At 36.2% G+C, this 286992-nt stretch overlaps 1 long non-coding RNA gene across 1 annotated transcript; it reads right to left on the bottom strand.

Annotated features, from left to right (window-relative positions):
- Positions 1-102320: 102320 nt before the first annotated feature.
- On the bottom strand, positions 102321-217297 carry LOC134759297 (uncharacterized). Its single transcript, XR_010135404.1, has 4 exons — positions 217193-217297; positions 145815-145950; positions 138655-138733; positions 102321-102438 (listed from the first exon to the last, which is right to left on the bottom strand). It is a non-coding gene; the product is annotated as an uncharacterized lncRNA (long non-coding RNA).
- Between the last annotated feature and the right edge of the window lie 69695 nt (positions 217298-286992).

Here is a 286992-nt window from a genome sequence, read left to right on the forward strand (position 1 = left end):
CCTGTGTTTTAAGGTAAAAAAAAAAAAAAACATGCCCTGTGGAGTAAAACAAGATCTTTTTATTTGTATTTACTTCTACATAGGCTATAGTGCAATTGTAGATACAAGAAGTATTTTTATTACACATATATTATCGTTTATTTCAAGGAAGCATACAAGCCCCCACTGTTTGCATACACACTTGATAATAAACCTCACTGAACAAATCTGGAAGAATTGAGCGTAATTTCTTGTCTGTGTCTAAGTAAACTTAACTGTATAAATGTGGGCATGCACATTCACAGATACAAACACAGTAACATCTCACTATCTTTGTAGTGTTAGATAAAGGATCATTATTTGTATGCGAATTTCAAGAAAATTAAAATTTACTTCATCAGAAATAATTAAAATGTTCTTAAAAATTGCAATCCAAACTTCATCACCATTCTTCTATCTTCTAAAACACTAAATTGAACTTTTGAAATATTTGAATGACACATAATTATTAAAGTACATAAATTGACATAATGTGTTATAGTTCCTGCCTTCTGGTTTTGTTGATTTGGAAATATTCCAAACAGTCCCAGAGAACTCTGCTACTTATTTTTGTTTGTTTGTGTTTGTAACTTTCTGCCTTTTTCTTACTGGTAGGCTATCCCATCTCACTCTTCACTTCTGTTAGTATGTTCTTCTAGCTGCTTTTTTTAAAAATTTACTTTTGCATCATTGAGTACATAATAAGTGCTCAATAACTGCTTTGTTGAATTAAACTACATAGTTCTCTGCTCTTTGACAATGTTATTGTAAAGAAGTAATGAACTGTTTTTACTGATCAGAAACCATGCATTTTTCCTCTACTTTTATCATACCAGCTATTTAACATTACCTGATATATTTTCAAAGTAACTCAAGCACTGAAGGTTAAAATACTGGCAATAAAAATTCAGTTAGTTTCTGGTCAGTGTGAGAGTCCAACTAATTATTGATATTTGGCTCTTCTCTCTGCGAATAGGTAAGTGTTGTGCAAAGGGCTGAATATTGAGGAGACTGACAGTATTTCTAAGAGGATTTGAAGCTATCTCTTCATAATCCACAGGATGAGCTCCTACTTTATAATTGCTGTAATCCAAAGAACTTCTGGCTCATAAGGAGCATATGTCTGAAGCCATATGAGTTGGTAGTTAACACTGATCTTTTCAGTTTCTTCTGTCATCACAGCCCCTCCCTGCAAAGTAAATTTTCTTTTGGATGTCTATTTTAATGCTTATTTCCCATACCCTCGAGGTGGTAAGCAATTTCATTTAGAAATTAGAGAACTGGAAGGTAGAAGACCATTTTAAAGATTGTTTATTTCATGGCCTCATATTTTAAAGGGCCCTGAAAGTCTCATCTCCAAGCAATCAAGGCAGTCAGGTTTGGCTTTATGGTTACTCTAGGCATAGCTGTTTGATGGATTAAAAAGTGCTTTTAGCAAATTGACATCTGCTGCTTCAGTGATACCATGTGGACACTTTAGGCTTGCATTTAAAATGGAAATTGGACTTCACTACGTTGAAAACAAGGTTCAGGAACATTAATGGCCACATTAATGACTTTGAATAATTTCTAGTTATAGTTCTTGAGTAACAGCACTGGAAATATTTGCTATGAAAACAAATTATTGATTTACCAGTAGGAATGATGGCATTGACCTTAACGTGAATGAATATTTTGAAAGGCTGGTGATATAGAAGGCTTTATGGAAGGGTGAGTTTCATGTGGAAGATCATGTTTCCACATGACTACACACGTCAACTAGGGGAATTCTACATACACATTTACAATGGATATTTCTTTGTCTTAAACTCTTGACTAGAGAGACTATATTCATATTTTGTCTCCAGAATCCAAGTGGTCCCTGATGATACTGCCCTTTAGTATTTGTTTAACAGAACAGTCATGTTCTTTTGAATGCTACGATATTAGTAAAGAAAAATCCAAGTGATTTACTGGATGTACTGTTTTGATGTGTCTGTCTGTTCTGTTATAAAAAATTACCTGAGACTAGGTAGTTTAAAAACAAGATAGATTAATTTTCTTATAGTTCTGGTGAATAGGAAGTCCAAGATCAAGGTGCCAGCATTTTCAGTTGTTTAATGAGGACTGCACACTCCAGAGGGAAGAAAAACTGTGCTCTCACATGGCAAAAAGTGGAAGGGCAAGCTAGCTGAACAATGTTCAAAGCCTCTTCAATAGTGCCTTACTTCCGTTCCTGCAAGAAGAGCCCTCATGGCCTAATTACTTCTTAAAGGCCCCACCTCGTAGCATTATCACTATTGGTAACACCTGAATTTTGGAGGGAACACATTCAAACCATAGCAATGAGTTTTTTCAACTTGTTTTCTTATGAGTTTTCATTCAATTGACACATGCTTTGTTACATGATTATGCTCTAAATATATCTGGTTCGTGAGAGAGAGTCAGAGTTTTATGCAGACTCATAAAAATCACATATCAAGCGTTACACCAGCAAAAAATGCTGGTGATGAAAGTGAAATTCAATCAGAATATTTTCTGTCTGAAATTTGAAAACTAGGTCCAAAGAATGAGGAATAATTAATTTCAATAAGAAGCAAAAAGATACACATGGAAAATAAACAAGAATGCTGTGTCCTCAAGTGAATGTTATCATCGAAAGCATAAGCTAACCTGTATTCTCAGGCTACTTAGTATTCTGAACAAACTTTCAAAAGGCTGACAGCACTTATAAGTCTCTGGTAAGCTTTTAAAACTTTGGAGAGGTCAATTTGGTTACTGTTTCTGGGTCCCCTATGAGATATAGTGTTTGGCTTCCCCAGTTTGTGATGAGGACAGGAAAAATGACCAAATTTCTTCTTATATTTATATCAAACTTCCCGTAATTTGGAGTACACCAAGAGATTCTATTCCTTGGTACCAAAAGAATCAAACATGATGCCTGAAGGAAATAATTCACATTTTTTTAGTAATAATTTCATTGGGATGTAATTTATATACAATTAAATTCATATTTAAAATGTACAGTTCTATGGCTTTTAGTCCATTCAAAGTTGTGCAACCATTACCACAATTTTACAACATTTTCATCATCCCCCCAAATCCTGCAATTGTACCCTTTAACAGTCACATACTATTATCCTCATTCCCTCTATCTCTAGTCAACCACTAATTAACTTTTTCTATTGATTTTCACATCCTGGACATTTCATATAAATTGCATTATATAATATATGATCCTATTTACTGGCTTCTTTTACTTAGAATAAATGTTTTCAAGGATCATCTATGGTACGGTTTGCATCAGTACTTTATTTATTGGCAAATAATTTCCCTTATATGGATATACCGTATCTTGTTTATCCATTCATCAATCAGTAGACATTTAGGTTGTTTTCATTTTTTGACTTTTCTGAATGAGGCTGCTATAAATATTCATGAACAAATTTTTGTGTGAATATATGGTTTCATTTATGTTGGGAGTAAGGGTAGCAACTCTACGTTGAAACTTGTGAGGAACTGGCAGACTGTCAATGTGTATGCCTCATTTTACATTCTCTCTAGTAGTGTATGAGGGTTTCAGTTTTTCCACATCCTTGTTGCTATTTGTCATTACCTGCATCTTAATGATGGTCACCTTAGTGACTATCACTATATATAGTGATATAATGAAATCACTAATTATATAAGTCACTATAATTCTGAGTGTGAAGTTGTTCCTCACTGTGACATTTATTTTCATTTCCCTAACAGCTAATATTGTTTAGCATTTTCTCATATGTTTATTGGCCATTTAAACCTTTGTAAAAACATGTATTAATTTAATTGACGACTTTTTAGTTGGGTAATTTGTGATATTATGGGGTTGTAAATGTTATTTATGTTGTCTAGATACAAGTTATTAAAGATACGAGATTTGTAAATATTTTCTTTCACTCTGGGTTCTTGATAGTGTCCTTTGAAGAATACAAGTTTTGAATTTTGATGAAGTATAATTTACATATTTTTTCTTTGTTGCTTGTGATTTTGATGTCATAACTAATAAATGATTGCCTGGTCCAAGGTGGTGATGACTTACATTTTATTCTAAGACTTTTATTTCTTTACCACTTGTATTTAGGGCTTTTGATTCACTGAGGTAATTTTTGTAAATTATATAAAATAGGGGTCCAATTTAATCCCTGGCGTGTAGATATCCAGTGGGACCAGCACCATTTATTGAAAAGATTTTAGTTGTCACCCTTCTCAAAAATAGACTATAAATGTAAAGGTTTATTTTGAAACTCCCGTTTCTATTACATTCATATATATGTGTGTCTGTGTGTTTCTTTGTGAGTAGAGTGTGTATGTGTATGTGTATGTGTATGTGTGTATGTGTCTGTCTCAGTTTGTTTTACATTAATATACAGGAATAACTGACACTAGGTAATTTATGAGGAAATAAGTCTATTTGGCTCATGATTCTGCTATGGAAAGTTCAAGATTGGGCTTCTGCATCTGGTGAGGGCTTCAGGGGGTTTCCACTTATGGCAGAAGGTGAAAGGTAGCCAGCATGTGCAGAGATCACATGGCAGGAGAGGAAGCACGTGAGAGAGAAGGGAGAGGTGCCAAGTGCTTTTTACCAACTACGTTTTGTGAGAACTAATAGAGTTAGAACTCACTTATCCTCAAGAAAGGACATTATTCGTGAGGGATCCACCTCCATGACCCAAATACCTCCCATTAGGCTCCACCTCCAACATAGGGAACCAAATTTCAACATGAGGTTTGGAGGGGGACAAACATCCAAACCATAGCATATGTATACGTATATAGCCTTTAGCCAATACCACACTGTCATGGTTTCTGTAACTTTGTAGTGAGTTTTGAGTTTGGGAAGTGTGAATAATATAGTCTTGTTCTTTATCAAGATTGTTTTGGCAATCTGGATATTTTGAATGTCCATATGACTGTTTGGGTCAACTTATTAATATCTACAAATACACAGCTGGAATTTTGACAGAGAATGCACTGAATCTGTAGATTTATATAGGCTTATTACTATCTTAGTGTTAATTGTTAATTAAGTTATCTGATATGGAGTATTAGTTTTGACTTTTTTGTTAAATTTCTAAGCAATTTTTGCTGCTATTATAAATTGTTTTCTTAATTACATGTTTGGATTTTTCCTTGCAAGTGTATAGAAATACAAAAGATATTGGTATAGCAATCTTATATGCTGCAACCTTGCAGAATTTGTTTTGTGGTGAATGTCTTAGAAGAGTTTTACATGCAAAATCATGCCATCTACAAAGGTATATAGTTTTACTTCTTTTTCAACCTGGTGTCTTTTATTTCACTTTATTGCTATTTTACCCTTACTAGAAACTTCAGTATAATACTGAATAGAAGTGGTAAGAGAAAACATTGTTGCCTTGTTCCTGATTTTATGAAGAAAATACAGTTTTTCCACTAAGCATGCAGCTGTCCATTGATTTTTGGTAGATTCCCTAAATCAAATTGAAGAATTTTGCTTATATTCATAGTTTGTTGAGTATTTTCATAATGGAGAGGTGTTTGATTTTGTTAAATGCTACTTGTGGTTCTATTGCAATAATTTTATTCATCCTTTATTGCATTAACATGTTGCATTCATTAATAGATTTTTACATGTTAAATCAGTATTGCATTTGTGGGATAAATTTTACTTTGTTACAATGTCTAATCTCTTATATATGGATGGATCTGCTGAGCTAGCTTTTTGTTAAGAAATTTTGCCTCTCACTAGATAGATAGATGGATACATAGATAGAGATAGAGATATAGTTCTCCGATTTTCTTTTCCTTTTATTTCTTGTTTTGGTTTTGTATCAGGGTAATACCGGACTCAGAGAATTGGGAGTATACACTTCTCCTGCTCCATTTTTTTGTAAGAGTCTGTAAAAAGATGGTATTAATTCTTGAAATGTTAAAATTCACCATTGAAGTAAACGGGCCTGAGCTTTTGTATTTTCTCTGTGAGTAGTTTATTTTTCTCTAAATATCAATTCAATTACTTTAAACATTGTTAAGTCTATATGAAGCTTCTATTTCCTTATGAGTCAGTGTTGGCAATTTGTTTTTCTAGGGTTTTGTTCTTTCATCTACATTTTCTAATTTATTAGCACATAATTTTCATAGTATTCCCTGACAATACTTTATTATTTAAGTCTAGTAGTGTTCTCTTTCATTCCTGATTTTAGTAATTTGAGCATTCTCGCTTCTTTCAGTCTAGCTAAATATTTATAATTATTAAGCTATTCAATAAAACAACTTTTTGATTTGTTTATTCGTTATTGTTTTTATAGTCTGTATTAATTTCAAAACTATTTGCTTTTTTTATCTTTCTTTGAGTAGAATTTGATCTTTTTTTCCTAGTGTCTTAAGGTGAAATGTTACATTATTGATTTCAGATCTTTCCCTGTTTAAAATAATAGGCACTTACAACTACAGATTTCTGATTACTTGCTTTAACTGCATCTGATAAGCTCTGGTATGTTTTGTCTTCATTTAATTTGTATCCAAAGCACTTTCTAATTTCCCTTGTGATTTCTTTTTTGATTATTTGGTTATTTAGGAGTATGTTGTTTAATTTTCATGTATTTGTGAATTTCCCACATTTCTTTGTGTTATTGACTTCTAATTTTATTCAATTGTGGCTGCAGAATATGCTTTGTAGAATTTCAATTACTTTAATTTATTGAGGCTTATTTTATGGCCTAACACATACTCTAAACTGAAGAATGTTTCATGTGTACTATGCTGTTGTTGGGTGCAGTGTTCTACAGATGTCTGTTACATCTGGTTGGTATATAAGCTTGTCCACATCTTTTATTTCCTTATTGATTCTTCTGAGTAGCAGTAGTTGTTTTCTGTTTGTTTAGTGACTGTCGGGAATATTTTAGTGACGTCTATTTGCCCCGAGGTATGAAGTTCCTGAAGTCGCTCATCAGAGCTTATAGCTCTGGACGTGTTCACAGTCACCCTGGGATGACAGTAGTTTCAGCAGAGCTATCTTTAACTGTTTCTTACACTGATCACATCGAGTTGCTGATCGGGTACTCTGTTTTGAAAAATTCCATGGGGCATATATTGTTCTATAGACTGTTCCAATTAAATTGAGGACCTTTGCCCAGATAGTATTTGGGACCACTATATGAGGTTTTTATGACTCCAGGATTGCTTTTCTTAGCTGTCTCATTCCCCTCTTGTCTCTCCTAAAGCGGCTTAAGTATGACTGATCTTATTCTTCTCATGAAGTTACCTCCATGTAATTGCTTTATTAACACCTTCAGTGTTTTGGAAAGCACCGTGAGGCTTGAACTTCGCCAGACTCTACTTAAGTGAAGTCAGTTCTTTTCAGTAAAGCTCCAGAGTTCTCTGTTGAGACTTGCCTCTGCCCCTGGACAAAATTTCTGAACCAAGTTCCTAGAGCTGCAGTCCAGGCCTTTGGACCACTTTTCGCTGAGTTACCCCTGCTGGAAAGGCATGTACACCCCTAGTTTTCTAGGCATGCTTCTTTTCTACAGATTAGGTGGGGAAACTCTTCCTTATAAATGAGTTGGTATGAAAGCCATTGGGGCCTGGTGTTCTCAGCATGCTGTCCGTAAGCTAAGGCCCCCACCCATGAGTGGGGCTCAGTGGATAAAGCGAGCCACTGACCTCTTGAGTGAACTTGCCTGGAATTTAGCCTCTGCAAAGTAGCTGAAAGGAGTATTAAAAAAAAAAAAATTCCACTGGCTTGCTCCTCCTCAGAAGATATCATACCCTTCCACTAGGGGGATAGTTGTGTTCTTAGCTACATTTGCCTGAGGGAAGTTTCCATCACATTATGCTGAGAGTGCAGAGAGAGAGAGGTCATGGTTCCAATGCCAGTCTCATTGTTCTTACTGAGTTTTAGTAGGTTTTCTTAAATAAATGCGTCTTCTTTGGCTGTATGCCTTTAGAATAATTCCAGAGACATTACTTTTAATTATTATTACCAGTTATGTTCATTTCACTGAGTGGCCCATTCAGCTTCTCATAATACCATTCCAGAAATAGAATTTCCTTATATTTGTTTGATAGTCATAAGATATCTGTAAACATGTAATATATTATTTGACCAGGCTAGTTTGGAGGATAGTATACATTATGGTGTAATAGTCTACTTACTATCTGAGTTAATGCAAATGTTTTGTTTCCTGGTATATTGTGCAGAAAAATTATGATATCTTGACTGCAGAATTTCAAAGAAAAAGGTAAATTTTTTTGCAAATTTTGAATGTCTGAGATAGTTGTATGCAATGTGTAATACACACACTTACGATATTAGACATATACATACATGTATAATCTACCTTTATACAGCATGCCCACACACACTCATATGCACACACAAATACACATACATAGTCTTTGAGTTAATATCATTCAACTAAGCACTTTAGGTCAGACCTGTATTGATTCTTTAAGTGGCTAGGTTCTAAAAGATGATACCTTCTTTAGTTTCTGCTTCAACTAACTGAAGTCAGGTTTAATTACTTGGAACCACAGAGTCCTGACTGACTGATATGAGTATCAAATGTTCACAAATTATCTAGACTGCAAATATCATTTCCTTGTGATTTACAGATAAGAGAAGCCTGAACTCTAACTTCTAATGAATATACTTAAAAAGCTTGTTTATATCTGACCACTTTTTGTTTCTTAATGAATGTTTATACTTCAAAAATCTATCCTCATTTTCATCTATCACAATGGCCAATACCATGGTTCCAGAGCCTTGCAAAGCATGTCTATGGTCTTGTAGATTCATTTGTCTAATCTACTGCTGCTGATACATTAACATTTCCCCCAACTATGGATAAGTCCTATTCCTTGATTTGTCAAATATATCCAACACCAATATGTAATAAGCCAAATTCTTCTAAAGCCTTGGAGAAACAGAAATAAATTTTCATGAAGCTAGAAAAAGAAAAACCCTGAGAACTCTGTTAATGTATCTTATAATGCATAAGCTGCAAAATAAGTAAAACAAATAAAAATATATGGACTATACCTTGAGCATTCCTAGAATTCAGAGAAATACTGCTACCTTCAAATTACCTATAAAGTAGAGAAATAAATACACCTAATTACAACAAAGTGGCCACAATCATTTCAAGCCAATGTGTCTAGAGAGTATAATAAGGGATATAAGAGTCTACTAAAAAGAGGAGGGGGACATGGAACAACAAGATAAAACCCTTAATGCTTGAAATAAAAATCTAATAGTATAAACCTAATGAGCACACTTTTTCTAATTAGTAGGAAATGGTTCAAAATTGAGGGGGAATAGAAGTATTGTTTTTAAGGAGGCGTGGGTTCTGTATATAATCTTGTAAACAGAGTAAGCATGATTAAACTTGGAGACATAGCATTGTAGGGAAATAAGAGAAAATAAAAATCAGAATTCTAAAGAGATAAAAGGACAAACTAAAAAGAAAACATACCTAATTCTGTCTGCACCCAATATCTTTCATTAAAGAAAATGGTTCCTTTAAGCAAGGGAAGAAGGCACATGTAAGTTAGAAATTCTTTTCACAAATGCTTAAATATAGGAGATACGAATTAAATTAATATTTTACAAAGCTATTGTAAAAATAAAATTAAAAAAAATATGAATAGAAATATTACAGCTGATAACTTTTCTTTAAAAATCAACTATTAGAGTAACATTTCAAATGGAATTGTATCATGTAATAGAAGATATTTTAGGTATGAAAAGAAATTTTGAATTAGAAATTCACAAATTAAAATTGTATGGGTAAAAAATATGAAGAAATGTTATAGTTGTTAAATTCAGGAAGAAAATGTTTTCAACAGAGCAAAATCATATGAGAAATGAAGAGTAAAGTCCAAGATGTCCAAGCAAGTATACATTTGCATGAACATTTAATAAGGAATATAGAAAAGAAGGAAAGTAAACATAAGAATGAAAATAATTCGGCCGGGCGTGGTGGCTCATGTCTGTAATCCCAGCACTTTGGGAGGATTACCTTGAGGTCAGGAGTTCGAGACCAGCCTGGCCAACATAGTGAAACCCCATCTCTGCTAAAAATACAAAAATTAGGTGGGTGTGGTGGCACATGCCTGTACCCAGCTACTCAGGAGGCTGAGGCAGGGGAATTGCTTTGAGCCCAGGAGTCAAAGGTTGCAGTGAGCTGAGATCGCACCACCGCACTCCAGCCTGGCCAACAGAGTGAGACTCTGTCTCAAAAAAAAAAAAATAATAATAATAATAATAATAATAATTCAAGAAAGGATTAAAGGGAGTAAGTTGAAATAGCAGTCATATAAAGGAGATCCAACATATAAATATTGGAGTGCCTGAATAGAAGAACAAACTAAACAACAATGGGGGAAAAAAAACTGTCCAAAGTGTAATCCAAGGAAGCTTCCTAGAAATAGAAGAAGACAGAAGCTAAGCATTGATAGGGCTCGTGGGTACCTCCATAATATTGACAAGAGCAATCAATTCTGAGATATACTCTATTAAAACCTAAAATTGGAAGATGGAAAAAAATCCTTAGGGCTTCCAGACAAAAAGATTAAATAACGAATAAGGGAAAAATAATTATTTTTCTCAAATGCACAAAGTAAGGCAATGGTGAAGCAATGTTTTTAAGAAGTTTAAAGGAACAAAATAGGAGCCAGGGATTTTAGATCAAGCCAAGCTCTCTTTCAAGTATTAAGAACATAGAAAATCAGTTTGCAACATTCAAGAACACCAGAGTTCACTGTGTTCAAGTGCTGTTTCTGAGAATTCTACTGAAGGATGGGTGCCATCTAACCATAAATGCCTAGGGAAAATTTGAAAACATAGGCTACTGGATCATTTATTATTTTCAATCATAGAACCAACATACAACCAAGAGTGGTAACATTAAAAAATATTATGTAAACATATGATTTGACAAGTAGAAAACATTGCTACTAAAATCATCAGAAGAGCAAGAGAAAGGGGAAAGATTCAAATTATTCACTACTGGGCAGGTAATGTGTGAGAGTCAAAGAATACCATTTAACAATGATGGATAAAATAATGAAAGATTGATTGACAAGTGGGAATAAATACAAATATAACCATGAATACCAATATATGAAGTCATGTAAATTGAAAAGAAGTTAAATGTATATCAAATAAAACACACAATTAAAAACTTCAACTTTTTCTTAGGAATTTGTCCTTAAACTGTTTTGTGTTATAGATTGAAAAAATGAGTAAATGGATTGACAATTTTGGGAGCTGCAGTTTTATAAACTACATGATATATTATGAAGCTCATTACAGTTTGAGAATATCTTTTGAACATAATATAGTTGAAAACACATTTAAAAAAAATTTTTTTTAGACAAGTCATCAAGATGACTGACTAGAAGTACATGGCACTTACCTTCTCCACGAAGAAGAAACAAAACAGCCAGTAGATAATCAAAAATAGAATAGAGTTTCTAAGGAAGAACACAGGAATTCAGCAGGGAAGTGACAGGAACTCTCTGAGCCATGAAAACTTGAGATGGCAGCATAGAGAGGGACGTGAAGCAGCCAGTGAGGACAGGCTCAGAGCCAGAGAGGAACTCTATGGTTATAGGAGAAATGGTAGGTGACATTGTCAATAGTCCACCTTTCCACCACATATGTCTGCAATCCTAGTAACAAGGGAGCTCCTAAGTCCTTAGAGGCCCAGAGCTTAGTGTAGGAAACTACCTGGAGTCCATACAACTACATTATTTCAAAGAGGATATTTACGTTGGGTCTCATCCACACACTGGGACCCAGGATGCTGCAGCACAGTGGCATTTGGAGAGCAGAGGCAACACCATATTACATCCTTCCCTGGAGCCCAATTAACCCTGTATTTTCAGATTCTTGGGGCCCAACTGACATTACATCATGTTCACTCAGTTGACTGCAGCATTATGACACCAGCTGGACCCAGTGGTGCCATCATGTCTCTGGTACCCAAGTCCATACAGTATCCTATATCCCAGGGAAGAGATAATTGAGCATATCCAGGAGGCTGCACTCAGGAAATAGGGAGCCAAAGCATGTGCTCCCTGGATTCTGAGAGCTGCTTGACTAGGGACACAGACATCAATACAATCTCACCCCTCCAGAGCGCAGGCTGCTGTGCATCCATGTGTACCACCTGGAGACTGAAAAGCTGGCCTCCTACTGCCACCAGAGTTACCTGTGCATAATGTCCAGGGTCTAAGGACTGGCCTGTCTGGACTGCCACCACTACTGCCTGTGACCACACAACCTGCCACAGGAGCCTGAGGCTATATCTAGCTGCCAACATCACTCTGTCTGTATGAGCCATCAGGGGAACTGAGTACTAGTTTACCCATGGCCCACTACCACCACAACTGGTACCCAAGTATGCCACCCTGGAGCCTAGGGAGAAATCCACCCAGTGCCCTAGTCTCCAGCAAAGCCTTACTACAGCCTCCACACACAACCACAGCCTAAGCCAGTGAGGAACTTACAGATACCACTGATATTTATTAAAGCTGAAGAAATCCTATGGAGACTACACTAAGGTACCCACCCAACACCAAAGCTAATGTGTTTTATTCAGTTGACACTGTAGATACATTTGCAAGAAGAAAGTACTCCCAGACAGAAGCTACTCCATAATATGAGAAGAAGTGAGTTTTATACCAGATGTGTAGATATCAATGTACTGACACAAGAAACATGAAAAAGTAGGGGAACATAAAAGTAGGGAAACATGACATCTCCAAAGAAATACTGTAACTCCCTAGTAAAAGACTGTGAAGAAAAGAATATCTATGTAATGTTTGAAAAGGAATTCAAAAATAATGATCTTCAGGAAATAAAACAGAACACACATACATAATACAAAAAGATCAGAAAACCAATTTATGATCAAACGAATGTGACATTAAATAAGGTGCATAACACAAAAACAAACCAGACAGAAACCTTAGAACTGAAGAATTCAATGGATGAAATAAAAATACAATAGAAAGTAAAGTAAAAATAGAGTATGAAGAAAGTGTATGTAACATGGAACATCATCAAATAAACAAATATTTGAGTTTTGAGAGTTTCAGAAGAGATAAGGAAAAACCACGAAAAAACAATTTAATAATATAATAGCTTAAAAAATTCTCAAATCTTGGAAGAGAGATACATATACAGGAAGCTGAAAGTTTCCCAAATACATTCATCCAAAGAGTTTCTCTTCAGGCACATTATACTCAAATTTTCAAAAGACAACAACAAAGAGAATTCGAAGAACAGCAAGAGGAAAGTGCCAAGTCATTCATAAGGAAATCCTATCAAACTATTAACAGCAGATTTCTCAGGAAAACCCTTACAGGCAAGGAAAAAAATAGAATAATATATGCAAAGAGTATAAAAATGATTACTGTCAGCTAGGAATAATACACACAGTAAAGGTATCCTTCCTAAATGAAGGAGAAATAGTCTTTCCCAGGCAAAGAAAAAATGGAGAGAATTCACCACCCTACACGAAATGCTTAAAGGAATGATTGATCTGAAAATGAAAGAACAGTATCTACCATCATGAGGGAACACAAAATTATAAAACTCACTGTGAAAGCACATACACAAATAAAAAAGAGAAAGGAATCAAGTTATCACTATAGAAAACTACCAAATCACAAAGATAAACAGTAAGAGACCAAGATAAGAAAAAATAACATACAAGATAATCAGAAGCCAATTAACAAAATGACTGAAGTATGTCCTCACTTATCAATAACAACCTTGAGTGTCAAAGTTTTAAATCCCCCAATTAAGATACAGACAAGCTAAATAGGTGTTTTCAAAAGACCCCACTGTATTCTGCCTAAAAAACACTCTAATCACCTGTAAAGATTCACATAACTGAAAGTGAAGGTTTGAAAAAAGATATTCCATATAAATCACTAGCATTCATATACACCAACAACAGTCAATACAAGGACCAAAGCAACAATAAACTGTCATTCAGAATTGCCACAAAAAGAATAAAATACCTACAGATACAACTAACTATAGAAATGAAAGATTTCTACCAAGAGAACTACAAACCACTGCTCAAAGAAATCAGAGATGACACAAATGGAAAAACATGTCATGCTCATGGACAAGAAGAATCAATATTGTTAAAATGTCCATACTGCCCAATGCGATTTGTACATTTAATGCTATTTATTACTATTCAACTACCATTGACATTCTTCACAGAACTAGAAAAATTACTTCAAAATTCATATGAAACCAATAAAGAACCTAAATAGCCAAGGCAGTCCTAAGCACAAAGAACAAAGCTGGAGGCATCACGTTACCTGAATTCAAACTATACTACAGGGATCCAGTAAGCAAAACAGTAGGTCCTGGTGCAAAAACAGACACACAGATCAATGGGACAAAATAGAGAACCCAGAAATATGACTGTACACCTACAACTCTCTGATCTTCAACAAACCTGACAAAAGCAATGGAGAAAGGATTCCCTATTCAATCAATGGTGCTGGAAAACTGCTAGCCATATGCAGAAGAATGAAACTGGATTCCTTCCTTACACTATGTGCAAAAATTAATTCAAGATGGAATAAAGACTTAAATGTAAAACCCAAAACTATAAAAATCCTAACAACATAGGCAATACCATTTAGGGCACAGGCAAAGATTTTACAAAGAAGATGCCAAAAGCAATTGCAACAAAAGCAAAAATTGACAAATGGGATATAATGAAACTAAAGACCTTCTGCATAGCAAAAGAAGCTATCCACACAGTAATAGGAGAAAATTTTACAAACTGTGCATTTGACAGAGGTCTAATATCCAGCATCTATAAGAAACAAATTTACAATAAAAAAAACACACACAACCCCATAAAAAAGTGGGCAAAGGACATGAACAGACACACTTAAAAAGAAGACATACATGTAGCCAACAAGTATATAAACAAAAGCTCAACATTACTGATTAGAGAAATGCAAATCAAAACCACAATGAGATACCATCTCAAACCAGTCAGAATGGCCATTATGAAAAAGTCAAAAAATAACAGATGCTGGTAAGGTTGTGGAGAGAAAGCATACACTGCTGGTGGGAGTGGAAATTAGCCCACCCATTGTGGAAGACAGTGTGGCAATTCCTCAAAGACCTAAAGACAGAAATACCATTTGACTCAGTAATCCCATTACGGGGTACGTACTCAAAGAATTATAAATCATTCTATTATAAAGACATATGCACACATATGTTAATTGCAGTACTATTTACAATAGCAAAGACATGCAATCAACCTAAATGTCCATCAATGATAGACTGGATAAAGAAAATGTGTTACATATACACCATGGAATACTGTGCAGCCACGAAAAAGAACAATATGCCCTTTGCAGGAACATGGACCGAGCCAGAGGCCATTATCCTTAGCAAACTAACACAGGAACAGAAAACCAAATACAGAATGTTCTTATAAGTGGAAGCTAAATGATAACATATGGACACATAGAGGGGAAAAACATACTGGGGCCTTTTGGGGGATGGAGGGTGAGAGGAGGGAGAGGATCAGGAAAAACAGTGGGTACTAGGCTTAATACCTGGGTGATGAAATCTGTACAATAAACCCCCATGACATAAGTTTATCTATGTAACAAACCTGTACTTGTACCCTGAAATTAAAACAAAAGTTAAGTTATACAAACAAAAGCCCCAAATAAATAAAATCATAAAAAGGAGATAATACAACTGATACCACAGAAATACAAAGGATCATTAGAGATAACTATGAACAGGTATATGCCAACAAATAGAAAACCTATAGGAAATGAATGAATTCATAGGCATATATTAGGAAGAAATGAAAAAGCTCACCACACTAATAATAAATAACAAGTTTGAGTCCGTAATAAAAAGCCTCCCAATAAAGCCCAGGACAGGATTGCTTTACTGCTGAATTCTGCCAATCTTTCAAAAAAGAGCAAACACCAATTCTTCTCAAACTGCTCCAGAAATATAGAAAAGAATTATTCCTAATATATTCTATGAGGCCAGCATTACACTGTTTGAAAAACAAACAAGGATACAATGAAAAAGAAAGCTATACACCAATATGTATAATTAGCATAGATGCAGAAATCATCAATAAAATAGTAGCAAACTGAATCCAAGAGCACATCAAAAAAATAATATACGATTATTTGTCCCAGTATGCATGTATGACTTACCCCAGCAATGCAAAGATGTGATTCATCACATCAATCAAATGATGGATAAAAAACATATGCTCATCTTAATAGGTGTAGACAGAGCATTTGATAAAGTGCAACTGTTCTCCATGATAAAAACTTGCAACAAGTTAGGAATAGAAGAAATATACCTCAACACAATAAAGGCCATATATGACAATCCCACACCTAACACAATAATGAATGCAGAAAAGGTTATCACTAAGAACTGGAACAAAATGAGGATGCTGACTTTCACACTCTTCTTCAATATAGTACTGGAGAAATTAGGCTAGAAGAAGAAATAAAGCCATCCAAATTGGAAAAGTGGAAGCAAAATTGTCCTCCATTGTAGGCAATATGTTATGTAGAGAAATTCCTAAAAACTCCATCAAAATACTCTTAGAACTAATAAATGTAGTAGTTAGAGAAAAAAATTCCATAGTATTTCTAGACACAAAGAATGAACAAGATGAGAATGAAATTAATCACATTTACAAAGACTACAAAAAAATCTAGGAATTAATTGGGTAATTAAAAGATTTCTACACTGAAAACCACAAACCACTGAGAAAAATTGAAAAGGATACAAATGGAGGGGCTTTCTGTGTTCGTGAATTAAAAGAATCAATATTGTTAAAATGACTATATTGCACACAGCAATCTACAGGTTTGATACTATCCCTGTTAAAACACCAATGACACTTTTCACAAAAATAGGAAAAAAGAATAAAGATTTATATGGAACCACAAAAGATCCCAAATAGCCAAAGCAATTCTGAACAAGAAGCACAAAGCTGGAGGCATCACACTGCCTGAATTCAACATACACTCCAAGGGGTGGAACAAGATGGTGGAATAGAAGCCTACACTGTTCATCCCCCACACTAGAATGCCAAATTTTAACAACTGTCTTCACACAGAAAAACACTGTCACAAAAACCCAAAATTAGGTGAGCATATTATGTCCATATTGTTGAAAGGGACATTGAGAAGGGTTTGAGAGAGTCTTGAATCTCTGACACCTCCCCTCCCCCATGTCCTTCAGCAGCAGCCCTGCTGTTTGGAGTAATAATGTTTGCACTTTGGGGAGGGATAGTGCAGGGATTGGAGGACTTCACATAGAATTTGTGCTGCTTTGTCACAGCAGAGAATAAAGCTGAGCTGGGCTCAGCTAGCATCTGCACATGGAAAGAGCATTTGGACCAGCCCTAGCCAGACAGTCACCCATCACAGCAGTTGAAACTTTCTTGGCAAGCCTCACCACTGCAGACTGAAGTGCCCCAAGGTCCTGGGTAAACTTGAATGGTAGTCTAGAACACAAGGTCTGCAATTCCTAGGCAACTCCCAGTGCTAGGCTGGGCTTAGAGCCAGTGGACTAGGGTGGCACATGACCTAGCAAGATACCAGCTGGCATGGCAAAGGGAGGACATGTACTCTCCCTCCCACAGCCCCAGGCAGTACAGCTCCTAGCAACAAAAGCACCTTCTTCCTTATGCTTAGGAGAGGACAGCAATGAGTAACGAGGACTTCGTCTTGCATCTCGAATATTAGCTCTGCCACAGAAGGATAAGGCACCAGGCAGAGTCATGAAGCCCCCATTCCAAGCCCTAGCTCCTGGATGGCATTCCTAGATACATCCTATGCCAAAAAGGAACCTGCTGTCTTGAAGGTAAGGACGCAATCCTGGCAGGACTCGTCACCTGCTAACTAAGGAGCCCTTGGGCTCTGGATAACTACCAGTGATACCCAGGGAGTACACTATGGGCCTTGGGCTCTGAGATCTGCTGGCTTCAGGGGAGACTCAGCACATTCTCAGCTGTGGTGGCTATAGTGAAAGACTCCTCCTGTTTGAGAAAGGCAGAGGGAAAAGCAAAAGGGACATGTTCTTGCACCCTAGGTATCAGCTCGGCTACAGTGGGGTGGAGCAAAAAGCAGGCTTTCTGGGTCCTTGACTCCAGGTGTAGGCTCTTAGACAGCATTTCTTGACCTTCCCTGGGCCATGGGCGAGCCCACTGTCCTGTAGGGTGAGTTTCAGATCTGACAGCCTTCACCAAAAACTGATGGAAGAGCCCTTGGACTTGAAGCAAACATTGTCAGTAGCCTCGCAGAAGTCCCCATAGACCAGTGGTGGTGGTGGCCAGAAGGAAGGCTTTTCTGCCTCTGTAAAGGGAAGGAAAGATGGGGAAGAACTTTGTATTGAGGTTTAAGTGCCAGCTTAGTCACAGTAGAATAGAACTTCAGGAAAATTGCTAAGATTTTTGACTCTAATCCTTTTTTTTCCGGACAACATCTCTGGATATGCCTGGGGCCTGGGGTAAGTGACCACCCTGAAGGCAAGGGCCTTCGGCAGGGCCTAGTGCTACCCAGTTTTCAGTTCTGACCTAGCACTGTCTCAGTGGTGGTGGCCACAGGGGTGCTTGCATCACCAGCCTTCTAGTTTCAGGTGTCTCAGTACAGAGAAAGAGAGAGAGAGTCTGTACGTTTGAGAGAAAATAAAGGATAAGGACAGGAGACTCTGACTGGTAATCCAGAAAATTCTTCTATATCTTATCCAAGATGACCAAAGTGTTACCTCTATGAGTCTTCAAAATCCACAATGTTATTGGGCTTGGGGCTAAGTCCCTTCAAAAATCTAGAAAAACCTTCTCAAGAAAGCCAGGCACAAACAAGCCCAGGCTGTGAAGACTACAATGAATACCTAACTCTTCAATGCCTAAACATCTAAGAACATCTACAAGTATCAGCACCATCCAGGAAAACGTGACCTCACCAAATGAACTAAATAAGGCACCAGGGACTATCCTGGAGAAACAGAAATATGTGACCTTTCAGATAGAGAATACAAAATAGCTGTCTGGAAGAAACTGAAAGAAATTCAATGTAACACAGAGTGGGAATTCAGAATTTAATCAGATAAAAAGAGATTGAAATAATTAAAAGGAATCAAAGGGAAAATATAGAGTTGAAAAATGCAATTGACATGCCAAAGAATGCATCAGAGTCTCTGAATAGCAGAATCGATCAAGCAGTAGAAAGAATAAGAGCTTAAAGACAGTCTATTTGAAAATACATAGAGGAGACAAAAGAAAACAATTTTAAAAAACCATACCTACAAGATCTAGAAAATAGCATCAAAAGGACAAATCTAAGTTGTTGGCCTTAATAAAGAGGTAGAGAAAGAGACACAAGGGTTGATAGTTGATTCAAAGGGTTAAAACAGAGAACTTCCCAAAACTAGAGAAAAATATCAACCTCCAAATACAAGAAGATTATAGAACACCAAGCATATTTAACCCAAAGACGACTACCTCAAGGCATTTAATAAATTTCCAAAGTCAAGCATTAAAAAAGGATCTTAAAAGCAGCAAGAGAAAAGAAACAAATAACCTACAATGAAGCTCCAGTATGTCTGGTAGCAGACTTTTCAGTAGAAACCTTACAGGCCAAAAGAGAGTGGCATGATATATTTGAAGTGCTGAAATAAGAAAAGATCTTTTAACCTAGAATCGTATAGCAAAAACATGCTTTAAGCATGAAAGTGAAGTAAAGAACTTCACAGATAAATAAAATCTGTGGGAACTCATCACCAGATCTGCCCTACATGAATTGGTAAAGGGAGATTTTAAATCTGAAATCAACAGAAGGTACAAAACTCACTGGTAATCTTTAAATGAGCAAGAAGAAATCAACTGAAGGTACAAAACTCACTGGTAATAGTAAGCACAGGAAAATATAGAATAGTACAGTGCTATAATTTTAGTGCATAAGCTTCTCAATTTAAGTAGAAAGACTAAATGATGAACCAATCAAAAATAACTACAACTTTGCAAGACACAGTACGAAACATAAAAAGGAACAACAAAATGTTAAAAAGTGGAAGACAAAGTTAAAATGTAGAGTTTTTATTGTTTTTCTTTTGTGTGTTTGTTAATATAATCAGTGCTAAGTTGTCATCAACTTAAAATAATGGGTTATAGGATAGTATTTGCAAGCTGCATAGTAACCTCAAACCAAAAATAACAAAACATATGATGGATATGCAAAAAATAAAAAACAAGAAATGCAAGCATACTACCAGAGAGTGTCACCTTCACTAAAAGGAAGACAGAAAGGAAGGGGAAAAGATAAGAGAAGAACACACAACAACCAGAAAACAAATAACAAAATGGCAGGAGTAAGTTCTTACTTATTAATAATAACATTGAATGTAGGTGTACTAAACTCTCCAATCTGAAGACACAGAGTGGCTGAATGGATGAAAAAACAAGGCCCAGTGATCTTTCGCCTACAAGGTACAAGGAGCATGCTTCACCTGTAAAGGTACATAGACTGAAAATAAAAGGATGGAAAAAAATATTCCATGACAATGGAAACCAAAAACAGCAGGAGTAGTTATATCAGAGAAAATAGATTTTGAGACCAACACCATAAGAAGAGACAGAGAAGGCCATTATATAATGATAAAAAGTCAATTCAGCAAAAGGGTATAATAGCTATAAATATATATCCACACAACCATGGAATACCAAGATATATAAAGCAAATATTATTAAAGGTAAAAAGAGAGATAGCTCCCAATACAATAATAGCTGGAGATTTCAGAACCCTACTTTAAGCATTGGACAGGTATTCCAGGCAGAAGATCAAGAAATATTGGAAATAATCTGCACTATAGAACCAATGGACCTAATAGATATTTACAGAACATTTCATAAAATGGCTGCAGAATATACATTTTGTTCATTCTCAAAGATAGACCATATGTTATATTGTAAAACAAGTCATAAAACATTCAAAAAATTGAAATAATATCAAGCATCTTCTCTGATTACAATGGAATAAAGCTACAAATCAATAACAAATAATTCTGGAAACTATACAAACACATGGAAATTAAATAACATGACCCAGTGGATTAATGAGAAAATTGAAAAATTTCTTGGAAAAAAGTGATAATGGAAACACAACATATTAAAACCTATGGAATACAATGAAAGCAGTCCTAAGAAGAAAATTTATAGCTATAAATGCCTACATCAAAAAAGAATAAAAACTTCAATAACCTAATGATGCATCTTAAGGAACTGGAAAAGTAATACCAAACTGAACAGAAGTTAGTAGAAAAAAGAAATAAGAAAGATCAGAGCAGAAACAAATGAAATGAAAACAACACAGAAAGATCAATAAAGCAAAAGTTGTTTTCTGAAAAGATAAACAAAATTACAAACTTGTATCCAGACTAACAAGAAAAAAAAGACCCAAAGAAATAAAACCAGAGGTAAAAAATGAAACATTAAAACTGATGCTGCAGAGATTCAAAGGATCATTAGTGGCTACTATAAGTAAGTATATGCTAATAAATAGGATAATCTAGAAGAAATGGATCATTCCTACACACTTACAACCTACTAAGATCGAACCAGGAAAATATCCAAAACCTGTTCAGACCAAGAACAAGTAAGGAGATCAAAGTCATAATAAAAAGTCTCCCAGCAAAGGAAAGCCCAGGACCCAATAACTTCACTTCAGAATTCTACCAAACATTTAAAGAAGGCCTAATACCAATCCCATTCAAACTGCCCCCAAAAATAGTGGAAGTGGGAATACTTGCAAACTCATTCTATCTGGCCAGTATTATCTTGATACCAAAACCAGAGACACATCAAAAAAAGAAAAAGAAAGAAAGAAAAAAAAACAACAACTAGAGGCCAATATCTCTGATGAATATTGATGCAAAAATACTCAACAAAACGGCAAACCAAATTCAACAATATGTTAGAAAGATTATTCATCACGACCAAGTGGGATTTACCCCAGGGATGCAAGGGCCATTCAACATGCAAATCAATCAATGTAAAACGTATCAACAGAATAAAGGGCAAGAACCATAAGATAATTTCAGCAGATGCTGAAAAATCATTTGATAAATTTCAACATCCCTTCAGGATAAAAACCCTCAGAAACTGGATGTAGAAGGAACATACCTCAAAATAATAAAAGCCGTATATATGACAGACCAACAATTAGTATTGTACTGAATAGGGAAAATCTGAAAGTCATTTCTCTCAGAACTGCAGCATGACAAAGATGCCCACTTTCACCATTCTTATTCAGTGTAGTACTGGAGGTCTTAGCTAGAGCAACTAGACAAGAGAAAGAAATAGAGAGCATCCAAATTGGAGAGAGAAGTCAAATTATGCTTATTCGCTGGTATGATTTTATATTTGGAAAAACCTGAATACTCAACCAAAAAAACTATTAGAACTGATAAACAAATTAAATAAATGTGCCAGATACAAAATCTACATACAAAAGTCAGCATTTCTATATGCCAGTAACAAAATAAAAAAGGTAATCCCATTTACAGCAGCTACAAATAAAATTAAATACCTAAGAATTAACCAAAGAAGTGAAAGATCTCTATAATAAAAACTATAAAACACTGATGAAATAAAGAGGATGCCAAAAATTGATAGATTCCATATTCATAGACTAGAAGAATCAATATTGTTTAAATGTCCATACTACCCAAAGCAATATACAGAGTTAATGTAATTTCTATCAAATTACCAATAACATTCTTCACATAAATAGAAAAGTGAATTCCAAAATTTATATGAAACAACAAAAGACCCAGAGTAGATCAAGCTATCCTAAGGAAAAAAAAATGGAGGAATCAATTTACATGACTTCCAACTGTTCTACAGAGTTATAGTAACCCAAACAGCATGGTACTGGCATAAAAACAGACGGATAGACCAATAGAATAGAATAGAGAACCCAGAAACTAATCCACACACCTATAGTGAACTCATTTTTGACAAAGGTGCCAAGAACATACCTTGAGGAAAAGACAGTCTCTTAAATGTGCTGGGGAAACTGGACTTTTATATGCAGAAGAATGAACTTGATCCCTATCTCTAGCCTTATACAAAAATGAAATCAAAATGGATTAAAGACTTAAATCTAAGACTTCAAAAATATCTGCACTCCTATGTTTACAACAGCCAAGATTGAAAGCAACTTATGGGAAGCAGAATTGTCTTATTCTCAGTATGATTCATTTTGTCTATAGTAATGAAAGGAAGAAAAACTCTAGAAGACTATACAAATCAAATGAAAGAGAGATGGAGGCTGTGGGAATGGTAGTTCTGCCCACCTGGGCACATGCCTTTAGTGTTAAAATTTTAGAGTTCTAATAACTGTTTGAATTAGAGAGTTGACTCATTGGCTATTGGTAAGGATATATCAGTATTGATCAGTACTTAACCCAAGATAATTTTATTCACAATTAACTTGTTTCTTAAGTTAGCTGATCTGTGAAGGATGCTGCACCACGCAGACATTTTATTTGCACAAGTATTAAAAAATTTAGGCCTTTCTGTGAAGTGTATTTAGTGCAAAGCTTTAGGTTTATTGACTACCTATGACATCTTTTACATAAAGAGCCAAGGGTAAAGCTTTATGAAGTTTATAACCCTAATGATATTTTAATTGTTTTGAATGATAGTTCATGCTATTGTTTCTAGTACATGTTCTTTTTAACACTGCTTATTTAGTAATTGTTATTATATTTTACTGTTACTGAGCACTCAAATGTGATCACTTTACAGAATAGAACACTTCAGATGATCCTTCCTTATTTAATTAAAAATAAACCCTTTAAGAGTAGGTCACCAGCACTCTATTTTTACCTCCAGAGTCTTTTAATTATGTAAGAATTTTAGTAACTTTAATCTTTCTGTGATTACTTTTAGTAAAAACATAGAGATCCAAAATTAAGAAAATAAATATGGTTTGAAAATGCAGATAGCATTAAGAAATCGATTTTTTAAAAAAAAAGTTTGTATAGTGTAGAATAATAGGTTACATATTTGTAGTCAAATGGTCAGTGTTGGAATATTGACTTTTTCTGAGATTGGCCAAACTTACTCTCTAAGTGCCATACTTTTCACATAATGCTTCTGATTTGTTAAGAGAAACACATGAAGTTCTGTGAAAGAAATTTTGAAAGTGCTAAATAATTATAAAATGTTATTAAGATTACCATATTACCCAGATCTAAAATGTCTTTGTCATAAGGTGTGAATATAGTTAAGGGTTCTAGAGTTTTTAAAATCATAGATAAGACAACAAGTTGAGTAGGGAGACAGAGTAAAAGGAAATTGAACCAAACAATGCCAATAAAACAGAAAATACATAAAAAGTCTTCTTGTTAAAAAAAACCACACTCAATGTGTTCTAGAATGCTGAATATATCATAAATTTCAAATTTCATTGTAGTGACCAAATTGATAGTTTTCAAAATTAAATATATCACATTTAACATCCTGTAGAATGCTATTCAGGTATATCTTTCAATTTGGGCCACTTTTCTCCAGACCTTCTGGCCATTTATTCAGCACTTCACCATGCCTTGCTTCAACTGTTATTGTTAAAGTCACCTTTTTGATCATTATCAATATTTCTCCCCAAGTTACTATTTTTAAATAAAAATATAAGACTAGCCCTTTTCTTTTTTTCTTCTTTTTTCTTAGTAAACCCTTTCTTTATTGACGATATCAAAGCACAATGAACAAAAATTCTGAATCACTAATATTTTTAAGTAACACTGGATGATCATGTATCTAGATTAGTTTTTATAATTAAATGAAGCTTAAGAGTTTTGCTGAAACACTGAAGATGATACCGACCTTTACAAATATTTGGCCCCTTCCTTGAAGTTGGTAGTTAAAAATGATAAGAAAATATATAGAAATTATTTATTAGCCATTTTGGAACCACAAAAAAGAGTTAAACTACACTCAAAAAATTATCCTTTGGATTTCAGGCTCTCCAGGAAAACAAGGTAAGCAAGGCCGAAGAGGAGAATCTGGTAATTCTCTCTTTCAGCTACTGTATGTCACTCATGTTCTGGTTAAGTTCTGGTGTCTGTTCTTCCTAGTTAATGATAATATTGTCTTGTTGGAGGTTGTGTGTGTGTTTAAATCTTCTCTGCTATACCTACTTTTTTTTTTTTTTAATCTTCTCCTTATTTCTATCCAGCTGTAAAAAGGAAAAGTTTGCAAAGTATTGTTAATTGCCGTTTAGTAACAATTGGTACCCATTTTTGGCTTATTTACTGGGTCAAGTTAAGTCTGTCCTTTGTGTATACAATGGAGGGTGTCTCAGTTGCACACAGTGTGATAGCATCACCCTCATTTCCATCTATGTAGGTGGTCAGTAAATGTAGGTCCTTTGCAAAAACACCTGCCTTGGAACACTAGGGCACGTGTCTTAGAAAGCTGTATTATTATTTTATCCAATTGGCACAATTTTGTCATGCTTTTACTCTCATTCTTTTCAAAATTTGGGAATGTTTTTTCCTTTTTGTACAACCATGGAATTTTAGTGATGACAGGAGCCTTAGTAATCAATCCAGAATTTTCATTTTGTAGGTGAGGAAATTGAGTCCCAGAACAGTCGGGTGATTTGGCCAAGGCAGAACTTGAAACAGAACCAATTGTCCTGATTCCTACTTCAGTACATTTTTGCTTTCAGGCCATATCCTTATATGTAAAACAAATCACCAGTGTGAAACAGAAAAGCCAAGTAAAATTTCTTTTGAAACTGAGGTGATCTGTATAAATGAGTTCACTTAACTGTTCTACTCTTTTTGGAAATGACACATGAAGTCTTATCAGGCCATTAATTCTTCCATGCAAGATAAAAGTAATTTGAGGTTTGACTCTAGCATGCTGTAAATTGTTATTTTTCAGTATTTTCTATAAGTATTTATCAATATTAAAAATAATCAATTACTAAGTGCTGAAACAGTAGAAGCATTAACCTATCAAGAGCTGACAGCAGATTGATGTGGGGTTTTTTTCCATCTCATTTCCTCTTCCATTTTAAGAAAGATGTTAATGTAAAAAGGGTTTATGAAAAATTATTAATTTGAGTAGTGTAGTTGCTTTTTTTTATTTTACTTTAAGTTCTGGGAACATGTGCAGAATGTGCAGGTTTGTTTCATAGGTATACATGTGCCAAGGTGGTTTGCTGCACCTATCAACCTATCATCTAGGTGTTAAGCCCCGCGTACATTAGGTGTTTGTCCTACTTGCTACCCAGCCCCTGACAGGCCCCTGTGTGTGATAGTCCCCTCCCTGTGTCCATGTGTTCTCACTGTTCAACTCAAAAGTGGATTAAAGACTTAAACGTTAAGACCTAAAACCATAAAAACCCCAGAAGAAAACCTAGGCAATACCATTCAGGACATAGGCATGGGCAAAGACTTTATGACTAAAACACCAAAAGCAATTGCAACAGAAGCCAAAATTGACAAATGGGATCTAACTAAACTAAAGAGCACAGCAAAAGAAACTATCATCAGAGTGAACAGGCAACCTACAGAATGGGAGAAAATTTTGCAATCTACCCATCTGACAAAGGTCTGATATCCAGAATCTACAAGGAACTTAAATTTACAAGAAAAAAAACAACCCCATCATAAAGTGGGCAAAGGATATGAACAGATACTTCTCAAAAGAAGACATTTGTGCAGCCAACAGACATATGAAAAAAGCTCATCATCACTGGTCATGAGAGAAATGCAAATCAAAACCACAATGAGATACCATCTCATGCCGGTTACAATAGCGATTATTAAGTCAGGAAACAACAGATGCTGGCAAGGCTGTGGAGAAATAGGAACACTTTTACACTGTTGGTGGGAGTGTAAATTAGTTCAATCATTGTTGAATACAGTGTGGCGATTCCTCAAGGATCTAGAACCAGAAATACCATTTGACCCAGTAATCCTATTACTGGGTATATACCCAAAGGATTATAAATCATTCTACTATAAAGACACATGCACACGTATGTTTCTTGCAGCACGTTTTATGATAGCAAAGACTAGGATCCAACCCACATATCCATCAACGATAGACTGGATAAAGAAAATGTGGCACATATAATACCATGGAATACAATGCAGCCATAAAAAAGAATGAGTTCATGTCCTTTGTAGGGGCATGGATGAAGCTGGATGCCATAATTCTCAGCAAACTAACACAGGAACAGAAAACCAAACACTGCGTGTTCTCACTCATAAGCAGGAGTTGAACAAGACTAGCCCTTTTCTTATTTAAAAAGCTCTCTACAATTACAAGTTGCCTATGTTTAAAAAATTTTTTAAATATTTATAGCACACAAAATCCACACATAAACTCTCTCTCATCAGTGTCTTCTATGCATCTAACTTTCTTCTTAACTTTTACATAGCAACATCAGTGTCGTTGTTTTTTGTTTTTTGTTTTATACTTTATGTTTTAGGGTACATGTGCACATTGTGCAGGTTAGTTATATATGTATACATGTGCCATGCTGGTGCGCTGCACCCACTAACTCGTCATCTAGCATTAGGTATATCTCCCAATGCTATCCCTCCACCCTCCCCCCACCCCACCACAGTCCCCAGAGTGTGATATTCCCCTTCCTGTGTCCATGTGATCTCATTGTTCAATTCCCACCTATGAGTGAGAATATGCGGTGTTTGGTTTTTTGTTCTTGCGATAGTTTACTGAGAATGATGATTTCCAATTTCATCCATGTCCCTACAAAGGACATGAACTCATCATTTTTTGTGGCTGCATAGTATTCCATGGTGTATATGTGCCACATTTTCTTAATCCAGTCTATCATTGTTGGGCATTTGGGTTGGTTCCAAGTCTTTGCTATTGTGAATAATGCCGCAGTAAACATACGTGTGCATGTGTCTTTATAGCAGCATGATTTATAATCCTTTGGGTATATACCCAGTAATGGGATGGCTGGGTCAAATGGTATTTCTAGTTCTAGATCCCTGAGGAATCGCCACACTGACTTCCACAATGGTTGAACTAGTTTACAGTGCCGCCAACAGTGTAAAAGTGTTCCTATTTCCCCACATCCTCTCCAGCACCTGTTGTTTCCTGACTTTTTAATGATTGCCATTCTAACTGGTGTGAGATGGTATCTCATTGTGATTTTGATTTGCATTTCTCTGATGGCCAGTGATGATGAGCATTTTTTCATGTGTTTTTTGGCTGCATAAATGTCTTCTTTTGAGAAGTGTCTGTTCATGCCCTTCACCCACTTTTTGATGGGGTTGTTTGTTTTTTTCTTGTAAATTTGTTTGAGTTCTTTGTAGATTCTGGATATTAGCCCTTTGTCAGATGAGTAGGTTGCAAAAATTTTCTCCCATTTTGTAGGTTGCCTGTTCACTCTGATGGTAGTTTCTTTTGCTGTGCAGAAGCTCTTTAGTTTAATTAGATCCCATTTGTCAATTTTGGCTTTTGTTGCCATTGCTTTTGGTGTTTTGGACATGAAGTCCTTGCCCATGCCTATGTCCTGAATGGTAATGCCTAGGTTTTCTTCTAGGGTTTTTATGGTTTTAGGTCTAACGTTTAAGTCTTTAATCAATCTTGAATTGATTTTTGTATAAGGTGTAAGGAAGGGATCCAGTTTCAGCTTTCTGCATATGGCTAGCCAGTTTTCCCAGCACCATTTATTAAATAGGGAATCCTTTCCCCGTTGCTTGTTTTTGTCAGGTTTGTCAAAGATCAGATAGTTGTAGATATGTGGCGTTATTTCTGAGGGCTCTGTTCTGTTCCATTGATCTATATCTCTGTTTTGGTACCAGTACCATGCTGTTTTTGTTACTGTAGCCTTGTAGTTTAGTTTGAAGTCAGGTAGTGTGATGCCTCCAGCTTTGTTCTTTTGGCTTAGGATTGCCTTGGCGATGCGGGCTCTTTTTTGGTTCCATATGAACTTTAAAGTAGTTTTTTCCAATTCTGTGAAGAAAGTCATTGGTAGCTTGATGGGGGTGGCATTGAATCTGTAAATTACCTTGGGCAGTATGGCCATTTTCACGATATTGATTCTTCCTACCCATGAGCATGGAATGTTCTTCCATTTGTTTGTATCCTCTTTTATTTCGTTGAGCAGTGGTTTGTAGTTCTCCTTGAAGAGGTCCTTCACATCCCTTGTATTGCTGTGCTGTGCTAGCAATCAGCAAGACTCCATGGGCATAGGACCCTCCGAGCTAGGTGCAGGATATAATCTTGTGGTGCGCCGTTTTTTAAGCCGGTCCGAAAAGCGCAATATTCGGATGGGAGTGACCCGATTTTCCAGGTGCGTCCGTCACCCCTTTCTTTGACTTGGAAAGGGAACTCCCTGACCCTTGCGCTTCCCAAGTGAGGCAATGCCTCGCCCTGCTTCAGCTCGTGCACGGTGCACGCACCCACTGACCTGCGCTCACTGTCTGGCACTCCCTAGTGAGATGAACCCGGTACCTCAGATGGAAATGCAGAAATCACCCGTCTTCTGCGTCACTCACGCTGGGAGCTGTATACCGGAGCTCTTCCTATTCGGCCATCTTGGCACAAGATGTGTCGTTGTTTTTAATTTGCAACTTTCAGCCCTTTTATATGCTATTATGATTACCTAAAATGTCTTCACTTCTCTTTTTCTCCTGGCAAACTCTTTCTCAGTCTTTAAGACCCAGCTCAAATGGCCCATCCACAGAGAGGCCCCCTCCAACGTCACAACACTTGTTCTGTTTATGTTATTAAATGTGATAGCATTTCTTCAGTTGTGGTGTATCTTTTTTGAGGGTTTTTATTTCTCACATTTTATTTTATTTCTCAAATTGTGAGTCTCTTTGTTTAGAGGTAGTGCTTGGCTTGTAATTTATGTTTAATATTTAAATCCTTGTTAATGGGTGGACAAATGGATGGATGTGTGGATAGAAGAAGAGGAAGATGAAAGCTTAGGACCCCAAAATTAGTCTAATTCTCAGTTCAGGTTTCTGGTTCCTTCATCTCCTGTATACCTCCTACCAATATATTCTTTGTCCTTCTGTTCTTCACTGATTAAGGCAACTATCCCTTGTGTAGCTACGATGCAGTAGGGATAGCTCAATTCATTTATTTTCTATTTTCCTTCAGACAGTACCTAAGTAAGTCTAGGAGCTCTTATAGCAAATGTGTGAGAGTAAACCACATCGTGTTAGTCATGGACTATTTAAACAGAGATATTATTAGTTGATATTGGAATTAGCTTTTTTTCTCATTTATAACTGATTTAAAAAATCAAGTTCTTATTCACAATGTATGTATACTCACTCTCTATTGTAAGCTTAGAAAAAAAATTGTCTAGAGTGATTGAAACTTACCTGAATGATTGCTAAGCTTCCTATATTACAGCATGGGCATGCCTACAAACTATACCCCTTTAATCATACTTGCTACCTACAAATCTCTCCTAAAAAGCACATAATACTTTTAACTTAATAAGAAATGAATTATATTTGTAAAATTTTTAATGCTCATTCTGGTTTACTTCAGTTCCTGGACTTAGGGTCAATTCTTAATTCTGCATATATTTCAGCCTCCTGCAAACAGGACAAATCTAGCAATAGAAAAAAGTTTTCTGCCTGCAAGCCAAGCAGTCAAAATGTTAACAAGGATCCCTGATTCCATAAATAAGAGTTTCCTTACCAGCGGTAAAATTTCTAGAAATTCCTGCTGTGTAAGCTAGAAGGCTTCAAGCTGAGCTCTTTTTTTAGCGGCAAGTTGCCCTTAGATAAATTACACTGATGACTAAGTAAAACCAAGGTAATGTGAGACCAGAGTATAGCTAACATTCTTCACGTCATGCACCATTATCAGACTCAGTGAAGCAAACCTTTAGAGATCAGAGAATAAACCTTGTCCTCACTGCTTTTTGCTGTGCTGAAAATTTTAACTGCTGGTTAGTCTATTTTTAACTTATTTAAATGGAGCCAACTGCTTACTGGCTCAGAGGGTACTTAGCTAAGAAACTACTGCCTGGCTTATATTGTCCTATCATCTAAGAACTTGATGCCCTAGATTTCCCAAGGCAGACCCTGTTTTAGGACTTGCAGGTTTAAGATCTGATTTGTACTCCCTGGCTCCAGTGAAAAATAACCTGAAACCAACCTAGTTGGAGAGATAATTCATATTAGGTGATACTAGATTGAAAGATTTAAATAACAATTAGAATTTAGACCTTGTTGGGAACAAGCCCCCCAAAATCTGGCCATAAACTGGCCCCAAAACTGGCCATAAACAAAATCTCTGCAGCACTGTGACATGTTCATGATGGCCATAATGTCCACGCTGGAAGATTATGGGTTTACAGGAATGAGGGCAAGGAAGACCTGGCCCACCCAGGGTGGAAAACCGCTTAAAGGCATTCTTAAGCCACAAACAATAGCATGAGCGAGCTGTGCCTTAAGGACATGCTCCTGCTGCAGTTAACTAGCCCAACCTATTCCTTTAATTCGTCCCATCCCTTCATTTCCCATAAGGGATACTTTTAATTTAATATCTATAGAAACAATGCTAATGACTGGCTTGCTGTTAACAAATATGTGGGTAAATCTGTGTTTGGGGCTCTCAGCTCTGAAGGCTGTGAGACCCCTGATTTCCCACTTCACACCTCTATATTTCTGTGTGTGTGTCTTTAATTCCTCTAGTGCCACTGGGTTAGGGTCTCCCCGACCGAGCTGGTCTCAGTAAGACTTAATATGATAGACCATAAACAGCTATAGTAGATTCTTGACTTGAAAAAACAATAAACAAATTTTTAACAATAGTAAAAAAAAATAGATGGTATTGTATATTATCAATTAATTGTGGAGTTATGTTGGAATTAAGATCTTATGTGGCCAAAAGACTGGTTTTCTGCTTTGGCTATTTATGCATCCTTAGAGGGCCTCAACCCTGTGTGTTGGGAAAACTCTCTGTGCTAACCAAGAACTGCTCTTCATAAGCTCAGGACAAAGAACGAGGCAGACCATTCAAGGTTGGTAAGTAGTCAAATATTTATTCAGAGGGAATTTATAAGGCAGTCTTGGGTGTCAATAAGACAGGGCACATCTCTGTGTGTAATGGATACCTGTCTAGACCTTTTCCCTTTCCTCTTTCTTTTCATGGTATAAAAGAGAAAAAAAGTTGCAAATGTGTTAAGCCATCTGTTTGCATTCTTAATCTATGTACTCTCTACTTAAAGATATTATTTGGATTTCCTATAATCTGTCCAACATTCCTAAGGTGGGGGAATGTTATGGGCAGCAGCAATTGATGCTTGTATGTTTCTTCCAGTCACTGCATCCTACCTCCACTTCGTGGTCACATATGCAGAAAACATTTTCACAACACTCTATTCCTCATGATCGCCCTCCAGTTTTAAATACCTCCTCCCCATGAGAGTCCTTGGATATCACTACGGGTTCTATAGTGAGGGTGATAGCCTTATTGGCAACTTGATGCCACATTACAGGATGATTTCACAGCAACAATAGAGACACATAAGGAAAAAATGCAAAGCAATGAAGTAAGCAAATAATGATTAGCAACTGTTTTATCAATTTACTAAGATTTTAAAGTCAATTTGACAACTATTGATGGGGCGGCATCACTTACAGCATTTATCTATGATGCCATGTGTTGCACTAGAGTGGTGACGTTTTATTTGTAACATGTAGATAGCATTCTGTTATGATAATGGCACAGATGCTGCCTCGTGCCATAGTCTTTACATGAAAGCGGTTTCTGTGTTGAATGCTAGAATGTCCTGTCTGCTGTCCTTTAGAGCTCGTCTAGTGAGATTAGTTGATGTCTTTATACGAGCTATTATATTTCTTATGCTTATTTGAGGACTAAAGAGGGCAGCTATATGACCATACCAGTAGAAGGCAGATCACCCTCCCATCCAGCTCTGAGGTATGTGTGATTGGCAGCAGCAGTCAGTTTATTCCATAACTGTTCCATTGCCCAGCAGAACCAGAGGGTACAACATCCCATCCATCTGGGGGCAGCCAGGCCTACAGGTTGGAACCACACAGCAACCATGTTTCATTAGGGGCCACCCAGTGTTTGCCTGATCATTTTACCCTGTCAGTGGCATACCAATCAGGGTTTAGCAGGGTAACCATGATATTATGGGTGGAAGGAGGCACTACTCCGTGTATGGAGTGGTCTTTGGAATTGTGTTTTTGCTGTGATTTTCTTTCCGGCAGAGAGGGACAACTTGACTCAACTTTTCATAGCCTGGGGTTATTTACATAAATTTATTTCAGACCTGTGTACATTTTTTGTTAATACTTACTACTGATTTTTGGGCTATTTGAGACTTTAAAAAATTTTTATTTTTGTGGCATTACATGAGAGTGGGAAGGGGTGTCCCTTGTTTGATAAAGTATCGTTAATGGGCCATTGGACGGGGTCTTACCTAGTAATATCTGCAGTATTTCAAGTACTCACATTTTTTCCCCCAAAATGTATGACTGTAATGCAACCCAGAAAGTTTCTGTAAAGAGTTTAGCCTCCATGTCTGAACAGAGATTCCTAACAGCAGCACCTGTCCATAAGCCTAATAAGCTGATGTATTTATCATTTGGGCATAGGACACAGCCCAATATAAGAACACATTTTTTTAGACTATGTCCTGTAATGTTTACATTTCATATTAGCAACAGGAAGCTAGAGGCAGTGAAACAGAATTCTAATACACATTTGTGAAGGCAGATCATCTCCTTCAACAAGGATTATACTGGTGGATTGTACTTGAGTGGTCAAAACAGTAGCTGCTGGGGTGGCTTCCCAGGAGAAACATACCATATGTGCTGTCCAGGGAAAGTAGGAGTGCCTCCCATGAGGATTCTGACTGCAGAGGGGCTTATATGCCAGACCAGGAACCTGATGACTTCTCCCCTCTGCAAAGTGCAAGTGCCTCTCCACTGGTACATTATTACCTCAAGCCCAGTGTCTAGCAGTACGATGAGAGTCCAAGTCAGTAAGGTGTGGTTCTCTGGGCCCTGCAGGACGAAGTATCCCACTGAACCTGGTAGGGGATCCCATGCTAATTTTCACTGCACCAGACCATCTCTTGGTTGGATGTTTCAAGGGTTGTGCATTACCATAATGCACTTAGTAGGGGCCAGCTGAGGCAAGAACGTATCTCGCTCTGTTTCCCATCCTCTTAAACTTAGTGAGGGCCCATCTAGCTTTCTTTGCCTGGCAAATGGGGTAACAGCATAGCTTGTGGCAATACTTTCATCTACCTGGCCGGGTTAGGAGTACCTGTAAGTGCTTTTATCTGCTGTTTGAATACCCTGGTTTTTTATTCCATCAGCCCTGTTGCATGTGGGTTATAAGGTAGATGGAATCTCTACAGGACTTTATTTTGTCATGCCCATTTTTGTATATCATGTCCTTTGAAGTGGGTTTTAATCACTACTTTATGGGGCATGTCATTCGTTAACACTTAATTTTTTTTATTAAGTCTCAAATTGTGGCTTGCTGGTTAGCCCTATGACAGGGGAAAGCCAATGCCAGGCCAGTGGCTGTGTCCACACACACTAGTGTATACTTTATCCCCTCACTTATGGGTAATGGATCAGTATACTCTATCTGCTGTTACTTGACAGATGTCAACCCTCTATATGTCTTTTCAGGTAGCTTAGTCAGGGGCATCTCAAGGAGCAGGCTAGACACTGTTTTATTGTACGTGGTATATTATTGCATTTTACATGCAAATTTTTGTCCTCGGCAGCTTTTTATTTTACATTTGTTTCTTTATGTCCCTTTGTCTTTGTATCTATAGTGCTACGTCCTCTGCCTGGAAGACCATAGCACACACTTTAATGAGGGCATTTGCTTCCTGATTGCCCAGTGGTGACACAAGGGTGTGGTTGGTACGTAGGACACTTGAAAATCAGCGTGGAAGTTTTGCAGCCTGTCCTGTATGTCTTGCCACATTTCCTGTCCCCAGAGGGGCTTTCCCATGATTGTCCACTCTTCCTTCACTCATTCCCCAATCCAAGAAGTTAAGTTTTTCATGATGGCCCAGTTATCCAGTGCAGAATACTAAAGGCCGAAGTTCATTCTCAAGGACCATCCATGCAGTCTACAACTCTGCCCACTGGTTACTTCAGTGTTTCCCAAATTTAACTTCCCAAATTGTATTTGTCTCGGGATGAAACACTACTGTTGTCCATGAGGAAGAATTGCCTTTGCTGGACTTAACTGTATACCACGCCTCTACAGGGACAGGCCCATGTTTTTTCCTTACTGTTGGTGGTACTGCCTGAGGAGCCCTAGGGTACCATAGATTCCAGGTCTTTCTAGACCACAGACTCCAGTAACATCCACATTTCCTCTGCCCGTGTGCTTATAGATAGTGAGCTGTGCTGCTGAAGGTACTCATGCTGCTTTGTAAGCATGGGGGTGTGAGAAGTGACAAAGCATGGTTTTTCAAACATACTATGCACCTGCCCCTTGATGGAGTAAGTGGTCCTGGGAGTGACTGGGTTGTCTTTGCTTAGGGGATCAGTTTAGATAAGGGCAGCGTATACTGCAAAGAGCTGTGGTTTTATCTTAAGGTAGTGTTAAGCTCCTCTCCATAACTGTGACCAAAATCCTAAAGAAACTGATCTCTTACCTTGTTATTGCCATAGTATTCATCCCATTTTATCTTTGGCAATAGACACATTTAGTCTACAGGGCAACCACATCCTGGCTACCTCTAAAGCCTTAACCTGTTGTACCTGAACTTTTGCCTTTTTAAAAGCCTGTTCTCGTGTCTGATCCCAGACTGTTCCCTTTTAAATTAGCTCATGTAAGGGCCTGAGACACTGAGTAAGGTATGATGTAAGGCTCTCTAAGTATCCTAACAGTCTCACAGAAGCTTGTACTTCCTTCACTGTTGTGAGAATAGGGTAGGCTTGAATCTTGTCTATTACCCGTTTAGGCACTACCTGACTTACCAGACCAGAAGACTTTTAAGAGCTTTGTGATGGTGCCTGGTTCCTGCACCTTGTTGGGGTTCACTGCTCATCCTTGTGAATAGAGATATTTCATCATTGAGGTCAGGGTGATCTATAAGAGGGAAAAATCCTTACAAGTTAATGTGTCATCAATGTAAAATGACCATACAATGCCAGATGGTGATGGGGGGCAGAAAACAGAGTCAAGTCCCAGCCAGAATCCTATGGCAGATTTGTAGGGTTGTGAATGTGTCCTTGCAGTAGCACCTGAAAGGCCTATTGCCATCCTTTCCAACAAAAGCAAATTGATCTTGTGAGTTCATAGTTTGGAAAATACTAAAAAGGCATTAGCCAAATCCAGTATTGCATGGGTTATTTCTTTGGGAAGACACTAAGTGTTCTAGGAAAGAGGTATTATTCAGTACAACAGCATGTACGGGCAACACCATTTTGTTCAATTTTTTTTGTAATCCACTGTCATTTATCATGACCCAATTGACTTTCCTACTGCCCATAAAGGGCTACTAAAGGTGCTTTGTGCTGGTCTTACTGTCCCTGGCCTTTGTAACTCCAGAACTCCCACCTTCCCAACCAGCAATGTGCAATGCTTAGTGGTCACTCCTCCCTCCAGGATGCAGGAAGGGCGACTGGCTCCCAGCCTACAAGTCCACCTAAGATAAGTTTCATTATCTGTACCTGTAGGCAAAATTTTCCCAGGGTGTCCTTTTAAGATGTCAATACCTAACATGTTTCTGGGTTAGGCAAGATATAGAGCAGATACTGTTTGGAGGGACTCCATCCAATTTGCAAAGCAAGAGCCACTTGTTTTACTAAACAGTGCTTCCTTCTATAGCCATTTATAGGACAGATAGGACCCATAAAGCAGCTAAGATTTCAATGTGTGAGAGTACATTCTATCCTGGAATATATTAACGCCAAGTTTTTTTGCTTATTTAAAGATGACTAATGTATTGTTAACACAACATGTTGCCTCCAATTGCCTCCCATCATGAGTACTTCAGGGTGACCTTGGCTCTACCCCAGACCCTAGGGATTAGAAGAACCCAACTGGCATAGGTTTATATTCTGGAAGCCTCCTTGGTTAGGGCAGAGGGATTGACGAAAATCAGGGACATTAAGCAGTCTGAACAGCTGTTCCAGACTCAAGGCCATTCATAGCCCCGACAACACAGGTTGGGTTGTGTGTCTGTCTTTTCTACTGGACTCCCAATCTTTACCAAATTTACTCACATTTGCTTTTGTGTCACCCTGTGTGGTCCCTGTGTGTGTCCTTGCACTGGAGTAGCACCCTTTTTTAGGGGTACCTACTCTCCTTTGGTAATGTATTTACTTTTTCCTGGAGTCAGTTTTTCCCAGATCAATAACAGTCTGTCCCACTTCATAGAATTTCTGGCCTAGCACAGGGCTAAGCATAGTGATCAATGTTCCTACAAAGCAAATGGAGCAGATTGCAAATGTTAGGTTGGTGCAAAAGTAATTGCAGTCTTTGCCATTTAAAAGTAATGACAAAAACCGCAGTTACTTTTGCACAAACCTAATACAATGTCTAATTCCTGCAGTAAAAGTAGCCTTGTTTGGGCTCTCAGAGCCTCATATACCATCTGGTGCATTTCAAATTCCTTAGCATCTGCTGTAGATTTCCAGTTGAATATGCCACCCAGCAACTCCCCCTCATTGTGCCTGCTATCTGACCAGAGCTAATAACCCAATTTAAGAGTAGGTAGGTACCCAAGGTGCTTCTCTCCCCGTGGGATGGGTGATTATATCACTCATCTTTTCTGGTAGGGTTTTGTTTTGTTTTGTTTTTGCCATTGAGAGAGGTGTCATCTCCACCCTTATCCTATAACCTCACTAGCCACACAGAAATGCTCTCTCTAGGTTTCTATTGAAACTGAACTGTAATCTCTGTTCATCTGGGTGTGTACTCCTGCAAACTGCCTGTTACTTATATAGGTGGTCTGCCTCCAACCTGTACCTACATCTGATCAGTCTCTAGTTTATGCTTAATAGGAGTTTGGGCCTTGTATGTTTTTTAAAATTATTTTTATTACTACTTTAGTTTTATTGTTTTTATTTTTTAATGGGTTCCATGTCTTTGCATCTCCATCTGCCTATAAGGGCATGGACTTTCACCTTGGGGAATTTTCTTCCCTATAACTTAGCATACCTACATGCCAGTTTTAAATTTTTTATCCTGATTCTCAACCCTATTGGCTAGTCCTGTGGTCAGCAGGGTAGTAGAGATTTGCATATTCTTTCGTAATTTTAGTTTCTTTCTCAGTTTTCTTACTCTTACTCTTTTTTAGACAGAAATATAACTTTATTGTCAATGTTCTTATGTAACTAAGATATATGACACATTACCTAGAGACATTCAATGGACATTATTTCAGATTTCAGATGACATTCCCATACCAGTTCCACCAGCTGGTTAGAAGTGGCCATCACAACAACCTCTGCAGGTGTTACTGACATACCCTAGAACTCTTATATTCATACTGAAAGGGACAGAGAGGGATGTCAAAGACCTGGACACATTCTTCTCAAAACCACCCTTTTATATTGTAGAAAATAGATAATATTCATTACCATAGAAAATTAATCTACAGAGTTTTATTGAGTATAATTTTATAATACCGTCTCACAAATTTGTATAACAAGTTCTAATTGTTCACCTTCACACTTAAACATTTTGTATTTTTTAAATTGACAAATACAAATTGTATGTGTTTATTACGTATGTATTGAAATATGCATACATTGTGGAATAATTAAATTGAGTAAATATACATTATCTTACATATCATAATTTTTCAACTTTTAGATTCAGGGGGTACGTGTGCAGGCTTGTTTTCTGAATATATTGTGTGATGCTGAGGTTTGGGTCTTTCTTTTGTTTCTACTGCTAACTGCCTTTTGGCTTATGTATTGCCCACAATAGGGGCAGCCCTACTGCAGCCACCACCATCTTCCTTTCTTTTTTACCCCCATGACCTATTTTTACCTGCTCAAATAGAACTTGGGACATTTTCAGGAAGTCCCCATACTCCCAGGGAAACCTACATGTTTTAAGTATATGGGCCACTGATCCCTACAAGGAATCTGCCAGCTAACCCGGGATTTTCCCTTTGGATGCCTCAATCCCCAAGCCCATTTTTTTGGTGTGCTCTTGTCTGGATTGCTGTTTGTTGGGGAAAATCCCTGTGGGAAGCAAGAACTACCCTCCATAAGCAAAGACAAGCTCAGACCAAAGAGGCAGACACTCCAGGTTGGTAGGTAGTCAAAACTTTATTCAAAGGGAACTGACCTATGATGAAGTCTCGGGTGGCAGCAAGACAAGGTAGAACTGTGTTATTTGTAATGCACTGCCTTTGGAGCCTTTTATGCCAGGAAAAGAAAAAGCAAGGGAAAAAGAGGAAAAAAGTCATAGATAGTGTATTAAACCATCGGGTTGCATTCTTAATCTAGTTGATCTCCATTTGAAAGGATTGTTTCGATTCCCTACAATGTGACCAACATTCCTACGGGGGAAAAAGGGAGCAAGATGTTCTGGGCAGCAGCATTTATCTCAGGCTGTGTGTTTCCTCTGGCTACTGCAGCCTATGCCTCACTTTGTGGTCATGTACCCAAAATATATTTCCTTAAATTATGTAAGCCATATAAATTCGGTGATGATTCAAGACCACAGATTATTTCATTACTTATAATCTCTGTTAAGCACGTCAGATCAGTAACAGTCTGATGTGTAGTCTCAATAAATATTTGGGAAATGAATTAAAAATGAATGCTTATTTCATGAAGACTAGATCAGGAAGGCAAGGTATTAATACAAAACCATCGCTAGAGTGCATAGAATACATATGATGGCTCTCAAAACACATCTTAAGTTGGGGAGAGAATCACATATTTATTAAATGGGAATAATTTAATTCAGGATAGTGATGATGGGGGTGCTTGACATTAATTCTCAATTACTCAGTAGTGGTTGAAAATTGTATCTACTGTCTATCATCCCCGTGTTACTGTCTTAAAATTGCTTAAAGGAAATCTCCACTTCTGCCAGACAAACTTACTCATTCCTATAGAATCCTCTGTATCCTTTGCCTTCACCATTGCTCATACTGATCCCTCTACTTGGAATGCCCTTTCACTACCCAGCTATTTTAACCTTATATTCTCTTTAAGAAGCAGCCTAACAGTAATCTTGCCTATGAATCATTTTTCTCTCACTTCCAGATCTCACAGGTATTCTGAATTTCAGCATTATTGATCTTAATATTTATGTGGCCCTTAACGTGTGTGTGTGTACAATCACTGTTTTTGATAGTTCATGCTGCAATAACTTGGACCATATTTGTGTGTATGTTTATTTCATTCCTTCAACAAATATTAATAAGCAGATACTTTCCTAGGCACCAGGACACAAGATTTAACAAAACAGATAAAAACTCTGACCTCATGGAACTTATATCCTGTTTTATTTGTTTATATTGTTGTATTTTAAAATGTTATTCCTCAAGATACTTAATATGATAGCAACATTAAAATACCTATAATGTAATAGATATGCATTTCATTGTAGTTTCTATAGACAGCAATCTCTTCAAAAGAGTTTGTGTAGAAAAGGTTAGATTTAGCATTCTGACAGCATTCTAACTGGGATGTGCTCAGGTTTAAAATAGACTGTTTAGGGAATTTAGGGAGCTACTTTTTGAAGGTTATTTTTTCCCCCAGATGTTTCAGACTGAAATGGCCTCTCAAAAGTTCACCATTCTCCAGTCATATATGTATATAATCTGAATGTTACTTGGTAAGTAGGTTCTTTGCAGTTGTGATTAAGTTAAAGATTTGGAGATGGGTAGATTGTCCTGTGTTATCCATGTGGGCCCTCAATACTGTCACAAATGTCCTTATAAAAGAGAGGCAAACTGAGACTTGACTCAGGCCTAAGAGGAGAATGCAGTGTGACCAAGGAGGCAGAGATGGGAGTGATGCAGTCACAAGGCAAAGAACACCAGTGGCCATGAAAGCTGAAAGAGCTAAGAAACATTGTTCCCTAGAGCACCTGGAGTGAGCATAGCCCTGTTGACTTTGTAGTTTTAGCCTAGTAATATACATTGCCAACTTATGGCCTCCAGAACTGCGAGAAAATAAATGTCCACTGTTTTAAGCCACCTAGTTTGTCGGAATTTCTTACAGCAGTCATAGTAAATGAATACATTTCTTAATTCTTTTTCCTTCTTCCTATTTAAGATATTTGCTGCAACTTCTAATTATATGCCCTTTATAAGGTTAAGAACATAGGGCCTATTCTTAGTATGCTTAGAGTTTTTATAATAAATGGGTGATAAATTAAAATTTTCTGCATTAATGATCCTCTATTAATAACACAAATTGTACATACACACATTCACACATGCATTCTTCTAAGAATAATTTTTTTCCTAAGATAAACTCAACTGGAACATGATGCATTATCTTTTACTAGATGTGGTTTGCCAATAATTAGTTAGAACATTTGTATCTATATTTACTAGTGAGATTGACTTACAATATTCCTTTTTTGTACTGTATCTATTTTGGTTTGGGTATACAAGACATGCTAGCTTCAAACAATTAGTTGAACATTGCTTTCTTTTTTTCTACCCATTGGAAGTGTTTGTACACCAATGAATGACCACATCCCCGGCAAGGTTTTTTTTTTTAATTTATTGTATTTTTTATTGTTTATTTTATTTTTTATTTTATTTACATAAGGAAGGTAACCTCAATGCCCAAAACACAATTTTGATAGCACTAAGTCTAATTGTGTGTGTGTGTGTGTGTTTTGATGATGGTACTAATGGGTAGGTCATACCTTTATTATATTTAACATAGAGCTAAATGTGAATGTAGCTCCATTACCAAGCTTCAAGGAAAGTTAGATGATTGTGCTTTATCTCCTTGTAACATGATAACTAGACCTCTGAAAAGCAGACTATTAATACTTGCTATGGCATCTGAACATAAAAATTAATGATACTTATTTGAAGTATCATTACATTTAACAAAGTAGAGCTAAATTTATTTACATTTAACAAAGTAGAGCTAAATGTGAATGTAGCTCCATTACCAAGCTTCAAGGAAAGTTAGATGATTGTGCCTTATCTCCTTGTAACATGATAACTAGACCTCTGAAAAATAGACTATTAATACTTGCTATGGCATCTAAACATAAAAATTAATGATACTTGTTTGAAGTGTTGTTTTTATAAACTACTATAGTCAACCACAGTTGTGTCTTGTGTAACTTAAGAGTACCGACTTCAAAGTCTGCCTTCCTGGGTTCAGATCTTAGATCTTGATATTTCTATGTGATGTCGGGCAAATTACTTAGCCTCTCTATGACTTAGTTGCCCCCATCTGGGAAAAGACAGATAATACCTCATATGTTTGTTATGGGGCTTAAGTGAGTGAGCATTTGTTGATGCACACAGAATTTTTTTTTGTATCTAGGAAGGGTTTTATATGCACTAACTAGTATTTTTATCATGTTCTATGCCATTTATCTTCTAAACATATTAGAACACTTCACATCAATTATCTGGCCCAGCATCAGAACCATTGTGTATGTGGCAAGAAATTCCCCATTTAATATGTGGAGTAGTTGAATGTTGGAGGTTTGTGACTAGATTATAGATAAACCAGCCTGAGAGGGGCAAAGGGCTGACTATAAGCTAGATCCAAGGTGTGTTTTTTATTATCTTACACTTACTTCACTAATTGTATTAAATAAAAAAGTAAGAAAATTGCATTTAATGTGTGATCTGCCTTTTGATCCATATGTTTTCTCAGATTCTGTCTGGCAGTTAATGTACTTGATGAAATCACTGATTAGTACTGTGCTGAATTATTTATCTTTTAGTTTTAAAGGTTTAAGGAGAATAAACTGTAGGTAGCAAAAATTGAGATTGGATATTATGGTTTTCTTATTAGGAAAGTCTTCTCATTTCAGTTCCTTATCTTTGTTTGCCTGTTAAATAAAATTTTATATCAATGTGGCCTGGATCTAAGACTGACTTCTATTACTATTGTCAGATAATTTTCTATGAATGTAAATGTGTCTTAACATACAGATAAAATTCCCCATGCTGTATAACTATATATTCAAGTTGTCAATTGTAGGCAATGATTTTATAACTCTACCCTTCCATGTTGAATAATAATAAGTAGCAACCATTGAAGTATGGGTAAGGATTCCAACATTTTGAGCACAGTCTATCACATTTTCTCCAAATGAAATGTTACTTTTTTGGTCAATCAGGGCACATCTGGCAAAATATTTTTAAGCATGTAAATATCTGTCTCCTCTCATATTAAACTGGCTGATGCTCAACATCTAAAATTGGATATGTACAAACTAACTTGCCAAGCAAGTAGGGAATTTTTTGGAGGTTTTCAAATTATATTTCAAATTATAATTTTTCAAATTATATTTGAAAAATAATGTAAATTTTAATGGGATTTTTGTTACATAATTAGTTTAAAAATTAAACAGTGTGCAAATATAATTATACCAAATAGAATAGAAAAAGTTGCCTCAAATGTGATTAAAAATGATCCTGATGTAGTATATAGTTTTTAGAACTTACTGCAGTAAGTCATTTTGTGAGTAATGAGATGGATGGTGTGAGTTTTTCCCCAAAAGCAAGAAAGAAGAAAAGAGAAGTATGAAACAAGGAAAAAAAAAAAAAAGAAAAAAAAGAATGACTTTCTATGGTGTTTATTACAGCCAAAATTAAGAAAAAATACATAAAAGTAGGTAAATCTGTAGTATATTTTAGCTTTATGTTATTCAAATAGAAAATATATACTCAACTGGACTATATATATATATATATATTTAACTGGAGTAATAGATTTTGGTGTTCATATATAATATATACATTTGTGTCTATATATTATAGATAATATTAATGCATATAATATCGAATGTACCATTTTATAACTATGCCATATATAATATATATAATACCTAATTTCATATTTAGAAATGTGATGTCAGGCAAGTTACTTATGACTTAGTTGCCCCCATCTGGAAAAGAGAGATGATACCTCATATGTTTGTTATGGGGCTTATGTGATTGAGAATTAAGCATCCCTTATTACAAGGATGTCTAGGAGAAATTTTTGCCTATTGTTCCAAGAATGATATATATTTTGAATAATTCTATTTTTATATTTATATATGGCATAGTTATAAAACGGTACATTAAATAAGATTAGCAAACTAATAGTTATTGAAACATTAAATGAGATAATGTATGTAAAGTTCTTAGTATAGTGCTGACACTTTGCAAGCATTAAATGCAGGTGTTATTAATGCTCTATTGTTACTACTACTGGTAGTACTAGCAGTAGAAGTAGGGTCTTGAAAGCTTCTACAAAAATGTTTGAAACACCAAAGGCATAATAGTTGGGGGAAGGTTTCCCTAGTGATATGCTGGTTTTTGAGGAAATGCATACCTTTCCCTAATCAATCAAAATAACGTTATTAATATTTATCTCTGTAAAGGCTTACAATATATGTTCAAAAACAGACACAGTTATATAGACATGCATAGAAATATTTTAATGAGAAAAAGGTACTGAAAGAATGAAATTCAGAAGACAATAATTGCTACTTCAACTTTTCAGGACTTAAGATAGTATATACTAATTACAATTTTTTAAAAAATAGATTAATACACCTGGAAGAAAAAAAGTTGCCAAAGAGATTAGATTTAGGCTGAATTATGATGGATGACTGGAATTGATCCTGAAGAAAGGTCATTGTAAAAGCAGTTACCAAACTCAACTAAAAATGTTATTGGAAATTAAATATATCAAGTAGATGGGCAGTAATAGATACTTGTGTAACACCACGGGAGGAGATTAAGGAATAAACAACAAAGGTATGAGTACCAAGTGTAATTAGATGAACAGAAAGCTGGTAATTGGAATGCATCCCATTGGGCCCCCAAAGAGCTACATATTCTAAACTATACTTTGGTGCAATATTATTAGTCTGATATGTTGATCTTTATTTAAATTATCAGATCTAGGTAACTCATTGCTATTTTTTAAGAATAATGTTCAGGGACATTTTTCTTACCTCATGTGGTATCTTTATTAGATGTATGTCTAGGATAAATTCTTGTCTAATTATTGTTCCAAGAATGATTCATATTTTGAATATTTCAAATTTTTTATATTTTTATTTTTATATAATAAATTGAATAAATAACCATATCCATGTGGAACATTAGAACTGCATAGCCCAATATAGCTCAGATAAAAATTGCCAGTGTATAGTGAAACAGAGGCACAGGTAGTGGAGATGGAGACACGGAGTATGTTCTTACAGTGCCTCTGGAATTTTTCAGCCAATGACACAGCAGTGAGACAGAGAGGCATCTCATTAGATCAGTCTCCCACACAATAATAATGGGAGACTTTAATACCCCACTGTCAACATTAGACAGATCAACGAGACAGAAAGTTAAAATGGATATCCAGGAATTGAACTCAGCTCTGCACCAAGCGGACCTAATAGACATCTACAGAACTCTCCACCCCAAATCAACAGAATATACATTCTTCTCAGCACCACATCACACTTATTCCAAAATTGACCACATAGTTGGAAGTGAAGCACTCCTCAGCAAATGTAAAAGAACAGAAATTATAACAAACTGCCTCTCAGACCACAGTGCAATCAAACTAGAACTCAGGATTAAGAAACTCACTCAAAACTGCTCAACTACATGGAAACTGAACAACCTGCTCCTGAATGACTACTGGGTACATAATGAAATGAAGACAGAAATAAAGATGTTATTTGAAACCAATGAGAACAAAGACACAACATATCAGAATCTCTGGGACACATTTAAAGCAGTGTGCAGAGGGAAATTTATAGCATTAAATGCCCACAAGAGAAAGCAGGAAAGATCTAAAGTCAACACCCTAACATCACAATTAAAAGAACTAGAAAAGCTCTAGATCCCTGAGGAATCGCCACACTGTCTTACACAATGGTTGTACTAGTTTACAGTCCCACCAACAGTGTAAAAGCATTCCTATTTCTCCACATCCTCTCCAGCACCTGTTTCCTGACTTTTTTTTTTCCTTTTTTTTTCTTTTTTCTTTTTGCTTTTTTATTATACTTTAAGTTTTAGGGTATTTGTACACAACATGCAGGTTTGTTACATATGTATACATGTGCCATGTTGGTGTGTTGCACCCATTAACTCGTCATTTAACATTAGGTATATCTCCTAATACTATCCCTCCCCCCTCCCACCACCCCAAAACAGGCCCAGGTGTGCGATGTTCCCCTTCCTGTGTCCATGTGTTCTCATTCTTCAATTCCTACCTATGAGTGAGAACATACAGTGTTTGGTTTTTTGTCCTTGCGATAGTTTGCTGAGAATGATGGTTTCCAGCTTCATCCATGTCCCTACAAAGGACATGAACTCATCATTTTTCATGGCTGCATAGTATTTCATGGTGTAATATGTGCCACATTTTCTTAATCCAGTCTATCGTTGTTGGACATTTGGGTTGGTTCCAAGTCTTTGCTATTGTGAATAGTGCCGCAGTAATCATACGTGTGCATGTGTCTTTATAGCAGCATGATTTATAATCCTTCAGGTATATACACAGTAATGGGATGGCTGGGTCGAATGGTATTTCTCGTTCTAGGTCCCTGAGGAATCGCCACACTGACTTCCACAATGGTTGAACTAGTTTACAGTGCTACCAACAGTGTAAAAGTGTTCCTATTGTTCCACATCCTCTCCAGCACCTGTTGTTTCCTGACCTTTTAATGATCACCATTCTAACTGGTGTGAGATGGTATCTCATTGTGGTTTTGATTTGCATTTCTCTGATGGCCAGTGATGATGAGCATTTTTTCATGTGTCTGTTGGCTGCATAAATGTCTTCTTTTGAGAAATGTGTGTTCATATCCTTCACCCACTTTTTGATGGTTTTTTTTTTCTCGTAAATTTGTTTGAGCTCATTGTAGATTCTGGATATTGGGCCTTTGTCAGATGAGTAGATTGCAAAAATTTTCTCCCATTTTGTAGGTTGCCTGTTCACTGTGATGGTAGTTTCTTTTGCTGTGCAGAAGCTCTTTAGTTTAATTAGATCCCATTTGTCAATTTTGGCTTTTGTTGCCATTGCTTTTGGTGTTTTAGACATGAAATCCTTGCCCATGCCTATGTCCTGAATAATTAATAGCTTACCAACCAAAAAAAGTCCAGGACCAGATGGATTCACAGCCGAAATCTACCAGAGGTACAAGGAGGAGCTGGTACCATTCCTTCTGAAACTATTCCAAACAACAGAAAAAGAGGGAATCCTCCCTAACTCATTTTAAGAGGCCAGCATCATCCTGATACCAAAGCCTGGCAGGGACACAACAAAGAAGAATTTTAGACCAATATCCTTGATGAACATTGATGCAAAAATCCTCAATAAAATACTGGCAAACCAAATCCAGCAGCACATCAAAAAGCTTATCCACCACGGTCAAGTGGGCTTCATCCCTGGGATGCAAGGCTGGTTCAACATATGCAAATCAGTAAACGTAATCCAGCATATAAACAGAACCAAAGACGAAAACCACATGATTATCTCAATAGATGCAGAAAAGGCCTTTGACAAAATTCAACAACCCTTCAAGCTAAAAGCTCTCAATAAATTAGGTATTCATGGGACGTATCTCAAAATAATAAGAGCTATTTATGACAAACCCACAGCCAATATCATACTGAATGGGCAAAAACTGGAAGCATTCCCTTTGAAAACTGGCACAAGACAGGGATGCCCTCTCTCAACACTCCTATTCAACATAATGTTGGGATTTCTGGCCAGGGCAATCAGGCAGGAGAAAGAAACAAAGGGTATTCAATTAGGAAAAGAGGAAGTCAAATTGTCCTTGTTTGCAGATGACATGATTGTATATCTAGAAAACCCCATTGTCTCAGCCCAAAATCTCCTTAAGCTGATAGGCAACTTCAGCAAAGTCTCAGGATACAAAATCAATGTGCAAAAATCACAAGCATTCCTCTACACCAATAAGAGACAAACAGAGAGCCAAATCATGAGTGAACTCCCATTCACAATTGCTTCAAAGAGAATAAAATACCTAGGAATCCAACTTACAAGGGATGTGAAGAACCTCTTCAAGGAGAACTACAAACCACTGCTCAAGGAAATAAAAGAGGACACAAACAAATGGAAGAACGTTCCATGCTCATGGATAGGAAGAATCAATATCATGAAAATGGCCATACTACCCAAGGTAATTTATAGATTCAATGCCTTTCCCATGAAGCTACCAATGACTTTCTTCACACAATTGGAAAAATCTACTTTAAAGTTCATATGGAACCAAAAAAAGAGCCTGCCTGGCCAAGACAATGCTAAGCCAAAAGAACAAAGTTAGGGGCATCACGCTACCTGACTTCAAACTATACTACAAGGCTACAGTAACCAAAACATCATGGTACTGGTACCAAAACGGAGATATAGACCAATGGAACAGAACAGAGCCCTCAGAAATAATACCACACATCTAAAACCATCTGATCTTTGACAAAGCTGACAAAAACAAGAAATGGGGAAAGGATTCCCTATTTAATAAATGATGCTGGGAAAACTGGATAGCCATATATAGAAAGCTGAAACTGGATCCCTTCCTTACACCTTATACAAAAATTAATTCAAGACAGATTAAAGACTTAAATGTTTGACCTAAAACCATAAAAACCCTAGAAGAAAACCTAGGCAATAACATTCAATACATAGGCGTGGGCAAGGATTTCATGTCTAAAACACCAAAAGCAATGGCAACAAAAGCCAAAATTGACAAATGGCATCTAATTAAACTAAAGAGCTTCTGCACAGCAAAAGAAACTACCATCACAGTGAATAGGCAACCTACAGAATGGGAGAAAATTTTTGCAATCTACTCATCTGACAAAGGCCTAATATCCAGAATCTACAATGAACTCAAACAAATTTACAAGAAAAAAAAAACCCCATCAAAAAGTGGGCGAAGGATATGAACACACATTTCTCAAAAGAAGACATTCATGCAGCCAACAGACACATGAAAAAATGCTCATCATCACTGGCCATCAGAGAAATGCAAATCAAAACCACAATGAGATACCATCTCACACCAGTTAGAATGGCAATCATTAAAAAGTCAGGAAACAACAGGTGCTGGAGAGGATGTGGAAAAATAGGAACACTTTTACACTGTTGGTAGCACTGTAAACTAGTTCAACCATTGTGGAAGTCAGTGTGGCGATTCCTCAGGGATCTAGAACTGGAAATTCCATTCGACCCAGCCATCCCATTACTGTGTATATACCCAAATGATTATAAATCATGCTGCTATAAAGACACATGTACATATATGATTATTGTGGCATTATTCACAATAGCAAAGGCTTGGAACCAGCCCAAATGTCCATCAATGATAGACTGGATTAAGAAAATGTGGCACATATACACCATGGAATACTATGCAGCCATAAAAAAGGATGAGTTTATATCCTTTGTAGGGACATGGATGAAGCTGGAAACCATCATTCTCAGCAAACTATCGCAAGGACAAAAAACCAAACACTGTATGTTCTCACTCATAGGTGGGAATTGAACGATGAGAACACTTGGACAGAGGAAGGGGAACATCACACACCAGGGCCTGTCGTAGGGTGGGGGGAAGGGGGGAGAGATAGCATTAGGAGATATACCTAATGTAAATGACAAGTTAATGGGTGCAGCACACCAACATGGCACATGTATACATATGTAACAAACCTGCACATTGTGCACATGTACCCTAGAACTTAAAGTATAATAATAATGATAATAATAAAGAACAGCCTCGAGATCAAGTAGGCATGAGAATAAAGAGAAAGATTATAGCAATGAAATAATATAGGGATTATCAGCTCCTTCTGCCCACCGCCCAACTCCTTGGAATATACACACACACATGCATTCATACAATAGAGCCACATGAAATAATGTACTGTGTATGTGGCACAAAGTAAGTATTTTATTAATTCCCTGCTTATTTTTCAAGACTAGTTAGATAATGATTATGAAAATAAAATATAAATATGCACAAAATTGAAGAAAGGGCAAAGGGCAGGGAACAAGTGGGGAGAGTAAAAGTTTCATTGGTTCAAGTACAAAGTTAATTTAGAGTAGAATTAAACATTGAGACTGGATAGAATGTTTGGTAGCATATGTAGAAGTTAGGAACAGATGTAAGGCTCTGACTATAACACAAGAGTTTAATTTTATTCTCTAACTTAATAGAAAACTGTTTTAGACATTTGTGTAGGGTACTAATGTTATAATGCATTATAGGAAGATTAATTTGGTAATGTAACCTCAGTCTAGTCTCACAATTATTTATAAAGTACCTACCATTTTTAAGAAGATATGCTAAGTGCTTCAGGTGGTATAATTTGACTTTGTGTTTAAAAGTTTGACCAAGATGGGTTTAATAGTTACTATGTAACAGGGATAGTGCTAGGTACTCAGAGTCAAACAGGTGGGAATGGGAGAATAAGGAGGACAAGAACACAAATAATAATAAAACATGTTTGAGTTAGTTAGGTTCATATAAACAGTGTGTAATCAAATGCTATGGAAATTTAAAAGAGGCAGAAATTGCGTTCAATTGGCTATAGAAGACAGCAGCCACTTCATTTTTCAACATAGTTGGTATCAGCACCTTATCACTTGGTAAACAAAGAAACCTCCTAGCCCTGCTGAAGAATATTGTCAGCTTCTGATGTCTTGGTCTTTCATAATAAATCCATTTTAGCATACCCACTTCTGTGAGCCTTTATTCTCATCCTTTGTGGTTTAACATGAGAATTTTAGCATCTAATCTAATGAGAGTACTAGCCATTTTCCAAGCTTCCATCAGTCATCTGAAAAGAGCGTTAGAACTGTCTCCCAGAGCCCTTAAAATGATGTTAAATCTTGTGGCAAGGGAGAGTTCTCCCACACTAAAAAAATCTCCCTTCTGCAGCACCCTCAGGATCTATTTGTAGGCACACTCCCATTTTTTCCCCAGTAGTTGTTAACCATAACCTGGCGTGACTTGTGGAATATAATTATTCTCCTCCCTTAGCAACTTTGGTGCTTCCTTCTTGGGACTTGCTTGGATTTGACTCAATTTGTTTATTTGGTGGCTAAACGGTTTTCCAGGTGGCTTAATACTTGGACTGACACAATTCTCTCCTGTTTCTTGCTTTTAGTTTTCAAGAATAACTAGACTATCCTGGGAATACCACATCCTGAGATTGGGGAGGGACTAGTCAGAAGAGCCCAGGGCTGTTTTCCACTCTCTTAGAAACAGCATGTCCTTCAATGCATTCATCCAGCATGTCTTGTTTCCCCTGAGGTAAATAACCTGGGTGGGATGCATTTTGGAATTCGTCAGTAGTGGTGCAAGTAGAGTATACAGAGTAGGGACACCCTGGGCAGTTTACCGGAGCCTGGGGGACCAGCTCACAAGAATCTTATGCTTCCATTGTTTCTTGTTGCCTGTCTATAAATAATAAATCCAGTTTATATAACTTATTGCATGAATGGATATTCTGTGTCACTGATATCAGATAAGTTAGTAACCAGTGCAGTTAGCCAGCTTGATAGTGGCCAATAGAAGAGAGATATGTCGATTGTAAGGGAGAAAAGCACTGTCTGTAAGGTACCTGTCTAGTCTTCAATCAAAACAGGGTCTACTATCATCTAACAAAGAGAGTAGGAAACTTCTGAAAACCCAGGAAATTCAGTGTAATCAGAGCTTGCAGTGTTCTTGAGAGTGCTCATTTAAATCAATTGTAATATCAGGGCAAACACTGGCTGAAAACCTAGCCTCCTGTTAATTCAGCCATTCTTGCAATTATGCATCCCAAATTCAGCTCATCCTGCCATCTGGTTCCAGGAAATAAGAATCTATTCAAATGTTATCAAAGAATATTATATAGGACAACAGTTCATCTGAGTCAGGTATTTTCTCTATAGAAAGCATTTATGACGCTCAGCAGTAGGCACAGACTTTAACCTCCTCTACTTCTCAAGTGCCTGAGCTATAGCATCGAACTCTGCATCCCCTTCCAGTTCACTAAATGTGAACATTTTAGCAATTGTACTTTGTCATGCCAGGGATCATCAAAATTTTACCTTTCACCAGTAATGGGGTCCTCAGTTATATGGCCAGAGAGTGAGTCAACTCTAGGATCCTGTTCTTAGAGTCTGTTTCTTAGGATCCTTTGTGTTATTAACTGTTTTAGTTCAGAGCCCAAATAAGCAGAGCCTGAGATGAGAATATCGTGAGATAGATTTCTGGAATGTTTGCTCTTAATGCAGAATATGTAAAGGAATGAGAGTATGTCAAAGAAAGAAGCTAGGCAAAGATGTGTGTTTAGCTTAAGTCTAGCCTTAGCCTGACTCCATAAGGAACTCTATGGTACCACAAAATTGTCTCATTTGGAAGAAATGAGGCTGGACTTCTGAACCCCATTTCATTCAGTTATTGTTGAGGGGACAGTCTAAGAACAGAGCATAGCCTTCCAGGCATTTCTGGGCAAAACAACTTTTAACAAGAATGAAACATTAAAAAATGAATTGCGTCTCTTCATTACATATACCAACAGCAACTACTAGAGAAGGCCACTGTAACTTTTACCTCTTAATTTAAAAACCTGTGAATCCTGGCTATTGAGAACATAGTACCACACATTAGCTGGTATTTCAGCATATTTAACATGCCTTTAAGAATAAAATTCTAACTCTGAAACATTGCTGTCCTCAAGCTGACACCCTAAATGAACTTTAACAGACCATTGTGGCATATCATTAGTCCTGTTTCTTAAATATAAGGTATACGATCAAATACTTGGGCCTATTGAAATATTTTCTTTGCTGTGAAATTGTCCTTTGGGCTGAGGCAACATTGCATGGGATAACATATCAACAGATGAATTATTATAAAAAGCCACATGTTAGTGCTGCTAATGGAAGGAAAACTCATTTTGCAGTAAGTAGCACTTCCGAGTGAGAGTGAATTGCTACACCCTCCGGGTCGGAAGGGATCTGATGAGTCACATCTTCAAGTAGATAACAAGTCTTCTCAAATTGTGCCACGTCTAGGGCTCAATCTTTGTTTCAACTGCTGGCAGCAGCAATAGCTAGATCAGCCTTGATAAGATGGAACTCAGGCTGTTAAACTAATGTGTAGATTCCCCTCTGCTACAATGACATATATGTTCATTGCCCTATTGAGCCAACACTTGTATGGCCAAGAAGAGAGGCTAACTGGCATCCACAGAACCAATGATTCTATCTATCTAGCTTTGGAGAATTCCCTCTGAAGTGGATGCTCTCTGAGGACATTAATGCTAGACAAGACTATTTGTATGATTTCCGTTCAATTTTATTATTCCAGCCACATAATTCTTACCCACACATCCTTGTCTTTTATCCTCTAAATCAGTTTATGTCTAGCTCCTTACCAACCAGACAAGGTGGTTTTCACTGCTCAGAAGTCCATGCACATTTTTACGTGAGGTATTTCTCTCCATATATGAATTAAATGGATATATTGCTTCATGCTCTGCTTACCATATTTCTTTACACTAATATCATTTTTGCCCAGGTACTAATACAATGGAATGGTACAGTAATGAATGCAGTCTTCTTATAGATAGCACCATCACATTTGTGGACTGAGTTCAAATTATTTCTTTTTCATTAAGACTGTTGAACAGGTCATTACATGAGACCACGGGTATGAGTTGAGGAAGAGGTTTTGGTGAGACATATAGGTAACATGGCTATTTGGGTCACCTTTTAATTCATGCCTTTTGAACCTGCTCTGTTGGTAATTTAAATGCACCATTCAAATAAAATGGTTTTAGTTGTGCCTGATTTCCTGTTTGGGGAGAACTCATTATAGCCACCTCATGATGGGCAGCTTCAGGCACAGTGTAATTTGTTGTCAGAGTTTCAAACATTGAATAGTGTTTGGTTGCAGAACAGGTGACATTATTCCAGAACCAAGGGGTACTTATACTTGGTCCTTCTTATAATGTTGCATCTTACTTCACAGGTCATGAAACCTAAATAAGGATTTTCCAAGTTACCAAGTATATCTTCACATTATACATCTGGAGAGCAGACAACTCACTGCAGGCTGGGTCTATGAATCCACTGGAAACACTGTGTTATACATTTTGGCCAAAAAAAATCATTTATCATCTGACCTCTATTAGCCCCATTCTAATCAGAAATGATGGAATATTGCATTCCATAGTATTAATCTTGGTTCAGACCTTATATGTCCTGTCTTGAAAAGTCAAAATATTTCCCATTCTCTAGGGCATAGGTGCCATTGAAATTGGCTCAGGTCCCTTTGGGGAAAATTGTAGGCATTTTTTTTAACATGTTACATTAGCAGGACAGTTCCCTTCTCAAGGAATTCTGGGTCAGTGAATAGAGTTAGGTCTTGAAACTCAGTGATGGAGAACAATTTTTATTGTAACTTTTGATGATAGTTTTCTGCTTCCCGAAAATGGATTTTTTTTTGCAAAATGAGCAACATCTTACATGTCTGTCTTCCTGAGGAACATTAATCGCTCTTCAACATACGCCTGTGTGTTGAGGCATCTTTATTATCACTCCAAACTTGCTGCCTTTTATGTTGATCACATCTACCCTGCATATATGGATTAAGTGTTGACATCTAGCTTCTGGCATTCTGGGATCTCCTCATCTCTGGTTTATATTAAGGAGCCTGGTTCCACAGAAGCATCTCCTACTGTAAACCTCGTCCTGCAAAGGATAGCTACCACCAAACTTCTCAAAGATTCTGTTGTCTTCTTCATCAGTTAATTTCTTATTGACCTAGTGAAAGGTCTTGCTGAGCAACATGTTCAGGTGGTGCATTCTTAGTGCTTACAAAATGAAAATCCATCTTAATAGTCCCACTTTTCTGAGTTTTCTGATCCCTTCTTCAGTACTATATCAAAAACTTTGCCATTTCTTTTGCTGTAAGTAATTTTTATTTTCAGATTTCCAGTAGTGATCCCAGTTGACTTTTATGTCTGGCTGCAAGTGTTATTGCAAATATATTTAATCCTCTGTAACACATGAGTGCTCCATATGATTAAAATCTCCCCACACCAGCCCTGTATGTCGCAGCCGTTCCTTCAGCTCAGTCCAGCACATCAACATCCACTTTGGCACATGCTTTCTCATTTCCTGCAAATACATATTAATCAGGTTCTGCATCTTGGGCAAAATATATGGGTGTGTGTGTATATATATATATGTTTATATACTTATATATACACAAATATTTAAAATACACAATTTTTTCTCTGAGAAGTGGTTGATAAAACCTTAATGATTTTGAAACTCAATAAGCACATTTATGCCTAATACTTTTGGTCTATCCAGAATATCTAAATAATTCTTAAAACTCAAGCATAAGACAAACAGCCAATTAAAAATTGAGCAAAATACTTGAGCAGACAGCTAACAAAATAAGATAGACAAATGGCCATAGAAATATGAAAAGATGTTTAGCATTATTAGACATCAGAGAAATCCAAATTATAAACACAATGAGATACCACTACAGAGCCATGAGAATGGCTAGAACTTTAGGAATTGTCATACTAAGTGTTGAATGTGTTTCAAACTTGATCTCTCATATAATTTGTCAGCTTCTTATAAAGACATATCATATATGCCATTTATTCAATGTATTACTTCTCAGCTCTGAATGCACCCTTCAATGTATGCTCTATGATAAACAATTGGATGCTGTTAAATGGTTTTCCTTTAAAGTGTGTACAGTGTCAAGTTTTCTCAGTAGAGAGTGCTGGTAAAACACTGTAAGAACCTAGGTTTCTTGAAATTTCCCACTTGTACCTGAGTAGAAGGTAAGGGTCTGTCTATAGATCACAGGTTGCTTGGGGGCAAAAATGAGGGTAGAACTGACTGCAAAGTGGTGAAAGAAACTATGGGGTAATAAAAACATTCTATATATTGAATCAGGGTGATTACCTGGGTGTACAGAATTGTCAAAGCTCGTAAAATTGTTTCCCTAAGTTGTATGCATTTCATTTTGTGTAAATGATACCTTGGAACAATTTATTTAAAAATAAACATAGGACAAATGAATGGAACTTTGGAGTGTGTTTCAGAAGACCTAGATTTGATTCACAGTTTACTCTCTAACGTTGAAAAAATCATCTGACATAGATACTTTCTGCTTTCCCCCAACACAAGCAAAGCACACTCTATCCAGTTCTGAGGAAAAGAGATTGTGAAAAAGCTTCCATGATGTTGTGTTTCTAGAAGAAAAAAGAAAGTGCAAGGTTGAGGGGGAAAATGAATTTGTCAGTTGCACTAGATTTAAACTAAAGTTTGGCTGCAAAACTAAGATTTAATCAAAACACGAAATGAAGGATGGATAAATTTATGAGTTATAAAAAAAGAAACTAGAAGGAAACAAGTCATTTGTGCACTAATTCAACAGGCACCTTGTACCAAGACTTGTGCTAACATCAGGAGAAACAAAGTTCTCTTTATTTAAGAAGAGTCCAATGGACAGGCAAGTAAAGCCACATATTTATAATTGGACAATATATTTTACTGATGGAGGTAATCCCACTGTGCTTGCCAATGTGCACCACTGTGGCAATAAGACCTGGATACGACAAGGGGTGTACGAGATTGATCAAGTAGAAGAGGTGATAGAGAAAGAGATGCCAAAATTATTTCATAATGTTGAGAAAAAAAGAAATTGCAAAATTAGTGGAAAATAATGAATTTCGCTTTGCATAGGTCAAAGGTTGGTGATTATAATGCTGTCCTATAAGATTTGATAGTGTAAGATATGGACGTATGTGAAATCTCCAAGAAGAGGATTAGAGAAAGTACAACAGAAATTCAAGTATTAAAAGTCAAAATTAAGGTGTCATTTTTAATGAAGGGTCAATATGAGGAAGAAGTAACTGTGGTAACTATTATGCTACCAGCATTTCATTGAGGGTGTTCAGATATGACCCTGAATCAGAGCTATTTGCTAAGTTGGTTTTGGCAGCAGCCTTTAAGCTACACTGCATTAATATGAAAAGTAATGGCAAGTAATGTAAAGTTTAGAATGATGCAATAAAAGATGCTTCACATTTCAATAGTTTTAGGACTGTAAAAACAAATTTTAAATATTCGATTTCATTGAATTTTTGCAATCTTTTAAGGTGGACAGGAAAGATATATTTATTATTTTCTGTTCAAGGAAATAAAAACTCTATCAAGTTTAATGATTTGCCGGAGATCTTACAACTAGTAAATGACAGAAATGGGACAAACACCTGAGTCATATTCCTAACTCAATGCAGCTTCTACTATATACTGCTTAATAGAAAATAATATTTTCCTACTTTGTACACTTAACTAATGGGAATTATGACAATTACCTCTTTCACTCTGCAAGATGAAGCACATTAAGAGTGGACTAGGGTAATGGGAGTGAAAATAGGGAAGACTGTGAATTTGAACATATGCAGAGTTTTTTGTTAATATTCCAACATGCCTCTCTCCTGATGATGAATTTCAGATAATAATGATTATCACTATTGGAATTAATTTTCTGTATGACTGTTTTGTAACCATTTAATCTAACTGATTTGCTTTTACTGGCAATTATAGACTCTCACTATTAACTTAATGCATGTTTTTCTATTATCCATATATTTATGTGATATTTAGAAGTTTGGCACATAAAAACTATAAAAGAAATCTACATAAACCATGTTAAATTATGCTTCCAGTAATCCTGAGAGCTTCAATAATACTAATGCCAACCTCCATAGCTAAACAAAATGCTGCTACTTGCAGTACTCAGGATATATGCTTCTTTGAGTAAAAGTGATGGATTGGTCCTGGTCCATGTACTTTCTGTCCCTGGATTTAACTTGTGGTATGATGATGAATATTTACAAGAGGGATGCCTAAGTAAGCAGTATTATTTTGGGCCCTGGTGAGTCTAAGATAAATCTATGATGTGAGCAGCCTCTATCTATCTTAGGGGAACATCAGAAAATATTATGTGAAAGTGATTTAATCTGTTGGGGAAAAAAAAGTGCTTTTAGACCCACATAACAATGTAATGATGTTGTATAGTGTTTGACACATCTTGCCTTACTATAGGGAATAAGATTAATCTATATCATGGCTAAATATAAATAAATTGGCATGCCTTGTGTATGTTTAAGGTCGTGAGCAATCTAATTTTCCTGGAGCTAATAGTAATTAATATATTATCCATGAGACTGTCCTTGGAAAGAGGTAGAGAGTAAACATAACCCTTAATTTAGAGACCGATTCTACAGTAACTCAGACTGGAGTTCAATGTTAATTTTTGAATATTTTTTATGATTAGAGTTTTTTCAATAAATTATTCTCAACCTAAAAAGTTTCCTCACATTTTTGCTTCTATTATGGTTCTTACCACAGTCTTCCCTGTATTTTCATCATTTTGTCATTTTCTTAACTCTCTACTTGAGAATAATCTTTCAAAATTCAAACTGAGCCTTATTCTTTGTTGCGTTTCTCATGATACCTGTCAGAGGAACCTGACAACAATGAATATTGAATAAATAAATGCTTTTTGAATGAAAACTGTATGAAAGAACATATATCTATTACTAAAAGATATAGAAACTTGATCTATAAGAGGACATAATGCTTCATCTTATTCTCAGTATATTTGTGCTTGGAAGGCTATACAGAGAAAATGTATTTATTTAAATATGAGCAATGTTACTTATCAAGCCCCTACTGTGTGCCAGACACTGTTCTTGACATTGAATAAATAGCAGGAAATTAAACAGATAAATCTAAACCCTAATGAAGGTTGCATTCTAGTGGATAGCAGTAGACAAGAAGCAAACACACACATAAACTATAGAAAATGTGAGATGGGGATAACAGCTATCAAGGAAAATAAAGTAGAAAAAGTAGATAGGAAGTGACAGGTTGAGAACATTATGATTTATACTGTGAAGGTAAGGAAGGGCCTCACTGAAAGAGCAGGTATTTGGAAAAAGACTTAATGGAGGTCAAGGAGTAAGTCCCATGGATGCTTGACAGAAGGGCAATCTCAGCAGGGCGTTCTATTCTAGCACCATTTCTCCAGAAAGCATGGAAAAACAAGAGGGCTCTTTTTCCTGTAATTAATAAAAGCAAATATGATAGTAGAAGAAGATGACATCTGAGAAACAGTGGGGAGATAGATACATAGATGTGTGTACATCATCATGTCGGTATGGGCCTTTATAGAAAGCAAGAGAAAGCCATTTGGAGGCTCGTTTCAGTAATCACTCTGGCAACAATATTGAAATTAAACTACAGATTAAAAAGGGATTGCCATGAAGATCAGTGTAGAAGACTTTTGCAAAAATCCAGGAAATCTGACAATAGGGGAAAAATTGTTTCAATGTTGGTTAAGAACAGTGTGATTTTAGAAATATTTTGAGGGTAGAGCCAACAGGATTTATTGACAGGTTGCATGTGGGATGTGAGAAAAGGAAAAAGTTCATAGATGACTACAAATTTTTTGGATTGAGGAACTAAAAGAATAAAGATACCATTAATGGACACAGGGAAGACCGTGTATGGGAGGAGGTTAAATATTTTAAAAATTGGTGATTTTTATGATGAGTACTACACCCAGTTGGAGATATTAATTTGAAGAGCAGGAGTGGCATTCTGCCAGAAAATAGGGATTTAGAAGTCATTAACATTTAGATACTTCCCACAGCCGTGCTCCTGAAAGAGATCATCAAGAGAGTGAATGAAAATGAAGGAGAGGAGGGCAGGGAATGGGAGGATAGAAGAGAGGAGAGAAAAAGGAAGAGAAGGGAAGAAAAATTAAGAATAGATTATTGAAATGTTCCAGTATTAAGAAAAGAGAGACCAGAAAAGGAGGATATATCTGTATTATTTTCTACTGTGCTGTAACAAAATACTACAAACTTAGTGGCTTAATATAGCACTGTCTTTCTTAGAATTCTGAAAGCCAGAAATTGAAAATGGCCTTCAATGGACCAAAACCAACAGGATTGCACTTCTGGAGCATCTATATGGAATGTATTTCCTTGCCTTTTCCAGCTTCTAGAGGCCACCTCCATTTTTTGGTATGTGGCCCCTTTCTCCTATTTTTTTTTTCTTTTAAGTTCACGGTTACATGTGCAGGTTTGTTACATAGATAAACTTGTGTCATGGAGGATTGTTGTATAGATTATTTCATCACCTAGGTATTAAGCCTAGTAACTGTTAGTTATATTTCCTGATCTCTCTCCTCTCACCCTTCTACCCTCCACCATCCAATAGGCCCCAGTATATGTTGTTCCCCTCTGTGTATCCATGTGTTCTTATTATTTAGCTCCCACTTATAAGTGAAAACACGTATTTAGTTTTCTGTTCCTGTGTTAGTTTGCTAAGGATAATGGCCTCCAGCTCCATCCATGTCCCTACAAAGGGCATGATCTTGTTCTTTTTTATGGTTGCAAATATTCTGTGATGTATATGTACCACATTTTCTTTATCCAGTTTATTATTGATGAGCATTTAGGTTGATTCCATGTCTTTGCTATTGTGAACAGTGTTGCAATGAACATATGTGTGCATGTGTCCTTATAACAGAATTATTTTTACACTTTTGGGTATATACCCAGGAATGGGATTGCTGAGTCAAATGGTATTTCTGTCTTTAGCTCTTTGAGGAATTGCCATACTGTCTTCCACAATGAGTGAACTAATATACACTCCAAACAACAGTGTGTAAGTGATCCTTTCTCTCTACAACCTGGCCAGCATTGTTTTTTATTTTTTTAACTTTTTAATAGTAGCCATTCTGACTGATGTGAGATGGTATCCCATTGTGGTTTTGATTTGCATTTCTCTAATATTCAGTGATATTGAGCTTTTTTCATATGATTGATGTCTCCATCAACTTCCCCCATTGGAAACTGTTCATGTCCATTGCCCACTTTTTAATTGGGTTGTTTGTTTTTTCTTTTTCTCAGAAACTTAAGTTCCTTATAGATGCTGGATATTAGATGTTTGTCAGATGTATAGTTTGCAAAAATTTTCTTCCATTTAGTAGTTTGTCTGTTTACTCCATTTATAGTTTTTTTTTTTTTGCTGTGTGCAAAAGCTCTTTAGTTTAATTAGATCCCATTTGTCATTTTTTACTTTTGTTGCAATTCCTTTTGGTGTCTTCATCATGAAATCTTTGCCTGCGCCTATGTCCTGAATGGTACTATGTAGATTGTTTTCCAGGATTTTTATAGTTTTGGTTTTACATTTGAGTCTTTAATTCATCTTGATTTGATCTTTGTTTCTGGTGTAAAGAAGGGGTAAATTTCAGTTTTGTACATATGGCCAGTCAGTTATTGCAGTATCATTGATTGAAAAGGGAATTGTTTCCCCATTGCTTGTTTCAGTCAGGTTTGTCAAAAATCAGTGTATAGTCTTATTTCTGGGTTCCTCATTCTGTTTCATTGGTCTAATGTGTCTGCGTTTGTACAAGTACCATGCTGTTTTGGTTACTGTAGCCCTGTAATATAGTTTGAAGGTGGGTAGCATGATGCCTCCAGCTTTGTTCTTTTTCCTTAGTATTGCCTTGGGTATTTTGGCTCTTTTTTGGTTACATATGAATTTTAAAATAGTATCTTCTAGTTCTGTGAAGAATTTCAATGGAAGTTTAAGAGTAATAGCATTAATCTGTAAACTGTTCTGGGCAGTTGGCCATTTTAACAATATTGATTATATGAGCATGGAATGTTTTTCTATTTCTTTGTGTCATCTTTGATTTCTTTGACCAGTAGCTTGTAGTTCTCCTTGTAGAAATCTTTCACCTTCCTAGTTAGCTCTAATCCTAGGTTTTTATTCTTTTTGTGGCAATTGTGAATGGGAGTTCATTTCTGATGTGGCTCTTGGCTGGACTTTTATTGGTGTATAGCAATGTAAGTGATTTTGGCAAATTGATTTTGTATCCTGAGACTTTCCTGAAGGTGCTCATCAGCTTAAAAAGCTTTTGGGCTGAGACTATGGGGTTTTGTAGATATAGGATCATGTTGTCTGCAAAAAGGGGTAGTTTTACTTCTATTCATACTATTTGGATGTGCTTTATTTCTTTCTCATGACTGATTGTCCTGGCCAGGACTTCCAATACTATGTTGAATAGGAGTAGGGAGAGAGGACATCCTTGTGTTGTGCCAGTTTTCAATGGAAATGCTTCCAGCTTTTGCCCATTCAGTATGATGTTGGCTGTGGATTTGTCATATACGGCTCTTATCATTTGGAGGTATGTTTCTTCAATACCTAGCTTATTGAGAGTTTTTAACATGAATGTTGAATTTTATCAAAAGATGTTTCTGCATCTGTTGAGATAATCATGTGGTATTTGTCTTTATTTCTGTTTATATGATGAGTCACATTTATTGATTTGCATATGTTGAACCAAACTTGCATGACAGGGATTAAGCCTATGTAATTGTAGTGGATACGTTTTCTGTTGTGCTGTTGGATTCAGTTTGCCAGTATTGTGTTGAGGATTTTTGCATGGATTTTCATGAAGGGTATTGGCCTGAAGTTTTCTTCTTTGTTGTCTCTCTGTCAGTTTTTGGTATCAGGATTATGCTTGCCTCATAGAATGAATTAGTAAGAAGTCTCTCCTTTTCAATTTTTTTGGAATAGTTTCAGTAGAAATGCTACCAGCTCTTCTTCATATATTGGGTAGAATTCAGCTGTGATTCCATCTGGTCCTGGTCTTTTTTTAATTGGTAGGCTACTTAATACTGCCTCAATTTCAGAGCTCATTATTGGTCTGTTTAGGGATTCAATTTCTTCCTGGTTCAGTCTTGGGAAGGTGTATGTGCCCAGGAATGTATCCATTTCTTCTAGATTTCCCAATTTATTTGCATAGAAGTGTTTATAGTATTCTCTGATGGTTTGTATTTCTGTGGGGTCAGTGGTAATATCCCCCTTGTCATTTCTGACAGCGTTTATTTGAATCTTCTTTCTTTTCTTCTTTATTAGTATAGCTAGTGGTTTATCTATTTTATTAATTTTTTCAAAAACCAGATCCTGGATTTGTTGATCTGTTGAATGGTTTTTCATGTCTGTATCTCCTTAAGTTTGGCTCTAATTTTTGGTTAATTCTTATTATGATGGTTAATACTGAGTGTCAACTTGGATTGAAAGATACAAAGTATTAATCCTGGATGTATCTATGAGGATGTTGTCAAAAGAGATTAACATTTGAGTCAGTGGGCTGGGGAAGGCAGATCCACTCTTAATATGGTGGACACAATCTAATCAGCCACCAGCAAATATAAAGCAGGCAGAAAAACATGAGAAAGAGAGACTGGCCTAGCCTCCCAGACTACATCTTTCTCCTATGCTGGATGCTTCCTGCCCTCCAACACCGGACTCCAAGTTCTTCATTTTGGGGACTTGGACTGGCTCTCCTTGATCCTTGATCCTCAGCATGCAGACGGCCTATTGTGGGACCTTGTGATCATGTAAGTTAAAATATATATATATATATATATATATATAAATATTATATATATATAATTTATATATATATAATTTTTATCTATATATATATCTCCTATTCTGTTCCTTTAGAGAACCCTGACTAATACAGATTTTGGTACCAGGAGTGGTTCTAGAGGGACAGAATATTAAGGATGGAGTCCTTTCATTGGTTTTGGGGTTTTTGGAGTTGGCTGCTTAATATGATTAGACCCAAAAATGCTAAGGACTGTACTTCTGATAATATGGAAAACACAGATAGTACTTGGCATGAACTGTTTAGAGAGTTTTGCAAAATAAATGCATTTGACACTCTTGATTCACCACTTGTAGGAGGCAAGGAGTTGAGTGACTATACATAATACCTTTGACCATATGTGGAGAACCAAGGAACATAATGAACCTGGTTGGTTGCTTCTAAGTTCAGTGGACAAAGTGATGAAAGAAAATGATGAACTCAGCAATTCTGTCTCTTGCTTCAGAAGCAGATACTGAGCCTCAAATCTGCAAAGATTGTCCTGAGACTCTTATCTCCTATAGAGAAAGAGCGGTATGATACATTCGAAAAGAACTGAGTTCTCTAATTTATATGAACAACAATGTGGAGAACAGGCATAGGAATGGATATTAAGGGTATGGGATAATGGTGGAAGGAACATAGAGTTAGATCAGGCTGAATTTATTGATTTTGGCCCACTAAGTAGGGACTCTGCATTTAATGTTGCAGATCGAGGAGTAAAAAATGGTTCTTATAATTTATTTGCTTGATTAGCTGAAATATGGATTAAAAGATGGCCCACTGTGAGTGAGCTGGAAATGCCTGGTCTCTCTTGGTTTAATGTAGAGGAAGGGATCCAAGGGCTTAGGGAGACTGGGATGGTGGACTGGATTTGTCACTTTAGATCAGCTTGGAGGGTACAGAAGATACACCCTTGACCAATGCCTTGTGAAACAGATTTGTGAGGGCAGCACCTGCATCTTTGAAGAGCCCTGTAATTGCTCTTCTCTGTATGTCAGATCTAATGGTGGGAACAGCAGTCACTAAACTAGAAAATTTAAATACAATGGGAATAATTGGATTCTGAGGTGGCAGGGGCCAAGTGGCAGCACTCAACCACCAAAGGCAAGGTGGGTGTAGCTACGTGATGGACAGCAGAGGCAAAGTGGAAATCAGCATAGTCTGACTCATGTAGAGCTCTGGCATTGGCTAATCATGGTGTTTCTAGAAATAAAACTGAAAGGAAGCCTACTTCATTCCTACTTAATTTATACAAGCAGAAGACTCCTAGGCCGAATGGACAAAAGACAAATTTGAATTATAAAAACAGAGAATCATGGCTCCTCCGTAGATTTCCAGACTTGAGCCAGTTTACAGATCCAGAACTGCTTGAATGAAGGGGAGTCTGGGTCCCCTTGACAAAGAACCCCACTACATTACTGAAAATTTATGCAGTGAATATTTCTCTCATCCTTCCCCAAGGAGACCATCAGCCTTTTGCCAGGGTAATTGCATTGGGGAAAGGGAAATGATCAGACATTTCAGGGACTACTGGACACTGGCGCTGAGCTGACATTGATTCCAGCAGGCCCAAAACCTCATTGTGGTCCTCCAGTTAAAGTAGGGACTTACGGAGGTCCAGTAATTAATGGAGTTTTAGCTCATGTCCCACTTACAGTGGGTCCACTGGGTCTCTGGACTCCTCCTGTGGTCATTTCCCCAATGCCAGAATGCAGGGGTGGTGATTTCCTCTACATCCCCGTTCAACTCTCCGATTTGGCCTGTGCAGGAGACAGACAGATTATGGAGTATGACAGTGGATTATAGTAGGCTTAGCCAAATGGTGACTCTGATTGCAGCTGCTTTACCAGCTGTGGTTTCATTGCTTGAGCAAATTAACACATCTCCTGGTACCTGGTATGCAGCCATTGACTTGGAAAATGCTTTTTTTCCATTCCTGTCGTTAACGTCCACCAGAAGAAATTGGCCTTCAGCTGGCAAGACCAGCAATATACCTTTACTGTCCTACCTCAGGGGTATATCAACTCTCCAGCTTTGTGTCATAATCTTGTTCAAAGAGAACTTGATTGCTTTTCACTTCTGTAAGATACCACACTCATCCATTACATTGATTGCATTATCCTGATTGGATCCAGTGAGCAAGAAGTAGCAAACACACTGGACTTACTGGGGAGACATTTCTGTGTCAGAGGATGGGAAATAAATCTGACTAAAATTCAGAGACCTCATTAAAATTTCTAAGGGTCCAGTGCTGTGGGGCCTGTTGAGATATTCCTTCTAAGGTAAAGGATAAGTTGCTGCATTTGGCCCCTCCTACAACCAAGAAAGGGTCACAACACATATTGCGCCTATTTGAATTTTGGAGGCAACACATTTCTCATTTGGGTGTGTTACTCTGGCTTATGTATTGAGTGACCCGAAAGGCTTCCAGTTTTTAGTAGGGTCCACAACAGAAGGCTGTACATCAGGTCCAGGCCACTGTGCAAGCTGCTCTGCCACTTGGACCATATGACCCAGAATATCCAATGGTGCTTGAGGTGCCAGTGGCAGATATGGAAGCTGTTTGGAGTCTTTTGCAGGCCCCCATAGGTAAATCACAGTGGAGTCCTCTCTAGGATTTTGGAGTAAGGCTCTGCCATCTTCTGCAGATAAGTACTCTCCTTTTGAGAGACAGCTCTTGGCCTGTTACTAGGCTTTGGTGGAAACTGAACATGTGAAAATGGATCATCAAGTCACCATGTTACTTGAACTGCCTATCATGAACTGGGTGCTTTCTGACCCATCTAACCTAAAGTGGGTCATGCACAGCAGCATTCCATCATCGAACGGAAGTAGTATACATGATCAGGCTTGAGCAGGTCCTAAAAGCACAAATAAGTTACATGAGGAAGTGGCTCAAGTGCCCATTGTCTCCACTCCTGCCGCCCTGCCTTCTCTCCCCCAGCCCGCACTGATGGCCTCATGGGGAGTTTCCTATGATTAGTTGATAGAGGAAGAGAAGACTAGGGCCTGGTTCACAGATGGTTTGGCATGATACGCAGGCACCACCCAAAAGTGGACAGCTGCATCACTACAGTCCCTTTCTAGGACATCCCTAAAAGACAGTTGTGAAGGAAAATCTTTCCAGTGGGCAGAACTTTGAGCAGTGCACCTGGTTGTGCACTTTGCATGGAAGGAGACATGGTCAGATGTGTGATTATATACTGATTCATGGGCTGTAGCCAGTGGTTTAGCTGGATGGTCAGGGACTTGGAAGAAACATAATTGGAAAATTGGCGACAAATTTGGGGAAGAGGTATGTGGATGAACCTCTCTGAGTGGTCAAAAACTGAAGATATTTGTATGTCATGTGAGTGCTCACTAATGGGTGACCTCAGCAGATGAGGATTTTAATGATCAAGTGGATAGGATAGCCGGTTTTGTGGACACCACTCAGCCTCTTTTCCCAGCCACCCTGTCATCATCCAATATGCCCATGAAAAAAGTGGCCATGTTGGCCAGGATGCAGGTTACACATGGGCTCAGCAACATGGATTTCCACTTACCAAGGCTCACCTGGCTACAGCCACTGCTGAGTGCCCAATTTGCCAGCAGCAGAGACCAACACTAAGCCCTCAATATGGCACCATTCCTCAGGGTGATCAGCCAGCTGCCTGGTGGCAGGTTGATTATATTGGACCTCTTCCATCATGGAAAGGGCAGAGATTTGTCTTCACTGAAATAAACATTTACTCTGGATATGGGTTTGCCTATCCTGCATGCAATGCTTTTGCCAAGACTACCATCCATGGACTCATGGAATGCCTTGTCCACCATCATGGTATTTCACACAGCATTGCCTCTGACCAAGGCACTCACTTTACAGCTAAAGAAGTGTGGCAGTAGGCTTATGCTCATGGAATTCACTGGTCTTACCATGTTCCCCATCATCCTGAAACAGCTGTATGATAGAACGGTGGAATGGCCTTTTGAGGCCACAATTACAATGCCAACTAGGTGACAATACTTTGCAGGGCTGGGGCAAAGTTCTCCAGAAGGCTGTGTATGCTCTGAATCAGTGTCCAATATATGTTACTGTTTCTTCTATAGCCAGGATTCACAGGTCCAGGAATCAAGGGGTGGAAGTGGAAGTAGCACCACTCACCATCACCCCTAGTGATGTACAAGCAAAATTTTTGCTTCCTGTTCCCATGACATTATGTTCTGCTGGCCTAGAGTTCCTAGTTCCAGAGGGAGGAATGCTGCCACCAGGAGACACAACAATGATTTTATGAAACTGGAAGTTATGATTGCCACCTCGGCACTTTGGGTTCCTCCTATGTTTAAGCCAACAGGCCAAGAAGGGAGTTAGAGTGTTGGCTGGGATGATTGACCTGGACTATCAAGATGAATTCAGTCCACAACTCCACAACAGAGGTAAGAAGGAATATTATGGAATATAGGAGATCCATTAGGGCATCTCTTACTATTACCATGCTCTGTGATTAAGCTCAATGGGAAACTACAACAGTCCAATCCAGGCAGGACTACAAATGGCCAAGACCCCTCAGAAATGAAGATTTGGGTCACTCCTCCAGGAAAATACCATGACCTACTGGGGTGCTTGCTGAAGGCAAAGGAAATACAGAATGGGTTAAAAGAAGGTAGTCATCAATACCGGCACAACCACATGACCAGCTGCAGAAATGGGGACTGTAATTGTCATGAGTATTTCCTCCTCCTTTTGCTAAAAACATGTTTGTGCCTGTATATACTTGTACACACACACACACAAAACCTTTATTTCCTCTTCCTTTACTATGTGACATAAGATTTATTGACTTCATATCAGCATTTAAGTATTGTTAACTTTATGTGATAGTATTTGGGTTTAGGATTGGTGCATTTCCAGTTGTAGGAGGGATAGATGTATTATGTTAGGAGTAATTATGACCTTATTATTGTCTTTATTTGAAGATTATATATGATCTCAGGAGATGTGTATGGGTTCAAGCTGACAAGAGGTGGACTTGTGATGGTTAATACTGAGTGTCAACTTGATAGGATTGAAAGATACAAAGTATTGATCCTAGATATGTCTATAAGGGTGTTGCCAAAAGACATTAACATCTGAGTTGGTGGGCTGGGGACGGCAGATCCACCATTAGTATGGTGGACACAATCTAATCAGTTGCCAGGAAATATAAAGCAGGCCGAAAAACGTGAGAAAGAGAGACTGGCCTAGCCTCCCAGCCTACATCTTTCTTCCATGCTGGATTCTTCCTGCCCTCCAACACTGGACTCCAAGTTCTTCAGTTTTGGTACTCTGAATGGCTGTCTTTGATCCTCAGCTTGCAGACAGCCTATTGTGGGACCTTGTGATTGTGTAACTTAATACTTAAAAATCTCACATATATGTATATATGTATATATATGAGATACATATATGTATATATGTGTGTATATGTATGTGTATGTATATCTCCTATTAGCTCCTTTTCTCTAGAGAACCCTGACTAATTAATACACTTCTAGATTTGGGATTTTTATGCTCTTGGTTCTCTAGTTGTTTTAGTTGTAATGTTAGGTTGTAAATTTGATCTAACTTTTTGATATGGGCATTTAGTGCTATACATTTCCCTTTTAACACTGCCTTAGCTGTGTCCCAGAGATGCTGGTATGTTGTATCTTTGTTCTCATTAGTTTCAAAAAACTTATCGATTTCTTCCTTAATTTCATTATTCACCCAAAAGTCATTCGGGAGCAGGTTATTCAATTTCCATGTAATTGTATGGTCTTGAGTGAATTTCTTGGTCTTGGTTTCTAATTTTATTGCATTGTGGTGCAAGAGATTTTTTTTATGATTTCAGTTCTTTTGCATTTGTGAAGGACTGTTTTATTTCCAATTATGTGATCAATTTTAGATGTGATCTAAAATTAAGAATGAGAAGGATGTATATTCTCTTTTTGTGTGTGTGTATGTATGGAAAGTTCTGTATCTATCAGGTTCATTTGATCCAGTGCTGAGTTCAAGTCCTGACTATCTTTGTTAATTTTCTGTCTCACTGATCTGTCTAATATTGTCAGTGGGATGATGAAGTCTCCCATTGTGATTGTGTGGGAACCTAGGTCTCTTTGAGAGTCTAAAAATTTGCTTTATGAATCTGGGTGCTCATGTGTTGCATATGTATATATTTAGGATAGTTAGATCTTCTTGTTGATTTGAACCCTTTACCATTATGTAATACCCTTCTTTGTATTTTTTAATATTTCTTGCTTTAAATCTGTTTTGTCAGACACTAGGATTACAACCCCTGCTTTTTTGTGTTTTCCTTTTGTTTGGTAGACTTTTCTCCATTCCTTTATTTTGAGCCTCTGTTTGTAACTGCATGTGAAATGGGTCTCTTGAAGACAACACACCAATGGGTCTTGATTCTTTATCCATTTTGCCACTCTGTGTCTTTTAATTGGGACATTTAGCCCATTTACATTCAAGGTTAGTATTGATAAATAGGGATTTGTTCCTGTCATCATGATGTTAGCTGGTTATTTTGCAGACTTGGTTATGTGGTTACTTTATAGTGTCACTGGTCTGTGTACTTCAGTGTGCTTTTGTAGTGGCTGGTAATGGTCTTTCCTTTCCATGTTTAGTGTTTCTTTCAGGAACTCTTGTAAGGCAGATCTGGTGATAACAAATTCTCTCAGAATTTGCCTGTATGATCTTATTTCTCCTTCACTTTTGAAGCTTAGTTTGGCTGGATATAAATTCTGGGTTGGAATTTATTTTCTTCAAGGATGTTGAATATTGACCCCCAATCTCCTCTGATTTTTAGGGTTTCAGCTGAGAGGTCCACTGTTAGTCTGATGGGCTTTCCTTTTAGGTGATCTGGCCTTTCTCTCTAGCTGCCCTTAACATTTCTTTTTTTTCATTTTGACCTTAGAGAATTTGATGATTATGTGTTTTGGGGATGAACTTCTTGTGGAGTATCTTGCCGGGGTTTTCATTTCTTGAATTTGAATGTTGGCCTCCCTAGCTAGGTTGGGAACGTTCTCATGGATGATATCCTGAACTATGTTTTCCAAGTTGGTTCCATTCTCCCCATCTCTTTCAGGTACACCAATCAGTCATAGATTTGGTTTCTTTATATAACCCCATATGTCTGAGAGGGCTTGCTCATTACTTTTCATTCTTTTTTCTCTATTCTTGTCTGCCTGTCTTATTTCAGAAGGCCAGTCTTCAAGTTCCAAGATTTTTTCCTTTGCTTGGTCTATTCTGCTACTCATACTTTTGATTGCACTATGAAATTTTTGCAGTGTGTTATTCAGCTGTGTCAGGGTGGTTACATTCTTCTCTGTACTGGTTATTTTGTCTGTCATCTCCCGCAATGTTTTATAATGATTTTTAGCTTCCTTGCATTGAGTTACAACGTACTCCTGTAGCTCAATGAACTTTGCTCCTATTCATATTCTGAATTCTACTTCTTTTATTTCAGCCATCTCAGCATTGGCCTGGAGATGTGATGCAGTAATATGGAGGAAAGAAGGGATTCTGGGTTTTTGAATTTTCAATATTCTTGCACTGATTCTTTCTCATCTCTGTGAGCTCATCTATCTTCGGTCTTCGAGGTTGTTGACATTTGGATGGATTCTTTTTTCTTTTATCCTATTTGATGACCTTGTGGGTTTGATTATGGTATAAGATAGATTCAGCTGACTGGCTTTGTTTCTGGGAGATTTTAGAGGACCAACAATCAGGTCCCAACTTGTGGACTTGTGCTCTAACTCTGAAGGATTTGTATTGGACCCCAAATTTGTTCTCTGGCTCCTCAAGGCTTGGAGTCCACTGTGCTGGTGGGGGGTAAGGTACAGCAGCTGCAGCAGAGTGTTAGTGGATGCAAGGGTGCCTGATTGCCTGGGGGCATTTACTACAGTGGCAGAGGCAAAGTAGCCAATGGGTGCAGGGACAGGGGAAAAAACGGGGGCCCCTACTGGAGGCTGTGTGAACTGTTTCACTGGAGCTGGTGTTGGCTTGGAGCAGGGTGCTGGCTGGTGCTGGTCTCAGTGCCTTCTCTGTGTCTCACGAGCAGGAGTGATTGCTCAGGTTGTGGGAGGATCCCCTGTTCTCTGTGCATAGTTAGTGCAAGATAGGGTACTGATAGAGGTGGGGCTTTCTGGCTCTGTTCCCGCCAGCCCCATCTGATGTGAGAGACTGCCCTGCAAAGTTCGGTCTGACAGTTCCCCTAGGGCTTAAGTCTCTTATGGCAGCAAGTGAAACCTAAAGGAATGGCCATTCCTGGCCATGTTCTGCTACAGACACTCCCATACCAAACCTTCTGGGCTCCACCCATTCAAAATGGGTGGTGGCTTGCTGCCCCACTACTTTGCTTGTCTCCTGGGGGCTCCACCCCAGAGAGATGTGGGTCATCAATCATTCAGTGTAATCAGACCAGGATGAAGGATATGTGCTATGCCCAAGTCAGGGGCTTCCTGTCTGGTGACCAGCAGTTGGAGTTGTGTGGGACCTATGAAAAGTGGACTGGCCACATCTTCTTGGGTCACCTGCAGCTTGTTGGAGGTGTGGATAAGACACTTGGGATCTTTGCTCCTTTGTTACCAATAACAGTTACAGTGTAGAGGCAGTAGCAGAAAGGTTTTCAGTTGCCCCTGGAGGCTCTGTCCAGGGAGTTGTCAAGTTGCTACTGACATCATAGCTCTGGCGGTGGGTGGCTAGAGGCCCAGGCCTGGAGGACCTGCCTGGTGAGGAGATATTGGAACAGGCACCCAAATGACATTCTGGCTGCTTTTCCATAGGGCTGCTGTGGTATGCTTGGGGTCTGCTCCAGTTCTAGTTGCCTTGGATTCCAGTACCTGGAGGTATCACCAGTGAAGTCTGCAAAATAGCAAAGATGGCAGCCTGCCCCTTCCTCTGGGAGCTCCATCCCAGGGAAGTTTGAAAGCTCTGTTGGCAGGAGAACAGTGGCAGGGATGGCTGAAGACCCTGGTTGGAAGATCCTGCCCATGGAGGAGGAATGAGATCAGAGACCCACTTAAAGAAGCAGTCTGGCCATGTTTTCATAGAGTAGCTGTGTAGTGCTAGGTGATCCCTTTCACCCTTGGTTGGCTTGGACTCTCCAAAACCTGAAGGCTGGAACGGCTAAGTCGCTGAAACAGCAAATATGGTGGCCCACCCCTCCCCCTGGGAGCTCTGTCTCAGGGAGGTATAATGATGCTACCGGTGGCTGGCTAGAATTCAGAGCCAGTGGGTCTTATCCTGTGAGGTGCTCTGGAAGTGGAGCCTGCAGGCTATTGCTGCTCAACCCCCTGGATTCAGCCTCTTTTCTAGGGGATGTGTACAGGGGGTCTAACTTCCTCCCATTTTGCTGTAGTTGCAGTTGTTTTTTCTGGGAAGCCTGGAAAGCCTGAGTGGCTGCCCTGCTGAGACCTCACTGTGTGTCAGACTGAAGGCCCTTGGGTGGAATGGGTTTATGAGGCGATCTCCTGACCTGAGGGTTACAAAGATTCATGGGAGAAGCATGGGTTCCTAGGGTTACACATTCACTCATTGCTTTCCTAGGTGGGGGAGGTTCCCTTGGCTCTGTGTTGCTCCTGGGTGGGCCATTGTCCTGCCCTGCTTTTCTTCATTTCCCATGGGTTGAGTTGTTTCCTTGGTTACTCCCAGTGCATGTACCTGGATGTTGTAGTTGAAAGTGTTGTATTTACCTGCTCCTTCCGTTCCTCTCCATGAAAGCCACACACATACTAGCTGCTTCTAGTTGGCCATCTTGGTCACTCCCCAACCCCTTCTTCCTTACTGAAAGCCAGAAATCCCCTCCCTCTGACTACTGTTTTTGCCATGACATCTTCTTCTCTGATTCTGACTCTCATCTTCCTCTTATAAAGAAACTTGTGATTTCACTGGGCCTACATGGCTAATATAGGATAATATCCCCATCCCAAGATCCTTAACTGAATCACATCTGCAAAGTCCTTTTGCCCTGCAAGGCAAATATGTTCACAAGTTCTAGGAATTAGACCATGTGCAAATTTAAGGGATAATTATTCTGCTTATCATGATGATAAATCAACCGGAGGGTTTAGAATTAATACCAAGACACTGTGTGGTCTTGAAAGCCAAATTAAGAACATATTTTAAAAAGGAGAGATGTAGAGCCATGTCAAATGCCTACTGATAGGTTAAGCAAGATGCAAGCTGAAAAATGAGATAACTATTAGAATTCATTGAACAATTGGAATAGAAGTTTGGGGGCAAAAGTTTAGAAGCTGCATTTAAGTATATATATACTTATATACTTAATAATATAAGTATATTAAAGTGGAAAATAAAAATGAGTAACAGATAAGAGAATGGCAGTCATTTAACATTTAACTATTAATAGGAGAAATAACAAGTATAAACTACATGTATATACATCAGTATAACAATATATGGTGATATTAAGGATTTAGATAAACTTGCATGAAGCAGAAGAGGGAGTATAATAAACTGCTGCAGTCAAAGTTATCGAGTGGACAAATGGCAATAAGATTTAGTACCAAGTAGAAAGACCTTGCATATGAACAAAGCATGCCAGTAATAATGAGAGGGGAAGAAAGGTAGGTAGATATGTAAATGTGGGGTAGATATTTTTAATGTTTGCATTATTCTCAATGAGATGAGAAGTAATGTTAGAATGAAAATGAACCAGAAGGCATTAGGATTTACAGGAAAAATGAGAAGGTATGAAATAATTATCCAGGAGACTGAGCAACTGGCCTGGTAAAAAGATTGCATGATTCTGTGCAGCTCTACAGGCACACTTGATGTTTGATGTCATAAATTTTTCATGATACAATGCATGGAATGTGTGTACATTTCCAGCCCTATTCAATTACACAAGTACAAATCAGAATAGGCAAGAGGTTAAATTTTAGAAGTTCCAAGTTAAAGACATTAAATGAAAATGGGAAAAAGAAACTTAAGATGAAAGAGATTTCTTTGATTGGATTATGAGACTTAACTAGGTTAAGGAGAAAAGAGAAGACATTATGGGATTGAGAGTTAATGAAAATTTGATCATGTACATGGATTGCTGACACTGCTGGTGTTCTAGAGGGCATGACATGGATATATAAGACACATTAGAGAGTGAGATTCTTGAAATTGAGATTATGATGAGGTTGCAGTTGTTGGTAATAACTGGATCTAGCATATGTGTTGGGAATGATTGTCTCAGTAAAGTCCACATAAATGGGGATGAAGATATCAAGAATTTGAGAAGTCAACCATGGTTCTATGATCTACACAAATAGCGAAGTAACCCAAAAATATGACAGGAGTGTTGGAGATAGTAATAAAAAAAATCAGGAACTAATTTTTAAAAGATAAAGGGGTGATGTAGGTTTTATAGATGATTTCAACAAGTAAGAGTCATAGAAAATCTCTACAATGGTACAGCTTTTCAAGAATAAGAAAATGAAAGTGATTGGAAGAGTCAACAGACAGAAGGGCACCCATTCTATTTTCAGGGTATATGATAGAGAAAACATTCACTATTTGAGTAGGCTGCAGAAGTAGTATCTTCAAAGAAAGATTAAATTTCTGTTACAGCAAGAAGGGAACATTTTGAGGAGGTGTTGGGACTCTAAGTGGTTATGCTGATTTATGCCTGTGAGTTCTACAGGTACAGAAGAAAGTTTTAGGAGAAGGGGATAACTGGGAGATGGGGTAAAAATTGGGATGTATAGGCCGGGCACAGTGGCTCACATCTGTAATCCCAGCACTTTGGGAGGCCAAGGTGGGCGGATCACCAGGTCTTGAGATCGAGACCATCCTGGCTAACACTGTGAAACCCCGTCTCTATACAAAAAATTAGCTGGGCGTGGTGGTGGGTGCCTGTAGGAGGCTCCTACTCAGGAGTCTGAGGCAGGAGAACGGCGTGAACCTGGGAGGCGGAGCTTGCAGTGGGCTGAGATCGCGCCACTGCACTGCAGCCTGTGTGACAGAGCGAGACTCTGTCTCAAAAAAAAAAAAAAAAAAGGGATGTATATTTTCTTGATATAGGAAATATTGATTCTTGTAGTGTGAAGTGAAAAGACGCATGAAGAGTAGAAGTGCCCCCTGTATGTGTGGAGAAGAAATAAGGCTAGATTTCCTGCCAGGAGAATGTAGAATTCTGAGACGACTTCTTCATCACTACTGCCATTGTGAAAGCTGGGGAAAGAGCGCTCATATCCCTGGCTTACAGGTGTTTGCCCCAGCCTGCTCCCCTTCTTCTTTTTGTGGCTAAGTCTTAAATTTTGTCAGTGTAGGGCTACAGAAGAAGCAGTATGAGTAGCTCATGGGCTTTCTCTTAGCTCTTTTGTTGTGGACTTGTTCTTTTCTGATTTTGTTAAGAACTTTTAAACTGGATTGTTGTTTGTTGCTACTATTGCTGTTGCTACTATTCCCTAATGTAAAAAATTTTTAAAAGATGCTGCTTCAACTTTGTTTCCAGTTGTTTCCTTAGCAAGAATCAGCTTGCAATACTGAACATTCAGCCTGGTGTGGGGCCCATGCTTGTCATCCCAGGACTCAGCTATTTAAGAGACTGAGGTGAGAGGATCCCCTGAGTCCTGGAGTTTGTGACTAGCCTGGGCAAAATATCAAGACTCCATCTATATAAAAAATAAAACAAACAAAATAAACTGAGATCAAGAAAAGTGCAACGTTTGACTGTGGTCACACCATTATGGGTTGTACATGAGCAGTTTATAAAAGTCCCCTTTTGCTTTTTGATATTTATTTCAACTCTCTACATTTCAGCTTCCTGGTTTGTAAATGGAGATAATAGTGTCAAATTAATACAGCTATTGTGGGAATTAAATGAGAGATTCTTAGCAAAATATTCTGGTTAGACAAAGCACTCAAATATAGACATGATTACTATTAACATGAACATCAAATGGCACCCTAGTGAAAGAGTAATTGCTTAATCTCAGCTAACAAGTAATAGGTCATGAGTGTTTGAAAAGTGTGTCTCTGGAAAGCACACACATCTTGGCTATAATATTTTGTTGTCCTTAATCATTGTGTCTATTATTCCCAAAATAATATATAACTCTGGCTTCCATAGGAAACTATCTATAGATGGGTTCCCTAATTGGGTATGTACAATTTAAAATAATTTAAGAATTGCACCTGAATTCACAGTGTGTTTTAGTAATGACTTTTACAAAAAGATTTAAGATCATAACACTGATCCAGCTTTGCATTGCACTTTACCCATTATCTCTGTAAAAATTGCCTTCCTGAAGATTTAATTGGCACCCTAAGACATGGCAGATGATAATCAGATTTACTCCATTCAGGCTAACTTAATTGCATATCTGTATAAACCTCAGAGTGATATAAAGGGGAAAAAGTTCTACTTAAAATGAAAACATTAATATTGTAAATATTCACTGTAATAGACATGTCGAATATTTTCATGGCATCCATTCTCCTTCTCATTCTAATAACATTCTATTGCTTTAGGAAGCCATTACTTCTTAGAAGTGTTACAGATATGAGTTGTGTATGATACACCCCATGTCCAGCTTCAGACTGAGCCCTGATAGATATAAGCAAATAAATACCCACTTTTGCAGAAACTGGGGCTGATGATATAGTACCGAGCCAATAAAACCATGGAATTCCATATAGGTATTTGTTTCGTGTTTCTACAAATAGTGCAACCTTAAGGACTTTTGATTGGTGACGCTGACAGAAGTGTTTAGGAGTATAAACAAAGAAACGTTAATGTAGCTGCCACTGACCACTAAGTTGCGATAATGACCAAAACCAGGCTTCAGAGGCAAATTTCAGATGGAATGGAACTGCGAACCCAATATTACTTAACCTGGAACCCTTAATACCCCTCCACTTCTATATTTTCAGTTACAAAAATCTTTGATTATTTACCATTTTGAGTTCAGTTTTCTGTTACAACTGAAAGCATCCTGAATAATACACTTCTTTTAACTTGTCTACTCTTCGAAATGTAGGTTATTACTTTAGCTTCCTGATGAGATGTTTAATAAAATTATAGTAGCCTTGGATATAATAGAATCCAGAGGTTTATCCTATATTTTAATGTCACATATATCATTGCTAGCAACTGAAGCATACCATTTTAGTGTCTAGCCAGAAGAACAAAACCCACACCAGGTAACTAAACAGAAGAAATTTAATACAGAAAACAAATTATGAAACTGTTAGGGTTGTAAGAGCAATCAGGAGGTATGCAATAACTCAGATTAGCAAAGCAAGAAACTATTCTCAATCCTAGGGCTGGAGTGGCCAGGAGGAGGAGGCTCTGCAACCATTGTCCAGGAGCCAGGGCTATGTAGAAGAAACTGCAGCCATAGTTTCTTCTGCAAATCCTATTTGCAGGAGCAAACTGAAAATCCTATTGCAAACTGCAGATCCTATTTGCAGGAGCTCAACAATTAAAGTAGCCTCTGCCAGATATTTGCTAAAAGTAGGGATTGAGAGAGGGCAAGAAATATTTGCACTTCTCTCTTCTTCTCACACTTAATCTCCTGCCAGTAGCTTCGGTTGGTGAAAACAGTTGGCATAGTTACCTGTGGGGGTGGGGAAAAGCCAAATAAACCTTTTCAAGAGTTAGCCATCTGCCAGAAAGAGCAAAGCATGAATCTGTAATACACAAGTCCCAAATTTGAGTGGTTTGACAAACATGAAGTTTATTTATCACTCAGTGAAGGCTAATCATGGGTTTCATTCAATTCAGTAGAGGCACGGGGTTGCTGCATCTCATAACACCACCTTCTAAGTCTTTATAGTATTATTTGGTTAATTGTCAGAAAGAAGGGAAAAAAAATTTGGAAGGTCATTCATGGGAAGTTTTATGTGTCAGACCTGGGTATTTTGTGTATTACTTTCCCAAGTGGCACTGGAGTGACTGGGACCTGCATGCACCTACCTTTAATGAATGGGAAACACAGTGTTGTTTGTTGTTATGTGCCCATCAGAAAGGTGAGTAGGATTGGTGAGCACCTACTTGTCTCCGGCACAGATATCTCATACTGGGTTTAAGATATCACAGAGCAAACCTTTCCATTTTGGCAGGCAATAATGATTATGAAGTTCTTTCTATGGAGGCAAAATGTACTCTATAATTTTTATGAAATGGTGTTACTCCTGGCGATTTCAACTTTTCTTCATAATATGCTTTCAAGTCACCTGAGTGTCCTAGTCAGCATTCTCCACATGATCTGTGTCTGGTCAATATTCATATGCAGAAAACATTCATGGTATGAAGCTATTAGGTACACATGAGCGAGAATCACGGTTTTGACGCTTAATGTGTGAGCTTGGAAAAGTCACTGTCTTTTAACAAAAATATATTGATCATCGGAGTGGGGTTTTTAACTCCCAAGCTAGTCTAGACTAAGCTCCAGCAACTTATCAATTACAGTTCATATATTCCTATTTCTTCTCTCCTTTTTTCTCTAACCAAGATGTAATTCCAGCCACAGATTTCTCCTCCTAAGCACCAATTAATTTGTGATTCTCTGTATCTACCTCTGTCTCGTCTTAGGGACTGTGGCTTAGCCCTGTGACCTCAATTCTCTGAGCAATAGAAGAAGATGTTTCTTGCATGTGACTGACTACTTCCAAGACAGGAAGCCAGAAGTTATTTGTACTTGTAAAAGTCAAAGAACCCAAGACACATGCTTCTCTACTAAATAATAATTTCTTTCTGAAATTGTTGTTCAGTCATTACTTACATTTATTTGACATCTCCCCAGAATTTGGCTATGATTCTGACTTTCAGGTTCTGAGACATATCTCTGAAAGAGAAAGGGGTTCATTTCCCCATTTCAAAATGTTTTACCTGGCTCCATTACTGCTTGATGCCTAGTACTTCATTAGTCTTTTCATAGTTTTATCACTTAGAATAATATCTGTAAAATAAGAACAATTGAGAACAGAGTGTACCTTAGCATAAAATAATCTCTTTGTTTCTAAGATTAAAGGATGCTCTCTCTCTTTACCAAAATGCAGGATTGCTGTCCTATAGAAGAAGCTTAAGTAGGAGTGATATCATCAATGACATCCTCAGGAGCCTGTCAGGTGATGTGAAGTAGTTCAGGATATGAATCTTTATGAAACATAAGAACATGGGTTGTTATTAATGGAATCTTACAATTAGATGGCCTCCAAATCATTAGTTCTCACTTTATATTACACATTGGGAAACTGAGATGCAGAAGATTTTAAATAAACTGCTTGAGGTCGCAGAGAATGTTGGTAGCAAAGCCACAATGAAAACCCAGGTCTTGGCATTTCCAGTGAAGTGTTTTGTTTTTCCTGTTTTCTTTTTCTTTTCTTCTTCTTTCTTCTACCTACTAAGACCTGCTTTCTTTGATCTGCTCAGTTCTATTCTCTTCTGTTTAGCTGTAGAAAGAAACACTTAATACATGGTGAGCAATCATGTATTAATTAGTGATAATAATGGCAACCGTGTTGGTGTGATGGAGTTCTATGACAAGCTATTTCTCTGGCTCACCATTTAATTTTTTCTGCAATCGGACTTGGAAGAGATTGATTTTATTGCTTTACGTTTTGGAACTTAGTGAGCATTTCTATTATAACCCTAGAGTCACATCACAACATCAGCCTCCATGCAGTTACACTTCATAAAGAGGCTAATAGAAGTTCATCCTGAGAGTGGGCTGGGGCCTAGAGGGCCAGTACTGCTTCTTTCTGAACTGTGTGTGTTTGTGTTTTAAGTTACAGATGTTGAAGAAGAGCTTTAGAATTGTCCACTTTGAATACCTTGGGACAGAAATCTTGATTTCTGTTTTCAGCCATACCTCTGAATTACAAATGAGCTCTGAACCAGTCACTCTCTTTCCCTACTCCTTTTGCTGTCTTCATTATGAGGATAAGGAAGAAAACCTGCCCTCCAACTTACCTTACAGAAATACCCTGAGGACTAATGAGATCACATGCATAAAACTACTTGGAGCACAAAGTATGACATCAATTATTCCTTCCTATTAATCTCATGAGATGTAATTCACCACTTTATAATGTGGCACTACATTGCAGTTTCAGGTATTCAGTGACAACTTATAAAAAGCTTTCTCTACTTTGTAGTTCTTCATTTCTCACATAGGGAATAATAGTGTGGGGAAGATGAGGAGGCTCTCTCCAAACTCTGCAATCGCTAAGTCTAGAAAACTCATATAACAACACTGGATGTTAAGAGTTAAAGGGCCCTAGACCAGACTCTTGTGATGCAACTATCCCAGCTACAACATCTCTGGCAGGTAATTAACCACTGATTGAGTATTTCTAGGGATGGAGACTTCACTGCCATCTAACACTGTCATTGTTGGGAAACACTCGTAGCTACAAACTTCAGTCTTTGGAACTGGAATTGTGCCAGTAATCTGTGGTAAAGATGTTCTGTGCCCCCACCAGCCCTTCCCCCAATCCTCATCATCGTTTCTTTATTATAGAACACTATTTCTTAATTATTTGATTATCCTGATTAAACATTGTATTAGGCCATTCTTGCATTGCTATAAATACCTGAGACTAGGCAATTTATAAAGAAAAGAAGTTGAATTGGCTCATGATTCTGCAGGCTTTACAGGATATATGGTGCTGGCATCTGCTCCTTGGAGGCCTCAGGAAGTTTATAATCATGGTAGAAGGCGAAGGGAAAACAGGCGTTTCATATGGCAGGGGTCTGAGTAAGAGAGAGAATGGAGGGGAAGTCACACACACTTTTAAGTAACCAGATCTCCTATGAACCCAGAGTGAGAGCTCGCTTATCACCAAAGGGGTTGCCCAAGCCATTCATGAGAGATGTGCCCCACCTCCAAGATTAGGGATTACATTTCAACGTGAGATTTGAATATCCAACTATATCAAACATCCTTTGTTTCTTCATTTTTTTTTAATTTTTTGATTCCTGATATATGTAGTCACTCTCATTTGCTTATACTTTGTATAAAATGTAGTGCTCACAACTTGATCCAGTACCACAGAACATTGTAGGCATGTATGACAGCCACGGAAGTGTGCCACTTGACTCCTCTTTGAAGAGAGAAACTGCAAATCAGCTGCAAGGAGTACATCTAATTGATAAGTTCCAGCTGCAGCAGCTTTGGGACCCACAGCAGCATGTGAGCTGAGGCCACGCTCTTCCTCAACAGCTCTAGTTAATGACTGAACATGGTAGAGTCCTAGGGACTGCTCATTTCTGCCCAGTGGAGACCCCTCCCCAACCCATAGGCAATATTTAAATATTTGCCCCTGAGCTCCCTGTTGAAGTGGAGAGGACTTTCTGAGAGTCATACCACGCAGTGAGTCACTTTCGATTCAAGCCTGCTTCCAGAACCCCTTTCTGTTCACATATGTGAGACCAGCATTGCAGTCTGCAGGTTTACCCTGCCTACTCCTTTTCCCATTCTTTATCTTTTAAAGGCATTATTATAGATATCCCTTGTCTTTGTAACTCCATGCTGGTATCTGCTTTCTGGGGATGCCACTCAACCTAATATGCTACCTGCTTAGCCTTGATCTGAACTTTCCCAGCATCCATAAAATAATGAGTGACAATAGTTAATGTCCTATATTAAGATCATAGTGTGTGGAATACCTTAGACTTCCTCAATGACTCCAAAGTTTGATCTATTTATTACCAGGTGAATTGGCTGGAGGTATCATTATCACTCGGGGCATACTGGATATTGAATAAAATTTTCCAAGCATCTCCTCACTCATACCTGGGAAGCTTTAGTACAGGGATCAAGAGAGATTTTATAACTGGCATCAGGTCCAGCATAATTTCTATAAGCTTTATAAAGGCTACCACACCAGTCATGCCTTAGGCACTCATGTATTCATTCCTGAACTTTTGACTGAGACAACCTTACTTACCTACATGACATTTAATCTCATTGTTTATCTTCCCATTTGTGACTTCTTCCCACTGTTATCCTCTACACTTAATATCACTTGTCTAGTTTTAAACTTAAAACTCTTTCTTGAATACAATTATAACTTTCTACCTAAAATGTGTATTTTCTAAAATGTTTCTTTCTAAGCTGATCCCTATAATATATATTATGTGTATGTCTTGACTTTATGACTAATGATCTTGCTTTTCTATATAAACTATTATTTCTCCTAAGTAAGACATAATAGTAGCATTTTAAAGACATTTGATTTCAGGTGACAAAATTCTTCATTACAAGGGTTCAAGATTGAAGTTTGGTAGTAGACAAGTGAAACAATCAACTTCACCTGAAATGAGTGGTAGGCAATGGGTTCCAACATGGGCGCAATGAAGCAAATTCATACCCTTCGTGTATGAACTTTTATTTAACCATATACAAATTTCAGACTGTAGCCCAAGCCAATCAGTATATATGTTTCCCCATAGAAATCAGTTAAATATGGCTGGGCACGGTGGCTCATGCCTGTAATCCCAGCACTTTGGGAGGCCGAGGCAGGCAGATCACCTGAGGTCAGGAGTTCGAGACAAGCCTGACCAGTATGATGAAACCCCATCTCTACTAAAAATACAAAAATTAACTGGGCATGGTGGCATGCACCTGTAATCCCAGCTACTTGGGAGGTTGAGACAGGAGCATCACTTGAACATGGGAGGCTGAGGTTGCAGTGAGCTGAGGTCGTGCCATTGCACTCCAGCCTGGGCAACAAGAGTGAAACTCTATCTCAAAAAAAAAAAAAATCAATTAAATATGGCTTTCTGAATTTCAAACAAGACTAGTATTTATTTAAGAAAGGATCTCACAGGAGGATAGCTTGAGGCCAGGAGGCAGAGGTTGCAGTGCAGTGAGCCAGTGCACTGCAGCCTGGGTGAAAGAGTAAGACCCTGTCTAAAAAAAAAAAAAAAAAAAAAAAAAAAACTTCAAACATCAAGAAATGAGGAAAATTGACTGTGTTGTAAAAACTAAGTTGAGTTTTCATGATGGTAAGGTTTTTACTTCACAAAATATTTAAAGAAACCTATGAGTAATAATGGGATGACCATCACAGAATTGAAACATAGCACATTTTAGTAGTCAGGGTTCTCAATTAACTTTCACACACATTTTCAGTAAGTATTTTCTATAGCAGTGATTTTTACGTAAACAGAAAATAAACTGGTTTCAATTTCAAAAATAAAATCCAAAACCAAGGGAAATGAATTATTTAAAAAAGCAACTGAAGAAAAAAAAGAAAAAGAGTAACAGCAACATAAAATATGCTGCTAGGACGTGAAGAAAAGTTTAAAAATGTAAGAGATTGAGGAAAATAGGAAAGCTAATTCAAGCATGCTATTTACTTCTTTTGCAGGATCTCTATTTGTGACTCATAGATAATTTATAGATCTATTCAATTAGCAAGTTAGACATGAGTGTGCTTACATCTGCCCATGCAGCTGAAAGCAATAATCTCTGTACTGTGGTGTTATTGTTGATAAAAACTTTCTGTAGCGAGTGCAAGAGAATTTAGTTTTCTGCAGAGCGGTTGAGAGAAAAATGAATCACAGAGAGGAATCTTAAGAGATTCAAACATGGCAAATAAATCTGTGTTCTGGAGTGGAAAGCCCTAGGCACACAGATGCCACATTCCGAGGCAAAAAGTGAAATATTCAGCTGCAGTCTTCCCATTTTGGTTTAAATCTTTGGATATTTACAGAAAATGTGTATCAAGCATATGGTTTCTTTTCTCTGCTTGTTACCCTGTACCACTTCAACCAAGGTTGTTTCCCACTCTCTTCATGCCCCACTTTTCATTAATGTGTCCATATTATTTGTCAATCTAGCAGGATAAACTAGAGATTTAATGAAGAGGCGGTCTAAGTAAATTTGTGAGAGGTATTTGAACTTTGTATTAGAATTTCTTTTAGTTTGAAATCAGACGGTATTTGATTTTAAGATATGGCATCACCTCTTTTCACTGATTCTCTGTCAAGTAATTCAACATACTAGGTAATGCTATGTCATGGAAATCTTAGATATAGGACAAATGCTTTTTATTAGAGGCCTTGAGCTGAAGAAAATGTAAGTCCTTTTAAACTTCCAGCCCTTATCTATTACATCTCTTGCAGATAGACAGCTGTGAGGGAGATAGGCGAGTGAAGAGTAGTTCAAGCATAGCCTATCCATTTTGTTGGCATTATAGCTTTTCTATTAATTCATACAGATATTAAATATTCAATGTCTGCCTTATAAATTAGTAAATAGAGGATATATGAATATGTATTTCATTTTACGCTCCCTGGGATAGCCATATGAGACCAATTACTTTATTAGTAATGCAAAAGGACAGTAGTTATGTGTTCATATTTCAACACATAAGAAGACTTCCATATTGTGCTTGGAAATTATTAAACTATCTCTTGGTATATTATAGAAAAGTAAGTTTCAAGTTGAAATTAAATCTGTTAATTTCTGTAAATCAGGAAAAGGCACAAAAGCATTTCCCTCTCCTGCAAAAATCTTTGAAATGTTTCCTAAAAGAAAAATTATATATTTCCCCTCTGTCTGATTTGTTTTTTTGTATGTGTGTGTGTTGCCACCTCTGAATCTCTATAGATTGTGTGTATATCCTTATTAATCTAATTTGTTTTACTAATGTCTTTATGGAGGATAAAAAACACAATAAAACCTAACTTTTTACTTCTTGTTTCCATATAATTCACACTGTCTCCCAAGATGTCAGACTTTTATTTAGCCTTCTTAAAACTCATGTCTACCATCTGTAAAAATGGTGATAATTCCTCAATGGGTTGTTGAATTAAATGAGATATATTTTATTTTCAACATCTATAATGATTCCTGAACATTTCAAGAATGAAAACTGTGAATATACTGAGAACATTTCATAAATTCATTACTAAATTTTAACCTATAGCATTTTTTCTCTGTAACTGAGAAGTCATGCAGTGCAACAAGATTCACAATTGGAATGTTCCGTAGAGTAGGTCAAGCAGATCAATGTGCAGCATGCCTAAAAGTAAGCTTACCCCCAAATAATATTAGATGTTAGCTCAAATAAGTGAGAAATTGACCTTGCAATTATTTAAAAAGTACCATCTGGGCAGTCAATAACAACCTGAACATAGCAACATATAACTGAAGAGGACCCGGTGAGTCCTGTGACAGCTGTAAATGTGTTTAGAGACATTATGAAAAGTTTCTATGATGTAGCAGTAAGACGAATTACACCGGACTTGCTTAATGTAATTTTGAGTTTGTAAATTTTCCAGAGCATACTGTTAAATAGTCTAGTTTTTTTTTTTGGTTTGTTTTTTTTTGTTTGTTTGTTTGTTTTGGTTTTTTTTTTGTTTGTTTTTTGTTTTTTTCCGATACATAGTCTAGCTCTCTCACCCAGGCTGGAGTGCACTGGCACAATCTCGGCTCACTGCAGGCTCCGCCTCCCAGGTTCACGCCATTCTCCTGCCTCAGCCTACCAAGTAGCTGGGACTACAGGCGCCCGCCACCATGCCCGGCTAATTTTTTGTATTTTTAGTAGAGACGGGGTTTCACCGTGTTAGCCAGGATGGTCTTGATCTCCTGACCTGGTGATCCGCCCGCCTCGGCCTCCCAAAGTGCTGGGATTACAGGCATGAGCCACAGCGCCCAGCCATATTCTAGTATTTTTACAGTATTTAAAAATCATTCCATAAGTGCACATTTTTAGGGCAACCAGAATGTATGTACACATTAGATAGTGATTTCATTTTTCCTTCATTTCTCACTCTCTTTCTCTTTTCCACACTGCTAGCTATTTCTTTATTTCTACTTTGGCCTTTGACTATTTTATTCGATTTTTATTCTACTTCTAAATCAAAACTAAGTAAAAATATAATAGCTAGCCTGACCTTTATAAAAGTGTTGGTGATTCTTTCTTAAGAGACGCTAATATACTTTGTCTGCCAGTATCCTCCCCTCGTTTGACTTTCTTAAACCTTTCATGTAATGAAGATGAAAATGGAAAGCAAGAAAATATAGTGATTTTGATTGGATGAATTTCTTTTGGGTACTTTTATTTAACCAAGAAGTGCATGAATGTCAACTTTGGTTCTTTCAAAGCACTACCTTGCTAAGAATAACTTTGCTTTTGAGAAGTTCAACAGTCATCCCTTCTAGTAGTTACAAGCGGAAGTGCACTTACGACAGAGTAAAGAGTAATTGGTCAAAGCGATACATTTATAAATTGTGTATAATTATATGTCAATTGGATAATTCATGAGATTATCTCATGTCATAGTTGAAGATTTCCCTGAGCAACAGCGGCAGATACTTCATATAATCCCTTCTTTCTTTTCTGTGTATGTAGGCATGATCCACAGAGCAATGTTAATAGAATTGTGGGATAGTTAGAAGAACAAGCCTTTCTTATTTATTATATTAAATAGCTGTTGAGCAAACCAACAGTAGATGTTTTAGTATTCAAATCCACCATAAATAATATAAGAAAACAGTGATAGACATGAAAAAAACTGTTTCTGATACCTTAACATTGTTAAAATAGTATATCCTTAATTTCATAGAATATTCAATATTCAATCTCTTATTTGTTAGTGTTTTCACAAATGGGGATAACACATTTACTAATGGTTGTGGTGGACATCGTGCTAAGGTAGTTGAGAATCTTAATTTACTCTCTCACAAGTAAATAATGAAAGTCACACTGGGTTTGATTGGCTTCAGATATATAAAATACTGTAGCACTTATTACCCTGAAGTGATGAGGTGGAATGTAGGTCAGAATTTAGCACAAAGATATGAATGTAATTCCTGAAATAATTGACTGGGCTCAAATTCTAACTTTTTAATGTGTTGGCTTTTCAACCTTAAGCCTGTCGTATAACTTCTGTGTGCCCCAGGAAATTGGGAATAAAAATTACAAATCTTTCATACGATTATTTTGAGGATTAAATTGGTCAATATATATAAACTTGGTTAAAACAGTGCCTGTTGCACCAAAAGCACCCCCAACAATATTAACAAAAACTAATAACTGGGGCATGTAGGAAATATCTTTTCACATAGGGTGCTCCAAGGAGGTCCTTTAGGTATTGTCTTTCTGAGGATCTTTAAGAATCTGAGGATAAATATCTGGGATTTAAAAAATGTTTTATATATTTTTCATGTTGGGAACATTGTAATATGGACTTTTGATTTTGTAAATTTATATTAACTGACATTTAGAGTTGTATCTGGCTTGCCTTTCAGAGATAGAATACCTCACACTTTTTAAAGATACCCAGAAATATAAAAATATGTATTATTATAAAGATTATGATTTTATTTTATTAGAGATGGGTTCTCGCTATGTTGACCAGGCTGTCCTTGAACTGCTGGGTTCAAGCAATCTTCCCACTTCAGCCTACCAAGTTGCTGAGACCACAGATGAGTGTCACTGAGTCCAGTCTAAGATTACAATTTTATGAAGGTGTTGCATATTCATATCTCTTTGGCCTTTTAACAACACTGTGATATAAGTAATATGATTATTTTCCCCATTTTATCAATGAGAAAACTGAAGGTCAATGAGATTAAGAAGTAAGTGAGACTAAGTGATTTACTAAACATGTTACTACTTCTTAGTAGAGAAAGAACTTTAAAGCAACAGGTTATGATTCTTAAGCCTTTGCACCTTCAAAGATGACATACAAATAATAAAAGCTACCTTTGGCCAATGGAAAAAAATAAAAAATAATCTTTTTCCTTATCTATATATATCCAAAAGCAAACTGATGATATGTACTCTCTCCCATGTCTATGCCTGTTCTCTGCTCTTATCCCAATAAAGGATACCATACATCATTACATTTAGCAGGTGAAAACATACCTGTAATCCTTAAGGCCTCTTTTGTGATTCACTCAGTGTCTAACCCATCACGAATCTTGTCCATTATTCCATGATATTTTCCTGTAAATATCTCAGCTCTGTCTGCTTCACATCTTCTCTGACACTAAGTCAAAGCTACCAACATTTCTCCCATTTACTGTTATAATAACTACCCAATTAACGTGTTTACATCCATGTGCCTCCTCCGTTCTGCTGTCTACATTACAACTGAGGTTGTCTCTTACAACAGAAATGCTTTCTTTACATTTCCAACTGATGACCCCTTCACCAGCTTGTGTCATCTCTTGGGAGAAAGGGGAAAACAAAGTCCTTAACCTGCCTGTGCGGCTCTGCAGTATCTGTTCCCTGCCCACGTTGCCTATTCATCTTGAGGTTTTTCTCTCCCTCACTCAGGTTAGACTGCACCACGCTTCCCCGTTTTGCGTTCTGTGCTCTTTTCAGTCTGACTTGCCTGGAACTCACTATCCTGTCTCTCCTGCTGCTGTGGTGTGGCTCCCCACTTGTGATGAAAATGTTCCTTTTATACCCATCCTATAGATGGAGCTTGAGCAGTGCTCTCTCAGGATAAGCTTTTCTAAGCAAGACAAGGTCAGATCTCACTGTGATAGTCTTTTAGTACGTTATACTTAATTCTCATTGAATTGTCACAGTTTAAATATATTTATTTCACTAGTGACTTGATTCATATGTAACTCTCCTGCTAGAATTCTTAATATCAGTGTTGCTTTCTACTGTTTCTATGTGATGTAGCAATAAGACAGGTAATTGTATACCTACAAGTGTTGATTGAAAGAATGGGTGAAAAAAAAGGTAGAAGAGACTTTTGTATTGCTCTATTTGATCCAATTATTCACTGCTTGGTATTTATTGTACTGAATCAATTCTAGAAATCTTCTGTGCATTAATGAGAAAAAATAACAAAAGAACAATATCAATTTTTTGATAAACCAATTATTGTAGGAAGACAAGATATATCTGATAACACCCCTACTTTTGTGTACCAATAATGACTTTATTCAAATATGTGTGATAGTAAATTGTTTCACTAACTATAAAATTCTACATAGCATACGTTTATAAATATACATATACATGTTTTAAAATTCTATGTAATACACACACATATATATCATTATATAGCTGTATAAAATAAAGATGAACAGCTATGTACACCTTTTGTTACACGTGAGAGTTCAAGTATGTAAAAACTGGATAGTACTTTTTAGCACTTGTACTTGGTGTAGTTATAGGAAGAGCACTGAAATGAAAAAATAAGCATACTTGGGTCCTAGTTCTGGCTTTTATCTGAATTGACTCTGGGATATTAAGAAAATCACGTTGTTAGGAATCAGTTTTCTCATTTGTGATTTAGGGGACTGAGCTGCTAGGTCTGTCAGGTCCCTTTAGCTTCATAGTGCTGTGATCTCTGCTGAATTGCACTAACATTTCTATGAATGGCATTTTCAAACCCAGAAGCGTTTGAGGAAATGACAAGTGAAATGATCAGGGGTGAAATTTTGCACAGGTGTTACAACAGGGTTGGAAAAACACCATGTATTTATATGGCTACAATGTTGCTGGCTGAGAACTTCATGTTATTGTTAGTATTTGGTGTAACTTATTTTAATTATTTGAGCAAATTATTCAAACCTATTTAAAATAGCATTAGAACTTAACTTCCTTAAATATGCAAAACATAGTTTAGGTTTTCTGGATTTTCATGTCATATTATGTTTTGATTAAAAAATCTTCAATTGATAAAATAGATTAAAATGTGAATGAATGTTCAGTAGTTGATTGGACTTCATTGTCATATGATTTTCAACAACTTGGAATATTAAATGTTAAAATGAGGTGACTAAAAATCAAATAAAAATTACTTTAAAAGAGAATTAGGTGTTACTAGATGTCTGAAATAAGAGCTATTGTAGTTGAACACAGAATCAAACTTTGATTTTTTTTTTTTTTGCAAAAATGACCAGACCAAAAACCTGCCATTTTATGTTTATATGGCTGCCATTGCCTTTGCCAAACTTAAAAAATAAATCTCCAAGAACATATGTGAATCTGACACTTACTTTAGGCATGTTTTTATATTTTTAAAGGATTCAAAATCCTTTCATAATTTTTAGTTCTTCATGCTCATTGGAGATATAAAAATTTTATTCTAGATAAATTCATGACAATTTCTGCAGTATATCTGTTAATAGGTCATAGAAAAACCTTATCAGTGACCTTAGAGTTTTCACATGACATTCTTCTCTGCTATTTATGAATGTAACAAAATTTAGAAAGAAATTAAGTTTGTGACCACTATTCAGAATCTCTTAAGTCTTTTCTCAAGAACTATTCCAATGACAGCCGTAATGTTTCTTAGTAGAAATCTCAATGCCTGGGATTATGTCCAGGTTTTTGACAGCTGTATATATCATGTAAAGGTTGAAAGGTAGGAGACAGCTTCCAGAAATAATGAGTACCTAGATATCCGATAGTCATCTTAAAACAATTTAGTTAGAGAGAGTTGGGAGGCAGCCAGGAACTGAAATTGAAGATGCAAATATTAATGGAATAAGATAAGGGTTGTAAATCACAGAAATTTGCATGCCATTGATCTTACGGAGCAAGAAGATTGAACACTGATTGACAAGATGTAGGTATTAATTTAGGGGAGATAGAAATATGAAAATAATAGGATATGATTAGCAAATTAAATGTATATAATTCAAATATTAAAACAGATTTAAAGCAAAAAAAGAGCAAAAAAATGTTATCTTCATGCAGTATCTTGGGTTTTAACATCCTATGTGGATAATCACCACAGACTGTATTCAAAAAACACATGTGTGAAAAATAAGAATTTATTTTTTAAATCTCAAAGCATGGTAGATATAGATCTTTTCACCATCAGTCTGAGACATATGTATATGTTTATTAGATAAGTCCACATGCCTATGATATCATTTTTATGATTACTATCATATTTACTGATTGATGCATAAATTTTCTATTATCCCTTATGAAGCAAAATTCAATAAAATATGAAAAAGAAAAAGTGATTTTTCCACGTATTTAAATCCCACGTGTTATGTACATATTCTATACAAGAGTTTATTCCAGTTATCGAATTAATAGGAAACAATGTTATACTTTGTGCCACATCTATTGACTACACGCTGTTATTTGTGTGCTGTCCCTTCTCAGTATCAAACAGGCTCAGTCTCAATATATTTTTCTTTCTTCCTGAGAAGAATGTAGGAGAAGTTGAATAAACGGAAGAAAAATGCTATATATTGGTTCACTTCTCCAACTTGGTGTTTATTGTTTCACTCTTCTTGAAATGATAGATTCATGATGTTTGATAAATGACTGGAAAGGTTGTTTTAGTTTCCTGTGCTTCCAAAGCACATAAAGTTTTGCTTAATGGATGGCGTGCTCAGTGAATCAAAGGTTGTGTTTCTAGGCTTCCCACAATACTGATGCATTCGCTTTTGTTTTAAGTTATAGCAACAGTTTGGGACAATAGCTTTTTTTACATTGTGACACAAACAGTGGAGGTAGAATGATGATCTTATAACAAGGTGCATCTGTTCTGATTTTTTCTGTTTGTCTGTGAAAATTTTCTACATTTCAGTCTAGGAGAGATTATTCCAAAATCGAAATAAAGCAAAAGGAAGATAAAAAGTTGAGTGGTAAGTATGTAATACAGCAGTGCTCATGCATTCAAACACAGTAGGATTCCTAATTGTACTGCAAGATATGGAACTAAATATAATGAACATATTTTAAACAATAGATGTAAGAAAGAGCTCAAAGAACCCAAATAGCCAAAACAATCCTGAGCAAAGAGGACAAAGCTGGAGGTATCATACTACCAGACCTCAAAATATACTACAAAGCTATAGTGACCAAAACGGTGTGATACTGGCATAAAAACAGATACACAAACCAATGGAACAGATTGGAGAACCCAGAAGTTAGTCTACATAGATTCAGATAACTGATTTTTTGACAAAGGTGTCAAGGACACATCTTGGGGAAGGAAAAATCTCTTTAATAACTGGTGATGAAAAAATTGGATATCCATTTACAGAAGCATGAAACTAGATGCCCTACCTCTCACCCTATACAAAAATAAGCTCAAAATGGATAAAAGACCTAAATGTGAGACCCAAAAGGATAAAACTACTAGAAGAAAACGTATGGGAGGTGCTTCAGGACATTGGTCTATGAAAAGATTTTATGAATAAGACCTCAAAAACAGGCAACAAAAATAAACCAATGGAATTACATCAAATTATTTATTTTGCTGTGCAGAATCTTTTTAATCAACAGAGTGAAAACACCAAGTATAGAATGGAAGAAAATATCTGCAAATGACTCATTTGGCAGGAGATTAATATCCAGAATACGTAAGGAACTAAAATATCTCAACAGCAAAAAAGAACCAACCTGATTAATAATGGGCAAATTATCAGAACAGACATTTCTCAAAAGAAGACATACAGATGACCAACAAATATATGAAAAAATGTTCAACATGACTAATCATCAGGCGAATGCAAATCAAAGCCATAATGAGGTATCATCTCACTCCAGTTAGGATGGCTATTATCAAGAATACAAAACACAGTGCTGGGGCGGTGGCAGAGAATAGGGAACTTTTATACTCTGTTGGCGGGAATGTAAATTAGCCAAGCCACTATGGAGAAAAGTATGGAGTTTCCTCAAACTACAAATAAAACCACCATATGATTCAGCAATCCCACAAGTGGGAAAATAAATCATTATATGAAAGAGGCATATGTATCCTGGTATCTATTGCAGCAGTATCCACAATAGCCAAGATGTGGAATCAATCTAGGTGTCTGACAACAGATGAATGAATAAAAAATTGGTACACATACACCAGGGAATTATATTCAGCCATAAAAAGAGTGAAATCCTGTCACTGGCAGTAACATGGAAAAAACTGCAAGACATTCTTAAGTGAAATAAATGAGGAATATAAAATTAAACATCTCATGTTCTCATATGTGGAAACTAAAGTTGATTTCATAGGAGTAAGAAGAACAGATACTGGAGGCTGGGAAGGGCAGAGAGAAGGGAAGGATAAGAAGAGATTTGTTAAAGGATTCACAATAACATCTAAATAGGAGGAGTAAGTTCCAGTGTTCTATATATTGCACTGTAGGATGACTACAGTTAACGATAACATACAGTTTCAAATAGCTGGAAGGAGGATCCTGAACATTCCTAACAAGAAGGAATGATAAATATTTGAGATGACAGTTATGCTAATTTCCCCAATCAAATCACTGTGTGTATACATATAAATATACACACACATATATATGCACCAAGACATCACTGTGTAACCCCCAAAATACATACAATTATTTTGTCAATTAAAAAATCAATCGGTTGCAGTACAAATGTATATGCATTTTTTGGAAACTAAAATTTTGCAATGCTTGATTAGAAAAGCTATTCATTTTATGTATAAAACAATAAAGAACTTTCAAATAGGTAAATAGAGACCATCATTTCATATAACAGAGTGTGTTAGCTAGCTCATATTATAACATAATTTTATTTTTGAGCTAACATGTAGATAAATTAAAATATAAACATAGGTAGACTGTAGAGTTGCACTGTCTACTACAGTAGCCACTTGCTACATGAGGCTGTTGAAAACTTGAAACATGGCTAGTCTGCAATGAGATGAGATGTAATTTTAAAATTCATGCTGGATTTTAAAGACTTACTATGGAAAAAGAAAGTAAAATATCCCAGTAATAACGTTTCTATGACTACGTACTGAAACAATTTTTTGGATATGTTGGCTTAAATGTCTTGCTAAAATTTATAAAATGAATAATCTAATCACCTTAAATCATGTGTATACACACAGGTAGTATGCACACAAAAAGGAACTCACAGAAATGAAATTAAAGTGAAGCAGAGCTGCATTCTTTCAGGACTCATCAACTACTAAGGGCTCATGGAGTTATATCTACAATAAGAGACCCCTTGCTAAAAGCAAATGGTTATTGCATCCATGAAATAGAACTGCCATGGCAATTTCCCCACAGGCTTAGCCACCATTACTCCCATTGGAAAACTTCTGGAAGAAACTATTGGCTGAGGGAAGAAAAGCATAATGAACTCTGTGGGGCTACACTCTTTCCTTGGATTTCAGTTTAAGGTCTTTACTGAGAAAGCCTGATGCTGGCCTCTGTAAACATAGTTTCAACTCTGCTGCTACTTTCATCAGGTGTGGAAATCCAGATGATTGTTCCTCAAATTAAGGAAGTGATAACAATGCAGAAAACAAAAAGGGGCAAATCAATTCCTTTTTTTGTTCTTCTTTATTTACATCTGAGAAACTCATACCTATTTGTTAAACAAGGAATAAAAGAAAAGGAAATACATTGTTATCCTGTGAGTAGTATGGGGTAAAGAAAGGTAATTTTTCTTTTCATCTGGTCAATTTTCACTCCTTAAGCCACAAACTAGAACACTTCTGATCCCAATTCTAATATTATTCCCACGAAACTATAGTGTTTGAATACAAAAAACATTTAAACTCTGCAGTGTAACAGAGCTATAAAAAAGTAATAGGTGTCACCAACAAAGAGAGCTTGAGTCACTTGGAAATTACGTGATATCTCCCTTATTTATTTTGTAGAAAAAAAAAATCTCAAGGAGTTTTGAAGAGGGTTCTTTCAAATAAGACTTTAAGTTCCATATCATTTGCTAGAACAATAAGTTGTTAAATAATTTGACGTTTCATTATGTTCTTTACCCGAACTATGGGAGAAAGCAAATACAAAAAACCTTCAACCATCCGGATGGCCAGATGAGCCCTGAAGAAAGAAGCAGCATGATTCAGGCTTTCTTTTTTAAAATTTGAGTGTTTTTGCTGCATGCCAAATATGCATTTCTGCATTTAGAGAAGAATGTTCCCAAGCATAAGGAGTGGAGTTCCATTCATAGCTCATCAACCCTTATCTAGAATTCTCCTGTAGTCAAATTATGTATTTTAAATGTCCATAGAATATCTTGCCACTTTTTAAATAAAGAACAATAATCTCTTAAGTTCCTTATAGAAGCTAGATATGTTAGACCTTTCCAAGATGCACAGTTTAAAAAATTTTCTTCCATTCTGTAGGTTGTCTGCTGACTCTGTTGATTGTTTCTTTTGCAATGCAGAAGCTCTTTAGTTTAATTAGATACCATTTGTTAATTTTTGCATTTGTTCCATTGCTTTTGGTGTCTTCATCAAGAAATTTTTGCCTGTGCCTGTGTCCTGAATGGTACTGCTTAGGGTGTCTTGTAGGTTTTTGATAGATTTGGGTTTTACATTTAAGTCTTTAATCCATTTGATTTAATTTTTGTATATGGTATAAGGAAGGGATCCAGTTTCAGTCTTCTGCATATAGCTAGACAGTTATTTTAGCACCACTTGTTGATAGGGACTGCTTTCCCCATTGCTTGTTTTTGTCAGGTGTTTCAAAGATCAGATAGTTGTAGGTGTGTGGTCTTATTTCTGGGTTCTTTATTCTGTTCTGTTGGTCTATATGTCTGTTTTTGTACCAGAACCATGGTGTTTTGGTTATTGTATCACCATACTATAGTTTGAAGTAGGGTAGCGTGATGCCTCCAGCTTTCTTCTTTCTGCTTAGGATTGCCTTGCCTCTTTGGGCTCTTATTTAGTTCCATATAAATTTAAATTTTTTTTCCAGTTTTGTGAAGAATCTCAATGTTAGTTTAATAGGAATAGCATTGAATAGCACTTTCACTAACCACTTTCAAAATTCACTTTTCAAAAATAATCCATACATGTGGCCAACAATCATATGTAAAAAAAGCTCAATATCACTGATCATTAGAGAAATATGAATCAAAACCACAATGTGATACCATCTCATACCAGTTAGAATGGCTATCATTAGAAAGTCATAAAATAACAGATGGTGGCAAGATTGTGGAGAAAAAGGAAGGTTTGTACACTGTTAATGGGAGTGTAAATTAGTTCAACCGTTATGAAAGGCAGTCTGGCGATTCCTCAAAGACCTAAGAAGAGAAATACCATTTGCCCCAACAATTCTATTACTGGGTATATACCTAGTGGAATATAAATTTGTTGTATTATAAAGACACATGCACTCGTGTTCATTGCAGCACTATTCACAATAGCAAAGATATGGAATCAATCTAAATGTCCATCAGTGATAGACTAGATAAAGAAAATGTAGTACATGGACACCATGAAATACTATGCAGCCATAAAGAAGAATGAGATCACATCCTTTGCAGGGACATAGGTAGAGCTGGAGGCCATTATCTCTAGAGAACTAAAACAGGAATAGAAAACTAAATGCCACGTGTTCTCACTTATAATATGTATGTGGGAACTAAATGATGAGAACATGCAGGCATATAGGGGAACAACACACACTGGGGCTTATTGGAGGCTGGAAGGTGGGAGGAGGGAGAAGTGAGAAAAAATAACTAATGGGTACTAGCTTTTGTACCTGGGTGATGAAATAATCTGTACAACAAATCCCCATGACATAGCTTACCTATGTAACAAACCTGCACATGTACCTCTCAACTTAAAAGTAAAAAAAAAAAAAAAAAAATTCATAATTTGGTGAAGTGTGTTTTACTTTTTTACTTGAAAGTTAATGGGGAATAATTCAAACCTTTTCGTGTTCCAAGTTACAGTATGTTTCTTTGTAGAACAGAACAAGTAGTATCTTTCCTTACCCATTGCTATTCTATGGCTGCGATTGCTATAACAAAAGACAGGTTTACAAGAGAAAAGCCTACAAATTTAGTGTGTGTGACATGGGAGCCTTCAGAAATGAAGATTCAAATAAACAGGAAAAATTGTGTACATTTTATGCTAAGTCAGAAGAAGAAGTGGACAGTTGAGGAGAAACATGATTGGACTTAAGGGGGTATGATTTAGAAATCCCAGGTGGGAGGGGAGGCTTAGCAAGGCCTCTCCATATTCTTCAGATTCTTCTTGGTATCTCTGTGTTTCACTCCTTTTCCCTAGGTATAGGGCAGGGCCTATGACCCATTTTTAGGGGAAGGTTACCTAGGTTTTATGGCCTGCTTTAGGGAAGAAGCGTGGGAAATTTTTGAGGGCTTGCTTCTGTTGTTTCCTCAAATGCCACTGTTATATTTTGTGGTAGGCTGTCCTGAACCCCATCATCTTTGTGCCCATCAAAAATGAAATCAATGTTATTGTCTATGTTAAATAGGTTTTCCCATCATGTACAGGAATAGTATTTGAAAGGGGAAAAATAAGTCAAGCATCAGTCAGGTTAACAAATCTTACTCATGCTTTCAAATTCTATTGCACAACTTTTGCAATACAGGACTAATGAAATTGTCCCAATAGTTGTGGCCAAAGAAGATGTTTAGCTAAGTAGGTGGGGATGAGTAGCAGCATTTGCATTTTCAAGGGGGAAAGGGAATTTGTTAAATGCATGTTCACACGTAGGACTCAAGGGAACTTATTTTGAGAGAAATTTGAAGAAGGTGTTTTCACGAGGCACTTAAAATTCAATGCTTTGAGATATCATACAGTATGTTGTTTTTAAGTTATTTTGGTTTCACTCATGTGCTTTGTTATTATCTCCCTTTGTGTAAGAACCTGATGCTTTTGCTCATATTTCTTGTATGATTTAACATCGGAATGTTGTGAAACATTTTTATCTGTTGCGTGAAAAATACCATCTATTCCCCACTTTATACATTAATGCTTAACAAAATATAGACGTACTATATGAACCTAGCGTGTATACTAGTTACCAAACTTTACTAATACATATCAAAATATTCTATTTCTACTAATACACAAATCTGGCACACAAATCTAGATTAAGTACATATTTTCAGCTATAGACATTTGTATTTAAGGCCAAAACATAATTTCTTCGTACTTTTTTCATGTAGCTGTCTGGACAGGCTAGGTTATGCTAATGGTAACAAAGTTAAAATTTCAGTTGCCTAAAACAGAAGAGGTTATTTCTTGTTCACAGATTGTGTGTGTATCATGGGTTGGCTGGTGGCTGTTTTGTGCATGGCTGTTTTCCTCACATTGGAGCCTAGGTTGAAACAGCAGGCGTGAACATTGCTGCCAATCTCGGTAGACGTCAGAAAATAAGAGTGTGGCAAGTTGTGCACTCATTAACTTGTTACCTAGAATAAGAAATAGCTGGAATAATTTTGAACGGTCCAAACTACTAATAAAATATGCAGACAAAACCCTAGTAACCCTAACTGTGATCTAAATATTTGTCTGTGATATCAAATACTTAAAATTCCCTGTGGAGTATGTGGGGTTGGGGGAGAGGAGAGGGATCATACATTTGATAATTACCAAGTCAAGATAAAAACTTCCTGCCACCCACTGCAGAATTCTGAAGACAATAGGTTCAGAGAACACATCTGCCATATGTAGCAAATAAATACTTTATTATTGTTTGTGCTTTAGCTCCAAATTTCATGTCTTGGAGAGTTGAGGTTGAACTAGTCAAACTCCTTTAGCATAACCAAGTAAAATCAGCCTTCCCCATCTCTCCCTCCTCCTACTCATCTCATTCCTATGCCCTTGGTTTGCCAACATAGGACATATCCCATAATGGAAAGCTCAGGTCCTTTGGGTTGAGCTTTAAAAAGCTCAACAGAGTTCTTAAAAAGAAAATAGAGAAGAAGAATCCAAAAGATTAAAAAAAAAAAAGGCTCAAAACAGAGATTCCAAAATAGAGAACAGGCGAATAAACCAGAAATGTGAATGATCCAAGAAAACTGTTTGGCCATTTCCATGTATCTTTCTCAAATCGACAACTAAAATCATAATCTAAATTTGTCCAGGATATTTTTATTTTATATATTTTTTTCACATGCTTTTTTCTTTTTTTTAACAAAGGGCAGAACTCCATGTTTAAAATCCCCTGTATTTGGTTTGAGTGTAGCCAGATAGAAGCATAGAAGCATATCTGGCTTGTGTTACCTGTTAACACAAAGGGCACACCTAGCCACCCAGTGGATCTGAAAGCTGCCAGCTAAAAGGAATACAATTAACCTAGTGTGATAGGGCACTGAGGGGGAAAAGAGGAGACAGAGGCAAAGAGAGAGATCACTGGCATCACAAAAAGACTTGTACATAAATGCCATTTTCCTGGGGAGGGTTAATTTTTGTCTTTTCATAATTAATTTTTGTGCTAGCCCTCAGATAGTTTATCTGTCTGCTAGTCCATAAACAAATAGTGAATAATTTCTGGATGAATAATATTGGATACTGCAGATACTCCTTTCCTGCAGTTCTCAATCTAGTCCCTTTGACCTCTTTTACAGAATGTTATTTTTGCTGATAATCTATGGTTTTAAACCTACTGACAGGCCACTCCATGTGGTACATTCCTGCTAAGTAACTTAATTGAGATCAGATTAGTCTGAGACAATTACCTAGATTTACATATTTATGAAACCAGCCTTGGCATTGCCTGAAACATGAAAGCAGTGAGAATGAATCTAGAAAAAAGAAACAAGAACTTCCCTTTCTCACCCTCAAAAAAAGAGTAGTTCAGAGAGAATATCATAATTTTTCCTATAATGTAGATACTTTTTCATGTGTTAGTATTAGAATTGTTACAGTGCCTAGTGTTTTAAAATTATAACTATAATTAGTATAGTTTAAGCTGTGGGTGGTGATGCAATAGAGAAATCAAATAAAGTTTTAAAAATCTAGTTTTAATAGCAACAGCAGTTCACACAATTAAGCTAGCAATTCAGTGAACTGCATCTTTTACAAATTCCAAGCTTTGCCGCATCATGGGGTGACTTTATAGCCTACTGTTTTCACATCCTTGTTGATATCTTGAATTAGTCAAGCATCTGTTATTCCAATGAAATCAGATATCTATTTCAGTACTTTTGTTTTCAGCATTGCAGTCATGATCTCATTTCTTTTGTATATGTTCATAAATGAAAAACATGTTTCTAATACTTATATTTATTTTTTTCACATGCTTGTTAACAAAGGGCAGATATGAAGGGTTGTTTTTTTAAATTGATCTGTATAAAGGCACATTCTCTCAATGTTTCCATTTACTTTTTTTGTTGACGTGAGAAAACTAAGTGAAAGAGGATTTATTTTGAAACTTAAGTAAGTTGGCAGGTAGTCATTAACTGTGCTTTCATAATCTCATAAACCACTGAGTTCTGTATCATTTTACTTCTATCATAATGTGTAGACAAAATATGAAGGGGTTAACCTAAGGAGTCTAGATAATTTTTTAAATACTTCTAAAATACCTTGATATCAAGTATATTAAATATATTAGGCATATAAAGAAAAACAAAAAAGCATACAACCACAGTTTTAAATCTCAGACTTTGTTAATAAAATGACTCTAGTCAATATACTTTTCACTAAGTTGTGATTTTTTAATAGCATAAGAATGAAACAAATATTTTCAACTAAAATACATTTTCTAAGAAGTTCCAAGCATTAAAGTCTTGAGATATATTCCTTTTTATATTTAGTTCAACTGCTCGTTGTTGAAATGCTTTAGATTCAAAATGTTAAGCTGACAGAAGAGTGACTGGTATGAAAAGGTAATATATATCCTTCTTTAAATTTTATTCACATGTCATATGATTGTCTGGAAGACTGTCATTTAATGCTAAATCTTTTTATTTCTCCCTGTTATTGTTGATACCTTTTCATCATGAGTGGGAAAAACAGATTACACTCCCCAATTAAAAAAAAATAAAAATATACAGCTATAGGTGGTTTGGGGTTATGAAACTATTTGCTATCCAGAAAATAAACATTGAAATTATATTAAGAATGTATTGATTGTATGAATGGCAAACAACTTTCAAATAACAGCAAATATTATCCATAGCTTATAAATTCTGAAAAGAAAATAACCAAGGTGTTTCAATCAATAATAGCTATTTTAAATAGCTTCAAAAAAAGGGTGATGTTTGACATATTTTACCAAGACAACAGAAGATTCTAAACATAGCTCACTCTTCATAGTTTAGTATCTGTGGATTAGATTAGAAAGAATCAGTTACTTTATTTTTGTCTCCAAGGATTTATCGAAGGGCTAGGAGGGCAGAGAACTGGGAAAAGTAACTGTCAGAGCAGTTAAAAAGTGTTTTAATTTATATATATTAAATCTTATAAAATCCTGTCTAGGAAGACATTATTAATTACGGAGGAAAAAACTAAGGCTTGCCTGTGAGCACACAGTCAAACACAAGGAGAGATTTCACCTGAATCCAGGATTTCTGCACCCAGAATCTATGTGTGTATTTATTCACCATGAATTTGCTCAAAAACAAAACTGTAAAGAAGAAACAAGTGAAGGAAAAGGGTGGATACTGTTAAGAAGGCTTTTCTTTCCTTTCAAATTAAGGTGTAACTAAGTCAAGTTAGTGGGAGGAATGGATAGAAAAACATGCACTGTGTTTAGGATTCAAAATAAATTGGCCCTTGGGGAAGTAAAAGGGAGGATAAAGTGAGGAGAATGCAGAGGCTGCAACTGAGGACCCTAGGGATTCATTAAATGTGGTTTAATCAGTCATACATGGCATGTTCACCCTCCGTATTTAATGGGCGTTGGAGGAGGAGCTCAATAATCTTCCCAGTAGTTTTATTTCTCTCAGGTTCGTTGTGTCAGTTATTTGGATGGTACTTGATTTTTTCATAAGGCAGTCAGGAAGGGCCAAGGGCACCTTTGTGAAAAACACATGAACAGAACAAATGTTAAATACACCCAGCCCATATTTAATATTTCTCTCATTCGGCCTGACTGGCTAAGACTTGGTTGGTACAAACTTTTGAGGAGACAATTTGAGAAGACACATCAAAAAAATGTTATATGTTTATTTTCTTTATCAATTCTAAAATACTATACAAAAAAGATTGCAGAAGTACACAAAGATGTGCAGAGAGATAACTGACATTCATGCTCACAGAAATGTTAAAAATGACTGAAATATCAAAAAAGAAGTATGTTTAAATCCATTACTCTGTGTCTATAAGACCAGTTAGTATGCAGTAATTGATCATAATGATTGAGAAATGTATGATAATATATTGCTGAGGGAAAAAGCAGATTTCAGACACTATGGTCTGGCTTAAAATTATACATGTTTACATAGATTGAGAGATATAAAGTTTCAAACATAGATATGAATGTTTAACTTCTATGGTGCAGGATTATTGATTATTTTAATACTTCTTTTTCTTTGAATTTTTAAAGTTTTCTTCAATGTATATTGGTCACTTTTGTAAGTTTAAAAATGCTAAAAAGTAAAAATATGAAAAAATCTTCCCATTAGGCTTGAGTAACAATACCAAATTTGACATATAAAACTCAATACTTAGATATTTATAAGAAATTGTGGCTTGCAATTCATTAGTCAAAGGGGCATTTGCAGAATACAGTAACTTTTTCAAGGCATCTGGATGCCAAGTCCTGAAAAAACTCCTTATTCTGAAACAAAGATTTTTAAAGTACCGTTTTGTATTATAATCCTTTTGGTTTGTATGCTCAAACTAAGTCTACATTATCTAATTTAAGTCATGTGTAGAATAAGCATAAATATTTGCCTAAAAAGTTTGGATTGTTATTCTTAATGCTGACGATATTTCTGAATAAAAAATTCTATCATCCCAACATCATACCCAGCAAACTAACTGACAGATTGTATGACGTTTTTTAGCTCATTTTGATGGTTTTGCAAAAGAAATACGCACATTTTCATCTATTGCAGGTCAAATAGTTCCAGAAATCCTTGTGAACATTGCAACATTGATAAGCTGAATCTTATAAGCTTTAATTAACTTTAAAGTATTCTGAGATACCTGATATTTGTATATCAGCTCCTCCTTTTCGACCTGAGTTATGACAGGACAAGGTTAATGTGCATAGCCCTTCTGACATTGTATCTGGTCCTCCATTCTTCGGATTGTTCAGCCCCTGAATTAGCCCATAGACTCTCATTTTGGGTGTGTCTACTCTGTGGGTAATCTGGTTGTCTTTTTTTGATACCTCTTTGGGACAGTGTATTCTAGTTTGTGTGTTGAATGCTAATTTTTTAAAAATGTTCCAAAAACTATGTGGTCTACCATGTTCTGCTTTGTAAATACTATGTCATTTAAAATGAATGCAAAGTGGACAGAATATACTCTTTATCAAAGGAAGTTAACAATATAGCATTTAAGTTTCTTCTTTGGTGATGCTTGGCCAATTTGCTTAATGTTATAGTGTGGAAAAAAAAAAAAAAAAAAAACACATGACCAAAAAGTTCTGTCTAAAGAATTGGGAAATTTGGGCTTGAAGATGTAATTTAAGGTAGAGGAATTCAGTTTATTCATTTAGAGTTCTTGGCATATCCTCCTGTATTGACTGCAGTTATGTGGGCCGAGGGTAATTTTTGCCCGAAGATGGAAAGAATACCTCTTACTTGCTGACGTATAAATTGATGATAAAAACAGGATGAAAAAGGGATTTGTAGAATGTAGAGCTAAACATATTTAGATGTGGTTTCTATTGCAGTTATTTCTAGGCATGTATCTTTGAGCAGATTACTCATCCTCTTTGACTTTTGTCTCCCCGTATAGCAAATGCAGAAAATAATGTGAAACTTATAGTGTTGTAGAAATTGTTTATATAAGGAAACAAATATAATTCCTGGCATTTGCCAGTGCCTTTTTCCCTAAATATCTAAAATGCTATGGGTGAAAATGCTTGTTGAAAATAAATCTTGCAGAAATTGCCAGTGTCAAACCTTGTCGTATTTTACCAAGGAGTGTACAACCTTTTGCTTGTCTGGTGTTATTTTAAATCTAGCTATGGAAACTTAACTTAAAGCTGCTAATCCACAGGGTTCTTGGATACTTCTATTTTTATAATTTGGCTCTTTTGCTTCCATGACCTCTCCTTCCTCATCTTGTGCTTAGGTCCGAGTCTTTTGAACTTTTTAAGTCTGATTCTTCCTATCTACAATATGGGAATAATAACACATTACTTAATGGCAATTATGAAATTTAAGTGAGATAATCTACATCTGCGGCTTCAAAAAGTATAAAATACTATGCAATTATACTGCCATGTTGTTGCTATTATTATATGTAGATGCTTAAATCTTCTAAAAGGAGTGATCAGAATTGAGAATATTAGCATGTGTCCAATTGTACAATTTGCAAATTCAAGCCTAAATTAACGAAGTGGATTGGACTGTCAAAATGGCATGCTTGCGAATAACTGAGCACAACAGCTTGGTGCAGTCCTACTATTCACATAATTTAAGACTAAGGAGCAGTGAGGGCCACTGGGCACAAGCAGTTGTATGCTGATGCCAATTCATGCTGGCGCCAGTTTGTACTGGCTCTTGATAGCTGATTGTGCCCATCTTTTTCCAACTCCAAATTCGATGACCTCACACTGGTAGCCTAAAATTGGCCAGAATCAGTATTTCACCAAGGAAATCGGGGTACTACAAATTAGGACTTGTTTTGTTTTGAGACGCAGCTGTCAAACATTTACCAGCTTACTACTGGGCACAGCCCTCACTATGCCCATTAAAGGCATATCATGGTTAATAAAATTCCACTGGATGTATTTGTATACAGTAAGAACATTTGAAAAAGTAATCTTTTCTCTTTGAAATGATGTGTTATTTCTGACAAGGTGAATTCTTTTACATTATATTATGAAATAGAGAATACAGCCAAACAGAGCAAGATACCCAGTAGCAAAAAGATTTCTTGCTTTCAATCTACGATTTCTGAGTTAGCTAATTGGCATCTGAAAGCATTAAAGAGTCACTGTTAACAACAGTATTTGGTATTTGCTACTTATATTTTATTTGACAATCTTTTTTACTTTGTGTATCTAGTGATTTCTTCAGACGCTGAGGTATTTTACTTTGTGTATCTAGCAATTTCTTCAGACTCTGAGGTATAATTTAGACTGCCTATTACCTCAATGAAAGTGCAATTTGTTTCTAATTTATCAGGCCTTCTGAATTTTTGTTTGAATTTATAATTAGAATATGCTTCCTTTGAAAGAAACACAGGAGCCAAATTTATATATGCATTTTTATTACATTCCAATATACTGCCACTATACAACTTCATTTTTCTTAAGAACCCCAACAGCACTTAATAAAATAGAGGTTCTTTCACAATAATTTCTAAAATAATTTTTAAGATGTCAATCAGGACTAAAATTTATTTCAACTTAAATGGAGATTGTTTTAAATCAGTTACGTATATTTAATAATGGCATAATAATAACTGATAGGAACAAACACAAAACTCATTCCTATGTGTTGAGTCTTATTTTCCTAGTACCTAAGTTACTCTTTAGTCTTAAGTCAGACATTATAGAATTACAGGTTCCGGGGCCATGACCAGCAATTTAATAATCAAAGTGGTTGTTAGATATGTCAGATATTTAATGGAGTGAATTTAAAATTAACATTCACTCAGAAAATATATGTACTAATTGACTATTGCATGCACAGTTCTACATGGATGCCCTCTATTTGAGAGTCCATAGTATATGCTTTGTAAATATTTGAAGCAGGATGGAAGAATGGGTCCTGAAGAATACACAAAAATGTAACACTCAAGAGTTTTCCATAAAAAAGCATTAAATTCTAGTTAAAGAGTTATAGTCAGGGTTCTTCAGAGAAAAAGGATAGGGTTTGTATATGTGTACACATACATATACCGAGATTTATTTCAGGAATTGGCTCATGTAATTGTAGAGGCTCGCTAGCATAACATCTGCAAGGTAGGCTGAAATGCTGGAGACCCAGGAAAAAGTTGCCAATGCAGTCTGCTTTCAGAATTTCATTTTTTTTCTGGTGAACTCAGTCTTTTTATCCATTAATACCTTTAAGTCTTTTTATCCATTAATACCTTTAAGTGATTGGATGAGGCCCATTCACATTATGGAGGAAAATCTGCTTTACTCAAGGTCTGCTGATTTAAATGTTAATCTCATGTAAAAATACCATCATGGAAACATCTAGCATATTGTCACTCCAAATATCTAGGTACTGTGGCCTCACCAAGTTGAAAAATAAAAATCACCCCAGGAGTCAAGACTGTGATGCACAAATATTTAAAGCAAATATTAAGTAATTGACTAAAATTGTGGTTACAATGTAATACTAAAGGTTAGGAACACAGACAGAAAGGAAATAGTACTTAGAATTGATTAGAAGTACATATACAGAGAAACATACTCCAAATTGGACCTTGGGACACAGGGGGGATTGTAACATAAAAGCTAAGTATATTCCATGTGTAATAGAGTGTTAGCAATGTGAAACCGATGGATTACTAATCTGGGCTAGGTACTACCTGGGACTTCAAAAAGGGTATCATCTGATTAAACCGGAGAATCAGTGGTATGTTTCAGAAAGGATCTATGAGTTATAAAATATATGATTAAGGCGAAACATTAACCATGGACTGAATGACCAGATTCACTATCTTATTAGCTTCCTGCAAAATAGATTGGGTGCTTATTATTTCATTTAATAGAGGAGAGCTCCTTGTGTGATAGATCTGCATCTACTAGTAGTATGAACAGTTAACAGTAACCTTCTTTATAGCAAGAGACTCCATTAACTCATCTATAGACTAGGAATACTTGCTTCATGGCTATTATAAAGCTACATTTTAAATCATGTTATTTTGTTCATAATATTGATGGAGGGCATATTATGTTCTAGGCAGTATACTATTTGCTAGACATAAAAGAACAAACAAGAGACAGTCATTCCTTTATGTAAAATGTTATCTATGTGTGTATATATATATATATGCTGCAGCAGTAGAGTGCCTATAATAGAAAATTAATAGCAGACAACTATGATTAATGCAGATTGTCTTAATGTTTTCCTCACTCTGTATACAGACACATAATATGTTTATATATACTTACACACATACAAGTGCAATCTGAAATGCTTCCATTCTTGACCTCCTTTAGGTGTTACAAAGTTACTCTTCAAAGTACAAAAATATTTTCAAGCTAAATCGTTCTATCACAGAACCAAACCTGATGAAAAATCACAGAGCCTGACGTTGATTTAATACCCAATCTTGCCCTGGGGTGTATGAATCACACTGCAGTGTGTTTTAGAAAAATAAGTAGTACATTTATGAGTCAGACTTTGGAGAGAGGTTGTCTTAGACAAGCAAATGTGATTCCTCTAATGCAAAATTTAGAAATGACTGCATAGAGAACATGTCCTAAAGACTTTCCATTCAGACAGGTTGTATTCCCTTGGAACACAGCATGTGGGAAACTTCAGCCCAGCAGTGTGTGAACAGTATACTTCTCCTTTTCAGGTATAGCTGTCATTGCTCTCCTGTGGTTTGACTACACAAGGGACACAGGGGACACAGAACACTGACCTTTGTTGATAAACCTGAGTTTCCTTTGACACTTATTGTGGGGTATTGCTCTCCTGTGGTTTGACTACACAAGGGACACAGGGGACACAGAACACTGACCTTTGTTGATAAACCTGAGTTTCCTTTGACACTTATTGTGGGGTCCCTGTGACTATGATATAATCAGATGAGAATTTAACACACATACTGCTGGCATTTGTCAAGCCTATTTCTGTTAGGACCATAATTACCAATTATATTACGTGGCTGAGAAAGCAATGTTCTGACTGGTTACTTATGTGTAAAATACACCGGTGCCTTTCCCACCTAAAGGTTTTTTTTCTCCTGGATATATTTTTATTGGAGATAGCTCTTGCCACAATCTACCTGTAGCTAGTTACCTTTATGGGTTTAAATCACGGCTTTAACCCTCAGAAGCTCTGAAATATCTGCCAAGTTGTTGAATGTACTGATACCATCTATATAATGGGAGTAATTATCCCAGGATTGCTGGGAAAATTATACATAAGATTTTAAAATTGTGTCTGGCACAAAGTAACTGCTCAAAAAATAGTAGATAATAATTTATTAGTTTTGGGGAGTTGGGGTAGGACAGTAATATTTAAATGGTAGACATCTGAGATTTAGATAAAATTGTATAGTTCTTATAGGCAAAGTGCACAATTTTGAGGATTTCAGGTGACGCTAAATGAAAAACCTTTTCATCCTTGAGTAGCTATGGTAAGGATGCAAATTGTTGAAAAATTTTGACATTTCATTGTATTATTTAAGTAAAATCCATATTACTGAGGATATCCATGTAACTATGAAAGTGATGTCATGATCAAAATCACATATATAATTTTTTTCTACTTTATTTGTGTACTTAGGAATACACTGCAGGAAAAGTGCTTTTGGAAAGAGGAAAAGTGCTTTTGGAAAGAAGACCTCTGAAAATCTTTTTCTTAATATGGAACTGGGGAAACTACCCCAAGATTTGCAACAATCTGAAGCATTTTACTCAAGAAAATGGCTGAATCTTGGTAAGAACAGTGAGCTTTGTGGCATTTTAACTTACCCTCTACCCATGTCCTCTCCCCAGCTCTGCAGTAACATTGACAACCGATAGGCATACCACCCTGGTAGCTATGAACATTAGCCTTCTAAAAGTCACTAGAGGGATTAGAATAGGTTTCATAAAATACACCAATGCTCTTTCTACTTAAAGTTTTTATCCTGGGGATGACTGTTGCTGCAGGCTCCAGAGCACAATCTGCCTCAAAGTACTTACCTTTATGGGTTTAATTCACACCTTAGGGCTTGATCTCTTAGAGGACTGTAACCATTTGTCCTGACAGTTACTCTGGAAAAGTCCATTCTCTGTGATAGTCTTTATCTAACCCCAGGGCATAGTTAGAAAACAATTAGTGGCAAATGTTTACAACTGCATCTACCTAAGTTTAGGACCACCAGACTACAAAGGAAAAACTAGCAAATTAGGTGTTAATGGGGCTTTGAAAACTTCACATATATTTCTGGTAATACAGAAGGCCCCTTGCATGTTCAGGGCATTTAAGGAGATCTCTGACCAATCACTAGTATATCGCTAAGCTAATGAGTGACTCCTATGGCTAAATAGCCCAGGAAAATCATTAAACAAATCTTGGGGTAGCTGGTTTGATTAGGAGAAAGAAACACACATGAGAGAACCAGGAAATTATGACACTTACAAAAAATGAAAAAGCAATCAGTAGAAACTGATCCCAAGGAAGGCAAATATTAAAATTACTAGTCATTTACTTAAAATTGGCTAACATAAATATATGCAAAGAACTAAATGAACCATTCTTAATGAACCATTCTTAATAACTATGGAAGGATTGAGATGATGTCTATCAAAATAGAACACATCAATAGAGATTATTTAAAAACAGAATAAAATTCTGGAGTTAAACTAGAATAAGGAGCCTAAGAATATTTGAAGCAAAAATGACCACAAACTTCCAAAACCTGGAAAAATTAACACATCAAAGCTCAGACAACTCTAACTTGGATAAACTCCAAGAAATGCAAACTTAGACAAATCATAGTTGAACTTTGAAAAAGAAAACAGAAATAGACTCTTGAAATCAGGAAGAGAGAGGTGAGTCATCACATAAAAATGGCTTAAAATAGATTAATAAATCAGGAAGAGAGAGGTGAGTCATCACATAAAAATGGCTTAAAATAGATTAATATAGCCAACTTTGAGAAAAACTATGGAACCCAGAACACAGTGGAATGACATATTCAAAGTGCTAACAGAAAAAGGCTCAAAACAAGGCAAAATAAATACTTCCAATATAAAAGAAAAACAAAACAACAAGAAAAATGTGAGAGAATTCAGCAATACCAGTCTTTACAAGAAGTATTGAAGTTTATCAGGCTGAAGTAAAAGGAAGGTAAAATAATTGCCATGAATATGAAGCAATGCTAGAAATAACTACATAGATGAATATGAAAGATGATATTTTTGTAGAATTTTTTTTCTACCTGATTTTAAAAAACAATTGCATAAAACAACAGACAATAAAATTTGGGATTGGGTATAGATATTGCAAGATGGCAGAGTAAGACTTTATAGACTTTATACCTTGAATACCCCTAGAGTAGTAGCAACTTGAATCACTGCCTGCATGTAAAATATACTTTCATAAGAGCTAAATGAACCAGATGAGAGATCACAGCATCTAGATGTAGAACATAAATAAGAAAAAAAATGCATTGAACACAGGAGAAAGAAGAGTTTTTACATTGTCCCTGTTACCCCTTTCCTGACCAGCAGCACAATTTGAAAACAGACACCCTTCATTCCCCAAGGAGAGAGAAATGAGCACAAGACTTTGCCTTGGACTCATACACCAGGACTGCCCCAGACCCTAAGCTGTTACCCACAGATGGAGCCTCCAGGATGGCCCCAGCAAGAGGCCATATCCAATGACAGTTTTCACAGAAACAAAGTCACATGGAACCATAAATTCCCTGAATTCCCACAACAATTTTCAGTAAAAGAACAAACCGGAGGCATTGCAAACATTATTTGACTTCAAGTATACCGCAAAGCTATGGTAATCAAAACATCATGGTGATGGTATAGAAATAGGCACCAGTAGAATAGAGAACCTGGAAATAAAACTACATATTTACAGTCATGTGATGATGCCAAGAACAGACAATGGAGATAAGACAGTCTCTTCAGTGAACTGCGTGGAGACAAATGGATATCCATGTGCTGAAAAGTGAAATTGCACCCTCTCTCACACCATATTAAAAAATCAACTTGAAAGGAATTTAAAGATGAAATTTTTATATGTACTTAATATGCATTATCTTTACAAATGTTTTATATTTACTTAAAAAATATATGTACATATTAAGTACATATAAAACATTTATAAACAAAGGAATTTAAAGATGAAATTTTTATATGTACTTAATATGCATTATCTTTACAAATGTTTTATATTTACTTAAAAAATATATGTACATATTAAGTACATATAAAACATTTATAAACAAAGGAATTTAAAGATGAAATTTTTATATGTACTTAATATGCATTATCTTTACAAATGTTTTATATTTACTTAAAAAATATATGTACATATTAAGTACATATAAAACATTTATAAACAAAGGAATTTAAAGATGAAACAAAAAGCTAAAACTATTGGAATAAAACATAGAGAAATAGCTTCTTGACACTCGTTTGGACAATAATTTTTTAGATATGGCCTCCACCTCACAAGCAACAAAAACAAACATAGACAAATAGGATTAAATCAACTAGAAAGCTTCTGCACAAGTAAGGAAACAATCAACAGAGTGAAGAGACATGGGGTTAATATCTAAAATATAAGAAATCAACAGAAAGAAAACAAATAACAAACAATTAAAAATCAACCAAGAACTTGAAGAGACAACAAATGGGCAAGACCCAGGTACTACTACATCGAGGGCTTTTGTGAGCCTTGAGACTTTCTGGCTTCAGGTAAGACTCAGCATATGACCAGCATGGTGGCTATGGGGTAAAACTCCACCTGCTTAAGAAAAGCAGACAGAAAGTAAAGGGGACCTTGTCTTGCACCTTAGGTATGAACACCACTACAGAAGGGCAGAGCACCAAGCAGGTTCTTGGGGTTCCCGATTTCAGAACTTGACTCTTGGATGACCTTTCTGGATCTTCCCTGGGCCAGATGGGAGCCCACTGCCCTGAAGGGTGAGTTCCAGGCCAAAAAGTATTCACAAGCTGACTTAAAAGACCTTGGGCATTAGGTAAACATTGGTAGTAGTCTGGTAGTACTCTTCATGGCCAGGGATGGTGGTGGCTACCGGGTAAGGCTCATTTGCCTTGGATCAAAAAAAAAAAAAAAAGAAAGGTGGAGATCAAACTCAGCTGACAGCTGCACACAGTACAATAGAATACCAGGTAGAGTTCTAAAATGTTTGACTTCAGTTGCTGACTCTCAGATGGACCTTCTAGACACACCTGAGGCTGAAGGGAACCTCACTGCTCCAAAGTGAAGGACACAGGCTGGTGTGCCTTTGCCACCTGCTGACTATAGAACCCCAGGGCCTTCACTGAACATGGTGTTGGCCAGGGAGTAGTTAAAGCAGGCCTTGGGTGAGACCCAGTGAAGTCATAGGAGGGGGCGGTCTCAGGTGTGCTTGTGTCACTCCATGCCAAGCTTGAGGTGGCTCAGAACAGACAGGCTCTATGTTTGGGAGTAAGGGAAGAAAAGTCTCTGTGTGATCATCGTGAGAATTCTCCCAGATATTGTCCAAGACCATCAAGGTGGTACCTCTATGAATCTGCAAGAACCACAGCATTACTGAGCTTGGGGTGCTCTCTGAAGCATCTCAAGTCTAGATCATGACACTCAAGTCCAGACAAATAGCCAGAAAGCTTTCCCAATAATGATGGCTACAAATAAACCCAGACAGTGAAGACTAAAATAAATACCTAACTCTTCAATGCCCAGACACCGAAAGAACATCTGCTAGCATCAACACCATTCAGGAAAACATGACTTCAACAAATGAACTAAATAAGGCACCAAGGTCAAATCCTGGAGTAACAATTATATATAGCCTTTCAACAGAAAATTCAAAACAGCTGCATTGAAGAAACACAAAGAAATTCAAGGTAACACAAAGACGGAATTCATAATTTGATCAGATAAATTCAATGGAGATTGAAATAAAAGAAGCAGAAATTCTGGAGTTGAAAAATGCAATTGGCATACTGAAGAATGCATCAGAGTTCTTTAATAGCAGAATTGATCAAACAGAAAAAATCAGTTTGAAGATAGGCTATTTGAAAAAAGAAAAAACAATGAAACATTAAGGGGCAAGATGACTTACTAGACACAACCAAGTGGAACAGCTCCCACACAGGGACTGAGACAACAGGCCTATCTCTAACATGACTGCTAGGCAGAGAGTAGACAGAAGGAAGACACAGAAGCTGGGCTGAATGTGGAGAAAGCTGGGAACCCTGCATGGGGCTACCACACATGAGGACATGTTCCTGGCTCCAGGAGAACGAGTGAGTTGAACTGTGAAGGAGCAGCTGACTCTCACTGCAGGCCTCTGGAACCTTCACAGAAAGAGGCCCCTTGATCACCCACAGACACTCAAGTTGGCAGGGAGAGATGCTTAGAGAAGTGGTAGGGGCAGCAAGCCAGCTGATGTAATGCCCAGAGCATTTGGTACAGGAATGTCTACAGTCAGGCTCAGCCAGAACTGGCCATCGCCCTATGCTTGACTTGCTCCCATAGGAGACTTTTGCCCTAGGGGAACTGTCAGACCTGATTTCTACAGGGCAGTTTTGCCCATGAGATGGGGCCGGTTGGACCTGCGAATGCTTCGCTCTGCTGGCTTCTCCTGGAGCCCCAGCATAGCCATGCCTGGTTGCTGGACAGTCTTGCTTTTCCCTTGGGTGGTGGGCAGGGCGGGGGCGCTGCACCATAGTTTCTGCACTGGTAGGCCATGCCCAACTGACAGAGCTCCAGCGGGGCAGCTCCCCATATTGCTTTGCTGGTGTTTGTCTGCATGGGCAGGTTTTTGCTTTCCTTGCCCCATCTACCCCTGCAGATGAAGTCTTGCCAGGCACAGAGCCAGCCATCTAGCCCCGTACCCACCAGCACCCCACCACTGTGCTAACAATGCACAGAGAACAGTAGATCCTCCCGAACTCTGAGAGATCACTCCTGTTTATGAGGCACAAAAAAGGTACCCAGACGTGCACCTGCCAGCACATTGCCCCCAAGCCAACACCACCTCCAGCGTGCCCACACACACAGTTTCCAGCAGGGGACCTCTATCTTGCCCCCAGCTGTGTTGTTTCCACCACTGGGGTGAACACCCTCAGAAAGGCAGGCACCTCAGCACCCACTGGCACTCTTCTGCAGCTGCCACACCTCGTCCCCTCAGCACACTGGATTCCTAATCTCAAGGATCCAGAGAACAATGTCGGGGACTAATACAAGTGTCCCAGAGTTAGAGCACACAGTCCAGAAGTTGGGAGCTGAGCCTCGGCCCCATAAAATCTTCCCAAAACAAAGCCAGTCAGTTGAATCCACCTTATACCACACTCAAATTCTCAAGGTTATCAAATAGGATAACCTTTGAGGTCAGCAACCTCAAAGATTAAAGGTAAACTCACAAAGATGAGAATCCACACAAGAACCCTGAAAAGTCCAAAAGCAACCAAATGACTGCATCACTTCTCCAGCAAGAGGTTTGAACCAGCCTAACATGGCTGAAATGACACAAATAGAATTCAGAATATGGATATGAATTAAGATCATTGAGCTACAGGAGTACATTGAAATCTAATACAAGGAAGATAAAGATTATGATAAAAAATGAAGAAACTGACAAAATGAAATAGCCAGTATAGAAAAGAATGTAACTAACCTGAAAGAGCTGAAAAACACACTACAATAACTCTTAATGCAACCAATTGTGAGTATTAATAACAGAATAGACAAAGCAGAGGAAATAATCTGAGCTTAAAGACTGGCTTTCTGAAATAACACAGACAATAACAGAGAAGGAATGAAATGGAATTAAGAAACCTCTAAGAAATATAAGATTATGTAAAGAGACCAACTCTATGACTGATTGGTGTCCCTGTAAGAGATAAGGAGAAGGGGAAAATAATCGGAAAACGTATTTCAGGATATCATTCCTGAGAACTTCCTCAACCTAGCTAGAGAGGCCAGCATTCAAATGGAGGAAATGCAGAGAATCCCAATAAGATACTCTACAAGAAGATCATCCTCAAGATGCATAATCATCAAATTATGTAAGGTATAAAAAAATGTTAAAGGCTGCTAGAGAGAAAAGCCAGGTCACCTTCAATGGGAAGCCCATCAGACTTACTTACAGTGGAACTCTCAACTGAAACCCTAAAAAGCAGAGGAGATTGGGGGCCAATATTAAACATCCTTGAATAAAAGAAATTCCAATCCAGAATTTTATATCTGGCCAAACTAAGCTTCATAAGTGAAGGAGAAATAAGATCCCTTTCATACAAGCAAATGCTGAGGAAATTCGTTACCACTAGACCTGCCTTACAAGAGGTCATGAAGCAAGCACTAAATATGGAAAGGAAAGACCATTACCAGCCAGTACAAAAGCACACTGAAGTACACAGACCAGTGTCATTATAAAGCAACCACATAAGTGTGCAAAATAACCAGCTAACATCATGATGCCAGGATCAAATATACACACATCAATACAAACCTTACATGTAAATAAATAGGCTAAATGTCCCAATTCAAAGACAGAGTGGTGAGCTGGATAAAGGATCAAGACCCATTGGTATGCTGTCTTCAACAGACCCATCTCACATACAGTGACACACATAAGCTCAAAATAAAGAGGTGGAGAAAATGAATAAATTCCTAGACAACTGCATCCTCCCAAGAATGAACCAGGAAGAAATTGATACCCTGAAGAGACCAATAATGGGCTCTGAAATTGAGCCAGTAATAAACAGCCTAACCACAAAAAAGCCCAGGAGCTTATGGATTCACAGCTGAATTCTACCACACACAGAAAGAAGTGCAGGTACCATTCCTGCTAAAACTATTTTAAAAAAATGAGAAGACTCCTCCCTAATTCTTTCTATCAGGTAACCATCATCCTCATAGTGAAACCTGGCAGCGAGACAACAGAAAAAGACAAGTTAAGGTCAGTATCCTTTATGAACACTGATGCAAAAATCCTCAATCCAATATTAGCAGAATAAATCTAACAGCACTTCAAATAACTTATGTATCACAATCAAATAGGCTTTATCTCTGGGATGCAAGATTGGTTCAACACACACAAATCAATAAGCTTGATTCATCACATTAACAGAACTGAAGACAAAAACCACATGATTACTTTAAAACTATCAATAAACTAGGTATTGAAGAGACGTACCTCAAAATACCAGCCATTTATGACAAACACAGCCATCTTCATACAGAATAGGAAAAGCTGGGAGCATTCCCCTTGAAAGTTGGCACAACACAAGGATACCCTCTCTCACCGCTCCTATTTAATACAGTTTTGGAGGTCCTGGCCAGGGCAATCAGGAAAGTGAAAGAAATAAAGGCCATCCAAATGGGAAGAGAGGAATCATACTATCTGTTTGGAGATGACATAGTCTTATATCTAGGAGACTCCATGGTTTGGTGCAAAAGCTCCCGAAGCTAATAAACAACTTTAGCGGAGTCTCAGGATACAAAGTCAATGTGCCAAAATGACTAACATTGCAATACACAAACAACAGTTAAGCCAAGAGCCAAATCACAAATGCCATCCCATTCACAATTGCCACAAAAAAGGAGAAAATTCCTAGGAATACAGGTAACTATGGAGGTAAAAGAGCTCTACAATGAGAACTAAAGAACACTGCTCAAAGAAGTCAGAGATGACACAAACACATGAAAAAACATTCCATGCTTATGGCTAGGAAGAATCTGTATCATTAAAATGGCTATACTGCCCAAAGAAATGTACAGATTCAATGCTATTCCTGTTAACCTACCATTGAGATACTTCAGAACTAGAAAAAAACTAGAACATAACTAGAAAAAAAAAAACTATTTTAAAATTCACATGGAACCAAAAGAATCCCAAATAGCAAAGGCAAGCTTAAGCATAAAGAACAAAGCTGGAGGCATTGTGCTACCTGACTTCAAACTACACTGCAGGGGCATAGTAACCAAAACAGTATGGTACTGATACAAAAACAGATATATAGACCAATGGAACAGAACAGAGATCTCAGAAGTAAGGCTGCACACATACAACTATCTGATCTTCGACGAATCTGACAAAAACAAACAATGGAGGAAGAATTCCCTATTTAATAAGTGGTGCTGAGGTAACTGGCCGGAAGATAGAAACTGGACCCCATCCTTACACCATATACAAAAATAAAGTCAAGATGGATTAAAAACTTACATGTAAAACCCAAAGTTATAAAAACCCTAGGAGATAACCATTCTGGACATATAAATTGGGCAAGGATTTCATGACAAAGACACCGAAAGCAATTGCAACAAAAGCAAAAATCTAATTAAAGAGCTTCTGCACAGCAAAAGAAACTATTAACAGAGTTAACAGACAACCTACAGAATGGGAGAAAACTGTTGCAAACTATGCATATGACAAAGATCTAATATCCAGCATTGGTGTGGAACTTAATCAAATTTACAAGAAAAATACAATCCCATTAAAAAGTGGGCAAAGAACATGGACATTTTTCAAAAGAAGGCATACATGCAGCCAACAAGCATATGGAAAAAAGCTCAACATGGTCAATTCTTAGAGAAATGCAAATGAAAACTACAAAGAAATATCATCTCATACCAGTCAGCTATTATTAAAAAGTCAAAAAATAACATGCTGGCATGGTTGCAGAGAAGAAGGAATGCTTATACACTGTTGGTGGGAATCTAAATTAGTTCAACCATTGTGGAAGAGAGTGTGGCTATTCCTCAAAGAATTAAAAACAGAAATACCATTCGACCCACCCATCCCATGACTAGGTATATACCTCCCCTTAAAAAAAAACATAAATTTTTCTATTATAAAGACACATGCATGCATATGTTCATTGCAACACTATTCACAACAGGAAAGACATGGAATCAACCTAAATACCCATTAATGGTAGAATTGATAAAATGTGGTACATATACACCATGTAATATTATGCAACTATGAAACAGAATGCAATCATGTCTTTTGCAGGGACATGGATGGAACTGGAGGCCATTATCCTGAGTAAACTAACACAGAAACAGAAAATCAAATACTATATGTTCTCACTTATCAGTAGAAGCTAAATGATGGGAACCCTTGGACACATAGAGGGAACAACACACACTGGCATTGACCAGGAAGTGGAGGGTGGGTGGAGGGAAATAAAAAAATAACTAATGGATACTAGGCTTAATATCTGAGTGACAAAACAGTCTGTACAATTAACCCCCATGACACAAGTTTACCCATATAACAAACTTTTCTATGTACCCCTAAACTTAAAATTTCAATACCAGCACTTACACAAACACATGTAAAAGAGGAAAAGCAATGAAGCACTCCTACAGGATCTAGAAAATAGCATTACTAAAAGATCAAGAAAATAGCCTCAAAAATGCACTTCTGAGAGTTACTGGCCTTAAGGGGGAGGTAAAGAAAGAGGAAGGGTAGAAAGTTTATTCTAAGGATAAAAACAGATAACTTTCAAAACGTAGAGAAAGAGATCAATAAGTACAAGAAGGTTATAGACCACCAAGCAGATTTAACCCAAAGACGACTACCTCTAAGCATTCAGTTATCACACTCCAAAAGGTCAAAAATGAAGAAAGAATACTAAAACCTGCAAAAGAAAAGAAACAACTAATATACAGTGGAGCAGCAGACTTTTCAGTAGAAACTTTACAAGGCAAGGCTAGAGTGTCATGACATATTTAAAGTGTTGAAGGAATAAAAAAACAATATTTTACCCTAGAATAGTATATCTGGCAAAAATATGGTTCAAACATGAAATAAAGACTTTGCCAGACAAACAAAAGCTGAGGGTTTATCTATACTTGACCTGTTCCACAATAAATGCTTAATGGAGTATTTCAGTCAGAAAAGGAAACTCATGAGCAATAATCATCTGAAAGTACAAAACTTACAGATAATAGTAAGTACACAGAAAGTCACAGAAAATTATAACACTGTAACTGTGGTGTGTAAACTAGTCTTATCCTAAGTAGAAGGACTAAACAGATCAAAAATAATGACTAGGACTACTTTTCAAGACATAGTACAATAAAATAGAAAAAACACAAGGCAAGTTTTTATTAGTTTTCTTATTTCTTGTTTGTTTATGCAAATAGTATTATTAGCAGGTTAAAATAGGTTATAAGATAGTATTTACAAGCCTCATGATGTCTCAAACCACAAAACATGCAATACATGATATGCAAAAATCACTGGCATTGCTATACATTAAAAACAAATAATCAAAGATTAAAATTTAAAAAATCCATTTAAAATAGCATCAAAAAGATTAAAATTATTTAAAAAATAAAGTTGTGCCACACTGTACAATAAAAGCTACAAAATATTATTGACATTTTCAAAAACCTACATAAAAAGACCTCCCATGCTCATGGATTGAAAGATTTAATATTGTTAACATGTCAGTCTCCCCAAATCAATCTATAGATTCAATAGTTTTATCGAAACCACTGCTGTCTTTTTTTAGTTGATGAAATCGATCCCAAAATTCATTTAAAAATTTGAGAGAACCAGAATAACCAAAACAATCCTGAAAAGAACCAAGTTAGAGAACCAAAACTTGTTCATTTCAGAACTTACTACAAAGCCACAGTAATCAAAATTGTGTGGTACTGGCATAAAGATAGATACATAGATCAACGAAACATAATTGGGAGTCCAGAAATAAAGCCTTACGTATATGGTCAGTCGACTCTCCAAAATTCTTTTCAACTGATAGTGCTGCAACAATTTAAGACACACATGCAAAAGAATGACATTGAACTTCTAATTATACCGTACACAAAGATTATCTGACAATAATTCAAATACTTATAAAAGCTAAAACTTGTAAAAATCTTAGGAGAAAAATAGGCATAAATATTTGTGGCCTAAAATTAGGCAATAATTTCTTAGATGTAACACCAAAAACATAAGCTACATAGGATACATAAATTGGGCTTCATCAAAATTAAACACTTTATGCTTCAAAAGACACTATTAGCAAAGTGAATAGGAAATCCACAGAATAGAAGAAACTATTTTTAAATCATATATCTGATAAAGGACTAGATTCAACAATATATAAAAAACCCTTGCAACTCAACAATAAAGAAATAACCCAGTTTTTCAAATGGACAAACTATTTGAATGCATACTTTTCCAAAGAAAATGGCCAGTAAGCACATGAAAAAATGCTCAGTACCATTAATCATTAGTGAAACACAAAACCTCAATGAGCTATCACTGCACATATACTAGGATGTTTATAATTTTAAAAAAAGGTAGGTAACAAAAGTTGGTGAGCACGTGGGAAAATTGAAACTCTCATACACTGCTAGTGGGAATTCTTATAAAATGGCACAGCTACTCTGATAAATGGTGTGGCACTTCCTCACGATGTTAAACATAGTTACTATATGACAGTGATTCGAGTTCTAGAAATATCCCCAAGATAATTAAAAACACATTTCCAAAAAAAAATTCATTCATGTATGTTTATAGCAGCATTATTCATAATAGTCAGAAAGTAGAACTAACCCAAGTATCCACAAATTGAAGAATAGAAGAGTAAAATGTTGTATATTCATACAAGGGAAAATCATTCTGCAATAAAAAAATGAAGTACTGATTTATGCTATGACACAGATGGACATTGAAAACATATCAAGTATAAAAAGGTAGTCACAAAAGATCGCATATTATACGATTCTATATATATCAAATATCCAGGGTAGCCAAATCTATGGACAGAAAGTATTATAGAATAGTGGTGGCCTAGGGCTGGGGCTATAGGTTTGGGGTTAATACTGGCAGTCATTGCTAAAGAGAATGGGATTTCTTTTGGAAGAAATGTTTTAAAATTTATTGTGTTGATGTTTTCATAATTCTGTGAATAGACTAAAAACCATTGAATTGTACATTTTAAATGGATGGATTCATGGTATGTAAATTATGTCATATTATGGGTGTTAATTACATCTCAATAAATTTGTTATAAAATAAAAGCCCTTCAGAAATTGTGGAAAAATTAAGAGATCCATTTTTTCTTTATGATATATATATATATATATATGTGTGTGTGTGTGTGTGTGTGTGTATTTACCGTAAAAAAGATAGAATGAATAATTGAAAACACCTCAAGTGTGAAAAGAATTTTCGGTTGGGAATGTTAGAAAAACACACATATTTACTAATATAGAGAGCAAGAGAAATATGTCCATTTTGGGTTGTAAAAGTCAATCTACTTTTTGTTATATATGTAAGGTGAGAGGAAATCTTGTCTTAAACATTGTGACAATGCAGTGGAACATTCTGCCTTTTTAAAATAAGTTCAAAACCAGTAATCAGAAAGTTTGTTCTGTATTCCAGATGTTTCTTGTTAAAATAGTATATAAAGGAAATATTTCGTATAAAAAAGTTAAAATACAATAATAAAAATAATATTCTTAAAAAATACTTTAAATTTAAATTGACAGATTTAGTCATTGCAGAGAAGAATAGTGAGCTGTACAGCAACATTATTATGGAATAGCATTGGGAACTGTGAGTCTTTGTGTTCCTACTGGGCAGACTTTTTGGAATATTCTAAGATGGTCATGATGATTGATACTAAGACTATGTGAGCTAAGGGAGCAGACCCTAAGTGAACCAACACATGTTAAGCAGTAAAAAATCTCAGAAAATATAATCACAGGTGACTCCTTACCTGAAAAAAGAATGGAAACCCATAAAGCTAAGTCCCTGACCCAGTGATGTGCTAGAGACCGTGGATGCCAGCTTATAATAGCTCTTAAATATTCAGAAATTCTCAAGCTATTTGTTATAAATAGCCATTATTTATTTAAAATTAAGTCATATCAAAAACAAGGGTTATATGTACTTAAAACAAACACATCATATTTATTTTACTGTTAACTTTGCTCTTGAGGTTATTTATGTCTATTTCATTTCTGATAAAAATACTGCATAAATCTGTTACTGTGCATCTTTTCCTAACTCTGTTCAGTGCTTTGTTAAAATTAAATGTAGTTGAAATATTTACACCATAGAATGTGCTATCTTCTACTAGGGCTCTACTTATTGCTTTGTTGACTTTGTAAGTTTAAGAAAATATTAATAATTCAAATTAAATCTATCTGTTGCAACATCATTGGGAATAGCACAAAAATGAGGACTGTTTGTAAACTATCAGTAGTTCTCATTTAATTTATAGACCACTATGAGGTTTTTTTAAATTAACTTTTATTTTAAATTCAGGGGTACATGTGCAGGTTTTGTTATATAGGGAAACTTGTATGATGGGGCTTTATTGTACAGACTTTATCACCCAGGTATTAAGCCTAGCACCCATTAGTAATTTTTCCTGATCCTCTCCCTCATCCCCCCTTCCAGACTCCAGTAGGCCCCAGTATGTGTTGTTCTTATCTACATGTCAATGTGTTCTCATTTAGCTCCCACATATAAATGAGAACATGCAGTATTTGGTTTTCTGTTCCTGTGTTAATTTGCTAAGGATAATGGCCTCCACCTCCATCCATGTCCCTGCAAAAGACATGATTGCATTCTGTTTTATGGCTGCATAATATTCCATGGTGTATATGTACCACATTTTCTTTATCCAGTCTACTATTGAGGGGCATTTAGGTTGATTCCATGTCCTTGTTATTGTGAATAGTACTGCAATGAATATATGTGTGATATATCTTTATACTAGAATGATATATATTACTTTGGGTATATAGCCAGTAATGGGAATCCTGTATAGAATGTTATTTCTGTTTTTCGGTCTTTGAGAAATTGGTCTTCCACCATGATTGAACTAATTTACACTCCTACCAACAGTGTATAAGCATTCCTTTTTCTCTACAATCTTGCCAGCATCTGTTATTTTGACTTTTTAATAATCGCCATTCTGACTGGTGTGAGATGGTATCCGACTGGAATTTTGATTTGCATTTCTCTAATGGTCAGTGATCATGAGCCTATTTTCTTTCTTTCTTTGAGACAGTCTCACTCTGTCACCTAGGCTGGTGTGCAGTCGCACGATCTCGGCTCACCGCAACCTCCAGCTCCCACGTTCAAGAAATTCTCTTGCCTCAGCCTCCCATGTAGCTGGGACTACAGGCTCACACCAGCAAGCCCAGATAATTTTTTGTATTTTTAGTAGAGACAGGGTTTCACCATGTTAGCCAGGCTGGTCTTGCACTCCTGACCTCAGATGATCCACCTGCCTCGGCCTCCCAAATTGCTGGGATTATACGCATGAGCCACTGTGCCCAGCCAGATGAACTTATTCTCAATATGCTTGTTGGCTGCATGTATGTCTTCTTTTGTAACGTGTCTATTCATATCCTTTGCCCAATTCTAATGGGGTTGTTTTTTCTTGTAAATTTAAGTTCCTCATAGATGCTGGATATAAGACTTTTGTCAGATGCATAGTCTGCAAAAAATTTCTCCCATTCTGTAGGTAGTCTGTTCACTCTGATGATAGTTTCTTTGGCTGTGCAGAAGCTCTTTGATTCAATTAGATCCCATTTGTCAATTTTTGCTATTGTTGCAATTGCTTTTGGTGTCTTTGTCATGAAATTTTTGCCAGTTCCTATGTCCAGAATGGCAGTGCCTAGTTTGTCTTCCAGGTTATTTATAAATTTGGGTTTTACATTTAAGTCTTTAATCCATCATGAGTTAATTGTTTTATATGGTATAAGGATATCATCCAGTTTTAATCTTCTGTATATGGCTAGCCAGTTGTCCCAGCACCATTTATTGATTATGGAATCCTTTTCCCATTGCTTGTTTTTTGTCAGGTTTGTCAAAGATTAGATAGCTGTAGGTGTGCCACTTTATTTCTATATCCTCTATTCTATTCCACTGGTCTCTGCCTCTGTTTTTGTACCAGTACCATGCTGTTTTGGTTACTGTAGCCCTGTAGCATAGTTTGAAGGTGGATCGTGTGATGCCTCCAGCTGTGTTCTTTTTTTGCTTATTACCAGTGATCTCACAGAAAAACAACCATCAGATAATATTATAAAGACCTCTATGCATATAAAGTAGAAAATCTAGAAGAAATGAATAATTTCTGAACACATGCACCCTCCCAAGAGTGAAACAGGAAGAAACTGAATCCTTGAACAGACAAACAAACAATGACTTCTGACATTGAGTCAGTAATTAAAAGCCTAACAACGCTGCCCCCCCCTGCAAAAAAACAAAACAAAACAAAAAACAAAAAACAAAAAAAAAAACAAAAAAACAAAAAAAACCACCCAGGCAGGACCAGACAGATTCACAGTTGAATTCTACTAGACATACAAAAAGCTGGTACCATTCCTGCTGAATCTATTCTAAAAATACTGAGGTGGAGGGACTCCTCCCTAACTCATTCTATGATGCCAGCATCATCCTGATGCCAAAACCTGTCAGAGATACAACAGCAGCAAAAACTTAAGGCCAATATCTTTGATGACCCATCAATGCAGAAATCCTCAAAACATATTGGCATAGCAAATCCAGCAGCACATCAAAAAGCTTGTCCACCATAATCAAGTAGGCTTTACCCCTGGGATGCAAGGTTTCTTCAACATATTCAAATCAATAAATGTGATTAATCACACTAACAGAATTATAGTAAAAAATTATCATCTCAATAGATGCAGAAAAGGCCTTCATAAAATTCAACACTCCCTTATGTTAAAAACTCTCAATAAAGTAGGTATTGAAGGAGCATATCTCAAAATAAAACTAGCCATCTGTAACAAATCCACAGCCAAAATCATGCAGAACGGGCGAAAGCCGAAACTTTCTCTTTGAAAATCGGCATGAGACAGGGATGCCCTCTCTCACCACTCCTATTCAGTGTAGTATTGGATGTCCTGGCCAGGGCAAATCAAGCAAGAGAAAAAAGAAAGTACATCCAAATAGGAAGAGAGGAAATCAAACTATCTCTGTTTGGAGACGACATGATCCTATATCTAGAAAACCCCATAGTCTCGGTCCAAAAGCTCCTGAAGCTGATAAACAAATTCAGCAAAGTCTAAGGATACACAACCAATGTGCCAAAATTAGTACCATTCCTATACACAAACAGCAGTCAAGCCGAGAGCCAAATCAGAAATGCTATCCCGTTCACAATTGCCACAAAAAGAATAAAAAACCTACGAATACAGGTAACTATGGAGGTGATAGATCTCTACAATGAGAACTAAAAAACACTGCTCAAATCAGAGATGACACAAACAAATGGAAAAACATCTCATGCTCATGGATAGGAAGAATCTATATCGTAAAAATGGCCATACTGTCCAAAGCAATTAATAGATTTAATGCTATTCCTATAAAATTACCACGAGATTCTTCATAGGAGTAGTAAAAACTATTTCAAAATTCATATGGAAACAAATAAGAGCCCACATAGCCAAGGCAACACAGTATTACAGATAATGAAACTGACACCTGTGGCAATTAAGTAACATGTTTATTGTCATATGGGCTATGAGTAAATGTAGTCAGGATTTGAATTCCAATCCTTATTCTTCTTAAGCTACATTGAATTTCTTCGTAGCCTTTTCATAATTTTTGTTTGTTTTTTGGAGACAGAGTTTTCACTCTTGTTGCCCAGGCTGGAGTGCAGTGATGTGATCTCGAGTCACTGCAACCTCCACCTCCTGGGTTCAAGCGACTCTCCTGAGTACGGCGCGCGCCACTACACCTGGCTAATTTTTGTATTTTTAGTAGCGACCGGGTTTCACCATGTTGGCCAGGCTGGTCTCAAACGCCTGACCTCAGATGATCTGCCCACCTCGCCCTCCCAAAGTGCTGGGATTACAGGTGTGAGTCATCACTCCCTTCCCTTCATAATGTTTTATAGCACCACCAAGGAAGCATGGATTGTGATTGAAAGGAAGAATAGAGCATAACATGCATGAACCAAAAAGGATCACTTCAGTGACTGATAAACAACTGATTTTAAAAAGTCAGACTAATGAAAATCTGATTCAGAATACAAGTCACTCAAGTCATTGACGAATGGATGAAATTCCAAAATATACATTTGTTCTTTCACAGTTATCTTACTAATTAATGTAAACAAAAATACTGATCAACATTCCTGTTGTAAGTGCACCTGATCAGCATTTGCCGCCATGGGTTGTCAATGGATGATATATGATTTTGGCAAAAATCAATAAAAGCATTCTGTGATAATTAATAGGCTTTATTCAATGTCCAATAAAAGATCTTATGTACTTTATTATATAAAAGTTTTATATTATACATTTATAGTTGCCTAATTTATAATAAACTTATGCATACGTATATGTACAAATACTGTCTTTTGGAGATCTGTTTGACAAACTTTTATGAACACACCACTGCCCTCAGCCCACTAAACACTTTTATAAATACAGCAAAGTTGTTTCCTTCAATTGTCCACTTCTTTCTCTTCCCCAGTCCCTTCCTCCTAAATATCCCTATATCTATAGCCCTAATTGATAGCTGCTGCTGCTTCTCACTACTTGGCTCTTACTTTCTTGTTGATACTGGACAGCCCTGCATAGTCTTTCTACAAATTCCAGACCTACTGCCACAGCCTAGTAACTGATACCTTTGTTTCTCCTCATTGCCCAAATGTTCCATTCTGCACAGGAGCTAGACTGTGCCTTTATAATTAAATTCTCCTTACTTCCTGTTTAAAGTTTTCCATTGTCTTCTTATCACACTTAGAATAATATCCAGAACCTTCCCATGGCTTAAGGACCCAGTATAATCTGGCTTCTCTCTCTCCAACCATACTTTTTTCCCTTCTCTCCTTTATCATTTTCAGGATTGGTTCTGCATAGGGCCCTGTGCTCAGAAGGGTCCCATGTTTGGTTTAACCTTCTGCTGTTAGTTACTTTTATTAACATGGGGTCTCTCTATGCTGCCCAGGCTGGATTCAAACCCCTGGCCTCAAGTAATTCTCCCTACTCAGCCTCCCCAGTATCTGGGACTACTGGTGTGTACTACCACACCCAGGCACTGTTGCTGCCTTGAAATCCTGTGTGATTTTTAAACAAGTTTTCACTCGATATTAGTACCTACTAATTATGTAACTGGCCATCCTCAATAATGAGGATGGCTTTGGCTTATCAGCCTTAACTTCTTTTTCTCAAATTTGACAGCGTTTTTCATCTCAGGACTACTGCCAATGATATTATCTTATCTTTTTCTGGAAAGATTTTTTCCCTCGGCCATTCTCCAAACTGGTTTCGTTGTTATTATTCAAGTTCAGCTCTATTTTAACGGAATAAGAATAAAGTTTTTATCTATGACATTTAACACTGTATTCCCAGCAGCTAGAATAGTATCTAGCATATAGCATTAAACAAATATCTGCTAAATAAATGAATAAATCCATTTCTTTCTACTATCTGCCATGACACAACTCTAGTTGCCTCATCTGAAAACCCTCCTGTAAGTAACCTCATTGGTCCCCTCTTCTATCAGTCACTGAACTGATCCCTCATCATTTGTTAAAGTTTAAGTTTCTTATTTGCAATGCTTATACATTTTTCTTCCAATAATCTCTGCTTTTTGGGTTATATTACATAAGACATTATAAGATGGCTGAAGTTTCCCACAGTCTAAGAGATTGAAAAATGGTGTTCCAATCCTAGTTATACTACAATAGTTTTTAATAATGGGAAGTGTGTTAGTCCATTTTTATGCTGCTGCTGAAGATGACCTGGGACTGGGCAAATTACAAAAGAAAGAGGTTTAATTGCATTTACAGTTTCACATGGCTGGAGAAGCCTCATGATTATGGAGGAAAACAAGGAGGAGCAAGTCACATCTTACATGGATGGCAGCAGGCAAAGAGAGAGAACTTGTACAAGGAAACTCCACCTTATAAAGCCATCAGACCTCATGAGACTGATTCACTATCACGAGAACAGCACAGGAAAGACCTGTCCTCATGATTCAGTTACCTCCCACTGGGTCCCTCCCACAACATGTGAGAATTCAAGATGAGATTTGGGTCGGGACACAGCCAAATCATATTAAGAAGTTTATTTAACTGTTCCAGATTTCAATTTCCTTCTCTATAAGATTAAATGAGGAAATGCATGAAAACAATTTAAGAAAGAATAAGTGTATACAAACACCTCAAAATAATTTGGCATTGACTCTTATTAAACGTCTCTTCAGTTATTGTAATCACAGCTTCTGATGTTAGGTGGGCATCTTTACTGACACAAAATTGACACCTAATGTGATATTATACTAAATTGTGTGTTTGGTTAATCACAAAGGATGAAATTATATGGGTATATGTATATGTATAAATATATGCCCATAGAACACTTAAAAACAAGATATAAATAGTTCAGTATTAACAAAGCTGTGGGTGTGTTAACAACCTTGTTAATATTGAACTATTTATATCTTGTTTTCAAGTGTTCTATGGACATATATATACAAATAATGTTTAAATTCTAAGAAGTTGAAATATAATTTTGCACCAATATTTCCTGTAATTATACTTGCTGGCTTTCTACTTTTTTCATGAAATTCTATGTCACCCTGAAGTTTCAATATTTCTTATAACTGCAATTATATTTGTATACCACACAAATATTTCTCTAAGCAAAAATAATATTCTGTAAGGACATTTCTGGATCTTTTCTTCTTTTGAGACAGATACACTTTTTCATCACTAAGGAGAAATCAAAAACAAAAAAACAAAAACATCAACTTGGTTTTTTAGCAATGCCTACTGACAAAGATGCCATAACATTTTAAAAAGGAAGCGAAGAGCAGAGTTGAAATGCTAAGAGCGTAGTTTATTGTAAATGCCCAAATCAGAGCAAACAACCAGTGAAAGGTCAACATAACAGCCCATTGATCTGTACAAGCACATTTGCTAAACCTAGTAATAAATTCCCCAAGATCCACAGTAGCAATTCCTTCAAATATTTGTGATATCTTTTTGTTTGAGGCAGCTGGCCAAAAAGTATAGCATAATTTGCTCTTTATCAGTGTTAATCACTATGCCAGTACACTATGGGACCATTATAGAATTTAAACATTATTATTCCTACAAATTTAGTTTTACTGAACCTACATTTTGAGCATCTATATGCCAGTCAATAAACAACCTTGGTCCTTTGGAAACAGTCATTAATAATATCGTTAATATATTGTCCCTGTGATTAAGGAGTTCAGTCTATTTGGGGAGAAATTGTAAGACAACAATTGCTGTAAGTATGCAAAGACTGCTACCAGAAAATTTAGATAATTTCTAAGTTTTTCTCTTTATGGTTATGTGGTTATGGGCCTAATAAAAAATAATGTGGAAGGAAATACATTTAAGGGAAGAAAATACATTTGAGGGGGCCTTGAAATGTAAATAGGAGAAAAAAGCAGAAACAGACTTGACCCAAAAGAAGGTAGGCCACACTGAGTAAAGAAAAAATAAACAAAGGCACACTATTAAGAAAATGGAAGTCTTGCTTAGGGAATAGCCAGGTTGTGGTAAAGAGATACTTTAGAAATTCCAGGGCCGACGCTATAACCCTTACAATATAGCATTCAATAAAATTAGTAGAAGATAATGAATAAAGATGTGAAAATAACAACAAAACACAAAAGTTCTTAAGACTTCACTATCCAAGCATGAATAATTTCAGTTCTCCTATTGAGCTGATGTTTATTCTCATTCCCAGTTCATCCCATCATTGCTCAAAGCTTACTATCCAAGGTAAAAAAAATCTCTTATTTTAAATATGCATGGTGTATCTTTTTGGTTATTGTGAGGGAAGCCATACAAAATATAGGATGTCCAGTGAAATTTGACTTCCGACGAATAACAAACTTTTTTGTTGTGTCTATGTCTCTAGTTTTGTCTGATCTTTTTCTCTGTTATCCTGCGCGTAATGTTACTTTAAAAAAAATTACTTGTCTGCTTTTAGTAATTTCTGTTATCACAGTTTTCTAAAATTTGATTAAGATATCCTTTGGAGTGATTTTTTTTTGTTTGTTTATTATCATTTACTTTGGATTGCTACAGTGCCTAATCTGTGTATCCTATACAGTATAACTTTATTTCAAAAACTGTTATTTTTACCTTTAGAAAGCTGGGCATATTCTATAGATTGTGGGTATCCAGAAAGTACCAGGAAGAAATTAGTATGTATTTTTATCACTCCACCAACTGCTTTCTGTATATTATGAAAATTTATAATTACAAAATCTCAGTGGTCCTTAAACCCCAAAGCACTTTCCACACTAATTGTGGTTGGTGCTTCTCATAATAAAATATAAAAAACCATGAAGATTTTAAAAGTTGAAGACTCACTTCAAAAATAGTTACTTGAATGCTTGGGCATATACATTTAAATGTATAAACATGCCTCTATGCATGTGGGTGCACACACACCTATAAGGTGAATATTATGTTTAAAGTTCAGTATGACTTGCTGTAATATAATTTTTAAAAGTGTCTTAATATAGTATTGAGGCTCTGCCTCAAGGCTGATCAGTTTTTCTTCTTAAACAGCCAATTAAGTCCATATTCCTGCCCATTTCCCTTTGGGGCTCTCACACTCCAGGCTACTACACAGTTGTTCTATTCCCCCCAGGGCCAGGTACCATACAACTAAGTATATTCTCCATTCCCCAGAGCTTGCTGAAATTATTTAAATTAGCCAGTTCTAACCCTGCTTGTCCTGCCTCCCTTTTTCCTTCCTGGGAAGCACACAATAAATGAGCTTGCCCACAGTTGCCCTCCCTCGCCTTGCCTAGACACTGGTCACTGTGCTTCCCCTGAGTGGCCCTGTGTGGTATGCTACATTCTTTCCAGGGCAGTGTGTGCATTAAAAACTGTACATCTCTTTCTAATTTATCTTTCTTGATCTACATCCGGCTTCACCATACCTCACCTAAGGTAACCTGGTTAAAACACATGCCAAGTGTTCTTTCTCCTAGGCCAGGACCTATTATAACCAGGTAAATGATCAAACTTGCAAGGCTTGATCTAATTTTAATAAAACACTACCAAAAACCTCATTTAGTGCACTTATACTATTTTTTACTTACTGCATTTTCACCCTACATATTAATTATGAGGGTACTTGGAATGAAGGTAACTATGGTCCTATAATTTCTTTATTGGAAGGAGAAGTAATTATCTTTTAAAATAGTCTGTGAAGAACACATTTTAGTATGGATCCATTATGAATGCAGTCTAGTTTTGTATGTAGAAAGGGATTGAATCTAGTTTTCTAAGTGGAAAGGGATTTAAATCAGAAAGTTAGAGGCTTATAAAACTTTTGGAAGGACAGAGGGGTTGAAGATAAAAGAGTAAGAAAAGTAAAGCAAGTAACATCTAGCATTCAGGAATTTAGAAATGGCAGAAACTACTTCTGATGAACTCAACTGTCTGTAGCACCAAAATGGATGATTTGCCAGAGGATGCTCAAAGCTACTTGCAAAAAAAAATTCTTTCATGATGTCTGCTGAAGCCTTCACATGCTTGCCAATGCCACATCAGGCTTGTTTTGTATCTTTCAAATCTTGTACGGATTGGCTTTACTTGGCAATTTTCAATTTGAAATTCTGCTAGCATGGTTTGTAAAGTGTTAGCTTACACACTGGTTAGTTTCCTAACATCCCAGCCCTGTGATAGGAGAACACTGGCGAAGACAATCTGGCCTGCTACCTCATTCACTGTCAAGCATCCATCCCCAGTTTCTTGTCAATATTCAATTTAAAAGAACAATGTCAACTGGAGTGGTGTTCTTTATATACAGGTGAAATTATGCCTTATGCAAACTAAGATATATTCTCTGAAAAAGGAGAGACCATAACATAATCACTGTTTTCACCCGAGTATGTTGTTTATTTTACCCCCTTTTCAGTCAGAAACCTCCTTTGATTTACTAGAAGATATTATTTGTAAGTACCACTAACACACCTTATAGAAAATAGCAGGGGGAAGAAAAAAATTGATGTTATAGAAATGTATGCCTAAAAACAGAGAAGAAAATATGCTCAGTTACTATAGACCTTGTTTGAAGTTGTTAATGCAGCCATGATTGTTTGTGACTAAAATTGCTTTTCTCGGCCAGGAACAGTGGCTCATACCTGTAATCCCAGCACTTTGGGAGGCTGAGGTGGGTGGATCACTTGAGGTCACGAGTTTGAGACCAGCCTGGCCAACATGGTAAAACCCCTTCTCCACTAAAAATGCAAAAATTAGCTGGGCGTGGTGGTGCATGCCTGTAATCCCAGCTACTCGGGAAGCTGAGGCAGGAGAACTGTTTGAACCTGGGAGGCAGAGGTTGCAGTGAGCAGAGATTCTGCCACTGCACTCCAGCCTGGGCGACTGAGTAAGACTCCACCTCAAAAAAAAAAAAAATTTGCTTTTGTCTACAGTCCTCAGCTAATTTGTTATTTTAAAAAATGACCACAAACCTAATGTTTCAAGGGTCTGATTTATTAAGGCCTGGATTCCTAATAGTCTTTCATTAATTACTACCTCCATTACTTCCATTACTACTGACTACGAGAAAAGGAAAATGTGCTTTCCCTGGATTCCAGACATTTTCCTCATCCTCATTATGAAGCACTGCCCCTACTTTAATACTCCAAAGCAAAGCAGTAGTCCCCAACCTTTTGGGTACCAGGGATCGGTTTCATGGAAGACAATTTTTCCACAGAGAGCGTTGCGGGGGGATGGGTGGGGATGTTTTCAGGATGAAACTAATCCACTTCAGATCATCAGTCATTAGAATTAGATTCTCATAAAAGTGTGCAACCTAGATCTCTTGCACGCACAGTTCACACCAGGGTTCCCGCTCCTATGAGAATCTAATACCACTGCTGATGTGACAGGAGGTGGAGCTCAGGTAGTAATGCTCACTAGCGGCTGCTCACTTCCTGCTGTATGACCTGGTTCCTAACAGGCCATAGACTGATACCGGTCCATGGCCAGGGGGTTGGGGATCCCTGCCCCAAAGGACACAGTGTCTTGCCAATTGTTTCAGTGTCCCAGAGAGACCAAATCAACTAGTTATCGGTCTCAAATTCCAATTCAGTAGAAATAGAATGATTCTATTTTGCAGAATGATGAAAGCAATTCTCTGCTGGCAACAGGAATGCACAAGTCAACAGTCAAGGATGGGAGGAAAAATGTTTGCAATTGTGTTATTGGGCAGTAATGTAAGCGATTAGTCAAACTTCACTAATTCCTGGACCTGTACAATATATTGATTACTGTTCAAAATGCTGCACATCTTGAAGCATAGCATTGCAAACTTTCAAGTTGTCTCCCTCCTGGTCTGTCAGCAAGACTTCAGTATTCCACCATTCTCACCATTTCTCAGTGACATGAAATGTAGTAATATCTGTGAACTTTATTGGTGTATGCATATTGTCTCAATATTTGGTGGTAAAATACATTCTTAATCACAATCAAAGATATAATTTAAACCATGATAGTGAGTAAGGCACTTTGTAAGATTAGATTTTGGTGTTTAGCAAAACTGTATCTGACAGTCAAGAAAACCAAATTCATATCCAGGATAATTGCCAGTTCTAGTGACAAAACTGTTGTCATTATCATCATCACAGAAAGGGAAAAATGTAATTGACTTGCCACTAGGAGACTTAAAAAAAAATCCTACTGAATGTTGCCATATTGGATTAAGCATTGGTCTCTGATGCTGCCATGTTGGAACTCAGCAGTAGCAATAACCAGATCTGCCTAATGAAAGGAAGTCCATGTTGACAAGTCAATGCTCATTATTTCTGCAATTGTGATCACTTTTTTCTTAAGTCTATTGAATAAGATGTGTTTAACTAGAAAAAGAATGGAAGGATATCCATATGCCAGGATATCTTATTCATCTTATTAATGAGGATCTTCTATATTTGTGCCCTTTCCCAGTGGTCAAACCATACTCCTTATTCCTGAATGGGACTATAATGTTATACCAGTACCCTTCCATTTGCTGCCAGTGTGTGTGAACTGAGCTTTTGTTATTCAAACAGCTAGTCATAGAAATAATTCCATGAAACTATATGAGTGGATTGACAGAAAAATGAGTGAATGTAGCAGGAATAGACACGATTTAGTCTAAAACACCTGCTCATATAAATTACTCTCACTTCTGGGACATTTTGAATCTCTCATATATACAACTTCCAGTTATGGATGGAGTACTGCAAAACAACTTTATGGTTTGGTGGGTTAGATAATACTATTTCATTTTGGTAACTCAAGTTACATGGTCACTTCATTTTATGGTCAACTTTCATTCCCTGTTATGTCCTAGTAGCAAAGCAGGACGTGTTTCACAAATAGAAAATTGAAGAAGTCATCAGTGTCTGAACTTGAGCTATTTAGTCTCCAATTTTGTCAACATAGAGAATGAAGCCATTCATGGATGAACTTAACCTTGTCCAGGCTCATAATGTATAAAAGTGGTATATAAATCCAGAATGCTGACATATTATCTATGTGATTTCAGCAAGTGACCATGGTTAATATGTTACTTCTTATAGTCTAATCCTTTGAAAATTTAATCTATATAAACTTGCATCGCAACTCCATTTTAACTAGAATGTTTACTCAAAATATTCTGTTCTTTAAGCTATTTTAGATAACACATTTTAAAACTGTATATAGATAATATAGTTCTACCAAGTGACATTCTTTCATTAATTGCTTAAGTTCTTTAGAAATGTAACTTATGAGATTTTTAAAAAGATCTTAAACATGAATAAAAAGGTAGGACAACAACTTGGAGCCTTTTCTCTTACAAGCTCAAGGCTCTAGAAACAACCTTTCTAATCCTAGAATAGTCTTTGGTCTGCACATATTTACAAATGCAAATAAAAGCAGAGAGCGCAGTTAATTCTGTACTCCTTACATAGCATAAGCTTATATTTGTATAGGCCATTTCTTATGTAGTAAACTTATTTCCTTCTGCAGATTCTACTTTCATGTTTTTTCAGTCCAATCCTAGTGTGAAGATGGTTGAATAAAACTATCATTTATCTATACACACAAAAATACTTATTTTTAGAAGAAGGCATGGCTTTGCTTCACACTGGGCAAAGAGCAAGCGTTGTGAATCTGACAGGGACTTGCCTAAATGTCCCTAGAGCATCTGATATGCCCCAAATATTTAGGACACTATTTAATCAGCTGGGTCATAAATACCAAGTGGCAAAACAGCTTGCTCCTACAAACTAGAACAGCTGTAGATCTTTATCTGGCTTGTGGCATCATTTAAAACTTGCAACCCTACTATTTAATCAATCAAAGCAGCACATACATAGGAATTATATGTTCCCTCTATAATCTAGAATCTTACTAAAAATGTGCCCATGTCTTAGTAGTAGGTAGTGTAATATTTTAAGTACCTATTATTTTATTTTATTGTGGTTTTATATGTATACACACTAAAAATTACCATTTTAACCATTTTTAGTGTACAAGTCTATAGCATCAGTTATACTCGCAATATTTTGCAACCATCACAACTATCTCTTATTAAATATTTTTCAACACCCCAAACAAACTCTGTACTAACTAATTAAACAATAACTCCCCACTCTTCTTCCCCTAGCTGCTGATAAATTCTAATCTACTCTTTGTGTGAATTGGTCTATTCTAGATATTTCACAAAAGTATTATCATACAATATTTATTCTTTTGTGTCTGCCTTATTTTATGCAGCATGTTTTCAAGATGGATCCATGTTATAGTATGCATCAGAATTTCATTTATTTTTATGATTGAATATTATTCCATTGTGTGTATATAACTCATTTTGTTTATCCATTCATCTGTTGATGGACACAAGTTGCTTCCACCTTTGGGCCGTTATGAGTAATGCTGCAGTGAACACCAGCACACAGGTAAATGTTTGAATCTCTGCTTTCTATTATTTTGATTATATACATAGGCTAGGAGTTGAATTGCTGGGTCATATCTATAGCATATTATCTTTCCTAGGGAATGTTCCATGTGCACTGAGGAGAAAGCATATTCTGCTGTTGTTGACTAGAGTGTTTTATGTCTGTTAGGCTTACTTGATTTATAGTATTGTTTAAGTCCTCTATTTCCTAATTTTCTGTCCAGATGATCTGTCCATTATGGAAAGGATTGAAGTCTCTATTATCATAGAGCTGACTTTTCTCTCTTCAATTCTGTCAGTGTTTGCATCATGCATTTTGTGGCTATGTTTGGTGTATGTATGACCATAATTGTTACAGCTTCTTGATTTGATCCCTTTATCGATATGAAATGTCCTTTGTCTCTTATGACACTTCTTGACTTAAAATCTATGTTTGTGGTACCAGTATAGCCACTCTACCTCTCTTGGTTACTATTTGCATGGGTCATCTTTTTCTGTACTTTTGCTTTTAACCAATATTTGTCTTTTGATCTAAGGTGAGTCTCCTACGGTATACAACTGGATGATGTTCTCTGTTCTAAGCTTTGCCTTTTGATTGAAGAGTTTAATCCACTGTCATTTCAAGTGATTACTAATGAGGAAAGAATTACTTCTGCCATTTTGCTATTTGTTTTATCTATATTTTATATCTTTTTGGCCATTTCCCCATTACTGCTTTCCTTTGTATTTAGTGTATTTTTTTGTAATGACCCATTTTGGTTCCCTTCTCGTTTTCTTATATGTACATTTTTATTACAATGTAGGTTGGTATCAAATTTGATTCCATAGCCTATAAAACTTGATCCAGTGAAGCCACATCTTCCCTTTTATATTGTTTTTGTCACAAATTACCTCTTTTTATATTGTTTGCTCAATAAACTTAGAATTATAATTTTATGCATTTTTGTTTAAATCTGTGTAGGAAATTAAAAAGTAGAGCTACAAATAAAAAATAGAAAACACTGGATTTTATATTTTCCCATGTAGTTATCTTTACTGAAGATATTATTTCTTTATACAGCTTTGGGTTGCTATCTAGTGTCCTTTCATTTTCAACAATGTAATATGTTGTTGATAATGTATATATCCATATGTATCCATGTCCTAGAGTGATAATCACAGGGTATCAGCTCAGTGAATTTTTTAATATAATCAGTTGAGCTAAAAAAAAAAAAAAAAAAGAAAGAAAAGAACTTTACTAACTTTACTTATCCACCATGTTTATAAGCCCCCATGCTGACTGATCACAATTTTGATCTATGAGAATTTGCAATGCATTTCTTTCTCTTGATGTACAATAATCCAACTAGTAGCTACAGATCATTGTTTAAAAACCTAGGAGGGGCTGGGCGCGGCGGCTCAAGCCTGTAATCCCAGCACTTTGGAAGGCCAAGGCGGGCGGATCACGAGATCAGGAGATTGAGATCATCCTGGCTCACATGGTGAAACCCCGTCTCTACTAAAAATACAAAAAAAAATTAGCCGGGGGTGGTGGCGGGCGCCTGTAGTCCCAGCTACTTAGGAGGCTGAGGCAGGAGAATGGCGTGAACCTGGGAGGCGGAGCTTGCAGTGAGCCGAGATTGCACCACCGCACTCCAGCCTGGGCAAAAGAGCAAGACTCCGTCTAAAAAAAAAAAAAAAAAAAAAAAAACAACACCTAGGAGAATATTTATGGTAAGTATTTATTAAAGTCTTTTAAAGATCTCCCTTTAGGGATACAAGTATCCTCTTTATTAAGGAGCTTTAAATCTACTCACTGTTTTAGTTCTAGAAATTGGATTGATACTATGCTCTATTTTGGGGTGGATGAATTATCTTTTCTAAGAGGTAGAGAAATTATTTTTTTTAAGCTCAATCACAGATCAAGTAAGTATTTAGATGACTATTTATTTCAGCAATAGGAACACTATGGCTTATTTAGCCTCACCAAACACTACGCACAGGTCACATAAATTTGGTTATACCTCCAGATCTACTATCCAATGTAATTACCATCTGTACCATGTCTCTGATGTTTAACAGCTATGGTTTAACTGCTGCCACTCTGGATCACCATTTTTATAAATTAAATTCAGGATTTTGCCAAAGTTTCTACTCTGATTGCTGAACTGCAGCAGCCACTACAAAGCATTTTAATGATGCTAGAGATCTCAATAGTAAGTATGACAATATCTGGATGAAGAAAATGTCCTCTACATATTTCTCCCAGCAATGATGTATGACAAAATGCACAGAGTATTGTCAATTAAAAATACTCACCTGAGCATTGGTTGCCAGTACTGTGGACATTGTTGATCGCCACAAAGCTGACTTGTCTTCATCCCTTCCAGATGTTAAACTGATAAAAAAAAAAATTAAAAACTTTAATTTAATTTGGTACATAGTAGTTGTATACATTTATAGGGTACACAAGATGTTTTGACACAGGCATGCAATGCATAATATTCAGCTCACAGAGAATGGGGTATTCATTCCCTTAAGTATTCATTCTCTGTGTTACAAACAATTCTATTATATTCTTAGTTATTTTACAATATACAATTAAATTATTATTGACTATAGCCACCCTGTTGTGCTATCAAATAGTAGCTCTTATTCATTCTATTTTTTTTGTACCCATTGACCATCCATCCACACGCCCACCTCAATGCTCCCACTATACTTCCCAGACCTGGTAACCATTGTTCAACTCTCTATCTCTACAAGTTCAATTGTTTCGATTTTTAGATCCCCAACATAAGTGAGAAGATGAGATGTTTGTCTTTCTATGCCTGGTTTATTTCACTTAAAAAAATGACCTCCACCTCTATTCATGTTGTTACAAATGAAAGGATCTCGTTCTTTTTTATGGCTGAATAGTAATCCATTGTGCATAAGTAACAAGTTTTCCTTATCCATTCATCTATTGATGGATATTTAGGTTGCTTCCGAATCTTGGCTATTGTGAACAAAGCTGCAACAAACATGAGAATGCAGCCATCTCCTTGACATACTGATTTTCTTTCTTTGGGTACATATCCAGCAGTGGGATTGCTGGATTATATGATAGCTCTATTTTTAGTATTTTGAGGAACCTCCACACTGTTCTCCATAGTGGTTGTACCAATTTACATTCTCATCAACAGAGTAAGAAGGTTTCCTTTTCTCCACGGCCTTGCCAGCATTTGTTATTGCCTGTCTTTTGGATATAAGCCATTTTAACTGGAGTGAGATATTTCATTATAGCTTTGATTTGCATTTCAGTGATGTTGAGCACCTGTTCGTATATCTATTTGCCATTTGTATGTTTTCTTTTGAGAAATGTCTATTCAAATATTTAGCCCATTTTTTGATCGGATTACTAGATTTTTTTCCTATAGAGTTCTTTGAGCTCCTTATATATTTTGGTTATTATATATTCGTTGTCAGATGGGTAGTTTCCAAATATTTTCTTCCATTTTGTGGGTTGTCTCTTGGCTTTCTTCATAGTTTCCTTCACTGTGCAAAAGCTTTTTAATTTGATGGGATCATATTTGTCCATTTTGGTTAGGTTGCCTGAGCTTGTGAGGTATTACTCAAGAAATTATTGCCCAGACCATTATCTTGGAGATCTTCCCCAGTGTTTCCTTGTAGTAGTTTCACAGTTTGAGGTCTCAGATTTAAGACTTTTAATCTATTTTATTTTGATTTTTGTATATGGTGAGATGTAGGGGCCTACTTTCTTTCTTTTTACATATGAATATAGAGTTTTCCCAGCACCATTTATTGAAGAGACTGACTTTTCCCCACTGTATGTTCTTGGTATCTTTGTCAAAAATGAGTTCACTGTAGGTGTATGGATTTATTTCTGGATTTTCTATTCTGTTCCATTGGTCTATGTGTCTTTTTTTAATGCCAGTACCATGCCATTTGGATTACTATAGCTCTGTAGCATAATTTGAAGTGAGGTAATGTGATTCCTCCAGTTTTGTTCTTTTTGCTTAGGATAGCTTTGGCTATGCTGGGCCTTTTTTGGTTCCATATAAATTACAGTGTTTTTTTTTCTATTTCTGTGAAGAATGTTGTTGGTATTTTGACAGGGATTGCATTGAATCTGTAGATGGCCTCAGGTAGTATGAATATTTGAAGAATGTAGATTCTTCTAATGCATGAACATGTATATTTGACCTTTTTTGGTATCCTCTTCAACTTCTTTTGTCAAGGTTTTATAGTTTCCATCACAGAGATTTTTCTTTTCTTTGGTTAATTCCTAGATAGTTATTTTAATTCCTAGATAGTTATTTTATGTGTCATTATTGTACATGGCATAACTTTTTAAAATTTTGTAGACTGTTTGCTGTTGGCATATAGAAATGCTACAGATTTTTTAATGTTGATTTTGTATCTTGCAACTTTACTAAATTCTACCAGTTTTCCTGGGAAATCTATAGGATTTTCCAAATATAAGATCATATCATCTGCAAACAAGGATAATTTTATTTCTTCTTTTCCAATGTGGATGCCTTTTATATATTTTTCTCTTGTCTGATTGCTCTAGCTATGACTTCTAGTACTATGCTGAATACCAGTAGTGACAGTGAGCATCCTTATCTTGTTCCAGATCTTAGAGGAAAGGCTTTCATTTTCTTCCCATTCATTATGATACTAGCTATGTGTCTGTAATATATAGTCTTTATTATGTTGAAGTATGTTTGTTCTATATCCAGCTTTTGTAGGGTTTTTGATCATGAAGAGAAGTTGGATTTCATCAAATGCTTTTCCAGCATCAATTGAAACAATAAGGTTTTTGTCCTATATTATTTTAATATGATGTATTACATTGATTAATTTGCATATGTTAAAGCAACTTTCCATTCCAGAAATAAACCCCACTTGGTCATGATGAATGTTATTTGTTTTTTATTTTATTTTTTTCTTTTTGAGACACAGTGTCACTCTGTCACCCAGGCTGGAGTGCAGTGGCGTGATCTTGGCTCACTGCAACTTCCATCTCCCGAGTTCAAGTGATTCTCCTGCCTCAGCCTCCTGAGTAGCTGGGGTTACAGTCCTGTGCCACCACGCCCAGCTAATTTTTGTATTTTTACTAGAGATGGGGTTTCACCATGTTGGTCAGGCTGGTATCGAACTCCTGACCTCGTGATCCACCCACCTTGGCCTCCCAAAGTGCTGGGATTACAGGCGTGAGCCACAGTGGCTGGCCGATAGATGTTATTTTTAATGTATTGTGAAATTCAGTTTGCTAGTATTTTGTTGAGGATTTTCTTTTTGTCAATATTCATCATAGATATTGGCGTGTAGTTTCCTTTTTTGATTTGCGTTTAGTTTGGGTATCAGGGTAGTACTGGCCTTTAGGAATGAGTTTGGAGGTATTTCCTCCTTCTCTATTTTTTAGAATACTTTGACTAGGTTTGGTATTAGTTCTTATTTAAATCTTTGGTAGAATTCATCAGTGAAGCCATAGGGTTCCAGGCTTTTCTTTACTGGGAGACTTTTAAGGCTTCAGTCCCATTACTTGTTATTAGTTTCTTCAGGTTTTGGATTTCTTCCTGGTTCAATCTTAATAGGTTGTATGTGTCTAGGAATTTGTCCATTCCGTCTATGATTCCGGTTTATTGTAATATAGTTGCTCATATTAGCCACTAATGACCCTTTGAAATTCTGAGGTATCAGTTGTAATGTCTTTTTCACCTCTGATTTTATTTATTTGGATCCTCTCTCCCTCTTTTTAGTCTAATTAAAGGCTTGTCAGTTTTGTTTCACTTTTCAAAAAAACAACTTTTTGTTATGTTGATCTTTTATATCTCCTTCATTTTATTTTCATTTATTTCTGCACTGATCATTATTATTTCTTTTCTTCTACTAATACTGGGTTTATGTTGTTCTTGATTTTCTGGTTATTTAAGATGTACCATTAAGTTGTTTATTTGAAGTTTTTTTTTTGATGTAGGCACTTATGGCAATAAAATTCCCTCTTAGTACTGCTTTTGCTGGATTCTATAGGTTTTGGTATGTTGTGTTTTCACTATCATTCATTTCAAAAATGTTTTGATTTTCTTAATTATTTACTCAGGAGCATATAGTTTAATGTGCATGTATTTGTATAGTTCCCCAAATTCCTCATTATTGATTTCTAGTTTTATTCCACTGTAGCAGGAGATGCTTGATATTATTTCAATTTATTTTGAATATTTTAAGACTTGTTTTGTGACCTAACGTGGTCCATCCTTGAGAATGATCTACGTGCTGAGGAAAAGAATGCGTATTCTCAGCTTTTGGATGAAATGTTTTGTAAATATTAGATCCATTTGATGTATAGTGCAGATTAAGCTTGATGTTTTATTGTGGATTTTCTGGATTATCACCCCAGTGGTGATAGTGGGGTGAAGTCTCCATCTATTAGTGTATTGAGGCCTATCTCTCTCTTTAGCTCTAATAATATTTGCTTTATACATCTGGATGCTCCAGTGATGGATGCATATATATTTAAAATTGTTATATTCTCCTATGAAATTGACCCCTTTATCATTATATAGTGACCTTCTTTGTTTTTTCTTATAGTTTTTTACTTGAAACCTATTTTTTCTAACACAAGTATGGTGACTCCTGCTCCTTTTTGGTTTCCATTGGCATACAATATGTTTTTCCATCTCTCTATTTTCAGTCTACATGTATCTTCATAGCTGAAGTGTGTTTCTTGTAGGACACAGAGAAATGAGTTGTCTTTCCATTCATTCAGCCACTCTATGTTTTTTGATTGGAAGTTTAGTCGATTTACATTCAATGTTATTATTGATAAATAAAGATTTACTCCTCCCATTTTGTTATTTGTTTTCTGGTTGATTTGTAATCTTCTCTTCTTTCCTTTTTCCTTCCTGTTTTCCTTTAGTAAGGTGATTTTCTCAGGTGATATGATTTAGTTTCTTGCTTTTTATTTTTTGTGAATCTGTTGTATGGTTTTTTTGGTTTGAGGTTAGCAGGAGGCTTGCAAATACTGTCTTATAAACCATTATTTTAAACTGAAAACAAGTTAATGTTGTTCGAATAAGCAAAAAGAAAACTAATGAAGACTCTATGCCTTAACTTCATCCTCCTGCTTTGTAACATTTTGTTGTTTTTGTTTCTATTTTATTGTACTATGTCTTGAAAAGTTGTAGTTATTTTTGATTGGTTCTCCATCTAGTTTTTCTACCTAGGTAGGATAAGAGTAGTTTACACACCATGGTTAGAGTGTAATAATATTCAGTGTTTTTCTGTTTCTTTACTATTACTAGTGAATTTGGTATCTTTAGGTGATTACTTATGGCTCACTAAACTCCTTTTCTTTCTGATTGAAATACTGCCTTTATCACTTCTTGCAGGAGAGGAATGGTGTTAAATTCATCTAATAGAATTCTGCATTTCTTCTGTGTTATCTTGAATTCCTTTGATTTTCCTCAAAATACCTATTTTGAATTCTCTGTCAGAAAGGTCACATATTGCTGTTTCTCCAAGATTGGTCCCTGGTGCCTTATTTAGTTCATTTGGTGAGAACATATTTTCCTGGATTGTCTTGATACTTGTAAGTTTGTCTAGGTTTGGCCACTGAAAAATTGGGCATTTATTATAATCTTTGCAGTCTGGCCTTGTTTGTACTCATCCTTCTTGGGAAAGATTTCCTGACATTTAAAAGGACTTGGGTGTTGTGATGTAAGTTGTTATCTCCATTCAGAAGCACCCCAATCCCAGTAACACTGAGGTTCTTGCACTTTCGTAGAGGTACCACCTTTATAGTCTTGGACAAGATCCAGGAGAATTCTCTGCTGTAACAGACAGAGGCTCTTGTTCTCTTCTCTTACTTTCTCCCAAACAAACAGAATTTCTCTTTCTGAGTCACCTGAAGCTGGGGGTAGAGTAACACAAACACCCCTGTGACCACCACCGCTATGACCGTGCTGTGGCCAACCTGAAGCCAGCACAGTACTGGGTCTCACCCAGGGCCTGCATTACCACTCCTAGCTGCTGTCTATGTTCACTGAAGGCCCAGGGGCTCTATAATCATCAGCTGGCCATGCCAGCCAGGCCTGTGTCTTTCCCTGCATGTGGCAATTTCCCCAGGACTTGGGTGGGTCTACAGGTGCCATCTGGAAGCCATAACCTAGAGTTAAAAACGTTAGAATTCTACCTGGTGTTCTATTGTCGTGTGGCTGAGCTGGCATTCAAACCACAATACTCAATCCTTGTGACTTTTCCCTCCTCCTTTTCAAAGGCAGCCTTACCTCATGGCTGCCACCACCACAGGCCCACTGGTAATACTGCCAAACTATTGCCAATGTTCTATTAAGAACTAAGGTCTTTTAAGTCAGCTTGTGGCGAATGCTGCTTGGCCTGTGACTTACCCATCAGGGAAACGGGCTCCTCTCTGGCACAGAGCAGGTCCAGAAATGCCTCCAAGAGCTAAGTGCTGTAATCGGGGGCCCCAAGAGTTTGCTTGGTGTTCTACTCCCAGTGGCCAAGCTGGTACCTACAGTGCAAGACAAAGTCCCCTTTACTTTTCTCTCTGCTTTTCTCAAGAAGCAGCGGTCTTGACACTACAGCTGGAGATGTGCTGAGTCTCACCTGAAGCCTACAAGTCTCAGGGTTTTACCCACTGCCCTTGACATAGTACCTGACTATGGCTGCTGGTTATTCATGGCTCAAAGTTTCTTCAGTTAGCAGCTGATGAATGCTGCCAGGAAGGGGTCCTTACCTTCAGGATAGTGAGTTCCCTTTGGGCACAGGATGCATCTAAATATGTCATCCAGGAACTAAGGCCTGGAAAGGAGGCCTTATGACGCTGACCCATACCCTATGCCACTGTGGCTCAGCTCGTATCCAAGATGCAAGACAAATTCTCCCCACTCTTTCCTATTTTCTCTTCAAGCAGAAGGAAGGAGTCTGTTTTGGAGCTGTGAGCTGTGCAGCCTGTGATTAGGAGAGGGGTAATGCCAGCACTCTCTTAGTTGTGTGGGCTGGTGTCTCAGTAGGTCATGTGCCCCCCTAGTCCACTGTCTCCGGCTCAAGTTCAGCACTAGGACTCTTCTAGGAGTTGCAGTCCTTGTCGCCTAGATTGCTTTTCAAGTTTATTTAGAGCCCCAGGAGCTCTTTGGCCCATGATGGCGAGGCTTGCAGGAACTCACGTTCCAACCCCTGGGATTGGCGATTCTCCTTTTGGTTCAAATGCTCCTTCCGTAGGTGGGTGTCAGCCAGGATTGATCCGGTTTTCCTTTTCTGCTATAACAGGACAGCAGTGAGTTCAGTGCCTCACAATTACTCTGCTCTCCTTTCCCCCGTGCACCGAAATGCTGTCAGTACCAGAATACCTCTGCTTGGGGATAGGGGAGGCATGGCACCAGCAATTCAACACTGTTTTTTCTGCCTCTTTCTGCAATACAAAGTTAAAACCAGGTACTACAAGTGCTCACCTGATTTTTGTTTCTTACAAAGGTGCTTTTTTGTGCCATTGGTGTCCTTGTCAGGGGGACAAGCAGTAGAGTCTTCTTCTATTCTTCCATCTTGCTCCATCTCCTCTCTTGCACTCTCAAGCTGATACACTCTTATCTGGAAGGACAAGGCAAAATCTCTAGGCAAGGCGAATACTTCACTAGAACAAACAAGTCACAGTGCTAATCAAGGATAATAATACAATCCAGAATGTGTGTAATATTTATAATTTCTAATATTTAATCAAATTATCAAATCATGTAAGAAACAACATTGCATTTAGCAGGAAAAGCTTTAAAGCAACTATTATTTATATATTTAAAAAATTAATAAATATCAAATTAAATGTAATATAATTTTATCATATAGGTTGGGGATTTCAGCATAACAATGAAACAAATGAAATTCAAAATGGAATTGCAGAACAGAAAATTAAAATAACAAGGGGTTTAACAGCAGATGGGAAATGGTAAAAGTCAGGAAATTTGAAGACAGTTTAAAACAAAATATCCAATCTGAAAAAAATTTAAAAAAAATAGGAAAAATAAATAGAGCCTCAGAGATCTTTGGGACATTTTAAAAAGTGTCTGATATACTTAATTATGCTATGAAGTGAAACTAACCCAGCGGTCATGGTGAATGAAAGAAAGTTGGTCCCACCCACTTTGTTCTTGGAGCAGGATGCTCCAGACAAATATCCCCTTTGCACCTCTGAGCTAAGATGGTTTCTGTAACTAAAGCAGAGCTGAGACTCTCTGGCTAGAAAATTCCTTCCACCATCTGCTTCAAAGGGACATCCAATAGAGACTTATGGTTTGAGATTTGGAAACTACCCAATTGGGACTCAGCTGTTTTAAGCTAAATGGATTGAATGAGTTTGAATTATTTATTTGCGTATACAGACCTCCCTGAGGACTGATGTGGGAACTTTCCCTATTTAAGCCAGACCCCCTATTTGTTCTCCAGAACACACTTTTGTTTACACCAGGGGTGGTATCCGCCTAATCCACAAATTGATTTTTGTTGTTGTTTTCAGAAAATAAAGCTCTATTTTTTTCCCCTCTGGAAGACCTAATGATCTTTATTTAACAATAAGAATCCCAGAATGAGACAAAAAAAGAAAGGAGGAGGAGGAGGAAGAGGCAGAGGAAGAGAAGGAAGGAAAATGGAGGAAGGAAAATGGAGGTAGGGAGGGAGGGAGAATGGGCCAAAGACTTTTAACTTTTGATTAAAATTTCAAATTACAGATGAAGGAATTGCAGTCAACCCTTATCTGAATAAATGCAATGAGAGTTAAACCTAGGCATGTCATAGTACAATTTCTAAATAGTAAAGTTAAAGAAAAATTTCAGAAAGACCCGGAGTTAAAAGACATATTATGGACAGGAGACATAGGGGATATGAATTATACTGATTTATCATCAAAAACAATGACAGCACAAAATAAATGATATCTTTATAGTGTTAAAAAATATCTTGATTTCTATTTCCAGTGAATGTATCCTTCAAAAATCAGGCTAAAGGATATATATTTTCAGAAGTATAAATCTGAGAGCTTTTGTTGTCAGAAGGTGTATGCTACAGAACATAATAAAAGGTGTTTTATACCAAATGGAAACTCCAATATACTGGCAGGAATGAAAACAACAGAATGAATAAATGTTGGCAAATATAAAAATTCTTAGTGGTTAGTAATTTCAAATTTCAAGCACTTCAACCCCACATGAAAACTTCTGACCTATAACAATTTTAAAGCATATGTATACATTTGTATGTTACTTTTAACATATTATATCATTTTAAATACTACATCTGCGAAGATTATAAAGTTGGAATCAGAAAGAATATATCATGTTCAGTTTGGTGATCAAACACTAAAGATGGAACTTTATATGGTGCTATACCAAAAACAGATTTAAGCATGGTTTTTATAACATGATATATTGTACTCATAAAAATGTTTTTTTGTTTTGTTTTGTTTTGAGACAGGGTCTGGCTCTGTTGCCCAGGCTGGAGTGCAGTGGTGTAATCTCACCTCACTGCAACCTCTGCCTCCTGGGCTCAAGTGATCCTCCTACCTCAGCTTCCCGAGTAGCTGGGACCATAGGGCATGTCACCATGCCCAGCTAATTTTGGCATTTTTTTGTAGAGACAGGATTATGCCATGATGCCCAGGCCGGTCTCAAACTCTTAAGCTCAAGTGATCCATCCACCTCGGCCTCCCAAAGTGCTGGGTTTACAGTTGTGAGCCACCATGCCTGGCCTGGTTAGTTTTTATAATTTTCATGCTTTACTTTCAGTTAATAAAAGTTTCCATTTGCTATTTGTATTTCTTACAAACTGTGGATGAAAATATAATTACTATATTTTCTACTTAATATTGGATTTTAAAGTGCTAGAGACATCTTCATGTTCTACATATAATTTTTGATTATGTAAATGTAATTATCAGAGCTGGCAAAACTGATCTTGGTGAATTATCTTCATGTTCATATGCCTTATTCATATGTTTTCTTTTATTATCAGTGGTCATTGTGTTTCCTGTGAGAATATATGGTGAAAATATAACTCAAATTAAAATTACATATTGATCCAAAAACTCACTACAGCACTGTTTTGGGGAGGACAATTCTTAGAGACTATTTGACGTGCAGTAGCAAGAGAAGAGAGGATATGCACAAAGACTGCTTTATACACCAGTGGGGGGGCAGTGTACAGGTGATCCAGGCAATAGTCCCCTGTAAACGATATTAGTTCAAACACCTGTCCTTATTTAATTGACCCATAATGAAATATGTTACTTTCATTTTTATCTCAGACATAAAGAGATAATATATCCAAAAATTCTCAAGGAAAAGGAAGAGGTCAAATGTTAAGATGAGAACTTCATGTTTTAGAGGTAAGTTAGAAGTTTGGAATGGATGTCTGTGCCTTCAGACAGAGTTCCTGGAAATTGGAAAGACTGAGAAGACACACAGAAAAAAATCTGCTCCAGCAAACCTGTCTTTGCTATTCAGTATGATCACCATCACCTGTTTTCATTATTATTTAAACAGAATGGAAATAATCAGATAATTACTGAAGTAAAGGTGGGCATATTTTATACTGTTCATTGTCGTTATTGTCAATATCAACACCATAATCATTATTTTCATCAATCTTTACTTTAAAAATATGTACAATTGATAGCCTTTTTTTTTTTCCATTTTTGAGACACGGTCTTGCTCTGTGCCCAGGCTGGAATGCAGTAGCATGCTCACTGCAGCCTCAACCTTTGGGACTCAAGCAATCCTCACACCTCAGCCTCTGGAGTAGCAGGGAGTATAGATGCACACAACCTTGTCTATTTTTTGTAGAGATGGGGTTTTGCCATGTTGCCCAGGCTGGTCTCAAACTCCTAGGCTCAGTGATGTACCCACCCCAACCTCTCAAAGCGTTGAGATTACAGGCATGAGCCACCGCACCAGTCCTTATAGCATTTTAAAACATAGTAAAATACTTCATATGTTGATATTTGATTTAATAAAGCAATAGTTAATAATTTATCTTGTAGATGAATATAGTTAATTGATATTATGAAACTGTGTTCTATAATGATTGCCAAATAATGTGGGTCTACCATGGCTAATGAATATGGAAAAATATTTATTAATTACAATGATACAAAACTTCAAAAATACATTTTTTAAAACAGGGAGTTTTCTATATTTTCAATGTCTCACCTATTTTTACCTTTCTACTAATTTTAATCTTCTTTTTTTTTGTATTTATTTATTTATTTTTTGTTGAGATAGAATCTTGCTCTGTTGCCCAGGCTGGAGTGCAGTGGTGGAATTTTGACTAACTGCAACCTCCGCCTCCCGGGTACAAACAATTCTCTTGCCTCAGCCTCCTGAATAGCTGAGACTACAGGCACATGCTACCACACCTGGCTAATTTTTGTATTTTTAGTAGAGATGGGGTTTCACTGTGTTGCCCAGACTGGTCTTGAACTCCTGGCCTCAAGTGATCCTCCCACCTTGGCCTCACAAAATGCTGGGATTACAGGCATGAGCCACCATGCCTGGCCTTCCTCTTCATCTTAATTTACCCAGACATTAATTTACCCTTTGCATTTGGGCATTTTTGTCAGAACCTCTCTGTGATCCACATGCTATTCATAGATGAAACCTCTCGTCCATCATACTGAAAAATGTCTTTATCCTAAAAACAGACAGGAACGTGATACTTTGCCTCTCCAGCTGGATTATTAATATTTGGACTCAAACCTAACTCTATTTTTGTTGTTTTCTTTTAGTTCCAGGGGTACATATGCAAGTTTGTTATATAGGTAATTTGCATGTCGAGGGGATTTTGCGTATGGATTATTTTATCACCCAGGTAATAAGCATAGTACCTGATTGGTAGCTTTTCAATCCTCACCCTCTTCCCACCCTGCTCCAGGCCCAGTATCTATTGTTCCCTTCTGTGTGTCTATATGTACTCAATTGTTAACCCACACTTACATGTGAGAACATGAGGTGTTTGGTGTTCTGTTCTTGCATTAATTTGCTTAGGGTAATAACTTCCAGCCCCATGTTGCTGCCAAGGACATGATCTCATGCTTTTTTAGGGATGTATAATATTCCATGGTGTATCTGCAGCACATTTTCTTTATTCATTCTACCATTGATGGGCATTTAGGTTGATTCCATGTCTTTGTTATTGTGAATAGTGCTGTGATGAACATACAAGTCCACGTATCATTATGGTGGAATGATTTATATTCCTTTGGGTATATATCCAATAATGATATTGCTGGGTGGAATGGTAGTTCTAAGTTATTTGAGAAATCTCCAAACTACTTTTTGCAGTGATTAATTAATTTACATTCCCACCAGAAGTGTACAAGCATTTTCCTTTCTCTGCAACCTCACCAGCATCTGTTATTTTTCGACTTTATAATAAAATAGCTATTCTGACTCATGTGAGTTGGTATTTCACTGTTTTCAATTTGTGTTTCTCTAATGGTTACTGATGTTGAACATTTCTTTTTCATATACTTGTTGGCTGCATGTATATCTTCCTTAGCGAAGTGTTTGTTCATGTCCTTGTCCACTTTTTAGTGAGATTGATTTTTGCTTGTTAAGTTCCTTATAGACTGTGGATATTAGACCTTTGTCAAATGCATAGTTTGCAAATTTTTTTTCCATTCTGTGGGTTGTCTCCCAAAACCACCTCTTAATAATACTCACGCTAATCTTTCATTTTCATTTATTTGTTTTTGTAAGCAGGGGCTCTCATGAAGCCTGTTACTAAACGTGAGGTGGTTTATTTTTTCAATTTATTTTTTTTTGAAATTTCCATCTGTTATACTTTCATGTTCTTTTTCTCACTTTTCTCTTGTGCCCCTATGTCTAATTTTCCATTCATTGGATGTATATTAATTTCTTTTTGAAATAGTTGTGCTTGTACTTTTGTTACTCTGCTTTGTTCTCTCTCATTTTTTTTCTCACTGTTCCCCCCATTCAGTGGAGTTGCAGAGCAACTGATGACATTTTTAATAATCAGAGCTGCTTTTTCCTCTTGTTTGTCAAAGAATAGGTATTTGCTAAAGACATCTAAAATGTCCTTAGGTAATAATAATTGTCCCTAGTATTTATTGACAGCTTATTATATACCTGATTTATGCCAATAATTTTATAGCAATTTCTTACTAAATCCTTGCAAAATATGATGAAGCATTACCATAGATCTTTAAAGATGAGAAAACAGTCTCAGAGTATATTGTAGAGACAGTACTATTTTTTATCTGTTTTTTTTTAATTTCTAATACTGGAAAAAAAAACAAACTGTATTACCCAAAATTTCGTTGTAGGCATATGACTGGGTTCTGTCAACAAGCCTCCCCCAGGAATGACAGATGCCATTTTTAAGTCAGACCATTAGTTCTTGAGGGTGGTGATATTTTGTATTTTTCCTCTTCTCCTTCCACAGTGATCTCAAAAGTCACATTATTGTCCTGGCAATGCTATTACGTGAAAAAATCCTGGATTCTTATGCTATCATTTAAAAAAGTGCTGCCTGATCAAAATGAAAGAGAAATAAAAGTTAATAATGTTAAGCTGCATAACTTTTGAGAATATATATATAATACCTATTATGACTGTGAGTGAAGGGTCCAGCTCCAGGCAAAATCTTATGTAAAATATTTGATTGACTACAGGCAGTTGCAAAGGCTTTGCCTTCCAAGCCTCATGAGGGAAAGCTACCCTTCCCACAGCACACGTGGTGGTGCCTTACAGTTTTCTCAAAAGAGTTATACTCAGGACTCAGTCCCTCTTAGCCATCCATAGTCATAGGCATGTTTGCATTACTAGCTCAGGCACTTCAATTTAGAGATTCCTTATCGGGGAAGGGATGCTTCAGCTCAGGCACTTTTCAGGTGCCTCTCTGAAGACCGCCTTATCTAAATACTTTTCTCCATTCTTACTCAGTACTTCTCTTTACTCAGACTCTCCACCTTTCCCTACCCTCAAACCAAGGAAGCAGTGTCTCTTTCAGAGAAATGGAACACGAGGGAAGTGACATCATATTTTGTCCCTTGCTTACATGGCCACGGTAAGAACAGGCTTGATGATTATGTTCAGTTTGATTCATTATACTGTTTGACTACCTGGACACCTGGCAGCTTGACAGAGAGATGTTAAAAAAACAACAAACACTCAGTTCTTAAGGGCCACAATTTTGATACTAACCCTCCAGTCCTGATTCAAAAGCAGTTTTCTTAGCAACTTACTACTCTTTACTCTCTACAAGATGAAGGGTTAAATTAGTGTAAATCTAAGCTTTACCCAGACATCTGGTCCCTGTTATAGTTATCAGAGTAGGTATCTATAGATGTAGGCGCTGAGAACTCCTAGCAAAGTGAATGTATGTAGCCATTAAAAACGTTCTTGTCATTTTCCTAATAAAGTTCGTTTCTAACAGTCATTGAATACATGGATCTGGGTGACAGGAGAGTGAACAGCCATTCATTTTAAAACAAGACTGCTTAATGATGTTTCTTTTCCTCAAAATGGAGATATTTTGTCTCTCATTAGAAGATGTAAATGTATGAGTCTCTGGACCTATAAATATTTTTAAGTATTTTCTCAAAAGAGAAAAATTTGGATGTTCATGAAAATGTTTTCATCCTTTCAAATACAAAGCCATTAGATATGTATTACTCTCTGTTTTAATTATTATTGTGTTGTCCTCTGTGGGTGGTGTCATCCACTGTTACATCTGTTGTGTGGTAGAATAAAATTTTTAATAACGTGCCCTTACATTTCTTCTAAGATTAAAAAAACACACAAAACAAACAAACCTAATTGTGGAAAATGAGCAAAAATAATTTGCTTTCAACCCACACAAGTTATTGTCTTATGAAAACTAGTAAATTAGTCTTCTGCTTAAAATGACAGAACTAGTTAGACTAGAGCTTGAGTGTTCACAAATAAAACTTTTAATCTGTAAACCGCATCTAACTGAAATAGCATGACCCCTGTCTGAAAAAATCCTCCCTCTTATGACCTTCCTTGTGCAATGCAAGCAGCACAATTGCAACTATAATCATAAGACAAGCCAGAGAGAAAAATAAAATAGTGTACCAAACTAAAATCATCTTCATAAGTAGTCTTTTGTGGCTTATTAGAACTATATGTTTCATAAAACATCTTCAGCTTTTTCCAAATTATGTAGCATTTACTAGTTTCAGGTATTATAACCTGATACATGTGTGGGGTATTGTTCAGCCCAACACACAATTCTTTATTCTTCTGCCTCAACCAGTACTGTGTACTGTAGGTGTATACTGTCCTGGTGAGTGTTCAACCTTGAATATGAAGCTTTTTGTAATGAAGGCTATCTCTAAAAGGGACTGACATTTTAACATTGCCTATGGACAATACTCCTAGCATCTGGGGGAAAAAAATCATTTTTTGAAACAGGCTGAAGACAATGGCATCTCTTCGGGCAGTTCAATCACTTTATAGAAAAGGAAGTGCATCATTGGTCAAACTATGATATAATCCACTACTCCTATCCTATATGACACCCTTAGAGTCTTCTGGTCTCCTAATAATGAAATGGAATTTTGAATATGCAGCTAGAGCAGCAGCTGTACAATGCAATGAAAGTATCATTCTCAAGGATTTATTATACCCTGAAGTCAATAACCATTATGTAATTTTTTGCCATAAATAACATACATGGGATCAGAAGTAGAACTGTGAAATATGAGTGTCCCATTTATCATCCTTCAGTTGAAGCACATGGGGAATTTGTACCCCTCTTCCTGAAACTATAGCCTCTGCATACATAGATAACCTGCTCTTCAGAAGGGAACCATTCCACTAGCAACACAGTCTCATTTAAATTTTAGGTAGGTGTAACATTCCAGCCCCTTTGTTTCAACTTGCAAGAACACTAAAGAGTCATCTTAGTTTTGAAGTTTCCCATAACATTGACCAATGCCTCTGTGGCACTGTTGCAGAATTGGAGAGAGAAGAAAATGAAACCAATGAGTAAACTGATTGTCATAATTTAGGACCTTATAGGTTGTAATACAGAACTTGGCTTTCACTTTGAGTGAGATGGGAAGTCATTTCAGGGTTTGAATCACTCTTGCTACTTCATAGGAAATAAACCCTGGGTTGCAGGAAGGAGACGACGATGGAACAAGAAAAGGGTGAAGTCTGAACAAGATTCATTGAAATGGGTAGAAATAATAGTTTTACATTATCCCTTATATTAGTCCGTTTTCATGCTGCTCATAAAGACATACCCAAAAATGGGTAATTAATTTTAAAAAATAGGTTTAATGGACTCATAGTTCCATGTGGCTGGGGAGGCCTCACTATCATTGCAAAGGTGAAAGGCACTTCTTACAGGGCAGTAGCAAGAGAGAATGAGACAGCCAAGCAAAAGGGATTTCTCCTTATAAGACAACCAGTTCTCATGAGACTTATTTACTACCATGAGAATAGTATTGAGGAAACCACGCCAATGATTCAATTATCTCCCACTGGGTCCCTCCCACATGTGGGAATTATGAGACCTACAATTCAAGATGAGGTTTGGGTGGGGACACAGCCAAACCCTATCACCTGTGTTACCCCTCCCCCAGCCCCAGGCAGCACAGCAAGGAGGGAGATAACCACCACTTGGGAGTGGAGAGCAAAGTGGAGCACTAGACTTTGCTTGGGCCCCAGTACTAGGCCTCTCCCCGTAAAATCTAATATCAGCAGACTGAGCCTCCAGGCCTACTGCAGTACCAGGTCAGCCCCCAGGTCAGGCTAGTCCTGGTGGTCCTAGTTTCTAGGCCACCCCCAGCACCAGGCTGGCCCACAGAGCCCCAGGCTTCAGGCCCATCCCAATAACATGCTGGCCCTTTCAACTATAGTGATCAGACTGGCACCTGTGGATCCAGCTTCCAAGCCAACCCTTATAAATAGAGCTTCCAGGCCCACCCAACACCAGCACAGTTCCTGAGGCCTCAGGGCCACCCCTGGTTCCAGACCAGCCCAGAGCAAGGTCAGTCCACAGAGCCCCAGGCTTCAAACCTGCCCCAGTACAAGATCAGAAACCCTTGCCTCAGACACCAGGCTGGCATCTGCAGACACAGGTTCCAGGCCTACCCAATGCCACACCAGCCCCTGTGGCCTCAAGCTGTGGCAGACCCATGGTCCAGATCCATGCCAGTGGACCCCAGTGGTGGGGGAGCCCCCCCAGACCTAGGCCCCAGAACCACCCATGAATACCTAGTTCCCAGGCCAGCCCCCATGTAACTTCCAGGCCAGTACCTGTACATGCAGCCTCTAGGACACAGATTACAGGCTGGTCTCCACAGACCTAGTCTCCAGGCACCAGACTAGCTCCTACAATCCTAGGCTGTAGATTGAACTCTGTGCATCCAGGCTCCATGACTACCCTAGCACCAGGTTGGTCCCCATGAAACAAGCCTCCAGTACTACCAGGTCCAGGCCTCCTTAAGCAGACCCAGGATTTAGCCCCAACCTAGAAGACCTAGCACCAAACCGGCCCCTGCACTGAGGTTCTAGGACTATTCCCTGCAGACCCAGGCTCCAGGACAGCCACTGTAAACTCAGACTCTAAGTCTATCCCAGTGGATCCAGAAACCAGCCTATCCCAGCACATGGCCAACTCCTGCAGAATCAGAGTCAAGTTCCATCCCAGTGCCAGGTCAGCCCCTATGGACCCAGGCTTAAAGCCAGATCCAACAAATACATTCTCCAGGCACATCCTTGGGGACTTAGGCTCCAGGACCACACCTGTGGATACAATGAAAACTATCTACTCCGGTAAATCCAGGTATTTGGTTCAACCCTGATGACCCAGGTGCCAGGCTTACCCACCCACTAACCCAGGTACTAGGACTCCCTTCTGAGTACTCCAGCCACAAGCCTGGCAATGAATCACATCAGATGACCTGCCCAGTATCTCTAGAAGGGCTGACTGGTGATAGGTTTTTTCAGAAAAAGTCATTCTGAAACAACTAGAATAAGTCTCTATTTGTGATCAATAACGATGAGAAAAACATGATACTACCAAAGGGACTAATTACAGCACCAGAAACTGACACTGAAAAGAAATGAAAATTTATAAACTTCCTGACAAAGATTGCAAAATAATTTTTTAAGGAAGCTCAGTGAACTTCAATAAAATACAGAAAAACAATTTAATGATATCAAGAAAATACATAAAACTAGAAATTTAATGAGATTAAAATTATATAAAAACATTCAGAAGCTGAAAAATACAATGAATGATATAAAAATGCAAAAGAAAATATCAACAGGACTGATCAAATGGATGAGAGAACATGTGAAGTCAAAGACAAGTTACTAAAAAATATACATTCAGAGGAGAAAAAAGAATGAGGAAATCTTAGGAGATTTATAAAACAACATTAAAGAGAAAACTCTGGGGTTATAGCAGTTTAAGAAAGAGAGAGACAACACAGTAGAAAGCTTGCTTAAAGAAATGATAGCAAAGGACTTTCAAAATCTGGGAAAATATTTAAATATCCAAGCACAGCCATGCCAAAGGTCTCCAATTATATTTAATCTAAACAAGACTACACCAAGACACAATAAAACTGTCAAAATTCAAAGACAAAAGAAGATGCTGAAAGTAGAAAGAGAAAAGAAGCAAATCACATACAAGGAAGAGTCAGTCAGGCTATGAGCAAGTTTCTTAGCAGAAACATTATAGGCAAGGGAAGAATAAGATGATATATTCAAAGTGCTAAAGCTGAAACACTTCCAACCAAGGACACTGTAATCATCACAGTTGTTCTTTATAAATGAAGGAACACTAAAGGCTCCCAGACAAGTGAACGCTAAGGGACTTCATTACCAACAGACCTATTTTACAAGAAATGCTAAAAGGGAGTTCTTCAAGCTGAAAGAAAAGGATGCTAAAGAGTAAAACAAAAATATAATAAAGTATAAAACTCACTGGTGAGAGTAAGTACACAGTGAAATTTAAAGTACTCTAATAATGTAATGGTGGTGTATAAATCAGTTATATCTTTAGAAATAGAGTCAAAAGACAAAACTATTAAAATAATAGCTACAATAATTTGTCAAGGAATATACAATATACAAAGATGTAAATTGTGACATCAAAAACCCAAATATGTGTGTGGGATAAGTAGATGCATAGTTATTTTAGGTGATCAAAGTTAAGTTATAAGTTTGAACTATCCTATTGCAACTATGAGATGTTTTATGTATGTCTTATGGTTACCACAAAGCAAAATTCAATATTAGATATCCAAAAGATAAAAAGGAATCAAAAGACAACACTGTAGAAAATCATCCAACCATAAAAGAAGACAGAAAGAGAGTAAAACAAGATGAAGGACCTATAACACAGTCAAATAGCAATTAACAAAATGGCAGTAATAAGTCCTTATGTATCAATAATTACTCTGAATATAAATAGGTTAAATGTTCCAATCAAAAGAAATAGAGTAGTTGAATGGATAAAACAAAAACAAAAAAGACTCAACTATATACTACCTACAAGAAACTCACTTCATGTTTAAGGACACACACAATTTGAAAGTAAAGGGATAAAAAATATATGTATCATGCAAATGAAAACCAAAAGAAACTGGGCTAGCTACACCTGTATCAGATAAAATAGACTTTAAGTCATAACCATAAAAAGACAGAAAGAATGTCTCTTTAAATTATTATAATAATAAAAGGGGCAAATAATCAAGAAGATATAACAATTGTAAATATATATGTACCCAAAATTTGAGCACCTAAATATGTAAAGCCAATATTAATAAAGCTGAAAGAATATATAGACTATAACATAATAGTAAGAAACTTCAATACTCCACCTTCAGCAATGTACAGATCAATCTGACAGGAAGTCATTAATAAAACATCGTAAACTACATTTTAGACAAATGGACCTAAAAGCCATGTACAGAACACTTCATGCAACAGAAGCAGAATACACATTTTTCTCAAGTACACATAGAAGATTCCCTAGGATAGATCTGTTGGGCCACTAAACAACTTTTAGCAAATTTATGAAGATTGGAATCATGTAAAGTATCTTTTCCAAATACAAAAGTATCAAGCTAGAAATCAAATTTTTAAAAATTCACAAATACATAGTAATTAAAAAAATGCTCCTGAACTAGTGTGTCAATGAAATTAAAAATAAAATTTAATGTATCTTGAGAAAAATAAAAATTGAAACACGACATACCAAAACATAGAGGATGCAGCAAAAGCAATTATAAGAGGGAAGTTTATAGCAATAAACATCTGTATCAAAAAAGAATGATCTCAAAGAAACAACGTAATTTTACACTTCAAGGGACTAGAAAAAAGAACAAACTAAGCCCAAAGTTAGTAAAAGGAAGAAGATAATAAATATCCGACCAGAAATACATAAAATGAACAGAAAAAAATTTAAATAAAAGTTAATGTTGGCTTTTTAATAGATGAGCAAAAGTGACAAAATGCTACTTCATGAAGAGAAAAAGACTCCAATAACTGAAAACAAGGATGAGATGTTATAACTGACATCTTAGCAATGTAAAGTCTCATAAAAGACTAATATGAACAATTAAACACCAACTAATTGAATAATCTAGAATTTATGAATAAACACAATCAACAAAGAGTGAATCATTAAGAAATGGAATATATGAACTGATCAATAATGAGTAAAAAGATTAAACTGGTAATAATATATCTCCCATCAAAAAAAGCCCAGCCCTTTATGACTTTACTAATAAATCTCCAAGTCATCTAAAGAACTAATACCAATGCTACTCAAACTTTGTCCCAAAAATATTTAAAAATCGAGGGGATACTTCCAAACTTATTTTACAAGACCAGTACTATGCTAATATTAAAGCTAGATAAGGACACTACAAGAAAGTAAATTACAGATCAATATTCTTTGTGAACACAGATGCAAAATCTTCAACTAAATACTAGCAAACAAAATTCAATAGCACATTCAAAGAATCATTTATCAAAGGGATGCAAGGACAGCTCAACCTACACAAATCTATAAATATAATACACCACATCAACAGAATAAAGGACAAAAACATATGAGCATCTCAATAAATAAGAAAAAACATTTGGCAGTATTTAACTTCTTTCATAATCAACACTCTTAACACATTAAATATAGAAGTATCCCACATTCTTAATTTTGTATGTGTGTTTTCAGCAGAGGCACCATAACACAAGTAGAAAAATTGTATCCGACATTATGAACTCAGGACTTTTCCTTCACCTGGGAAAAAATCATGATAATTAAAAAGAAGCAGAAACCTATTTAATTTCTTCTCAAGTCCAGTATAGTTAAATGATTGGTACTTCATCCATTTGACATAGTGGAAAAGAAAAAACTAGATTAGAGTTTGGTAGACACAGTACGGCATCTGGCTTTGATCAATTTTGTTGCATGATTTGAAATGAGTCACCTCTTTCTAAATCTCATCTCATTTGAATAAGTAATTTTAAACTATTTGCAGCAAAACATTCAGTAACTCATTTCACTATTTCTGATGCAGTGAATGCAAATAAACAAAAGCCATTGCATTTCTTGACACATCCTCTTCACACAATTAAGAAATGGTTACAACCTGAGAAAACTGCGAACTATATTGCTATTAATTCAGAACAACATAGGAGAAGGGGGAGTTTATGACGGAGGAATAAAATTACAGTGGGAAAAAAACTACCTCATAAATGAAAAAAAGAGTCAGATTTCATACAAAATCCTCTCAGTAGTTCCACATCACATTCTTTAATAACAAAACTGAAAGAATCGTAATTTTTATGATAAATTCAAAGGCCAGTTGCCAGATAATTTATTTTCCAAAAAGAAGACATTATAAATACAAGGATCTACTGTAACTAAATTTCAATAGAGTCTCACTATCTAATGCAAATGTATCCTATGTAAATTATTACTTGATAAATAAAATACCCTAAATCACCACAAAATTTTAAGCAAGGAGTGTCGAGTTTTTCTCAGTCCCTACATGTACGTTACCCAACACATGATTATATCAAAACTAAATACATTTAAAACTTCGGTTCTACAATCAAATTAGCCACATTTTTTTCCCTCTTTTAAAATTTTTATTTTAGGTTCAGGGGTTACATGTGCACCTTTGCTTCATGGGAAAATTGCATGTCTCTGGGATTTGGTGTACAAATGATTTTGTCATCCAGGTAGCAAGCATAATACCTGACAGGTACTTTTTTGACCCTCGCTATCCTCTGCTCTCTGCCCTCAAGTAGGCCCCTGTGTCTAGAGTTTCTCTTTTTGTGTCCACATGTACTCAATGTTGAGATCCCACTTATAAGTGAGAAAATTTATTTGACTTTATGTCCCTGCATTAATGCACTTAGGACAATGGTATCCAGCTGCATCCATGGTGCTGCAAAGGACATGATTTCAGTTTTTTAATGACTGAGTAGTATTCCATGGTGTATATGTAACACGTTTTTAATCCATTCCACCATTGATGGGCATCTAGCTTGATTTCCCATGTTTATTATTGTGAATAGTGCTGCAATAAAAATATAAGTGCATGTCTCTTTTTGTAGAACACTTTATATTCTTTTGGGTGTATAACTAGTGATGGGATTGCTGGGTTGAATGGTAGTTCTGTTGTAAGTTCTTTGAGAAATCTCCAAATTACTTTCCACAGAGGCTGAACAAATTTACATTCCCACCAGCAGTGTACAAGTGTTGTCTTTTCTCTGCAAACTTGTCAACATCTGTTATTTTCTGACTTTTTCCATAATAGCCATTCTGACTGTGTAAGATGGCATGTCATTGTGGTTTTGATGTGCATTAGTCTAATGATTAGTAATGTTGAGCATTTTTATATGCTTGTTGGCTGCTTGAATGTCTTTGGAAAAGTGTTTGTGTCCTTTGCCCATTTTTTAAATTATGTTTGTTTGGTTTTTGCTTATGAAGTACTTTATAGATCTAGATAATTGATGCATCAATTGCAAATATTTTCTCCCATGCAGTAGGTTGTCTGTTTACTCTGTTGGTAGTTTCTTTTGCTGTGCAGAAGCTATGTGGGTCTCACTTGTGTATTTTTGTTTTTGTTGCAATTGCCTTCAGAAATTTTATCATGAAATCTTTGCCCCTGACTATGTCTACAATGGCATTTCCTATGTTTTCTTCTGGAGTTTTTACAGCTTTAGGTCTTACATGTAAGCCTTTAATTCATCTTGAGTTGATTTTTGTATATAGTGAAAAGAAGTGGTTCAGTTTCAATCTTCTGCATCTGAATAGCCAGTTATTCCAGCACCATTTATTAAACAGGAAATTCTTTCCCCATGGCTTGTTTTTGTTAACTTTGTTACAGATCAGATGATTCTAGGTGCATGGCTTTATTTCTAGATTCTTTATTCTGTTTCATTGATCTATATGTCTGTTTTTGTATCAGTACCATGCTCTTTTGGCTACTGTCATCTTGTAGTATAGTTTAAAGTCATCAAGTAGTATCATGCCTTTGGCTTTGTCCTTTTTGCTTAGGGTTGCTTTGGTGATTTGGGGTCCTTTTTAGTTTCGTATAAATTTTAGAATTTTTTTCCATTCTATAAAAATGAAATTAGTACTTTGATAGGAATAACACTGAATCTTTATATTGCTTTAGGGAGTATGGCCATTTTAACAATATTGATTCACCCTATTCGTGAGCATGGAATATTTTTCCACTTGTTTATTTCATCTGTTTTCTGTGAGCAGTGTTTTGTAATTCTCATTGTAGAGATTTTTCCCCTTTCTGGTTAGCTGTATTCCTCGTTATTTTTTTTGTGTGTGTGGCTATTGTGAAAAAAATCGCATTCTTGGTTTGGCTCAGGTTGGATGTGATGTGTTGATTAATAGAAATGCTACAGATTTTTTACATTGATTTTTGTATCCTGAAACTTTACTGAAGTTGTTTATCAGTTCCAGGAACCTTTGGGCAAATGCTGTGAGTTTTTTCTGGCATAGAATTCCATTGCCTACAAAAAGTGATCGTTTGATGTCCTCTCTTCCTAATTGGATGCCGTTTATTTCCATCTCTTGCCTGATTGCCCTGGCTAGGACTTCCAAAACTATGTTGAACACGAATGGTCAGAGTGGGTATCTTTGTCTTTCTCTATTTTTCAGAGCAATGTTTCCAGTTTGTACCCATTATGATGCTGGCTATGTGTCTCTCATAAATGCCTATTATTTTGAGGTATGTACCTTTGATGTCTAATTTTATGGAGAGTTTTTATATGTTAAGAGATGCTGAATTTTATGAAAAGCCTTTTCTTGCATCTAGTGGGGTAATTATGTCATTTTAAAATTTCGTTCTATTTATGCAAATTAGCCACATTCCAATTGCTTAATACATATGTCTGGCTAACTTGTATACCATATAGGATATTACTGCTATTGAACATTTCTATCATGGCCAAAAACGCTGTTGGACAGCATTGCCCCTAGATTATTGAAAGTAGTGATTCTTCTATTCTAACCCATTTTTCCTCAAATGAATTCAATGTGAACAGGCTCATTTACAATGTTTTCAATCTATGTTTATCAGAATTATAAAATTTTAAAAATAGAATAAATTTTGAACTGAATTACAGTACAGAGTTCTTTGACATTCTTAGCACACTTGTCTTACCACAACAAGAAAACAGTCTTAAAAAGTTAAATTGTCATACAATATAAACTTGAATAAGACATTTGAAATGATTGCAATGCTTTAAACTTTTCAGTTCTTGGAAATATCAAATATATTCTAATCAAAAATATACCAAAATTATCTGTTTTGAGAGAGAATAAGTTAATTCTATTACAATCTTTGGTAGAAGATCTCTAAGAATTCAAGAGAATAAAAGACTCCAGAAGTGCTCAGGTAGTGAGTCATATGAAGAGAATACACAAACTGTGAGCTCAGGAAAATGCAGCATTAAGGTTGGGCCAGTGCCCCTGATTGGCAATCCCCAGTCAGGGGCACTGGCCCAACCTTATGCCGTATTTTCTGGCTGCAAAGTCCTTTCAGCATCACTTTATTTGCTCTAAGACTATTTTTTTTTATTATTATACTTTAAGTTTTAGGGTACATGTGCACATTGTGCAGGTTAGTTACATATGTATACATGTGCCATGCTGGTGCGCTGCACCCACTAACTCATCGTCTAGCATTAGGTATATCTCCCAATGCTATCCCTCCCCCCTCCCCCCACCCCACAACAGTCCCCAGAGTGTGATATTCCCCTTCCTGTGTCCATGTGATCTCATTGTTCAATTCCCACCTATGAGTGAGAATATGCGGTGTTTGGTTTTTTGTTCTTGCGATAGTTTACTGAGAATGATGGTTTCCAATTTCATCCATGTCCCTACAAAGGACATGAACTCATCATTTTTTATGGCTGCATAGTATTCCATGCTGTATATGTGCCACATTTTCTTAATCCAGTCTATCATTGTTGGACATTTGGGTTGGTTCCAAGTCTTTGCTATTGTGAATAATGCCGCAATAAACATACGTGTGCATGGGTCTTTATAGCAGCATGATTTATAGTCCTTTGGGTATATACCCAGGGATGGGATGGCTGGGTCAAATGGTATTTCTAGTTCTAGATCCCTGAGGAATCGCCACACTGACTTCCACAATGGTTGAACTAGTTTACAGTCCCACCAACAGTGTAAAAGTGTTCCTATTTCTCCACATCCTCTCCAGCACCTGTTGTTTCCTGACTTTTTAATGATTGCCATTCTAACTGGTGTGAGATGATATCTCATAGTGGTTTTGATTTGCATTTCTCTGATGGCCAGTGATGATGAGCATTTTTTCATGTGTTTTTTGGCTGCATAAATGTCTTCTTTTGAGAAGTGTCTGTTCATATCCTTCACCCACTTTTTGATGGGGTTGTTTGTTTTTTTCTTGTAAATTTGTTTGAGTTCATTGTAGATTCTGGATATTAGCCCTTTGTCAGATGAGTAGGTTGCGAAAATTTTCTTAGGAATCCAACTTACAAGGGATGTGAAGGACCTCTTCAAGGAGAACTACAAACCACTGCTCAAGGAAATAAAAGAGGATACAAACAAATGGAAGAACATTCCATGCTCATGGGTAGGAAGAATCAATATCGTGAAAATGGCCATACTGCCCAAGGTCATTTACAGATTCAGTGCCATCCCCATCAAGCTACCAATGACTTTCTTCACAGAATTGGAAAAAACTACTTTAAAGTTCATATGGAACCAAAAAAGAGCCCACATTGCCAAGTCAATCCTAAGCCAAAAGAACAAAGCTAGAGGCATCACACTACCTGACTTCAAACTATACTACAAGGCTACAGTAACAAAAACAGCATGGTACTGGTACCAAAACAGAGATATAGATCAATGGAACAGAACAGAGCCCTCAGAAATAACGCAGCATACCTACAACTATCTGATCTTTGACAAACCTGAGAAAAACAAGCAATGGGGAAAGGATTCCCTATTTAATAAATGGTGCTGGGAAAACTGGCTAGCCATATGTAGAAAGCTGAAACTGGATCCCTTCCTTACACCTTATACAAAAATCAATTCAAGATGGATTAAAGATTTAAACGTTAGACCTAAAACCATAAAAACCCTAGAAGAAAACCTAGGCATTACCATTCAGGACATAGGCGTGGGCAAGGACTTCATGTCCAAAACACCAAAAGCAATGGCAACAAAAGCCAAAATTGACAAATGGGATCTAATTAAACTAAAGAGCTTCTGCACAGCAAAAGAAACTACCATCAGAGTGAACAGGCAACCTACAACATGGGAGAAAATTTTCGCAAAATTTTCGCTCTAAGACTATTTTGTGATTTTTTTCCAGAGACACTGTGTCTGTCAAATTAAATTGTAGCACAAGAGGTGTTGTAAAAATAGATGTCATAAAACCAGTGTGTTATGTGACATAGTGACACAGTAGAACAGAGCCGGGTATGAACGTGTGTGTTTTTTTTTTTTTTTTGAGACGGAGTCTCGCTCTGTCCCCCTGGCTGGAGTGCAGTGGCGCTACTCGGCTCACTGCAAGCTCCGCCTCCCAGGTTCGTGCTATTCTCCTGCCTCAGCCTCCCGAGTAGCTGGGACTACAGGCGCCCGCCACCGCGCCCAGCTTTTGTTTTTGTATTTTTAGTAGAGACGGGGTTTCACCGTGTTAGCCAGGATGGTCTCGATCTTCTGACCTCGTGATCCGCCCGCCTCGGCCTCCCAAAGTGCTGGGATTACAGGCGTGAGCCACCGCGCCCGGCCCATGAACGTGTTTTTAGCTTTCCTTTCTCATTTTACTAATCAGTGCACAGATCTTGAATTTGATGAAATGGAATGGGTTAGAATGTGAGCACTGAATATATCATGACAATATTAAGCTAACAGAAGCTGCACCTTCATGTCCCACAAGGCAAGGAGGGGTTGTAAACTTGGAAAACAAGTTACCAATTTTATTTTATATATATATATATATATATATATATATATATACACACATAAAAATACCAATTTTATATATATATACCAATTTATATATATATATATAAACACATGTATTTGTAGGGCTTGCCTCATATTACATATGTATATATGTATATATAGTACAGCACATATATATATGTAGGGCACATATATATGTATGTATGTAGGGCACATATATATATATGTAGGGCATATATATATATATATATATATATATATATATATATATGAGCCTGGGTTATTCTCAGTGTTTAGTTTCTCCTCCATGAGTAGGCTGGGGACAAATAATGACTAAAATGTTTTCATAGAGAATAAGTTAGTCCTTCCTTGAATGTTTTACCCAGTTCAGATTTTTAAGCTAATGGACATTGCCTAGGAATGGTTAAAGTTAGCTAAAAGCAGAATGATTCAATGAAACTCATCATCTGGGGAAACCGCTATTAATTAGTATATAAAATTTTCTAAGGAGACCTTGGATCTTGAATGTGCTAAGCATCGTCTCTCAGTAGATGACATAAAGTACAATTCTGGTTAAATATTATGTCCTTCAAACTAAGCAATCCATCTCTCATATATCTATGTTTTACACCTAGTTATCTTTCAAGCAGGTTGGAACAAGTTGAGCGCTGGGACACATTTCAATGGACAATTTAGAAACAAGTGCAATCAATATTCAACATAGGACCTAGAAGAGAAGGGTGAACCATGTTAGCTTATCTTTGAACTCAGAGAAAATCTGTGCATAATAGCTCACCATATTTAGGTATCTGGAAAGACTGCCCAGTGAAGAGAGACATAAGTACAAAATCAAGAGTGTTAAAAATCATGTGACACTAAATGTAAATTGAAAATATGGCATACATTTATTATTTCTCACTGAAACTGTGTATTCCTACTTATGTCCACTGGAAAAGTCTAGAAGTGATTGACAACTCACCACTGATAAGCATCTCTATTGCCCAGATTGTAGTATGTAAGCATAATTTCCCAGTATAAGAAATTAGGATTGCTTCAGAAAAAAATGGTTATTTCAAAGCTTTGGACCAAAAAGCTGCAAGATATGCCTGGGAAATCTTGTGTAAGAAATCAAGGATGTAACACTGAGTTAAAAAAAATAGAAGTCACCTTGAAAGTACTTCAATAGTGTAAGAAGGAGCAATGTGCACACTGAAGAGAAGAATAATTTCAGATTATTGAAACATATTAAATGTATAAAACTCCATAAGTTTATATCACCACTTTAAAAAAATCCTCACAGTTCATCAATAAGTAAGGTACTAACTCATTTAAAATTGGGGAAGGAAAGTAAATCAAACATTTACCGTCTCTTTACCATAATATAGTTTAAGGAAATAATTTATGAGGAAAAAATTTTAAACATAATTGTAGTTAATCAAGACAGAAGGAAAGATAACATTTAAAAACTATTCTATTGAATTCTGAGCTTAAAATAAAAGTTAGAAAAATAAATAAAATAAAAAATAACAATTTTGAATTTTGGATTATATAGCAGTATTGTATTAAAATAAAATTTCTTCAGGTTGAAAACCATACTGTGGTTTTATAACAAAATGTTGTCATTAAGAAGTATACACCAAGATATTTAGGTGTAAGAAAGCAGGATGTCTCCACAAATCCATAGACAGATGTACACACACACACACACACACACACACACACACACACACACACACAGATGGATCAGTAATAGATGGATAGAATATTTTTTTAAAATAGTACAAACTGTAATGAATAAGTGGTTAGTCTGTTTAAAGGATATATTGGAGTTTCTTGTACTATTTTAAAACTTTTCTATAAGTGCTCTCTAAATTTTCAATTACATCAAAATAAAAAGTTTACAAAAGAAAAAAAAGGACACCTCAGAGACAAAACAACAGAATGTAATATAAAAGCCTTTATAGATCCTTATTTCTGCAAACCAGAAAGTGGGGAAAAAAAAGTCAATGAAGCAATCAAGAAAATTGTATTAGACTAATAGATTATATTAAGAAATTAAAATTAATTTTGTTAGATGTAAAAATAGCATTTAAATTATATAATAAAATTATTGTGTTTTAGTGATACATACCAAAACATGTATGAATAAAGTATCAAGATGTTTGGGATTTGTTTTAAAATGCTTCAGGTAAGAAAAAAATATATTAAACATCCCAGATGAGACAAAATCCTGAAAATTATTAAATCTGGGTGATTGATATAATTTTTTGTACTTTTTTAATTAAAAAATTGTTTCTAACAAATATTTTATAAAGAAGTTCTAAACTTTTTTATAGAAGAAGAAAACAATAAAAGAAAAACAATCTAAGTAGTTTGTCTGTTACTAAGTGGGTAAGACAGCCATTTTCAATTAAAGCAAAGTAAGCATTTTTTTCTGGGAGTTAAATGTTCTTCTGTAAAGTACTGTTATTCTTTTTCCAACAAAAACAGGTTGAAAGTCATGTTAATATAAAGAATTTACTCACAAGTTAACAGCCTTTTGTTTGTGTATAATTTTACTTATCAAAGTAAAGTTCTCTTCATTTTTGAGTCTAGAGGAAAACATCCTCTAGATGTTTCAAAAATACGATGACTAGACATATATCCACAGCTTTCCTTGTTCTCAAATGACCCAATCTCATTTAGAAGTTAACAAAAAGAAAAAACAAATCCAAACCCTAAGCCTTTATTTATATAGACCCTAATTGGAAAAACTAGAATTTCAAAGACAATGAGAGATTAACAAACCATCATAAACTTTTTGTTTGTTTATTTTTTGAAAGGAAAAAAGTAAGGTTTCCCTAGGTGGGCAGTTGAAATTAAAGGGGGTCTGTTGGAAAGAAAATGAAAGAAAAATAGACAGGTTAAGAGAATGAGCATCCACATGAAAAACGCTTTATGGACATCAGACTTCTGTATTTAAAACAAAAAAAAAAGAGAAGAAGAGAGAAGAGCAAAGACAGAAGAGAGAAGAGAAAAGAGAAAAGAAAAGAACCCTTCAAAGCCTAAAATTGTGAGATGTTTCTTTTTACTAAGTCACAAGGAAAACAAATTAGATGAAACTGCCATTCATATTCCTTCTGATCAGATTAAACTAACATTCTTGTTCCTTCTGATCAGTTCTCCTCAACTTTCACCAGATATCTAAAAAGAAGAAAGCTGTTTATTAATGCGTTATTACTAATAGGCTTTTTTTTTTAGAGAAATTTTGGGTTCACCGTAGATGGAAGATATAACGAATCCTCACATACTACCCACTCCTCCACAACAGCTTACCTCACCATCATCATCCCACAGGAGTGTGGTAGATTTATTAACAATTGATGAACCCATGATTATTGACCAAAGTCCATAGTTTGCATTAGGGTATACTCTGTGTAGTACACTCTATGGGTTCTGACAAATGGGATGCATCCATCGTTACAGCATTATACAAATTTTGCTGCCCCCCCCTAGAACTCCTGAGTTCTACCTATTCATCCCTCCCTCCAAACCCATGGCAAGCAGTTATCTTTTTACTACTTTTTCCCAAAAATTTTGCCTTTTCCAGAATGTCATGTAGTTGGAATCACACAGCATATAGCCTTTTTGAATGACATATTTCATTTAGTAATATGCATTTAGGATTCCTCCATGTCTTTTTGCTGGCTTGATAGCTCATTTCTTTTTAGTGCTGAATACTCTTTTGCATGATGCATCATATTTTATTTATCCATTTACCCACTGAAGGGCATCTTGATGACTCCCAGGTTTTAACAATTATGAATAAAACTACAAGTAACATTTGTGTGCAGGTTTTTGTGAGGATGTACATCTTCAACTTACTTGGGTAAATACCAAGGATTGTGATTGCTGGTTTGTACAGTATGTCTAGTTTTGTAAGAAAATATCAAACTGCCTTTCAAAGCAGTTGTACCATTTTGCATTCCCATTAGCAATTAATGAAAGTTTCCATCATTCCACATCCTTGATAGCATTTGATACTATCAGTGTTTTGGATTTTAGCCCTTCAAATATGTATGTAGTGATATATTATTGTCTTAATTTGCAATTTCCTAGTGACATGTGATGTTGAGCACCTTTTCATATATTTATTTGACATTTGTATAGATTCGTTAGTGAGATGTCTGTTCTAATCTTTTGCTCATTTTTTACTCAACTGTTCACCTTCTTGAGTTTTAAGAGTTCTTTTCATACTTTGGATTACAGTCCTTTATCAGATATGCCTTTTTCAAACATTTTCTCTCAGCAAAAAATTTTAGTTTCAATAAAATTCATCTGGTCAATTATTTCTTTCATGAATTGTGTCTTTAGTATTCTATCAAAAAAGGTACAAGCAATATGTAAAGGATTCCCTATTTAATAAATGGTGCTGGGAGAACTAGCTAGCCATAAGGAGAAAATTAAAACTGGGCCTGTTTCTTATACAAAAATTAACTCAAGATGGATTAAATACTTAAATATAAAACCCAAAACTATACAAACCCTCAAAGAAAATCTAGGCAATACCATTCAAGACATAGGCATGGGCAAAGATTTCAAGATGAAAACACTAAAAGCAATTGCAACAAAAGCAAAAATTGACAAACAGGATCTAATTAAACTAAAGAGCTTCTGCACAGCAAGAGAAGCTATCATCAGATTGAACAGACAATCTACAGAATGGGAGAAAATTTTTGCAATTTGTCCAGCTGACAAAAGTCTAATATCTAGAGTCCACAAGGAACTTAAACAAATTTACAAAAAAAAAAAAAAACCAATTACATTAAAAAGTGGGCAAAGGACATGAACAGTCACTTCCTAAAAGACATTTATGCTACCATCAAGCCTATGAAAAAATCTCAGTATCACTGATCATTAGAGAAATGCAAATCAAAACCACAATGAGATACCATCTCACACCAGTCAGGCGATTATTACAAAGTCAGGAAACAACAGATGCTGGTTAAGTTGTGGAGAAAAAGCAATGCTTTTACAGTTAGTGGGAATGTAAATTAGTTCAACCACTGTGGAAGACAGTGTGGCAGTTCCTCAAAGATCTAGATCTGTTCAATGAGAACACATGGACAAATGGCAGGGAACAACACACTGGGGCCTGTTGTTGAGGGTGGTACAGGGTTAGGGAGAGCATCAGGAAGAACAGATAATGGTTTCTGGGCTTAACCTAGGTGATGGGTTGATCTGTGCAACAAACCACCATGGCACACGTTTAACTACGTAACAAACCTACACCTCCTGCACATGTACCCCTGAACTTAAAATCTGAAGAAAAAAAAAAGATAATAAACAACTAATTAAAAAAAGACTGAGTTATGAGAAAATTCACTCTCTCTCTCTGTTTGATTTTAAGCTGGGACATCGGTCTTCTCATAACTTGGGACTAGGACTCAGACTAAAACCTACATCAGCGATTCTCCTGGTTCTCAAGCCTTTAGAGTAGGATTGGACCTATACCAGTGTCTCTCCTACCTCTCCAGCTTGCCAACTCTCTATCATGGGACTTAGCCGCCATAACACTATGACCCAAGGGAACCAATTCCGTATAACAAATCGCTTTATTTAGAGAAAGATACATAATATATATTAATATGTATATATATATATGTTTATATAGCTCTATAAAATCCCGTTGTTTCTGTTTTACCAGAGAACAGAGACTAATTCTATCTATTAATCTGTCAGTCTGTCTATCCATCCAGTTAAACTGAAGTGTGCAAAGGGCAGAATTTAAAAACACATTAAAATCTCAAGGAGATCACAGCTGGATAGAGGAGGCAGTCACTAACAGACAACTTCAAACAGTAAGAAAAGAGCAATCCTTGTGCTGCTTCTGAAGAACTGTTGTAGGATGAATTTTGTGCTTTCAAAAAGGCTTTATAATAGGAATGGTGCCTGAGTTAGCTCTAGAAACAACAGGAGGTTCTCAAGCCAAATGTTCAGCGCGGTTATAAACAATGAGGCGAAGAGCAGCATGACACAAATAGGAAACTACAAGTTGTGCATTGGCTTATTCAGAAATGCGCTGACAGTGGAAACCTGCAGAGAAGGTAAGTTACAGATCTCAGGGGCCATTTTGTGCCATGTTAGAGTATTTGGACACCTTTCTGCTGGGTGATGAGTAGCCACTGATTTGGTTTTAATCAGCAGAGTGACAAAATCCATTTGTTCCCCAGAACAATTGCTCTGTCAGAAGAATAAAAAATAGCATATAGTGACAAGGGGGAAGCATTCACACTTTTTTTCTTACCTCAAATCGATTTATTTTCTTGCTTTCCCAAAGGCTTTTGAACAACAACAACAAAAAAATGAGCAAGTAGAGCCTAAAAAATATTTTCAAAATAAAAATAAAATTACTTATAATGTTAATTTCAATAACATTATCTTAAGAAATATGCGGCCGGGCGCGGTGGCTCACGCCTGTAATCCCAGCACTTTGGGAGGCCGAGGCGGGTGGATCACGAGGTCAGGAGATCGAGACCATCCTGGCTAACACAGTGAAACCCCGTCTCTACTAAAAATACTAAAAATTAGCCGGGCGTGGTGGCGGGCGCCTGTAGTCCCAGCTACTCGGGAGGCTGAGGCAGGAGAATGGCGTGAACCCAGGAGGCGGAGCTTGCAGTGCGCCGAGATCGCGCCACTGCACTCCAGCCTGGGCGACAGAGCGAGACTCCGTCTCAAAAAAAAAAAAAAAGAAATATGCATAGACATGTTCTGGGCTATCATTGTTTTAACTAAGAACCAGTATATGTTTAACATCTTCAAGTATGACAGAAAAGATATACCAAATTGGAATCCAACTCAATGAGCTGACCAAAACATTTTGGAAATCTCAGATTAATAGTGCAACATTTAGGCCAGGTACAGTGGCTTACGCCTGTAATCCCAGAACTTTGGGAGGCTGAGGCAGGAGGACTGCTTGAGGCCAGAGGTTTGAAACCAGCCTGGGAAACATGGCAAAACCAGTCTCTACTAAAAATTCAAAAATTAGGCATGGTGGCATGCACTTGTAGTCCCAGCTACGCAGGAGGCTGAGGTGGGAGGATTACTTAAACCCAGAAAGTCGAGGCTGCAATGAGCCACGTATGTGCCACTGCACTCAGGGTGAAAAGGAGACCCTGTTTCAACAGCAACAACAAAAAAAGTGCAACATGCCAGGCACGGTGGCTCACGCCTGTAATCCCAGCACTTTGGAAGACTGAGGCAGGTGGATCACCTGAGGTCAGGAGTTCGAGACCAGCCTGGCCAACATGGCGAAACCCTATCTCTATTAAAATACAAAAAGCTGGGTATGGTGGCATGCACCTGTAATACCAGCTACTCGGGAGGCTGATACAGGAGAATCGCCTGAACCCAGGAGGCAGAGGTTGCAGTGAGCCGAGATTGCACCATTGCACTCCAGCCTGGGCAACAAAAGTGAAACTCTGTCTCAAAAAAAAAAAAAGAAAAAGTGCAACATTTAGAGAGATTGTTTGTACATATGTGTGTCTGTGGCGCTCCCATTGGGGATTATAATTTCTATTGAACAGAAATCTAGATCTTCAACTCCAAAAACAATTTAATACATATGAAACATTGGTAGGGAAATTGAGATCAAGAGATTATTTTTAACTAGCCTTTTTTTTTTTTAAGCACAATTTACACACAGTGGTGCATTACTTTGAAACTCAGGAAGGCATTCATATGAGAATAAATGAGTAAAGAACAACAAAATTCATATGAGATAAAAGTTTGAGATGCTTCTAAACAGTATTTAAAGTTTCCTGCTATGTTGTTTTCAAAAGGACAACTGAGAAATGGCCAATCTTCCATCTAGACCAGGGTCCAAGTTTATGTGGGGAATCCAACAGTTTGGTGACTGCTCTTGAAATTTGCACCAAAAATACATCTCTTGTTTATGGTCAAACGTGCCTTTTCTTCTGGCTCTGTGACTAGTCTTCTGAAGTCTACAGAGCATTGGGGTGGTACATGAGGTATGAAGAGAAAACTTGCTACACTCTCCATTGAACTAAAACATTTTTATTCTCTTTCTGGTATTACACGTTTTACTACAACCTTTACACATGCTCTAAAGTCAGCCTTGAATCTCGTGGAATACAAATTAGTTAGCCCCTGGAGGTTGAAATTAGAGTTCAGTGCAGAGAATACACAGTTTATTTCTCTAAATAAACTATCAGTGGGTAAAACACAATGTTTTTTTTTTAACAGTTAAGTATGGATCCTCCAAGAAAATATCTACTCTGTGAAACACTATCTTCACACCTTTAGTCATAGTATTCTTACAAAGAAAAAATATGTTTTGTATTTTGTAAATATGTTTTGTATTTCGTAAAAATCATGTAAGACATTTAATAATGCTGAGTTTATCTAATTCAACTTTTGTTTGCCACAGATTGTGTGAGTGTCTCTCTGTGTATCAGTTAATAAGTTGTTCAGTAGACCATAGGAAAACAAAAACTACACAGTAATGAGCACAAAACAGGTATCTGTTTTTATGTAAGCTGCAGAAAATCCCATTGTTTCTAGTTCCTGATCCTTCCCCCGCTTGTCAAATCCTTCATATTTATGTATATTCCATATATTTTCAGTAATGGCAGTTTACAGCAAAGAGACAAGAGAAGATGAGGCAATGCAAAAAGTTTTTTCTCACAGAGACACTTGGTTGGTCTTTATTGCAATTTTTCCAAGGTTGGAGTATACATCAGGTCTCTTGAAAATGTAGCTCAGTGTCGTCATCAATTTGGAATATAACCTGAGCTGTGAACTGCCTTCTGTTAGCTTACTTAGCACAGTGGCCCTCAGCCATTTTTATGTCTGTACTTCATTTACATGTGCAGCAGTATTTCATCAGTAATATTTTGTGCTTTGTGCTGCCCTGCAGGTTACAGAGTTTGCGGTAGCAAAATGGGTACTAGAATTCAGACATCCTGATTTCCCAGCTAGTAATTTATTCCATAACACACTATTTCCTAACATTAACAGTCACTGCAGAAAGGGCTTGGTAAAGGAAAACTTCCTGGATCATGGCTGGCTGCACTATGCTTAAAATACACAAAGCTTTCATTCTGTAAAGCAATGGTTTTCAAACAACTGTTGTTCAATGTTTCAGTTGCATGGAGGGAAGTTGCCAAATTGGTTAATAAATTATAATAGTAATATTAAGAGCTATTACTACCCACCAGTGAATATTTGGACAAGAGTTATTAGTACCAATGATCCTTTCTGACAAGTGAGAGTAAGAAGAAATAAAACATGTAGAAGGGAAATTAAGAAGAAATAAAACATTTAAAATTGTCTAAACAAGGTCATGATGGGAAAACATGTTACTGTATCTTTGCAATGGGAACGATAATGATATTTTTTTCCTGAGACCAACAAATATGGGTCTATCTATTAATCCTGACTTCTAGTTATTGAAAACAGAATTCATGATGGGCACAAGTGGCTTTCAGGCTTGGTTTTCTAACTGCAAACTAGCATTCTTCTAATTCCATCTTGAAGTTGGTTAGATGGAGCAGAAGGGAATGAAAATGTATTGTTAATTTCCTAGAACACTACTTTTAGCTCATTTTAATTAAAAAATTAAGAGCACTTTTATAAAAATTGAATGGTATTACAAAATGAAAGGAAAATTGAACATATATCATTTATCTAAACAGTGACATGTCAAAAATTTAAAAAAATATCTAGGTTAATATTTTAACTATGAATTATTTCTATAATCTTCCTATTAATTTCCATTTCTTTTTTACATGCTTTTTTCCAACTTGGCTACCTTTATTGTATAGTGTGTATTGAGAGAGTAATAGGGACCAGATAATGGGCCATGCACTTTCTATTCTGTGGCAGGGATGGTTAAACAGCACAGATTCTCATTTCCATTCCATAAGAACCTCTTAGGCACTACGTTCCTCATCCTCCTTGCATCATCTTGGCAGTCATGTGACAACTTTTGGCAATGGAATGTGAACAGAATCTACGTATAGCAGTTCTGGGCCTGAGTGTTTATATACCTGGTGTTCATTCTCTTGTTCTCTTCTTCTTTCATAGAAAACCTGACTGTGATATAATGAAAATGGCTACATCGCAAGATAAAAGCAACGTAGATTCCTGAATTACTGCTTGGGAAAGAACCTTTAAATCAGGAATGTCCACATTGGACTTTATGTGAATGAGCAATAAATTTACATCTTGCTAAGCTATTCAGATTTGCTTTAACCCTGATTTTGTTGTTGTTTTGTTTTGTTAAAGGAATTCGCTCACTCTAATACGTATGTATAATCCTTAAAATAACCCAACTCAGGTGCAATTATATTTTATGGATAAACCTGACTCACAAAAATAAATATTTGCACAAGTTAGTAAGTGGCAGGGGTTACACTCAACTGAGGATTGAATAAATATGTAGGCCATGTGCTTAAAAAATAGACATTTAAATAAGAATTTCTTTACCTCGTAGCAGAATTTATTATTCAAAGACATTCCAGATATAAAAGAAACATAGACATAAAAGAAGGCTGTATATTTGGGAGCTGATTAGATTGTAATCTTTCTCACAGCCTCCCCTCATTCTTGTTATGCATCCATGTAAATAGAGAATATTCCCTGAGCCACTGACTTTGGGTTTGGCCATGTAACTTGCCTTGGCAGAAGCATGAGTAGGCAAGTGATGGTGGGCCTGTTAGTGGACAGAGCTTTAAAAGACATCATATGTTTTTACATTTCTTCTTGAGTTTTATGCCTGTACATGAGAAAAATCACAGATAGTGGTTGTTCTGTGACTAAGATCAGAGAAATAAAAAGATACATTGAGAAGACTTAAATCTGCTCCAGCCAAGCCCAAGTGAACTTGTCTAAAACTAGCTGAACCCAGCTACATTCAGCTGAGCCGTAAATAACCCACACTGGTATGAATAAGAAATTAGTGTTTCATGTTGCAAAACACTGAGATTCTCAGTCATTTACTTGGTGATATGTTTGGTATACATGGAACCGAGGTACATTTTGTAGTGTAGAAGTCTGATAAGAAGATATGACTAAAGTGGTAAGTTGAGGCTAGGCTGTGGTTGGCCTTACATGCCATACCAAGCAGTTTAAATTATCTGTTGCAATAATTAGAGATATTGGAATGTCATGACTGAGTGCTCCATTTTGATCTACTTATATAGTTTATCCTCTGATGATAGTAATATTAAAAATAGAAAGCTTTTTGAAAGAGTCAGTTTTGGCATCAGAAAGGTAGTAAGCCAGCCATGATGCCAACAGGTTTGATGTCAGATGTGTCAGACTTTGTACATCATCCCAGATTGGCCCGCTTATCTTGATTTCTGACCACAATAGCCCTTGTACTAGCTTGTCTTATTATTGCTTTCATGGGCCTAGCTTGCTACTGCTAAACCCCTGGTTGCTATAGCGCAAGAAACACCATGAGGAGTGTTAACTGGTCAAGGGAGACTGCTTTTTCTGATCACTAGCCAGACAGTATTCACAGTTGCTCTGGTCTTTCATTTAGCTGCCTAGGGATGCAAGGCAAGCTGAAAGTTCAGGAAAATAAATGGCCCATAAGACATGTGGATGAAAGAGCAATGGGAGTGAGAGATGAGAGAAGGGAGGCAGAAAAAATATTTCTCCTTGTTCTGAGATGTAGCAGAACATATTGTCTCTCGGAAGACATACCATGAGACACTGCAATAGTATGCTGTGGCCAGGCAAGAAAATACTTATTCCTATTTGTTATATCTCCTACTAGATTATTTCTAAACAAATTTTTCTGTGGGTACAGACTTTTATTCTTTTTTTTTTTTGTCCCTAAAGAGTCCAGACAAATACAGTGAGCTAACAAAAACAGCATTGATATCTGACCTTCAAGTCAGAGAACAGTGCTTACTAATAGAAGTATTATCTTGATATAAAGAGACCTGAGTTTGAGTCCAAGCTCATGCAATTATTATTTCACTGATCTTGGGTAATGCTCTTAAACTGTCTATGTCGAAACCTCCCTTTCTGTTCAGAGGATTGATCCTTGCTCACAGTTGTTTGTACAATGAGTTTTAATCTGTTCAGAATTATTATTAAACAGCACTGCCTAAATCCTAAAAGTGTCAAAATCCTCCTTGCAAGGTGATATTGGTACAGCAGAGAAAGGTTGACAAATGACAAAATGAACATACAATTTCGAAGTATTAGTATATAAATTCCAGACATCTGCTTGGAGAAAAATCAATTAGTGCTCATTAAGCATTTAAAGTATTACAGGTCTTTCACATAGTCCCTGACATACACTAACATATCTAAAATAGAATAACCTTTCAAGGGAGGAGACACGGAAACTGAGGAACAGGGATGCTTAGCACATATCTACAGGTTATCAACTAGATAGGATTAGATCCAGGACTCAAATCCAACTTGTTGTTTGTAATCATTAGGATAAGCTGCCAGAAATATTGAGAAAAGTTTGAGGTCTTTAAATAGTGACAAAACTTAGCCGAAGTGGCTATATAGAAAAGGCTGTCTTCACACTGTATGTCTGAAGTATTATTGATCATTGTTTAAAACTTCATTTTATTACATATATCAATGTCACCAGTAATTGCATCTTTATTTTTGGATAAAACTGTTTAGGAGAAGACAAGAATTTCCTTCTGACAGATCCCTGTAAAAAAAATTCTTACAAACAGAGAAAGTAAAAGTTATAATATATTTTATTTGTTGATATTTATTGCTGGAATGATATATTCACTGAAGACTATGGACGTTTTTTATCAGTGCTTAGTTAAATGTAATTTGTACCTATATGCTTATAATTTTAAAATGTTATTGAATCTTACTAATAATTATATAGGAAACAGTTCCTCATTTTTAAACTCTTAGCTACCATGGCTATATTTTAAAATGAGTTCTAAAGTTTAATTTCATATAATACAATTCACCAATTATAAATATATAATTTGAGGATTTTCGGAAAATATACAGAGTTGTGTATAACGCGATATATATTTCCATTACCCACAAATTTTCCTTTGCAGTAAAGGGGAAGAGAAACCACACACTGGGAAAAAAGGGCATAATAGACTTGTATCCAAAACATAGAAAAGATGGAAGCATTTTAATAATAAGAGCAAGCAACCCAACTAAAAATAACCAAAAGAATAGAAAAAGAGTTGAACATACACTTCCCCAACGTATATGTTATCCTTTTTCTAAGAGAAGAGGAATCTGGGGCTTAGAGAGAATTAGTGACTAGTCCAGGTTTATGTTTGGTAAGCAGTACAGTTTAAACTCCAACTGATGACAGTTTAAGAGTCAAATCTGAGTTCTTTACGTGAGAAAGAGGTAAGGAGGAGAGAAAGGGAGGTAAGGAGAGAGGGAAAATAACCTAGTAACAATGGTCATAATTTGAGAGATTTGTCTTACCGCAAGCCTGACAGTTGATCCCACACTGTGTTGTCCCAAAATATGACTCACTAAGTCAGTAATGGCAGCATTTAACTACATTTTCATATCACTAGTGCTTCTTATAGAAACCGGAGAGAAAGTTTCTATTTCAATTTTTACCAAGTCAAAAGGAATATCATCTTTTCATTTTGATTTGTATAGGGATTTAAAAGGTAATATCACATAATATGGAGGAAATATTTCTGACAGTTATGAATCAGGTTGAGAAATTGGAAGAATAGATAACAAGCAAACAAAATAAAATTATGTTAATGTTCAGCTAGCCTTCCTTCTTTCCTAAGATTATCAGGTAGAAAATTTTAAAAAAAATTTAAAAACAAAAATATAAAAAACTTGTAATGTGATTTATGAGATGTATGCTAATAAGAGGAGATGAAGCTATTAATGTGTTTGTGAGATGTGTGATACAGCGTTTTTTTTGGCGGGGGGAAGGTACTGGTGTTTATTTTTGTTGAAAGGTGTTAAAGGAACATAAGTAAATCCTAAAACAGCTGCAAAACATCTTACATGTCATAGCAATTCGTCATCTGTGTGTATGTGAACAGAAAGGTCCTGTGACTGCAACAACAGGAAGAAGGTAGATCTGTGGTCTTATCTGACCTCTTAATTAGTTGCTGTTTTAATTTGAGAAGTCTGAGCTGTGAATCTCTCAGACTTAGTGAATCAAATTCTTTAAAGAGAAAAGCCCTGAGATAAAACTGTCAGTTAAGAACAAAGTACCAATAGCTTCAAATCACCATAACTGTTTACAGCATAGTTACTGGGTCTAAAAAAAACAACTAATATTTTAGTTTTCTTTGCCTTCTAATCAAAATATTAATCAAAATTATAATAAAAAATTCTGCCTTATGGATATAGTGATGCAGTTTTTTTACTGCTTTCTCATGCTATTTCAACAAGTCTCTAAGAAAAGTAGCATTTTTATTCCTATTTCATAGATTTAAAGACGCTTCTCCCTCAGAGTATGTGAACTTGCTCTTTCTTCCTTTTGGAAGCTCTTTCTTCCTTTTGGAGACTCTTCCTTCAGATATTTCAATGGCTAGCTTTCCTACTTCCGCAAGATGTTCATGAACATGTCATCTTCTCATTGAGACCATCTCAGCCCATCCTATGTGAAATTTCAGTACCTAACCTTTCAACATTCCTTATCCTCTTTCCCTGCTATATATTCCTTCCTATCACAGCATTTATTGTTGTGTAACAAAATTTATCTTTTTAAATCTACGCTTTCTGTTGCTACTCCCACCTCTCCACAGTGTAAACTCTGAGTCTGTGTCTATGAAGACCAATTTGACAAACATTATGCACTCTAATTGACATTTTATGATTGAATCTTTAATAGAATCACAAGTAATGGGTTTTTAAGATAGAATGAAAACAGACTGATTACATGCTCAATTTTGGTTTTTGAATATGATTCACAGAATGTTTACATGAAGGAGGTTTCATGGAGAGTTGGAATGATTCAAATATTGATAACATTAATCAAATACTTTAAAGTGAATAAAATAAGCATTCTAACACTTTCTGGCTCAGAAAGAAAAATTTTCTTAAATAGCATTAAAATTTTGAATTTTTAAAATATTTATTCTTGTCAATTTTTTTTCACTCCTTTACATGATAAAACTTACTGTCTGGTGGGAGGTGTCCATATAGAAAACAGGGATGTGGGTTCTGTTTATGGCCCCACTAACTGTAGTTACCAGGAAGTTGTCTATCTTTTCTATACTTCATTTTTTTCATCAAGATAAGAGGAGGAGGGTGGGGTTATTTCAAGTCCCCTTGCTGGTTTATATCAAAGATTTTCATCAATGTATAATTGTGTAATTATATGAACTGTAAACAGTACTATAATAGAAAAGATTTTCAAGTTCTAATCATGTATTTGTTTCTAGAAGTCCCGAAATGCACGTTCTATCTAAACGTATTTTAGTTGATAATCAATCCTTTACAATGTTTATAAGCAAAGTGTAAATCAAATAAGCTCTGTGAAGCTTGTAATTTTCTGCCATTTTGACAGCTATTTAGATATTTTTTGCATGAAATAAAAACTCAATTCCATCTTCTAATCCTTGTAATTTGACTGAAGGCTGCATCTTTGCTTGCTTCTATATAAGAAAGCTCAGATGACAGAGGAAACAAGCAAGTTATTGCTAAATCAAAATTTATAGCATTGGATAATGGAATTTTACTAACTAGTTAGGAGAAGAAAAAAACCCTGTAATACCATAAAATGCTTATGATAAACAATCCTGAAGAACATCAACACACCCGACTCGGCACTTTAAGTAAAGGCCTAGAGGAACCCTAATTCCAAAATATGTCTTATACTTTTTATCTATAGCTTTGCATCGCTCAGTGAGTTTCTAGTTTCTTGAGAAATGTTCACTTGTGATTTAGTACTACAGAACTACTTCAGGCAAATTGAATAAGAGAGCTTAAAGAGTATTTAATATAATGCAGGCAAATTTTTTAAAAGCCCTTATTATTTAGAAGAAATATTTTTAATGCTCTTTGGTCAGACTGACTGTCTACAATGATTGGCTTTGATGAAAGGAGAAAAAAAAAAGAGACCTGGCTAATATCTACAGTAGAGAAGGAAACCTAGCAATTACATTATCCTTTGTTTAGACCTCAAACGAACAAGCTAATAGCTTCTTACTTAGCTGTTTGCGCTCTGATTTCAGGCCATTAGTGGGCATTATACAATGAAAAAGCTTGCTTATACTCTTCCCATGGATATTTCAATTTTGTACTAATAAGCCGAGTTCAGTTCATCTTTTCATGTTAGAACCCCGAGGAAGAACTGTGGGTTAACTTAAGCTGAATAACAAATGGTTATCCAAACTCTATAAGGAATTTTATATTCTCTTAGTAAAGATCTTTCCTTTTAAGATAGAGCAAAAGTTCAAACTAGGAATCTGAATCTCAAGAACAACAGTTACTAACAGAAAAACACATTTGAACTATCTCAGGGATTTAGTTTGTCAATTTATATTCCCTGAGAGTAGTCATGTAAATTCTCAGTTCTGTATTTAAATTTATTAGTACTTCATTGTCATTTTTAAAGACAAGCAGAAAGAACTTGACTGTGATTGAGATTTTGGTACGGATTAACAGTAGAATGGATAATAAGCAGCAGATTCATGGAGGACTCTAGCCTGGTGAACAGGGTATACATGGCTGGAGGAAATTCCTGTGGGTAATCACTGAGGGGAGAAATATTTCTTCCAGTTGAAAGCTGAGTGGCAGTACAGACTCTTCTTTGAAGGCAGCTGCTTCATCAGGGAGAAATTTTCATGTTGAGGAACTTAGGAGCAGATATTTTACCTCCCGCTCTTCTGATATTTTTCCCCAATGAGAAACATTTTTACTGACTTACTCAGCCTGTTCTACTTTCAAAGAGTAAAATCCAGCTGTGGACTGTGATTTGACAGACATAACAAATTATATATCTCCATCTCTGGAGTCTTCCTTTCTTCTCTGTTACAATATTCTGAATACTGTGTCTTTACTGAACAAAAATAATTAAAATTATAAAATCAAAGTCATGCTTCAATCACATTATCATTTATATATCATCACTACAACATACATGGTGGTAACATGTATATTTTTCTTACCAAAAAAAAGCATACATTAATATAACTGTCATTTTACATATACGGAATTTGTGTCTCAGAGATTATTGAATTATTTGCCAAATATTATAGAGCTTTGATCATCCAACTGGAGTGTGGAAACTAAATCGTCTGGCACTTGGTTTGTGCCCCTTCTTAAGCACACTACTAAATAAGGCACCTTCTAAGCAATGCACCTTTGAATAATCTCCAGTATTAAGTTATTTGGAGGATATCATGGAAGTGAAGAAGAAAAATGATGAATTTTACAGACTGCTAATAAGTAAAAAGGGTTATAAAGAAATCTTAGATGACATAAGCAATGAATATTCTGTTGATGGAGCTTTAAAGAGAGAAGTAAGAGAATACAGAAATGTTCTAACTGACATGGGGATTAGGGTAAAAGTGATCAGAAAATCCTTCATGGAGATGATAGTACTTTTTCTTGAAAGGTGATTAGGATTAGACATGGACTGATGAAGAAGTTAGGACATTCAGACTAGAGAGAAGGGCATGGACAAGCCTAAAACTTATAAACATAACAAATAAAATGCTGTTACAACTAGGATCCAAATTTATGAGACAATGAGAGGCATGTAAAAGTATTGTTAAGATAAATAAATAGATAGAAACTTGTATTAAAACAACATGAAACTACCTAAACAAAACATTAAGGAGTAGACCTACTTTAGAAGGCAGTAAGAAATTCAATTTCTGATCTGAGTTTGATCTGGCTTTACCAAATTTTGAACTGAGGCAGGTATGCCGATCTGAAAGGAGTTTTACAATCATTAGGCATGGGAAAGAAAAGAGTTAGATTTGATTCGTTTCCATGTTGAAATTGAAAGAGTCCAGATCTGAGGTAAATTACACATGATAGTTAGATTGCAATGATAATAGTTAGGATATTGTGCATGTTGTGTTCAGGATTATTTGGTATATATATTTCACAGAGATTGGATGTAGGACTCAGATTTATGTTCAGGTTCAGGGCCTATCATATGTAGGTACATATTCAAGATATTTCAAGGTAGTTTCTTTTCCACTTATATAAAATGAGGGCATATTATCGATATTTAATATTTATCTCTGCAATAGATGTGCTTGGTGAATAATTCTGAGGCCCCTTTAAAACCCAAATGTGTGGCTTGAAGCTGCCAGAGTAGAAATGTAGTCAATCACAATTATGGCAGTGCTTCTTAAACAGTTTTCTCATATTGCTTCAAAAGCATTTAGAGTATTAAAAGACAAAGCCAGATCTATTAGTTTTATTTGACAAATTCATACTCCATAGTTTGACAAATAAAACTAATAATATACTGTTTTCCTTTTGCATTTTGGCAATTTGATTCATTTTAATTATATTAGGTAAAATATTCTATGTTAAGTAAAATAACATTGTATATGCAACCGTTCATTTTGACCAGAACTGTTCTGGTTTTGGCATTCAGAGTTTTACATCCTGGGAAACCCATTATCTCAGGCAAATCAGGATGGTTGATCACCCTAATATTTCACTACAACTAGAAGTAACTGGATGTTTATATCTATCATGGAATTGGTAATTTTGATTTTGATTATTAAATAGCTTATGATATACTCTGGGATTCTCAGATTAATCAAATCAGATACCTTAAAATCAAGCATTTACTGTGCTTTTCAATGATCAGTTTAGTTTCTTCCTGTGATAGCCAATATCTAGGGTGTGTTTAAAATCTGTCAGTGATATACAATAAATCCTCATTTAACATCATCAATAGGTTCTTGGCAACTGCTACTTTCAGCAAAATGACATATAAGGAAACACTGAACAAAACAACTTTATTTGAGGACCTGCTGTGCATCATTTTGCTTAAAGTTGGCTTCCAAGACTTTATGATGTCAACAGGGGACTTACTGTATATAGTTTTGCTATTTTAACATGCATGTATACTATTCAGTCTCATATATATATATATATATATATATATATATATATATCTCCAATGTAAACTTTTTTTGTTTTGTTTTGTTTTTATAACATACAACAGTGTCTAGCAAACAGAATTCTACCCATGATCCTCAATTCTGAGGAAGACAGACTTCTCTTTTGAGTTTTTTGGGAAACAAAGCAAAGTCATCAATGTTCAAAAAGATAAAATAAATCCAAGATTTTGGGACAAATGGTCTTTTTCCTGCAATAATGTGCTTTTACCTACATCTTAATGTGAAAACAAACTGAAATCATTATCATTAAAGTGGTGCTCCATCTAAAAAGCAACATGTTGGTCCAAAGAAATCAATAGCATATACACCTATACACCCCAAACACATCAGCAACACCTCGAAAACTCAAAAGGGAGACAGTAGGTACACACACACACACACACACACACACACACACACACACACACACCTCTTTTGTGGAAGCCCAGCAAGATAGAGGTAAGATGTTTTGAAATAGGTGCATGGTGTAGTAAGACTCTCTCCCTAACATTTCTTCCCCTACTTCTAATGAAAACAAATGCAGTTTTTAAATAATTCTGTTTGGAGATTTATTGAAGAGTAAGGAGGACAAGACTCCCTTTACCAAGTGATATGATGAGTAAGTGATGAATGATCCTTGACTGGACACCTAGCCAGATTACTGTAGGTAGTTTGCATCTTAGCTGGCATTCTGTCTCTATTAATTTCTAAATCATTTACAGTAGAATATAACCTTAGTAGGTGCATAAAAATGCACTCTTTCTTTTAATCAATGATCTGAGGAATATGCACATTGCATTTGTAATGTGTATGATTTATAAGTAATTCTCATTGTTAAATCAAAGTGAGAATAAAATGGGGAGTTAAAGAACTATTTTTCTTGCAAGGCATATGAGACAAGCAAAAAGAAGTTGATAGCCAAAGCAGTTATTAAATCAATTTTTGAGTGAAAAGAAACTTTGGTCCTCTACTATAACTGCCAAATTTCTGAGTCATATCGTTTTATTAACATAAAAATATGGCTTTTACTTAGCTATTTATCTATAGGGAAACCACATAAAAGACCAGGAAAGCATAGAAACTGGTAAATGTTTCTGCATAACATGAATAATACCCATATGAAAATTGCTCTATGTCATGGTCTTACTTCTGTCATGAACTAATTGTATGACCTTGAGGTATGTGACTTAAATTCTCTGCACACGTATATCTTGGAAAATAAAATGAATGTGTTTTAAGGCCTTTTCAATATAAAAATTATAGAATTTATTTCTAATGTTTTGGTCACTTTTAATTATGCCTTTTTGATTAGCAAAAAGGAAAATGAACATCTCAGGACATACTCTCTTATGGGCACCCGAAAACCTCAGTTGTGTGATCACTCCAGGGTGATTTGCTCACTGAGCTCTAACCCTTCCTCAAACTACAGACACATTGGCCTAAGCCATACAACTGTTCTTGATTTCCTTATTTTTTCTTTAGTCTCATATGGATCTAGAGTACTTTTCTTATGAGCAACCTGACTGACTGAGTTCCAGAGATTCTAGCCCTCTGTTTCCCTTATTCTCATCTGTAGCAGTTATCTAAATTCACAATCTTCTGAAGTATTTAACCTTGAGCAATGCCACTGCTCATCTTAAGGGATTTTAAGACCGATACTCAAAGAGGTTCATTTTACATAGGAGGCCCCTACAGATAGGAACAGATCTACAGAGGTTTTCAAGTAAACACAAAAGTTTACAAAGTACTGGCATGTATACCCTGGCTGACATGAAATGGGCATATGGGCAGGTGTGTCAAGTCTATGCTTTCCAAGGCTCCTGGACACTGACCTTTGGGGAAAAGACTATTGCCAAGTAAATTCTTTTTTGCTTTATCTCAAACATCTTCTACCTTTTTCCTCTTCCCTACAAGTTAGCCTATGACTGAGTTCCCAGCACATCCTGTGTGAGAACACATTGATATTTACATCAGATGCCCTTTATAAAGTCACAGTTAGGCTTATTGCTTTAATGTTGTACTACACTTTGTTTTAAAACAGCCTCCTTCAAAAAAAAATTAATGAATCCAGAAGCTGTATTTTTTTTTTTTTTTTTTTTTTTTTTTTTTGAGGCAAAGTCTCGCTCTGTGGCCCAGGCGGGAGTGCAGTGGCGCAATCTCAGCTCACTGCAAGCTCCGCCTCCCAGGTTCACGCCATTCTCCTGCCTCAGCCTCCCGCATAGCTGGGACTACAGGCGCCCGCCATCACGCCCGGCTAATTTTTTTGTATTTTTAGTAGAGACGGGGTTTCACCGTGTTAGCCAGGATGGTCTCGATCTCTTGACCTCGTGATCCGCCCGCCTCGGCCTCCCAAAGTGCTGGGATTACAAGCGTGAGCCACTGCGCCCGGCCCAGAAGCTGTATTTTTTTTAAAATAATTAACAAAATAGTTAGACCCCCTAGCTAGACTAATAAAAGAGAGAAGGATCAAATAGACAATAAAAAATGATAAACAGGATATCAACACTGATTCTACAGAAATACAAACTACCATCAGAAAATAATATAAACACCTCTATACAAATAAACTAGAAAATCTAGAAGAAATGGATAAACTCCTGGACACATACACCCTCCCAAGACTAAACCAGGAAGAAGTCGAATCCCTGAATAGACCAATAGCAAGTTCTGAAATTGAGGCAGTAATAGCCTACCAACCAAAAAAATGCCCAGGAACAGATGGATTCACAGCTGAACTCTACCAGAGGTACAGAGAGGAGCTGATACGATACCTTCTGAAACTATTCCAAACAATAGAAAAAGAAGGCCTCCTCCTTAACTCATTTTGAGGCCAGCATCATCCTGATATCAAAACCTGGCAGAGATCTAACAAAAAAAAAGGAAATTTCAGGCCAATATCCCTGATAAACATCAATGCAAAAATGTTCAATAAAATACTGACAAACCGAATCCAGCAGCACATTAAATAGCTTGTCCATCACAATCAAGTCAGCTTCATGCCTGGGATGGAGGGCTGGTTCAACACACACAAATCAATAAACGTAATCCACCACATAAACAAAACCAATAACAAAAACCACATGATTATCTCATTAGATGCAGAAAAAGGCCTTTGATAAAATTCAACATCGCTTCTTGCTAAAAACTCTCAATAAACAAGGTATTCATGGAACACATCTCAAAATAATAAGAGCTATATATGACAAACCCATAGCCAATATCATACTGAATGGGCAAAAACTGGAAGCATTTCCTTTGAAAACCCGCACAAGACAAGGATGCCCTCTCTCACAACTCCTATTCAACATAGTACGGAAGTTCTGGCCAAGGCAATCAGGAAACAGAAAGAAATAAAGCATATTCAAATAGGAAGAGAGGAAGTCAAATTATCTCTGTTTGCAGATAACATGATTGTATATTTAGAAAAACCCATCGTCTCAGCCCAAAAACTCCTTAAGCTGATAAGCAACTTGAGCAAAGTCTCAGGATACAAAATCAGTGTGCAAAAATCACAAGATTCCTATACACCAACAATAGACAAGCAGAGAACCAAATCATGAGTGAACTCACATTCACAATTGCAACAAAAAGAATAAAATACGTAGGAATACAACTTACAAGAGATGCGAAGTGCCTCTTTAAGAAGAACTACAAACCACTACTCAAGGAAATAAGAGAGGACATAAACAAATGGAAAAACATTCCATGTTCATGGATAAGAAGAATCAGGATCATGAAAATGGCCATATAGCCCAAAGAAATTTATAGATTCAATGCTATTCCCATCAAGCTACCATTGACTTTATTTGCAGAATTGGAAAAAACTACTTTAAATTTCATATGGAGCCAAAAAATAGCCTGTATAGCCAAGATAATCCTAAGCAAAAAAGAACAATGCTGGAGGCATCATGCTACCTGATTTCAAACTATACTACAAGGCTACAGTAACCAAAACAGCATGGTACTGGTACCAAAACAGATATATAGACCAATGGAACAGAACAGAGACCTCAGAAATAACACCACACATCTACAACCATCTGATCTTTGACAGCACGACAAAAACTAGCAATGGGGAAAAGATTCCCTGTTTAATAAATGGTTCTGGGAAAACTGGCTAGCCACATGAGGAAAACTGAAACTGGACCCCTTCCTTACACCTTATACAAAAATTAACTCAAGATGGATTAAATACTTAAATGTTAAACCCAAAACCATAAGATTCCTAGAAGAAAACCTAGGCAATACCATTCAGGACATAGGAATGGACGACGGCTTCATGACTAAAACACCAAAAGCAATGGCAACAAAAGCCAAAGTTGACAAATGGGATCTAATTAAACTAAACAGCTTCTGCACAGCAAAAGAAACTATCATCAGATTGAATAGGCAACATATAGAATGGGAGAAAATTTTTGCAATCTACCCATCTGAAAAAGGTCTAATATCCAGAACGTACAAAGAACTTAAATAAATTTACAAGAAAAAAAAATAAACGACCTCATCAAAAAGTGGGTGAAGGATATGAACAGACACTTCTCAAAAGAAGACATTTATGCAGCCAACGAACATATGAAAAAAAGCTCATTATTAGTCAGTAGAGAAATGCAACCAAAACCACAACGAGATACCATCTCATGCCAGTTACAATAGTGACTATTAAAAAGTCAGGAAACAACAGATGCTGGTGAGGCTGCAGAGAAATAGGAACACTTTTACGCTGTTGGTGGGAGTGCAAATTAGTTCAGCCATTGTGGAAGACAGTGTGGCGATTCCTCAAGGATCTAGAACCAGAAATACCATTTGACCCAATAATCCCATTATCCTCTGGGTACCAATGATGGACTAGATAAAGAAAATGTGGCACATATACACCATGGAATACTATGCAGCCATAAAAAAGAATGAGTTTATGTCCTTTGCAGAGACATGGATGTAGCCGGAAACCATCATTCTCAGAAAAATAATACAGAACAGAAAAAACAAACACCGCATGTTCTCACTCATAAGTGGGAGTTGATGAGAACACATGAACGCAGGCAGGGGTACATCACACACTGGGGCCTGTTGGCGGGGGTCGGGGGTGGGGTTGGGCAGCAAGAGGAAGGAGAGCATTAGGACAAATATCTAGTGCATGCAAGGCTTAAAACCTAGATGACAGGTTGATAGGTACAGCAAACCACCATGGCACATGTATACCTATGGAACAAATTTGCACATTCTGCACATGTATCCCAGAACTTAAAGTAAAATAAAAAGAAAAAAATAAAAGAAATAAAAGTCTCCCTGATTTGCTATCAGAGTTCAGGTTTTTAGCCCTTTTGCTACCATTTATTTCTGAATAAAGTAAAGTGTAAGAATGATTTAATATTTTTCTGTGCCCTTACACACACATGCACACACACTTACAAACACATACATATATATGTATATAAATTTTAAGTGGAAAAGTTACGTAAGTACAGGATTTTTTTGGTTGTTACTTTTCTTTCAACCTGAGTATGACTAATTTTGACTTCCTCCATCTGCTTTAGGTTACCCATGTCAGCAATCCAAGGTAGATTATTAAAAGTATATATTTAGCTGTGTCTAAGTTTCTGATTAATGTGTATTGAAATTTAGATCTCAATTTATATTTTTGAATGTCTTAGTTCTTTTCAAATCTGCCTGTTAATTTTTTATAATATCTTGTCCTTTAGCCATATGTTTTATTAACTTATTTTACCACTAAACATACTAAAATACATATTTAATAGTCTCTATCAAAGCAAATGCCCTTAATCAGGTTGTTTTGATAGATTGCTAACTTTATTTTTGAGACAGAACTATAGAGAATTTCCCTTAATTTATGGTGTAAATAGAGCATATATGATCTCTCTATATAAGCATGCATAAACATCTCTATAGGTATACACATGTACACACACATATACATATATATAAAATATCATACAGCATTTTCTGTACTTTTTTTGGAGGTTAATTTCAGAATATACATTTGGTAATACTGAGAGAAATGAGAGTCCAAATTTTATTTTTCAACGGTTTCCTCCTCTTCTCCATAATTCACCAACTAATGCCATCATACAGAAATTTGTATACCGTTTCATTTATTAATATAAAACAAATAGACAAGCAAATGACCATGGAGTAAGCACCAGGCACTATTGGAGACTGAGTAGACAGAGTCTATTACACAACTTTATGACATGTCAAATACAGGCCCAAGTGAGTGGAGCAGGCAGTACCTAATTTCTAAAATCTTAAAAGACAGGCTACTATTTATGGGACATACAGACACTAACATAATATTTAAAATAAGAAAGATATTTGATTTAATTCAAATGAAACTATCTGTATTCATCCATGGCTGACCTGATACTTTCCAGAACAAATAATCTTATAGTGTCCTTGATATGCTGGGTCTTTATAAAATAGTAGTATATAATACAGCACTTGTTTTATGGTATTATAATAATTTGGTTAATACTAATTATATGCTCTAAATTTAATCTGCTTAGGCTTATATTTCTGAAAATAAGATCTTGTTACATTTTCTGCTTTTTCAAACTTATAGTAGTTTCCTATGTAGTAGGAATCAATGATCATTAAAAAGTTTTATACTAATTATATTATGTGGGTTTGATGTGATATCACACATAACATGTAGCTAGAACAGATGTCTCTGTAGTACTTTTATATATTCCTTTCAGTTAAATGTACTCTCAAGCAGAAATAAAAAGTAGAAAAATTTAAATAACACTCTTTGAACAATCCAAAACAACAATAACAATTGTCTCTAATCTTTGGTTTTCATGACTTGAATGACTTTTAGGCTTACAAATAAGTCAGTCAAGACTTCATTTCATTTTCAATTCTCGTCAGCTAAGAACTGAAATAATTCTAGTTGTTAAATTATGAAATTTATTTTAAATAATTTTTATTTTCCAATCAAATTCATACAAGTTTATGCCACCAGTAAATCTTGGTATCCCCAGAAAAGCCTTCATCATCTGAGTAGAAAATCTTTTCTTTAATGAGCTTAATTGAGTACACAGTTCTGCCCAATTAAAAATTCTTATAAGTGACTAATTTCTACATAAAATGGGTGTTTATTTTTTTTCCCGGTGCCAAGCACAGTTTGTGGAGGCATAAGACACTCAATGAATATTTGTTCAATGAAAATATAAAAAGAAACATTCAAACGTTGTCCACTCATACCTTCAAACACTCTTCTTGTAGCTTTCATAATATCATAGTTTTTTTCCTCTTCCCTCACTGGCTCTTTCAATCCCACTTGAAATACTATGCAATTTTAGCTATTCAAGCACACTATATTTATGTACGTCAGTGTAATTGAGTCGATGATATAAATCAGTATTTTTAAAATTGTATTCTACATAACAGTAAGATTTCTCACAAGTGCGTTTGGGGGTTCCAAGGAACTGAGACAGAAAGCTCTGGACTCTACAACTCTAATATCTCTTAATTTGGCTTACTTTATTTGTGATTGTGATGTCCTATTTTAGGGTATAATGCATGTATAACTCAAGCCCTCTTTCTAGGTTTAGAACTCACATATGATGTGTCCAGATCAGCAGAAGTTCCCTCTGTCTCTTAGGTTGTATATACTTCCCCAGAACAAAAGCATGCTATCAGAGAGACTGCTGCTCAGCACACCCCAGTGTCTGCCACTTCACTAGCACAGGTTAGTTAAACTCCGTTCTGAATTCAGGACTTGGCTTTTCTTTCCCTCCTTCTTTGTATTGCTAGTATGAGGAATGACGCCTAGGAAAAGACTTTGTCCTTCCCTATCGTCTCCATTCGCGCTGTGCCAATTCATCCCAATGAGTTCCAAAAATCAGTTCAGAGAAAAGAACCTTGTAGTCATAATACCTTTACACTCCAGTTAGTTATGCAAATTTGTCTACCCCCTCAGGCACACATCTCAAGTTTGAAATACCAAAGTTCCCAAAAAGTGAGGGAAAAAAAGAGAAAGAGTGGGAGAATGGGAAAACATGGAGGAAAGGAGGGATTGCAGGTCCACAATAGTAGATGTTTGTGTGTTTAGCCATTATGCTACGTATTGCTTTATTAGAACAAAGTGTTTTTCACTGAAAACTTTGAAAATGAATACTCCAACTTCACTACCATCAAATCTGGTGAGTTTATTCTCACATAATAACAATATCCACTTTAGAGTTATGCCTATTTAACTGTACTCAAACTGTTTCATCATTTTTGTATATTCAACTTAAAAATTATATATTCTCCCTGTAAAACACGGAAAAATATAGATGCATATATAAAAAGAAAAGAAAAATGTGTGTATACCTACCACCAAAGTAAACAGTAATTTTATAATAGATTATTTCACCATAAAATTAGGATGCAACTTTTTCACTTATTTTTTATTTCCCTGTTATAAAAGATTCTTAAATACAATTAAAAAGTTTTGTATTTTATTCCATGTGTAACCAGAGTTTAGTCTGTCTTTCAAATTTGTGATAATCATTCATACTCTCAAATATGTTTGTTTATATGTGATGATTACCTAAAGACTTAACCCTTGAAGAGGAATTGATAGACAAAATAGTATACCATACATATAATCTAAGGTTCTTGCCACTGTAAGAGAAAAAATTTTCTGAAGCCCTCATAAGAGAGTTAAATAAACCTTGGACTTAAAGTATCAGTTTTCTTCATAAACCAAGAACACAGAATGTACTTTTTTGGGACTTACGTAAAATACCAATTTTCTTAATAACTCAAAATTTATAAAAGGTAAACTTTTGAACCTTGCTCACTCATTATTTATCTGTTTGTAAAGACTAAAAACTGAATCTCTGCCTTGTGCATACCACTTTGGTAAATTTATTTCTAGAATTGCAACTGGTATATAATTTGGGCTAAATTTGCCCAATTTTGCCTTTGTAAAAAATGCATTCTTTCCCTTTAATGATCTGCTACAACACTCTTGCTCCCCCAAATACAAAAACAATTTCAGAAAAAAAAAACTTTCTGGAGAAAATGCTTAGGACAGAAATTTTATACAATTTTTACTTAGGAACCAAAAATATGAGGAATGCAGACTTTCTAACTTATGGCAGAATGGAAAGTTTGGAATTCAGATTACTGTACCTCCGCAATGAATAAGAAAGAGGGACATCCATCTTGAGAGCTGTCAGTCTAAGTACTTTCCCAAACATGACATTCACTTTTTTAAATGAACAAAAGTGTTGAAATAGCTCCATCGAGTAATATGTATATGAGTTTCTGCATTATAACTCACTGAAATAGAGGTTTTGATTAATTGCTTTCTATGTTAGCATCTGTCTTTGCTATTAGACACTGTTTGGTTTCCTGAGTCACAGTGAACAGGTTAAAATAATATCTACCAGACTAAAGATCTAAGTTCCCAAACAAGAATAAAATATATAATAGATGAACAAATCATACAATAACTCAGGCTGCAAATTCAAGAAGCTCAATTTGGCATACTGGAGTTATATAGTTTTCATAGTGATTTTCAGCTCAGTTTTAAACTCTCAAGGTGCTCTGAAGGAAAACTACTGCAATGCTTGGAATATCTTTAGCTTAGCTTTCTGAATGCAGAACAAAAATTTCCTTTCTGAAAAATTATTTTTATCAGATAGTGAATATGCTGTAATTTCCACAGTCTTAACAAAAACCCTCTTCCTCTATACCACTTCCCTCTTCCAATGGCTGTTCATTTTTTTCTGCTCCCCTTCATAACAAAATTCCTTGACGTTGCTGTCCCTACAGTTTATCTCTGTGTTCTCTCCACCCAGTCTCTTGAAGCATTACAAAGAGGCTTTCACCCGCATTGCTCTATTGAAACTTATCTTGCTAAGGTTGCCAAAGGCTTCAACATTACAAAACCCTAGAGTCAACTCTTAATTGTCATCATACCTCTCTGTTGGCAGCATTTAGTTGATCTGCATTCCTTCTTGGCTTTCCTCAACATCTGAGTTGTCTGCCTATGGAAATCACTCTTTCTCTGTTCCTTTGCTCATTATTCCTTATCATCCAACCTAAAAGTGTTGGAGGACTCAGGATATACCTTTTGGAACTCGTCTCCCTTGGTGACTTCATTTAGTCATATGGTCATCTAAATAATTACAACTCCCAAAGATATATACAGTCTGGAATGTTCCCCTGAACCTCAAATTCATGTAATCAACTGCCTAGTCAACAGCCTCTTATATTAGAGGTCTGCAGACATTCCAAAATTGATATTGCCAAGGAGAACTTCTAATCTTCCTCACCATTGCCCAAACCTATTCCTCTCCATATTAGAAAATGGTATGTTGTCCCAGTTACTCAGATAAGTATATATAAAAAAAGAAAAAACCCCGAGAAACATACAAAAAATTCCCAAAAACATTCTTAGTACCATCCATTCTTTGATTCCCTACATCCCACCCATCAGCAAATGCCAATTGGTCCAAACAACTATCATCTTCCGTGTGGAGAAACAGCTTCCTACCCAGTCTTTTGCTTTCACTTTTGTCCCCAGAGAATAGCCAGTGATCTTTTAAAAAGCTTGTCTAAAAAAAAAAAACAAAACCTGCCAATGTTTCTCATCTCAAAGAAAAAAAAAATCCTAAGTTCAGTACAAATTTCTTCAAGAACTTAGCCTTCCTCTTTTCTATGTTGGTTCTTTGATTTCACCTCTGCCAGTGGCCTCCTGTCTCACTTCACTGGAACCAAACACATCTTTTTACTACCTGAAAAAGTTTAGAAATGTTTGTCTATTTTTGTTGTTGTTTGCTACCATATGCCTAGCTGTCAGAATAATGAGTGTGATATAGTTGGTAGCAAATATTTACTGAGTTAAGAATGAAAAAAAAAATCTGTTTGAATGAACAGAAAAATAAATCCAATTTCATAATAAATCTCTGCTTTAGTAGTGGCAAGTGTCAGGCCTCTGAGCCCAAGCTAAGTCATCATAACCCCTGTGACCTGCACGTATACATCCAGAGGGCTTGGAGCAACTGAAGAACCACAAAAGATGACATTCCACCATTGTGATTTGTTCCTACCCCACCCCAACTAGTCAATCGACCTTGTGACATTCCCCGGCTCCCCACCCTACGCCTTGTGACCCCCGCCCTTGCCCACAAGACATAACCACCTTTAATTGTAATTTTCCGCTACCTACCCAAATCCTATAAAACTGCCCCACCCCTATCTCCCTTTGCTGACTCTTTTCAGACTCAGCCCACTTGCACCCAAGTGAAATAAACATCCTTGTTGCTCACACAAAGCTTGTTGGTGGACTCTCTTCACACGGACATGCCAGACAGCAAGTTTTTTTCAGATACAGATAACATAAATTTCCTTTAAAAAGTTATGTCTTTAAATAGAGGAAAATGCCAACATCATTTACATAACAATTTAAAAGCTAGATTTTATCCTATTAACCTAAATAGCTATGGCTATCGGTATAATTCTAAGAAAATGAATGTTTGTTCTAGTTGTTTGTACATTTCAAACAATATGCTGGAAAAAAAGGTAACATATACACACTTGTTTAAATTACCTGCCTTGTATGTACAGACTATCAAAGACTATTTTGGCTAAAATATCCTAATTTGCATGTTCTATCAATCCTAGTATAACAGCTAAACTAGGGGAATTGTGCTCCATTGGATTTAAGTTGCTTAGATCAAACTCATTGTGGTCCACAAAATGCAATGAGATTTTGAGGCTAAAATGAGGCTAATTTGTGCATTACAAAAAGTTAAAATGTATAATTTCAGTGAACACTTATTACATTTTCTGTTTATTTTCAATTTAAATGGCTTTTGTTTATATCTTCTCACCTTCTGATATATTTCCACTTATTTAAATGAAACATTCAACTATTTATCACAGCATTTCTTTCCATTGTCACAAACAACAAAATTCTCATATCATAGTAGTTTATTCCTTCAGCAGGAAGCCTTGTAGGTAAACACAACTTTCTATGGGAATAAAGGAAAAGCATTCTCATATTTTCTCACATAAACAACAGAATGGTGTGGTAGATAAAAGAAAGTGTGTATTTAGGCTTAACCACATTTCTGTGTTGATTATGCTAAGTCAAGTCAAATAGTGAGTGAAGCTAACCCAAGGGTAGTCCAATACTTAGTTTTTCTTCTGGTAGCCCCAAGAAGCCAAAAGTGCCTAGATAATATATTCCAGTATAGAGCCCTTTCTTAGGTCTACTTTTCCTATCCCAGTGTTTTATGACCTAGAAAATAATGACTGTAATATTCCCTAAGGCCCTTTAACAAAGTAAACATTGTTTACCCACGTGGCTCTTAAGATTCTGCCCTCCCTAACTCACCTACCATCTCTGATCACCTTCAGAAGCTATTTTCAGTTAGCCTTTAACCTGTTTGGCCAGTACCAAAAATTACCATAGACAGTTAAGGCTTAGTATCTTTGTTATATGATCAATTATAGAGATAACACATTTCAAAATGAGGCAGAATTGATTGTTGCTGGCAAGTTATTTCTGTAAACGTGTGTGTCTATCAATCTCAAGATTTTACTTTTTATATCAAATGAAGTTTGGTGGCTTATGGTAAACTGATTAACAGGGTTGTAAGTAAAAACATTGAATAATTTATTCAATTATGACCAGGATTATGTTTTTTAACTTTTATGTATAAAAAAGGCAGTAATAATACCTACATTATAAGGTTGTTATAATTAAAACCAGCCCAATTGCCTCACAGAACTGATGTTTATGAGTTGTTTTTTTTTTAATAAAAATAGCAGTGGACCCTCCCAATCTTAAAACTTGAGAAAGTTACATTTTGTCTAATCTGAGTTTCTTTCTCAGGAAGTCATCCATTAGGCTTCCCAGATAGTACCAAGGAACTGAAACTTACCAGACCATGGCATCTGGACAAAGAGAGGCCAGACTCCTCACCTGTCATGATTGCCCATGCCAGCACCTGCTTCTTGTTGACCAACTCCTCTTCCTTACTTCTCCCTAATTCCTGTTTTCCCACACAATTACATGTCTTGTTGCTATATAAACCTCTAATTTTAGTCAGTTGAGAAGATGGATTTGAGGCTGATCTGCCATCTTTTCAGCTGTAGCACCTGAAAGACCTAAAGTCTTTTTCTCTGGCAATACTCATTGCCTCAATGACTGGCTTTCTAGATGTTACCCCTGGCATTTTGGTAACATAATGTTCAAAAGGTTATACGTATTTACATACATACACAATACCTGGTACACTGTAGAAACTAAAAAGTCATCATATCTTTTAGCTGTAGTAACCATGAGTGAGCAGATCATAATTTCAATTATAAGAGCAGCTATAATTAAAGAACAGTTGTCCACTCACTGCATACCCAAATAAACAGCCCCAATATAAACATAATTGGTATCCTTCTACAACACACAAATATACTAAAATAATTGCAGTCAATGTAACTGACTAATTAGGGTAGACTGTTCATCGTAACTAATGAGTGCCTCGTTTTGTCAACTATGCTAGGTAGTAAATGTTTCCACATATGTTTATCATGGTTTTAGATACTGAGATTTTGCTACGCAGTATAAAATATTTTAGGTTAAAAGTCTGGTAAGTATGTTATTATTCAGAAGCAAACGATGGCTGATTATGTTCAGGACATTCTCAGGGACATTAACCATCAATCAGGGCATAAAGCTAATGCTTGATATTAGAGGGCTGATCTCAACAAATTAGCCAATGATCCAGACTATCTTTAGCAATAATTAATACAGGGTTTAATAAGATGTATGACTCAGAAAATAAGCAAATTGGAATGTTAACACCATGGAAACTGCAATCTTATTCGAAACACGTTCATAATGTAAACAAGCAATATATGTTTCACCCTCATATGGCATATTGCTAGCTTCTGTGTAAGTGTAACTACAATTTATTTCAGACTGAGACATACATTCTCACTTTTCCCTAGCTTTTTGTTCTTTTCTTCTTCTTTTTTAAGTGTACATATTCCCTCCTCATGTGGCACAAATCAGAACTGACATCATTGATCTCCTGATAACAGCCTTCTCTGGGCCTGAATTATTTCTTCTAACTTTACTTAACAGAAGGAAGGAGAAGAGAATGCCTCACAGTCCCCATTTTTGCTTCATTGTGGCTAGGCTCACTTTCTGTCTTCTGGATTCTGTTCATTTGCATTCTCCCAGCAGTTCCTTGAGATGTCAGGGATTGCTTAAAATGCACAGAACAGAGACTTTGCTTCTGGCCACTCTTTCACGTTCAAAACAAAGTATAAACACTATCCATTCTAAACATAGAAGAAAGAGCTAAGCTTTTCCAACGCCTTGGAGTCATAAAGAAAAGAAAATAAGTGTTCTTTCCTGAGATTCTTACTCTGTTTGTAGATGTCTTACTTGATTTTTAAAGGAGATAAACCTGGATTGAATCAGCAGTAACATTTAGATGTCCTTTAGTTGGTTCACCCTTAACCATAAAGGATTGACACACCAGCCTTGGTTAGTGTTTCTTCATCGCTGACCATTTTTAGCATATTGTACTAAGTTGTAAAATGTGAAAGTACGTATCTGGAAAAAAAATGTTTCTAGCATGATTGTTTTCTTAAGAGTTGTAAGCTGTATGTATGGAAATAACACGTAAGGAAAACATTATATTCAATTTAGTGTTCATGATTAGATATCCATTTTAGCTGAGACCAAATTTTAAAAATGATTAACATTACAAGGACATTCTACTATATTTTATGTTGAATTGAGAACAAAGATGAGTTTTGTCTTGACAGATCAGTCTTAGAGATCAAGGAAATAGTTTTAACTTTCCTTTTCATCCCATTCGATTAGTGTCACATGATACAGCAGTCCCTCCTTATCCACGAGGGATAGATCCCAAGATCCTCAGTGGATGCCTGAAACCTCAGATATTACCAAACCCTATAAATGCTATGTATTTTTCTATATATGTATGGCAGAATATAATTTATAAATTAGGCACTGAAAGAGATTAATAACCAATAATAAAACAGAACAATTATAACAATATACAATAAGAAAAATTATGTGAATGTGCCTCCCTTTCTCAAAATATTTTATTGTACTCACCTATTTTTGGACCATATTTGACAGTAGGTAATTAAAATCAATAAAAGCAAAACTGCAGATAAGGGGGACTACCACATAGGATAATGTTCAAAGTAAGTTCTTATTGAATGAATTAATGAATATATGAATAGCAAGCAAACCATATCAAATAAGCTATGTCACTTGCAATTAATAAGTCATTAGCAATAATAGTATTGTTAATTACAAGCATTATGTTACAAGTCATGTTTAATTATTTTCCACTTCACATATGGTACATGTCTGAGGTGTCATTGTTCCTCAGTAATGAAGAAACATACCGTTAAATAAATTGTCTAGGATAATTTGACATTAATATAAGAAAACAGAAAATTGGATTCTCACCTTATTCCATACACAAAAATAAATTCCCAATCCATTTAAAACATTCATGTAAACTCCAAAACTATAAAGATTTTAAATATGTTATGCCTGAGTGTAGTGGCTCATGCTTGTAACCCCAGCACTTTGGGAAGCCAAGGCAAGAGTATTGCTTGAGCCCAGGAGTTCTAGACCCGCATGGACAACATAGTGAGCAGTGAGACCCCCACCTCTACAAAATACAAAAAGATTAGCCAGGCGTGGTGGCGTATGCTCGTAATCTCAGCTACTTAATGAGGCTAAGGTGAGAGGATTACTTGAGCCCTGAAGGGCAAGGCTGCAGTGAGCCACGACTGTTTCACTGCACTCCAGCCTGGGGACAGAGTGAGATTCCATCATTTATTCATTCATTTCTTTGAGTAAAGGAAGTTTTCTCAAAACACAGAAAATGCTAACTCCAATTAAAATCTCTATTAATTTAAAGGCATTTTAAAGAAAAAACAATCAACACAAGAATGAAAGATATTAGTACATATTATTGACAAAGAAAAAAACTTCAGAATATGTTAAAAATTTCTACATATCAGAAAAAGCAATAAAAAATAGGCAAGATATGTTTATAGATACTTTATGACAAGAACATATATAAAACAATCATAAATAACCAGGTAATGACAGTAAAAATCACAAATACATATATGACATTAGAAAAAATAGAAAATTGTAAGATTAAATATAACTGATGATGCAGAACCCTTTCGCACTCCTGGAAAGGGTGTAAATTGGAAGAGTTTAGCTTCATCTAATAAAGTTGAAGGTGTACGTCTCTTACAACCTACAGAAACTCATGTACATGTACCCCAAAAATTATATCCAACAGTATGTGTGGCGGAATTTTTTTACAATAGTTAAAAATAGAATATCCCAATTGGTGATTTAAAATAGCATGGCTGAATACATTGCTGTATGTTTTTCCAATGAATTTTCAAAGAGAAATAGAAATAATACAATAAAAAGTTGATAAATCTTCAATATAATTTGAATTAAACATATTAAAAAGGTATGCACACAGTACGATTCCAATTATATATAAGTTACAATAGAGAAAATTATATTATTTAGGGTTGTATTAAGAATTAATGAAATTTATTATGAAAGCAAGGAAATGTTTATCACAAAATCAGAACTGTAACTGGAATTAAATAATCAGCAATGGCAAGAAAGGAAAGGAAAATAGGCTTAGAGGGCAGCTGAAGGTTAGGTTGCCTCTGTTTTAGGTATTTATTTCAACAACACAGGACATTTCAATTAAATATTTAAAGTAGTTATTTGCTCAAAATAGGAGCTAGATACCTAATATGAATAGATAAATTGAAGAACATGAAAACTAGTAAAGATAGAGAATCAAAGAACAAGTAAAAGAGAGTCTTTTAGTAACGATAGAGAATCAAAGAACAAGTAAAAGAGAGTCAAGATAAATTTTTATAAGAATTACAGAGAATTATGTGTTTAAGGGAGGAAATTATTAGCATTACAAGAAGGAAATTTACCAACCCACTTTATTCAGTCATATATAAATACATTCAACAAACAGAAAAACGACAAATCACCTACTCTGAGGATTTGGATTAGGAAGCCAGAGAGAAGATGGGTTTGAAACATTTTGGATGTAGAAATAATGGGGATTTAGTGATGATTTGATACATAGCAGGAAAGAAGGTGGTGGCAAGGATGATGCTTGGACTCTTTCTCTGGACCTCCCAGTGATTGCAGACCACTAACAGAGACAGAAATATCAGGGAAAGCAGATTTGGATAAAGAATGAGGGAGGAGAGAGAGTTATAAAAGTCATACAAAGGTTTATGTGGAATACCTGCAAAATTTGAAAAATATAGACATCATTGACACTGCTGTATATTTGTATCTGGAGTTTTGTTGTGGGGGGGGGGGGTTATGTTGGTTTGTTTGTTTTTTTGAGACAGAGTCTCATTCTGTCACCCAGGCTGGAGTGCAGTGGCACAATCTTGGTTCACTGTAACCTCCGCCTCCCGGGTTCAAGCGATTCTCCTACCTCAGCCTCCTGAATAGTTGGGACTACAGGTGCGCACCACCATGCCCAGCTATTTTTTGTATTTTTTTAGTAGAGACAGGGTTTCACCATGTTGGTCAGGCTGGTCTCAAACTCCTGACTTCGTGATCCACCCACCTCAGCCTCCCAAAGTGCCGAGTTCTTAACAGAAGAATAGTCTGGCAATATGCATTGGGGGATTATCAATGTAGAAATGATACTCAAAATCATAAGAATAGATAAGATAATTGAGGGAAAGAGTTTACAGTTTGTCATGAGAAGCCCCAATTTAGAAATGAGATTAAGGAGGAAGTTTTTTCAATGGAAACAAAGAGATGGAAACAAGAAAAGTGATTTCACTGAATAAAAAGAATGTTTCAGGAAGGAGAGAATAAGGGTAGTCGCCTGAAGACTTCTTTAAAGATTTGATATCTAAATTGCTACCAAAATGACAAGTGGGATTTGGAATGGCAGGTGTGATAGCGAATGGCATCCTCTGCTAAGGAAATCCTGAGAAGAGAGAGAAGTGAAAAAGCATGCAACCTGCCTCATAGATATTTGCTTGGATTTTATATGGACGTTAGCTGAACTACAGGGAGGCATGTTACATGTTTGAGGTGAGAAAAACGGTAAAAAGATTTATATTTTGCATATTTAACTACTTTATGTTTTTTCTTCTACCTTTGTAACTACATGACTAGGAGAGAAGAGAGTCATAAATGTGAGTATAGAAGAAAGGAAGTTGTTATAAGAGATAGCAAATTCTGGATGATACTGTACTGTAATCCCTATGCATTCAAGATGAAGCTTAATGGATCTTAGGACCCAGACGTCGTAAGGACAAATTACTTCCAAGTGCAAAATAAATACCGATTGAGTGACTGATCAATCTCCATCTTTCTGACTTATTAGAGACTGGCTCAGTGATGCTCGGATTTTCTCTAAGAGTTTCACAATCCATTTGAATAGACACTGGAACAGGGAAGTCTCTACTGATAAAATTTTCAGTAGTAATTTCTTATTTGAAATAAATTTTCCACTTGGCTATAAAGAAAAATGTTCATAATATTTTAGGCTATACCTAAAATCCTCAAATCATGTTGGTCAACTCCAGATCCAAATTGCTCCCCAAAATATTCATATTAAAATACATTTGTGATTTATCTTTATTTTCCAGATATTTTTTAGAGTTTCAAAGATTTCCAACACTCAAAAATAGCGACAAGGAAAGCATTTAGGAGTCACAGTACTGTGTAAAACATTTCACTTGTTTTTATGAAAATGTATTGGGAAAATTTCTCATTTATTACTCTCTGTACATTTATACAAGGCACACATAGTGTGGTTTGAGGATTAAATATTTGCTAGCTAGCTAGCAAATGATCGATAATGTTTCTGTCATTCTGGAAATTCCTCAAGAATTATTACATTTATTGACAGAATTATTACATTATTACATGTAAGAATTATTACATTTATTGCTCTATGAATTTGCCAAACTATTTTCCTCAGTGCTTTGTACTGTAACTCTACATAGTTTTAAAGATTCCAAGTCTTGGCTCGATTTTTGTGGCAGGATACTAGAGAATACCCTTTAGATAATGCACCAGTTTTTTCTTTAATTTGGTTAAATACAAATAAAGTCCTAATATGGGAGGTATTTCCTTCTGTAAGCAAAATTCTATGTGCATTAAACTTTCCCTTGATTCATATTTCATCTGTTTACTCTAAAGTCAGAAAAGCTAAAAGCATTAGCTGTTTCTAGTACCCAGTAGGTGGTGCTTTCAACCAGAGTTTGACAGTCCTGGCTCTGCTTCCACTCTGTATCCTCATCTTAATAACTGTCCAAAGATGCATTGGAAACCAATTTGAATTGAAAAAACTGACTTGCCTTTTCATGTTAAATCTTCAAGTACATCAATGAAGAGTAAATACAACTAGCTTAAAAAATGGTAATGTCTTACTATATACTTTTAAAAATAAGTAAAATGCAAAACATGACTACAATCATAAAAATAGCATTCCTCTTTCCTTGTTTCTGTATTTTAACTTTTATTTCTTTTGCAGAACCAACAAAGCTACCAATCAGGAACATAGGTTCTTTCTCATGGTGTTTACTGGTTCCTGATACATTTGTCAAATTTTTCTTCACAAAAGTAGCTTCTTGGTTATATGAAAAAAAAAAGCATAGAAATCTCCATCTACGTCCCACTCTTAGTGGGAAATACGTTTCACTTTGCAAAGTTTTGTGAACCTCTGATAATGAGGAAAAGTCAAGTGGCACTTTCGATGTGAACTCGCCTAATGTATGCTTTTGATCTGTGGGTAAACTGTACTTGCTGAGAGCCAAAGGCTCGCCTCTGCTCGTGAGTCATATTCCACTCCAATCACTTTTCCTTATGTTATTGTAGTATACAAGATTGATTATGTGTTTAAAACCCCATTGTGTGGGAGAGAGGACAGGAAGGAGTTGGTTGGGTTCAAATAATTTTGTACTGTGAGACCCACATATAGTTTAAATCAGAAAAACTAGGATGAAACAACGAGTAGCTTGGATTCACATTTGCTCTCTAGCCTCCTCTATCTCTGATCACTATTCGGGAGGACAATTATGGTTTTAACTCTTACTTGTTTATTTCATTCTGATAATATTGATGATTAAAATTTTCCTGTAAATTTGAAGCTTACTGATTATACATATATTCATAAGCCAGCCAGTAATTCTCAAACTTAGCTCTGCCTGAAAAAGACCTGTGCTTTCTTCCCAACAACTGTAAATCCAATTTTACAATCCAGAATTGAAAAATTCTGAAGCTGCGGTTTTGATTTACATTTCTCTGGCGGCCAGTGATAGTGAGCATTTTTTCATGTGTTTTTTGGCTGCATAAATGTCTTCTTTTGAGAAGTGTCTGTTCATGTCCTTCACCCAATTTTTGATGGGGTTGTTTGTTTTTTTCTTGTAAATTTGTTTGAGTTCATTGTAGATTCTGGATATTAGCCCTTTGTCAGATGAGTAGGTTGTGAAAATGTTCTCCCATTTTGTAGGTTGCCTGTTCACTGTGATGGTAGTCTCTTTTGCTGTGCAGAAGCTCTTTAGTTTAATTAGATCCCATTTGTCAATTTTGTCTTTTGTTACCATTGCTTTTGGTGTTTTAGACATGAAGTCCTTGCCCATGCCTATGTCCTGAATGGTAAAGCCTAGGTTTTCTTCTAGGCTTTTTATGGTTTTAGGTCTAACATTTAAGTCTTTAATCCATTTTGAATTGATTTTTGTATAAGGTGTAAGGAAGGGATCCAGTTTCAGCTTTCTACATGTGGCTAGCCAGTTTTCCCTACCATCTCACACCAGTTAGAATGGCAATCATTAAAAAGTCAGGAAACAACAGGTGCTGGAGAGGACGTGGAGAAATAGTAACACTTTTACACTGTTGGTGGGACTGTAAACTAGTTCAACCATTGTGGAAGTCAGTGTGGCGATTCCTCAGGGATCTAGAACTAGAAATACCATTTGACCCAGCCATCTCATTACTGGGTATATACCCAAAGGACTATAAATCATGCTGCTATAAAGACACATGCACACGTATGTTTATTGCGGCATTATTCACAATAGCAAAGACTTGGAACCAACCCAAATGTCCAACAATGATAGACTGGATTAAGAAAATGTGGCACATAGGCCGGGCGCGGTGGCTCATGCCTGTAATCCCAGCATTTTGGGAGGCCGAGGCGGGTGGATCACGAGGTCAGGAGATCAAGACCATCCTGGCTAACACAGTGAAACCCCGTCTCTACTAAAAAAAAAAAAATACAAAAAATTAGCCAGGCGTGGTGGCGGGCGCCTGTAGTCCCAGCTACACGGGAGGCTGAGGCAGGAGAATGGCGTGAACCCGGGAGGCGGAGCTTGCAGTGAGCCGAGATCGCGCCACTGCACTCCAGTCTGGGCGACAGAGTGAGACTCCGTCTCAAAAAAAAAAAAAAAAAAAAAAGAAAAAGAAAATGTGGCACATATACACCATGGAATACTATGCAGCCATAAAAAAGGATGAGTTCATGTCCTTTGTAGGGACATGGATGAAATTGGAAATCATCATTCCCCGTAAACTATCGCAAGGACAAAAAACCAAACACCGCATATTCTCACTCATAGGTGGGAAATGAACAATGAGATCACATGGACACAGGAAGGGGAACATCACACTCTGGAGACTGTTGTGGGGTGGGGGTAGGGGGGAGGGATAGCATTGGGAGATATACCTAATGCTAGATGACGAGTTAGTGGGTGCAGCGCACCAGCATGGCACATGTATACATATGTAACTAACCTGCACATTGTGCACATGTACCCTAAAACTTAAAGTATAATAATAATGAATAAAAAAAAAGAAAAATTCTGAAGCTGCAACCTCAGAATTCTTATTCAGTAGATCTTATATGGAGCCAGATTCACAGGTAACTTTGATAACAGTGTATGACACTTCCATCAGTGCCATTTTTCACAAATATTTTCAGATAACAGATTTATAAAATATGAATAAAACAACATAGTCCTCTCAAATATTTCTGGGAAGCATCTGAAACATAGGATCTCACTATACTTATTCACTTGTTCAAGCACAGGGAATTCCAGCATACTACTCCCCAAGTTATCAAAGTTTAAATATGTTAAACATATTATATTCTTCTCTTTAAATGAATACTGTCTATACTATTTGTACATTATTCACTAGAAACATGGTTGTTAGATGAAGAATGAGAGCGGTTTCATAGACCTAGTGAAGACTTTTGCCTTGCAAACTTGTATGTCTAAGTCACAGGATATATATATGCTGTATCTCTTTATTTCTGCCTTGTCCTTTTGTCATCCTCGCCACAACCTTCTTTCTGGCTACATAACAAATCATCACCAAATCCCCATTATTTCTACATTCAAAATGTTTCAAACTTGTCTTCAAGCTTAGTCTTTTTATCTTTGAAGCTCAATGAAGTGTTTTCTTGTGTTCTTGCATGTATGAGCATAGTGATATCAACCACATTTCATTACAAAATAAAATATTAAGAAGTTGAATTAACATGAATTACTACATAGCATACACATACTGAATAATAATTTTTTGTGTTGTTTACTTGATTTTAAAACTTCCTTGGCTTATTCAATATTAAATATTTCACATTATGACTATTGAGGAAAAGATAAAGACTAACATAAAATGAGAGAAGCAAAACAAAATACAAGGTGAATATTCGGTTTCATTTTTGCAGCTTTATCTCTATGTTTCCAGATAATTTCTAAAAACTATTTCCTTTGAGTTTTTGGAGAGTTTTGTGGGGCCCCAACTAATGGCACCTTTTTTTTGCCCCAAAATGGCTAACCTGATTTATAAGATAAACAAGAAAGGATAAAAGTATGAAGGCACAAATGTTAACTTTAAAAATTATGATTTAATCTCTGGACAAGCAGTCTTATAATACAAGACACCAGAATTAGTCACAATTACCTACCCGGTAATAAGCAGGACTGGAAAAGTGTAGGGTTTCCTGAGTGGGAAGCCTGCCCTTGTCATGAAGGCACAGACCAGAACATATGCATACTGTGGGCAGAAGAAGGATAAATGCACCAGACTACAGATTTCAAATTTCTCTCTCTAATCTTACTAGTCAGGATAAGTCACTCCTCTACCCCAGGGGAGGAATGAGTAGAAGGCAGAGGGCGTCCCCCTTATAGTGCATTAGATAATTGTTCTTGTCATTTGTGTATAACAATATTTTAGTCAATCAGTCTAAGGAGACAAGCAGTTTATCAGAATACATTTTGGAACCTTTGCATAACATTTTATTTTCTTCATTATAGAATATTAAACAAGTCAGGAGAAAAACTTGATTAAATCATTCTGCACCCAAGGTTGATAACTTATATTCTATTTTCAGTCAAAAATTATAACCAGTTACATCATTCTAGAGAGAGTAAGAAATTCTGCAATAAGATTACATTTTGACAAGATGCTTCCATAATAAAATGTCAAAATAGAGATGCCCAAAATTTGAATGTAATTCCCTCTTCCATTATCAAATTCTCAGGTAAAATTAAAATTTGAATATTATATCTTCTCACAAATTAAATTTCTAAGACATTTAATTCCAAAGAAATTAAATCCAAAATCAAAATATCTTGACCATGTGAGTAAAATCTCCAAAATGATTTCCCCATTGTTTTGTTATTCTTTTCAATCTCTGTTAGAAGTATTGCCAATGACTGAATTTAGTTGGTATGCATTCAACAGTTCCACTGTCTTCTATTTTATAGTGGACTGAGTATACATTTTTAAGGTTCTAAAATTATATTATTTTAGTACCAAGCCTTGACTTCACTTTTAAGGATTTTTTTCCCCTTTGTTCTTTAAATCTGTATTTCTTTGACAATCCACCTCTAACAGATAACAGCATCATCTACACAAATGTATAAAGAAAATATATCTGGCTTTTTTCTTTATTTACCCCCACAACCATTCATTAACCAATACCTGCAACTGTACTAACTCCTCGTGCCCGATCAAGGACAGATTATTGTGCCTCTTTCACTCTTTATATCCAATCAGTATCTTAACTTCAACTATTTCTCAAATCTCCAGGGCTATATCCCTTAGTTCATACTATATTTATCCCTCATTTGGATTACTGTGAGAGTAACCCTTTCTTTCAGTACAGATAAAATTCTCTATGTCTTTCCAAGGCATCATTCTTTACCTTGGGTTATAAAACATCCAGTCTCTTACTCAAGCACTTCGAAATACATGGAAATGTATCTATTTATTTTCCAACTTCTTCTGCACAGGGAAACACAAAAGAAAATGGGAATATGTAGACAAATTTAATTAGCTGTATTCCTTATCTATGCTTTCTTTGCTATTTGCCCATTACAGTATAAATAACATGCCCATTTTCTTCTGTGTGATAATATTCACAGCAGAAAATACAGTATCTTAAGTGTAATTTTCTTAATAACAAAATAAATCATGATTTTTGCTCAAAGTAAAATATTGCACTCAATATTTGTTAAGTTGCAGAGATTAGCAATTTGAAAAGCATGTTTTATCTGTTCTAGCAGAATGGTCACAAATATGGTGAGGCAGCCAGAAGCCAACAGTTCTCATTGGCTATCTGAGCAGGTCTCTTAAGTGTGGTCTGGTTCCGGTTAACTAAATCTGGATATCAGGATGACATTGCAGAAATGATGGAGAGAAAAACTTAATTGACTTTACTTGTAGTAGCATGCTGCTATGGATGTTTCTTAGCTGTTAGAGAATCATTTCCAGGACCCAGTGGAACTGCTTTGTCTTGATAATTCTCTTGGAGTCTTTTTGCTTAGTCATTACAATCTTTGAGTTTCTTGAAAATGCAGTCCAGTGTTTAAGGAAATGTTAGGACAACTTATAACCATTTAGGTACAAATTTGTACCCAGAAGAATCCTGAAAAGATCAGATTAATTGTTACAAGATTCAGCCCACATTGACCAAAGCAGAGGGAAAAAATCAATTAACCAAAAAGTGATATAGGTGTAGTTCTTGTGTGAGGCATTATTGTATAGATAATAAATATTTTCAAGACACTTCCCCTTCCAGCTCTCATTTCTCCTTTCTACTCTGTTAGGTCCATGTTCAGACACATTTTCCCCCATGTAGGCCCTCTCATCAATTGACAGCACTAATAGAAGGAAATGGTTTATTTTACATTAGTTGCAAAAGAATTTGAGAATTAAATCTCATTATCTTTCCTGGATCTTATTCAACTCTGAATCATTTACCATGGTCCTAGAATGGAAGAATGGTACACTCTTATTGGTGATCCCTGAGACACGTAAGCTGCCTCCACATGTCAGGAGGTATGAAGTGGAATCAACCCTGTCTAATTACAATGGATTCGTTTTCTAATTTGGAGAAGTTATTTCTCAATGGAATTGAATTTTATTTACAAGAGTGAAAGAAAATAGATACAGAGCAGCTAAACAAGAAACTAATGTATTTTCCACATAGAACTGATGGCAGCAGTGTCCCCTCTGGAGAGGCTGCTGCCAAGATGCCAGCTGCAGCAGGGGAGGTATGGCCAAAGTTGCCTACTCCACGGAACTGGCGGAAGCTGGGAACAGGTGGGAGCCCCACCCTCTTCTGAGTTGGAAGGGTGGGAGCCCCACCCTCCTGGGCGCAGCTGCAGCCACCCAACTGCGGCTGTGGATCTGGGGATTCCTTTGTTCTCAGGGGCCCGGTATGCATCCCCTCTCCTCACAGCTTTGGAAATGTCTGCCCCTGCTACCCAGCATCTCCCCACTCCTGGCACCCGTTCGGATTTCTAAGTAAAGTTGAGGCTGAGCTTAGGTGCTGTCACGACCTGGCCAGGAGTGCGCAAACTGGGGGCAGCGCTGACATGCCAACCTCCTGCCACCTCGGCCCCCTCCGGACTTTGGGCACCGATGAGCACGGGAGGGAGGCCAGAGGCTGAAGTGGGGCTGAGGGCAGCTTGGTGCAGGCCTGCAGGCACCCCTCGGCATGAAAAGCCTGGGCATCGTGGACAGCCAGTTGATGGTTCCTGGGCAGAAAGGGGCGGGTCCCCAGTGAAGCCCCACCTTCAGGCCTGGGACAGCCTGAAGCCTAGAAGCCCAAGATGCCAGTTCCGTGGATGGGAATGAGAACTTATTTCCCAGGCGCCATGGCCTCCCGTGGACCAATCAGCACTCACTCTGCCCCTCACTTGCTACGTTTAGAGCAAGAGAGAGAAAACAGATGGAGAGAAAAGAGATGGAGAGAAGAGAGATGGAGAGAAGAGTTGCGGCCCCTCAGTTAGACCAGACCTAGGAGCTCCCTGAGCCAGGGTTGTGATACCTTCTTTGGAGCTCTTCAGTTCCTGTTGTCTCCAAGCTTCCAGGAGCCACTGCATTCCCCAGTGCCAGCAGAGGAAGTCGACTGTAGTACACCTGTTCCAGCAGCAGCAGCCTCGCAGGGAGCCAGCACCTAGAGCGGCCTGCCCCACCGCAGCCAGTGTGTCTGCGGAAACTGAGAGGCCAGACACTGCGCTCGCTCAGTCATGCACCTTTGCGTCTCTGCACCTCGCTCAGCCTTGGCAGACATGGGATCCAGACCAGTAAGCTGAGCTGAGCGCAGTCTGCCAGGCAGAGTGGATGGAACAAGCCCTGCAGGTCCAGGCAAAACTGGGGCAAAGGCGCCACCAGCAAAAAAGGTTTCTAGCACGTGAAGCAACACCCCAAGGGTCCTGTGACAGAACAATTTTATGCTTATGATTTCATACTCTAAGGGAAAAATAAAAAATTACTAGAAGGACAGTTTTTACTCCCTAACTCCTAAGGGAGTTTCTACCTCCCTTTTTATGTGCTGAACTCAGTGTCTTCTATGTGGTTCTCCAGATGTGTTTTCTCTCCTTCTCTACAATTCTTCTACCTTTGGAGGCCTATGAGAATAGCATGAATGGGCTGCCTCACCTGCTGGCTTCAGTGAGCTTCTGCCATTGGGAATTGTCAGAAATGAGGGAAGAAATCGAGGGTAAAATGTTATGTCCCTAAGTTCCTCCCTGTTGAGCTGCTTTATGCTCTGAAGATCTCAATTTTTCACAAAATGGCTCTATATTCCACTAACTTCTCCTTCCCATTATCATTAAAACTTAGAAGATGATGTCACTTCAGTCTTCCAAGAAGTATGTGCCAAAATGGAATTAGACATGTGATATGGTTTGGCTGTGTCCCCATTCAAATCTCATCTTGAATTATAGTTCCCATAAACCAGACGTGTCATGGGAGGGACCCAGTGGGAGGTAATTGAATCATGGACATGGTTACTTCCATGCTGTTTTTGTGATAGTGAATGAGTTCTCATGAAATCTGATAGTTTTATAAGGGCTTTCCCCCGCTTTCATCTGCGCTTCTCCTTGCTGCCACCATGTGATGAAGGACATGTTTGCTTCCCCTTCCACCGTGATTGTAAGTTTCCAGAGGCCTCCCCAGCCATGCTGCATTGTGAGTCGGTTAAACCTCTTTCCTTTATAAATTACCCAGTCTCAGCCTGTTATTTATTAGCAGCATGAGAACAGACTAATATGCTAAATTGGTACCAGGGAGTGAGGCACTGCTATAAAGATACCAAAAAGTATGGAAGTCACTTTGGAACTGGGAAACAGGCAAAGGTTGGAACAGTTTGGAGGGCTCAGAAGAAGACAGGAAAATTTGGGAAACTTCTGAACTTCCTAGAGACTTGGAGAGCTAATAATAAATATAAATATGGGAATGTTTGGAATGTAGTCGAGACTTGTTGAATGGCTTTGACCAAAATGCTGATAGTGATATGGACAATGAAGTCCAGGTTGAGGTGGTCCCAGAAGGAGATGAGAAACTTGTTGGGAACTGGAGTAAAGGTGATTCTTTCTTTAGCAAAGAGACTGGCAGCCTTTTGCCCCTGCCCTAGAGATCTATGGAACTTTGAACTTGAGAGAGATGATTTAGGGTATCTGGCAGAAGAAATTTTGAAGTGCCAAAGCATTCAAGAAGAAATCAAGCATAAAAGTTTGGAAAATTTTCAGCCTGACCATGTGGTAGGAAATAAGACCTCATTTTCTGGGGTGAAATTCAAGCCAGCTACAGAAATTTGCATCAGTAATCAGAAGCAGAATGTTAATTACCAAGATACTGGGGAATGCATCTTCAGGAGATGTCAGAGACCTTTACGGCAGCCCCTCCCATCACAGGCCCAGAGTCCTAAGAGTGAAAAATGGTTTCCTGGGCCAGATTCAGAACCCCCTTGCTGTTTGTGGCCTCAGGACTGTGTCCCAGCCACTCCAGCCATGGCTAAAAAGGGCCAAGGTACAGCTTGGGCTATGGCTTCAGAGAGTGCAAGCCCAAGCCTTGTCAGTTCCACATGGTATTGGTCCTTCAGGTGTGCAGAAGACAAGAATTGAGGTTGCAGATTTCAGAGGGCATATGAAAACACCTGGATGTCCAGGCAGAAGTTTGCTACAGGGGTGGAGCCCTTATGGAGAACCTCTGCTAGGGCAGTGCGAAAGGAAAACGTGGGGTTGGGGCCTCCACACAGTCTTCAGTGGGGCACTGCCTAGTGGAGCCATGAGAAGAGGGCCACTGTCCTCCAGACCTCAGAATGGTAGACCCACTGACAGCTTGCACTGGATGCCTGGAAAAGCTGTAGACGCTCAATGCCAGCCCATGAAATCAGCCCAGTGCAGGGCTATGCCCTGCAGAGCCACAGGAGTGGAGCTGCTGAAGGCCATGGGAGCCCCCACCTCTTGCATCAGTATTACCTGGATATGAGACATGGAGTCAAAGGAGATCATTTTGGAATTTTAAGGTTTAATGACTGTCCTATTGGATTTCAGACATGCCTGGGGCCTGGGGCCCCTCTTTTTTGGCCAATTTCCCCCATTTGGAGTGTGTGTGTTTACCCCATGCCTGTACCTCCATTTTATCTAGGAAGTAACTAAGTTGCTTTTGATTTTCCAGGCTCATAGGCAGAATGGACTTGCCTTGTCTCAGATAAGACTTTGAACTTGGACTTTTGAGCTAATGCTGGAATGAGGGAAGACTTTGGGGGACTGTTGGGAAGGCGTAATTGTGTTTTGAAATGTTAGGACATGAGATTTGGGAGGGGCCAGTGGTGGATAATATGGTTTAGCTCTATGACCCCACCCAAATCTCATCTTGAATTGTTGTTCCCATAATCCCCACATGTCATGGAAGAGATTCAGCAGGAGGTAGTTGAATCATGAGGGTGGTTACCTCCATTCTGTTCTTGTGATAGTGAGTTCTCCAAGTTCTAATGGTTTTATAAGGAGCTTTACCCCCAACTTTGCTATGTACCTCTCCTTGCTGCTGCCATGTGAATAAGGATGTGTTTTTTTCCCCTTCTGCCATGATTGTAAGTTTCTTGAGGCCTCCTGAGTCAGGTTGACCTGTGAATCAACTAAATCTCTTTTCTTTATAAATTATCCAGTCTTGGGTAGTTCTAGATTAGCAGCATGAGAGTAGACTAACACAACATGCAAGAGATTTCAAGGGGGTGATTTCTGTAAAGGATAAGCCAATCAGGGGAACTCAGGATATAATGTAGGTCTGATACCTGTGCAAGGACAAGGGAAAGAAAGGAGGATGGGTAGGACGAGTTTCAAATTAAAGCACAATTCTTAGAAAAATTTAGCCACACTGGTAGAGAGTCTCCTAACCAAAATTTCCCATTAGAGGAGTCCCACACTTCATAACAATTGGTCAACACTTGTGCAGCTACCATGCTCAGACATTGGCTAGGGGCAGCCAAAGGGAAATGTGGCCTTGGTACAAAAAAAATGTGGTGTTGGATACAATAATATGGAAGCTGGGTCTGTCATTTCTTATGCTTCCTACAGTAGTTTCTCTTAAATGATATCCAAAAGGTGCATTTCCATGGCAGCTAAAATACAGTAACATCCTCGGTGATTATACTCTACTATCTTTTGGGGTTTCACTGGAGCATGTGCACATATTTGTGTAAATATAATAGTTACCCTAACTTGAGAATATCATTTGTTTTTAGTAGAGAACTTGTGTATTACACAATCATCTGTATTCTTTATTTTTTCTAAAAAGAACTCTAGAGTTGAATGGCTGCTTCAACTTAAAAATGTTGGTAAAATAAACAGTAATGATTTCAGAAATCATAAATTAGCAATTCAGTGAAAACATTTTAAAGCTTTATTCAACTTTGATAAAAGCACAAAAACATATAAGCATGATGCAGCACTAAAAAAAGAATACTTTTGTTCTAAATGTGATCTCAAAACAGTGTACTGTTAAAAAGTTATTAGATCATTTTAAATGATTATATTGCATTAATGCGTTTCATGCAAAAATCAAGAACCCTGTTATTAATGCAATGCAATGCCCTGATGAAAAATACTGAAATATTTATAAACATAAAATGAAAGTTGAGAACAGAAGAATGAGATCTGGATACATGACAAAACTAAAATAAAAATAAAGGTGCACAAGTAAATATTGGGTTTCAATTTGTTGGGAGGGTATTGTATGAATTAATTCAAGTATTCAACAAATTTATACTGGGTATCTACCATGTGCTATAAAATATCTAGAAACTGTGCTGGCAGCTGTACACACACACACACACACACACACACACACACACACAATCCTTAATGTCATGAAGCTTACATTCTCATGAACATAGTCAGAATGTAAATAACCATTTCATCCAAATACATAGAATTATTTCTAAGTTGTCTAATATCCTAGAAATCTATTTATCCAATTCAAGCAAGACATCGTATAGGTGAACAAAATAAAATGCAATCTCTTAAAGAGAGAAAAAAACACTGAACTGACATTTCCCAAACCTGAGCTTAAGAGAGAATACACAACCCAAACTAGAAGATTCTGTTTTTTTTTTTCCAGTTTTCCAGCCTTTAACTTTAACTTCCCAACATTATTCTCCAAAGATTAGTGATGAGGCAACACAAGCAAATGTGAATTTATGACATCCTGGTCTCCATTTCAAGTTGTTCTAAAGATTATCATACATTTTCTCTTTCTTTTATTCTTTGAGGAAGAAATAGCATTCCTTTAAGGGTACTTACTCCTTTTAAGAGCTTGGAGCCTACCCCTTCACATGTGTTCCTTAAAATTTCTCACATAATTCTCCACTATTCTCTCATAATCTTTGTCTCCCTGACCCCCACCCCTGCCTCAGAGTCAACACTGCTATGGTAAACTGTTACACATTTTTCTAAAACTCTCACCAATATTCAAATAAATTAAGTAGATATGATTTAGTAGAGTCTATAAGGATTCTCAAACACAAGATAAATGATTAGGACCCTGCAATTTTTTAGTATCAGAAGAAGGGCAATGCTCTGTTAGCTCATCACTTTATAAATTCTCTTTCACTGAGCTGCCTTTTATCATAACCTTAGCTTTTATTGAGAACCATTAACAAAAACAGCCATATGAAAATTTATTCTGCATTTGCTCTATAAAGGTGATAAGATCCATTATCTACTTTGTAGTTCCAATGTTGTACATTAGATCCCTTGTAAAAAATGAGTTTAAGTACTAGTCACTTTCTTCCCACTGAGAAAATGGTGTGTGTTCTACTTTCTGAAAAAAGCCCTACAATTTCTGGTGACATATTTTGCATTTTGGCTGCTCAGATTCTAATCTGATATTCCGTTGTAGCAACAATGTTAATCACATTGTTTAATATTTTGACCATATTTCTTTTTAGCTTTGTAAATATTAAGTTCTATGTATGTGAGACCTGTGGTTGGAAGCGAAAGTGGCCCTGGACCTTTAGAATAAATCCTTAACCTAAGATTATATACTGAGAAATCAATCAATAAATAGGAATGTGGCACTCTCTGGGGGTACCGAAGACTCAGGGCTTTTCCATGAATAACATTTCAGATTAGCCCTCAAAGCCTTGATCCTTAGGGGAAAAGCACCAAGAATATTCCAAAAAAATTAGAGGACGTCTTAGGTCTGTGTGTGAGACCAGACTGCCAAAAGGACCCAAGTTCTCTTGGTAACAAACCATTCCATGAAGAGGAACAAATCTAACAACCCCACTGATGCTTAAGAGGACTTTGTAAAGAGCTGCTTTTGTAGATGATGGGTAAAGCTGCATTCCAGAAACAAGCACTGCAAGATAACATTTCTCAGACCTAGCAGTCTTTGTGGGAAGTTCACATACCATTAGCCTGCGCCTCTTGAGTATACGTGGAAACTTCCCAGGACTTCTGTCCCTGAATGGAAGTTCTACTTCTTACTGACTCATTTTGCTGGCCCGCTTTGGGGACACCGTATTTCATCTACCTGTGGGTAGAATTCTCAACTGAAGTCAGCTCAGCCCCTGGACTTTGATATGGGTGCCCTTTGGCTGTTCATCTAACTGAAACTTTCTCTTCCAACTGCCTCAGGTCCTTCAGTTTGTTCAAAAGTACCTCCTTGGGTAGGAGGCCAATGATTCTAACATATTGGTTTTATATTAGAGAACTTCACATTCCCCATATTAACCACTTCAGCGTTAATCAGGTTCAACTCTAGTCAACTGCTAACAATAAGATGTAATTCTTTTTGTGAGTATACCATCTTAGGCTTGTATCAAAGATTTCTGCAGAATATCTTTTTACACGAAGATATGCAAGAGCTGCTCTCTGAGTTCAGTGCTTACTATTTTAAAACCCAGATCCATGCCTTGTACATACTCCCTTAGTTCCAGAGCCTCAGTCCCAGGCCTCTGTAAGCTCTTCTAGCTCTCTATTCCAGTATTCCATTCTTATCTGAGCCCTGATTAATCCCCCTGTAAACCTCTCCAAGAATTAGGGTCCCATGGAATCTAGTGTGCACTTACTGGTAGTCTTGCTTGGAAATTTTAATGTTTCTTTTTTAAAATTGCTTATGCACCACAGGTACACTGTGTTGAAAAGTGTATACTCCTTGATTCATAATACACATGTAATTGATTTTTCTCAAAGCCCTGTTTTGTGCTATAAATTTTCATACCAAATTCTTACCTCAACAATCTCCCTAAAAATCTACCTGACTCTTGCTTTAATCACCCATGCTGTTGTACTAGACAGAGACCCTTAACTGGTCATATATTTTTAAAGATTATCTTGGGATTTCTACATATATATTTTAAATTTATATACATTATGATGTAGTATAAATCTTACTCCATAACTATTTTTTTCACTCAATAGAATACTAAGATTTCACTCAATAGAATACTAAGATTTCTCTGTAGCTATGAATATTTTCAATTTCATTGGCATACATTTATTTGGAATATTTTATTATATATTAAATATTGGCTTTATCTGCTTTTATTTCCTAACATTATTTCATTATGTTTTTCACTCATAAAAAATTCTAACTAGTTTTATGCACTTTATTTTTCCCAATAATGTAATTTTAAGTTGTTGATCCTTTGTCATATTTATTTTATATTTGATTAATTCTATCATTATCTTCTTTTACTTTACCTTGAACTTATTTTGAAGGGTATAATTTCTTAAATAGTAGACTTTTTTCATTAATTTTTCTACTTTTTTGGTATGTAAACATTTAATATTATCAATTTCTCATTAAGTATACTAATTTAGATGTATCCTAGAGTTATGATGTATAGTATTTTTATTTCATATTTTCTAAACAATTACTGTTTGAGGTATGAATTATATTACCTTTACATTTGTTATTCAATTATAGTAAAAACTGTTTTCAGCACACCTAAATTGCCATCACTGTTTTGTATCTCCTACTGCCAAATTGCACATGTAAAACACCATTGAAGTTACAATAGAGTACTGATTAACATTTTTAAAAAGTATTTATACTAAAGGATATAAATAACACAGAAATCATTTGTAAACTTCATATAAAAATAATTATAAAATGCTGTAAGTGCTATCCCATTCTGCTTCAATTTAAGCAAATTGATAATCTCTTACGAGTCATCAATTTGTTAAACTGATAAGAGATAAAATTCCTATTGAGGAAAGCCTATAAAAACTCAAATTTTTTGGTGAGGTTTCAAGAGACTAGTTGATTTGAAAGTTGAATTAACTGAGAAGGAAATTCTCTTTTCAGGATGTGTTGGTATGGTAAGCTTATTCCATGGAGCTCCCTAAACATAAACTGGTAGCATGGTAGCATGGAATGGAGGGGAAAAAAAAAAGCCCTATTTTTAGATTAATATATCCCCCAATATTTTTGATTAAAGATCTTAAAGAGGATTATTCTTGGCTAGATGTTCTGTTTAGAAAAACTACTTGTAATATGTCATCATATTATAAGTCATAACAGTCATCATCTAGTGATGAGATCATTCTCATAATCTTAGCCACCAACTTCCCTTGTTCTGTGCATCTGTACTTCTCTTCATTCAATTATTGCTCTTGGGAAGTTATTCTCTGTTTAGGAGTTGACTTGGTCTTCTTTATATTTTGGCTCCAAATTCCTTTTTTCTTATGACTTTTTCTCAAGTCTAGTATTTTCTAAAGATGACCCTGATTCTGCCAACTGCTTTGATAAGAAATAGACTTACAAAGGGTTTTATTTTTTTCCTGAATCATTTTAGCAATAGTTTGAACTAGTTTTTTTTTCCTCTTTATATAAAATCTCAACAAAAATAAGAAACTCTTAAAAAAGCTGAAGACAGAAGAACATACTACTGAAACTCGTATAAACCCATAATTGTAAGAACTAAGTTCAGGTCATTCAATGGTATGGTGATCTTCTTGTGTAGTTACCCACGGATCTAGCTGAAACCAAGATCCACCATAGCTTGCAGCCTCTCCATAGTGACACAGCCCATAACAAAGTTTGTTTAAACAACCTATGGCTTCATAGGCAACAACAACCTACATATCCTAGCATTCAACCTGGAATCCAACCTCAACTCAGGAAACAATTTAGAATACAAATGAAGATGGTAAAGGGAATGATGGATACCATAAGCAATGAACATGCTCCACTGTCCAGCACTCCCTCGCCAATCTGTATCTTCCCCTCTCTGTCCCCACAAAACAATATGACTATACATTTTTCAGTATAAGAAACAGGACAATGAACACCCATACATCTACTACCCAAAATTAATAATTTAACATTTTGCCATATTTTCATCTTTTTCTCTCATACTTTCTCTTTTCTTGAAACCTTTCAAAGTAAATTATACCTATTTTGATACTTTGTCACACATCACTAAAAATAAAGACATTAGTTTTCATTGTCTTATACCACTATCACACTTAAAAATTCTAGTGAGTGACTTCAGCAAGATGGCAGAATAAGACTTTCAGTACTCATTTCCTAGCAGAAATATCAATTTGAATCACCGTTCACATGCTAAAATACCTTCACAAGAGCTAAGGAATCCACATGACAGATTATAGCACCAGGCTAAAACACAAAAATAAAGAACTGTGCATTGAAGAAGTAGGAAGGACAATTTTACATTACCAAAGTCACCCCTCCATCAAACACGTGCAACACAGTTTGAGACAGACATGTTTCCCACGAGGGAAGGAGAACAAAGTGAGCACTGGTTTTTGCGATGAAACCCACACCAAGGCCACAACAGTAAAACCTAGCTTGAAGATGTCATCTGTGTACTGAGGTTCCATGCTTGTATCCATATTAAGCCATCCCCTTAAACTCCAAATTGATGCCCCAGCCTCAGTCTTCAAGCCTACCCAAAAGCCTGTCCAGATCTAGTGGCTCCAGGCCCACTCAAGGAAGTGCCAGAGCCCCAGGCTCCAGGCCAGCTTCTGAGGACTCAGGCTCCAGGCTCAACCAAGGCTCCAGACAGTCCCCTGCAACAAGGCAGCCTCTTTGGCCCCAGCCTTCAGGCCTCTCCCAGTGCCAAACTGATGCTTATAGCCCTAGACTTTAAGCTGGCACCCACAGACCAGTCAGCCTCTAGATCTACCTTAGTGCAGGCTGTCTGATACATATGGACCCAAGCTCAAGGCTAGCCCCTGCAAGCTTCATGCCTGCTTAGTGCCAGGTAGCATATCTTATCCCAGGCCCCAGCAGATCCTGGGTCTAGGCCCATTCCAATAGAGCCAAGCACGAGGCCAGCCACCATGGACCCAAGCTTCAGGCCAGTCTGGGTACTAGAACTGATGCAGTGTCTGAAGGCTTTAGGTTAGGCCCAGCATGCCTAGACTGTAGGCAGGTCCAAAAGGACTCAACCTTGACAAAGCCCCTACCCTAGGCACCAAACCAGCACCTGCAGATTAAATCTCCAGGCTGGTCCTTGTGGTCCCAGGCTCCAGTGAGCCCAAAGTACAGGAGCAGCCCTGTGCACCCAGGTGTCAGATTCACCTACCTGATGACTCAGACACCATGACAGCATGTCCAAGGACGTCAGCAGCAAGCTTACTCACAGATCATACTAGATGTTCTGAGCACAATCTCTGGATGAGATGTGGCTGAAGGGCTTTTCCTACTGACACTAATCTGTAAATATAGGAATGGATGCCTACTTTCTCAAATGTGCAGACATCAATGCATGGCCACAAGAATCAATCAGGAAAATATTACCCCAGTGAAAGAAAAAAAAATAATAAAGCACCAATAACCAAACATACACAAATGGAGAATTTTCTCAGCAGAAACCTTGCAAACCAGGAGAAAGTAGGAAGATATATTGCTTTTAATGGCAAAACTGCAGTTATTTTTTCACCAACCTAATACTTTTTAAAACTCAAACAGAAATCCTGGAACTGAAAAATACAATAAAGCAAATAAAAAATGTAGTAGAAGGCATCAACAGCAGAATTTATCAAGCAAAATAATTAGTGAACTCAAAGACAGCATTTGGAAATATACAGTGGGAGAAAAAGAAAAAAAATGAGTAAGAAGGAAAAAAGAAAACCTAAAAGAAATTATAGAACAGCACCAAAAAATTAAAAGTTTGAGTTATTGGGGTTCAAAAAGAATTTGAGAATGCCCAAAGGGTAGAAAGCTTATTCAAAGAGATAATAACAGAACTTTCAAAATCTAGAGAAGTATACAAACATCAAAGTACAGGAAAACCAAAAGTCATCAATCAGATTCAGTACAAACAGTTCTAACCCGAGACATATTGTAATAAAATAATCCAAGGTCAAAGAAAAAGAGAGGGTTCTTAAAGCAGCAAGATAACAACATATTGTTCTACAAAAGAGTTTTGATTTGTCTGGCAGCAGACTTCTTTGCAGAAATGTTACAGGCCAGGAGAGTGGGATATGTTCAAAGGGCTAAAGAAAAAACAAAACACTTGTCAACCAAGAATATTGTACCCAGCAAACCAACCTTTCAGAAATGAGGATGAGATTGAGACTTTCTCAGAAAAACAAAATCTGAGAGGATTTATCACCACAGATCTATCTTATAAGAAATATTTAAGGGAGTTCTTCAAACTGAAATAAACAGATGCTAAAGTATAACAAGAAAACATCTGAAGATATAAAACTCACTACTGGTAGCAGTAATTATACAGACAAACCCACAATATTCTAATACTGTAAACATGGATCATAAACTACGTATAAATTTGGTATGAAGACCAAAATAAAAATTATTAAAAATAATAGCTACATTAATTTTTCAGGAGACAGGCAATATAAATACACATAAAAGCTTTAATTCCTCTAATACCACTAGGTGACAAGTTATCCCAACAAACTCCAAAATACAAAGGTATGGTGACCAATTACTGAGACAATGAGTTGCTGTGGTATCATCAAGTTATGAGGAAACAGTAAAAAAGGCAAAATGAATTTAGGCCCTGAGAGTAAGGAAAGCCAAAAATCACTTAAATTCAGTTGCCAACCAGAGAAGACATCAAAAAAATTGGGAGAAAAATGCAAAGGAAGTGGTAAGGTTAGACTGTATTTGGGCAGTCTGGGTCCTATTAACTGTAAAATTCAACCAAATTTTAAAAGTCAAACTCAGAGAAACAGACAATAAAATAGTCCTTAATAAAGGCTGGGGGACTGGGATTGGAGAGATGATAGTCAAAGGACATGCCATTGTAATACTTAAAATTTGCTGAGGGTAGATTTTAAGTGTTCTTAACAAAAAAAGATAAATATGTGAGGTAATGCATATGTTAAATAGTTGGATGTAGCCATTCCACTATGTATATATGTTTCAGGACATTGTGTCACATAATATAAATATACACAATTTTTCCTATTAATTAAAAATAACTAATCAACTTTAATCATTTATTTTAAAAAGGCTTTATTAAGCAGATCATGCTGCGAATAGAATACAAACTTAGAAATACAGGAATACTACGTCTAAGAAAAAAAGTGATGTGTGATATTATAAGGATTAATGAAAAAATTCAGAATATGAAAGATTTTAGGACAGGCAATCTGGGTTCTTTGACAAATAAATTATAAAGATAAAAGAACTCGTGAAGAGAACTCAATGACATAACACATATTTCTAAGAGCTATATTAACTAAATATAAACACATGTTTATAATACTTAGGAATAGAGAATAACTTAACTTCTGATATGAGAAAAGGATTGCCCCATGTTATTTTCCATCTTATGTCCCATTTTCAATATGATTTGCCTCACTTAACTTTAGTTCTTGGAGACATACGCTATTTTTCTCCATCTGGACGAGTTGGCAATGGTGGTGCTCATGCTTATTCATTCTTCTGGTTTTACCTTGTCACTTACTCAACCTTCTAGGCAAAATCAGCGTACTGTCATATATATATTCATCCTGTAATTCTCCTTCATGTGACATTTAAAAATACTTATTTACATATTGTTTAATGTCTTCTTAGAACAGAAGGTAAGTGACTATATTATTCATATTTGCTGCTGTATTCTCACTGCCATCATGGTTTCTGTCATATAATACATCTTGAGTAGCTGGTCAGTAAAAGGATGAATGAATCAGAGGTAATAAATACGTAAATGACAATTTTTGTGTTATTATAATGCCCATTTATGTTGACAACTTTAGATCCATTTCCTCCCTCTTTATACATATCACCTTTCAGTGTCCTCCATGGGCACACCTAGGTGCCTTTATTACCCTGTCTTGCTTTGTCTTTGACATCTCTAACTTAACAAAATGATATCTCCCTTGCTGGATACCGAGGTCTACTCTGGTTTCAATTGAGGCTTTGGAAGTTTGAGCACAAAAAAATACCAAATTAGCACCTAGAAATGAAACTCAAACTGTTCTCTACATTTTTTGCAGTTATTCAATTTACAGTTACATTAGGACTTCTGCAACAGTGTTTTTTAAGAAAAATATGCCTTTAAATGTCAAATAATTATCTGAAAATGTTGCTTGAAAAGCCTTATGTCAGAATCAAGACCCAATTAAGCCATGAAATACCCTGATGGAAAGCTGTGACCTCAATGTGAAGAAAGCTGACAAGCATCTGAGAAGATCTAAGCAGGCAACATGAGGACATCCAGACATTCACAGGGTAGCATCAACAAAGTATAATGGTGGCAGACAACAGTCTAGGCAGATGGTAGAACACAGAACAAGAAGGTGTAAGAAGTAGAATTGGCTGAAATTAAGGAAATAAACATTAAGTGGTAGGATTTATTAAGAGAGGAACGTGTCAGAGTGTCAGGTACAGAAAAACAAGAACCAAGGAACAGTAAGTAGAACTGGTTTGAAAATTAAAGCGTAGTCATAAGAAACAAAGTGAAATACTCCAACAAAGACTCAAGAATCCAGTGAAAAATAAATGGTGACAGTAATAGGGAAAAGTATTATATGGCTATACATATAACTTGAGAACTTACCTCAAAATTGACCTGGACCTATGTTCAAAAGATAGAACATCATAAAACCAATTATTATAAACAGTAGTCTATGTAGGAAAAGTGCCTAAATATAGATCCCAAAATTCATTTCATTAACAATTACACATACATGTTTATTCATATTTTAGCACCCATACTGAGGATTCAATAATTTGTTAAATATGAATTTACTTCTACTTTATTGATGTTATAGCTAATGGAGGGTTAAATATAATATAGTATATAGAGGTCACTGTGAAACACAGAAAGCAAAGTCAATACTAATGATCACAAAGGGCTTCCTGGAAGCAGAAAGATTTAAGGGAATCGTAAAGATAGTTTTAAGCAAAAGATTGATATATATCACTAATTGGTACCATAAGAAAATCTAATGCCGGTAATAGTACAAAGTATCTAAAAAACATAATTTATAGGCTTGAGCTAATGGATGGAGAAAAACCACCCAACAATTGCAGAATACATATTCATTTCAATCGATTTAAATGTCAATAAATCTCAAAGGATTAAATTAAAAATGTGTCATTTTACTACAATCCAATTAAGCAAGACATCCACAACTAAAAGTGCTTGATGAATGTCAACTTTATGATCCATACAGTTCTTATCAAACTAGAAAAAGAAAGTGTTATTCAGATAAAGTATATCTATACAGAATCAACAGTAATCATAATAATTAGTGTGAAGTATCGAAGCTTTCCTTTTAGATTAAGAACAAATCAGAAACATTTTTCTTCACCGATTCTATTCAACATTGTGCTGGAGATTCTAATCAGTAAGAGCAGAAAAGAAACAAAATCTTAAGAGTTGTACAGGAGAAAAAAATGTCAATTTTATTTTCTTAAATCACAGATATGATTGTTATAGAAAATGTAAAATTACTGACAAAGTACTTCAATCAATACGAGAGTTACCAGTGTTACTGGATATAAAGTCATATGATACAAAAAAAATAAATTTTTATATATCAAAGGAAAAGAAAAATTTTATTATTTATAACAACATCAAACTATTAAACAGTGCATAAAGATATAGTTATCTTGCAGTGGGCTTGAGGTATCTCTGTGTTTATCTTCAGAGAACCTGGAGGGGTGATCATGACCTTCAGCCAAAATATGGATGAGAACGTCTAGCTAGTGATTTATAATATGCCATGTATAAGTGAAAATCTTTTGTGGGAACCCTGTTCTAGCTTATATAGCTTGTTCAGAGATGTATAGATTGATGGCTTTTACTTGGTTTAACAATTTACACAGCCTGTTTTTAAATACATAAGCAGCAGGTTGTAAAAAAATCCCTCAAACTTTTGCCTAGTCTCCCCTGGAACTAATCTTACATATACCTTAGAGGTTCATAATTCAAAAATGAAGTATATTCTGTGCAGAGAGTATGTTGAGGGGTATATGTAGAAGCCTGGACTACTCAATGATAGCCAATGTTTCAATTATCTGTCTGTTCTGTATCATTAGCTTTATTAAAGTCTTATGTGAGTATACTCTGCAGACTCATGAGTCTTTTCAATCAACTGATTCTGTGTAATTGTAATATTTAGTAATAAATATAAGATTTAATACTTGCCAGATTCTACAAAGACAATTATAAAACATTTTAAAAAATAAGATCAACATATACAGAGAAATACACACATTTATAACTGAAAGTCTCAATACGCTTATTCTCCTGATACTAATCTATAGTTTTCATGTAATCCCTATCAATATCAAAATAGAAACTTTACTTCTGGCTAAGATATTTTACTGGGAAATGACTTATGCTCACATATAAACATCCAACAAAACAAACTATAAAACCTAGGGAAATATACATATGAACAACAGGGAGCACAATGAAGTGATTCTAAGAGGAGGGAAACAAACAAAGTGGATCCTACAACTTCTACAGATTTCTGCTTCTCTATAGCATGCGAAAGTGGAATCTAAGAACTTGGTTGCATTTATGTGAGAAAATAGAGAATAGATTTCAGGAAGTCAAAGACAGCTAAAAATTGCAGGATCGATTAAGCGAGAGAGAAAATTTTGTAAATCAGCATAAAGTTTCCCTCACGACTGGAAATGATTCTGCATGAATGTACAAGAAAAATATTCTAGGCTGGAGAATAAGCCATGGAAAAGTAATAGATTAAACAATTGCCAGAGCTGAATAGTTTCATACTAGTGGGAATATCAATAGTTCTTAGCTCATAGGCTTATAGATTAGTACCAGAATAAGCAGATTGACAATATTGAGACTTTCAGTTAAAAATGTGTGTATCTCTGTATGTATATTGATCTTATTTTTCCTTAACTTGTTTTATAATTGTCTTTGTCGAATCTTAGCTCATAGGACTAGGAACTATTGATACTCCTAGTAGTGTGAAAAAAAAATTCATATACAGAGTATCAGAATCCTAAAAGGTTACCACCTTAGGAATGGTACCGTTAGCTCTACACCAACCACTGCCCTGAAACCACCATAACAAATCTGAAAAGCAAACTTTGAAAGTACTGAATTGATTCCAAGTAACTTAATTCTGTGTCTCAATAAAATTTAGTGCAACTAAAAAATACAGCAAAGTAAACAAACAATGAAAAATCGCAAAATATATTATCTCATAAAACATTCTGAAACATGTGGAGAAGCCCCTAATGACTGAAAACCAGAAGACAAACTCATCAATAGATCTAGAAATTACTGCGATGATAGAACTTGCTAAAAATCAAATGCAAAAATAAGTATCAAAGCATAGAGAGATGAGTAAGACAAATGAAGTACAGAGGAACAAAAGACATATGAGAGATTTATCAGGCATTACACAACAAAAATTAAGTGAAGTAAAACATTTGAACTGAAAGAAAAAAAGATAAATCAACTTAGAACTGTTGCCTCATAAAAATATTCACACTGAAGGCAAAATAAAGATGTTTTCACAAAGAAACTATCGGAGATAATGTACTGCCAGAAGATCTTGCATATAACAAACATTAAAGTAAGTTATTCTCATAGAAGGAAAATGGAATTGGATGGAAACCTGGACCTACATAAAGGAATAAAGAGTGACAGCAAAGCTAAAGGTGCTAGTAAATGTATTAGTTGCTTCTTAATTTAAAAATATTTCTTAAAAATACTTGAGAAAATTCTGATTATGGTGATTTAAAGAAGTTGGCAATTCTGCTCTTTAAAACAAGTGTAAATAAGTATAAAATTTACAAAACTATAAATAATAAATTGAGTATAAAATAAGTATTAAAATTAATAAATTATAAATTGCAGTAATTTATCACCAGCAATAATAAATATAGGGAAAAAAACATGCTATTTCTTTCATTTAAAATGGTATATTTATTTAAGGCTGTAATTCTACATGTATGTGCATAAAGGAAATGTGCCAAATAGAGTATATGAGCAAAGTATATGTTAGTATAATTTAGTATTAATTTAAAACAGTTTTGGTATTTAAGATGCAAATTGTAATCCCATTTACAAAATCAATGTAAAATATATAGGAAAAATGAAGAAACTTCAATGTTAAGCAAAAAAAATTGTTTAATAAAACAGTGAAGAAGGAATAGATGAATAAGTAGATTTGCATAGAAAACAAAAAGCTAAATGGCAGATATAGTCTAACACTATCGATAATTGAATTAAAAAAGTGAATCCACTAATTATCCCAATCATAAGGAAGAGGTTTCAGAGTGGAGAAGAAAGCAAGATACAACTGTGTAATGTCTGTAAGAGATATAATAGGTTGAAAGTAAAAGGATACAGAAATATATAACATGCTAAATTAACAACAGAATGACTGTATTATCAAAAAAACAGACAAAATAGGATTACTGCTAGAGAAAAAGAGATGATTTATCATGACAAAAGTGTCACTGCATCAGAGTCTGTCTCTCTATATAATATGTAATATACAAATTTAAAATAGTTTTGGTTATTATATATTATATATATAATATATAGCACCACAAGTCTAGAATATTTGGAAAAATTAAAAAGGAGAATTAGAAAAACTAAAAACATAATTTTTTATTTTTTTATTTTTTATTTTAATATTTAAATACTCAGTAATTTATAGAGCAACTAGACAGAAAATTAGCAAGGATATAGAAGACTTCAATGATATTATTAGCAAAATGAACATAACTTACATGCAGAACAGTATACCGAACACTGGCAGAATACACACCCTTTTCAAGCACATGTGGATTATTTAGAATGACAGTATGATAGGCAAAAAATAAGGAGCAAATTGATTTTAATTTTCATTTCTCTGATAGTTTGTGAGAATATTTTCATAAACCCATTTGCCCTTTGTATGTCTTCTTTAGAGAAACAGCTTTTCTGATTGTTAGCTAATTTTTATAATTAGGTTATTTGTTGTATTGCTATTGAGTTGAGTTCCCAATATATTTTGGATGTTAGCCACAAATAGATGTATTGTTGGCACATATTTTCTCCTATTCCATGTGTTGACTCTGTACATTGTTTTGTTTGCTGTGCATAAGCTTTTTAGATATCACTTTACACATGTTAGTATGGCTATTATAAAAAAGACAATTTAACAAGTGTTGGTGAGGTTGTGGAGAAAAGAGGATCCTTGCAGGCTGTTGGTGAGAATGTAAGTTAGTATACCCATTATGGAAAACAGTACAGAAATACCTCAACAAATTCAAAATTAAACTACTATATGATCTAGCAATCTCACTTCTAGGTATATATCCAAAGGAAATAAGGTATGTATGTTGAAGAAATATCTGCATGTTCACGTTTATTGAAGTATTATTCACAATAGCCAAGAAAAGGAATCAACCCATGTCCATCAATGCATGAATGGATAAAGAAAATGTGGTTCATATATGCAATGGAATGCTATTTAGCCTTTATAAAAGATGAAAAACTGGTTATTTGCAATAACATGGCTAAATCTGGAGGACATTATGTTAAGTGAAATAAGCCAGACACACAAAAACAAAATACTGCATAATGTCAATTACATGTAGCATCTAAAAAGCTAAATTCATAGAAGCAAAGAGTAGCATGGTAGTAGTTATTAGAGGCTGGGGTAGGGTGGAGTGGAGTAGATGTTAGTCAAAAGGTACAAAATTTCAGTTAGATAAGATGAAAATATCCAAAGATCTATTGTACAGCATGGTGATATAGTTAGTAATAATGTATTGTATACTTGAAAACTGCTAGGAGAGTAGATTTTAAAAGTTATCATAGGAAAAAGACAGGCACGTATGTGAGGTAATGGATATGTTAATTAGCCTGATTTAGTTTTTTCACACTGCATACACATATCAAAACATGTTTTATATCATAAATATATACAGCTTTTGTCAATTAAAAAGTGAAAGTCTAAATAAATTTAAAAGAATTAAAATTCTGCCAACCATGTTCTCAAAATATTAGAAATTAAATTATAAAAACAGTATAAAAACAACTATAGGAAAAAAATAGAAATTTTAATAAACACAACTAAATAACCCATTGGTCAAACAAGAATTAAAATGAAAATTTAAAAATATATATCCTGATCTATATCACTAGGGCGATTTTCAGAAAAGTTAAAAAGAAGCTAGCTAACTAAATCCTGACCAAATATGTCTAAAGGAATGGAATCGTAATTCCTGGTACAATTGATTTTCTGTATTTTTTCTGACATTTTCTTCACTTAAGCACAGTCTATCTATGTGTTGGGGGTGGAGGTGTTGTATGTGTAAAGTAGATAAACTTGTACATCACTTAAGACCACCCACTTTTAGAAAACGTTGGGTAGATAACGTTCACAATAATTAGCAAGAAGAGACACAGTTTATTTAAAATTAAGAAATATATGCAGTTAAAATATGTCATTATTTTAGGCTACTTAGCCATTTTTGTTTCATAATTTTGAAAAAATAGGCTTTGCTGTATGCTACTAATTACATCAGTAAATGAGTTAAAGAAATTTAAATACTAACACTATATTTTTTGTTTTTACTTCAAAATTTATTCTGAAGTTAATATATCGGATATTATAAACTATGTAATACACAGTGGGTTTTTTTTCCAGCATAGATACAAAGTGCTACAAAAAATCCTACTTACAAATGGATTTTGGTAACATCAAGCTTTTTAAATATTCCCTCAAAGACTAAACAGAAACAGCAAGACATATTAATGATAGTAATGAAAAATGACAAAGTAAAACTATTTTAAACATTAGTTAATACCTTTCAAAATCATATAGAGAGGGCAAGAGTAAGATTGTTATTAGTTCTCTCTTATATAAATCTACTTTGTAAATGTGGTAGTGTAACATTTTTATGGAAGATCAGTGTGCAATCTGATTTTAAATGCCTTTTCCCTAAAATAAATAAGGACATATGCTGAGAGTATACAATTTCATTGATCATAATGCACTTACAATGCTTATAAAATAACTGTAGTATAAAATATGCACTATGCTTTTGGCAATTAACTAAGTGATTCCTGACACTAAACATTAATCTTTTCAATTAAATATGCAATAGTTTTATAATAGTAGAGTTTTTCGTAACTCATATTTAATATGTATGAAGCTAAGGTTATTTTGAATGGTACGTGTTTTCATCTATGAATGTATTGGAAGGAAAAAAATTAAGTCAACTATGTGCTATTTGTTATTGCTAATATTTGTATTTGGATCTTCTGTATATTGGAAGCAATGTGTACATGGAATATAAAAATATTTCAAAAGTTGGTGAAAAAGAACCATACATCTTAATGAGGAATTAGAATATTGAACTAGGGATTACATGCTTAGCCCAATTCTGTCTTCTACGTAGTTCTGTCAAGAGAAGTTCAGATATATATGTTTGTCTACATGTTTATACATATAGAAAACTAGACCAGTTAGAAAGCAAAATGTAGATGATATGAGCTCATGGAGTTGTTTTTAATTTTTGTTCCATGATGTAATTCCTATTCCTAAAATAGTGTCTTTCTTCCCTCCTTTAACAGTTTATTAGAACTTAGTAAGTGCCAGAAACTATTCTTAGTACTGAAGATATAAAAATTTAAAAAAAAATACATCCTGGAGAAGATGGCCAACTAGATATAACCAAGAAGAGCTTCTCCAGATATGCTCTGAACACGTCTTCAGAAAGAAGTCACTGAGAGTGGAGAGAAGGGGTGCAGACCATGGCTGAAAGGGAAGGCAGCTGGGAACCATGACTCATTTCTGGCCCTGAGTGGCACCTAGAGGAGAGGTAAGTGAAATAAGGGTGGAGTGGCCTACTCTCACTACAGATCTCTAGGATCCTAGGTGGGTGAGATCCCACAACACTTATGGACATCTGAGCTGGCAAGGAAAACTACCTGGAGAGTTGGCACAGACAGAACTTCAGCCTGTGCAGAGCCCAGAAGTTTTGGCCTGGGAATGCCTTCAGTGGAGCACGTCATGGGCACCCATACTCCAAAGCTTGCCATACTCCTCTAGGTGGCTTTATAGCATTTATTAGCTTCTGGATTTGGACACAGCAGACCTGTCCTGCCTGTGGGACTAGGCCAGTCTGATCTGAGCACACCCCTGTCTGCTGGCTTCTCCCAAGGCCACTGCCTGGCTACACTTGCTTGTAGCTCAGCCTCAGCTTGCCCATGGCCACTGCCATAGCTTTTTCATTGGTAGACTCGGACTACCCATTGGAGTGCTTTTGCAGACACACCCACACCAGGGTGCACCTGCCCACTGCCTCCCCCACACTGGCATGTACCTGCCAGCAACCTGTCTCCACCAGTGCACATCCACACACAGCATATCCCTGTTCCCCCGCTGGCACATATGCTTTCAGAGAACCAAGAAGGGGAACATGCATGGACCCACTGCTGGTATTCACACACGTAAGAAACCCTACTGACATGGCAGTGTGCACATGCATGAGGGATCACTACTATACTGCCAGAGCACCTTTGCTGGCAGCCCCCCTTGGAGTGTCATTGGCAGCATACTGAGAACACCTCAGCCCCTCCAGTGTAGCCAGTGCTTAGTTTTGAGAGGCTAAAGAACAAAGCCACAGGCCTGGCCCAAACCGCACAGGATTACAGCACACAGCCCAGAAGTGCTGATAGTAAGCCCAACTGATACCACGGTCAAACTTTCAAGGGCATGAAAGAATATAAAAGCAAAAAGCCCCATCCTAAAGACAGCAATTTCAAAGATTAAAGAGACCTCAGCCAACACAGATGAGAAAGAACCAGTGAAATGGGCTTTCTTCAAGAGGCCCATTTTATATGCAATAACATCCATAGGTGCAAAGAAAAAGGATGGAGAAAGAGCCCTCAAGCAAACAGAAAACAAAAAAGGACAGGGGTTGCTATTCTTATTTCAGACAAAACAGACTTTAAACCAACAATGATCATAAAGGACAAAGAAGAGCATTACATAATGACAAAGTGTTCGATTCAACAAGAACACTTAACTATCCTAAATATATATGCACCCAACACTGGGGTACCCAGATTCATAAAAAAAGTTCTTAGAGACCTATGAGGAGATGTAGATAAACGTACAGTAATAGTTGGAGACTTCAACACACTACTGTGTTAAACAGACCATTGAAGCAGAAAACTAACAAATTTGAGACTTAAACTTGACACTTGACTAAATGGACCTAGAAGACATCCACAACATACTCCAACTAACAGCCTAATACATATTCTTCTCATCTGCACATGGACTATACTCTAAGATCTACCACATGCTTTGTTATAAAGCAGTTCTCAACAAATTCAAAAAATCAAAGTCATATCAATTACACTCACAAACCATAGTTCGATTAAACTAAAATCAGTATGAAGCAGATCTCTCAAAGCAATAAAATTAGACGGAAATTACACAACCTGCTCCTGAATGACTCATGAGTAAAGAATAAAATTAAGGCAGAAAACAAACAAAAATTTGAAACAAATGAAAATAAAGATACAACATACCAGAATCTCTGGGACACAGATAAAACCAATCTTAAGAGGAAAGTTTATAGCACTAAATGGCAACATGAAGTTAGAAACATCTCAAATTAACAACCTAATATCACATCTAGAGTAACTAGAGAAACAAGAGTAAATCAATCCCAAAGCTAGCAGGAGAAAAATAATAAACAAAATCAGAGCTGAGATGAACAAAATGGAGTCATGAAAAACTATACAAATGATCAACTAAAGCAAAAGTTGGTTCTTTGAAAGAATAAAGAAGAGTGATAAACTGCTAGCTAGAATAATATATATAGAGAGAGAGAAGATTCAAATAAACACAATCAGAAATAATAAAGGGTACATTACCATTGAACCCACGGAAATACAAAATATTATGATGAAAACCACACTATGCAAACAAACTATAAAACCTAGAAGAAATGGATAAAATCCTGGCAAAATTAAACCTCCCAAGATTAAACAAGGAAGAAACTGAAATCCTCAACAGACCAATAATAAGTTCCAAAATTTAATCACTAATATAAAACCTAGCAACCAGAAAAAGCACTGGAAGAGACCCATTCACAGCCAAAATCTGGTAGACATATAAGAGCTAAAACTAATCCTACTGAAACTAGTTTAAAAAATCAAGGAGAGAGGAGTGCTCCCTAACTCATTCTATGAGGTCAGCATCATCCTATTATCAAAACCTGCCAGAGATATAAAAAAAGAAAACTTTAGATTAATATCCCTGATGAACACAGATGCAAAAAATCTCAACAAAATGCTAGAAATTAAGTCCAGCAGCACATCAAAAAGCTAATCCACCCTGATCAAGTAGACTTTATCCCTGGGATGCAGGGTTGGTTCAACATATGCAAACCAGTAAATGTGATTCATCATATAAATGGGACTAAAAGCAAAACCACATGACCATCTCAATAGGTAACAGAAAAGGCTTGGACCTTTCCAAGCCTTTGGAAAGGCTGGCAATTGGACCCCTTCCTTTCACCATACACAAAAATCAACTCAAGATGGATTAAAGACTTACATGTAATACCTAAAACTATAAAAACCCTGGAAGAAAACCTAGGAAATACAATTCTGGACATAGGTGTTGGCAAAGACGTCATGACAAAGTCTCCAAAAGCATTTGCAACAAAAACAAAACTAGAGAAGTGGGACCAAATTAAACTAAAGAGCTTCTGTACAGCAAAATAAATGATCAATAAACAGACAAGCTACAGAATGAAAGAAAATATTTGCAAACTATACATCAGACAAATGTCTAACATCCAGAATCTATAAGGAACTTCAACAGATCAACAAGCCAAACACTAACAATCTCATTAAAAATGGGCAAAGGACATGAACAGACACTTCTGTAAAGAAGAAATACACAGAACCAACAAGCATATGAAAAAATGCTCATCACTAATTATTAGAGAAATGCAAATCAAAACCACAGTGAGATATCATCTCACACCGGTCAGAATGGTTATTAAAAAGTCAAAAAATAACAGATGTTGGTAGGGTTGCAGAGAAGAGGAACAATTATATACTACTGGTGGGAATGTAAGTTAGTGCAGCCACTGTAGAAAGTAGCTTAGAGATTCCTCAAAGAACCTAAAACAACTGCCGTTTGACCCAGCAATCCCATACTGGGTATATACCAAAAGGAATACAAATTATTTTACCAAAAGACACATGCATTCCTATGTTCATCACAGCACTATTCACAATAGCAAAGACATAGAATCAACCTAGACGCCCATTAATGGTAGACTGGATAAAGACAATGTTGTACAGATACACCACACAACCATAAGAAATAGGAAGATCATATCCTTGGAAACAACATGGATAGAGCTAGAGGCTATTATCCTAAGCCAATTAATGCAGTAACAGAAAACCAAATACCACATGTTCTTACTTACAAGTGGGAGCTAAACACTGAATGAATACACATGGACACTAGGAGGGGAACAATAGACATCAGGGCATACTTGAGGGTGGATTTGTGCGAGGAAAGTGAGAGTCAAAAAACTACCTATTGGGTATAATGCTCACTACTGGGGAGACAAAATCATTTGTACACAAAACCCAGCAACATACAATGTACCCTTGAACTTTAAATAAAAGTTGAAAAAGAAAAAAACTGCATACATTCTGCATTAAAGGACTTAAGAAATGTACACTGTTAAATATAATGATATGTGGCAAGTATATGGGTACGCATATGGATCATGGTGAACATAAAATGCAATAATGAATTACATACTCATGGGGTCAGGGAGAAATATCACAAAGGCAGCAGAAAGGAGCTGACTCAGGGGTCTTCCAGATTTTCTTTGGTCAAGATAGTTATCCACAAGGTATAATTTGAGTGTCTGTGCAAATATTTTTATTTTTACCTAAGATGTTTTAGATATTGTATAAATCAACACAAGAAAGCTCCTACCATGACATACCTTTTCATCCATGTAAAATAAACACTACCAACCAATTACGTATCAGAAAATATGGCCCCAAATTGAAGTGCAAAATAAGTTGCAAGCAGAAAGAAAATCACATAGAAAATAGGAATAGAAATGACAATTGAGTGATCTGTTAAATTTGAATGTGAAGAGAAAATGTTCTTAGTAAGAAAATAAACATTTATTTTACATTACTTATATTTTTATGATCCAAGTGCTTATAAAAAGAAAATTAATCTTTGTGGAATAATCAATTGAATAAACACTTGAACTTTTTATAGACTTCCTATTAAAACAGAGGTATCCTACTTAGGGGTGATACATTTAAGTGCCTAAAGATATTGGGGCTGAATCGATTAGCATCTTTTTAGCTGGATTTAGAAGCATGAGAGAGAAGCTTTATCAACATGAAAAAAATTTGCTGCCTAGAAAGCAGAGTTGCCAAAGAAGACAAAAGATTCCCAAGGATAAATATCGTGTCCTAATGAAATTTCCATAAAAGCTATCTCAGGTAGCACTTTTACCCATTGGAACTCTTTGTACCAGCTATCACCCTGGGCTAAGGTACCAATAACTACAATATTATTACTTAAACTCCTCCTTTGTGCTAGTTTCAGAAACCACCTTCCGCCTACTTCAACCTTTTAGCCTGATAGAATTTGTTTTTCGAAGAGAAGTTTTTCATATTATAAAACCTTTTTTCTTATTAAAAAAAATCTTGTATTTTAGATGTAAGCATTTTTTAGTTATGTGTGTACTTGGAATTTACCAAAAAAATGTTAATTAGGTCATAGCCTACAAACTATTTAGTTTTATTGATGTATAATTGACAACAATATATTGCACATATTTAAAGCCTATGACTTGATACGTTTTCACTTACATGTGCACCCAGGAAAACATCACCACAATCAAGATAATGACCAGATCCATCACCCCCAAAAGTTTCCTTCTGACCTTTGCAGTCCCATCCCCCCTCATCTCAAGGAAACACTAAATATGCTTTCTATCATTTAGTTACAAGCTTCCCTTAAAATAAGTTAAGGCACTAGGCAAAAATCACACAGCCTATACACAGAATAAAATCCTGGATAATATTCTGATTCATAAACTATTTTCATTATATCCAAAGTGAGTAATCAAAACTTTCCTGAGAATCTCAGCATGAGAACAAAAGGCCATCTCCCTAATGCTGGAAAGATTCTTACTGAGTGTCACAGTTCTGTGAGCAATGATGTCCCAGTGAAGTGAGTTGAGGAAGGCTGAAACTGCGGCACTCAATGAACTGGGCTAGGCCTCTGCATTTGAACTTATTCCCAACTTCTTTTTTGCCTCAAACTCCCTCTGACACTCTTCCTCACCCAGCTAATGGTCTTGCTTCATAATTCGGTAAAGATAGATTTATAGAAACTCCTTTATCTTCCCTATACACCCTATGTCTACTCAATGAATCTGCAATTGTACTTTTTCCTTCCCTCTTGTAACAATAAACTGTCCTTGCTTCCAACAAAAGTCAAATTTGTCATCATTACTTTTGACTGTGTTCCCATACATGTTCAAGTGCATATTTCTAAAAATAACCCCTCTTTTTAAGATAATGGTAGCCAATTTCCACCTCATCCACCTCCACTCCTGAACACTTCCATTGCATCTCATAAGCATCCTCATGCCCTAATTTTTTTTTAATCATTTAAAAATCCCTTCCTTAGTTGCCTTTCAGGTAACATCTTTTAATATTTGCATTTTGAGAGAAAGAGTTGTGCCTTTATCCACGTTAAAATATCAATATCAGAGTTTCTGATATTCAATATAACTGCGATGCCATAATTTTTAATTTTTGGTAACAATTTGAGGAAGGGAAATGAAAATTTATTTCATTTATTAAAGAAGAAAAACTAGACCACTAGACCCTATGAAACAAAACAGAAATAAGTGATTTTGGTATTTCACATCTAAACATATTGAGAGCCTGTTCTACATAAGGCCTACAGGTTGTTATGTGTCATTTAGAACAGATGTCTGATGCTTGTCCTGCTCCATACCTGCAGGCCTGATTGTTAACTGGTGTCATGTCTTATTTCTAAAATATTTCACCAAAAAAAAAAAAAAAGCAACATCAGAGTAAGGTGATTAGTAGCCCAACAGCTGCCAGAAAATAGATGTCTTTGTGGTTTATTCTGAAGACTTAACTGATAGAGAAGGGTCATAGGTGAATATATATCTCTGTTTTGTTGTTGTTGTTTTGTTTTTTTGTTTTTTTTTTGAGATGGAGTTTTGCTTTGTCGCCGAGGCTGGAGTGCAGTAGCATGACCTCGGCTCACTGCAACCTTCACCTCTTGGATTGAAGCAATTTTCATGCCTCAGCCTCCCAAGTAACTGGGAATATGGGCATGTGCCACCATGACTGGCTATTTTTTTTTTTTTTTTTGTATTTTTAGTAGAAACGAGGTTACACCATGTTGACCAGGCTGGTCTCGATTTCCTGGCTTAAGTGATCCACCAGCCTCGGCCTCCCAAAGCACTGAGATTACAGGCATTAGCCACTGTTCCTGGCCTCTGTTGCCATTCATTCTTGTTCTGACTTAGCATGGCCAGTGGGAACTGATCAGTGCCAAGACAATCTCCAGTGACTCACCATTCCCATTATCACTCTTCTGGGAAGTTAATGTACCAATCGGCCCTTGTTCACAAAGTGATCTGGGAGAGATAATTGGCAGGTTGGAATGTGTGTTGTCAGTAGCAGAAATAACAATCTCCCCTTTATGTGTTTTCTTTCTCAGGGCAACCATTGACATAATCCAGCTTTCTTTCTCATGACACCTGTGCTGCAAACCTAAGAACAAATGCTATTATCTTGGATGATTTGATAAGGAAATTGAGATACTGAGATAGCAAGCGACAACCTCAAGGTCATCCTAATGATGAACAGGTAGAATGATTTTTTTTTTTTAGATGGAGTCTTTCTCTTTCACCAGGCTGGAGTACAGTGGTGCAATCTCGACTCACTGCAACCTCCACCTCCTCGGTTCAAGCGATTCTCCTTCCTCAGCCTCTCAAGTAGCTGGGACTACAGGCACGCACCACCATGCCCAGCTAGTGTTTGTATTTTTAGTAGAGACGGGGTTTCACCATGTTGGCCAGGATGGTCTCGATCTCTTGACCTTGTGATCCGCCTGTCTTGTCCTCCCAAAGTGCTGAGATTACAGGTGTGAGCCACCATGCCCAGCTGTAGAATGCGTCTTGATTTTAATCCTTTACTTTGTGTTTGTGTACAGAGCAGCAAGAGAGATCCTATTAAGCATATTAAATTATCTCACTCTTTTTAAATGACTTCTCACCTAAATTCTGAACAGTTTTCCACAAACTACAAGGTCTTATATGAACTGGTCTCTATCTACCTCTTTTCACACTCATCTTGCTCCTCTCTTTCATTACTCACTAACTCCACGCTTTCCAAATTTTCCACAATTTTGACACATGGAGAACAAAGGTAATATTTTTGTGGAACGCTGGGTAAATTAAAGAGACTACTCATGATCAGCAGATTCTGGCCCAGGAACTCAGGTCACATACACCATACCCGGTTGCCTTGAGGACTGATAGCAATGATATCTCTGCACATCTATAGGCCATTTGTGTCACACTATTGTGACTTGGTCAAGTTGAAAAGATCTGCAGTAGCCTCACTGCCCTTCATTTTCTTCCCCCAAATTTGCTGAGCTTCTTTTCCTGGTCAATTAGCTTGTACTTACTGTTCCTTCTGCGTTGCATGTTTATGTTTCAAGACTCCTGTTTGCAATTATCTTTTAATTCAAGTCTCAGGTTAAATATTTGCTTGACAGAGAGATGTGTCTGACCCTCAATCTAATAGAACCCCTTGGCTTTTTTCTCCCAAATCCTATGCCCTGCTTTATTTTCTTTCTAATATTTATGATCATCTGAGTGCATCGTGTTCTTTTTTCTTCATCTGTCGTCTTTGTCTCCCCTATAAAATATAACCTAATGAAAAATGTAACCTCATTTGTCTTACTCATTGCCTTTTTCCAATGCCTATTGCATTTCTTGTCATATAAAAGGTGCACAACATTTGTTGAGTATATTGTATAAACTTTACACTTCTTGGAATTTCTACCTTGGAATAATATTTCTATCTTTTCAAAAGAGATTGCCAGATAAAATGGTGTACATAGCCATAGGACCTCCACTGAGTCCTAATGGGTATGGATTATTACATCTCTGCATTGAGATGGATTGTTTACTGTGCCACGGTACCATAGATCACAAAGGTTGTACCAAGAATACATAGGGAGATCCATCTTTCTGTGCGAAATAAATGTTCCATCTCTCCAGGACAAATTTACATTCCCTTTTTGATGACTTAGACACTTCCAAAAGGCTGGAGCCATCACAAACTTGATTGTTAAGTTACTTGACAATAACATGAGGCTCCATCCTCCCTTGGCATGTCTTACATACTTACATCATTAAGCAGATATGAAGAATTTATAGCAGCACTGTGGGTGATTATAGGAAGAATACTACAATGGGAGTCAAGATTCTTATCTACTAACCTTGGCTTTGTTCTAACTAACACATTGGATAAACAACTTAAAAACATTCCCTACCCAGATGCTCAGCTTTACATTGATTAATATATACATAGGAATGATTAATATATGGATATGAATGTTGTGACAAAAATTGAATGTATAGAAATGAAAGTTTTATAGGTTTAAATAAATGCAATGTTATCCAAGTTCCAACAATGCTTTTCTTAAGTAAAGCAACATAAAAATAAAAAGACATAACACAAAGTAGCCTTCCTTTATCCCATATTATTCCATAGATTCTATCCTCCTCCCTACTATACCATTCCATTTCTAATAGGCAAACAATCTTATATTCTTAGTAAAAAATATGCAGTTATTAATTTAAGTAATTGATCAAAATTAATTGATCAATACACAGTAGTATTAGTTTTGAGTAACACCAATACATCATATTCCAGCTAAGGCATTTACTACCAGAGTGATGTTGGATCTATTATTTAACCTTACTCTACATCAATTTATCATCTGAAAATGGGGATAGTAATTTTAACCATTTCTTTTATGTGGCTAAAATGAGTTAATACATTTAAATTATTTAAAATTGCATAACTCATCCTTAGCATACCATTGATGGTTCTAATAGAATTATTTTTATTAGATATCCACTGATATCCCCTTTCCTTGAAACTTCATCTTCCCAATAAATATCATCTCATGTTTGGGTTAATTTTCTTTTTGTTTTACCAAGTAGCATACTTAATCCATTTCATTTTTCATACAACTTTTAAGCATTATTTTCTGATTTATCACTCTCTCTCTCTCCACCCCACCTTCTCATTTGATCTATTTTCTAGGAAAGCATAACACAAATATCTAATACAGTTTTTCCTTAACTTTCCATAGCTCTATAATTATTAACTGAACCACCTACATTATATCTGTCAAATAATTTCTGATTCATTTGCTTTCTGGGGAATATTCATTCTGGAGCCCTCCAACCTTCTGTTCCTGTCTAGTCTGGTGGCTTTAGAGAACTGTCACATGGCTATTATATTGGCACTTTCTATTTTACTATCATCTCATGAACATTCTTTACCTCATTTTCTCTTCCTGTCTCTTTCTTCAATTTCTCAATTTTCTCCTAATCATATTGGAGCCCATGGTTCAGTAGCTTCCAAGATTAGTTGATTGTTAGATTTTCTTTTTCTGTTTTGGAAAATGCCATTAAGGTTGGGGGCCTTACGATACTATTATAAGGCGATATTTCCACAGTAGCTGTCTTATTTAATCACAAACTGTTATGTGACTTCAGATAAGTCCCACTGTGCTATTGTATAATTTTTTTTGGTTGTTTATGGGTAAGTGGAAAAATGGGGAATCCCTTTTCTATAAACAAAGCTTCAGTTAATTAATCTGGTCTGTGTTCCATATGTTATTTCTCCTTTCTATTGCATTTGCTATATTCAAGTGTTCAAGCCCATTTTCAAGTGTTCTAGGTTACTTTTTAACATTTTGCCATCTAGTTCCTTTTTTTCAGACATTTGCCTATAAAAATGTGTGTGATAGGGTGTGTATGTACACGTGTAAATTTGAACACGGTATTGACAAAATATTTTCAAATATTTGTATATTCATGTGTTACAGGGAAATGCACAACTATCCTAGTATAAAAGTTTCATTTGATTGTGTTAAAATTTTAATAATTTCACAAATAAGAATAATATACCTACACTGTGTCCTCCCTTCAGCTTCCACTCTTTATGCACAATAAGAAGGAAAAACTTAAATTCACCTCTTTCCCCTTATTAAACTGGAGCCTGTAAGAGTGGTTGGCTGATCCTAGAATCACCTCACTGACTTTTAAAATAGAGATGTACAGGATCAACCCACAGATATTTTAAATTAATTTTTCTATTGTAAGGATAAGACACTTGGACTTAAAAAAAAATTCCTATACTTGTGCTGGTCAAACACTTTATTAACATATTATAAATATTTGTTATTTTGGTCACTATGCTCATTGTGATTTAATGGCCACAACCTGAATTATTCTGAACTTATTAACTATTTTTAAAATTACAAATAGTTTTTACAGAGCTTTATGTTCCTATGTAAGCTTTTGTCCATTACCTTAAAATATACTCTATTTTTAAATTAATCAAACAGTACTCTTTTAATAAGAAATAGTCACAGTGATATAATTTACATCTTTAAACATATTGGTAGCAAAATATATTTTCTAATATCTCACTGCCAGGGACTTGCTCTGAAATATATTTGTCTGTTTTACCTATAAAGCAATGGGAAGAGAATGTTTTTAAGGTATCCACTGTTTTTCTAATAACTTGTAATTCCCATTTCTTTTTTAATTTGGCTATATGGCATTCCTAAAGGAAAGATGCATTCAATTTGCCATGTGCTACTTCAGCATATTCCTCTGCATGGGTGACCTCATTGGCTTTGTAATTGTAAAGCATCAATTAGTAATAGAAAATAAAAGATCTCTTTTCATCAAGCGGATTTTAACCTCATAAAAACTTAATCAGCATGATTTGATACCCCTATAGATTACAAGCTATTTAAGAACTAAACACGTATGTTCTATTTACTTTTTCTTCCCTTCGTGAGTATACAATGCTCATATTGTACAGAGGAAGTATGTAGAGTCTTATTTATCATTCAGAGATCACTGAACCTTGAGAAGTGGGGCTTCCTATTCCCGCAACTTCCAGTGTCCTTGCTATCAGAAAAAAATGAAATAGTAGCTACACTCTAAAAGTGCAGTCTAAGATTCTAAGCTTGATTCGCAACTCTAAGGGAAATAAATTTGTTTAAAGAAGGAAGACAGCATGGGCCTAAAAGTTACCAAAATTGCATGGCATAGGAACTAAAGTGATGAAATGATGGAGCCAAATGGTGTTTTGAGACGACATGTGGAAAAACCTAATTTTCTGTAGTTTTTTTTTTTTTTTTTTTTTTTTGCTGGAGCAAGGATAATTCTCAATGGTCAGCATACATATGGTGTCTTTTTGGGTGCACAGTGTCTGGCAGTGACTTATAGAGTACCTGATACAGAGTAGACCCTTTATATAATATTCTTTATATAATATTATAAAATAATTCAAAACATATGAACTCTTCCCCGAGTGATTTGTGAAATTCTTGCTTATTGTCATTTTGTGATTTGGTGGTGAAAAGGGGCCATCGATACTCTTCTCCATCTCGTTGTCCCTCCTCTAAGAATACTAGACTACAGACCTCACCCTGCCGGTTAGTAAAATCTGATGATTTATCCTTTTGTGAGCTGTTTTTGTTTTATGTCTCTGTGTGTGCGTGCGTGTGCACACACACACGCAGTATATTCTTTGCTGTCTGGTCCAGGGATGTAATTTAGTCAATCATATTCAATCTTGTTCTAGCTCTCAGAAAATTTTATTTTGCTTGATATAGTTGCATTTCAGGTCCTATCATTAAAGTAACAATATTATTGCCTTCTTCATGGAGAAGTGTGTGTGTATGTGTGTGTGTGTTAATCCACTTCTCAGATAATACTTATACAATGAAAATTTATAGTTATTATAATCGAACCAGGCAGGCACAATGCACTGTGATATCAAAGTAGAACACTGAATGAATGTGGCACTTTCACAGGGGATGTAAAATATTTTATACTCAAGTCCAATATTTGAAATTGTGAAGATAAACCAATTTGTTGACAAAGCTCTTCTCTATTCTTAGTTACTTGAGATGAGTACCATTCACCTGATTTCCAGATTATAGTACGGATGGCTGCTACTATCAGGTCTTCAGTGTTATAAGGAGAAGGCTGTCAGTATCAATGAAAACACCATAGGCAGTCTGGAAAAGAAGCCCTTCAGACAAGTTCCCTTTGTGGGAAGAAAGGTTTATCGGGCTTGTACACAGATGTACAATTTCTCAAGACCACAGCAAATGGAATCTACCCCCAAAACAAATCTCTGTTCAAGAAGTAGTTGAAGTAATGTTAGTAGAATGCTAAGTATACTGTATTATTATTTTTAAAAAACAATTTGCTCACACTAGAGCATACTCAGTAAATAAAGTTACATGCAGTTTATTATAAAATTATTGGAAATAAAGAGAAGTAACATCTGTGAGGTCACATAAAAATAAACTGTTTCTTCTTGCACATTTATGCTGCCCTAATTTCCCTAATGTATCCGTTGGCAGAAATCATTCCTGATGCTATTTAAATTTTATTCTTTAACGGTCTTATATCATCCCCTCACCATTTTCTAAAATTATAAATCCTTAAAATTATATTTTATATTTTGAGAATCTATGTGTTTCAACTATTGGAATAAAAAACTGGCATCTCCTATCATCAATTAGGTAAAATATATAACTTCTTGTTTTAAAATAGGACCCATAATGGGATTATAATGTATTCAAATTCATTGTTGCTATTTCCTTTATGGAAACAGCACCATACAGGTTATCAAGGTCGACAGATTATGGTCCTGGATTTCTTGTACGTTATATAACCTTAAACAAATAATTCATTCTAGTTCTCTTGAGCTCAAATTTGAAAATTGTGTGTGTGCATGTATGTATATGTGTGACATAGAGAAAAGAGAAATATGAACCAGATAATATCTCTGATTCTATCCAATGCTTTTATTAAATTTTTAAGAAAGATTACATAGTATACACACTGTTCTTTCAGGTAAACATATTGTGTCCATATGATCTAAGGACCTATTTTGGCTTAGGCATGCAAACATTATATGTTATTATGTAACTGTTAATAGTTTCTACTTTCACTCCCAAAAATGTCTTAGTTTGGATGATAAATTATATGCTACCTCAGGTTTGAGCACTATTGTGAGCTAACTCCTTTGACATGCAATTCAGGTCAAATAGCAAATGATGTAAAATAGTGTAAATAATTTTTAATTCTGCTCCAAGATCATTATTAGCACTTAGCTTTTAGAAATTAGGGGATTTTGAAATTAAAGACACTTTATATGCAATTTATAGCCATGTAACCTGAGTTATGTCTATATATTAATAACAGAGAATGATGAAAACAATTAAGTGAACATGTTGAATTCTTCCTACAGTTTTTTCTTAAATATTTAATTGGAAGGAGTCTGACATCTATTGTCACTGCCACTGGATTTGAAAGATATACCTTTTGTTTCCTACCTTCCAAACATTACTCTATATGCTTTTTCATTTTAATGTTTGGTATTATGCAAAATCTCAATATATACAGAAATAGTATTTTATAACAAACTTTCATGTATCTGCCACCTCTCTCCAAAAATTATCAAACACTTGCCAAACTTCTTTATTTATGTATTTGCTTGGCTCTGCCATGTCTTTTGTTTTGCTGGAACATTTTAAGAAAAAAATCTACACAAAATGTAATCTCACCCACAAATACTTTAATATGAATTTTTAATAACCTCTTTATATCCAATTCAATTAATCAGACTATAAAAATCTTGCAGCATATTTTGTGCAATCTTAATGTGAGTCTTCCTTTATGAAATATTTTCTTACCAAAATCTAGTAAATAGTTCATGACACAGAAACATTTATTCAAACATTTCTACTTTAATCTCTATAACATGGCTAGAAGTCAAGTACGAGATCAATTTTGTTTTATCCTGATTAGAAATAGGAGGAAGGTTATATGATCTTGTCCCACAGACCCACTTTCTAGCAATAAAAGTGAAGCAGAAAATAAAAATATTTTTAAAAAATTATTTAAAATTTCTCAAATTTGTCCTAAGGGAATACAGCAAACATTTAAAAAATATATATTTAAGGAAATCTACTGTAACTCAACAAGGATAACAAGTATCTGTGGAATTTGAACCATGACTCACTCTCGTGCCTTTCCCTGGTGATTTTGGTGGAAGCTACACTATGGCTCTGGATGGATATAGCCAAAGACTGGCCCTCTCCCCACAGCTTCAATTAAGACTTACTCTATTTCACCAGGAGGGCAAGGTACCAGTAAACTTCATCCCCTCCAACTCCACATTGAAGAAGTTAAATTTGTGGTGAGGTCAGTTGGGAAGAGCTCCCTTTCTCCACCCAGCCCTTCCCCATAGGACCAAGGCTCTATCCTTGGTGAGGCAAGATGAGAATAGTGAGGCCTTGACAACCTTAACTTTGGCTTGCTCATAGAGTAGAAGTAGCAACCAGGAGCAGGAAAACCAGAGCTTACTATCCTGTAAGTAGAGTGTTGTCAGAGAATGACACATAAAACTATTTCATGGGGAACGGAAGCCAGGAAGAAAGACAGCTCCAAAACTATCCCCAAAGAAACTGACTCTATTATAAACCGAATGTGCTGAAGGTGAAATCTAAAAGCACTCTAGAAAACAATAGCTCCTTATAATTTAGAATAACAAGCCAAACTATAAGCTAGCTAATTCACCAGACAGAATAAGGGAAAGAGACAGCTAAGATAATACATGCTGTGATATATATATATATCCCCAACTGGCCTAAAAATCTGTGTCTGCCCAAATTTAATTGGACCAAACTGCTGAAAAATTTATAATCCCTGGCATTGTCAAAAACAGTAAAGCAATAAGCCTATGATTAGTGCAGCCTGATATACGATGTCTAATGCCAACTAAAGCAGACAGGTTAACAAGGAGATTAAGTAGAGAGACAGTCAAGGAGAACTCAATTAAAACTACTGTCATTTGAGGGCAACTGTGCACATACCAAGGATAAACCCTCCAATGAGCGCTACCAAAGGCTTCACAATGCAGGGAAAATACACTTCAATAAAATATCCTAGCAATATCATTAATAAGTAAACAAACAAAAACAGGTCCTGGAGAGGAGTGAAGGAACTTCATATCCAGAAAGTCCACAATAAATCACTTAAATGTCCAGTTTTAAATTAGATAAGACAACCAAAAACACGTTACCCATATAAAGGGAAGAAGAAGCAAGACAGGCAACAAAACCTGGCCATGGGATGGACTAGATATCAGATTTAATAAAAATGTCAACTAGTGATTATAAATATGTTTTAAAAAAGTAAAAGAAACCATGCTAAAGAAGTGAAGGAGATACAGTGTCTAATCAAATAGAGAATATTAATAAAAATACAGAAATCATTAAAAAAACAAAGTTGAAATTTTAGAGTTGACATGTACAATAACTGAAATTTAAAAAATTTACTAGAGGGAGTACAGAGTATTTTTTTAAATAGAAGGAAAAAGAATTAGTGAACTTGAAGACTGAACCATGCTGAATGCAATCTGAAGAACAGCAAGAAAACAGAATGAAGAAATTGAATAAAGCCTTAGAAGAATATGGAATTTCTTTCAGCACACCAAGATACACATAATGGGAGTACAAGAGAAGAGAAAAAAGCAGAAAAATAATTTTAATAGACAATAGCTGAAAGCTCCTCAAATTTGCTAAAAAACACTAACCTACACATCAAAGAATTTCAAGAACCTTCAAGTAACATAGATAGAAAGCAATCTACCCCTGGACACACATTATAATAAAGCTGCTGAAAGCCAAACAGAAAGAAGCAAACAAAAAAAAAAAAAACTTGAAAGAGGCAAGAGAAAAACCACTGACTGTATGAGAGTAATCCAATAAGATTAACTACTAATATCTCATCAGGAACAATGAAGGCCATAAGGCAGTGGGAAGACATATTACAAATGCTAAAGACTAAGGGTAAGAGAAGGTGTGCCTTGCTTAAAGTAATGAACCTATAAAAGATTAGAAATAGGAATTAAGCCTAAGTTTTATTTCTCTAAATCAGTTAGTTTAGTAGTATTCAATGGATCTCTGACCTAAATAGACATAAAATTTCCCTGATGTTCTTATTTAAAATGCAGATATTTGGACTACAACCTTAGAAAATGTTATGCTGGATTTGGCATGGGTTTCAAGAATCTGCATTTGAATGTGCTTTAGAAGTAATTTTTATGTGGGTCATTTGAATACAGTCCAATAGCACAAGGAGATACAGTAAAGAGTGACCATGGAGCTAGAGAGATAAGCACTTGAATCCTCATTCATCACTATCTGCCTATTTAACTGGTGTAAATATGAAGTTTCTTGCATTTCTAGTTGATATAGTTAGTAAAAATGGTAACTCTAATATCTTGTAGAGTTGTTGTAAGAATTAAATAATATATATGAAGCTGACCACCAAATCTGATAGGCATTTGTTTTCCTCTCATTCCCACTTTCTTGCTCATTCTACCAGCATTCCCATTTTCTGATGCTCCCTTCCCCTAAAACCATCATTATTTTCATCTCAAATTGTAACTTATTTTTCTTCTATTATGTCTTTTCACAAGAAAAAAATAAATTTTAACTGAAACTGTCTGCTTGGATAATTAAAATAAGGACATTAAATTTTGAACCTGGTTAGAAAATACAATTTTTGGATTGAAGTTTTTTATAAAAATCCAAGGTTTTTTTTGTTCTTTTAATAAATGCAATAGTATTTACTAAAGCTTGTCTCAGGCAATAAATGGATATTGCTAAAGAAAGTAGAGAATCAAATATCTTTCTTGATTTTTCAGTATTTAAGTTGAGCAGTCTTTCATGAACCAAAATATACTCATACGTACACATTTTTGTGTATATGTGAGTGCATATATGCACACATGCTTGAACACTGTGGTGGAACATTGTTTTCATATGATGACTACATCAGGATATGAAAATCAACGTACTCAAAATTCTCTGTATATTGACAGGATATCACCATTCATAGGTTGTTTTAAGAAAAACTATCCAAGGAAAATATATACTGAACGTCCAAGCCACTCTATATGTGTGGACAGACGCCCTACTAAGCCACCATGATCCCCATACATCCTGGCATGAACAACCTATGTGATTCCCTCTGCTCTTAGTGTATCTGCAGTACTTATGATTCACTTCTAACCAATAGAATACAGCAATGATGATGGGATGTAAGTGATTACTTGTACTAAAATGCATTATTACATTGCATAAGATGTTAGCACTCAACTTTCTGGAGCATTTGTTACTCTCTTGCTAGTTTTTCAGAGGCCAACTGCTGTACTGTGGACTGCCTAAGATCACTGTAAGAACTGTAAGCAGCTTCTGGTATACAAACAGTATAATTAAAAAGAAAAGAGTAACCATTGAACTAGAGAAATGAACATCTGAATCCTCGTTCATCACTACATGTCTAACTGGGGCAAAATATGGAGGCTCTTAGATTTCTAGTTGTTTTTTAGTAAAAATGGAAATTATAATACCTTGTAGAATTGTTGTAAGAAGTATGTATATGAAGCTGACTTCCAAATCGGTTAGGCCCTTTCTTTTCTTATTCCCATTTTCTTGCTCATTCCACTGTTGTCATTCTGTGTATACGGCCTACAGCCAGCAAGAAACTGAGGCCTACATTCATACAACCACAGAGAAATGAATTCTATACAATAGAGTGGGTATGGATTATAGCCAGCCAGAAATCGAGGCCTACATCCCTACAACCACAGGAAATAAATTCTACCAACACCCTGAGCAGTCTTCAGAGATTTTCACATGAGACTACATCCCCAGCCAAAACATAGATTGAAGCCTTGTGAGATCCTAAGGAGAGGGCTCAGTTAAGTAGTGTTAACTCCTGACCCACAGACGCTGTGGACAAACAAATGTTATTTTAAACTGCTAAGTTTGTGGCAATTTATTACTCAGCAATATAAGATAATATACTTTGTTTTATATTCCCTTTCCTTATTTGATTACATATTCTTTGAAGACTAGACCATGTCTTCTTTATTCTAACTTGTTTTTAAGGGTTTTCACAGTAAAAGTTTGAAGGTAAATGTAATCTTTACAAATACACAGAACCAATATATAAGCATACATACTAATATGTATGCTAGACATACTAATATGTCTGCTGTTTTGTTATTTTTTCCCAAGCACTTCAATATATATTGTCTAATATGGTAAATATATCCTGTGGTAGAGGCAGAAAGATATTATGCCTACTTCACAGGTAGGAAAACCAAGGTTGAGTGAGTTAAAAGTAGCTCCACTAAACTCACCTACAAAGTGAGCCACGATGATTACAAAGGCAGGTTAGTCAAGCCAGGTGACAAGCCTGTTTCCTAATCAAGGATTGGTTGAAAAGATTCCTTAGACTTATGTTGCTTTGCTTAACCATCAAACTGTCAAACGTGCAGTAAAAAGACATAAACAGACAAGAAAACAAATGAGTAAACAAAATGCTCTGTTATGTCCCTAGTTCCTCAAAAAGGTTCACCCAAACTTGTCAGTCAATACAGCATGGGCCAATTAAGAAGCCCACCGTGATAGAAAAACTGAAGTCTTTGCCCTTTAAACCATTATTGCAGGGGAGTTTCCATATCAGGATTCATGCATTTACTTTAAAACCACATAAGAATTCTTTGCTATATCATGTTATATAATATTTATTTCAACTTTCCGGATCATCAGGTCTAAAGAATGCCTGGCTACGGCCTATCCGTCAAGTTAACATTCTAGCTTGCTATTGTGTCAATTATACTTTTTACATCTATAAAAGCAGACAATCTTTTAAGAATAAACTGAATCAATAATTTAGTGTCTTATCAATGTCTACATTTTATTTTCTAACTATAACTTACATTAAACACTATTTGTTTCTTGTTAAGTACATAATTTTCCGCATGCAATTATTCACTCAACTTGCAATTTTTAAACTGTTAGGAAAAACAGCTTAAGATAGAAATATGACCTAAGAATTTCAAATACATATTAATTACTCAGTTTTAGATTTGGGTGATACTTGAGTGAAACAAATTGTAATGTTTTGAGTGTGACTGTCTATCCTGTTGAGGTAAGTTAGCATATTTGGTCATTGTATAAAGAATTCATTGTGCTTTGTAATGGGCCACCTCCACTATTTGTGGTTTATGCATGGCATTCTAAGACATCCCCATAGGAGAGTCACTCTGCTCCTAATAGAGGCTGTAGGTCAGTGTGTTGAGTCAGCATGATGCCATTTTAAAAGATGTGTGTACAATCTGTGAACTTGATTCAGTTCGGTTAAGAAGTATAGCACACAGCATGGGAGAGTAAATTTCCTTTACTTTGCTGTTGCTGAAGTTACAAGGCCATGAGTGGAGAGTAGAAGCAAACGTCTAAAATGATAAAAGTCCTTCTAACATTTCTAGGTTCCATTGCTACTTATCTGTGATTTACAATTAAAACAAAACAGTCTCAACTTGCTGCCTCTAAATAACCTGATCTTTAGCAAGTTACTTTAAACAACTTTTATTGAATTGTATGTGTTATTTCCTAAACCTTAAGTAAACAAAAAGATAGTTGTGGTTCAATGTCAATTTTTAACATGTTAAGAAGTTCTTCTAATTTATTGATTCAGTCATTTGGGAGTACCTTTGACCGCCTATTACAAACCAGATTTGGTACTGGGAACACAACCAAAAAAGTAAAACAAAACAACAGTATAATGTATTGGGCATCGGATCTTGAGCTCAGGGCCTCCTGTGTGAGATGTAATTTTTTCTCTCTCTCTCTATTACACTGCTCTTGCTAAGACATGCTAGCTATGCTTAATAAGATGTAGCCCTGGCTTGCAATGGAAAGTAGCATCTCCTGGGATAGTAAAATGTTATAATAACTAGACTGCAAAGTTAAACATACACTAGGCATGTGTAAACATTTTTATTAAATTTCTCTGTCCCAATTTTTTAATCCTCTCCACTTTGTCAACCATTTTTTTGTTTCTTAATTTGTGTCTTACTATGCAGAGCAGAGTAGCCTTAAGGGTCACCAAAAATTGACATCGAAGAACAAAAATATCAAATCTTTGATATTTTGAACTTGTATAAAAGTGAGATAATTCTGGTACAATGTAGCTTAGAAAATGTGCTATTCAACTATTTTGGAAGTTAGCACTCTCCTAGCCTTGAAGACAGGCTTGGGACTGCTCAGCCATTAAAGAGACCCATGACTCTGAGCAAAATTAGAATAAATGATTATTACCCTATGACTTGCACTGTTTTGTTTTTGAGAAACAAACAGTTCTGTTTGTAAATGAAGAGTACATTCTGAGAGAAAACTATGGAAAAATTTGAGCTGCTTTGAGACATATTTCAGGCACGTCAACAGACAGATGAAGAGGGGAGAGAAAATAACATGAAATGTGAATGAGATAAATCATGAGAATCTGTTCAAAGAAAGAAATATTTAGGCCGGGCGCGGTGGCTCACGCCTGTAATCCCAGCACTTTGGGAGGCCGAGGCGGGTGGATCACGAGGTCAGGAGATCGAGACCATCCTGGCTAACACGGTGAAACCCCGTCTCTACTAAAAATACAAAAAATTAGCCGGGCGAGGTGGCGGGCGCCTGTAGTCCCAGCTACTCGGGAGGCTGAGGCAGGAGAATGGCGTGAACCCCGGGGGGCGGAGCCTGCAGTGAGCCGAGATCGCGCCACTGCACTCCAACCTGGGCGACAGCGAGACTCCGTCTCAAAAAAAAAAAAGAAAGAAATATTTAAAGGACAACCGCAGGAAGAGCAGAACCTAGGCTTCATCACCTTCTGCCTGCCACAGCCCAGCTCCAGCCAGAGATATAGTGAGCACTTTGATATGAAGTTTGAGGGGAAAAGAAAAAGAGGAAGAAGAATATTAATAATTCAATAGTACATAGAACTGGAGGAAAAAACGCAAAAAGAAACAGAAAATTGACAATACTTGTTTTGGCTTCCCCTACAACAAAGGCTATCAAAGATACAACATTCTGAAGAATGAGAAGTCTTTAAATGGAAAATAGTAAAAGAAAAGAACCTGTTAGGGAATACCTTTTGCCTGGTACAGTTGCACATGCACTATATTATTTAGTTTTCCAGATAACTCTGAGCTGTAATAATTATCTTATTATATATAAAAATTAATGCTCAGAAATATAATTTTGTTTATCCTAGGTCATACAATAAACTGAATTTCAAATTTGTACTGAAGATAAGTTGACACTAACACTCAGTTAAAAAAAAAATAAAGAAAATCTGTAGTATTCTGTTCAGATGGTTGGCATAAACATATTGCATATTCAACCTCAGTTTATCTACCATCAATAGTAACAGAACAGGCTGGGCGTAGTGGCTCACACCTGTAATCCCAGCAATTTGGAAGGCTGAGGCAGGTGGGTCACTTGAGGTCAGGAGTTCAAGACCAGCCTGGCCAGACAAGGCCAAACCCCATCTCTACTAAAAATACAAAATGTTGCTGGGCATGGAGGTGGGTACCTGTAGTCCCACCTACCTGGGAGGCTGAGGAAGGAGAATCACTTGAACCTGAGAGGCAGAGGTTGTAGTGAGCTGAAATCGTGCCACTGCACTTCAGCCTGGGTGACATGTCTAGACTCCATCTCAAAAAAAAAAAAAAAAAAAAGGTAGTAATAGGACATACCCACCCACACAAAAATAAATGTTTTGAAAATAGGTCAGAGTCGGCTGGGCGCAGTGGGTCATGCCTGTAATCCAACCACTTTGGGAGGCCAAGGCAGGAGGATCACAAGGTCAGGAGATTGAGACCATCCTGGCTCACACAGTGAAACCCCGTCTCTACTAAAAATACAAAAAATTAGCTGGGCGTGGTGGCGGGTGCCTGTAGTCCCAGCTACTCAGGAGGCTGAGGCAGGAGAATGGCGTGAACCCGGGAGATAGAGCTTGCAGTGAGACGAGATTGCGCCACTGCACTCCAGCCTGGGAGACTCTGTCTCAAAAAAAAAAAAAAAAAAAAAAGAAAAGAAAATGGGACATTGTCAAGAATATCATGCCCTAAATTGCTCCTTGAACACTCCACGTGCAATGGCAGGCTGAGGAAGAGGTTAATATGAATGAGAATATTGTATCACGAAGGAATTATGGCTAAGTAACATGGATAGATAACAGCCTGGACTAGGCCTGAGTCCTCCTGTAACTAAAGGGGAAACTGATGAGCCATGTTGGTTTTAAATTTTGGCCAGACTACAACTAAACACTTATTTTTAAAACCAAGAAATGAACATTTACCAAAGCTAATACAAGTTGTACATCTTTTCCTCCAACAAAATCCAGAAATCAGTCTATTCATTCATAAACTAAATGTTTATTGAGCACAAGCACCTACTATGTGAAAGACCCATGTTAGTCAACTGGAGTGTAATCATGATTAAGGACTGAAGCTGACCATTTTAGTAATGAAAGAGCACACTACCTAGTGAAGGAGATAGGCATATAAACTATTATGAGATGAATTAAATATAAAAAATATGATACCACCAATGAGAAAATCAACTCATTTGTAGAAAGCTAAGGACAGTTTTATAGTAAAAGATATATATACACACACATACATACACATATTTATACACATACTTTTTTTTAAGTGTCAGTCAAATAAAGACAGTGGGGAAGGGCCTTCTGCGTAAGGAAGTTTTTTGTTGTTGTTGTTGTTTTGAGATGGAGTCTCGCTCTGTCGCCCAGGCTGGAGTGCAGTGGCGTGATCTCGGCTCACTGCAACCTTCACCTCCCGGGTTCAAGGAATTCTCTTCCTCAGCTTCCCAAGTAGCTGGGATTACAGCTGTCCACCACGATGCTCGGCTAAGTTTTTTGTATTTTTAGTAGAGACGGGGTTTCACCATCTTGACCAGGTTGCTCTTGAACTCCCGACCTCGTGATCCACCTGCCTCAGCCATCCAAAGTGCTGGGATTATAGGCATGAGCCACTGTGCCCAGCCAGGAAGATTTTAAAAAGGAAACCAGAAAATTTTTGGATAAAAAATACCAATGAAATTTGAATCCTCACTTTAGCACTGAGTAATTTGAAATCTTGGGTACTTTCTTGACTTCTCTGTACTTTAATTTTCTCATCTATTAAATGGTAATAAAAATCCCTATGAAAAACAGCTGTGAAGAATGACTAGGTAGTAGGAAGTCCAGGCCATTATGTCTGGTACTTGATGATTTTCCTGTATACGCGTTGCCTGCATACATCCGATGTTTTGTAAGTCTAACCTTCAAAATTCCTTGAGAAAGGACAAATCTATTTTTCTAAAAGTTTACTTAAAAGCTCTGTTGGCTACTCACTGCTATGCTAGATGAATCATAGTTCTGACTTAGCATGATAATTCCTTTGCTTTCCAGCCTATCCTTTTAAATTCCGTATATTCAAGTAATAGCCTGGGTGAATGTTTTTGCACGTCATATACAAACAGCCACATCACACACCTTGTTTAACTTTAGCATCCCTATATTAAGAGATGCCACAACACACCTACTTTGCTTCAGGAAAAGGTTGTTGTGACAGCTGAGATACATAAATTCTGAAAGTAAGGAGCTTAGGCTACTAATTTGCATGTCAAAACCGAAATTTCACTTCTTTCTCATTTCTATTGACAATGATGTGTCTAGTTAATGGGAGTAACCTGAAAGAATTGTGCATTTCACTAAGTTCTCTAAAAGCTTTGCTATAGTAAAGGCTGCAAATTAAAATAAAATTTTAATCATGTAGCAGCCTGCAAGTGCTGGACTAATAATAATGATTAAGGACCTTTTTATTCTACAAAAGCAGCCTGGATTTCCATAGAAAAAAAATCCATTCTTTAATTTCTTTATTGGCAGTTTTTATTGAAATCTTAGCATGCTGGGAAAACCTGAAAATCTGCCCATTTTTTTATAGCCAGGGAGTACATTTTAAATTTTACCATTAACATATACAATTTAGTCTCGCAAAAAACACCTTATAAAACCTCACTTATGAGCAGCGCTTCATTTATCATGTTAATTTTTAAATTATAGAATGGGGGTATAGATGAAAAATGAAGGAGTGAAAGAATACTTGGTGGATAAACCATAAATCCAACACCATTTTCTGTTATTTAATATCTTACTAGACACAGATGTGGCAGTTTCTGTGTCTCACAGTTTCTATATTATATGCTTCAGGAAAATGGTCTGCCTTCCTTGCCTCTGTCACAGATTATTGTGTGATTCAAATGAGCTGACATATATGAAAATATCTTAAATTTTGTCACATTATAAAATGTGCTAAATCTAGTTAATATACTAAAAGTCAAAATGGATATTTGTTGTCATTGTAAAATATGGTAAATTATGCTAATGCAAAATTTTGTAACTGTACAAATAGTAATTTTAAATGGAAAGGTAAAATTATACATGATTTTAGAAGTCAGATCAGACATCCACATAGTTAGTCATTAAAATTTAGGGATCAACCAGTTTAGATAATATCTTCCTTAATTAGAGTAGTTCAATGGCATTCATACCTAAATGATAATGTGGAAAGAAATGGGGGAAACAGTATCCCAGTAATGTTGATGTGGAACTATCGGTCCCGTTTTTATTAAAAAATATTACTGCTCAACTTTTGTCTCCATTTTGGCTTGGTTCCTGAAGCTGATGAGTCCTGAAGATATGGAGATATTTTTTCAGTCCCTTTGATTTGTATCGCCAAATAGTGTGTACAAGAGTTTAAACAATTGAAATTATCTATTCTTAATCAATTTTTAATCTACATTAGTTTAACTTTAGGCTATATTCACTAACATGGTTTTATTATTCCATTACCTGTAACAACCTGACTTGAGTATTTCAAAAAACTCTTCAAGAAGATGAATTGCCAATAACTTTACTGTTCACTCCCAAAGCCAACCACTCCCAAATTTAGTCAACAGAAAACTTCAACCTGTATGCTACAATGTTAAATTATTATTTATCCTTAAGCCTCTTAGAAGCCCTTGTGTCAAAATACTTGACTTTCTGTGTTTGCTAATCCTAAACTACTCTCTCATGATCGTCTCAGTCCTAATCAAGCCTCCATGAAGGAAGACCCACATTATGGTACAATTCAAAACTACATAAATGTACCAAATTTACCCAACCTCCTCTGAGATGCTAGGAATTTATCAAGGTAGTTCTTTCCCTGACTGCCCTAAAAAAAAAAAAAAAAAAAAAAAAAAAAAGCTCAGCTTTACATTATCACCAAATTGTCTTGGTAGAATTTAGTAGGAGCCAACATTTGAGAATTTTTGTTGCCACAAAAACTCATTTGAAACCTTCTCACGGCTATGGGCCATGATCTTATCTTAGAAACAGTACAATCTGGCCGGGCGCGGTGGCTCACGCCTGCAATCCCAGCACTTTGGGATGCCGAGGCGGGTGGATCACGAGGTCAGGAGATCGAGACCACGGTGAAACCCCGTCTCTACTAAAAATACAAAAAAAATTAGCCGGGCGCGGTGGCGGGTGCCTGTAGTCCCAGCTACTCCGGAGGCTGAGGCAGGAGAATGGCGTGAACCCAGGAGGCGGAGCTTGCAGTGAGCCGAGATCGCGCCACTGCGCTCCAGCCTGGGCGACAGAGCAAGACTCTTGTCTTAAAAAAAAAAAAAAAAAAAAAAAAAAATACAATCTTCTGGGGTTCCTTAAACCCTCGACTTGGGAAATTTCATAGTGGTGCCTGTGACATATGCCTCATATTGGATCAAAGCTCTGATTTCTTTCCTCTCCTTCCTAATTATCATAAATGTTTCTATCATGTGAGGGGTCTGAACTAGTCATTGGGATTTTGACTTTATCTCATGACAATTATCAGAAGTACGATTGCTACAGTCTCTCTGTGACCCACCTTTGTATAAAAGGCAATAGCTAGACTATTGGATCTATCTGCCAACTTGGTTTTAGAGCTTTGTTGAAGATTCATAGTCCCTTATTTGCTGTACAATCTCTGCCGCTTACTGAAAATACAGTTTCTCAACAAATAAGCTTACCTTCAATGAAATTGTTCTATTATTTCTCACCCCTGTCCGTGACTGTAATACTTTAAGTCCTACATTTCTTCTTCCATTATCTGATAAAAAAAAAAAAAAAAACTCCTAACTTCTGCCTGTAAGCTCTCTATACCTCAAATAAGTTTATTAGAAACCCTTTAGTTTAGCTTTATTCATGTTTGCTAATGGGTCATATGCTATGACAGAAACAAGAAAGTAATAGGCAGGTTAAACTGTAATGTATCTCACTTTACCCCTAGAATAATATTCCTCACTGGAGGCAAATATGTCAAGATAGTAAACTCATTGCATTCACCAGAAATTTTGGCCAGTCTATCAGTCTGTGTCCAATCAGAAGAAAGAAACCACATGGTTATTTACCCAGAGGAAATTTAATGAAAATAATTATTAAGTTTTAATACAAGAGTAACTAAAAATGTAAAGAGAACCTAAAGGATTACCTAGGACTGAGGAAAAGTGCTTATGAAGAGATCGACTTGGAAGTAGGACTGTTAAAATATAGGCCGCAGGTCAGATAGAGCGTGTGGGCTGAGTTTGCTGACTTTTGACCTAAGGTGCATCCATAGACTTCAATAAGATCAACTCTTCTGTTCCTCCATTCCCTTATGAGTTAATATATGCTAGCTTACACATATAGAGCTATCACTTTTTATTCTTCACTACACATTATTATTGCAAACATACACAGGCAAATATTGGCAGCAACTAATGCAATAGTCTAATAATAGGCATGCTCATTTTTTTTTCCTAAATTACCACAAACTATGTGTTCAGTAAGAAACATCTGTGAAGACTGCTCTTGAGCCCTGGAGGAAAAAACACTATCAGATTTTTTTTGACAATTAATACAATGGTGATATGTCAAGGAATTGATCCTTGGATTCATACATCTTAATTAAAAGGTATAATACTTAAATTATAGGAAGTTGGTTCTTTGTAAAGACCTCAAGCTGAGGACTATTAGGAACCCTTCAGCAGCAGATACGTTTTGGTAAGAGACAGCTTCCACCTGATAATCCTAGATCAATTAGACAACTACAGTAAATATAAACAGCTTCCACCTATGGTCCATGGAATGCTAATACAGATAGTCACAGTTTTATCTGTATTCGTTTGCTCTTTCTTCTCCTATATATCCTTATGATTCTCTTGTCTAAGGCTACCATTAACTAAGTTACTTTTAAGGCCCATATTTTTAATATTGCTTTCTGCTTCCTTAGTCTCTCCTTGGTTTGAATACAATAGCTGGCTCATATTTATTCACAAGTAGGTTAAAGCATACAACCAAACAAATTGGTGGTAATTTACATGTGTTCTTATGGGAGTCACGTAGCTTTCCTTTGTTATAGTGTTTGTGAAATGTATCATTTGGTTTGCTAGGTAATGGAATTAAATTGATAGGTGATATTTTGGATGGCAAACATCATGATTAGTCATTAGAGTCAAAAATCTAAAACTATTTCTCACATCATACCTAGAAAAGGAGCCTCCTTTCTCTACTAAATTAACACTGAGGAGGAACTTTTTGAGGGGACTAGCTATTGTAATAGAACTTTCCCAGAAATAGAAATTGGAAGGGAACTAGGGAACAGATTGTATATATTTGGAGGCTGCTGTAATTTCACGAGTCTTAAAAGATGCACAACTTCTCTTTTGCTTTAAATATACCAAATGATCACAACAGGGCAAATGTTATCACCTGACCACTGGACTATTACAAAACTATGTGACATTATTCTATGGATGATTTGGCCCAAAACAGATTGTTGGTGACCCCAAATGGCTGGTATGCATTTGTAGCACAAAAGCCTCTTGGTTACCACCTAAAAACTAGACAGTTCCATTTTATCCTTGCATACTGATGTCTGACTTCAGGATAGTACCTGATCTGCCATCATTCACACTCTATTTTGTTCCATTAGCTATTCCTCTATGAAAAGGAGGTTGTTAGAGAACTTTACAACAACAAAAACCAGAAGGAAAAACTTATTTTGAGAACTAAAACATTAACCACTCAAGACAAATTCTGGATTATACTTTCTACTACTAAGACTTTTTACTTCATGCTTTATAAGAGTATCAAAAAGCAGAAAAATGATCTTTTATTCAGAAGAGTATGTCAAAATAGCAGGAAAGGCAGACAATCCCACCAGGGCATTATACTCTTCACTCAATGGAGTTCATGAAATCAGGCAAGCAGTATTTGAAAACAGAGCCATTTTAGATAGAATATTGGCCTCATAAAGGGAAGTATTCAGCGTTTTGAAGGAATGCTGTTGTGCAAAATATTTCTGTAGACTTCTGTGGAATTGTCAATATTACTAGCAGATTACAAAACAAATGAAAAAGTAAAACTAGATAATTTGTCTAATGATCCCATGTCTGGTTTTGATAGCTCTTCATATTAAGGATGGGACTTATTCTATTTACTTAATATGATCACTCTTGGATCCTGGCTGAGAATTGTGATAATAATCCTTCTATAAGTTTTTATTTGCATTGCAGTATTTTTATATGTGTTAACCTCAAATGCTGCTGTGCCAACTTTGTGAAATCAAATGATTTAACAAATGATCACCCAACAAAAGAACAGGGAACTGCAACACTGTAGAGGTTGAAGCAATCATCCCTGAAACAGTGACACATGACCATGACATCTTACATAACAGTGAAGATCTGATTTGATCATGTCTTCAGATATTTTCAGTTGGCTAAACCTAGAAAACTGATGGCCTCCAACTCCATCAATGCTTCTGCCAAGGACATGATCTTGTTCTGATGGATACATTGTATTCCATGATATATATGTGCCCGATTTTCTTTATCCAGTCTAACACTGATGGGCATTTAGGTTGATTCTGAGTCTTTGCTATTGTTAATAATGCTTCAGTGAACATACACATTCACTGTCTTTATAATAGAACAAGTTATATTCTTTTGGGTATATATCTGGTAATGGTATTTCTTGATTGAATGTATTGACGAGAAGAGTTACACTTGGTAAAATAGTTGAAGAGATTTATTCTGAGCCAAATATGAGTGACCATGGCCCGTGACACAGCCCTTAGGAGGTCCTTAGAACATGTGCCCTAGGTGGTCAGGGTACAGCTTGGTTTTATGTATTTTAGGGAGACATGAGACATCAATCAAATCATTTAAGAAATCCATTGGTTTTGTTCAGAAAGGTGGGACAATTCAAAGCAGGGGCTTCCAGGCTGTAGGTAAATTTAAATATTTTCTAGTTGGCAATTGGTTTAGTTTATCTGAAGACCTGGGATTAATGGAAAGGAATGTTCAGGTTAAGATAAAGGATTGTGGGGACCAAGTTTCATTGTGCAAAGGAATCTCTCAGACTACAGAGAGAGAACAGTTTGTAAAAAGTTTCTTATTGGAAATAAAAGGGTGCCTGGCTCTTAGTTATCTCTTGGATCTGGAAAGGAAGGAAGGAAAACAAAAGGGGAAGGTGATTCTCTATAGAATGTGGATTTTTCCCAAAGAGACTTTGCAGGGCAATTTCGAGGCATGGCAAGAAAATATATCTTGGAGTTAAATATTTTCTTCCTTGTCTCATAATGTTATACCAGAGTCAGGTTGAAAAGCAAGTCACAATATACAGGGTCAAATAAAACCCATCTGATGAGAATCCATGGTTTGTAGGGCATGACTCCCCAGACCCTTTAGGCAAAATCAAAAATCAGAGCTTAGTCCTCAGTCCCCGCCACCCCCTTGGCCATAAAACATTCCACAGAATGGATATGCAGCCCAACAAAACAGCAGCAGGTCCCCAGGTGCTAGGAGGCTTATTGCTAGAGTAGTTTCGTTAGTGGTAATAGTTTTAAATATTTGTGATTTGTGTCATGGGGAGGGGACGCGATCTGACCTGATGTAATAGCCAATAGTTCAAGGGGTGAGATGGAGTCAGGCCTAGGGTTTAATCTAAAAAAAAAAAAAAAAAAAAAAAAATTCCGGATCTTATCTATTTTGTGAGCTATCATGCTCCGGGTCTATAATTGTACCTTCTTTCTTTTGCTGTAACTGTCTTAACATTTATTAGAGATAATAATTAGCATTAGAGATAATGCTAATATAGTGACAAATATCATACATCTAGCAAAGATCAGGCATCCAAGAAGGCTATAGGTAGAGTCAGAGGGCAGTAAACAACCTAACCAGCCAAAAAACCCACTGCATGCATCATCACACTCTTTGATTAGACTTACAACGTGTTTACCCTATTTATTAAGGGTCATTTGAACCTTATGATAAATCTTATTTGAGGATTATAGGACCAACACTAAATCGGGATCCAATAAATTCAGTTTCTCTTCTGGCCAATTTATCTCCACAAGTGTAACATCCTGAGGAGGATACAAACTAAATGCAAAGAATGCCTGGTCCTCAATGTCTAAATTGTTATAGGACTTGTTAACGGAGAACAAATCTCTTTTTCCCACCACTTTTGTATTGCATCATATGCTGGCATTTGGGAAACAAAAGGAGGTTTTGCAACAGGAGAAGTTATATTAATTCTACAGTGTCATTTTGTTGTTCCTCCCAACAGAAATGGCCCTTTGTCATATACCAGATGCTATGTCCCATGGGGGTGGATAGTAGAGGCCAAGTTTGGAAAAAAACAGGGTTCCAAGTGATTTGAGGGCATAGCCATTTTCCTTTCCTGTTTTTACAATCTGAAAGGGAGATGGGACACCATGTGCTATCAGCTAAAACAGCCCACGTATTTCCCAGGGGGAGTATTCTTGTATTGTTTACAATAGTCCCAATGCCTGCCAGTAAAACAACAGAGTACCTTTGAGCCTCATTTAACTTTGGTGCCTGTGCTCTTAAACAATGTTTAAGGTCACATTTTCCGTCCAAAAATCTCCCTAAGTTTGGGGGACCATATACTTTTCCACATGTGTTTGGATTGTACCTCAGTACTGAGGATTGTAGGCCATTGCTTCATAGCCACCTCAGATTCCATTTGTAATAAAATAGACATGAGCCCCTGTTGGGTAAAAGTACATGCTTATCCCTATCTTTGGGTTTGGAAGTATGTTTTTATGGTTTGTCTGGTTTCTTTTAGCCATTTGATGAGTGCTGCATTATCTTTTAAAGCAGCTTCCCATCCTTTTCCATATTCCTGAAATAGCATTCCTACTCTGTGGCCTATTTTTGATAGGGATTTTTTTTCTAAAGGATGTCTGTCTTTATTAGTCATGAACTCAACTTGCCCCAGTATCCCTAGCCCAGCTCCATTTCCTCCAGCGAGGTCATGCTTTAGTTTTTTGGAAGGCCAATTTTGTATATTCACCAGGAATGCTGTTTCCACTGTATACTGATGGCATTTGTACAATTTGTATAAATGGAGTAATCCAGAACTGCTGGGTATCCCAAACAATTGTTAAGTGAGTGGAGGTTACACCTAAGTATACCTTTGTCTAGGTATTCCATAAGATTTCCCAGTTGCGCCCTGGTCTTAGGGTGGAATGTGTGCTGTCTGTGACCTCTGTCCACCAATTGACTCCCATCAATAGTTCTCTAAGGGCAGTGTCAGTGTGGTTCATGCTGGATAGAGGCATCCAGCTGCAAGCACAGGGCTGGTAGTTATTTGGACAGGCCATGCTATGGCCGTTTACACAGGAGGCTGCTAGAATTTTCCCATTGTAACCAGGCAATTGTCTCAACTGATTATGCCTAATATTTATTGTTATGCAATGTTCTACCTGGTTAGACCCCCTCAGTGATCATCCTGAGGCACTGTTAGGCAAGTATTCCTGCAGGGCATCATATCTGGTTGCAGCCCTACAAGAGAGCTACCCTAAAAAAAGGGGGACCTCAGGGAATGTTTAGAATGGCGCTGTTCCACATAACACTCTTCATTGCATCCTGATCTATATCATACCAAATGATGTGGGCTCTGCCTGCAGGAAAATTGCTGAGGTTTGCAGGGGACCAGGAGAAGTTTTCAGGTTTGAAAAGAGAAGGAGCGTGGAGTAGGTAGACAGAGGAGATTGTGGGAGTGAGAATGAACAAGTAAAACATTTTCCTGGCCTTAACAAGGGAACGTATAGCTGCATCCATTTAGAACGTTATACCAAGGAATAGTGCATAGATTCCAAACAGCTTCTTAAGGGTTTCAGTGAAAACATTCAGGGTTTTAGCAATATTCTATAGCAAGGAAAGTAAGAATGAGAGTTATTTTAGATTTTATGAGGACTGGCCTGACCCAGTGTCTCTGGAAGTATGTTGACTTTCATTGTAGCCCTAGAGACGGGCTGAGCCTCCAGTCTTCTTTCACAGGTGGGGGTCAGAGACCAGTTCACAAGTCCAGGCATGGTTAGGAATGTGGTTGGTCACTCATTTTAGGTGTGAAATGTGAATCCAAGAAACGAAGAAGTGACTCCCTTTAACTTTGCAGCAAAAGAGTTGGTTAAAAGCACCTGATAAGGTCCTTTCCAGTGGGACTGTAGAGAATCCTTCAGTTGGTGTCTTTTTCAATACACAAATTTGCCTGGCTGTAACCCGTGGTCTTTCGGGCTATCAGCCCCCAGGAGCTAAGTGTGAAAGATTCTGTTACCAAGTCTGTATTATTTGTTAAGGTTTTGAGGAGCCCTTGACGATAGTGCAATATTTCCCCTTTGAGTAAGGTCCGTTCTTATAAACCCTCATCCAGCCTCATAGGTCTCCCTGTTATGATTTCATAGGGTGATAAACAATGTTTTCCAAAAGGAGTGGATCTAAGATTAAGCAAGACCAGTGGGGAAGGCTTTTGACCAAGGGAGATTAAAAGCCTCCATCAACTTAGCTGAGTTTTCATTGTGCCATTTGTTCATCCACCAACCTAGAGGATTGCGGATGGTAGGCACAATGGAAACACTGTATTATGAGCCAGATTTTGCAAATGGATTGAACAACTTATCCAGTAAAATGAGTGCCATGATCACTATGCAGTTCAGAAGGAATTCCCCAAACTGGAATGATTCTAACAAAATTTTCCCTACTGTTAAAGCGGTAGCCCTCTGACAAGGAAATGCTTCCGCCCAGTGAGAAATCATACAAACTAAGACCAGCACATATTTGAAATTTTGGGGTGGCAGCATCTGGATAAAATTCAGCTGCTACTTCAAAAGGACTGGCAAAGGAAAATGATCTTGGGAGCCATATAAGGGCTTGCCAGTGTTCTGTTTTGGGGCATATAGTATATAGAGAGTATACCTTTTGGGCTGCCATGGAAGATGGTTTCCAAAAGTATTGTTTTCTCCATGATACCATTTTTTCAGGGGCCCAGTGAGTCATTTCATGAAAAAAACTGAAGGAAAGGCAATTGTGCACCTATGGGAACTATGGGTTTTTTGTTAAGCCCTAGCCAAAATTCCTCACTTGGGTCTAACATGCCTCCATTCTGTTGCCAGGTTTGTTTCTCTTGAGGAGTTGATGCTGTAAAAGAAAGTTAGTGCAGGTATCTGTAGGATGAAAGGTACACACCCACACATGATGGGCCATCTTTCCTAGGACAGAATTCTTTGCTGCAGCATTAGCCAGATTATTTCCTTTTGCTTCTTCAGTGTTAGCCTTTGAGTACCCAGAAATTTTTATGACTGCAAGTTGCCTTGGCATCTGAACTGCTTCTAGTAAATTCGAGACTTGGTGCCCATTTTGTATGGACTGTCCAGATAAAGTAAGAAATCCTCTTTGTTTCCACAGCATGCTAAAATCATGGGCTACTCTAAAAGCATACTGGCTATTGATATATATATTTACCACTTTTCCTATAGCTAAATTACAAGCTCTAGTTGGTGCTATTAATTCAGCCATCGGGGCTAATTTGACTCCTTAGGGTTGGCTACTTCTGATTATGTCTGTTATGGCATATCCTGCCTGGTAATGCCCTTGGTTGTCCCTTAAATAAGAACCATCTGTGAATTAAATTAATTTCGTGTTCTCAATGGGAGTTTCCTGTAAATCTCCCCTAGAGGAGAGTAAGATATTAGTTAGATGTTGGGGGCAGAAAGAGGAGTATCTCATAAGAGGTGAAGCAAGTAACAGAATAGTGTTGAGTGTGGTGAGAGCTTAAAAGAGATTTCACAGAGTCGAGGGCATAGCTGGTTAGGGGGGAGCCTAGGACAAATCATTCGACGTTTTTGCATAAGGTGGCTGCAGCTAATATAGCCCTCACACAAGGAGGATGCCCCTTTGCAAATGGATCTAACTGTCGACTGAGATAAGAAATTGGTCTGTGAGCGTCACCATGTTTTTGAGTTAATACTCCTAGACCACTCCCCTTTATTTCATGTACAAAAAGGGAAAAGGGAAAAATATAATTGGGGTGGCCAAGAGCAGGTGCTTGGGTGAGAGCCTGTTTCAGATTTTCTATATGCTTTTCTCCCCCCTCTTCCCAGTGGATTGGGTTTGGCTGGGTTTGTTTTCGTTTTTTTGTATAGGGATTGGGCCATTAAGGAGTAGTTTGGACTCCAACTTCTGCAGAGACTTTCTCAGGGTTTATTAATAGCCCCCTTGGGGAATTCAGATGTCCCAAATATTTAACTTGGGGGAGACAAAATTGTAATTTATCTTTTGAAACTTTGTGTCCCTTAAAAGGAAGCTGTTTTCATAGTTGGACAGTGCCTTCTCTGTATTTTAGTAGGGAGGATGAACACAAGAATAAATTATCCACATACTGAATTAGAGTAGAGTAGAGTAGAGTAGAGTAGAATTTGGAAATTCAATGTCGTCTTACTCTGCCTTTAGTATTTGATAAAAATAAGTAGAACTTTTAGCGTAGCCTTGGGGTAAGACTGTCCATGTGTATTGGTGATTTTCCCAAGTGAAAGCAAAAAGATACTGTCTATTTTGCTTTACAGGTGGGCTGAAAAATGCACTACAAAAATTAATAACTGATAAGTGGCTGGCAGTGACAGGAATATTAGACAGTAAGGTGTAGGGGTTAGGAACACCAGGGTGTCTAGGAATTATTATTTTATGTATCGCTTTTAGGTCTTGAACAAATCTACAGCCTTTCCTACTTGGCTTTTTAACTGGGAGGATTGGTGTATTGCAAGGGCTGGTGCAGGGTATTATGAGCCCTTTGCTCTGAAGTCCTGAATGATTGGTTTGATTCCTAGTAAGGCTTTAGGTCTAGGGGGATATTGCCTTACATCTGGCAGGGGTTTGGATTTATTTATTGTTATGTCTATACAGACTGCTGACTTAATTCTCCCAATATCTGTGGAAGAGCTTGCCCGTAAGGAATCTGGTACCTTAGATAAGAAAGGGTCTAATTCTTTCTGTCCAGAATCTTGATTAACTTTCACAAGCACAATATTGCATGTGGGCTTTTGTAAGTCTTCTGTGTCTCCCAAGTTGAGAATTATTTCTCCCTTCTATGAAAATGAGATGTGAGCATTATGGGTCTCTAGGAAATCCCATTCCAGCAGGCGTATTGAGGCACTATTTACTTTAAGAGAAATATAATGCCCCACTAGTTCTTCTAATTGAAATTAAAGGGGATTTGATTTAAAGGCTATAATGGGAGAGTCTGAAATCCCTACCATTTGGACTTTTTCTTTACTCCAAGGGAAAGGGTTTTTGATCAAGGTAGGGTTAAGGACTGACAGAGTAGCTTTAGTATTTTCCTAATTTACGGATATTTCTACTTCTCCTAAAGCATTAATTAGAATTTGGGGGAAAACCCTCTCTATTCTCTCAGAGGATCCCTATTCTCATTTTTGAGTTGTTCTGGTGCTTTCCTCTGGGGCCCTTTGCCCCTTTTGTGCAAGCATCCATTTAAGTTTTTTGCATTCATTTTTAGAATCTCCTTTCTTTACTCAAACAAATTTACAAGAAAGAAACAAACAACCCTATCAACAAGTGGGCAAAGGATATGAACAGACAGTTCTCAAAAGAAGACATTTATGCAGCCAAAAGACACATGAAAAACGGCTCATCATCACTGGCCATCAGAGAAATGCAAATCAAAACCACAATGAGATACCATCTCACACCAGTTAGAATGGCAATCATTAAAAAGTCAGGAAACAATAGGTGCTGGAGAGGATATGGAGAAATAGGAACACTTTTACACTGTTGGTGGGACTGTAAACTGGTTCAACCATTGTGGAAGACAGTGTGGTGATTCTTCAGGGATCTAGAACTAGAAATACCATTTGACCCAGCAATCCCATTACTGTGTATATACCCAAAGGATTATAAATCATGCTGCTATAAAGACACATGCACATGTATGTTTATTGTGGCACTATTCACAATAGCAAAGACCTGGAACCAAGCCAAATGTCCAACAATGACAGACTGGATTAAGAAAATGTGGCAGACATACACCATGGAATACTATGCAGCCATAAAAAAGGACGAGTTCATGTCCTTTGTAGGGACATGGATGAAGCTGGAAACCATCCTTCTCAGGAAACTATCGCAAGGACAAAAAACCAAACACCACATGTTCTCACTCATAGGTGGGAATTGAACAGTGAGAACACATGGACATAGGAAGGGGGACATCACACACCGGGGACTGTTGTGGGGTGGGGGGAGGGGGGAGGGATAGCATTAGGAGATATACCTAATGTAAATGATGAGTTAATGGGTGCAGCACACCAACATGGCACATGTATACATATGTAACAAACCTGCACGTTGTGCACATGTACCCTAGAACTTAAAGTATAATAATAATAATAATAATAATAATAATAAAAATCTCCTTTCTTTTTGCAAAAGTGGCAAATTGCTTCCTCTTGGGGTCACTTAGATCTCTGGGGATCATGGGACCCTTGCAAACTCCCAACTTGCTTACTAAGTTGTGTTAGTTGTAGACTCATAATCTTAGAGACTGTTTCCTTTTCTTTCTCGATGATTGTTTGTGACAGTTAGTTAGCCAGGGTGACTAGGTGGCTAGTGGGCAAGGAAGCCCAAGCCACATTATTCATCTTCATTAGGGTTGCTAACTATTGAAACCTTGAATGAGCCTTCTACCATGCTCAAAATTTTCAGGAGGTATTCCTGAACTCAATGTCTTTTCACACCTGACAGGAAAGTCAGGCATGGTTTCATTTGGGTGTATTTTACATTGTTGCACCCTTGCCCAATTTATAACCTTGGGGAATATCTGTGGCATATAGTTTCACAGAAGCAATTTACAAAGCTCTCTGCATTTATCTTTTCCAGTTGCATCGATTTTGTCAAAATCTTTTAAAGGCTGTTTCCAATCTGCTACTTTAAACCATTGTTCAGCTTTGTTTTTGGGGACGAGTAGCTCAATCAGCTGATACAGGTTAGAGAAACTTGGATCACAAGTCTTAAGGGTTAATTGGAATGCTTTAGCAAACCCAAAAGGATTTTCAGTCAGACTGGGAAATTCAGACACCAAGGCCTTTAACTCTGATTTGGTCCAGGGAGTATATATTATGTTAGGATCCCCTCTGCCTGTGGGTTTTATTCTAAAATAAACAACTACTATATTATTTTCTCCAGCTATTTTTGGTCACCCTGTGGCTTGAGGCAAGGGAGTAGGGGAAGGAGGAGGAAAAATGAAATTGTCCAGACAAGGAAGTTCAGAGAGTAGAGGGTTAGCAGGAACAGAAGGGAGACAGTTTCTGGAGCCTTCCTGATTTCAGAAGTGGCTTTTACTAATTTAATTCTGAGACAGTTTAACAATTTTTTTTGTTAACTTCCCGGAGGGAGGCAAGCTTATTATTCTCCCTTTTTGATAATTCTAAGTGCCAGCTAAAGTATAATTCCCATTCATTTTCTTTGATTTGGGAGCCTAAATGTTCTAATCTAGCATGCAAGGAAACCAACTTAGGGATATCAAAAGTTCCCCATTTTGCAAACTTTACACCTAGGTTATCTTTAGTAAGATCTTCCCATTTACACAAATACTTGCAAGTAAAGGCACCATAGTTATTAAACAGAAACCCAGCTGACGTGCCTTTATGGGGCCACTCACCTTGCCTTTCCTCTTTTTTGGAGGGTTTATTTCCCACTCTTTTTTTTTTTTTTTTTTTTAAGAGGAACTGACCCGTGGCCTAAGGTTTTTGTGTGGTGGATTGATATGTGCTGCTTGTGGGCAGGACTCTACAGTGTGTCAACACTGAGTTGTTTCTACCCTCTTACGTGTCTAACTTTCTTCAGAGGTGTATTACCTCTGAGAGGGCTTAAAACGCCAGGTGATCAGCCCTTATATGCATTTCCTGGACAAGCCTTTTTAAATTAATATTTGTTGGGGAGTTTCCTATAGCGCCACTGCACATTGCAGGGGGTCAATCCCCCAGACTCTTCCACAAGGCCCCCGGTCACTCAAGGGCACTGTTCAGCTGGGAGGAGCAAATTGCCCTTTCTCTTTGGAGCTGAGGAATTCAGTCTCTCATTTACTTATGAAAAATACCAGTTTAGTTCCTCACACGAAGTACACACAGACAAGCCAATTGAGATTAATTTCGAGAGAGAAGACAACGGATTAAGACCCTTTTGAATGTACCTCTGAAACTAAAGATTTTAAACAACTTCCTAGGAGGAAAGAGGAAAAGAAACAGCTAAGAATAAATCAAGGACCATCAACCAAAACAAGAGGTCTGGGACTCAGGAGGACTTACCAGTTCCACCAAAGCAGAAGCTCAAACCCGGTGAGGCTTCAATAGGCCCCTGCTTGTACCTTAGCTCCGGTTTTGGGCAACTCTTTCATGGTTCTGAGTATTTTCCGAGGCCCCATGTTTGGCGCTGGATTATTGTCGACAAAAAGAGTCAAACTCTGTAAAATATTTGAAGAGATTTATTCTGAGCCAAATATGAGTGACTATGGCCTATGACACAGCCCTCTGGAGGTCCTGAGAGCATGGGCCCAAGGTAGTCAGGGTATAGATTGGTTTTACCTATTTTAGGGAGGCATGAGACATCAATCTAATACATTTAAGAAATACATTGGTTTGGTTCAAAAAGGCGGGACAACTCAAACTGGGGGCTTCCAGGCTATAGATAAATTTAAATATTTTCTGGTTGACAATTGAATTTATCAGAAGACCTGGGATCAATGAAATGCAATGTTCAGGTTAAGATAAAGGATTATGGGGACCAAGTTTCATTGTGCAGAGGAATCTCTCAGCAGGCTGCAGAGAGAGAGAGAGAGCAGGTTGTAAAATGTTTCTGTTTCTTATTGGAACTAAAAGGGTGCCTGGCTCTTAGCTGATTATCTCTTGGATCTGCAAAGAAAGGAAGGAAAACAAAAGGGGAAGGTGATTCTCCATAGAATGTAGATTTTTCCCACAAGAGACTTTGGAGGGCAATTTCAAGGCATGGCAAGGAAGTATATTTTGGGGTCAAATATTTTCTTGTCTCATAAAGTTATGCCAGAGTCAGATTGAAAAGCAAGTCACAACATACAGGGTCAAATAAAACCCATCTGATGAGAATCCATGGTTTGCAGGGCATGACTCCCCATATCCCTTAGGTAGAAATTTGGGCAAGATAAAAAATCAGAGCTTGGTCCTCAAATGGTATTTGTTTTCAGCTATTTGAGGTATCACCACATTGTCTTCCACAGTGGTTGAACTAATTTACACTTCCACCCACAGTGTATAAGCGTTCCTCTTTCTCCACAACCTTGCCAGCATCTGTTACTTTTGGCCTTTTTCATAACAGCCATTTTGACTGGTGTGAGATGGTATCTCACTGCAGTTTTAATTTGCATTTTTCTAATAATCAGTGATGTTGAACTTTTTATCATATGATTATTGGCCACATGTATGTCTTCTTTTGAAAAGTGTTCATTCATGTCTTTTGCCCACATTTTAATGAGGTTTTTCTCTTGTAAATTTGTTTGAATTCTTCATAGATGCTGGATATCAGACCTTTGTCAGATGCATAGTTCACAAAAATTTTCTCCCATTCTGTAGGTTGTCTGTTCACTCTGTTGATAGTTTCCTTTGCTGTGCAGAAGCTCTTTAATTAGATCTCATTTCTGAATTTTTGCTTTTGTTGTGATTGCTTTTAGTGACTTTGTCAGGAAATCTTTGCCTGTTCCTATGTCCAGAATGATATTTCCTACGTTGCCCTTCCAGGGTTTTTATAGTTTGGGGTTGTATGATTTCAATACTACCTCCTTGCTGTTCTTGCTGCTCTTCCAATCATATTATTACCCTTAACCAATTCTAATAAAACCCCTAGATTGAAAGACCTACTTTAAACAAGAATCCACAGCTGATAAGTATTCTAACTTTGCCTTCCATACTCCCAGACATTACTAAGATTTTTATCAAGTAAATGCTCTCCCTCACTCTAGGAAAAAAAAAAAAAGATCCTTGCTTTGCCTTACCAACAGGTTCTATTTTTAGGGAACTAGCACCTAACAGTCTCTTACTGCATTTGTTTTCTGACCTAAGAGACCATTTTTAAGGTGGTTGTAGGATTGGTAGTGGACACCAGATTATCTGTAATTGTCAGCACAGTCCAGCCTTGAGACATCTTTACTAACCCTTATCAAAGTCTGAAATAGTCTTCTACTTAATTTCCACATGATCACTTCCTCAGGTCTCTTTATATATTTCCTTGTAAGAAAAGGCTTTCACCCCTCTATTCATGCTACCGCTTTTCCCCAATTATTGCTCATAGCCTTTATCACTATCTAAAATATTTAATTCCTGATTCCCACTATCTTAGCTTTCTATCATTACAACAGACACAGATTGGATAATTTATAAAGAATAGAAGCTTATTTGGCTCATGGTAGTAGAGGTTGGGAAGCCCAAGAGCATGGGGACTACAGCTGTCAAAGGTTATCCCCTGATGGTGAACAAGCACTCACGACAGAGAAAATGGGGTCCAAACGTATGCTTTTATCAGGAATCCACTCCTGGGATAACTAACCCACTCCTGTGATAATGGCATTAATCCATTAATGAGAGCAGAAACCTCATGACCTAGTATCCTCATAAAGATCCACCTCTTAATAACATCACAGTGATAAATTTCAGTATGAGTTTTGGAGAGGACATTCAAACCATAGCACTCAGCAATAGAATGCAGGATCTTATAGAATATAAACTTGATTACTATAATTCTAGCATGCAGTATAGGGACTCATGTTAAGTAAAAGATTAATAAATATATAATAAGCGAATGCAAAATGAATTCTGTGGTAGGTGTGAAATAATGATATGTGTACAATGCGAAGAGTTATTACTAAGTAGGTGAAAGAGGGAGATAGGAAATAATGTAACAGATCAAAAAAATTTCTAAGGTTGATACGTTTTTAAGAATGGGAAATACATGCTCATGGAAAACAACCCATGAGGAAAACAAGAAGCAATTAATAGAGTAAGACAATTAAGTGCTGAAGTACATGGAATTTAGAGTAGGGATGAAATATTTTGGTTCCAATAGGAGAAACAACTCTTCCATTTTCATCAATGGTCTAGGGAAATGATTGGAAAGCAAATGAATGATAAAAATGGTTCACCATATAACATTTTTTGAAAAATAAATAGGAGCTTTAGATATGTGGAGAAGATTCTATTTTGTCTATTAAGTTGGAAGTGAGGTTACTTGCTACAGTTAAATGCACCTGGTGGTAAGATAAAAGGATTAAAAAAACAGATATTTTAAAATAGTAAATTTTATAAGCAGAAGAGAACTCATTAGGTATATTTTGGAAGATACTAGGAAACATTGAGAAACCATTTGAGTTTTGAGACCATAAATTTTCAGTGTTGTATTAGTTCTCCTGTGTTACTCACCAGGAAAGATATAGGAATGAAGTAGAGCAGTACAGTGAAAAATAATAATTGCAGTTATGCTTATTTTTAAGAAGTAATTGTTCTGCATAGCAATTTGATAATAAGCCTTACTAGAATAATGCTAACTAAATTATTTAAATCTTATGTGCTACCTAGATGAATTCTAAGACTTTTAGCCATAGAATATTTTCACCATCAGGATCCTATAAAATTTTTGTTGGGTCTAAATTTCAATGCTTTTTTTAACTTTTGCAATTAGAATATTAGTAAATTTAACATTATTTATTAAAAGAAAACTGAGAAAACTTGAAACTTCAAGGTATTTAAGAAATTCTGCTTCATCTTCAAAATAGATCAAGAACAAAATTTTTCAGTTAAGATCATTAACAAAATCAGATAATTTTCTAAAGTCATATTTAAATCATTCTTATTCTATTCATGTCCATCCAAAGACTAAAATTTACAATTATGAAGAAACAAATATGCCCCTTCAGCAGGAGTTCAGCATAAGATTAAATTTAAATGTACTAACACATACCTTTATTTCTTAAAGAGAATTTTCTTCAAAAATAAAATTTAAGAAATACATGAGTCATTATGAAAGTTAAATGTGTGTGGAAGGTCTACATAAATGAGCTTATTATCAGATTGCTTTGGTTTCTAATATATTCTTCTTAGCTAGCTTAATTCATCATACTTGAAGAGGAATTTTAAAATTAGCTACCATTAATTGTGATTCATTCTACTTACATGCTCTTTTATAAGACTTGCAGTTTAACTTTTTACTCCATTAGTATATAAATTCTTAGAAGAAGAACAAGGTCCTCTTTGTATTTATATCCTCAGTGCCTAACATATGACTAGCACATTCAGGCATTCACTAAATGTTTCGACTTAGGAGTTGGGTTAAGGAAAGAAAATTACAAGGATTGAACTGTGGTAGAAAAGGTTTCTAATAAAGATGCACATCATAAACGAGGCATGGCACCCATCAGTTTTTACTTACTGGAATGAGAAAGTGTTGAAACATTTATAAGAGCAATCATAAAATAAATTGTAAACTATATTAGTTATCAACAAACCATTCAGAGTTGTTTACAGAGAAAGTGCTATTGTTATTGTAGCAAAATTGAGCAATTATCATTCCCAAGGAGAAAAATGTGACATCTCATTGTCACAAGCAGTTGTAACACAAAAAACTGTGTTCTAATAAAGATGATAACTTAAATATGTACATGAATTCTGACACATGGAAATTTTAATTATAAAAGTGACAGATCAGAAAAGACATTTTTAAATTTGTTGTATTGACATATATACACACACACACAGTTTAACACATAAATTAGAAATTGTTATGTATCAATTGGCTTTTGTTGTAAAAATGATTGATTAGTTATTTTTGGTTTCATAGCAATAATAAATCATTTTTAAATTGTAAGCTTGGTAACCTCAGAAATTAATGGAGGCCTTTATAGTTGTAAATGTGACAACAGCAGGCTAATTGTTCTACTGAACACAGAAAATATTTTGCCATTGCAGAAATATTATTAAGAAACATGTATTGGGTATGGTCATTTGAAGTGCCACATAGAATTATGAATGTTGTTTTTTTAATATTTCAGACTTATTTTTCTAAAATAGATCTTACATAGAGCTATGCAGATGTAAAAAACTTATGTTTTGAGGTTCAAATGGATTTGAGTTTATATTATTAACCAGACTAACTTTTCTTTCAAAATAACTCCCAATAAGTCTTAAGGAAATTGTCTGTTTTTCAAGTAAAAGCTTTCTAAGTTTTAGTTATTTTGTAATCTCTTTCATAAGCTTTACTCTCCCCTATCCTATTATCAGGTTTGGAACCTCAGATAGGATATAAGTTCATGTAACTGAGGAGATTCAATGAGATGAAACATGTATTGACATTAAAACTAGTTTGACTTAATGTGCAGCAATAATATCTCCAAATTTTGCAGCAAACCACTGGAAAGAAAAGTAACTTCTTTTTTTCAATAATCTGTATTAAGTCTCATCACTTTTCAAGATTGTTTTGCTAAATTTGAAAGGCTTATATACAGGTGAAAAGTATGGTTAAGACTAAATGAATGAAATATATAGAGAGAAAATGGAATTCTGCATAAAAATTAGAATAATGTAAGTATTGCAATATTGAAAATGGAAAGCTTTCATATATTTGTATGTTTCTAAAAGGCATTATAGAGACATGTTCTTCACAGGCAGACTGTGTGCCTTACACATGGTAGAATATATGATAGAAATATCTGATAGTTATATACTTTTTCTATTTTTCGAATGATTTCATACTCCACAGTATAAGTAGCTTTTGATTACCTTGAAAAATATAACACTTTCTAATCTCTAATAGTTCTGATTTTAAAAATGAATTAGGTTGTTAAAATCTAGCTCTGACTGAAAAACATAAACCTAAATTAAAGTTATGGAGTCTCCCAGTTTTTAAAATACAGACTATGTTTTAAAGCAGTTTAGGTTCATAGCAAAATTTAGTATAAAGTTCAGGGAGCTCCCATATACCTCTTCACCCCCCTATGCACAGCCTTCTCCACCATCACCATCCTGCCCCAGAGTGGTACATTTATTACATTTGATGAAACAACATTGACACATCATCACCCCAAGTCCAGAGTTTACATTAGGGTTCACTTTTGGTGTCGTGCATCAAAACCAGTGTTCAAAACACTGGTTTTGAAAAGTGTAATGACATGTATCCAACATTACAGTATAATACAGTAATTCACTGCCTCAAAATGGTAATTCACTGCCTCAAAAATCCCCTGCACTTCACCTATTCATCTCTCCTCTTTCCTCCAACTCCTGGAAACCATTGATCATTTTACTATTTCCAATGTTTTGCCGTTTCCAGAATGCTATGTATTTGGAGTCATACAAAGTTTTGCCCTTTCCAGAATGCTATATATTTGGAATCATACAGCACATAGCCTTTTCATATTTGCTCATACACTTAGTAATGTACATTTAAGTTTCCTCATGTTTCTGACCTGATAGCTCATTTTAAAAATTGGTGAATAATATTCCATTGCACAGATATAACATTATTTATCCATTCACCTACTGAAGGAGACCTTGATTGTGTGTAAGTTTTGGCAACTATTGACAAAGCTGCTATAAACATCCATGAGTAGGTTTTTGTGTGAATGTAAGTTTTCAACTCTTTGGCGTATATACCAAGGATGACAATTGCTGGATTGTACAGTAAGAGTATGTTTACTTGTGTAAGAAGCTGCTAAACTGCCTTCCCAAGTGGCTATAACATTTTGCATTCCCACCATCAGTGAGTGGGAGTTCCTGTTGCTCCAGGGTCTTCCACTTTTAAATTGAGAAACCTATCAAAGTTTACTGAATATATAAGTATATTAATTATATATTTTTGCATTTTATGATTGTTTCAGCACTCTAATATATACATAATGAAATTTTCAAAGAAGAGACTCTACTACAACATACTAGATTAATAAATAATTAAGAAATTGATGTAATGCACTAACATAGCTGAATTAGGTCGGGGGGGGAGGGCAGAAATGAGAAAATATTTCACAAAGGAAGCCATACAACTTTATCTTATTATACCAGCTATATGCTATCATGTTCTGAGCTCTTTAGTAGATTGAGAACGGTGTTTCCCAGAGATAAATTACCATCCTCTGATACTTTTCTGTACATTTACACTAAAGAAAACTTCATAGCAAATATGAACACAGTAACATCAACACAGTAATATCACAATTTACATCTCATATGCCAATTATCATTTGCCTTGAAAGCGAAATAGAACCAAATCTCAGTTACTCTTTTCCCCTCCCCCGCCAACAGAGACTGTTTGTCTTTGGATTCAGTACCCTCTCTCTGTCACTTGGTCACACAGTTATGAAATGCATGTCATTCCAGACATATTAATTGCCTTAGTAGGCAATTAACTATTTATTAATAGTATATCTACTTTAATCCTCACACCACCACTGTGGAATGGTATAATTATTAAAATTATATAAATGATGAAATTGAAGTGAGCCGAAAAATAAAAATACACATACACATTATGCTGTTTGAAAAAAAATTAAAAGTATTTTGGTGGTTATAGGAAGAATACGCAGGTATAGAGGTAATACAGCATATATTAAAATAAATTAAAGATGAATGTGAATTCAGAATAAGATTTCTGAAATTCAGAAACCTACCTTATGTGATTGTTGTGAGAATAAATTGGAATACTTGAGTGTGAAATGATTAATATAGTTAATTGAACCAAAGTATTTATTTTGCTTATTACTATTGTTATTATTTCATGTATTCACTTAGCAAACATTGAGTGGCTTTTGTGTTTCAGATATTGTATGCTTTCTGGACTTTAGGTGTGAGTATCACTGTCACCAGTGCTTTAAGCAACGCTTAAAGTTTGAGAAACATTGCTCTAGGAGAGAGGCAAATAAGCAAGGCTTAAGGGTAGGGTCAAGATTGGAGGAGGTTTGGCCGGGCGCGGTGGCTCACGCCTGTAATCCCAGCACTTTGGGAGGCCGAGGTGGGCGGATCACGAGGTCAGGAGATCGAGACCACGGTGAAACCCCATCTCTACTAAAAATACAAAAAATTAGCCGGGCGCAGTGGCGGGCGCCTGTAGTCCCAGCTACTCGGGAGGCTGAGGCAGGAGAATGGCGTGAACCCGGGAGGCGGAGCTTGCAGTGAGCCGAGATTGCACCACTGCACTCCAGCCTGGGCGACAGAGCGAGACTCCGTCTCAAAAAAAAAAAAAAGATTGGAGGAGGTTTATGTAGTTGAGACAATTGATGTGACAGATATCAGAGGTAAAGGCGTATTCACAATACATACATATTAGCATATAAAGGTGCAAGTATATACATATATATGTGTGTGTATATATGTATATGTGTGTGTATATATGTATATGTGTGTGTACATATGTATATGTGTGTGTATATATGTGTGTGTGGGTGTATACGTGTGTGAATATATATATAAGCAATTATCTATGTATTATATTGTGGTTTAGGGTTTAATATTCATGACCATCAGCATCTATGTCTAACAATGCTGAGAAAATGATTGTGACATTTATACAAATTCTTTATTATTTGTAATTAAGATTATTAAGGTAAAAATGCAATATATCTTATTGAATGAGGACAAATAAATGACATGATCTTCATTTTAATCAATGTTCCTGCCCCTGTCGAGTGCACCAGACAATATATTGCTGCTTTGGATTGTCTCTATCATATTCAAAAAAATTATAAGCCTCTAAGGCAATTTTAACTTTCCAATTGAAAATTAGATTATATTACATGGGATTCTACACAAATTATATTAGGATCTAAAAAGGAAATACAGACTCTAATAAACTCACAAATGAGTAATTTGAATTTTGAACAGTTGAGAAATATTGTTGCATTCACTTATACCAAATATGAAGGGTTAAATATTTGAGGAAGAAATCAGTTCATTTAAATCCTGCTATTACCACTGTACTTCCTGTTGTTTGATGCTCTATTTCTTGACATGTAATAAAAACTTTTACACAGCTGTACTAAATAAGAGAAAGAACCAGAGATTATTCTCCTTGAAACAGATGTAAAAATTTGAAATTAAGATATGTTGTGGTAGATGTAGAAACTGACTTCTGTTTTTAAAATTTTGTGTTGAAAGTAAAGATGTTTTCATGCAAGGAGGAAAGAAAAAGCATTCACTTTTTATTTAAGAGTTAACATAGATACTCTAGGTCAAGATGATGTATATAACAAATACTAAATCTTTTATCCTCCAACTAGAGGATATCTTTCAGATAAAATGTGAAAATAATAATTAAGCACATACCTATGCTTAAACAAATTTGTATAGACAAGAAATAGAAAATATAGAAAGCAATGGCTAAAGCTCTACAGAAAAATTGCTTGTGGGGAGCTGAGAACAGGAAGGGAGCCCATCACTTACTAGAGGATGGAGTCAAATTCAGTCTCCATATGGTGTGAGACTGGGGCCGCATGTGCAATTTAAATCGAGGTCTAGGAAGACAGTGCATGAATTGATGTTAGAATACTTCACCTGTTTCCCTAAGGTTGTAGCTGATGAAGAAAACTGGCCTGAGATTGAGGCATAGCATAGTCATGTGCTGTACTACCTGTGATTAAAGACCCCAGGATAACATCATCTTTGTTGGTTGACAAATCAGAACTGATTCACTAATGTCAGCTGATTTAATATCATATATACTAACATCTTTGAAATCATCTGTAAGGGAAAATATTTATGTATTTAAATCAGAAACTCATCAACAAGAACTACAAAGCTATGATAAGACTAATAAATATACTCAAAAGACCAAAAATTAAAATAAGGAATAGGACAAATATAACAATTTGAAAATTTTTAATTAATTGTATTTAAATTTTAAAAGAGATAAATTAGGAATTAGCAACAGTGATTGAAAAATAAAAGTTTATGAAACAAAATCTGTTATAAAAACTGAAAACTAAACAACTACCAATAGCACAACAGATACATATACTGCGATATATTCATATTTTCACTGTGTAATACTATTCAATCATGAGCTATTATGCAATGTCTGAAATAAACAAAAGGGAGTTTCTGAGGTCCTAATATTGTACTTCTTGATTTCAGTACATATTATATATGTTTTTATTTTGGGCAAATTCATCAATATTTCCAATTGTAATATGTGCATATTTCTGGATTCATATAATACTTTTAATCTTTTAAACATGTAGTTGATAATCAGAAAAACAGTAACATACCAAAAATAAAAAATGTAGTCACTGAAATTGTAAAGGCAGTAGATAGGTTAGTTGGCAGACATGAAACATATATATATAGGGAATTAGCAGATTAGTAGTCAATACTTATAAAGGCTTTACTATGTGCCAAGCAGTGTTCTGAACACATAATACATTGATTATTTAATCATCACAACAAATCCCCAATATCCCCTTTCTGCAAATAAGGAGATTGAAGGACATACAAGTTAAGCAATGTTCCCCAAAATACTTGATAATTTTCAATTAAGAGATGATACTTATATTCTGACCAAGGTATTCTGGTTCCAGAGTCCAAGTCTTAACTGCATGTCTGTATTTATTGCTTTGCATTTCAAAGACTATAACTGAAAAATTCACCAACAACACGGTGATGAGGCATTATACACCTTTTCATTTAACAAATATAAATTGAGTACCTGCAGTGAGTCAGCCACTGTTCTAGGCATTTGGGATGCATTAGTTGTTGGGGTGGGGGAGAGAGAAAACCGACAAATATCTCCATTTATATGGATCTGATATCGTTTGCTAGAAAGTATAAAAGATATAAAAAGGGATTGAATCATTCTGTTAGGTAAGAAATCATAACTTAGCTATTGTACCAATAGTCCAATAATGTTTTCAGAAAAAGAATTCAAAGAATGGTGCAGAGGCAAAATTCTAAACCATATGGGTGAAGAATTTCCTACAGCTAAAGAAAATTGTAAATCCCTAATTTGACAATAACAATCAATGAAAGTTTTGTCTTAATTATCATTCATACTTTTTTCCCTAAAGTCCCTGCAAATTTTAAAAAATGTATTTACTTTTAATTGACAAAATGAATTTTGTTTGTTTTTGGTGTACAATGTGATATTCTGATATATGTATATATTGCAGAAAAATTTAATAAAGCTAATTAACATATCTATCACCTCACCAGTTTATCTTTTTCATGGTGAGAATGTTAAAAATCTATTATTTTTGCAATTTTTAACATTTCATAGATTTACCTCTACATAAGTTTCAGTTTTGGGGCAAATTGTGAATAAAACTGTTTTCCAAATTATATCTAATTATTTATGATAAATGAGAATTATTTCATATTATATTTCTCATGTCAAATCAAAACCAACTCTTAGATCTAATCTACTAAAACATAGTCTATAGATCTGGTGTTTTCCGTATAGACTATCAAGACTCTTAAAGAACAATTGTGTTTCAGATGTTTTGCCTATTGCATTCATGTATAATAGATACTTATACTTTTTGCCTACTAAGAATATTTTAACACTCCAATTTTGTTTGGATAATTTTTCACATTTTATTTTTCATATGAAATATACAGATTAATAATTCATTTTCCTAGCATAGCTCTTAGCCAGAGCTAAAAAACACAAATTTTGCTCTTAAAATCTGGTATATTTTCTTAGGTATTTAAATATACTGCAGCACAATTTACGTGTAGTAACATATATCAATTTTAAGTGTAGAGGTCAATGATTTTAGACAAAAGTTTAAAGCCATATGCCCACCATCCCAATCAAATTAATTTCCAACAACAAAAAAGTTTTTCTTTGTCATAAATCTACCCAACTTCCACTTCAGGAACACAGTTATCTGATCAATATTCAATATAGGTTAACTTTTTTCTCAGTACTTGAACTTCATGAAAATGGAATAACATACTATATATTCATTTATGTCTGTCTTGGTTTCTTTTACTGACAATATAGTCACATGACATTTAATGATGGAGATATGTTCTGAAAAGTGCATGGTTAGGTGAGTTTTTCATTGTATGAACATTATAGAGTATAGTTGCACAAACTTAGATGGTATAGCTCATTGTACACACAGGCTGTATGAAAAGCCTACTGCTCCTAGGCTACATACCATGTATGTAAAATGGTATGTTACTGTAAAATGGTAGAGTAAAATTACAGTATAAAAGATAAAAAATGGTACACCTGTATAAGGCAGCATCATTATCTATCTTTTGAGACCTCTATTGTATATGTGTCCATCATTGACCAAAATATTATGTGGTGTATGTCTATATTTCAGATATTTATCTATGTTCTTGCTTGTATTAATACATTCTTTTTCATTGCTGAACAATGTTCACTGTATGGATATATCACAATTTGTTTATCCATGCATTTTTTTTGCTGGACATTTAGGTTGTTTCAAGTATTTGGCTATTATTAGTAGAGCTCTGTGAACATTTTTGTACAAGTCTTTGCTGAAGATTAAAAAAAATTTACCTTGGGTGTAGAATTTACCTAGGAGTAGAATCACTGGGTCATGTGTTATGTGTATACTTAACTTTAGAAGAAACTGCCAAGGTGTTTTCTAGAGTAATTATAATACTTGACACTCACACTAGCCATTTGTGACTTTCAGTAACTTTACGTCATAGTCAACACTTAATATTGCCTGTCTTATAACTTTTAGCCATTCTAGCTACCATATAGTAAAATGTATGGTTTTACTTTGTATTTTCCTGATGACTAAAAATAGTGAGCCTTTTCTAGTACTTACTGTTTATTTGTATATCTTCATGTGTATAATGTTTATTCAAGTTTTTTACCATTATTTTTATTGCTTTTGTTTTTAACATTAAGTCTGAAAATTACTTTCCATGTTCTGAGCACAAGTCTTTTGTGATATATATGAAATGCAAATATTCCCTCATAGTCTGTAGCTTGCCTTTTCATTTTCCCAACATTGCATTTCAATGAATTGTAATTTTAACAGCTGCTGAAGTTCATTTTACCAAAGTTTTCTTTTAAAGATAGGGTTTTGTGTTTCCTGTCTAAGAAATCTTTGCATAGTTGAGAACTTTTCCTCTGTTTTCTTGGAAAAGAAGCTTAATAAGTTTACCTTTGAAATTTAGGCCTATGACTGTGATACATTTTAAGTTAACTTGTATGCATTGTGTGAGGTAGGGTTCTAGATTTTTGCTTTTTTCCAAATGGATACTCAGATATTTCAGTGTAACTGAATGAAAAGACTATTCATTTACACCTAACTTCCACCCTTTAATTACTTTGACCCTAATGTTAAAAAGCCTTGAACCATATATGTGTGGTTGTATTTCCAAACTAGTTAAATTACACTAAAATGGAATATACTGACAGTGAGTCTTGATATCAGAAATGTCTTCGCCCCCACTTTTGTTTACAGAATTATTTTGTCACTGATAAACATTTTGCATTACTGAGTAATTTTTAAATGTGTCAATCTCCAAAAAAATTTTCTTGGGTTTTGACTGGACTAGTGCTACATCAATTGTCAGGTAATTTACATCCCAGTATTTTCTTCCAATCAGGGAATGTGCTGTCTCTCAATTTATTTAGATATTCTATTATTTCTCTAAGAAGAGTTTTATAGTTTTCAATAAGTCTAATATATATATATATAACATTCCTTTTTGTATATCTTATGTTTCCTGATATTATATAACTAGTTTTGTTTTTAAGTTACATTACCAAAAAATTTTTGGTATGCATGTTTGTGTGGTGACCTTGTTTCCTGTAGCCCTACTAAATTAACGTATACATTTTTGTAAGTTTATTATCTTTTCTGTATAAATTTTATAGTTAATATTTTCTTAAATAAAAACAATTGTACTTCTCCTAGATGCTTTTTTATAATAGGGGTTTGGATAGTGACACAGGAGGCCTTATTATATTACTTGAATCTCCACTTGTCAAATAGGAGTGGAAAGAGCCAACATCTTTGCTTTGTTTTATATTAGCAAGGGAAGTGTCCAATATTTCAAATCTAATGTTCTAAGTTTTTGTTTAAATGTGCTCTTGACAGAACAAATTCCTTTGAATTCCTATAATTCTGATTTATTTTTTGTGAATGATGTTAGTTTTGATAAATATTTTTCTGGCTCTATTGAGAGCATTATGGGATTTTTTTATTCTGTTGTGATCAATTTCATTGATAAATTTTTGAATGTTAATAAAACTTTACAATGCTGGTATAAACCCAGTTGATTGTGATATATAACAATTACATGTTGTTATATTTAATTTGATATTATTTTGTTAAAGATTTTTTTCAACTACGTGTATAAGAGCTATTGCTCTGAAGTTTTATTTTTTAGTAAGTCCCGTCTCTGGATTTGGCCTCAGAGAGGCTGTCATTCTAAAATAAGTTGAGAAATGTTTGTTCTTTACAAGAAAATTTATAAGATTATATAATTGGTATTAAACTATTCTACCTAAATATTTGATAGAATCCAACAATAAAGCCACATCTTCAGAATAAAAACTAGAGTTTTATTTAGTAAAGTTTTTTTTAATTCTAAATTTGATTGCTTTAATAGAGGGCTATTCATATTCTTGGAATATCCTTGTCATCATTTTGGTAATTTATTTCTTTCAAGGGATTTGAATGACATGGATTTGTTCATATTATTATCTTTTTACTGCCTGGGGTTTATTTAGTGATGCCTATTCTATCATTCCTTATATTTGTTTGTGTTTTTTTTTTTTGATAGTATAAGCAGAGGCTAATTGATTTTATTGATATTTTCCAGCAACCGATTGTTTGTTTTTATTTGTTCAATGTTTATTTTGAAGTGTACTCTTAGCTATATTACTTTCTTCATTTTATTCATATTGGATTTAATTTGATCTTTTAAATTCATACCTTTTATGGTATAAGCTTAGTATTATAGTGGTTTTTATACTATCCTATGTATTTAAAGTTAAACATTTACTTCTAAAAATTACTGTAGCTACATTGTACATTTTTAATATGTAGTTTGTATTTTCTGTTATAATTCAGTTCAAGATATTTTCTAATTTATCCAGCAATTTCTCATTGCCAATGGATTATATAGAAGTATGTATTTAATTTTATTTGATTTTATCTTTCAAGTATCAAATTCTAATTTAACCTTAAAGAATTTCAACTTATGATTTTAATCATTTGAAATATATAAAGATATGTTTTAAGGATCCATTCTGTGGTTTGGTAAATGTTACATGACTTGTCCTGATTTCTACTTTGAATATCATTGGTATTAATATATCCAATCTAGCTTTCTTTTGATGTGAGTGTATATGAATATATGTATGTACATTGTAAAGAATGTTTTGGAAGTATTTTCCCATTCCCTTATAGGAAATCTTAAATGTAATTGAATAATATGCCTTAGAGGCAGCAAGCAGATAAATCTTTGTCTTACAAAATTCTTTCCCCCCAACCCCCCCCTTTTTTTTTTTTTTGTTTTGTTTTTTTTTGATAGAGCCTCACTCTGTTGCCCAGGCTGGAGTACAGTGGCCAATCTTGGCTCACTGCAACTTCCACCTTCTGGGTTCAAGTGATTCTCATGCCTCAGCCTTCTAAGTAGCTGGGACTGCAGGTGTGTGCTACCATGCCAGGCTAATTTTTGTATTTCTAGTAGAGATGTGGTTTTGCCATGTTTTCCAGGCTGTCTCAAACTCCTGGGCTCAAGCAATATGCCTGATTTGGCCTCCCTAAGTGCTGGGATTATAGGTGTCAGCCACCACACCTGGCCAAAAATTCTTTCTCTTAGTCAGTTTAATTCATTAATATCTGATAGAGTATTGACATGGTTGGGTTTAAGTCAGTAATTTTCTATTAATTTTCTGCTTTTTCCATCTATATTTTCTTTTTATCCTCTACTCTTGCCTTCTTTGGGCTTGAGGATTTTGGTTTTTTAGTATTCCACCTTAATTTCTCTTTGGGTTACTAGTTATACCTCATTGATTTTATATTTTTAATAATTTTTTATGTAATACAATATGCAGTTATAACAGTGTAATTTTA

This window comes from Gorilla gorilla, chromosome 9 (assembly GCF_029281585.2).
Source record: "Gorilla gorilla gorilla isolate KB3781 chromosome 9, NHGRI_mGorGor1-v2.1_pri, whole genome shotgun sequence".
In the NCBI taxonomy this organism is placed as follows: domain Eukaryota; kingdom Metazoa; phylum Chordata; class Mammalia; order Primates; family Hominidae; genus Gorilla; species Gorilla gorilla.